Source organism: Mesoplodon mirus, assembly GCF_964341445.2.
Source record: "Mesoplodon mirus genome assembly, chromosome: 17".
Classification (NCBI taxonomy): domain Eukaryota; kingdom Metazoa; phylum Chordata; class Mammalia; order Artiodactyla; family Ziphiidae; genus Mesoplodon; species Mesoplodon mirus.
In genome coordinates, this window is record NC_138993.1 from 18231611 (window position 1) to 18519968 (window position 288358).

General features: G+C 39.3%; 3 protein-coding genes and 1 long non-coding RNA gene across 11 annotated transcripts in view; 1 reads left to right on the forward strand and 3 right to left on the reverse strand.

The window, feature by feature from the left end:
* CDADC1 (cytidine and dCMP deaminase domain containing 1) overlaps positions 1–5592 on the reverse strand; it is a 42237-nt gene extending 36645 nt beyond the window's left edge. Inside the window, exons 1-2 of the mRNA XM_082602529.1 lie at positions 4648–5592; positions 3817–3914 (exon numbers count right to left, since the gene is read on the reverse strand). Coding sequence (XP_082458655.1) covers positions 3817–3914; positions 4648–4903 — 354 coding nt within the window. The 5' untranslated portion in view covers positions 4904–5592. The remainder of the gene's footprint in view (positions 1–3816; positions 3915–4647) is intronic.
* Positions 5593–7568: 1976 nt separating this feature from the next.
* On the forward strand, positions 7569–24484 carry LOC309792747. Its single transcript, XR_014291770.1, has 3 exons — positions 7569–8437; positions 9008–9126; positions 20710–24484. It is a non-coding gene; the product is annotated as an uncharacterized lncRNA (long non-coding RNA).
* An 11434-nt stretch (positions 24485–35918) lies between these two features.
* Positions 35919–38459, reverse strand: MLNR (motilin receptor; the record flags this gene model as incomplete). The annotated part of the gene is made up of 2 exons (XM_082602353.1): positions 37066–38459; positions 35919–36289 (listed from the first exon to the last, which is right to left on the reverse strand). Exons 1-2 carry the CDS (start codon positions 37997–37999, stop codon positions 35919–35921), a joined length of 1305 nt encoding a protein of 434 aa, XP_082458479.1. The 5' UTR covers positions 38000–38459.
* Positions 38460–54737: 16278 nt separating this feature from the next.
* Positions 54738–207662, reverse strand: FNDC3A (fibronectin type III domain containing 3A). 8 transcript variants are annotated; one of them, XM_082602522.1, is made up of 27 exons: positions 207583–207662; positions 182702–182839; positions 162673–162748; positions 128021–128158; positions 123731–123807; positions 112723–112960; positions 106677–106946; positions 105459–105517; positions 99542–99699; positions 97580–97639; positions 96348–96486; positions 94337–94390; positions 92159–92283; positions 91612–91786; positions 89757–89843; positions 81508–81646; positions 80918–80986; positions 79752–79870; positions 78039–78144; positions 77776–77951; positions 76183–76296; positions 75312–75461; positions 74925–75208; positions 74612–74824; positions 71882–72048; positions 70132–70259; positions 54738–57240 (listed from the first exon to the last, which is right to left on the reverse strand). In XM_082602522.1, exons 2-27 carry the CDS (start codon positions 182798–182800, stop codon positions 56926–56928), a joined length of 3735 nt encoding a protein of 1244 aa, XP_082458648.1. In that variant the 5' UTR covers positions 182801–182839; positions 207583–207662; the 3' UTR covers positions 54738–56925. The 8 variants fall into 8 exon arrangements, with proteins under 8 accessions (XP_082458648.1, XP_082458647.1, XP_082458649.1 ...); XM_082602521.1 differs by having other exon boundaries at positions 207553–207642; XM_082602523.1 differs by lacking the exon at positions 207583–207662 and adding an exon at positions 207485–207542.
* Between the last annotated feature and the right edge of the window lie 80696 nt (positions 207663–288358).

A 288358-nucleotide genomic window follows, 5' to 3' on the forward strand; every position in this document is an offset into this window, starting at 1 on the left:
ATGGATAAAGAAATTGTGGCATATATATACATACACATTGGAATATTATCTAGCCATAAAACAATGAAATCTTGCCATCTCGAACAACACAAAGGGATCTCAAGAGCATTATGCTAAGTGAAGTAAGTCAGACAGAGAAAGACAAATACCATATGATCTGTCTTATATGTGGGGTCTAAAAACAAACAAACAAAAACCCCCAAGTTCACAGACACAGAGAACAGAATGGTGGTTGACAAAGATAAGGGTGGGGGTAGGAGAAATTGGTGAATTAAAAAAAAAATTTAGTTTAAATAAACTGAATTTAAAAATAAAATAAAAATAACAAACACATAAAGTACATAGTATATGCCAAGCACTATCTAAGACCTTTACAAATATTAAGTCATTCATTTTTCAATAAAAGTTCCATGTAGTATGCACCAGTAACACTCCATTTTACAGATGAGGAAGATGACACAGAAAAAGGTAAAGTAACTTATGCAAGGTTACACAACTAGTAAGAGATGGAGACAGGATTTGAACCCAGGCAAGCTAACTGTGAAACCACTGGCTACTCCCAAAGCATTAGACTAAGTTGCCACTCCAGTGTTTATGATAGTATTACAGCATGAGGATTTTCCTATGTTAAGTGAAAAGGGCAAGATCCAGAATTAAATGATATCAAATGAGTAAAGGAAATAGAGAAAAAAGATTGAGAAACAACACGAAAATGTTAGTAGTCTCTAGGTGGTGGAATTATGAGGGATTTTTTTTTCTTCTGTCAATTTTATAAATAATAAACATGGGGCTTCCCTGGTGGCGCAGTGGTTGAGAGTCTGCCTGCCGATGCAGGGGACACAGGTTCGTGCCCCGGTCCGGGAAGATCCCACATGCCATGGAGCGGCTGGGCCCGTGAGCCATGGCCGCTGAGCCTGCGCATCCGGAGCCTGTGCTCCGCAACGGGAGAGGCCACAACAGTGAGAGGCCCGCGTACCACAAAAATAATAATAATAATAATAAACATGTATTACTTTCATAACACATAAAAATATTTTATTTTTAAAAAGACAAAGGTTTGTAAAGTGTCAAAAGCAATGTTTCAATACAAGTACTTGTGAAATTGCATCTTAGAGTTTCTGTGACTTAATTTGTATAGCAAAAGCAGGATAAATAATTTAAGTGAAACAAATTTATTACTTAAAGAACATTTTTCTTCTCTTAATAGGAAAAAGATCTTAATCAGCTTTATGAACATCATGTGCAATTAACAGTGGAATTATTTATTTAATTTAATGTGCCTCTGCTGAAAAAGAACAGGATGTATTCTTGGGATATGTGTGTGTGTGGGTGTGTGTGGTGTGTGTGAATGAATTAAAATGAGACCAAATCTTGATACTGGAAAAGGTTCTTCAAAATTATTACTCAATTTGTGGGCTTCCCTGGTGGCGCAGTGGTTGAGAGTCCGCCTGCCGATGCAGGGGACACGGGTTCGTGCCCCGATCCCGGAGGATCCCACATGCCGCGGAGCGGCTGGGCCCGCGAGCCGTGGCCGCGGAGCCTTGTGTCCGGAGCCAGTGCTCCGCGACGGGGGAGGCCACGGCAGTGAGAGGCCCGCGTACAGCAAAAAAAAAAAAAAAAAAAAAAAAAAAATATTACTCAATTTGTAAAAAGCCCAGCTTTTTATTTATTTATTTATTTAGCTGTACGCGGGCCTCTCACTGTTGTGGCCTCTCCCGTTGCGGAGCACAGGCTCCGGATGCGCAGGCTCAGCGGCCATGGCTCACGGGCCCAGCCGGTCCGCGGCATGTGGGATCTTCGCGGACCGGGGCACGAACCCGTGTCCCCTGCATCGGCAGGCAGACTCTCAACCACTGCGCCACCAGGGAAGCCCTAATTAATTTATTTTTAACTGAAATATACTTGACATATAACATTGTGCAAAATTAAGGTGTATAATACATTAATTTGATACATTTATATCTTGTAATATGATTGCCATTGTAGCGATAATTAGCACCTCTAGGGACTTCGCTGGTGGTCCAGTGGGTAAGACTCCACGCTCTCAATGCAGGGGACCCAGGTTCAATCCCTGGTCAGGGAACTAGATCCCACATGCCGCAACTAAGAGTTCGCATGCCACAACCAGCAAGTCCGCATGCCGCAACTAAGATCCGGTGCAGCCAAAAAAATAAATAAATAAAATAATAACAATAGTAATAATTAGCACCTCTATCTCTTAGCATGTTTGATGATTATAATACAATATTGTTTTCTACATTCACTTCACTGTGCATTAGACCTCCAGGGCTACTCCTAAGTTTGTACCCTTAAACAACATCTGTCCCTGTCCCCCCCGCCGCAGCTCATGGTAACCAGCATTTTACTCTCTCTGAGTTTGGCTTTTCTAGATTCTACATATAAGTGAGATCATACAGTACTTGTCTTTCTCTGTCTGACTTATCTCATTTAGCATAATGTGCTCAAGGTCCATTTACAGTGCTGCAAATGGCAGGATGTCTTTCTTGCCCGTGGTTGAATAACACTCCACTGCAAAGCCCAGCTTTTTTTTTTTTTTTTTTTTTTTTTTTTTTTTGTGGTACGCGGGCCTCTCACTGCCGTGGCCCCTCCCATTGCGGAGCACAGGCTCCGGACGCGCAGGCCCAGCGGGCTCTGCGGGCCTAGCCCGCATGGCTCACGGGCCCAGCCGCTCTGCGGCACGTGGGATCCTCCCGGACCGGGGCACAAACCCGCGTCCCCTGCACCGGCAGGCGGACTCTCAACCACTGCGCCATCAGGGAAGCCCAAGCCCAGCTTTTTAAATGCACTTTTAAAAGGCTTAAATCTCTAAACATTTTCTTCTAATCTGTCTCTTCAAGAGAAATTTCATCAGCAAAAACCAAACCAAACCAAAAAAAAAAAAAAAAAACCCAACAGCTTAGAAGTCTTCTACTTTCATAAAATCATACTAAGCTGTTAATAACTAGGAAGAATAAAGGACTTCAAAATCCATGAAGAAAATGAAGAACTTTCTCAAAGCCATTAATAATATGTGGAGCCAGGGTGGGGGTTAAGGGAGTGGTTTAAAAATAGGGAATAAAAATGCATAACATTTTAAATAATGTTTTATTATTTATAAAACATTTTACATAGGTATTGGGAGAAAACTACTCCAAGAGATATCATTGTATCCTGAAAAGTGAATTCCCTATCTACACACAGACCTTACACCCTTCACAAAAATTAACTCAAAATGCGTCATAGACCTAAATGTAAAATACAAAACTATAACACTCCTAGAAGATAACCATAGGAGAAAACCTAGGTGATCTTAAGTATGGCGATGACTTTTTAATTACAACATGAAAGGCATGATGCATGAAAGAAATCAATGATAAGCTGGACTTCTTTAAAATTAAAAACTTCTCTGCAAAGGACAATGTCAGGAGAATGAGAAGACAAGTCACAGACTAGGAGAAAATATTCATAAAAGACACATCTGATAAAAGACTGTTCTCCAAAATATATAAAGAACTCTTAAAACTCAACAGTAAGAAAACAAACAACCTGATTAAAAAATGGGCCAAAGACCTTAATAGACACCTGACCAAAGAAAATACAGATGGCAGTCTGAGAGGGTAACTACGTATTCTACTTTTAGACTGGAAAGAGAAACTATCACAGCTATGAATTACAAGTATCACACTAAACCATGAAGGTATTTTGCAAATTTGAAGCCTTGTTGAGTTTAAGTGTGACCGAAACTAGAGCAATAAAATCAAATTTTAGACCACCGCTTGTCTAAGGGGAAAAACTGTCCAAGGAAACAAATTATACCTGAGACTTTTGTCTTTGATTTTTGACTGCTGGGAAGAGCTCCATCCAGAGACTGAGCAGAGTGAAAAGGTTGACTTTAGAAAGCCTTGGTATTTCACCTGCAAAAGAGAGGGCAAACACTTTAACATTTTACTAATGATGAAAATAAGAACTAAGCTCAATGCCACTTGGGTGCTGCAGCCTTAGCTCAGCTGTTTTAGCAGGAGGCAGAGAAAAAGGATTCGTGTGTAAGAGAATCAAAGCACTTTCTTATCAGGAGGCTGATTTCAACCTCCTTGCCGGCAATGTCTTCCAGCACTTTCCAAAGTTGGGCCCTCTTTCACCCAGCAGAAAAAAATAGTACAGCTGATACACGTAGCTATGGGAACAATCCCAAAGAAGTTATGAAAAGTCCTTGCATCTGAGATCATCATGGAGCAACCTTTACTTTGGACTGTGATGAAGCGTTGCAACAAGGGCAGTGGTTAGAACCCAGACCTAAAAATACAGTGACCTTAGAAGGAAAAGCAGTTGAAATATAGGAAAGCGTCGCGTGCGGTTAATTTTGAAATCGAATAAAAAACACAGTTTGGGGAATTTGCAGGCTCGTCGATCCCAGCTCCAGGTCCTGGGAGGAAAAGTAAAGGGGAGTAGTGAGCGAAACTTCAAAAGCCAGCGCAGCCGGGCCAAGGGATTCCGGTGACCGACGTGGGGACGCGCCCAGGTCGGGGATGGGACACCCAGGAGCAGAAACGCAGGCGAAGACGGCCAGGCAGGGAACCCAGAGTGAAACGGCGGGAGTCGCACAGAGGAGAGCGAAAGGCGAGTGGCGGGAGGAGTCGGGGCACTCACCGGTCATGCTGCCAGTCTGGGTGCTGACTGACCGTCCGGCCGCCTCGCTCTCCAGATTTTGCATCTGTCCTGCTTCTTTCATCGCCAGCCCAGCGGCCTCTGCTGCCCAGGAAACCTCTCGCTGTCCTGCATGATCTTTGCCCCAGCTCCCCCACTTCTCGCCTCCCCCCAACCACTGTACAGCTACGGCCAACTCTGCGCGACCGAATGACGTAGGAGCCCGGCGGCCATTTCCCGGCGCCCTGTGTGACGTCATGGCGAGGCGTGGATGAGGCGACACAGGGCTGCTCCTCTGGCGGCGACCGTGTGGGTAGGAAAAGCAACACAATAAATCGTTTGACACTTGTATTTGACTGTGTTCGTAGGTTTTGCTGAAATCTGGTCGCTTGAGGATGTCTTGGCTCGAAGTCCCAAGTTGCGCAGACTCTCAGAGGGTGATGAGGGCTTCGCATACATGAGAGTTTTGGTCAGAGAGCGAAGGAGAATTGAAATGGAAACCTGCCCAATCTGTCGTGGTCAAGGTCTTGGAGAATTTGGGAGACGAACGGGGTGAGAGCTGGGCGGTCCAGATTGTTGTTATCCTCAAAGATTGGCCAGTCCTGGGGAACTTAGTTTCAGGGACCACCACAGGAACGTTCTGCTTCTTATTAAACACCTGAAGACGTTAAGAGGTAGAACTGTAGTTGTGGGAAAATTGAAGATAGGAGGAAGTGGCCCCTGGAAAATCTGAGAAGTACCTGACATTGTGGATTTGTGCCCAGTGCAATTTATTATTTTATAAGACTCCTAGGCATGACTCAAACTGAAGCCCCTCCCTCCACCAGTGACTCAGAGCCTGTTTTCCATCACCAACTTGCGCTATCACAACTTGAAATACTTAAAAATAGTGAGGCACAAAAACTGCTCCAAGACTCTGAAAGCAAAAGCCAATATTATGAAAGTACATTATTTTGTAAAGGATTAAAGAGAGAATTTTCAGTGTTGATGGGTATGACTGTGGTTCATTAATTGTCACTGCTGTATAGTATTTCATTGTAGCTATATGCCACAATTTATTTATCCATATTTGAGTCAAAAGACATTTGCACTATCTCCAGCTTTTTGCTATTACAAGCAATGCTGCTTTAAACATTTTTGTATACGTTCCTTATGTTCATATGGAAGAGTTTCTTTAGGGACTACACTTAGTAGAATTCTTGAGTTGTTGTTGTCAAGTTTCCCCGATAATGCTGAAAAGTTTTCCAGAGAGATTGGGCCAATTTACATAGCTTTATATCCCCACTAATTCTTGGTATTGTCAAACTTTTAATGTTTACCAGTCTGGTTGGCATAAAATGATATCTTGTGGTTGTGATTCCCCCTGATTTCTACTTAGATAGATTGGCTATACATGTGTCCTCTCTATGAAATACCTGTTAACCATTTTCTATTTGGTAGTTATTTCTTATTCATTTGTAAGCATTTTTTATACATCCTGGATATTCATTCTCAGTTGGGTATGTGTACGGTAAATATCTTCTCCCCATTTGTCACTTGCTTTTTCACTTAATGATGTTTTCAGTGCATAGTTCTTTATTTTAATGTGCTAAATATACAAATAATTTTCTTAAATGGGTTTTGTATCTTTTTAAAAAGCATTTTCTCCCCAAGGTTATAAATGTTTTAAAATTTTTCTGTCAGTTATACCTCCATTTAAAAAAAATAACTTTTATATTTCCTCTAAAAGCCATAAGTTTTTCCTTTTATATTTGTATCCTCATTCATCTAGAATTTATTTTTGTGTATGATGTAAGGTAGGGATCCAGTTTTTTTCCCACTTGGATAATCAGTTATCCCAGCACTCTTTTCTCATTGATCGACAATGTCACGTCTGTCATGTATCAGATTTCCATATACACATGAGCCTGTTTCTGGGTTCTATATTGTATATCACTGGTTGATTACACCTCTGCCCCCTTAACACCCGCCCAAAACACCTTATTTTCTTCAGGAAAATCTTGGTTATTCTCTCTCTCTCTCTCTCTTTTTTTTTTTTTTTTTTTTGAGGTACGCGGGCCTCTCACTGTTGTGGCCTCTCCCGTTGCGGAGCACAGGCTCCGGACGCGCAGGCTCAGCGGCCATGGCTCATGGGCCCAGCCGCTCTGCGGCATGTGGGATCTTCCCGGACCGGGGCACGAACCCATGTCCCCTTCATCGGCAGGCGGACTCTCAACCACTGCGCCACCAGGGAAGCCCTATTCTCTCTCTCTTTTTTAATGTTTTAAAAAAATATTTATTTAGGTTGTGCCGGGTCTTAGTTGCGGCATGCAGGATCTTCGTTACAGCATGTGAGATCTTTAGTTGTGGCATGCAGGCTTCTTAGTTGCGGCATGCGGACTTCTTAGCTGTGGTGTGTGGACTCTTATTAGTTGCAGCATGCATGCAGGATCTAGTTCCCCAACCAGGGATTAAACCCAGGCCCCCTGCATTGGGAGTGTGGAGTCTTAACCACTGGACCACCAGGGAAGTACCTCTTGGTTATTCTTGACCCTTTAATCTTCCATGTAAGTTTTAGAATCATAGTGTCACATTCCTCAAAAAGTTCCTCTGACATGTTGATTGGAAGTGCGTTGTATTTATAGATCAGTCTGAGATATAGAGGCTTCCCATCCCTGAACATGGTGTATCTGTGCTAACTTTGTATATTGGGTTTTTCAAAAGGTTTTAAAATTTTTCTCCACAAAGATTCTGCATATATTTTATGATTTAATCTTATGTTTTGTTGCTATTATAAATAACATCTTTTTAAAAATTGTATTTGTATGTATTTGTGCCTAATATATAGAAATGCAAGTGATTTTTATATATTAATCTTATATTAAGCAATCTTGCTAAATTTTATTAATTCTAATATTTATTTTTAGTTTCTTTTGTTTTCTAGACTAAACCTATATTATCTATAAATAATGAAAATTTTATTTGTATCTTTCTAATTTTCAAACCTTTTATATCATTTTCTTGTCTTACTGCACTTTAGAATCGCTAGGGAAATGTTGAGTAGAGATAAAGGCATAGGCATCTTTTCTTGTTCCTGATTTTAGAGGAAACTATTTTAATGTTAAACTTTAAACTATGGTTTTTGCTGTAGGCTTTTGTTAGCTGTCCTTTATCATATTATGCAAATTCACTTCTATTTCTTTTTTTTAATCAGATATTGAACTTTATTAAATGCTCATGGTAGATGCCTCTAATCAGCTTAAGAAAGGTCCTTTCTCTACTGTCTTGCTGAGAATTATTATCATGAATGGATGTTGAGTTTTATCAAATGCATTCTCTGCATCTAATAATATGATCCTATACTTTTTCTCCCTTAATCAATTAATGTGGTGAATTATACTAAAAGATTGCTTAATGTTAAACCAGCCTTGTGTTCCTTTGGTAGACCCACCTTGGTCATTATGGGTTATTTTTTTATTCATTGCTGGATTAAATTTGCTAATATCCTATTAAGATTTTTGAATCTGTGTTCATGAGTGAGCTTAGTGTGTAATTTACCATGGTCTCTTTGGTTTTGATGTCTTGATTAGGGCAACCTCTTAAATGAGTTGGGTAGTGTTTCCTATTTTTCTTTCCTCAGGAAGAAGTTGTTTAAGATTGGAATCATTTGTTCCTTGAACGTTTATTAAAATTCTCTTGGAAAAGCCATTTGAACCTAGTGTCTTCTAAATGGAAAAATATTTCACTACTAATTCAATTTCTTCATTGGTTAAAGGACTACTCAAACTGTCTATTTCTTCTTGGCCAGTTTTTGGTAAGTTATATTTTTCTCAAAATTTGTACATATTACTAAATTACCCACCAATCATGGATCCTTTGCCTGTTACTTCACCTCTTGTCAGTACAAAGAGCTCCCATATCTTCACCCCAAATTTTCAGTTTTCAACATTTTACCACATTTACACTATATTTTATAATTCTTTCTCTCTCTCTTACCTTTGCACGCCACTCTCCCTCATTCTTTTTTATGAATCATTTGAGAGCAGGTTAAAGACAGTATACTCAATTCCACCCTGCCCCCAAATATGGACTCTAACTCATGCTAATTCATCCATCCAAAACAAGAAATCACCATCGATTGGACACTACTGTTCAACCCACAGGCCCTTTCAAATTTCAAAAAATGTTTCAACGTGTCATTTTCCTTTCTGGTTCAGCATCCCATCCAGAATCACTGAGTTTTGCATCTTGTTAGTTTCCTTCAACCTGGAACATTTTCCTCAGTCTTTCCCTCTGTTTCACAACATTAACAGTTTTAAAGGGTACAAGCTTTTCATTCTGTAAGATTTCTGTCAATGAGAGTCATTCTGAGGTTTCCTCACAGCCAGACGCAGGTGGGAATGCTGCAGAAGATGCTGTGCTGTTTTCCATGGATGACCTCAGGAAGCAACTCTGTGTTAACTCATCCCACCCCTGGTGATGCCAGCCTTAATCATCTGGCAAGTTAGTGCCTGTCAGTTTTCTACACCATAAAGTCATTATTTTTCCCTTTGTAATTTATAAGTATTTTGTGGGGAGATACTCCCAAAACTATGCCAATACCCTATATATGTTAAACCCGCATGCACCAACTTTGACATCTACTGGTGATTCCCACATGAATTAACTACCATCGTGATGGTTGTCCGATTGTGATTTTCTGTTTCCATCATTTCTTCTACATGTAGTAGTTGTCATTCTACTATAAGGAAGAGCTTTTCCCTCTTCCTCATTCATTCATTTATTCATGTATATCAGTATGGATTTGTGAATTCCTATTTCATTCAGTGGCTTGTAATCTGTTATTTATTTTAATCCTCAAATTGTCCCACATTTGGCTGATAAAATCCCCTACAAGTTGACTCCTTTGTTCTTTTGATGTGACCCTATCATTCTTTGAGCATTTTCTTACATTCTGGTGCAACAAGATGCTCCAGGCTCATCATGTTCCTTCCCTGCCCCAGACCTGGAATCAACCATTCCCCCAAGTAGCCCTGGTTCCTCTTAGTGTTGTTGTTTTTTTTAAATTTTTTATTGAAATATAGTTGATTTACAATGTTGTGTTAGTTTCAGGTGTACAGTAAAGTGATTCAGTTATATATTCTTCTGGGTTTTTTTTTTAACATTCTCTTCCATTATAGGTTTTTACAAGATATCAAGTATAGTTCCCTGTGCTAAACAGTAGGTCCTTGTTGGTTATCTGTTTCATATATAGTAGTGTGGGTATGTCAATCCCAATCTCCCAGTTTATCCCTCCCCCTCCTCTTTCCCCTTTGGTAACCAAAAGTTTGTTTTCTATGTCTGTGGGTCTGTTTCTGTTTTGTATATAAATTCATTTGTATCATTTTTTTTTAGGTTCCACATATAAGCCGTATCATATGATATTTGTTTTTCTCTGTCTGGCTTACTTCACTTAGTATGAAGTGAATCTCTAGGTTCATACATGTTGCAGCAAATGACATTATTTCATTCTTTTTTATGGCTGAGTAATATTCCATTTTATATATATATATATATATATATATATATATATATATATATACACACACACACACCACACCTTCTTTATTCATTCATCTGTCGATGGACATTTAGGTTGCTTCCATGTCTTGTAAACAGTGCTGCTGTGATCACTGGAGTGCAAATATCTTTTCAAATTATGGTTTTCTCTGAGTATATGCCCAGGAGTGGGATTGCAGGATCATGTGGTAGCTCTATTTTTAGTTTTTTAAGGAACATCCATACTGTTCTCCATAGTGGCTGTATCAATTTACATTCCCACCAACACTGTAAGAGAGTTCCTTTTTCTCCACACCCTCTCCAGCATTTATTATTTGTAGACTTTTTGATGATGGCCATTCTGCCCGGTGATACCTAATTGTAGTTTTGATTTGCATTTCTCTAATAGTTAGTGATGTTGAACATCTTTTCATGTGCCTTTTGGCCATCTGTATGTCTTTTTTGGAGATGTCTATTTAGATCTTCTGCCCATTTTTTGATTGGGTTGTTTGTTTGTTTTTTGATATTGATCTGTATGAGCTGTTTGTATATTTTGGAGATTAATCCATTGTTGGTTGCATCGTTTCCAAATATTTTCTCCCATTCTGTAGGTTGTCTTTTTGTTTTGTTTATGGTTTCCTTTGCTATGCAAAAGCTTTTAAGTTTAATTAGGTCCTATTGGTTTATTTTTGTTTTTATTTCCATTACTCTAGGAGATAGATCCAAAAAGATATTGCTGTGATTTATGTCAAAGAGTGTTCTGCCTATGTTTTCTTCTAGGAGTTTTTTTTTTTATTAATTACTTTATTTGTTTTTATTTTTGGCTGTGTTGGGTCTTCATTGCTGTGTACAGGCTTTCTCTATTTGTGGCAAGCAGGGGCTACTCTTCATTGCAGTGTGCAGGCTTCTCATTGTCATGGCTTCTCTTGTTGCAGAGCATAGGCTGTAGGTGTGTGGGCTTCAGTAGTTGTGACATGCGGACTCAGTAGTTGTGGCTCATGGGCTCTAGAGTGCAGGCTCAGTAGTTGTGGCACACGGGCTTAGTTGCTCCGTGGCATGTGGGATCCTCCCGGGCCAGGGCTCGAACCCATGTTCCCTGCATTGGCAGGTGGATTCTTAACCACTGCACCACCAGGGAAGCCCCTCTTCTAGGAGTTTTATAGTATCTAGTTTTACAGTCAGGTCTTTAATCCATTTTGAGTTTGTTTTTGTGGTATGGTATGGTATTAGAGAATGTTCTAATTTCATTCTTTTACATGTAGCTGTCCAGTTTTCCCATTACCACTTACTGAAGAGACTGTCTTTTCTCCATTGTATATTCTTGTCCCGTTTGTCGTAGATTCATTGACCACAGGTGTGTGGGTTTATTTCTGGGCTTTCTATCCTGTACCATTGATCTATATTCCTGTTTTTGTGCCAGTACCATACTGTTTTGATTACCATAGCTTTGTAATATAGTGTGAAGTCAGGGAGCCTGATTCCTCCAGCTCCATTTTTCTCTCTCAAGATTGCTGTGGCTGCAATCCCACTACTGGGCATATACCCTGAGAAAACCATAATTCAAAAAGAGACATGTACCAAAATGTTCATAGCAGCCCTATTTACAATAGCCCGGAGATGGAAACAACCTAAGTGTCCATCATCGGATGAATGGATAAAGAAGATGTGGCACATATATACAATGGAATATTACTCAGCCATAAAAAGAAATGAAATTGAGCTATTTGTAATGAGGTGGATAGACCTAGAGTCTGTCATACAGAGTGAAGTAAGTCAGAAAGAGAAAGACAAATACTGTATGCTAACACATATATATGGAATTTAAGAAAAAAAATGTCATGAAGAACATAGGGGTAAGACAGGAATAAAGACACAGACCTACTAGAAAATGGACTTGAGGATATGGGGAGGGGGAAGGGTAAGCTGTGACAAAGTGAAAGAGCGGCATGGACATATATACACTACCAAACGTAAGGTAGATAGGTAGTGGGAAGCAGCCGCATAGCACAGGGAGATCAGCTCGGTGCTTTGTGACCGCCTGGAGGGGTGGGATAGGGAGGGTGGGAGGGAGACGCAAAAGGGAGAGGATATGGAAACATATGTATATGTATAACTGATTAAATTTGTTATAAGGCAAAAAATTTAAAAAAATAAATAAAAAAAAAAGATTGCTGTGGCTATTCAGGGTCTTTTGTGTCTCCATACAAATTAAAAAAAATTTTTGTTCTAGTTCTATGAAAAGTGCCATTGGTAATTTGATAAGGATTGCATTGAATCTGCAGATTGCCTTGGGTAGTATAGTCATTTTGACAATATTGATTCTTCCAATCCAAGAACATTGTATATCTTTCCATTTGTGTCATCTTCAATTTCTTTCATCAGTATCTTACAGCTTTTGGGGTACAGGTCTTTTGCCTCCTTAAATAGGTTTATTCCTAGGTATTTTGTTCTTTTTGATGCAGTGGTACATGGGATTGTTTTGTTAATTTCTCTTTCTAATCTTTTGTTGCTAATGTATTGAAATGCAACAGATTTGTGTATTAATCTTGTATCATGCAACTTTATCGAATTCATTGTTGAGCTCTAGTAGTTTTCTGGTAATGTGTTTAGGTTTTCCATGTGTCGTATCATGTCAACTGCAAACTGTGACAGTTTTACTTCTTCTTTTCCAATCTGGATTCCTCTTATTTCTCTTTCTTCTCTGATTGCTGTGGCTAGGACTTCCAAAACTATGTTAAATAAAAGTGGCAAGAGTGGACATCCTTGTCTTGTTTCTGATTTTTGAGAGAATGCTTTCAGCTTTTCACCATTGAGTATGATGTTAGCTGTGGGTTTGTCATATATGGCCTTTATTGTGTTGAGGTAGATTCCATCTATGCCCACTTTCTGGAGAGTTTTTTTATCATAAATGGATATTGAACTTTATAAGAAGCTTTTTCTGCATCTATTAAGATGATCATATGATTTTTATTCTTCAATTTGTTAATGTGATATATCACACTGATTGATTTGCAGATATTGAAAAATCTTTGCATCTCTGGGATAAATGCCACTTGATCATGGTATACGATCCTTTCAATGTATCATTGGATTTGGTTCAGTAGTATTTTATTGAGGTTTTTTGTGTCTATGTTCATCAGTGATATTGGCCTGTAATTTTCTTTTTTTGTGGTATCTTTGTCTGGTGTTGGTATAAGGGTGATCGTGGCCTCATAGAGTGAGTTTAGAAGTGTTCCTTCCTCTGCAAGTTTTTGAAATACTTTCAGAAGGATGGGTGTTAACTCTTCTCTAAATGTTTGATAGAATTCGCCTGTGAAGCCATCTGGCCCTGGACTTTTGTTTGTTGAGAGTTTTTCAATCACAGATTCAATTTTAGTACTTGTAATTGGTCTGTTCATATTTTCTCTTTCTTCCTGGTTCAGTCTTGGGAGATTGTACCTTTCTAAGAATTTGTCCATTTCTCCAGGTTATCCATTTTCTTGGCATATAGTTGCCTGTAGTAATCTCTTATGGTCCTTTTTATTTCTGTAGTGTTGGTTGTAACTTCTCCTTTTTCATTTCTAGTTTTATTGATTTGGGCCCCCCCTTCCTTTCTTTTCTTGATTAGTCTGGCTAAAAGTTTATGAATTTTGTTTATCTTATCGAAGAATCAGCTTTTAGTTTCTTTTCTTTAACATCTTTATTGGAGTATAGTTGCTTTACAATGGTGTGTTAGTTTCTGCTTTATAACAAAGTGAATCAGTTATACATATACATATGTCCCCATATCTCTTCCCTCTTGCGTCTCCCTCCCTCCCATCCTCCCTATCCCACCCCTCTAGGTGGTCACAGAGCACCGAGCTGATCTCCCTGTGCTATGCGGCTGCTTCCCACTAGCTATCTATTTTACATTTGGTAGTGTATATATGTCCATGCCACTCTCTCACTTTGTCCCAGCTTACCCTTCCCCCTCCGCATATCCTCAAGTCCATTCTCTAGTAGGTCTGTATCTTTATTCCTGTCTTGCCCCTAGGTTCTTCATGACCATTTTTTTTAGATTCCATATATATATGTTAGCATACAGTATATATTCTTCTCTTTCTGACTTACATCACTCTGTTTGGCAGTCTCTAGGTCCATCCACCTCACTACAGCTTTTAGTTTCATTGATCTTTGCTATTATTTTCTTCGTTTCTATTTCGTTTATTTCTGCTCTGATCTTTATGATTTCCTTCCTTCTATTAACTTTGGGTTTTGTTTGTTCTTCTTTATCTAGTTGCTTTAGGTTTAAGGTTAGGTTGTTTATTTGAGATTTTTCTTGTTTCCTGAGGTAAGTTTTTGTCGCTATAAACTTCCCTTGTGGAACTGCTTTTGCTGCATCCCGTAGGTTTTGGATTGTCGTGTTTTCATTTTTATTTGTCTCTAGATATTTTTCTGTTTCTTCTTTGACTTCTTTAGCGATCCATTGGTTGTTTAGTAGCATATTGTTTAGCCTCCACGTGTTGGTGTTTTTTGCAGTTTTTTTCTGTAGTTGATTTTTTTTAATTCTTTTTTTTTTTTTTTTTGCGGTACGCGGGCCTCTCACTGCTGTGGCCTCTCCATTGCGGAGCACAGGCTCCAGACGCCCAGCCTCAGTGGCCATGGCTCATGGGCCTAGCCGCTCCGCGGCATGTGGGATCTTCCCGGACCGGGGCACGAACCCGTGTCCCCTGCATTGGCAGGTGGACTTTCAACCACTGCACCACCAGCGAAGCCCCTCTGTAGTTGATTTCTTTAAAATATTTATTTATTTATTTGGTTGCACTAGGTCTTAGTTGCAGCTCACGGGATTCTTAGTTGCAGCTTGCGGGCTCCTTAGTTGCGGCATGTGAATTCTGAGTTGCGGCATGCATGTGGGATCTAGTTCCCTGACCAGGGATCAAACCCAGGCTCCCCCTGGAGTGTGGAGTTCTATCCACTGCGCCACCAGGGAAGTCCCTTGTAGTTGATTTCTAATCTCATAGTGTTGTATTTGGAAGAGATGCTTGATTTCAGTTTTCTTAAATTGACCAAGGCTTGCTTTGTGGCGCAGCATGTGATCTATCCTGGAGAATGTTCCATGTGCACCTGAGAAGAAAGTGTATTCTGCTGCTGTTGGACGGAGTGCTCTATAAATATCAATTAAGTCCATCTGGTCTAATGTGTCATTTGAGACCTGTGTTTCCTTATTGATTTTCTGTCTGGATAATATGTCCACTGATGTAAGTGGGGTGTTAAAGTCCCCCACTGTTTTTGTGTTACTGTCAATTTCTCCTTTTATGTCTGTTAACATTTGCCTTATATATTGAGGTGCTCCTACGTTGGGTACATAGATTTACAATTGTTGTTATCTTCTTCTTAATTTGATCCCTTTATCATTATGCAGTGTCCTTCTTTGTCTCTTGTAAGAGTTTTTATTTTAAAGTCTATTTTGTCTGATATGAGTATTGCTACTCCAGCTTTCTTTTGATTTCCATTTGCATGGAATACCTTTTCCCATACCCTCACTTTCAGTTTCTATGGATCTCTAGATCTGAAGCCGGTCTCTCTTTTTTTTTTTTTTTTTTTGCGGTACGTGGGCCTCTCACTGCTGCGGCCTCTCCCATTGCGGAGCACAGGCTCCGGACGCGCAGGCTCAGCGGCCATGGCTCATGGGCCCAGCCACTCCGCGGCATGTGGGATCTTCCCGGACCGGGGCACGAACCCGTGTCCCCTGCATCAGCAGGCGGACTCCCAACCACTGCGCCACCAGGGAAGCCCTGAAGCCGGTCTCTTGTAGAGAGCATATATACAGGTCTTGTTCTTGTATCCATTCACCCAGTCTATGTCTTTTGGAAATAGAGCATTTAATCTGTGTACATTTAAGGTAATTATCAATATGTATGTTCTTATTGCCATTTTGTTAATTGTTTTGGATTTGGTTTTGTAAGTCTTTTTTCTTCCTTTCCTATTTTGTTCTCTTGTGATTTGATGTCTATCTTTAGTGTTGTGTTTAGGTTCCTTTTTCTTTTTTGTATGTATATCTATTATAGCCTTTTAGTTTGTCGCTACCATGAGGTTTTGATATAGCAGTCTATATATACATGATTGTTTTAAGTTGCAGATCTCTCAATTTCAAATGCATTTCAGATATCCTGCATTTATACTCTTCTCTCAGGATTACTGGTTTATATATCACATTTGTGTGTGGATGATTTCCTACCTTTACTGTATGTTTGCCTTTACTGGTAGCTTTCCCATTTAATAGTTTTCTTTTTTTTAATTTTATTATATCTTTATTGGAGTATAATTGCTTTACAATGTTGTGTTAGTTTCTGCTGTGCAGCAAAGTGAATCAGCTATATGTATACATATATCCCCATATCCCCTCTGTCTTGAGCCTCCCTCCCACCTCTCTAGGTCGTCAGAAAGCACTGAGCTGATCTCCCTGTGCTATGCAGCAGCTTCCTACTAGCCATCCATTTGGCAGTGTATGTATGTCAATGCTACTTTCTCACTTGGTCCCAGTTTCTCCTTCCCCCGCTGTGTCCTCAAGTCTGTTCTCTACATCTGCATCTTTATTCTGCCCTGCCACTAGGTTCATCAGTACCGGTTTTTTTAGTTTCCATATATGTGCGTTAGCATACAATATTTGTTTTTCTCTTCTGACTTACTTCACTCTGTATCACAGACTCTAGGTCCATCCACCTCATTACAAATAACTCAATTTCGTTCCTTTTTATGGCTGAGTAATATTCCATTGTATATATGTGCCACATCTTCTTTAGCCATTCATCTGTCGATGGACACTTAGGTTGATTCCGTGTCTTGGCTATTGTAAATAGTGCTGCAATGAACATTGTGGTACATGACTCTTTTTGAATTATGGTTTTCTCAGGGTATATGCCCAGTAGTGGGATTGCTTGGTCATATGGTAGTTCTATTTTTAGTTTTTTAAGGAACCTCCATACTGTTCTCCATAGTGGCTGTATCAATTTGCATTCCCATCAACAGTGCAAGAGGGTTCCCTTTTCTCCACTCCCTCTCCAGCATTTATTGTTTCTAGATTTTTTGATGATGGCCATTCTGACAGGTGTGAGGTGATACCTCATTATGGTTTTGATTTTCATTTCTCTAATAATTAGTGATGTTGAGCATCTTTTCATGTGTTTGTTGGCAATCTGTATGTCTACTTTGGAGAAGTGTCTATTTAGATCTTCTCCTAGTTTTCTTGTTTCTAGTTGCAGCCTTTTCCACCTAGAGAAGTTCCTTTAGCATTTGTTGTAAAGCTGGTTTGGTGGTGCTGAATTCTTTTAGCTTTAGCTTGTCTGTGAAGCTTTTGATTTCTCCATCAAATCTGAATGATAGTCTTACTTGGGTAGAGTATTCTTTTTTTTTTTCTTTTTTTGCGGTACGTGGGCCTCTCACTGTTGTGGCCTCTCCCGTTGCGGAGCACAGGCTCCGGACATGCAGGCCCAGCGGCCATGGCTCATGGGCCCAGCTGCTCCGCGGCATGCGGGATCCCCCCAGACCGGGGCACGAACCCGTGTCCCCTGCATCGGCAGGCGGACTCTCAACCACTGCGCCACCAGGGAAGCCTGGGTAGAGTATTCTTAATTGTAGGTTTTTCCCCTTTCATCACTTTAAATATATGATGCCACTCCCTTCTGGCCTGCAGACTTTCTGCTGAAAAATCAGCTGGTAACCTTATGGGTTTCCCTTGTATGTTATTTGTTGCTTTTCCCTTGTTGCCTTTAATGTTTTCTCTTTATCTTTTTGTCAATTTGATTACTGTGTCTCAGCGTATTGCTCCTTGAGTTTATCCTGCCTGGGACTCTCTGTGCTTCCTGGACTTGGGTGACTGTTTCCTTTCTTATGTTAGGGAAGTTTCCAGCTATTATCTCTTCCAACATTTTCTCAGGCTCTTTCTTTCTCTCTTCTGCTTCTGAGACCCCTATAATGTGAATGTTGGTGTGTTTGTCATTGTCCCAGAGGTCTCTTAGATTGTCCTCATTTCTTTTCATTCTTTTTTCTTTATTCTGTTCCATGGCTATGATTTCCACCACTCTGTCTTCCAGCTGACTTACCCATTCTTCTGCCTCATTTATTCTGCTATTGATTCCTTCTAGTGTATTTTTCATTTCAGTTATTGTATTCTTCAACTCGGTTTGGTTGCTCTCTATATTTTCTAACTCTTTGTTCAAAACTTCTTGTAACTTCTCCCTCTGTGCATCCATTCTTTTCCCAAGTTCTTGGATCATCTTCACAGTCATTACTCTGAACTCTTTCTTGGGTAGATTGTCTAGCTCCATGTCACTTAGTTGTTCTTCTGGGGTTTTATCTTGTTCCTTCATCTGAAACATTCCTCTGCCATCTCATTTTGTCTCAATTTCTATTTGTATTTTTATGTATGTGGAATGTTATGTTTCTCGACCTTGGAAAAGTGGCCATCTGTAGGGGATGTCCTGTATGTCCCAGCAGTGCACTCCCCTCTTGTCATCTAAGGGCCAATGACTAGCTGGTCCCAGGGTAGGTTCTGACTTGCCTTTGCAGACTCAGTTCCACAGGCTGCTGGATTGTAGTTTTCTTGCTTCTGGTGTCTGCCCTCTGGTGGATGAGGCTGGTCTAGAGACTTGTGCAGGCTTCCTGGTGGGAGGGGTCAGTGCCTGCCCACTGGTGGATGGAGCTGGTTCTTGGCTCTCTGATGGGCATGACCATGTCTCGGGGCATGTCTAAATGTCGCTGTGGGCTCCGGAAGTCTTTAGGGAGCCTGTCTGCTGATGGATAGGTTGTGTTCCTGCCCTGTTGGTTGTTTGGCCTGAGGCGATGGAGCCTACAGGCTCTGGATGGAGCCAGATCTTGGTGCTAATTACCCTAGCAAGATGTTTGCCTCCAACAAGAGTTCAAGTAGATGAACACTCACCGATATTTCTGCCACCGGCTTTTATGACTCCAAAGAGAGCCATGGCCACCCTCTCCCCAACCGCCTCTGAGACCAGCATGTAGGTCTGGCCCAGACTCCTATGAAGTCACTGCTTTTGCCCTGGGTCCCAGTGTATATGACACCTTGTGTGCACCCTCCAAGAGTAGAGTCTCTGTTTCCCCCAGTCCTGTGGAGCTCCTGTGATCAAGCCCCACTGACCTTCAAAGCCAAATGCTCTGGGGGCTCATCCTCCCCATGCCAGGCCCTCAGGCTGGGGAGCCTGACATGGGGCTCAGAACTCTTCCTCCTGTGGGAAGACCTCTGTGATATAATTATTCTTCAGCTTGTAGGTTGCTCATCCGGGAGGTATAGCATTTGATTAGATCACACGTGCGCCCCTCGTACTGTCTCATTTGGTTTCTTTTTTATGTCTTTGGATGTAGAATATATTTTTTAGTAGGTTCCAGTCTCTTTTACTGATGGCTGTTCAGCAGTGAGTTGTGTTCTTGATGTTGTCACGAGACCTTGAGGTGAGCTCAAGGGCCTTCTACTCCACCGTCTTGTTTCTAATCCCCCGCTCCTTAGTGTTTAAAAACTTAAGATCTAGGCAGTAAGTGTGCTCACTGCTACTGGTATGTCATTACCACTAGACCCTCTGAGAGGCCAGATCTACAAAACATTCATATCTGTATATGTGTGTCTACATACATGTACACACACTCATATAACGAACGGTATGTCTCTCAATAGCTAGCCAGCTAACTACCTAAAAGAGTTCACACCAATACCTTCAATTCCAGTCTAGCACACCAGGGCTTTTTCTAGCCTTCCCCCTTGCCCTACTTGCAAATCTCTTCTCCAAACAGCAGGAAACCTGGCTCCCGTTACTCTCAATATAGTTCTATTCTTTTTTCCCCACTCGATTCCCTGTAGGGGACCAATCTCCCTGGCACAGTGGCTACCTCCTGGGCTTTCCAGCCCCTGTGCTGTTGCCTCTAGAGCCCCTCCTGCCTTCAAGGGAAGGGAAAGGAGGGGAAAGGAGGGGAGGGGAGGTTGTCACATGGCTTTGTTTTTTTTTTTGGCCGCACTGTGCAGCATGTGGAACTTCCCTAACAAGGATTGAACCCACACCCCCTGCAGTGGAAGTGCAGAGTCTTAACCACTGGACCACCAGGGACGTCCTGTCAAATGTTTTTTTTTTTTTTTTTTGCGGTACGCGGCCTCTCACTGCTGTGGCCTCTCCCGTTGCGGAGCACAGGCTCCGGACGCGCAGGCTCAGCGGCCATGGCTCACGGGCCCAGCCGCTCCGCGGCATGTGGGATCTTCCCGGACCGGGGCACGAACCCGTGTCCCCTACATCGGCAGGCGGACTCTCAACCACTGCGCCACTGGGGAAGCCCCCAAATGGTTTCTTTGACTGAATTATTCAGAGAGGGAGGAAGGAAGGAAGGAGGGACGGATAGAGGTGATGGAGGAAGGGAGGGAGGGATATATGTTTATCACAAATTTTCTTGAAAACTAAATGATTCCAAGTAGCACAGCTCCTGCAAAGAATAGGTGCTCAGCATCATTAATTAGTATCCCTCCCCACTTTGTGTTTCGTTTGCTTATTCTCTATAGATAACCCAGATCTTTTCCTTTTATTCTAGGTCCTGTTGGTTGGGAATCTTGGTCCTAGCAGTGTGTTTATTTGGACAAATCCTCTCACAACAAAACAAGCTGAGGTCCCATGGAGCTCATCATCCATACAGACAATCTATACTGGATTTGTTGATACTGGTGATGTTTGGCAGAGACTGAATACCTGGCCTGTAGAAGAAAATGTACCTCACACTCGGTCTTGCTCTCGTATGTGGAAGGCACACATGACCGGTGACCATGTCTTTTGCATGCCCGGAGATAAGGCGGCCACAGGACCAATAGGGACTCCTGGTGGCCAGTGCACCCTTGTACAAAGGATTGGCTCTAATTTGGTCATTTCAGGCAAAGATGTAACCATAAACACCACCCTGAATCCAGAAATTAAGGTTTCCTAAGCAGTTCTTGGAAGGCAGTTCCTGGCAGCACTAAAACCCCAAAGAAGCAAAGAGAAGCCAAAACAAAATCCAGATGCTCTTCATGGAACATTTGCTTTGTTATGGAGGGCAGTGCTGCCAAAGAGAAATGACTTCTTAGGTTTTCCATATATTGTCCCTAATGGTGTCATCAGAAAAGTAAACTTGGTGCCACATAGGTTAATGTGCTACAAAGTAAGACTGTCCAGGAACCCTGAGAACGTCTGTGCCCCACGAGATGGGAAGGACGGACAAGCCCGCTTCCTGTGTTACCCTGGGTCACTCTGGCATAGGCAGCCTGGGAGTGGGCAGGCAGTGGGCCTGATACCACGGTCCAAATGGGGTCAGGGTTCCCATTAGTGTGGCATCCTCTGGACTGGGTTTAGGCATTTCTGAATCAGCAGCCTGAAGAGGTTCTCTGATTAGACATGTTAGAAATCAACAGAACTTGGAGGGAGGGGTAGGGATGAGAGGACAGGTAAGAGGCAATAGAGAGGAAACTAATGCTGATGGAATAGCTGCATCAGTCAGCTTATGTAACAATGATGATAGTAACAGTAATGGTATCTTACATTACTCAGCATTTACTATGTTCCAGGCTCCGTTCTAGCTACTTTACATATATTATCTCATTTACTTCTTTCCGCAACCTTATTATGAAGTGGGTATTTTTATTGTTATCCCTGCTTATAAGAACCAAGACATTGCGTACCTTGACCAAGCAGACACAGCTTGAGAGGGGTGGGAGGAGGATATATATGTTCACCACTTCATTTAGTACTCACAACAACCCAATGATATAGATTTTCATCATCTCCAATTTACAGGCAAGGAAACTAAGGCCCTTGGACCAGCAACATCAGCATCACTCAGGAGCTTATTAGAAATGCAGAATCTTTGGCCCCACTTTAAACCTACTGAGGCAGAATCTGGACAGAACCACCAGTCTAGACCAGAGGGCCCAGCGAGTCTCAAACTTGCACGTGCATGTGAGTCGCCCAGAGACCGTGTTAAAACCTGGATTCCTGGACCCCACCCACCCTTGGAGATGCTGAGTCCCTGGTATTTAGCAGCAGTAGTTTGGCCCTCTGTAGAGTTGCTTCCATAAGTTGTTTTTGGCATCACATCATCTACCAACATTAGCTGATATTGAAAAGGAAAATTTTCATACCAGTTTAGGAACAGGAGTCAAAGTTTCATTTTAATTCAGGGGTTGACAAACTTTTTCTGTAAAGGCCCAAATTGTAGATATTTTACTCTGTGTGGGCCACTGGGTCTCTGTCATGTCACAAAAGCAGCCATGGTCAGTATGTAAACAAATCAGTGTGTTTGTTTTCCAGTACAACTCAATCAACTCCCCCTCCTTTAACTCAGAACCGAGGGAACCTCTGGTGATGGCAGCATGCCCTAGTGCAGAGCGGATTTGAAGAATGAGGATCTTAACATTTGCAAAGGAGAGGACTAAGTAAAATAGCTCATACTGTAGGGGAGGAAAAACAGTTTCCCTTCTACTCTTCTAGGTTCTTGGCTGAGACGCCCTTGTAGCAAAATACAGATTAACAGAAGAAAAACCATTTTAATTACTATGTAAGGGAGAGCCACAAAGATAGGAGACTCAAAAGGCAACCAGGCAACTGAGGCTTATATACCACCCCAAGCTGAGAAAAGGGACGAGGGTCTGGGCCTTCAAATGGAGGAGGGCCATTCATGGGAAGAGGAGAAGAGCAGATGTTTGGGAAACAGATGTTTGCCGGAGGTGCAGATAAGTCTCTCAGAAGAACAAGTGATACTGGGTAGTAGCCCTCTTCCTGGTACAGGGCCGCTTTCTAATTTCTTTTAGGCAGTTAATAGGGAGGTAAAAAGCTTCTCCTGAGTCTGCTGGGTCTTGACTGCTTTCAGTTCAAAATAATCCACATGTGAAAGTGGTACTTTCTGGGGCAGCCTGTTCTGAACCCCCTCCATACCATATGCCTAGTTAACTTTCTTCAGGCTGATTGAACCATAACCCTTTGGGGTAACTTTTAAATCCTAATACTTTATCAGTTTCTGCAAACCTCTCATCTCACAGGCTATAAATTGTCACTGTTTTTTATCATTTGTGTTATTAATTAAAAAAAAAAAGGTGTGCCAACAAATTTGCCTTCCCCGAGAATATCAACTGAGAGTTCCATTTGACAAGGTCCTACTTTTACTCAAGCAGCCATATTATTTTCTAATAATAGAAAAGGCATTAAAAAAAATCAAGTAATCACCTTCTATCATTTTCCAAGTGTGGGATAACTTTTCTCATTGGCCTGATGAGAAAAAGCCCTATGGTACTCAGTGCTGATTACTGTAAGGATTACTGTTGGTTATTATTATGCTCTAAAGATTATTATGGTTTTCTAGCTTATAGGATGTCATCTTGGAGTCCCCACAGGATAAACTCTCCTGTCTCCTGTGAATCATGTGACCTTCCTAACCAGACACCAAGGCATGAGTTTCGTGTCCTCACTTTCTCTCTGGTATTATAATCTTATGTTACCTACACTAGTTTTTACTTAGTTTCTACTTTCTCCATTTCCTTAATGTTTGTCTTATTTGGGGGCATTTTTGTAAATTGTCTTCTGTCATTTTTGGAATACAAATTCATTTAAATCAAAAAGAATGTTCAGGACTTCCCTGGTGGCGCAGTGGTTAAGAATCCACCTGCCGATGCCGGGACACAGGTTCGATTCCTGGTCTGGGAAGATCCCACGTGCCACGGAGCAACTAAGCCCGTTTGCCACAACTACTGAGCCTGTGCTCTAGGCCCTGTGAGCCACAACTACTGAGCCCGTGAGCCACAATTACTGAGCCCATGTGCCACAACTAATGAAGCCCATGCACCTAGAGCCTGTGCTCCGCAACAAGAGAAGCCACCGCATTGAGAAGCCTGCGCACCACAACGACGAGCAGCCCCCGATTGCCGCAACTAGAGAAAGCCCGTGCGCAGCAACGAAGACCCAATGCAGCCAAAAATTAATTAATTAATTAATTCACTAAAAAAAAAAAAGAAAAAGAGAATGTTCACATTTGAGGATTCTTTAGTTCAATGTGCCTTGAGGATGAAGGGGAAGTGAAGCTGGTATCTGCATACTTAGAAAATAACACATGATATCTTAACACACCAACTTAAACATAATGTACTCACATTTAGATGGTCACTTGTATGACCAAAGGTGAATGTTCTTGGCTGACATGTGCATCCCACCTATCTCACCTCATCCCACCTAAGAACTCTAGACAGTTACTCTACAGTGCTACTTTTTTTTTTGTTTTTGAAACAAAATCCACATTTTATTAGATTGAAATAAACCATAAAATTGTTCATCTTCACCAACAAGAAGGCAATATTTTCTGTATTCTTCCTAGATAAACCACAAAACTCCTGTTTTTGCAAGAAGACCAGTTTTCCTGGTTATGCATATAAATCAAGATGTGGAAGCAGATATGGTCATGGAAAAACACCCAAAGGAAAACAGGCAAAACCAGACAAATCAGTCATCAACATCTGCGAACTCAGGTTCCGTCTTGCCTGTGAAACAGTGTTCATGGTACATCTGCTAAAAAGCTGATGTCCAGTTCGGGTGGACTTACATTCCCTTGAGGACAAAGGCTACACTGAAATCCTCTTCAGGTGAGCACATGGCTTCTGTCACTTTCTGGTAACTTCCACAACCAGCCATTACAGATTTTTAACAGCATACTCCAAATATAATGTACTTAAGTCAGAAGCACCACTGCACTTTATAAATGTGTTCTCCTCCCTTTTCACTCCCTACCTCCTCAACATTTATTTTTTCAAAGAACTGATAACTCAAATCCTGGTCATTAGATCAATGATAATAAACATCATGTCCCAAATGACTTCAGCCCTGCCATTATGCCACCAGGGGGGAATCTCAAAGCAGCACTTTCCATACCATCTTCTGGGAGAACACAGAAGTCTTCAAAGTCTGCAAGTTCAGATAGTGGCTGTTCAACAGGTGAGTGGTCAGTGGCTGATGGATTTGGTGAGAGGCCTGTTGGCAAATTTACCTTCAATGACTAAGTGGCCTGCATGTACCTTACAGCTTTGCCTCCTAATAAACCAATAAAAAGCACCTTTAAAAATTCTCTTGGGGCTTCCCTGGTGGCGCAGTGGTTGAGAGTCTGCCTGCCGATGCAGGGGACACGGGTTCGTGCCCAGAGCGGCTGGGCCTGTGAGCCATGGCCGCTGAGCCTGCGTGTCTGGAGCCTGTGCTCTGCAACGGGAGAGGCCACAACAGTGAGAGGCCCACGTACCACAAAAAAAAAAAAAAAAAAAAAAAAAACTCTTGGATATTTTCAGTGATTTCTGAATTACTTTAGGAAGCTCTGACACATTGTGTAGAGTTTTCTGTGTGTGTCTCATGAAATCCAGATTATGTTTTGTATTAAGAGTTATGTTCACAAAGCCCCGTGACTTGACCTCTGTTGAGTCAGTGTTTGGGAGTGTGTTTTGTGATGCTTGCATTCGTGCTTCCTCTCCATCTTCATCCTGGGAAGAATCCGCAGGACCTTAAGCAATACGGAAGCATTAGGAAAAATACATAAATATCAGGTAGCTGTAGAGCATCATAAATTGTGGACAGAAGCACTTTATCTTTTCCTCTGTTTCCACTTGAGCCTCTGGGAATGAATCTCCACAGACAGTGTCGGGATTGGTAAGTCACTCTGTACGTGTTGGCACAGTGCTCCTCTGACATGAGCTGGAGATGATCCATGTCTTAATGTGAGGGCTTTGAGGTGCTGATCTGGGAATCTTTCTCCAACTTGCTGAATAATGTCCTCCACTGTTGGAACATTGACTGTTTATAATAACCTCAAAGGTTAGTTGAGATTCTAGGTTACCTTGGCAAGCCCTGCAGAACTTCCCACAAAGTTTCATTTGAATATCGTGTTTAGTGACCAAATCTGTGGCTTCCTCAAACCAGAAATCATAATAAAACTCCCTATTTTCCATCACTTCATTTGTGAATGTGACACAGTAGTCGAGCAGCTGGCTGCCAAGAAGATGCCAGAAGTTTGTCGCTGGATTTTTTTTCCCCAACGGCTCTTGTTAAGATGGGACATTTTTAAGAAGGACAAATGAAACCAATGAAATAGAAATCTGTTAACATACTACAGAGCACAAATGCTTGACCAGCTATAAAGCTACTCCCTCCAGCCTGTGTCATTCTTTATACTGTCTTTATATAAAACAAAGGCTTACAAGAGCTCCACTTACATTTCAAAAGCACAATATCCTCCTGCCTATTGAAGAAGACCCATTTCCTTCAGTTAGTATACCTTTTTCCATGCTCTAAAAAAGGGCAGCTATTACATTGTCAAATCCTATAAGCAGCTGCAGCGACTGTTGAAAAAGAGAACGGTCTTCCTCAGGTGTTCTCAATGCAATAACAATAACAAGCCCTGACTTTCCATGAAGAGCAGAGTGTATAGATACCCTGGGAATATTTCTGTAAAAGTTGGGTGGGGGGCTTCCCTGGTGGCGCGGTGGTTGAGAGTCCGCCTGCTGATGCAGGGGATACGGGTTCGTGCCCCGGTCTGGGAAGATCCCACATGCCGCGGAGCGGCTGGGCCTGTGAGCCATGGCCGCTGAGCCTGCGCGTCCGGAGCCTGTGCTCTGCAACGGGAGAGGCCACGGCAGTGAGAGGCCCGCGTACCGAAAAAGAAAAAAAGAAAAAAAAAAATGGGTGGGCAGGACTTTCATTTTGGAAAGCAATTCACTGGACACAGTATATACCTGACCACATCACTACTCCATGATCAGGCTCCACTGTGTGTATGGAGGACATTCTGGACAGGGAGAAAGACTATTCTTTCTAACGAGGGAAAGTTAGTAGCGTATGAACTGAGGACAATAATGCTCGCTCACACTGAGGATTACTGCATGCTGAACGGTGTGCCAAGTACATTGTATTATTATAAATACATTGCAATAATTATGTAATTAAACATTCAATTATAATATTGCAATGCACTAACTTTTTAAGAAATCAGTCTCCCTGCTCAAAATGTGTAGTATCCGCTATACACATATAAGTACTTTTATTAAGTCCTTACTACGTGCTGGGCATGGTGCCAGATTCTATACATACAGTGAAATATTACTTCATTATCTGTGGTCTTAATTGTCACACAGAGAGACATTTTTCCAGAATGAGAATCCCCCTCCTCAACGTTGAGAATTAATCGGTCACTTAACAAAATTTTATTTTACTCCACACCTTTGCAGAAAGAAAAATAAATAAGGCCTTTCAAAGTTGCCAGGAATGGATTATATATAAATTAAATGCGTTCAGTTCAACAAATTTTTATTGCATACTCTTTTTCAGGAGGTTCTGAATCAGACACATTTCTTCAGTTTTGTGATTTAAGAACATCAGTGCGAGTTGCAAATACTCAGCACACAAGTGCCCCGTGCTCCCAGGAGCTTGGGCACAAGCCACAGCAAGAGAGACTGGCTCTTGGCCTGGGGTACAGTTAGGGCAGGACCAGCAGCGAAGCCCTTTACTCAGCTGCTGGGATCCCTTTTCATGGAAGCCCCAAGGCAGGACCACCTCATCCCTGTTCCACAGCCATTTCCTCTGTAACTTAGCAGCTTCTGGCTCCTGCCCTCAACACTCCATTGAAAAGCTCTCCAAGTTCCTTCCTTTTGCCAAATCCTGGGGCCTTTCCATTACCCTTCTTTTAGGGATACCAGATTTAACAAATAAAAATACAGTGTCCAGTTAAATTTGAATTTCAGATAAATAACAAATGATATTTTTAGTACAGATCTTCCTTGACTTGTGATGGGGCTACGTCCTGATAAACCCATCATAAATTTAAAACATCATAAGTCAAAAATGCATTTAGGGCTTCCCTGGTGGCGCAGTGGTTGAGAGTCCACCTGCCGATGTGGGGGACACAGGTTCGTGCCCCGGTCCGGGAAGATCCCACGTGCCGTGGAGCGGCTGGGCCCGTGAGCCATGGCCGCTGAGCCTGCGCGTCCGGAGCCTGTGCTCCACAACGGGAGAGGCCACAGTAGTGAGAAGCCCGCGTACTGCACAAAAAAAAAAAAAAAAAAAAAAAATGCATTTAACATACCTACTGAACATCATGGCCTGGCCTAGCCTACCTTAAATGTGCTCAGAACACTTATATTAGCCTATAGTTGGGCAAAATCATCTAACACAAAGCCAATCTTATAATAAGTTAATGAATATCATGTAATTTATTGAATACTGTACTGAAAGGGAAAAACAATAGCTGTCTGGGTACAGAATTGTTGTAAGTGTACAGGTTGTTTACTGTCGTGATCACAGTCTGACTGGGAGCTATGGCTCGCTGTCCAGCATCACGAGAGAGGATCATACTGCACATAGGTAGCCCGGGAAAAGATCAAATTCAAAGTATGGTTTCTATAGAACACGTACCACTTTCACACCATCATTAAGTCGAAAAATCATAAGTCATGTAAATTGGGATTAAGTACATCATATGTATACTTATTAAACATGAAAAAAAATCACTTGTTGTTCATCCAAATTTCAAATTGAACTAGTAATCTTGTATTTTATCTAATAACCCTACTTCATTCTCTTTGTATTCTCTGGGTACTTGATCCCTGAAACTCTCTTCCTTTGGGTAGTATCAATTCAACACTTTCCCTTTTTCTGCTCCTTCTGCCTGGTTCAGTGAGTTCTCCAGCCTGCACTGGAACATCAGCATGTAACCCTAAGCCTCTTCTTTTCTCTCTCTCAGCTTTTCTCCTTGGAGAGGTCATCTATTCCTGTCACTTACATCAGCGGTTCTCCAAGTGTGGTCCTGGACTAGCAGCTGCAGTATTACCTGGAAACCAGACAGAAATGCACATTCTCAGGCCCAGGCCCAGACACACAGAATTAGGTCCTCTGGGGTGGGGCCCAGCAATCTGTGTTTTAAGAAGCCCGTCAGTTGTTCTGATGCACGCTAAAGTTTGAGAACCACTTGTTTAAATGATCACTTCTAAGCTGTTGACTCCCCAGTCTATATCATTAGCCCTGATTTTATACCCACACTTCCCTCTGGTATTTCAAACTGGAGTGTTCTGTGGAATGTTACGAAATGGGAGGAAAAAAAAACATAGCCCTGTGGTCAAAAGGAATTTCCATAGAGGAATTCCCTGCCCTCCCTGCCCCCCCCAATAAAAAACAGTTTCCATGGTATTGCAGCATTTCTTAAGATTTGACTCTTGGGACCTATTTCCCAGTGGTTGTGGGAGGATGCAACAACAGGACAGCGTCACTGGAAAAGAGATGAATTGAAATGGAATTCATACTAACAATATTGTAAATCAACTATACTTCAATTTTAAAAAAGGAAATGGAATTCATTATTGTCCCCTGCTAAACCACCTCTACAGCCTATTTCTTTTTAATTTTTTTAAGTTGAATATTTTATTATTAAACTCTTTCTTATTTTCCTGCAAGGCTGTAGCTTCACTGTATAAAAATAGCACCAGCAAACACAGTATGTTGCAAAATTAAGATAGTATTGTTCTTCATCTGACACTGTACAACTAACAAAAACTTTTCTCCACCGCCAGTTATTTCCAATGGGAAGATCATTAAGTATTTTGACCCAATCCGGGGATGGCTGTAAACTGTGATAAGGCTTAAGATAACAATGTTATCCTTGAATTACATAATTTTTATAACTAGTTTTACCACAGATAATTTCAGGAATTCTGAGTATTGTAAACTGGAGCCTAGCCTAAAAATCATAGGGTGCTGTGGAAAAGATGCATAGTGTTTATCTGCAGTCATTAGGAAGTTAGGGGGTATTTTCTTCTGGTAACATGTTGCAAGTAGTTTCCTTTGCTACAAGTTGCTTTTTAAAAAACCTGTCCACAACTAATTTAAGACAACTATGCTAGATTAAGTTGTTTCATACTAGTTTATTTAGGGGTTCCATTTTCACTCAATAGATTTTATGGGTTTCTCATATGCTTCTTCACTCATTAGCTCATCTAGTTCTGAAGGGTTACTGAGTGTCACATTGATCAGACAATCATCTTCATAACAAGATTTTTTGGACACGTCCTGGATTTTCTGCCAGAGCTTCATTAATTTCAGTTACTTCTGATGGAGGAAGAAGAGCAGACAAGCAGCTTTCAAACTTTCTAAAGCACCAAACTCCTCTTGTTTGTTCAATTTTGTCCCAACTTCAGGCAGATTACAGTAAGCAGCATCTCCCAAAGCTCCCTGTGCAAAATTGCTGATTCCCGCTGCTGCAACACCGTTTTCTGTTGTTATCTGTCCACGTCCGCCTGTGAATTGACGCGCGGAGAGCGGGGCTGGGACGGGGCGCGGCTCCCCGCAGGGCCGGCGCCCCCACGTCCCGGGCGGGCGCGGAGATTGCGCGCAGGCGCAGGCGGCAGACCTCGGCGCGCACCCTCCGCGCCGCTCGCTGCGCCAAGCACCCGGGCTTCTGGCGTCCCTCTTCTTTCAAACAGAACTAAAATTTTGGAGTTCTGACTTCCTCTTCTCCCGTATGCAGTCAGCCTCTGAGTTTTAGGGACTCAGTTACGGTAACGTTGAAAGGTTGGAGACCTGACGTGACTTTGGAGCGTGAAGCAAGCTCTTGTTGAGACTTCGCAGAGTCAAGGCCCGCTCCCTGGGACCCGCAGCCCGGCCCGTCCGCCCGGCTGACCTCAGTAACCAGCATCAGGCACAAGTCCCGGGGCTGCCCCCCAGGGCCACAGGTGACATGGGGTCTCACGCCTCCGAGAAGGCCACAGGAAGAGCTGAGAAGGCCTTTTCTGGAGGAATGGAGGAAGAGCGCAAGGAGCCAGTCAGGACTTGAGGGAAAAGAATAGAAGATGTCTAGAAGAGCAGGAAACGGGGTGGAGGCCTGGTGACGGAAGGGAGCAGTCGAGGAACCGTGGGCTCAGCCTGGCCCGTGCGTGGAAGGACCTCGGCGTGGGCGGGAGACGTTAAGGGGACCAGGGGGGCTGAGGAGTCAGGGAGCCATCGCCGGACCACAGTCATTCCACAGTTTCTGCTGGAATATAAATGACTTTCCCATGGATCCACCGCCCAAAGCCACCTGCAGCATCTTTGTTTACTGTCTTCGTATCTTTTCCTTTATCCTGAGGTAAATACGGGGAAAGGGAGGAAAGGGGTGGGGCGAGGGAGAGGGTGGAGCGAGAATGGAAGAGATTTCGGTGAGGGAGAGCCTACTGATGGTTCGCAGTCTTGTCTGCACATTGGAATCGCCTGAGGAGCTGTGAAAACCACGTCTGGGTTCAACCCCCAGAGATTCTGATGCCGTCGGTCTAGCCTCTCGACTGGTGCTTCTCAAACTTTAATGTGCGTCGGAGGCGCCTGGGGCTCTTGTTAAAATTCAGGTTCTGACTCAGAAGGCTTCGGGGTGGGGCCTGAAAGTCTGCTTGTTAACAAGGTAATGCTCATGCCACTGCTCTGTGGCTCACATTTTCTGTAGCAACCATCTACCATAGAGGCTCCCAGAGGGTGGTCCTCAGACCATCAGAATCAGCTTCCCCCGGGAACTTGAGAGAAAGGCACGTTCTCGGGTCCCAGCCCAGACCCACGGAATCTGGAATTCTGGGGGTGAGGCCCAGCAAGCTGTGTTTTAACTCTCCCTCCAGGTGATTCTCACGCGTGCCAAAGTTTGGGAACCACTGCTGTAGAGAATTACAGAGGGGAATAAAAAGCCTGAGGGAAGGGCGCTAATAATCACTGTAATGACAAAGTAATGACTTATTGTGGAAGTAAGACAGAAACAGAGATCACGTGGAGCCCTATGTATGTTCCAGTTATGAACAGGTATAAAACCATTATAGTAAAATTAAGACACCACGACTTTGAAAACTGCAGGTTTTCAAAAAATTTTTTTTAAGTTTTTTTTATCTCTGTATCATCATAAGTCATAGGAATTATTGGAACATTTTCGAGACTTGCACACTCGCTGCAAAGATGAGGGAAAGGAGATGTCATTACTGGACCTGTCATGCTGTGGGCCTGCCTGAGCTGGGGTGGGGCGCAAAGGCACAGATGCAGGAAAATAAGGTGGGGATGCCTGGCACTGGGGATTGAGGATGGGGAAAGGGATGCTCCCTGTTCTGAGCCCACGAGGTTGCCGGCGTCTTGGTGATGGGAGGGTCTGAACCTGGTTGTGTTACTGATCCAGTGTCACCACTCTACCCCACGAGTGCCCTGTGCCTGGATTACTGTACCTAACTGGCTCCAGCTGGCCTCCCAGGCTCGGCCTCCCCAGACCCTGCTTCATTTGCTTTGCAGGCTCCAACTCCTGATTACACCAGTGCCCTTGCCTCCCTCCTCTCCGCCTCCTCAGAGCCCTGTCCTCTCCTCCCTTCAGCACCCATGCCCCCTGTGTGCCATTTTCGCCCCTGTCCTGTGCTTTCCCTCGGGCTGACCGATGGCTCAGAATGGACGTCCCAGTCATCTGCTTACTCAGCCTCCATCTCTGTCCACCCACTGGGGTGAAGATCCCTGTCCACTTGAGTTCAACACATATCTACCTGTGGGCAAGAGATGCCAAGGGGGATAAAGCACAGTCTGTCCTTAGGGAGCAAGTTACAAACTCTGGGAACCAGTCCCCAAGATGTGACAGATCAAGTGCCATGAAAAAGATTCACATAGAGCATTGCCTGACTGCCCACACTCAGCTCTCCTGGTCTGGATGGCACTTTTTGACCCTTTATTACACAAGCGTCTGCTAATCTTTCAAAAGTGTGTGTGTTGTTTTCCTAAGAAGGTGGCCAGTAGAGTCTGCCTCTGTCACCTCCTTGTAGCTTATACAGAGTGAGGGACACGCTGAGTGACTGCCATAAAGCATGCCACCCACAGAGCACACACCTCTCAATGACAAAGGTTCCTGTGCTCCTAGGAGCGGGGATGCTGATTTTGGAAGGCTGCTCAGAGCTGACTAGGTTCTTTGTAATATTTGGAGTTCTGAATCTTTAGAAAGTTGACTCACAATTGAAAATGGCCTCACAGCTACGTTTAAGAAAAGCCTTTTATTAAAGCTCCACTTAAAACACTTGTACAATCACTAATACTTATATGTGAATGGTTCCACATACTAGCAAATGTTACTGTTACTTGGGTAGAAATGGTAGGAGACGCCATGTTCAGACTTTCAAACATCATCAACACATTGCTCTCATGTCCCCTGGACTCCTGGGTCCTCGGAGGTGCTGTGCAATTGCTTCAGAAGTGGGAAAGTCTCCTATAGAAAGGTGGAGGGAAGTCGTGTAGATGACACTAACCTGAAATTCTGCAGGTCCATCCGATGTGAGTACTTTTATTGGCCTGTGAGCTGAATCTGAGATTAGTCTAGATGAACAATCACACATTTCAAGGCAAAAAAGACCATTAAAAAGTTGATTGATTTCAACACCATGACATGGACTAATGTTTCTAGAGTATTTTGACATACACGTCTAGCACTTAGCAGTTGTTGGGTGAATATTTGTGGAGTGAATGAATGAAACACAAACCCTTCCCCAAGGTTGGTGCCTCACCTAAAAAAAGCGACTTGGCCTACAGAAGGAGCCCTGCAGGGACCCAGCACACATCTTCGTCCGAGGGCAGTGAGAGGTCCCAGACACAGCATCCAGGATACCATCCCCAGGGCGGAGGGAGGCCCACAGCCCGGCCATCCCTCTCCAGTGATCCCTGACTTGGCCACCCCGGGTCTTCCCAGGATGCCCCTCCCCTTTATAGCCAGTTGTCAACACCAGAGGACACTTTCTTCTGTGGTAGAGAACAATTTTAGACCTTAGAACAGCTTTTCAAATATGTTTGACCATGACCCACAATGAGAATACATTTTATGAACCATGAAAGATACCAACCAATATATAATTGAAACAAAAGTTTCACAACACAACAGTTAGCCTTACTACACGTGATGCACTGATTCTCTATTCTATTCGCAACCCAATAAAGAAACATGTGACACACTCCACTCATCTTACAATCCACTAATGCGTAAGATCGGCATTTTGAAAACAGGTGCACAGCGATCGACAGGAGGGATGGAATTCAGATACTCCATCTCAGGGACCCAGTGGCAAGAAAGGATGATCCTCCTCATGCCCACACCTGGGAACACATCTAGGTCACAGCAAAGTGTGATACAAGTCCCTCTTTTCTAGAATCTGAACAAGAAAACTCAGAGGTCTTTGCTTCTATAGCTAAAATATTATACTACATATAACATATCAGTAAGTTTCTTAGCCATGATTTTCTACAGGGAAGAAGCCGCTTCTGACTGTCCCAGAGAGGAACTGCCGAGAGAAGAAAGACTGTGGTTGCATCTCCAGCACGTCCCCACTTAGTGCCACCAAGCAGGGGAGTGGCTGTGGCACAAGGCTGGCACCTGCACCGTGAGACCCTCCATCAGTGTCCCCAGCAACAATTTCTCAGAGCCTCTGATGGGATATTTTGTGTTGTGACTCTTGGGAAGGTGGGTACAACATGCACTGTTCTTCTGCCATATTTGACCACAGAATCCTTTTTTCAAACACTCCCTGAAAATCTGCAGAACACAGTTTAGGGACCACTGCCCCAAGTTGGAAGAAACACAGTGTAGACAGGGGACTTCTTCACTGCCACACCAGTTGAGGGCAGGGCCAGGGTGTTAGGACACTTCAAGGGGACTTGAAGGCATCACTGTACATAGTCAATCACGTGAAAAAGCAACAGGACCTTGTCAGCATGTGGAGTGGACCCTTGTGTATGGAGTCACCATTTGTAGTTTACAGCTGACCTAGCTGTATCCTGCCTACTTCCAGGGGGCGCCATTCATAAGACCCGGAGTTGACTGAGGCCCTTTGGAGTCCAGCAAGGCAGTAGGAGCCCTCCAAAAACAGGTTTATGTTTTAAACTGTGAAAACTGCAACAGAGTTACAGAGTTGTTGGCCAGAATGTCCAGCACAGGCTCTCTCACCCTTGAGTACATCCATTGACTCTCGTTTTTTCTGTTAGTGCAGCTTCTCGGGGTGGGAGTGGGTAAGGCTCTTAAGAGTTCAGACTCAGACCCCAGACTTGGTTCCATCATTGCTTATCCCACCAAACTGAGGCGAATAAGGCGTATTAAAGCTCTTATCAATGTGATCAACTTTGTGGAAGCCACATCCTGCTGCAGCTCCCTGCCCTCAGACTTTGGTACCCAGGTTCTGAAAGAGGGTACTGTGCCTAAACTTAATGATTTGCTCTGAGCCTGAGTGAGGCGGGACCCCTGAACACTGGACTCTACCCAGAATTCCTTTCACTTGTTTCTAAACATTTTTTGCTGCCATATATAAGCATTAAGTAATTTCTTGGATTAAAACTCTCATCATCCTGGATTCCTTGTAGATGCACCATCACATTTATATCCAAAACATAAAACAAAATACACTTCTGACCTCACAGGTGACAATTTTACGGCAGCATCTCTCTGGATCACTTGTTAACTGGAAAATGAGTGGTCATATTTCCCCAGAGTAGGAGAATGAGGACTTACAAAACCTTCCCAGAGAACATTATGTGATGTGGGATTTCAGGAAGATAAAATGAACGTCCCCGGGGGGTACATGAAAAGCAGAGAGACTGGTACAGTTACATTTCATACCTTTGTTTAAAAAAAAAAATTATGCTAAGTTGCTGACCAACTTGCAAAATGTCAACCACTCTTTCTAATTCTCCCTAACAGCTTCGGTTCCCCCCCTCGCAGTTCTTTTATCCCTGCAGACCTGTTTTCCCTTAAGTCCCAGAGCTGTGGGATGAGGTGCTGTGTTTGGCCATGCTGGTTGCCGGTGTCTGTACATTAGCGCTGGTCTCGGTGCAGCCAGCCGTGTCTCCTCCAGGGTCCGCTTCAGCCTCCCTGCTTCTGCAGAAACCTCTCTGTCTGGACCGCCTGGCTAGCAGCAGTTTCCAGGCCTTTGCTCTATACTTCTTTGAAATGAGGTTGTAGAGGACGGGGTTGATGGATGCGCTCAGATAGAAAAGTTGCAGGGCAACAGCGTTAAAGTACTGAGAGAAGTACATCATCCGGGAATCCTTGGTGTTTATGTAAATGGTTCTGCCAACGTGGAAAGGCAGCCAGCAAACTATAAACGCCAGAACCACCACCACTGCAAAACAAGACATAGGCGCCAGAATTAGCTAAAGCATCCGAAAACAAATAAGCATCCCCAGGAAACCATCTGAAGTAATAAGTAACAGCAAAATAAAACTATTGCCTAGCCAAATCCCCACCCCAGAAGAACTACCAGGTTGCAGATAGCATCGATATTAGCTTTAAAGCTGAGTATTCGGCTCATACATTTACCATCAAGGCCTGACATAAACCAGAAGGACTGATTTCTACTAACAAGCTGTTCTGGTAGGCTTCCTTCCAGAAACCCACTTCGGAGACATGTTCTCTGTTTTCGGTTGAAAAGAACTCTGCAACAAGTCTGCACAATCTTTATTTATTTATTTTGATATGGGCATGATTCACTTTAGTCTTCAGGATAACATAACATTAAGTAAAGAAACTTTATCTTAACGTGATCTATCCCGTCTTCTCCAGGGTTCTGTAATTCCATATCTGCAGCATCAAACAGAGACAGGCAGTTGGCTTAAGAGCCCGCAATTATCCATCTTGCATCAGCCCAGCTCGCTGATCACAGAGGCTTTGGGAAATAATTGCTGTTTACAGGACCCGGATATCCCACTCTCAAGGGACGCCTGGGGTGACCCAGAGCCCCTGGACGACGGGAGATGGTTTTCTCTGGAGTCTAGAAGGAGAAGCAGGTGGAGGCTGGGGTAGAACGACAGAATGAAACGTGGCCAGAAGAGGCGCCGAGGGCTGGGAGACCAGGGTAAGGGGACACAGCCTGGACCGTGAGTTGGGGGTGTTTGGAACAGAGGCGGCGCCACTTAGGCAGGACGCGGACCGTCTGCTGGTGTCCCTTCTCCCGAGCGGAGGTGGCCGGGCCTCGCAGCGGCCCGCGGCTCCTCCACAGCTCCCGCCCGATGAGCCCGTAGAGGAGGCTGAGGCACAGGAAGGGCAGGAAGAAGTAGGCGGTGGTGACCCACAGCATGACGCACAGCGCGCCCCGCTGCGCCGGGCTCGGCCGGCACTCCCGGCTGAAGAGCGCCGCGGCCGCGGCCGCCGCCGCCGCCTCGGGCCCCGACGGCGGGGACAGCGGTGGCGCCCGCGAGGACCCGAGGAGTGGCGGTGGTGGCGAGGCGCGGGGCGAGGGGGTGTGCTGCGCGGTGCCGTTAAGGTCCTGGACCGCGTAGTGGCCGGGGTCCTGCTCGACGCCCACCAGAAAGAAGAAGGGCCCGGCGGAGAGCAGCGCCACGGCCCAGAGCGCGGCGGTGAGCGCGCGGACGCGGCGGCGGGTGACAAGGACGCGGGCCTGGAGCGGGCGACAGATGGCGAGGTAGCGCTCGAGGCTGAGCGCCGTCAAGTGCAGCAGCGTGGCGTAGGTGCAGCCCTCGCCCACGTAGAGCGAGAGGCGGCAGAGCAGCGTCCCGAACACCCAGGGCCGGGAGCGCCAGAGGCGGTACAGGTCGAAGGGGAGCCCGAGCAGGATGAGCAGGTCGGACACGGCCATGCTGCCCAGGTACAAGCTGGTGGTGGTCCGCATGTCCCGGTAGCGCCCGATCAGCAGCACCGTCATCACGTTGCCGCTCACCCCGACGGCGAACAGGCCCAGGCACACGGCTGTCACTGGCACCAGCGCCCCCAGGGGGAAGGGCGAGCAACGGCGCTCGTCGCAAGGCAGCATCTCGGCCCACGGCGGCTCCCCCGCGCCCTCCGAGCCGTCGCTGCGGTTCTCGGCGCTGCCCATGGCTGCGCCGCGCCCCCGGGCCGGGCCAGGAGCCCAGCGCCAGGTCCCGCGGCAAAAGCGCTTCCTTCGGCGGCCGGTGCGCGCTGGGCGCGCCAAACCCCTGCCGCCTGCACAGCCCGAGCCCGGCGGCACCGCGCGCGGGAACGCGGCTCTGCAGGGTCCGCCTTGAGGGCTGCTAACCGGGCGAAGTACAATCCCCGCCCCCAGCCACCGCCCGGCCTGCCCCGGCCCCGCTCCCGCTCCCAGGCCCGTGGTATTCCCCGTATTCCAGGCGCTTCCCTCCCCACCAACTGAACGCGGGAGGCGGCCGCCGCGGACGAGCCCCGCCCAGACGCGGGAAGCGATTCCTGAACCCCAGCGAGGTTGTTTACTGCACCCAGCGGAGCGTGGGCTCTTCTGTAGGTTGGGTTCAGGGGGGTACCTTCTGAGGGACCTCGGCTGGTGGCTGCGTCTTGACGGTTCGGGAAGGTGCCGCAATACCAATAAGAGGAGAGGAGCCTAGACCAGAATCTAGAGCCCCTCCCGGGTTCTGGTCGTGACTCTACAACCGAATCATCTCGGATCAGTCCCAGCCTTGCTGCCCAGCCAGTTCTCCTCTTCTGTAAATTTTCAAGCGGTGATGGAGTTGACCGAGTAATTTCAACGATGTCTGTGACTCTGAAATCTATGGATATGACCACGTCTATTCATTTTAAAGAACAAAGCTTAAGTATTTACGTTTACCTCTGCGTACTTAAACGTGTGCTATTTTGTTCCTGTGTACAAAATATGCTATAAATGTAATAAAGCAGAGTATTGGCCAACACCAGAAAGAACTAAAATTCTGGGGAAAAGACTGAAAACTGGTTTATGAGTCAATTCATTGTGGTCCTAATGACAATAGCTGACACAGAGCTCAGGATGTATTTGGTGCTTTCCATTTAATCTTCAAGTCCTTAGAACTGAGTTTTTTATCTCTTCATGGATGGACACTCCTCTAGTGGTTTTTCCATCCATCCTACTGTGGTTTAAATCCTCAACTTCTTTTCCCAAGTTTCCCTTCCTCTTTCTGGAACTGAAACCAGGCTTTGCTCTAGTGCCTTGCATCCCTGCCCCGTTCCTCGTGGTCCTCTCTCACAGGCAGAGCCATGGGCTGCGAGGAGGGGTACCTGTCACCTTCCTCATCATTGCTCTTCCCAGCCGTCCTAAAACCTTTGAATCTACTTTTGAATCTACCTTTGAATCTAACTTCCTCACACTCTGCCCTCTGCAGCCCCCTCCCCCATCGCTCACCCTCATTCTTGAGAATTTTGGTGCCTGACCTTCACTCTCTGAAGCACTCCTCCTAAAATTCACACCCCTGCACAATTCTCCTGCCTCTCCTTTCTACCAATGGTCTTGTCCTCCACCCCATCTCAGGCAGCGGTTCCTGTGTACATCCCTTACACCTTATCATTCCCGGGACCTGGGAGCTCGCCTTCATCTCAATTTCAGCCCTCCCAGATTCTGACCTCCACCCCCTGTCTTTCTAGCTCACTTTCTCTAATACCTCAACTCCTACAATCCTTCAACCGCACTGGGACCTCCATTCGGCTTCTCCTCCTGCCTTTTCCTTGTCCCTCACCTGCCTCAAGTTCACGCTTCCCCACTTTAATGGATTTAAACTCCGAGAGCAATACTAATCGCCCCCAGGAAAACACCCTCAATTCCCGTGCTCTTTTCTCTGTTGTCACACTTGTCTCCTTATGAGAGCACAGCCATAACCCTGGTTAAGTGGAACCCTCTGCTTACTCTGTGCAGGCTCCCAAGCACCTAGAGTTGTTTCACTTGAAATTCACAACCTCTAGCTGGATGCTTAGTTTTCTCCCACCATCCTCATACTTATCCTATTTAATTCGCTCTCTCGCCCTCCAAGCCACTCTTTTGTACACCCTCCTCTCTCCTTAATCCCCAAGACCTCGCCCCCATCCTCCCTCTCAGGTGATGACCTTGCATTCCAATTCCTGGAAAGAATAGAAACAGCTGGAAGAGAACTACATGCTCCCATCACCACCACCCCCCTCATCCACCCCCTGGACAGATGAATGAGTGGATGGCACTTGTGCCTGAAGTCAACTCTGCCCCTCAGCACTTCATTCGCCTCCTAGAAATTCTAGAAATCACTTTAGAAATTCTCTCTCTCTCTTGCATCATCAAGTTTTCTCCCTCTTCTGGATCATTTCCATGTTTTCAGCAAAACTCAAAAGAGTTTCTGCATTCACTCTCTCCACATTTCCTCCCTCCCTCCTTCCCTCCTCCTCCTAAGCAGCGGAAATGTAATTTCTCCATCTCTAGTTGATCTCAACTTGCCTTGGACTCTCACCTACTGGGTAGCAAGAAACAATTATCCAGCCTGAGTAAAGCACTGTCCAGTTGGATGAGTTAAACAGCTCCTCTGGGTAGTGTTCAGTCCTCTTGGATAATAACATCCTCTCCTCTCCAGTGGCTTCCTCCCCCTGCCCTGTCTTTCCCTAAGGGGGCCCAGGTGGATGGGGAGGGAAGGTCAGGTGGCTTAAAGGCCCTTAGGAAACTAGGAGGGAGAGGGGTACCTAGCTTTGTACCAGTTCCTGGGGGGACCGGGCTGGCATTTGCTAGACTCCAGTTCAGTGTCCCCTTCCCGCTTGGCCACCAAGTGCTTTGCTAACCCAAAGGCAGAGGTCTGTGGCCAATGAATTTGTGGTCTCTTTCTTTGACTCAAGTGATGCTCCTGGGAGCACCTGGTACAGATTCCCATTGGCTCTCACAGGCTGCAGCCCCCTGAGTCTCTTTGCTTTTATCCATTCTGCTCCATGGCCTGGTGGCCTGCCCGCCTCTGCTGAAGGCTCCCTCACCCCTCTTCACCACCACAGCAGCTCTGAGAAAGGCTAACTGGGGCTCAGACAGTGTCTGCACCATCAGGCTCACAAACGCCAACTCTACCCTCTCTGACTGTTCTGTACTACACACCCTCCATTCAGACACTCCCCTGCTCTGCTGTATTTTCTCTGTATAGCTTATTACCACTGACCTACTATTGAATTTACGTAGCTCTTTGTTTGGTATCTGCCCTGCTCCACCTCCCGACATCACATGCTCCAGAAGGCAGGCTTTAATCTTTCCCTAGTGCCTGGTCCAAAGTGAGAATTTAACAAATATTTGTTAACTCCGGGAATGAATAAGCTGCTGCAGAACCAGGTCCCATTATTTTCTTTACAATTCCCAGCAGCTGAGAACAGTACTCTGATTATAGTGGGTGCTCAGCAAGCGTTCCTCGATAATCTGGTTGGAAATAGAATACTGATATGGAGAATTAGATTCATGGCTGGCTTTTTGTTATGTTTTGGCTCAAGCATGACTTGGCCCCTAGGGCAGATCTGAACCCTATTATAACTGCTTGGCCTTCCATGTTTTAGGAAGAAATGGGATCAGACATCTGAAGAATGACTAAAGCCTCTTGTACTTTGTATTTCTAAGTCGTCCACCAGCTCATGACTTCATACTTCATCTGAGGAGAGGAAGAGGAAGTTCTCAGTAGTCCAAGGTGTGTGGATACCTTTCTCCTCTACCTCCACACTTGGTGATTGTGCGGGGCAAAACTGAGTCTAGGTCTGGCCTTGCTGTCCCCCTGTTACCCTAGAAGCAAAGGGTTGGTGTCCTCAATAGGCACTTGGCCCCTGGCTGGAGGCCTCACAGGTTGGAATGTTCTGGAGAAAAATAAATCTAACACATGCTGTGCACAAGGTGCTGTTTCAAGTACCTGCATATGGTAACTCGTTGAGTCTTTAACAACAGCCTTTTGAGTGGGCGCTTTTAGTACGTCCATTTTATAGATGAGAAGACCAAGGCACAGAGAAGCTGCCTTAGGTCATGCAGCCAATAAATGGAAGTACTGTCTGCTTCATGAGGCCATGGGCACAGGACCTCTTGCTATGTAGACCATAGCACAACTAACCTTAGGAGTGGTTGGTGTGATCGGCTTCTGCTAGGAAAGTGTTTTTCAGCTCGGATTCCAGAAACCAGATTTTGTGGACAAATGGAAGGAAACGGAAGTTTGGTTTCTTTTTTAAAATTTGAAGTATAGTTGATTTACCATGTTGTGTTAGTTTCAGGAGTATAGCAAAATGATTCAGATATATATATATATATATATATATATATATATATATATATATATATATTCTTTTTCAGATTCTTTTCCCTTATAGGTTATTACAAAATATTCAGTATAGTTCCCCATGCTATACAGTAGGTCCTTGTTGGTTATCTATTTTATATATAGTAGTGTGTATATGTTAATCTCAAACTCCTAATTTTTCCCTCCCCCTGCTTTCCCCTTTGGTAACCATAAGTTTGTTTTCTATCTCTGCGGGTCTATTTCTGTTTTGTATATAAGTTCATCTGTATCATTATTTTTTAGATTCCACATATAAGCATATCATTTGTCTTTGTCTGCCTTACTTAATTTAGTATGATAATCTCTAGGTCCATCCATGTTGCTGCAAATGGCAACATTTCATTCTTTTTTATGGCTGAGTAGTATTCCATTGTATATATGTACCACTTCTTCTTTATCCATTCCTCTGTCGATGGACATTTAGGTTGCTTCCAACGTCTTGGCTATTGTACATAGTGCTGCCATGAATGCTGAGGTGCATGTATCTTTTCAAAGTATGGTTTTCTCCGGATATATGCCCAGGAGTGGAATGTGGAGAAAAAAGGAACCCTCCTACACTGTTGGTGGGAATGTAAATTTGTGCAGCCACTATGGAGAACAGTATGGAGGTTCCTTAAAAAACTAAAAATACAGCTATCATATGAGCCTGGAATCCCACTCCTGGGTATATATCCAGAGAAAACCATAATTTGAAAAGATATGGAAGGTTTGAAGGGGTGTTAGGCATTGCATTACATCAATAAATTTCAGTGTACCTGTTGAAACTTGCATACTCTTTTCTCCAGAGAAGAGCAGGATATGAGGCAGAGGTTGAAAAGTGAGTTTGTACAGTGGTTGACCCACATCTCATAACACTCTGAGCCAACCTCCTAGAGTCGGGAAACTTCACGTGGAGTTCCAGATTTCCAGCTTGTCTTGCTAAAGAGGAAGATCTGCTCTGGTCCCACACTGCCCACAGGCCATGGAAGCCAGGATGAGTAGCAGCTGCCCCCGTGGACAGGCTGCCTTGTGCCTGCCCCCTGCAGCCCTCCTCGCTTGCATAGAGGTAGTGTGGGCTTCACGCCCATCCCCTGCTTCCTTGGCATGACCTGCTGGCACCCCTAGACTCCAGGTGCTAGCAAGCGGCATCTTATTTAATCCAATGCCGAGATGGCAAAGCTGGCCTTGGTGGGGGAGCCTCTGACAGAGAAGACCAGGGGCCAGCTGTGGCCAGACCTCACCTCCAGGACCTGACGGATGCATGGAGCTGGGGCCTCAGGCTTTCCCAGGTTTCTCTTTGCACAGCAGGGACACGGCAGGGCAAATTCAAGGCAAGACTTTGGGGGCCTATTGCTCTGCAGCTGTTGCTTTAGCAGTTTCCTCTTGGTCTCTATATCTCCTAAGAGGGAGACAGGCTCACCATGGCCATGATGATCAAGGTGGGTGGGAGAGAGGGAGCAAGTCCCTGTGAGCGGTGGGTGGGAAGAGGGTATAGGACATGCAAAGACCCAGTCTGTGGTCAAGAATGACCATCCTCCTCCTACAATACAGCAGCTCACCTGGGCCCAGCTTAGGCTCTCCTCACAGGCCCTCTCTGCCGTGACGGAGTCAGTGGCATCTTCCACTGACTTCCACAGCCATCAGCCCCAGGGACACAGCTGTCTCACAGCTGTGGAGCCGCCCTCCAAATCAAGGAGACGGGGAGATGTAAGCCATAAGGCTCACTGCTCTGTAGTAGCAGAGATCCCAACATGTTCAGAAAGATGAAAATAAAAATAAGGAACACTCACACCATTGTTTATGATGCAACTGACTTGAAGGGCACATCTGGAAACACCTCCAAGTGCTCCCCTGAGTCATCTGTTCCCACCTCCCTCCTTTAGAGTTTAAAAAAGCACCATCTGCCCTTCAGAACTCAGTAGAGCCCTATCGGAGTACCACAGTGGCCGTGGACATACAGTAAGGAATACTTGCGTAAAGTAACAAGGAGAGTCTTCTGGGCAACCCTCACCCCAATATTCATCTTGTAGGTGGACAGAGTTTTTATCGTTGATTATTTTTTACCTCCTAAGGGGGCCCCATAGGTGTTAACTTTCTGTCTCAGGAACTAGGAATATGCATTTCTGGGGAATGGAATGGAGGTTGAAGGAAGTTTGTCCTTGGGGAATCCCTGAATCTTCCATGCCGGGGTCAGTGTGGGGATTTTCCTCAGGGAACCCTGAACGGAGAGATGAAGAGTGTGGATGCCGAAGTCCTCCCAGGGGGCACGGTCTACCGCTTAGTATGTGAACTTGGGCAAGTTACTTAATGTCTCTGAGCCTCCAACTCCTCATCTGTAAATAGAGGTGCTCATACCAGGACCCACCTCACTGGATTGTACCAGCAAGAAAACATAAAGTCCTTAGCTCGGTGACCGGCACATAGTGAGCTCTCTATAACTATTAGTTCTTCTTATTAATCATAATAATAACAAAAGAATGAGGCTGTCCTTGGGTCCAAACTAGCCCCCATCTAGTTCTCTCTCTGGCCAAATCTTGTGCTTTCTGGCCCCTATGCCTTCACTTTCCTTTGCTCCATCTCTCTCTCTCAAGAGCCCATCCAGATTGCCCTTTAAGGGCACCGAAAATGTCACCCTTTCCAGGTCAAGTTTCCCCACCTCCTCATCTGGATGCAAGTGTCATCTTTGATGCTCCTGGAGCCCTTGTTACCTCCTGACACCCCTGACATGTAGGGTTGAGGCATCACTGAGCACACCCTTGCCGCTCACCTTCATCTCCCTGGGGGGCTGCCCCTAGGCTGCAGCCTCTTGCACCTGCACAGGTGCCTGGGGGCGGGCCACAGTACCACCCGGTCCTCAGTGGAGTGCAGGGTCAGCCTGGAGGAGAGGAGAACTTCTTCGGCCCAACCGTAATAGGGAAGAACCTTTGTATTCTATTACAAGGTAATCACTGAAGAGACCTTACCTATAAGCTTAAATTATACGTAATGGCCCATCTCTGGGAACCCTGCCTCCCGGGTAATGAGCGTTAAGCTAAAACACCTTTGTTGAGCTCCCGGGAAACATCCTGACCATTCCCACCTGTGAATGACGGCCAGGAGGAAGAAATGAACACAACCCCTCCGGAGGCTGACTGGGGACCCGGAAGTGTTTGACTTTACTCCCTCCCCTTTTAGTATAAAGGAAGCTTGAACTCTAACTCAGGCAGGATGGGTCGCCATCTTGGTTTGCTGGCTTTCTGAGTAAAGTTGCTCAATCTCTTGGCCTTTTGTGTGGCGAGCAGTACCAGCTTGGACTTGGTGACGAAGTTTGGTGCAGCCAGCCAGGAGCCTTGCTGCTCGTGGCTCCCAGCCCACTTTGGGGAATTTCCGGGTAAGGCCCTGGCAGCTGCCGGAACCGCTTGTCTGGAGGGTCTTCCCTTCAGAATTCCGCAAAGCGGCCTTGGCTGCCCCCGTGCTTGGCAGCTGGAGCGAGGAGTCGACGTTTGGGAGCTGACGGGCTGCAGTAGGGTGAGTCGCTCCGGTGTGTACAGCCGGTAACTTTATTTCCGCTGCGTTTGGGGCTTTTTCTCCAGAATAAGCCAATTTGTTTTGTATTTGAGTGGGGTAACGTGCTGGAGGGAGGAAAGAGTTGTTGGACCTTCACCTGATTTGTGAACCGGTTCATTTGTTTCTTTGGACGCCATCATTTGTGTGCGCAGTTTGTTTTGTTTGTCTTGAATTTCTGTCTTCAAAAATGGGAAATGTTTCAACTATCCCAAAAGAAAGTCCTCTGAGGTGCATTTTGGATAAGGGATCTGATTACAGCTCTGAGCCCCTGGGTGAAAGGAAGATGATATTTTATTGAAACAACGTGTAGCCACAGTACCTGTTAGGATCTCCACAAGGGGTTTAGGCAGGGTTACCTTGGGGCCCTGTGCACCATGTACTGCTATCCTTGTTGTGTTAATTATGTAATTTAGGGTCTCCTGTGTCATTGGTATATGTAAAAAGACCAAACTTGAGGGTTTATTTAGGATTTTCTGTTTGTCCTTTGGGTTTTTTGTTTCATTTTGTTTGATACTCTTTCTCCATTTACAGTCAAGTCAGTTTTGTGATATTTAAAACTTTTTTACTAATGTCAAATGGTGGAAAGGAACGGAAACAAAACAAAACCTGTCTGTTCTTGTCCAAGAGTGGGACATTCCCAGGAAGAAGAGAAAGATTCTACTTGGTTCCTAAAGTCACCAAAAGCTACGCATAGAAGTGTCTTTTCCATAAATATTAGTAAAAAAGGGTTTAGCCATCTAGACAGCTGACCTTGATTTGTCCCATCTGCCAGAAACCCAATTTGAATCGAACCTCTTTTGTAATTGATGGGTTTTACCTGATCAGATTATTGTACCTGATTCATGGCTGAAATTTTGGAATGGGAACTCTGAGGTCCCTGTGTTTGTGTGTTTGTAAATGTTATAGGTGTATGACATTGTCAAAATGAATTTGTAAAAGAGCTCTATTTAATTGGCTTAAAGGAGATGAAGCATTTACATAAATACTCAGATATAAAAAACTGGCCAGAATGAATTTGCGTTCACGTGACCTGGGAAATATTCAGTATTGAATTAATATCTGGTATTAAAGTTAGCTTAAGCTTGTTGGTTTGATTAATATAGACATGTTTTTAGAGTCATCAACATTAAGTATAATACTTTTATTGTACCTAGGTTTACTAGAAATCAAATGACATTATTTCTATTACAAAGTTTGTCAGCAAGAAAAACAACCATATGACAAAGCTTTTAAGTAAATAAAATAGAGATAAATGAGGTAAGAATTTTAGGTAAACTCTATAGGAATAATTGTATTTGGGGAATGTCTATCTAAAATAGTCTCTCCAGATTTCTGTAAACTAAGTTAAACGAAGAGAATTCATTGAATATCTGGGTCATTTCAAATAGGATAAAATATTAGAACATTAATTGCTGGGCAGGTCTAAGTTTACCTACCTTTGCCTTAAGAGAGGAAGACTAGAGTGTAAGTTTGTCAGTCAGGAAATGCTGTTATGACACACAGTTTACAATTACTTCTTGGTTTTTTACTAGAGGTGAAGGTTTTAAGGTTAAGAATTACAAGGTAAAATTTCAGTATGCAGAGATGTAGGACGTGTGTTTTCAGCAAAGAAGGTATGAGGAATGAAAATGCATTTTATTAAAGGGAAGAAGGTGGTTTTGTCCTCGAGCTGGTTGTTTACGAATGGAAAAGAAAGTGAGGGAGAGATTAATATGGGTACAGAAAAATTGTGGAAGGTTTGTGGAGGAGGAACAGTGAAAGAGTTTTGTGCATGTCAGGATTGGCTAAGATACGATTGAACTTAATTAAGAAAATGAATTTTAAAGGTAAAGTGGTACTAAACCTGAATTTGGTTCTCTAAGAGAACAAAGGTTTCTTAAAATACCAGACTACTTTGGGTAATTGTGAGTTTCTTTAAGTGATCTGTATTTACCATTGAGATCTTTTATTATCACCGGTTAAAATTTTTTGATATTTTTGACAAAATTCCCAAAGATCAAATTCTAAATGAAGTTCATTTGACCTCTAGCTAACTTTGAGGTTTTCCAAAGGGTCCCTGGAACACCTCAAATTATTTTCTCCATCTCAGAGAGAGGAATATCAAACTAATTAGGCTTATTTAGTATGTTGAACTACATGGGAAGCACGGTCAAATAAGTGGTGATAAAACTTCTTAGATTGTTTCATATGGGTAAACGTTATTAATATACACATTTTAGAAATTACATGAAATTCCTAAAATTCTGGTGTATCCTGATAAATGATAATCAGTCATAATTTTAGTAATTACCTTAAATCGTTGTGTATCACAGCAGTAACCAAGTTTCTTTTCAACTGCATTGTAATCCCTGTTGGTTGATGCTGAAGTAAAAAGGCATCCTTTTAGTGGTTAGAAATGATCAATTGCTATTTATGGTTTTACAATGGCTTTTGAATGACTTTATAGCTATTTTGTGAAGAAGTGGGGTTTCATCAGCTTCAAAGAGTTGTACATAAAAAAAGGATTGGCTAGAGATTCTAAGGAATACTTGTTGCCTCTGTTCAGCAAGAAGTAGCCAGAGCCGTTTATATCCCTTTCCCCACAAGATTCTGGAATGGACATTGATAGCGGGGAATTTTAATAGGAAGAAGCTTTGTATTCAATTACAAGTTAATCACTAAAGGGATGTTGCTTGTAAGCTTAAATTATTCATAATGGCCCATCTCTGGGAGCCCTGACTCCCAGGTAGTGAGCATTAAACGTAAAGACCTTTGTTTAGCTCACAGGAAACATCCAGACCTGCCCCACCTGTGAAGACTACAGGAAGGAAGAAATGAACACATCCTCTCCAGAGGCTGACTAGAACCAGGAAATGTTTCACTTTACTCCCCTTTTAGTATAAGATAAACCTTAATCCTAACACAGGCAAGATGGTTCTTCGGGGCCCAAGTCCACCATCTTTGTGGCCTGCTGGCTTTCCAGCTAAAGTTGCTGTTCCTTGTCCCAACAACTCTTGATTTCTTGGCCTGTCGTGCAGCGAGCACTGCAAGCTTGGACTCTGTAACAGAGCCAACAGCCTAACACGCCACGCGTCTGTTTCTTGCTTCCCAAGAGTCTGCCTCGCATCTGGGGGACGGTCCAGAGCAGTCTTCTCTCTTTGATGGCTCACTGTTCCACCAGTTCAAAGGCTGCTTTGATCACACGGCCTCTCTCTAAGAGCAGATGCTCCCATAATCTCTGAGGCGGGAAGAGACAAAATGCAAAGTAGAAGCTTTAAACTGTTGTCTCTGGGCTCCAAACTCTCCCTTCTTGGATTCTGCGAACCGCTTTTGCCCATCGTTGGGCTTGTCAGTGGGGCTGCTAGCGGGTAGGGGAGGGGAAAAGGCACTGGCTCCTTCCTGTCTGCTCATCCCACGATGGCCCCGTGCCCTCCCGGCAGCATGGGCTCCAGTCTCCAGCTTCTCTGGGCACAAACAGAAGCCCTGCCATCAGCCCCCAGGCAGCAGCCACTTTTCAGGAGTCTCAGTCCTGGTGCTTGGGGCTCCTCTTCCAACCTTTTAGGCTTGAAACCCTTAACATCTTTCCTTTGCTCCCAACCCCCAAAGTGGCAGATTTTAAATATGGCTGTTACCTCAGTGCCACCTGCTTGCTTTTTCAGCCTTCTAACACCTGTTAACCAAATGCCCAATGTTAAATGATCCTTGTTAAACACCTAGTGTGGCATCTGTTTTCCTGATTGAACCCTAACGAGTACAGGGGTGAATGTCTTTTCTGCTCACATTTCACTGGCTGAAAGTCACCTGGCCAGTCCCAACTTCAGTGTTATGGGGGCGGGTGTGTGGGGAGTGCCCTGAAGGAGAATCAATATTTGGCCAAGAACCATGTATTTTAGAATTTGAATTACGTGTTCCAGTAACTATTGCTGTATAAAAAATTTTCCGACTCCTTTGTGGCTTCAAACAACCATTTTATTGTGCCAGTTCTGCAGATCAGGAATTGAGGGATGGCTTGTCTCTACCCCACGATGACTGGGGCCTCAGCTGTAAAGCCCCAAAGGCTGGGAGACAGTCGAGGGCTGGCGTCATCTGAAAGCTCATTCACTCACTGGCCTGGGCCCAGGAAATGTGAGGACTAGGGCACCTGACCCGGGAGCCTGCAGCCTTCTGCACTTTGTCATTTAATGATATATCTTGGCTTTCTTTACAGATTAGTAAATAGAAGGCTACTGTAATCTTTTTGCTATTGCTGCATAGTATTCCGTTGTATTGGATGTACAGTTTATTTAACCAGTCTCCCATTTTTGCTCATTTAGGTCATTTCCAGTCTTTTGCTGTTACAAACACGTCTGCAATGAATAGTATTGTCTAATGTGTCACATGTGGGTGTAGATGAATATTTGTCAGTGAATTTGCCTCCTCAAAAAGTATAAACAATATGTAATTTCCCCTCATAGGGACTGTACAGCTTAAGCTACACCGGCGATGTCTTGTTTTTCTATACTTATCAATATAGTGTGTAATTGAAGTTTTGCATTTTTGCCAATGAGAGTGAAAATGGTTTTTCTGTGTTTTTATTTTGTGTTCCTTTTGTGTGTGAGATTGAGTTCTTTGTATTTTCTTTTATGTGAACTGCCTGTTTTTATATTGGGTTATTAATCCTTTCATCTCCGTATTTCAGAACTTACTACAATTTCCTGTGTTAGACTAGATTAGCCCTTTTCTGGGATATGTGTGCAAATATTTTTTCCTGGTTTGCTATAACTTTTTTTTTCATACTGCTATGCAGAAGTCTTTATTTTTATGGCATTTAAATGATCAGCCTTTTTATGACTTTTGTATCTTGAGGCACAAAAGGCCACCACCACTCCAAGATTATAAAGGAATTCTCCCACATCTTCTCATTTATTTGGTTTTATTGTTTACATTTAAATTCATTTGGCATTCATCCTGGTGTAAGGTGTGAGATATGGATCCAACTTTAATTTTTAGGTTGCTACCCAGTTGTACCAATATCATTTACTGACTTGACCACTTTTACTCCATTGACTTGAGGTGTCAGCTCTATCAAGTCTTAAATTCTTCTGTGTACTTGGGACTACGGGCTTTCTATTCTGTCCTTTAATTTTTTTGTGCTGGTATTGTCAGTTACTAAATCTTTATAATTTAGTGCAGCTAATCCCCTCTCATTGCTCTTTTTCAGGGTCTTTCTATTTTTATTTTCCCCAATGAATGGCAGTATTATACTCATTTATTTACAGTGGATTTATAGTATCTTTTAAAATTTGGTGTTCCGTAAAAAAAAAAAAAAAAGTTAACGATATTATCGTAAACTGCGTGTGCTCTTTCTAGAATAATGTGTACTCTCTGTACCCTTTGTAGTTTTACACTCCTCACCCCTCTGAGGTCATTTTGAGCCAGATTTACAATGAATAGGTTCCACGTTTTTCATAGCATGACTGGATACTAGACTTCATGCTGGTTTTAATGGTCTGAATCAAAATTTAGAGAATCACAAATTAATTCTATTAGTATTAGTACTTGAGCATTAATACATGAATTTTCCTCAAATGTTTTTTAGGTTGCTTTTCAGAATATAGGCTGTGAGGAAAAAGGTCTTATATTACTGTATATGAACATTTCTTACTACACAGCTGCTGTCGTTGGTAAACTGAAACTGTAAAACGTAATTTCCTCTCCAAGACCACTGGGTCATCCTAGAAACATTAAGAGTCAGAGAGGGGCTTCCCTGATGGTGCAGTGGTTAAGAATCCACCTGCCAGTGCAGGGGACACGGGTTCGATCCCTGGTCCAGGAAGATCCCACATGCCGCGGAGCAACTAAGCCCGTGTGCCACAACTGCTGAGCCCACGTGTCGCAACTAATGAAGCCCACGCACCTAGAGCCCGTGCTCCGCAGCAAGAGAAGCCACCGCAATGAGAAGCCCGTGCACTACAACGAAGAGTAGCCCCCGCTCACTGCAAGTAGAGAAACCCCGTGCACAGCAACAAAGACCCAACACAGCCGAAGATAAAAAAAAAAAAAAAAAAAAGTCAGAGAGAGCTGATAACTTAGGCTTGGGCAGGCCAAATCATTTAATAGCTATCAATGACATCCATAAAGATTCAGTTGTACCAGGCACAACCCACTGACTCAGAGGAGTAGGAACGCCCAAGGAGGTCTGGGAAGTCTGAAAAGGAAGTGAGAAGTTGGTCTGTGTCCTTAGAAACATGGACTTAAGTGAATTTATTTTATTGACTCAATGTCCAGGAGTCTCTAGTTGTGTGCTTTCTGTATATCAGTCTTTAGGAATGTCTTATAATCCCTTCTAGAAACTGAGGTGAAAAATTCACAGAAAACCAGCCATCTTAAAGTGAGCGTTTCAGTGGCTTTTAGTACATTCACAACGTTGTGCAACACCCACCTACGTCTGTCAAGTTCCAAAACATTTCCCAAATAAAACCCCATGCCCATTACACAGTTTTTCCCCATTTCTCCCTCCTTCCAGCTCCTGGCAACTACTAACCTATCTTTATGGATTTACTTAGTCTTGATATTTCCTATGAATGCAGTCACACAATATGTGACAGGCTGTGTCTAGTTTCGTTCACTTAGCATGTTTTTGAGCTTCATCCACATTGCAGCTATATTCCCTTTTTGGACAAGTTAGCTTGTCTCATTTGTGGATGAATGAGTATTTAAGAGAATGGGTTATTCCTAGGGCAGGGTGGAGGCTCAAAATGGGAATCAGTGTAGCAAAGGATGAAATTCTAGAGAAAAGAAATTAGAGCTTCATGTTTAATCTGTCTGATACGCTTGGACCAGATTCTCCTAGTCTGTTTTCTTTCTGTTCAGTCCTTAGTGGGCTGTGGGCTGTTTGGGATGTGGGCAAGTGTTCAGCACAGTGCCTGGCGTACAGGAAGCTCTCAGTAAATGCTGTCATAAATGCAATATTAAAGTCAACTATTATTTTGACTTCCTTCTTAGAATTCAGTACTTGTCTGAGAGACAGTAGAGGGTAGTGGTCAAGTGTGGGAGCACTAGACCCATCACGTGGGTTCAAACCTCAATCTCAGCTCTGTCACCTGTTAGCCATGTGATCTTTGGCTTGTTGCTCCGTGTTTCAGTTTATACTTAATAGAGCAATTAAGAGGATTATGAAATAACCAAGGTAAAGCCCTGAACACAACACCTAGCACACACTGAGTGTTCAGTAGATGCTATTAGGATTTGAATGGTCACGTGGCTTTAAAATCTATCCAGTTTTGAACCTTTTCTCTTGGCAAATTTCCCATAGCATCCTGTCATATAAGATGAAAAATAGTCCTTATACCATCTAAACATTTGAAGGCACCACTCCATACACTGTAGGTTTGCTGACCCCAACTATTAAAATCTTAGTTGTTCTGTCAACTTCCCCTTTAAGAGTGTAAGGGAGGAAATAACGAATGAATAAAGGGATACTCTTGAGGGCATATAGATTATCCTAAAACTGTATATTTAAAAAGCATTTAAAAAATACAAGGCACGGGCTTCCCTGGTGGCGCAGTGGTTGAGAGTCTGCCTGCCGATGCAGGGGACATGGGTTCGTGCCCCGGTCCGGGAAGATCCCACATGCCGCGGAGCGGCTGGGCCCGTGAGCCATGGCTATTGAGCCTGCGCGTCCGGAGCCTGTGCTCTGCAATGGGAGAGGCCACAAAGGTGAGAGGCCCGTGTATAGCAAAAAAAAAAAAATAATAAAATAAATAAATAAATAAATAAATAAATAAATACAAGGCACTATCATCACCTCTGTTGATGGTAGGTGGTTAGATTGTAGGAAGACTGCTGTTAGGTTTTGGGGACCCATCTCCTCTTGCAGTCTGTTTGCCTAATTGAGCCACCATACACAAGGGATCCTCCTGCAGAGAATCTGTTCATGATGATGATGGTAAGGTACTTGCGTTGGAAACCAACCCACAAAATGCTCAAGTACAACATGTAATACTCCTATTTCCAATCTACAGAAAAAAAAGAGGTGGTATGTAAGTCAGTATCATATTGTTCTCAGGGCTGGATTCCAACTCAGTTGCTTCCATGGAGTGATGCTCCTACATCCAAAGTCTATCTCCTCTTCCCCAGCCTAACACTGTAAACTTTACTGTGGTGCCTGCAGTTGTGGCAATTAGAGATCCACTTGGATTTTGTTTTTTTAATTAATTTATTTTATTTTCATTTTTGGCTGCTTTGGGTCTTCGTTGCTGCGCGTGGGCTTTCTCTAGTTGTGGTGAGCGGGGGCGACTCTTTGTTGTGGTGCGCGGGCTTCTCTTGTTGCGGAGCACGGGCTCTAGAGTGCAGGCTCAGTAGTTGTGGCTCACGGGCTCTAGAGTGAAGGCTCATTAGTTGTGGCGCACGGGCTTAGTTGCTCCGTGGCATGTGGGATCTTCCCGGACCAGGGCTCGAACCCCTTTCCCCTGCATTGGCAGGCAGATTCTTAACCACTGTGCCACCAGGGAAGCCCCACTTGGATTTTAAAATGTATCCCTGGATGAGATCTGTGGGATGGAAATTTTAAAGAGATAAGTGAGGAGGAATGTTGAATGTCTTGGTGCATGTGAGAACTTTCTGGTGTGGTATTAAGTAGATGGCAGCGTTGAACTTTCTGGTGGAGAGCAGACCTGGGGGCAGATTGCAGTGCCAGTAATAGGAAGGTTCTGGGCCCCTGTAGGTGGGAAAGAGAAGGTACTAAGAAGTAGGTAAAGAATGAGGATAGGTGAGGCATGTGGTCCGATTTTCTTTCCAATGGGAAGTTTACCTCAGACCGATCCTTATTCATTAGATATATTGTTTCCTTTATATATATATATATATACACACACACACACACACACACACATATAAAAGAATACATATAATGTGCAACAGAATCAGGTCACTAGGATAAAACTTGACCTTGAATATGGATCCTCTCATGTTGAAGATTTAAATATCTTGAGAAAACTGTTGTAAGCCAACTGCAAGAGGGGAGACCTTAACATTTCACTTTCCAAAAGAGGCAGCAAATAATGTTTATGAATACAATAAACATATCTCAAAAAAGAATGATACTTTTATTTTCCATGGATTTAAAGATACTTTTGCTACATAGTTTATGTATTTTTATGATTATATTTTTTCATTTGTATGAAGTTCAACCTTATACAATTTCAAGGTGATACGTTTGGTAGTGTATCTATAATCTTTAAAAAGTTTTTAGAGTTTTTGGAATGTACAGTATATGAGGTAAAATCAAGATTACATTAAAAATTGTTTCTCCTCTGCACTAATTTTGCAGTGAGGCTCAAATGGCAAGTACACTATTAAATGACATTTACTATCAAAAATAGGAGTTCATTTGAGTTACTATGAAAAACATAAGCCACTGCAACTGCCACAGTGGCACATTTTACCATTTTAGACATTCAACGATATAGAAATCTCTGGGCTATTACACTCAAACTCATTTGTACTGCCAAATGTGGCACTTTTAAGAAGTTTCTAGAAAACAATCTCAATCACTGTTTTGGGGGAAGTTAGCCTACACATAAGAGATTAAATTTAAATAAAATGTAAACATACAGTGTTTTATAGTGACAGATCATTCTTACCACTTGGGAAGGCCAAGTTTATCCATTTCTTTTTTGAACAAAGGTTAATGTTTTTTCTACAGCACAGATCATTTGACATAAAACAATTACAATACATGCTCATTCTAATATAAGAAATTCTTCAGAGATCTTCAAAGCACAAAACATATGTCCTTTTTTTCAAAGACTGACAGAAGTGCTTAGTAATCACTAAACTGCTAACCTCAGCAACTAAAAATTAGTGACTCACTATCCTAAAATTCAAATAATAAATTAAAAAGGCTAGTTACAAGTGTTTCACAGATAACAGATGTGATAAAACAAGAATTTTAGATAGTTTCATTACAAACTATTATTACTGGCAGTCATGGACATCTATGCAAGATGTACAACGTGATACTTGACAATATTCAATCTGATCACCCAATAACTCACAAATGCAAGCTCACAAAACATTAACGAATTATGTAATTGCAAAGTGCTCTAATGCAACATTAACCACATGCAATCAACAACTGGAACAGTATCGAAACAGACATTACATTAAACATTAGTTTTTCAAGAAAGAAAGCAGCTTGAAGTTTACTGGTGCAAATTAATTTTGTCTTCGGATTTGGTGCCCCAAACAAAAGGTTAGGTTTGATTATGAATTCTGATGGTGATGGCAGTAGTTATGGGAGAAGCAGCAAAACTTATGGGAGTTCTTCAAAATTAGCCTGTACCAGATAGATGGAGTGTGAGAGTGTGTGTGTGTGTGTGTGTGTGTATATACATATATATATATATTTCTACACTTGGTATATATAAAGCCATATATGTACGTGCATGTCCTTATACACACACATATAGTTCAGAGGCTCACAAAACCAAATTAAATAGGTTTGAAGTTCAGAATTATGAGTACTTCTAAAAAGTATGTAAAAGCGCTCTGTTCTTTTCCATGTTCTCAAGACCTGAAGATGGGTTTTTGAGTAAACATTAAAATACTTTTAGGCCAAGTAAACTGTCTGTGCTTTCTTTAAGTGACTTATCTGTGAATTCATGAATATATACTTATAATGAAGAACTCCACATTTATCAAACAAGAAGCTTCTTTTTCCCATGCATATTCTTTCATCCAGTTTTTGTCTGCTAAGCCCCTCCAGTTATTCATCATAATCCCACTTACCAAATTAAGACAAATGAGGAGGTAGAAATATAGCACTAGATTGCTTTCACAGCATCATACTTCAACATTTTTATATAGCATGTCAGTGTAAATTTTAGTCATTCTGAATTTTTCACTAGGTAATAATTAAAACAAACAGATCAGGTTGTCACTGTTACACTCATGCTGACTGGTCAAAGTATCAATTATATATTGTTGCCTCTCAGAAAGTTTGTTTCACAAGAAGGCATGTCAAAAGAAGAAACAAAGAAAAAGAAAAAGAGCCCCAACCGAACAAAAAACCAAACCGTGCTATTTCTGTGGCTTGCATTCTAATAAGGTGCCAGCCTCTACCTAACAATATAAGCATAATGGCAAAAATGACGCACTGTAGTCTCAATGCCGGTGCTAAATGTCACTGTTTTTGTAAAAGCACTACAGCAATAATTTTAGTACAGGACAAAATAAAATGTAATACAATATTAAAAATAAAGTTATATTTTCACTTGACTACAAAGTACTGAATGATAAAGGCAATCAAAATGGAAAAGAAAGCGAACAGCACAAGGATGACGGCTGCACACTGCTCGTCGCTGAGTGCCCGCCGGGTCCTCGTGCTTCCCACAGTGTCTCTGCTGGTGCTGGCTGGTGGTTCAGTCCTCTGAGAGATGAAGAGCACTGTTGTGCTGTAGGGGCCTACGAGGTCCTGGTGCCCCACAGGGTCTTGGCACTGGCGAATGGCACACACACGGAAACGGTACTCACAGTTCAGCTGAAGGCTTGAATACCGGAATGAAGAGTCAGGCCCTTTGTAAATCTGATAGTAAGACATTAGAAAAAGAATTACATGGGAAGGCTGGGTAGAAAATCTACGTTAAAACTGGCTAGTTTTAGAATTGTTTTTGACATGGAAGCTAGTGAGTGCCACTGCTTGTATCTTTTAAATGACATTTAAAAAACACCTATCCATTAAAGAACTCAACTGTTTGCTGTATAATGGCTGGAGAAATCTGAAAAGTAAGGATGTGATATCTACCCTCACAGAGCTTACAGACCAGCTGAAGAGTGAAGATGTGTCCCCAGAACAGCTAGAGAACAAGCAAAATCAGCCCACGGGCATTTCTCTGGTTTCACCAAATGTAAGAAGTCAAACTTTGGTGCAATCATTCCATGAAAGGAGGAACAAACAGTGTCTAACCTTGCTCTCCCATGATATCTTTGTATAACTGGTTTCTGTAAAGTTTCAAACAGATCTGCTAAATGAAACAATAAGTGGAAAAGGAGAGCTCTCTATAGGTGTCTATGGCAAATCATTTTATAAACTTTAAAAGGAGAGATCACTTAGAATCAAAGAATGGGATTTTAAAAAACAACTCATCTGGCTCATCCCTTAGAAGGGAAATAACAAGAATGGAATTCCATAGATTTTTCAAGACAGTGTGCTAGTGACTGAGAGGATATGTACTGGAACCGGGGTCCAAGCTCTGCTGCACCACTGCACATTCCTCCAGGGCATGACAGTAGTTATCTTGTGTGGTAATTACGAGAATGAAATAAACTAATACTCGGTAAAGCACTTCTTAGCACAGTGCCCAGCATATAGCGAGTGCTCAATATATGGAAGCTATCACTTCCACTACTGCACCCCTTCACTCATTCTCTAAATGAAAAGACCAAGACTCATAGTGATTTCCCAGTTGAGTTTCCCCAGCTCGTTGGTGGGTTATATAAGAGATCAACCAAAACCTGTGGGCTGGCATTCGCTCAAGCAATTTTAGTAGCCTCAGTTGTATCTGTGTTGTAAATCTACATTTTATATACTGGTTTGCTTCCAAAGGAGAAAGGTAAGATCTTTCCCTCATTTTTGTGTCTCCAGAATCTAGCATATAATAGGTACTTAATGAAAGGCCACTAAATTAGTACTGACTATGTATACATCAAAATGTATATCAGAAGATACTGAGTATATAAATGAACTTTTATTGAAAAAGTAAGCTTTAAGACAAATCTTAAAAAGCTGAATATGAATTAGTTCTGAAGATGCACATGAGCATTTCAGGAAGTGAGAATGTAGAAATGATTTATGTCTCAGCGACAGTAAAAGGATGAACTTAAATATATCAGAAGACTGTATTAGAAAGCAGTGTGAAACAGTATACATACAATGAAGTCAATTTAGTAAAAATAAAAAATATGTATTTGTCTTACGGGTATAATGGGTGATATTTATTTTTGTCTTTAAAATTTTCTTTACTTTCCATTTGTCTCCAAATGAGCGTGGTAATGTGATCAGGAAACAAAAAACACATGGCATGAGGGTGATAGGTGAAGAGATTTGACATTGAAAGGAGGAATATGTTAATACACTAGTTGGAAATTGAAGTTTAATTCTACAGGGGCCACTGTAGTGTGTGATATTTAAACTGTTTAAGGAATCCTGATGATAAGGCTGAGAGGCATTGAGGAAGTTGGGCAGGACAAGGGCTCTTGCTGAGTTATGAGGCCCTGGTATAATTTTCGTGGATCACTTAAAAAGTGACTTTTTTTTTTTTTTTCGGTACGCGGGCCTCTCACTATTGTGGCCTCTCCCGTTGCGGAGCACAGGCTTTGGACACGCAGGCTCAGCGGCCATGGCTCACGGGCCCAGCCGCTCCGAGGCATGTGGGATCTTCCCGGACCGGGGCACAAACCCGTGTCCCCTGCATCAGCAGGCGGACTCTCAACCACTGCGCCACCAGGGAAGCCCCAAAAAGTGACTTTTTATTTTAATAAAAGTTGGCAGGCAAAAAAAAAAAAAAAAAAAAATCTTCCAAGAGTTTAAAGCTTGGGGACCAAAATGATGTTAGTGTTTATGATCCTGATGAATGAGGAAGAAGTTGGAGAGGAGAGACTGGGAAGGAAGATGATGAGATCATATTTTCAATTTTGTTTTAGATGCTGGGAAGATATCTAAACAGGGAGACATCCTATAGGTAACTGTAGACTCAGGACTGAAGAAAACAGATACATCTGCTAGAGCTGATTTTAAAAGTTTTATAGATCTAAGTGAAGCTATTCAAAAAGAGTCTCAAGCTCAAGATAGCTGGGTTAGGCCTTAGAATGAGAAATAAGAATTAAAATGAGTAACACCATTTCCACCACCCCCTTTCATATTGATGAGATAAATTCTGTGACCCTAATAAACAAGAGGGCAAGTAAAAACTCTAATAACTTCATAATGTTTTGGTCCATAGCTACTGCTCACAGATAGTATTACATACAATTAAAACAAAAGAAAAACTAAAATATCGCCTTTATATTGGCTATCAATAACTATCCATTTACTTAGGCAGAATGTGGCAAATATAAATTAATGCAGATTTGTAGTTAAGAGGATGGCAGCTAAGACATTACTGTTTTCACTTTCTTTGCATTTTAACTGAGAAATGTAGACTAAAACTTAAGCTTGGAAAGTTTGTGCATATCTAGCTGGCCAAGAACTTTGAAACAGTATACCACCTGCAACAGAATTTATAGGAAACCTTTATAGAAAGCTTAGAGTTTCATAAATTGGTATTTATCCTTACTTTAGCTTTGTGAATATATCACAGCATGGAGGAAATAACAACTGTGGAATTGGGGCCAATAAGACTGAAATCAGTATTTTACCTATTTATATCTACCTCTATATCTACATTCTAAAAATCTATTTGGTTGGTGAGATTAATTTACCAAGTACCCATACTAAAATTCAAGACAGTCCTTGTTGTTACCTTTTAAGGACAAGTATACATGTTTACTACCAAAGACAACCACTTTTGAAGCTGTCATTATAGAGGAACAAATTCTGTTTAACTATTTCTACTTTCTGTGTACATTACATATCCACAATCTGATCTTATAATGATTAATACAGTCTGTATTATTTATAGCAATTAGTGTAAGACAATGATTTCAGCAATACATTACTATTAGACTGAATGCAGACTTACTCAAAACTTTCCTAAGATTTATTATAGATTTGACTGCATTTAAAAGTAATTACAGTTGACCCTTGGTCAACACAGGTTTGAACTGTAAGGGTCCACTTATACACAGATTTTTTTTCAATAAGTACAATCTACAATACTACACAACCAGAGGCTGGCCAAATCCATGAATGTGGAACACTGAACATGGAGGGCCGACCGTAAAGTTCTTTGTGGTTTTTCCACTGCACTGGGGGTCAGTGCTCCTACCCCTTGTGGTGTTCAAGGGTCAACTGTATTCATTAAGACAAATAATAATGCATATGTTGTCATATAATTTGGCACATATGGTCACATAGTGTGATCCTTCTGTAACTTATGAATGTATTATTGCAAATAATTATTTCCTAGTGATCAATAAGTGAAGGGAACAGTAAAAACCCTCAAAAACAACTGAATATGGACAAATAACCACGTAATTAGTCTCTACCATTCTTCCCCTCTGTTATTGTTGAGGGAGTTGTAAGTGAACTTGGAGCTTTTAGAGCAATCTTATTTTTGAATTTAATTTTTTTTATACAGCAGGTTCTTATTAGTCATCAATTTTATACACATCAGTGTATACCTGTCAATCCCAATCACCCAATTCATCACACCACCATCCCCACCCCCATGGCTTTCCCCCCTTGGTGTCCATACGTTTGTTCTCTACATCTGTGTCTCAACTTCTGCCCTGCAAACCGGTTCACCTATACCATTTTTCTAGGTTCCACATATATGCGTTAATATACGATATTTGTTTTTCTCTTTCTGACTTACTTCATTCTATATGACAGTCTCTAGATTCATCCACATCTCTACAAATGACCCAATTTCGTCCCTTTTTATGGCTGAGTAATATTCCATTGCATACATGTACCAAATCTTCTTTATCCATTCGTCTGTCGATGGGCATTTAGGTTGCTTCCATATCCTGGCTATTGTAAATAGAGCTGCAGTGAACATTGGGGTGCATGTGTCTTTTTGAATTATGGTTTTCTCTGGGTATATGCCCAGGAGTGGGATTGCTGGGTCATATGGTAGTTCTGTTTTTAGTTTTTTAAGGAACCTCCATACTGTTCTCCATAGTGGCTGTATCAATTTACATTCCCACCGAGAGTGCAAGAGGGTTCCCTTTTCTCCACACCCTCTCCAGCATTTGTTGGTTTGTAGGTTTTCTGATGATGCCCATTCTAACCAGTGTGAGGTGATACCTCATTGTAGTTTTGATTTGCATTTCTCTAATAATTAGTGATGTTGAGGATCTTTTCATGTGCTTCTTGGCCATCTGTATGCCTTCTTGGGAGAGATGTCCATTTAGTTCTTCTGCCCATATTAGGATTGGGTGTTTGTTTTTTTAATATTGAGCTGCATGAGCTGTTTATATACTTTGGAGATTAATCCTTGGTCCGATGATTCGTTTGCAAACATTTTCTCCCATTCTGAGGGTTGTCTTTTCATCTTGTTTATGGTTTCCTTTGCTGTGCAAAATCTTTGAAGTTTCATTAGGTCTCATTTGTTTATTTTTGTTTTTATTTCCATTACTCTAGGAGGTGGATCAAAAAATAACTTGCTGTGATTTATGTCAAAGAGTGTTCTTCCTATGTTTTCCTCTAAGAGTTTTATAGTGTCCATTCTTATATTCAGGTCTCGAATCCATTTTGAGTTTCCTTCTGTGTATGGTGTGAGGGAGTGTTCTAATTTCATTCTTTTACATGTAGCTGTCCAGTTTTCCCAGCACCACTTATTGAAGAGACTGTCTTTTCTCCATTGTATATTCTTGCCTTCTTAGTCATAGATAAGTTGACCATAGGTGCCTGGGTTTATCTCTGGATTTTCTATCCTGTTCCATTGATCTATATTTCTGTTTCTCTGCCAGTACCAATATTATCTTGATTACTGTAGCTTTGTAGTATAGTCTGAAGTCAGGGAGTCTGATTCCTCCAGCTCTGTTTTTTTCCCTCAAGACTGCTATGGCTATTCGGGGTCTTTTGTGTCTCCATACAAATTTTAAGATTTTTTGTTCTAGTTCTGTAAAAAGTGCCATTGGTAATTTGATAGGGATTGCATTGAATCTGTAGATTGCTTTGGGTAGTATAGTTATTTTCACAATATTGATTCTTCCAATCCAAGACCATGGTATATCTCTCCATCTGTTGGTATCATCTTTAATTTCTTTCGACAGTGTCTTATAGTTTTCTGTATACAGGTCTTTTGTCTCCCTAGGTAGGTTTATTCCTAGGTATTTTATTCTTTTTGTTGCAATGGTAAATGGGAGTGCTTCCTTAATTTCTCTTTCAGATTTTTCATCATTAGCGTATAGGAATGCAAGAGATTTCTGTGCATTAATTTTGTATCCTGCAACTTTACCAAATTCATTGATTAGCTCTAGTAGTTTTCTGGTGGCATCTTTAGGATTCTCTATGTATAGTATCATGTCATCTGCAAACAGTGACAGTTTTACATTTTCTTTTCCAATTTGTATTCCTTTTATTTTTTTCTTCTCTGATTGCCATGGCTAGGACTTCCAAAGCTATGTTGAATGACAGTGGTGAGAGTGGACATCCTTGTCTTGTTCCTGATCTTAGAGGAAATGCTTTCAGTTTTTCACCATTGAGACTGATGTTTGCTGTGTGTTTGTCATATATAGCCTTTATTATGTTGAGGTAGGTTCCCTCTATGCCCACTTTCTGGAGAGTTTTTATCATGAATGGGTATTGAATTCTGTCAAAAGCTTTTTCTGCATCTATTGAGATGATCATATGGTTTTTATTCTTCAACTTATTTTTTTTTTTTTTTTTTTTTTGCGGTATGCGGGCCTCTCACTGTTGTGGCCTCCCCCGTTGCGGAGCACAGGCTCCGGATGCGCAGGCCCAGCGGCCATGGCTCACGGGCCCAGCCGCTCCGCGGCATATGGGATCCTCCCAGACCGGGGCACGAACCCGTATCCCCTGCATCGGCAGGCGGACTCTCAACCACTGCGCCACCAGGGAGGCCCCTCTTCAACTTATTAATATGGTGTATCACATTGATTGATTTGCATATATTGAAGAATCCTTGCATCCCTGGGATAAATCCCACTTGATCATGGTGTATGATCCTTTTAATGTGTTGTTGGATTCTGTTTGCTAGCAGTTTGTTGAGGATTTTTGCATCTTTATTCATGAGCGATATTGGTCTGTAATTTTCTTTTTTTGTAGTATCTTTGTCTGGTTTTGGTATCAGGGTGATGACCGTGGCCTCACAGAATGAGTCTGGGAGTGTTCCTTCCTCTGCAATTTTTTGGAAGAGTTTGAGAAGGATGGGTGTTAGCTCTTCTCTAAATGTTTGATAGAATTCACCTGTGAAGCCATCTGGCCCTGGACTTTTGTTTGTTGGAAGATTTTTAATCACAGTTTCAATTTCATTACTTGTGATTGGTCTGGTCATATTTTCTATTTCTACCTGGTTCAGTCTTGGAAGGTTATACCTTTCTAACAATTTGCCCATTTCTTCCAGGTTGTCCACTTTATTGGCATAGAGTGGTTTGTAGTAGTCTCTCAGGATGCTTTGTATTTCTGCGGTGTTTGTTTTAACTTCTCCTTTTCCATTTCTAATTGTATTGATTTGAGTCCTCTCCCTCTTTTTCTTGATGAGTCTGGCTAATGGTTTATCAATTCTGTTTATCTTCTCAAAGAAACAGCTTTTAATTTTATTGATCTTTCCTATTGTTTACTTTGTTTCTATTTCATTTATTTTCTGCTCTGATCTTTATGATTTCTTTCCTTCTGCTAACTTTGGGTTTTGTTTTTTCTTCTTTCTCTAGTTCCTTTAGATGTAATGTTAGGTTGTTTGAGATTTTTCTTGTTTCTTGAGGTAGGCTTGTATAGCTGTAAACTTCCCTCTTAGAACTGCTTTTGCTGCATCCCATAGGTTTTGGATCGTTGTGTTTTGTCATTTGTCTCTAGGTATTTTTTTTTTTTGATTCCCTCTGTGATTTCTTCAGTGATCTCTTGGTTATTTAGTAATGTACTGTTTAGCCTCCATGTGTTTGTGTTTTTTATGTTTTTTTCCCCTGTAATTGATTTCTAATCTCATAGTGTTGTGGTCAGAAAAGATGCTTGATATGATTTCAATTTTCTTAAATTTACTGAGGCTTGATCTGTGACCCAAGATGTGATCTACCCTGGAGAATGTTCCATGCACACTTGAGAAGAAAGTGTAATCTGCTGTTTTTGGAGTGGAATGTCCTATAAATATCAATTAAATCTATCTGGTCTGTTGTGTCATTTACAGCTTGTGTTTCCTTATTAATTTTCTGTTTGGATGATCTGTCCATTGGTGTAAGTGAGGTGTTAAAGTCCCCCACTATTATTGTGTTACTGTCGATTTCCTCTTTTACAGCTGTGAGCAGTTGCCTTATTTATTCAGGTGATCCTTTGTTGGGCGCATATATATTTATAATTGTTGTATCTTCTCCTTGGATTGATCCCTTGATCATTATGTAGTGTCCTTCCTTGTCTCTTGTAACATTCTTTATTTTAAAGTCTATTTTATCTGATATGAGTATTGCTATTCCAGCTTTCTTTTGATTTCCATTTGCATGGAATATCTTTTTCCATCCCCTCACTTTCAGTGTGAATATGTCCCTAGGTCTGAAGTGGGTCTCTTGTAGACAGCATATATATGGGTCTTGTTTTTATATCCATTCAGCAAGCCTGTGTCTTCTGGTTGGAGCATTTAATCCATTCACGTTTAAGGTGATTATTGATATGTGTGTGCCTATTTTCTTAATTGTTTGGGGTTTGTTTTTGTAGGTCCTTTTCTTCTTTTGTGTTTCCCACTTAGAGAAGTTCCTTTAGCATTTGTTGTAGAGCTGGTTTGGTGGTGCTGAATTCTCTTAGCTCTTGTTTGTCTGTAAAGCTTTTGATTTCTCCCTCAAATCTGAATGAGATCCTTGCCGGGTAGAGTAATCTTGGTTGTAGGTTCTTCCCTTTCATCACTTTAAATATATCATGCCATTCCCTTCTGGCTTGTGGAGTTTCTGCTGAGAAATCAGCTGTTAACCTTATGGGAGTTCCCTTGTATGTTATTTGTCATTTTTCCCTTGCTGCTTTCAGTGATTTTTCTTTGTGTTTAATTTTTGCCAATTTGATTACTATGTGTCTCGGCATGTTTCTCCTTGGGTTTATCCTGTATGGGACTCACTGTGCTTCCTGGACCTGGGTGGCTACTTTCTTTCCTATGTTAGAGAAGTTTTTGACTATAATCTCTTCAAATATTTTCTCTGGTCCTTTCTCTCTCTCTTCTTCTTCTGAGACCCCTATAATGCAAATGTAGTTGCATTTAATGTTGTCCCAGAGGTCTCACAGGCTGTCTTCATTTCTTTTAGTTCTTTTTTCTTTATTCTGTTCTGTGGCAGTGAATTCCACCATTCTGTCTTCCAGGTCACTTATCCGTTCTTCTGCCTCAGTTATTCTGCTATTGATTCCTTCTAGTGTAGTTTTCATTTCAGTTATTGTGTTGTTCACCTACCTCTTTGTTTGTTGTTTAATTCTTCTAGATCTTTGTTAAACATTTCTTGCATCTTCTCGACCTTTGCCTCCATTCTTTTTCCGAGGTCCTGGATCATCTTCACTATCATTATTCTGAATTCTTTTTCTGCAAGGTTGCCTATCTGCACTTCATTTAGTTGTTTTACTGGGGTTTTATCATGTTCCTTCATCTGGTACATAGCCCTCTGCCTTTTCATCTCGTCTGTCTTTCTGTGAATGTGGTTTTTGTTCCATAGGCTCTGCAGGATTGTAGTTCTTCTTGCTTCTGCTGTCTGTCCTGGTGGATGAGGCTATCTCTAGAGCAATTCTGAAATTTACTGTGCTTAAGCACCACTTGGAACTTAAAAACAAAGAAACAAAACCAGCGAAAGAAAAACAGAATTGTGGTTTCCACTCCTAGACATTCAGGTTTATTTGGTCTGCAGGCCACTCTGAGGAACAACTGTTTTTGAGAATCTGAAGTTCAGAAGTTTAAGAAAGGAAGAAATTGTATAGAATCCAACAGGCCACTGTCCCAGCAATCGTTCTCCTACATTGCCAACAATACCCTAATTTTGGATGGGGTATCCAAAGTACAGCCCATGTACTAGGAGAAGCTGGCTGAGGCTTAACTCCAGAGGTGGGCCCTGGCTGGCTTAAGCCCTGGCACAGTCCCTGCTTCAGGGATGGCTTTGTAACCCAAGTGCTATCTTTTCCCTGAATGTGAATAAGAAAGTGTAAGTTCCCCATGGCAGGCACTGAACACTGAGAGAAACTTTGTCCCTGATGACTTCATTAAGCTTCTCCATCAACCTGCCTACCTACAGGCTTCTCCCTAAGAGGATTTATACTTTATAAGCCAATTTGAAATTTTTTTAAATTAATTAATTAAATTTTAAAGTTATTTTTGGCTGCATTGGGTCTTTGTTGCTGCACGCGGGCTTTCTTTTTTCTAGTTGCGGTGAGCGGGGGCTACTCTTCCTTGCAGTGCGCAGGCCTCTCATTGTGGTGGCTTCTCTTGTTGCGGAGCACGGGCTCTAGGCACGTGGGCTTCATTAGTTGTGGCATGTGGGCTCAGTAGTTGTGGCTCACGGACTCTAGTGCGCAGGCTCAGTAGTTGTGGCACACAGGCTTGGTTGCTCTGCGGCATGTGGGATCTTCCCAGACCAGGGCTCGAACCCGTGTCCCCTGCACTGGCAGGCGGATTCTTAGCCAGTGTGCCACCAGGGAAGCCCCTATAAGCCAATTTGAATTAATTTTTCTGGTAGTTGTAACATTAATGAGCTTGGACACAAGAACTCTCTTAGGTACAGACTCCCAGATGGTGCTTATCTGCTTTGACGGTGGTTCTACTGTCCCCCAATATGTTCACTTCACCCTGTTATACCGCTTGAAATGCTGCTTTTGGTTTAAAAGCACTTGCTTTAAAAAATGTATACACTTCTGGGAAGATTAAAGAGCCAGCAGACACTCGACTTTTGACATGAATTTTCCCAAGGAAAGAGTCTTTCTCCTAATGGCAATAAGGTCAGTTATACTGCGTATATGAGAATTATGATGTATGTGAGAGAGGGAGGCAAGAGTCAGAGGAAGAGTGTAATTTTAGAGAACAGGGCCAAGCCTCGGGGAGGTGCTGCAGAGCAGGGCACAGAGCAGCAAGAAGGCAGCAAGAGTTTGGTGAAAGCCACTGACTGATCAAAGAGGGATGAAGAAACGGAAGAATGTAAAGAAATCAATATGTTTCTAAGTTTGGCCCAGGGTCATAAGTACTGGCTGCTGCTAGGCTAATTTGCTTCCAGGTCCCCAGACCCAGCAATACTACAGGTTAAACAGGTTTTAATAGGCTAGCCTAGAAACTCAACCACCAACTTATGAATAATAATCCTCTTCTTAAAAACATCAACAGTTCCTACTAGACATGCTACTTCATGCTGTAGAATGAAGACCCACTAAGACTTGGCCTCCTCCACTACACACTCCAATCTTTTTTTTTTAGCTTTATTTTTTATTAGTAATCTATTTTATACATATTAGTGTATATACGTCAATCCCAATCTCCCAGTTCATCCCACCAGCATACCCCCCGCTTTCCCCCACTGTACACACTCCATTCTTGAGCCTTACTCAAGTCATACTTGAGAGTTCATGGTTCCTCCTAAGCTCATCAGCCCCCCAAAAAGACTCCCTTTAATGATAATCCTTTTGGAAAACATTCCAAAGTCCAGCTGGAAAAAAAATCATTCCTTTTAATAAAGTATGTTTTATCTTTATCATGACCTTTTATTTGTTTGCTTACATAGAATGTCATGATTACAAAATTTCTGCTTGCTTACTAACGTCTAATAAACAGCTTTCTTGAAATCAGAACAGTAACTTATTAATAATATAGCTCCCTCAAATTCTTTATATGTAGTATTTAATACATGTGTGTTGACTAGCAAGTCAATTTTAAGTAAAATATTAAAACCCCATGAATGAGATTGAACTCTTAAAAAAATGACCTTCAAACTTTTGGAATACAACTTGCCAATAAATCATAAAATTTTATAAACACTTAAGAGATTTAGATGAGCATATATATGATGAAGTTCTAAGGAAATCAGTATTTTAAGTTTTACAGTATGCTTACAATCTAAAGTAAAATTGGTGATAGGGTTAATTTAGCTTTTAAGTTAAATTAGAATTAGCACTGTTGTTTCATGTAGTGATATATTTATTAAAATTCATATACTACTCAAATGTGGGGTCCCTATTTCCTTTGAACATGTAATGAAATTACATTTTCTTTAATATTAATTTTGTTTCCTCCTTGGAAGGAAACCTGCTTATCTGTAAATCATATTCAAATCTAATTATCATGTCAGTTTGCAGATGGCTTAATAAAGAAAAACAATCACATGCCAAATTTAGTCCGACTCTTTGGGGCCTTTTGTAATTTCGGTTAAGAAATTATGCTTCCATATTTAGCAAAACTTGAAAGGAAAAAATTATACCTTATTGAAAGGTATTCTATTATTAATAGTTATAACAGCACGAGTGAAATAAAACAGATGAATGATTTTTTAATAGTGAGAAAAGAAAATACAAAATAAGAAACTAAAATGAAAACAACCCAGCTTAAAAGCCCTCAAAATCAAGAAGGGTAACAGCAAAAAGGAACAAGCAGATGAAATGCTTACAGAAATTAAGGCTTTTGAGTTGCATAAAAACTTCTTTATAAAAGTCATAATGACACTGACAGCTGCCCACTTCATCGGCTATTCACTGTTTACCAGGAACCTATCTTTGAAATTTTACCAGGAAGGTGATACTTCCTCTAGGCTTCCATAATAACTGTGTCTATTGTCATATTTACAATACTGCATTATAACTATGACTATTACTAACATTGTAAAAGCCTCTTCAATGTTGTCTCTGCATCTGTCCTCATCCTACTCTGGTCACAATGATCTTGTGTCTGATCATGTGCCTACTCAGGTCAAAATCCTCCACTGGCTTCTCATTTTACATGGAGTAAAAGTCAGACTATGACCTATAATGCCCTACACGATCTCCATGCCTGCTCATAGACCCCCTACCATTAAAGCCCTGACTTCATTTATTATTCCTCCCTTTGCTCATGCTGCCCCAGCCATAGTGGCCTTCATCTTGTACAGCAAATTTAACAAGCATGCTCCTGCCTCAGGGCCTTTGCATCTACTGTTTCTGCTTCTTGAAACACTTCTCCCCATATTCACTTCCTTTGGGTCTCTGTTCAAATGTCACCTGACTGCCCTATATAAAATAGCACTAGCTGTCCCTCGCCCTAGTACTCCCTAATCCTTTTATCCAGTTTTATTTTTTCTCCATTGTGCTTATCACTATCTAACATATGATATACTGATGTGTCTATCTGCTTTTAGAATCTCTTTTTCTACTAGAATGTAAGCTGCACGGAGGCAGGGACTTTTTGTTCACTTGTATCCTGAGTGCCTGGCACAGAGTTCAATAAATACCTGTCAAATGAACAAATACTCTGTTTAAGTGCAGTTCACACCCAAAAGATTTTGAATCCTGATATACTGTGTAGTTACTAATCTTTGGAACATAGTAAGCACTGAACAAATGTTTTTGAATTAGGATGATAAAGGTAGTCAAATCCTGCATTGAAAATACATAAAAATGAAAAAGGTGAAAGTGTGTATCTATAGAATTATATTTGGCACATACCTGTTTGAATTCTGAATCTTTTCCCACCATAACTTGAAGACTGTAAATAACTGGATCACCTTTCATTGGCTGTAAACACTCCCATGTAATTTCACAAATGTGATCATTTACTTTCTCTATTTTGGGGGCTGTAGAGAACAAATATAAATAAAATCTGCTCTACTTGATTTTTAACGTGGCACATCACACAGACACTTGTTTCAATCAAAATCAACAGACTTTAAAACATAGTTACAAACTTGAAATAAATATCAGTGAATTTTTGAAATTTGCAGAGAAATGGTCAATGGCTAACTCTTACCATCTCAAGGCCATACAATCTACAGGCACTCCAATGGCCAGACTGATTAAAAGTTCTGTAAGATAAGTACTATTTTCCCTGAGCTAAAAAAAGCCAATGGCAGTTCTACAGCATCTTTTATGGTACTTCAAAGAGCATAACTAGAACATGAAATTTTATAATTTAAGAAATCTTCTAAGAGAGTGAGTTGAAAAATACACCTAGCTGCCTGACCACATATATGACTGCCTCACTCAATAGTGGGGTACAAAGGTGTTAAAATCAGCAATCTTCTTAAGGTAAAGAGACACTAAACCAGATGAGGGAACAGAAAAATAACTCAGTGAAATCCATCAGCATTATTAGAAAGACTGTTCAAAGAACAGTCTTGCTAACTGTGGATCTGCTTAACAAATGATACATTCAAGTATATGATCCAGGACACTGTACTAGAAATCTTTGTGATTTGTCCTCAGAGGGTGAGGAATTTTAGTATTTTTTACTTTCCAGGGTCATTTTAAAATAAGAACCCTGCTGAAATTAATTTTAAATATATAATATATACACAAATGTGTGTGTATGTAAATTTGATTTAAAAATTCAAGTTAACTAAGTATTTATTTATGTTTTGCTAAACAGTGACCTGGCTCTCTCCCTGAAATCCAAACGAATGAAAACAGCAATGACTCAAAACAACCAGAATTGTGATTTTTTTCTTTAAGTAAAAATAGTGGAAACAGCAAACGACCCTATTAGAAAACTAGCCTACCTATTCAATTTAGTACTTTTATGTTTATTAAAAAGATCAGTGACAAAAACCAGCACTTGTCTGATTATCAATATGCCAGATAAAATAGCTTTTATTATTAAGTGAAAGTCCCAGTAGGTAGGCTTGTCTAATTTCCTTCTTATAATTTAAATGTTGGACACATCCTGGATGATAATTTTTTTTTTTTTTGCGGTACGCGGGCCTCTCACTGTTGTGGCCTCTCCTGTTGCGGAGCACAGGCTCCAGACATGCATGCTCAGCGGCCATGGCTCACGGGCCCAGCCGCTCCGCGGCATGTGGGACCTTCCTGGACTGGGGCACGAACCCGTGTCCCCTGCATCGGCAGGCGGACTCTCAACCACTGCGCCACCAGGGAAGTCCCCTGGATGATAAATTTTTTTTTTTTTTTTTTTTTTTTTGCGGTACGCGGGCCTCTCACTGTTGTGGCCTCTCCCGTTGCGGAGCACAGGCTCCGGACGTGCAGGCTCAGCGGCCGTGGCTCATGGGCCCAGCCGCTCTGCGGCATGTGGACCTTCCCAGACCGAGGCACAAACCCGTGTCCCCTGCATCGGCAGGCGGACTCTCAACCACTGTGCCACCAAGGAAGCCCTGGATGATAAATTTTAATAGTACAAAAGTACTTTATGAAAAGTGCATTTAATTTATTATTAAAGAAAATAACTCGAGGATGTATAACTTACCTTTCAGGGCAGCTGGGACAGATTTTGGAGTAGTGAAAATATATTCTTGGGAAAGAGGACCTTCCCCTGCTTCATTACAAGCTTGAATACAGAATTTATAAGATGTCGACTCATTAAGTCTTTGTACTTTGTATGTATGGCATGGGCCTCTGTACAGGGATATAAACCTAAAATGGAAATGACTCCTATGAAAAATAAACCTTGACTACCTTATGAAAAACGTTTAAAAACCACTAAAAAAAATACAGTTCGGACATTATTTAGGAGTAATAAGTTACTCCTAGAATTTAATGCCAGAAATGGTTTGTCACACAATAAATCTGTGTTTTTTCGGCAGATGATGAAAATCACAGAATTAGTAAATTTCCCAATTTGACATGGTTTCCTGAAAATTTATTGCTAAATTTTTCTCTTCAGGCTTCTGGTATAAGCTTTGTTTCTGACTGCTGTTTTTTAATGTTTACATTTTAAAGGATACTCAGTACATCACAATTTTCATTATAAATTATTTCTAACTAGAGTCATAGGCGTACAATTTGTCACATAAAAAAGAGAATTCCCTTTCCCAGGCATAATTTTAATTGATTTGGTGAAGTTTTCTTAAGATTTACATAACAGTATGAGATAATATATAATTTCCCATAAATTATCCACTTGAACTGTTCAATGGAAAGTTTAACATCATATATGTTATCCGTATGCTGAATGTTCCCCAAGTTTTTGATTGGCTATTTTAAGAATTTTCAGAAACTGAGGAATGAATAATGAATACTCATATAGTTCTAACAGTCTGAAAACTGTAGTTAGATTAAAAATGAAGAAATATTTAATGATCTTTAGTAAGAGTATTTCCAAGAAGCAGTAATTACATAAGCCTTGCCTTATGAATCTCCAATTTTTTAAATGATAGGAAAACAACCAGTGGCAAAACCACTGTCGAAAAAAGCTGAACGATGATAAAACCTGTCAGGGAACAGCTGAGGTAGCATTCTGACATCCCACAGCAAGTGTAAAGAGTTGTGAAAAGTCAAAAGAAAGTAACTAAAGATATTAAATTGATTTAATGCATTAAGTTTATATGGTAAGTTTACAATATCATAAAATGTTTTAATTTATTTATTTTCCACAGCCAAAGACCATAAGCCATACCCCATACCCTACAACAATTCTCTAGATGCTAGCTAAATATTAATTACTGCTAAAGTTCTAAAATAAGAATATAAACTAATATAATCTATACTTAATAGAATTTTTGTTCTATTATCTTTCAACCAAACACCAATTAAACCTGTTTCCAGTAAACCTTCTTGCACTACCCCAAATGTAAATGCTAGAAAGGGGATAAAAATAACTTAAAGAATTAATTCACCTAACAGTAACAACATATATTAAAGATAAATGGCTATACCAAAAACCTGTGGCAAGGCAAAGAATTTCCTTCTAGAGATAGGCCTACAAACAGTACATAAAATTCTGCCAAGAACAAAGGCGAACATTCATAGAGGCACAGACTTCAGGAAATGATTAATACTATTTGCTCTGTGTAATGCTCTTACTGTTGATACAGTATGTTTAATTCTGTATGCTATTTTAAATGTGTAAGTACTTCTTTTTTTTTGCGGTATGCGGGCCTCTCACTGTTGTGGCCTCCCCCGTTGCGGAGCACAGGCTCCGGATGCGCAGGCCCAGCGGCCATGGCTCACGGGCCCAGCCGCTCCGTGGCATATGGGATCCTCCCAGACCGGGGCACGAACCCGTATCCCCTGCATCGGCAGGCGGACTCTCAACCACTGCGCCACCAGGGAGGCCCTTAAATGTGTAAGTACTTCTGATAGACAGTACTTATATACAAGTACCTTGAATATTCCATTATTGAATACTTGGCTAAGATACAAACCCAACACAAAAAACAAAGTAATCTTGGGAAATACTGTCCCTGGTACTCTGAATCTATCAGACATACAAATTATTTCTAATAAATTGAGTGAAAAAGCAAACAAAAAAGAAAAACCAACAACAAAAAAACCAAATTCTTAAAAGATTAGAGTAACAGCTGCGAAAGATATATGGCACTGTTTATTTTGGATATAATATCAATAAATTACCCCAGACTGGAATTTGAATAATTTACACCACAGTTATTTTGAGTAACACTATAATTCAAATGCATGATTTAGTGGGGTATGGCATGGATGTAACGAGACTGTAAAGGATGGTAGCACAGAGAAGAACCTGAGTAGCCAGGGGACTGGACTATTTATTCAGAGAGTCTCAGATCTGATGATGAGGAAGTAAACTACTGCATTCACTTAGTGTGCAGGCCCTGTGAGGGTGTGGAGGAGGGTGAGATATAATCCCTGCCTTCAAGGATCTCAAAGGCCTTAAGCCAATCAATGATTTACTGTAAAAACTGCCTCTTGCTGGAAATAAGCACTGAAGAGATTATTTTGCAGCACAGATTACGTTTCTTTTACTAGCTTGAAGAGAGGAAATGGGTAAGAGATGAGAGCCAAATAATAGTTCCCCTAATTTTTTCTCTCTTGCATCACCCTCACAGTTATAAACAGAAAAACTTCATTATGTCTTCTGATGTTTCAAAAATGGCATACTTAAAAATTATTTCTTATGAGACTTCTAACTCTGTTTTTTAAAACTTTATTTCTATTGTTAAAAAAATTTATGTACTTAAGACCTGAGAAACTATATAAAGAAACAATTAGAAACACCTACCTTCCATTCTTATCCTCCATCTGAAGGTGGTACTGAACAGAATCTGTCGACAATGTCTTTGGGGTTCCTTCTCCCCACTTCAGTTTAAGGTTCTGGTGGCTGAAGGCAACACATTCCAGACGAGGTGGATCAGGAGGGAGGGGTTTAGTTTTTAATTTTATCATGTGGCTGAAAGGACCAGCTCCAAGGCTATTCAAGGCTTGAATTCGTATTCTAAGTGCCATATTAAAAAAAAAAAAGTTTAGTTTATGATTATTCTATTTAATGTGTCCCTCTGGTCTAGGCAAAAATTAACATAGTTTTTACTGTGTACCTGTATGTTGTATCTGGTTGCAAATTGTCTAGAATGTAGCTTGTAACCTTTCCCACAGTCAAGGGCTGTTTATCTCCAAAGTCTATGCTGTAGGCAAGGATTTCTGAACCATGATCACAAGGCTTTTCCCAGCTTACTGCAAGGCATGTAGACGGTGAATAATTGGGATTTTCTATATCATCATCACTTACTTCTTGAAGACAAGTCACAATACCAGGAACTGATGGTGGAGTCACACAGGCTACTACTTCACTGAAAGGGCCTGCACCCACAATACTCAGAGCCTACAAATTAACAGAGCCCAAAAGGTAAAGACGTGATCATGAAAATGCTCACAAGACGCAAAACTCTGGATAGAGTAAGTGACAAGGCCCTGACCGCCTTTACCTGGACTCTGCAATAATAGGTAGTTGCTGGTGAAAGTCCTTTTAATTCATAACTGAGACCGGGCCCACAGTAACATATCTGCATACTTCCTTCAACTCCTCCCCACTCCAATCGATATTCAGTGACATCAGTTCCATTACTCAAAGGGACCTTTAAATTAAGAAGAGGATAAAGGTCTTAAGTCCTGACATGATTAAATAGCTTTTGGGCAAAAATGTTCTTTACCTGAGCATATAAAAAAGTGAACTGTTTTTGGATGTTTAAAAAATGTTTAACAGAATTTAAACTGTTCAGTATTACATTTTTATTCATTAAGGCCACCTGAATTTAAGATTTGTCAAAAAGTATAACTTTGTTTTCAATTAGAAGTAGAAATATGACTGAATCACTTTAGAAAGAGTACTTTAATGTAAATATACTTCAAAACAATTCTATTAAGTAATATAAATGTTAAATCGTACAAGGACATTTTCTTTGTTAAATTTCAAAGGAAAATGAAAATGTAATTATCATTATTGATTATTACTATATGCAATAAATATACTAGAGATAATAAACATAAGAGAAATAGTATTATACTAATTCCTATGAATGTTCTGAACATTAAGCTTACCGTGGCTAAATATCTCAGTACTGAGACAAAGCCTTTGATAAAATACAAAGCACATCAGGAACAAGAATCTAAATACTTGTAATGTAAATATACCTTATTTAAATGCTTCAAAGAGAAAAAAGAATTCACTTTTTTACCAAGTGAATTTAACTAGGACTATACTCTTTGTATAATTTATGGAGATGAAATGCACAGTATCTTTATTTTTTATATAAACTGTTTTAATCACTTAAATATAAGTCAAGGAAATTACAATACCTCCCAATTCACTTGTGCACAAGTTGCAGATCTCCATGTAACTTGAGGGGGCTTGCACTGATCTGGTGGTCCAGGGGCTGTAGTAATATCACATTTTTCTGAAAATGGTCCAAACTAGAAAAACAAATATTAACCAGTGTTTTCATTTTTCACCTACCAACTGCACAGCTCTCCATAAATATTCACAAAAAATCAAATTCATCATCCCTTTAAGACTAATTGGACATAATAAAATTCTAAAAGAAATCACAGAAAGTAAAGATTTAATTAATGATCATGGAAGTAAATATGTGGGGTGTTTTAAAGTTTCATTTACTGTAGTTTCTTCTCTTGCCCCTTATTACTTCATGAATTGGTTTTTGTAAAAAGGGCGGGGCATTCAGCAATTGGGTTGGTCAAATAAATAAGAAATTCTGTGAAGAGTGAAGAAATGGATACCAATTAAAGGCATGAGAGGTGATGGGCATAAATTATATCTTAAAATTTAGAATAGCTTTAGTAGGGTGTAAAAATTAAATTCTCTGGAAATACAGAGAACAAATATTTACTTAAGATGATTTTGACAGGTTATCACAAACCTGAAAATATAGGTTAAAGACACTAGCACTAAAGATGTTAATCCCAGTGTACTGCAGCCTTGAGGGGCTGACAAGATCATGACTCCAGAAAGGAAGGAATGACGTACGCAAGGAATTACCAACAAAGTATATAAAACTGACATGTAAGAAAGTTAAAAGTAAGTTTACAGATACAATGAACTCAGTTGGAGAATGAGACATAAAACACAGCACAGTTTACTAAAATCTGAAATAATGGGGAGAGACTTGTCAGTTTAACTTTATGAAATTTTAATTATACTGTAGTTTAAAGATACACAGTGCTAACTCAGTTAAAGTAAGAAATCACTGCTTTGTCCTTAGAGAAGTTTTAGAGAAGTTTTAATTCAGAGGGACGGGAGGTGTCACAGTTGAGTGGAAAGGGCGCTGGCTCTGGGGTCTGAGGAAGTGGCTGGCCTCCACCACTTCTTCGTCTGTGTGACTGCTGGGGCAGGTATTAGCTTTTCTGAGCCCCAGCTTCCTCAGCAGTAAAATGGAGATATCACCTGTTTTGTCCATTTTATGGAGTTCTACATACATAATATTAAAAAAAAAAACCCACACAAAACCAGAATGCTTAGAATGTAAGTTTTCTCCTTTAGGCAAAAAATGAATCACAACTAGCTGCAAACTGAAAGTAAATGCTTCATTTAACCAGCCTCAAAACACTTAATAACTCTACGTATTTCATCTTATGATCAAGTTTCTACTCTTTTTACAAAGTAAACCCTATTAGCACTGCCTGAAAGGCAAGCTTTAGCTTAGCTAAAGTCCAAAGTGTCACATATTGTAAGTGGGGTTTGAAAATACTGAGATTCTATAACAATTAAGTTATGGTATACACTGACTTCTCTCTTATTTATCAACAGAGGCTTATTAAAAACTGTAAAATTTGGAGTTGCATGTTGAAAGCAAAATTGTCAAATAATGGGTACAAATGACGTATGTTATATGAAATACCACTGCGATTATAATTCAGTCAGCTCAGTCTTCCTACCCCCATTTTGTTAGCTGCACGCAGTCTGAAGCTGTAAGTCTTTCCAGGAAGAAGGCTGCTCACTGTACATTCCACTTCAGAACCTTGGTAAATTTCTCTGGGTTCATCTCTTTCTACAGGAGACATTTCCACACCATAGCAAGAAATGGGTGATCCACCATTGACCAAAGGGGGTCCTAAAGGTGGAAAGATTCATGCAGTTTAACAAGAGGAATATATTTAATACTAACTTAATTATAATTTATTACCAAAATGAAAATTACCCCATCGTAACTGTATTTCTTTTGCTTTGGGTCTACCCTGTAATCTGGGAGGGAGGCATGGGCCAGGAGGCACAGCTGGAGTCTGCACAAGTAAAGATTCAGATACCTGCCAAAACAAAAGCAAAAACAAAACGAAAATGCCCCAAGCCAAATAATCAGACTGCTCTTGTTAGAGGAAAATAAGACAAACACAAAGACTGCACCAACAGTTTGAAACTGTACTTGACTATCAACAGAAAAGGAATAAAGTTCTGAATAAAATCAAACCCAATTAAATTATTAAAACTCAAATTTTATACAGGCAAATAAAATAAAGACGTATTATGTGACTACTAGATACAAAGAAAGTTACCAGAAACCGCCCCCCCAAAAAAACTCTCTTTTCTTCTTTCCATAATTAAAAAAACCCCCCAAAACAACAAAGAAACCCCTCCATATAACCCAATGGACATTACTTTTGATCATGTCCAAATGGCTCTACAAACCTCTTCTAAAAAAGGATGTTTTAACATTCTGTAAATGCTATCTGCTGTGTTTTCAGAAGGTTTAGACTATTTTGTCCACTTGACTGTTATTTTTAACCTAAACATTAATTTATTTATCATTAAAAAAAATCTTTCCTTCTTTCTTTCACCCTAAAAATAATTTAAAAATCAGGTAAGTTTTCCCAAGTAGTTGGCATCTTTCCAGGTATTTGGTATTACTTTTAATTTCTATGCTATTAAAAAAAATCTTTTAGTTTTATTTTTAAAAACTTTCTCTTAAAAACGCTGACACAAACTCAGTGCCGTATTCATTATCTGCACTGTATTAAGGTTTACACTTAAACTTTTTCCAAACATAAATAAAATATTTGGTCATCACCTTATTCAGAAAGACATTCATATAAGAATACTACAGATGCTATATTAGAAAGATAGGTGTTTTTTTTTGGTGGGGGGAGGGGAGTGGGGGTTTGCTTTTTTTTTAATCTAGGAAGATTTTCTTATTAAAGAAAATGAAGCAATTGGATCCAAAGCCTGTTGGCAGGACTTGCAACTTAGTTTCACAGTACTCTCATTTTCAACCAAATGCTTATAATTCATTAAAAAACCCACTTTCACTGCATTAAATCCCATTTGAAAAATAATAACAATTATGAATACTCCAAGAAACATTCTTGGTTGAATTCATTAAAAAACAAAAAAATCACTTCTATTAAAAAACATACTTCTCCAGAACATTACAAATGTCTCATATATAATCAATGGCACATGTAAGTCCATTTTGGTTTTGGGGTCTCTAATAAGTGAAATAATTGCCAAACTTTTCTGAAATAAGTGGATATTTAGAATTTGTATTTAAACAGTAAATGGTATTTTATGGTTTGTCGTGATACATATAATTTACGGTGCACTAAATAAGCCTACGATTATTTTGTTTCTATTTTTGTTAGGTAGGGTTATTGAGCATCATCCTAAAATTTATCTTTATAAAATTGTCTGCAATGTTTTCATATATTTATTCTCCCAAAGCTAAACAGCAACCAGACAATAGATATTCACTGAATTTTGACCATAAGCTAAGTACTATATGTATTAGAATAGTCTGGTCACTATAAATTTAACCACCTGGGTTATACATTTATGATTTATTTCAGTATTTGAGGTGGCATCTGATGATCTCATCTCATTTGACCAAACTTGGAAAAAAAAATCTGCATGTAAGTATTACCGCACTCTGTCCTCCATCACTGATGCAGTAAACTCGAAAACGATAGAAACAGCCTGGATTCAGTCGATCGCAAAGATGTTCCCTAGTAGCTCCACTGTATATCATATCCCACTTGTTTCCTGTAAGGTGAAGAATTATGTTCAATCAGCTACCAGGTAATGTTTAACATTTTGGTATCATGGACACAGCAGGTATCCTAGCTTCACTAAGTAAGTGTTTATGTAATTTGTCAGAAACAATTTAACCCTGTTTTGAGTTTCCTGGAAATGATCTAATTTTCTTTATGTGTGCAGCTTCCTAGACAAATTTGCATGGCTTTGTTGAAGTGAAATATCTCTGTAACTCTGTACAGACTTTGGCTTAGATTGATAATTTACTTTTTTTTTTTTTTTTTTTTTTTTTTTTTTTTTGCGGTATGTGGGCCTCTCACTGTTGTGGCCTCTCCCGTTGCGGAGCACAGGCTCCGGACGCACAGGCTCAGCGGCCATGGCTCACGGGTCCAGCCGCTCCGCAGCATGTGGGATCTTCCCGGACCGGGGCACGAACCAGTGTCCACTGCATCGGCAGGCAGACTCTCAACCACTGCGCCACCAGGGAAGCCCGATAATTTACTTTTAATTAAACATTTTAAATGTGTTTACTGGGCCAGTAATAACATTAAAACACACAAAGAATAGAAAGAACCAATACCATAGGACATTTAGTCTTAATTAAAAGACATCCTTATTTTTTGCAAGGAAATAGTCCATTTGATAGAAATAAAGATTGTTAAATGTGTGACTCAAGAATAAAGTTTACTAGGCAAAGAATTTATTACTAAAACTAGTATAATGTGAGTTAAATTTTAGAAGATGGTTTTTCTGATATATCTGGGTATAAATCTAACTGAGTAAGCTAACCTTCAGAAGACTTTAGGTATACTGGAACTGAGCAGTGCAAACAAAGGAGGGAAAAAAATAAGAAAATAATATAGCTATACAGCAGTCTTGCATTTGAGTCACTGTATTTCTGGAGATCACAACTTAAAGTGGGTCATAATAGACAAAATCTTAAATGCTACAAACAAAGGAAAAAATCAAGAGGGAAAAAGATTATACAAAATTTAAAATCATGAAGAGTAAAGGTAGACTGGTATAAATCTATCAATTTTTAATAGATATTCTTACCATTAGAACCTTCTGCCATCTCTACTACGTATTTATTGATGGCTGCCCCTCCATTGTCTTTTGGTGGGTCTATCCAAAGAAGCAAAAGTGTTATTAGGCAGAGTATATACAATTTAAAAAATCACATAAACTCATAATAGACAGAATACCAAACTCAGGATTGCTCTAAAAAAGAATCACCTGCAGTGATTTTTTAAAAAAGTTAACTCCAGCATCTCATTTACTCTCTTGTTTTTGCATAAGGTAGTACATAAGCAGGTGCTCAATTAATTTTTGTTTTAAATGATTTTAATTTCTCGTGAAAAGCAGGATGACCAGAAACTGTAGCTACAAGTTCAGTAATCTTTCATTTCACACACTGCTGCCCCTGCTCAAAGTTCTACAGTGGACCCCAAGTTCTTCCTCCATCAAATCTGAGCTTCGTATGTGTGACTACAAAGCCATCCTCGAACAGTAAATGAGTCTCACATTTCTTACTGAACTTACTTGAGCTAACAAATTTATTCAAGTATCTTAAAAATGATCTAAATATTCAAATCATTTTAATCAAATATAAAAGTAATGATATACAAGTATGCATAATATCTTACCCCAAGTTATTTTAAAACTATGTGAATGTATCTTTCCTTTAACTGAGGGCTTTACAGGTACTCCTGGTTTATCAGGGCATGTAGTAAATTCAACTACTTCACTTGGATTACTTTTACCTTCTGAGTTATAAGCAATAACCTATGATGAGAACACAAAGACATAAAATAATTATTGTTTGATACCTAATGATATTGGCTTAACGAACAAAGTGATGAGAGACAACTAGGCTCAGTCAAATGATTTATGTGAGAATTGCTTGTCTTCAGAAGGGACTTAGCATTAAAAACAAAAAGGGATCCATCTACGTCTCTATATACACTAATATGTATAAAATAGATAACCAATGAGAACCTGCTGTGCTATAGCACAGGGAACTCCACTTCGCTGTACAGTAGAAACTAACACAATATTGTAAAACAACTATACCCCAATTTAAAAATAAATAAAAACAAAAACAAAAAAAAGGGACTTAGCATATATGAAGAAAATTCAGGTATAAAATAATCCCCTTTTAGAATCAGTCTTGAAAATACAAGTATAAGTCTAACATTTTGATACTAAACAAGAGTCATCACTGGAACAAGCTATAATCTGGTGATACTTGATGGGCTTTAGGCTTGCTTTAACTTATTCTTTTATTATTCTTCAGGGGTTTAAAAAAATGCCCACAAATTCTCTGAATTTCCTCTCTTTGAAAGATAAAGGTTAATTCCTCTTCCCTTTGAATTGTACTTAATGACTTGCTTCTAACAAACAATGTAGAAGAAATGATGGTATGAGTAGCTTCCCTATGGAGAAGCCCATGTGGGGAGGAACTAAAACCTCTGACCAAGAGACAGCAAGGAGCTGAGGACTCCTGGCAAAAAGTTCACTTGAGTGAACTTGAAAGCACATCCTCCAGCCAGTCAAATAATTCATATTTATAATAATTTATACTTATTCAATATATTTTTCACTTTAGAAATTTAATTACATATATATATATATATATTTTTTTTTTTTTTTTTTTTTTTGCGGTATGCAGGCCTCTCACTGTTGTGGCCCCTCCCGTTGCGGAGCACAGGCTCTGGACGCGCAGGCCCAGCGGCCATGGCTCACAGGCCCAGCCGCTCCGCGGCATATGGGATCCTCCCGGACCGGGGCACGAACCCGCATCCCCTGCATCGGCAGGCGGACTCCCAACCACTGCGCCACCAGGGAGGCCCTACATATATATTTTAAAAATTTTATATATTTTACTTATTTTTGATCGCACTGGGTCTTGGTTGCTGCGCATGGGCTTTCTCTAGTTGCGGCAAGCAGGGGCTACGCTTCGTTGAGGTGTGCAGGCTTCTCATTGCGGTGGCTTCTCTTGTTGCAGAGCATGGTTCAGGGCACACGGGCTCAGCAGCTGTGGCACGTGGGCTCAGCAGCTGTGGCACGTGGGCTCAGTAGCTGTGGCTCGCGGGCTCTAGAGCGCAGGCTCAGTAGTTGTGGCGCACGGGCTTAGCTGCTCCGCGGCATGTGGGATCTTCCCAGAGCAGGGCTCGAACCTGTGTCCCCTGCATTGGCAGGCAGATTCTTAACCACTGAGCCACCAGGAAAGCCCTGTGTTTATATTTTTACCTATCTCTTCTACTGAACTTAAAGTTCATCAAGTCCAATATCAAACTTGATATGATTTTCTCTTCTCCAAACCTGCTCCATCTCTGTTCTTCCCCATCAGTAAAAAGCACTACTACCATTTACCTAGTTACTCAAGCCAAAAATCTAGAAGGATCTTTGATCCTTTCTCTAAACCTATTTGTCAAATCTATTAGTAAATCCTGTACTCTACCTCCACTTCTCTGTTTTCTATACCTACCACCACCTTAGTTAAAGCCTCCTTTATTTTATGTTTGCTGAATGACTGTAACATACTACTAATTAGTTTCTCAGCTTCCATTCCTTTCCTTAACCTCATCTATTCTCTACATGGCAGCCAGAGGGACTTTATCACTTCTCAGCTTCATGGCTTCTCATTTTACCAGAATAAAATCTAAATTCTTATCTACGAAGCCCTACGTGATTCCACCCGACTACCTCCACTTGAAAGGTTCGGGTCTTTTACGTTAGCAGTTACTTCCTTTGCCTGGAATGTTCTTTTTAATCTTGACATGCCACCTCCTTCTGGTTATTCAGATCCATTTAAATGTCATTTCCAAAGACTTCCTCGACTACCCAGTCATTCTGTCAGCTCACCCTATTTTAGTTAACTTGCATAGCACTTATCACTATCTAATATTTGTTTGCTTTGTCGTCTATTCCTTCCACTAGGATATTAGCTGTTTTGATCGTTATTGAATTCTTATTGTTTAGAAGAGCGTTTATCATAGAGCAGATGCTCAATAATTACTGGCTGAATGAATGAGCCATAGGTGGGGACCACTATGACGTGACACTACAGACGAGGATCTAAATAAATCTATTACCCCAAATAACTCATGCAACCCATGAGAACTCAGTAAAATTTAGTCCAGTTCAGTTTTGCTCAGGCTTCCTCATCAGTCCTCCCACATATTCAGATAGAATTTCAGGATGTCTTCTTACTCTGCTGCTTTACAAATTAGACTACAAAGGGGGTCAAAACACTTTCAACATAGTACACAATGTTTACTTAAACCTCACAACTAGAGGAAGATGTTTTTAAAAAACTGAAGTATAGTTGATGTATAATATAAGTTACAGGGTGTACAATATAGTGATTCACAATTTTTTAAGGTTGTACTCCATTTATAGTTATTATAAAATATTTTCTATATTCCCTGTATTGTACAATGTCTTTTTTTAAAAAAAGAAACTTATTTATTTATTTATGGCTGTGTTGGGTCTTTGTTGCTGCGCACGGGCTTTCTCTAGTTGCGGCAAATGGGGGCTACTCTTCCTTGCAGTGCACGGGCTTCTCATTGCGGTGGCTTTGTTGCGGAGCACAGGCTCTAGGCATGCAGGCTTCAGTAGTTGGGGCACACGGGTTCAGCAGTTGTGGCTCACGGGCTATAGAGCACAGGCTCAGTAGTTATGGCGCACAGGCTTAGTTGCTCTACGGCATGTAGGATCTTCCTGGACCAGGACTCGAATCCATGTCCCCTGCATTGGCAGGTGGATTCTTAACTGCTGCACCACCAGGGAAGTCCCAATGTCTTTTTTTAAAAAAACTTTTTATTTTATATTGGAGTTTAGCCAATTAACCATGTTATGATAGTTTCAGGTGCACAGCAAAGCGACTCAGCCATATATATATACATGTATCCATTCTCCCACAAACTCCCCTCCCATCCAAGCTGCCACATAACATTGAGCAGAGTTCCCTGTGCTATACAGGAGGTCCTTGTTGGTTATCCATTTTAAATATGGCAGTGTTGTACAGTATGTCTTTATACTTTTTTTTTTATACCTAGTAGTTTGTACCTCTTAGTCCCCTACCCCTGCAGTGCCCCCTCCAGAGGAAGCTTTTATTTCTTAATTATATACTTATTAAAATCTTTGGCTGCACCATGCCGCATGCGGGCTCTTAGTTCCCCGACCAGGGATCTAACCCGCGCCCCCCATGCTGGAAGGCAGAATATTAACCACTGGACTGCCAGGGAAGTCTGAGGAAGCTTTTAAAGTAAAAGCAGACTCCATGAAAACCATAAGATCCACTAATTATGTTTTTAAAGCTATATATGTCAGCACTGACTTTTACTTCAGTTAGCCAGTAAGGTATAAAACCATATTTCCCCCCAAATTTTACAAATAAAGCATTCATTTAGTGTCCACCACAGAGGGAGCACTGTGCTAATAACTCTAGGTGTGGTGCACTTTTTACCTTCAAGGAGTTTAGAATCTTTGTGCAGATTCTATGCAGACAGGCAATATGCATATCAAAAGAATTAGGCAACAGAAGAAAGATTACTATGGCCTAAAATGGTCCTGAAAGGCGTTGAAAAAGCAAATGAAAGTGATAACGGGGTTTTCACAGACAACAGTAGTGAAAAGGGGAAGATTGGGTAAGAGAGAACAGAAAGATGTGAGTACAGGAGCAGAAGGGAATAATAAATAGTGAGCTCTGCTCGGGGAAGGATGAGTATTCAGTGTGGTGAGGGAGCCAGTTCAAGTAAGAAGTGAAAGGCAGTGCAGTTAAAAAACTGAATGGGTTGGAATATAAAGAACCTTATAGCAAATTAAGGAGATTATATTTTGGAGGCAAAGCTGTGTTTCAGACAGATTAGGTATAAAATATAACTTGGATTAGAAGGTAAGCAATTAGCTTGAAAATGATACAGAACAGGTTTGGAGATTTAGTACTCTTTAGGACGGAAATGACAGCTGGCATAAGGCAAAGAGATGATATATCCAAGGCAGAAAGGGATATTCCAAGTAGAACTAAGGACTAAACTTGGGCACACTTAGATAAGGGCAGAGGAGAAAGGGAGACATCATAAAATGACAACAGACAAGATGAGAAAGAAGAGGGAACATGACTCTATACTGTCATAGATGCTGATGTATGAGCAAATTTCAAGGATGGAAGATAAGTGAAATTGATGGACCCAGATACTGTTTTGATTTCTCTTCACCTGTGAGAAGGCCTCAAAAACAAGTAACAAGCTTAAGTAAAGGTATCTAAGGGTTCTCAGCTCAAGGTACTCAGACCCTGACTTTTAGAAGCCTTGCTACTTGAAAACATATTTTTCAGGAACTTCAGGAAATAAGGCATTAGTTTTCTAGTGGCCCGGAGTCATAGGGACTGGCCACTAGTCTCTGAAGGTTTTTTTTTTTTTCCGGTACACGGGCCTCTCACTGCTGTGGCCTCTCCCGTTGCGGAGCACAGGCTCCGGACGCGCAGGCCCAGCAGCCATGGCTCACGGGCCCAGCCGCTCCGTGGCACGTGGGACCCTCCTGGACCGGGGCACGAACCTGTGTCCCCTGCATCGGCAGGCGGACTCTGAACCACTGCGCCACCAGGGAAGCCCTGAAGGTTTTAACTCTTTCTTTAAAATCTGAACACTAGGTCCTAGCCCAGCTTCCAAGTGAACCACTGGATGGAATTAGCATTGTTCACTTGTTTATCACTCTGAATTTTAAATGATTTTAAGAATGCTGATTGCTCTCTTATGCTTTAAAGCTTTATTTTCATTTGTCCTTTAAATTTTTTCGTTGTTCTAATTTTGTTTTAGTATTTTGAGTGTCCTAGGATTGTCCTTACTGTACAGCCTAGAACTCTGGCATTTGGTAAACTTGCTCAAATTAGAATTTTATGTTAATCGTATCCTTATTGTTTCTTTTTTTTTTTTAATTTTATTTATTTATGGTTGTGTTGGCTCTCCGCCTCCGTGCAAGGGCTTTCCCCAGTTGCGGCAAGTGGGGGCCACTCCTCATCGCGGCGCGTGGGCCCCCCACTATCAGAGCCTCTCCTGTTGCAGAGCACAGGCTCCAGACGCGCAGGCTCAGTAATTGTGGCTCTCGGGGCTAGTCGCTCCGCAGCATGTTGGATCCCCCCAGACCAGGGCTCGAACCCGTGGTCCCCTGCCTTGGCAGGTAGATTCTCAACCACTGCGCCACCAGGGAAGCCCTCCTTATTGTTTCTTTACAAACAATAATATACTATTTAGTCACTACTTCCTGCATTTTTTTATTTTTTATTGCTTTTGCTTAGTATTCTGTGATTTCTTTTAGAGTGTTAAGATTTTACTTTGATATATTTGCTTGAAAGAGGAGACTGCAAATGTCAAGCTAGAAAGGAAGACTCAGACAATAGAAGTAGGATTTAATGATTCAACCCCACCTCAGCTGGCACCCAGTACATGGCAGATTCAAAATAAATGTTTGAGCTTCTAGAATACTTCATGCAGTCACCATTTTCTATTTCCTAATATTTTTTTGCCTCCTCTAGATCAGTGGTTCTCAAATTTTCACAAGCATCAGAATCACTTGAAGAGCCTGCTAAAATACAGATTGCTAGGCCTTACCCCCAGAATTTTTAAAATAAATTTACCAGATTATAAAGACATTAACAACTTCTCTTTTGAAGATCTGCTGGTATGATAATCATTACTAAAGCAAAAATGCAATGCAACACCAAAAGAGGAAAACTGGAATAAATGTACATACTTCTTAGGTATTTTATAAATCTTGTCAATAATAAAAACTGAATTTGAAAATTAAAATGACCCAGTGTTATCAGAAGTTTTAAAAATGAAGCTAATATACAAAATAAAACATGACAAATATAATCATTATGCACTGCATAATCAAATTTCCCATTATCATTAAAATTTTCTTAGGTTCTCAAGGAGTAATAAAAGTTATCTTTTGCTTTTTAATAGTGAAAACAATTTACGATTTATTTGAAATAAGTTTAAACAAGCAATGGTAGGAAAATTCAAATGTTGAATTTATCAACTAATAAGCATCCTGTTACATTTTGGGGAAAACCTCTATATAAAAATGCAGGCTGGCTTATACTAACTGGTATATTAGCTAATTCAGGCACTGTCTGCCAAGAAATAGCAATGCATATCACCAACCAAGTCAGAGCTAAAATATATCCTAGAATGGATGAAATACTAGGAAAGATACAGAATTTTCAGGAGTCTTCATAGGAGAAGAATTTTCAAAGCATGCTACTGCTTCAAGTGAGCAAGAATGATACACAGAGTTTCCAGGCCTCAAGCAAGCAAGAATGACATGAGGTAGGTTGGGTGGAAGCAGCAGCATCTGCCTAGTAGAAACTCGAGCACCCTGAACAGGACTCTAGGGAAGGATACAAAGGAAAGAGGAGGAGTTTCATCCAATAAGTAAATACTGTGAACATATGTGGGGCAAAGTTTCTCACTGATGATGATGGGAGTTAAAAATAAGGAAAGGGAGAAAATTAGAATTAACCCATGGCACTAGATTAAATGGAGGTTTTTGGTGTGAACTCATGATTTTTAAAAATAGATATACTAGAAATAAGAATATAAATGTGTGCATGTAAATTGTGTGTGTGTGTGTGTATACACACACACAAGACAAACATACATACAGCTAGTTCTTAGCCTTGTCCACTGAGAGGATGCCCAGGAGTAGCAATACCCTTATAGCATTAAGTATACTTACTACCCAGATCTTGACTTCTAAATACCATTGTCCACTTAAAGGACCTAGGTGCTTTGAGAAATGGCCAATATCAAGGTTGATGAAGAGAAAGTACAAGATGAGAATGAAATATCATGTTCCAGAAAGGGTGGGCTCAAAGAATGATGGGGTGGGGACATGTCAAAAAAATTCAGAAGTCAGCCTGACAAGGGCTCCCAAATCAAAGACAATATGAACCTCATAACTGATAGCCATAGCAACAAAATATAACCCACTCAGTAAACAGGAATCCATGAGTTCATACTGATATAAATAAATGAGAAAAGAAAGCTTTTCCTTAGAGTATAATGACAATTAATAAATGTAGAAGGAATGATAAAATTTAAAAAATCACCACTTGGCAACCATTAATCATGATTACTGAATAACTGATTCAGGCAAGAATTATCAATGGGTGTTAAAACTAGTGGGTGAAACTTTGATGAGGAACAAGATGTCTACAGAGTATTTACAAAATACTTATTACAAAGAGAAAAAGAACAACTTTACAGTGAAGACACATGGTAGATATCACCTTCATCAAGTAACTACTAGTGACTGGACAATTGAAACTGTGCACCACTAGACAGAGCATTAAAATATCATTACTTTTTTCTGATATACCTGCCAAAAAAGCATATTCTGACTATGTTCAATGACATCCACATTTTAAAAGATGTTGTGTTCACATTTTGCAAATAAGACTCCTGTAAAACATTAAGACTTTTGAATTTAAATACATAAAGTTTGAGAAGCATTATTATATAGTAAGAAAGTAAAACAATAAAGCTCATTTGAAAAGGCCAAAATATTTAAGATTTAAAACCACAGGAATGGGCTTCCCTGGTGGCGCAGCAGTTGAGAGTCCGCCTGCCGATGCAGGGGACACAGGTTCTTGCCCTGGTCCGGGAGGATCCCACATGCCGCGGAGCGGCTGGGCCCGTGAGCCATGGCCGCTGAGCCTGCGTGTCCGGAGCCTGTGCTCCGCAACGGGAGAGGCCACAGCAGTGAGAGGCCCGCGTACTGCAAAAAAACCCAAAAAACCCCACAGGAATGAGGCATGTACCTGCCTTTAAAACAGAAACAAAAAGAACAACAAACAAATCTTTCAAGGGCTTTCAAAGCTTACCTTAAATTTATACTTTGTACTACGTCTGAGATTTTTCACTGTGTAAGCAAGGTCTTCTCCATCATATTTAGGCTTAAAACCATATCCCTGGAAAGGGAAAATAAGTCTTCATTAGAGGTCTAACAGCAGAAATATGGGGAATAAGGAATATGTGAAAAGACTCAGGTCCTCTTCATCTTCTGTTACGTGCAATGTGATTAATGCTTGGTTGAGGGTAATCTTCACCTTGATGCTTCTATCTTGAGTAGACAGATCCAGAAATGCTACTGAACATTTGTAGGAGGATGGAGAAGGCCACTTATTCTCAGTAAATACAGTAGCCAAGAGAAGATCTTTGTGTCGAGGGAAAATGAGAGACAATGGTAGCATCACCATCAGCAAGCTTATCCCTAGAACTAACAGGAATTTCCCAGACAGATGTTGCAAGAGCTAAACAAAACCATAACTATTTAACATATTTAACTTTCCCTGAACACATAACTGTGTTTAGGTGAATAGATGAATAGTTGGTTGTGCTGGCAGGTTGTGATGTCACTTACATTTGGCATTATTTATAGCCCCAGGGACAATGCTTCACTACTTTCCCAATGTTATTTTTAAAAATTAAAAAGACTGAGATATAATTCTCAAACCATAAAATTCCCATTTTTAAAGTATAAAGTTCAATGGTTTATAGTATAGTCATAAGCTTGTGAAACCATTAATTCCTAGTTCCAGAATAAAGCCTGTACTTTACTTTCTGGTTAGCAGTCGCTTTCTCTCTTTTCTTATACACCAATATACTTTCTTATCTCTATGGAATGGAATCACACAATATGCAGTTTTCTGTTACTGGGTTCTTTATTTAGCATAATGTTTTCAAGGCTCATTAATGTTGTGGCATATGTCAGTACTCCATTCCCTTATGTGGCTGAATGATATTCTACTGCATGGATATATTACAGTTTGTTTATCCATTCATCAGTTGATGGACATTTCGGTTATTCCCACTTTTTGGCTATTATGATTAATGCTGTGAACATTGGTGTACAAAGTTTTGTACAAACATGTATTTTCAATTCTTCTGGGTATACACCTAGAATGGACCAAGCTATTTTTTTTAAATTAATTTTTATTGGCGTATAGATGCTATACAACGTTGTGTTAGTTTCTACTGTACAGCAAAATGAATCAGCTATACATATACATATAACCCCTCTTTTTTGGATTTCCTTCCCATTTAGGTCACCACAGTGCATTAAATAGAGTTCCCTGTGCTATACAGTATGTTCTCATTAGTTGTCTATGGACCAAGCCAGTTTTGACTCATACTGCTTCAAAGTAACTCTGAAAAGCTATGGAACTATATATAACTAGGAGAAGACAGCCTAACTCTTGTTTAGCTCAGTTCTAGCTCACAGGAGATGAGACATTGGTAACTAGATTCAGGCTGCACTATATAGTCTCATGTGAGGCTCTTCAAAGTTTCTGTGGCACTTGGAGAAGCAATGCATGAACACAGTTGGAGAAGGGAGGGAGACATTCTCTTTTCTTATCTTTTAGAGTTGCTTAGTCTAAGGCTGTGGTGATCCTTCCCTCTCTTTATTTTCCCCAAAACATATATACTTAAAATGTAGTCTGTGTTGTTCCCAGGCATAAAATGTATCCAAACACACATAAAAACCAAAACCCCCTCCAACACATCAAGAAAACAAAAGGCTGAGTTGTCCCTCACTTCCAGTCCCTCCCAAACAGTAACCAACCAAGGTTTCAAAGCATTTGGGAAACGATCTAACTATTGTGGCAATATTTACTGTATCAGGATTAATGTCACACTGAAAATGTTTTAAATACCATATTTAAAATACATACTTACTGAAGTTTCTTCCTCCATCTCTAAAATATAAGAAATTCCTTCATCTGATGGTGTTCCTGAGGGTTTACTCCATTGTAAGGATAACCAAGTAACCCCAGCTTTAATTAATATAGGACTTGCTGGCATAGAAGGGGCACAGCCTGAAGTGTAATATAAGACTTCTTCACTAAAACCACTGTTGAAGCAAATGGTGTTTAAGAAGGAATGAAAAACAGTTATTTTTTTATAGCCAAAGAACTCATTTTTGATAAGTGACATTTTTGGGGCAAATGATAATTTTGATAACTAATTATAATCCAATAATATATCTTGGATTTGGTAATATCTTTATGGTAACCAGGTCAGATACCTAAAAGTGAATTAGTATTCTTTTAAAACTACTGTTTATGTAATTAACAAATTCTCTTATAGCTTTGCTAGGTTAGTAACACATCTTAACTATATCAATGAAGTGATAACTAAGGCAGAATTTTTAGTGGGTAATTTGGACTGTGAATAATTTATACAAATGAAGAGTCTACAATATCTACATTAAAATGTATCTTACCTTGGACCATAGTCATTTTTGGCTGATAGTCTAAATTTACAACCCATTGCTGGTGACAGTTTAGTAATTTTAAATTGCTTCTGTAAGCCCGTGTAACACTGACAAAATTCTCCATTTCCTTTTCCCTAAAATAAACAGTTATATCATTGTACATTATTGTAAAAAGAAATCCACATTAATTCCTAATTGATAGTAACATATTAGCTAGGGTACATTAAAAATCATCTTTGTTACATGCATATCATGAATCTCAAGAGAAGTCTAAGATAACACATCTTTTATATGATACTCACTGTTCATTAACACAGAATTCAAAAACTGAAGAGCAGGCATCTCTGTATAGCTTCTTGAACTAAGCACCCTGTTTCATGGCTGATGCTTAACCTCTGGCTTTTAGTAAAAGAAACTCTTTCCGGGTATGGCTCCCACAATCTCTATGGGGGGACTGGTAGCGGTGGAAATAGGTTGATCTTTGATATGCATAACTGGCAGCTTTCCCCAACCTATGAAAAGTTCTATGCAAACAGTTTCAAGAAAAGGTCCCTACCCATCTCCAAACCACCTAGATAGCTGCTAAACTTCCTTAAAGATTTTGGCAGTACTACTGCTTAGATTTAATACTGAAAGAGTATAAACAGAGAGAAAAATCCCATTAACAGGCATTAAGATGGGAGAGAGAAAAGTCTGCAGTTCAGGACAACTGAAGACTTTTAGAAATTTAAGATGCTACATAAAAATCAACAAATTTTTAAATTTTCTACCCATTTCTCGTTATTGTGTGGTAGAGGTAAAGGGTGGTTAGGGTGACCTCTGCTTCAGTCTGAATCTGGTTGCTTTATTGAACTCTAATGTTAGTTTTAATAGTGTTTATAGTTGATTCTATCAAGTTATCTAAATAGAAAATCATGTCATCTCTAAAAAATGATAATTTTGCTCCCCCAGCCCAGCCACCATAGCTCTACCTCTTGTTTTGATTCCAAATCATACTGTATTAGCTCTAACTTACTGAATAATGTCAAATAAAGGTGGGGAAAACTGGCAACTTAGACTTGTTTTTGCTTTGACTAGAAGCGCTTTTATTGTTTAGTGAAAGTACTGCACTTAATACAAAACTATCAAATAAGGAATTACCTTTCTATTCCAAATTTGTTTTGAGTTTTAAATGAGATGAGTGATAAATTTTATCAAATATCTGTCATAATTTATTAAGATGATATGGTTTTTCTTCTCAGTTACTAAGAGACAGCAATAGACTTCCTAATTCTGAATTCTCTTAGACCTTCTGGAATAAAACTTACTTGGGTTGTGCCTCAGTTTGAATTCCCAAATTATTAGTGGAATTTCTTCTACTCCCTCTGGCCCCTCCTCTTAGCTGCAGTGAAGCAGCAGGGCAAAAGAGAACATGATACATATACATGACAGTAAAACAAAGTACTAAACAATAAAGCCCAGTACGTTTGCTGTGGTAGGCTGAATAACAGCCCCCAACGTTATCCAGATCCTAATCCCTGGAACCTGTGAATGTTACCTCATATGTAGCAGGAACTGTACAAATGTGGTTAAGGTAAGGCTCTTGAGATGTGGAGAGATTATCCTGGATTATCTGGGTGGGTCCTAAATGGAATTACAAGTGTCCTTTTTAAGAGGGAAGCAGAGGAGGACTTGAAGACAGACAGGAAGAAGGCCATGTGATAATGGCAGCAGGGGGAGAAAAGGCAATCTGACGTGGCCATGAACCAAGTAATGAGCACAGCCTCCAGAGCTGGAAAAGGCAAGGAAATGGGTTCTGCCCTAGAGTCCCTGGAGTAAGCACGGCCGTGGTGACACCTTGGTTTTGGCCCAGTGAAAGCCATTTTGGATTTCTGGTTTCGAGAATTATAAGAGAATAAAAGTGTTGTTTTAAGCCACTCAGTTTGTGGTGATTTGTTAAAGCAGTCACAGTAAATGAACATGCTTGCCTTTAAGGCTGATGTGAAAGAAAATATTCCATCAAGTTAATTAACCAAGTGATAGCTGTGATGGTGGTTTAGTTGAAAACAACTAGAACACTGGGAAGTCTGGTCAGTAATGGTTTCTAAGAACACCATCAGCTGACTCATACACCATAAACAAAAAGGTATTTCTGCCTGAGGATATGCATACATTTTAGCCTAATTTAAAAAGTTTAAATGTACTTACCTCATCCCATTCTAAAATAAAACTTTGGATTTTAGAACCATTGTCACTAGGTGCCTAAAACAAACACCAAAAAACAAACAAAATGAGTACAAATTAGTACTTTTATAAAACATATTGTGACGATCCAATCTAAGGCACCTATTGTGTGTTGCAGATGTTCTCTAGGATTTAGTCCTGGAAAAATGCGCAGAGAATACAGAAATACATGTATCCTATAATCCTTTAATCCTATAATCCTTTTAACTTCAAGAAAAGAAAACAAATCAAGAGGCTACTCAAATTTTTATGAACACTGAACAATCTCTTTTATCAAGATCTCTTAACTTTCATAATCCCTTTTTTAAAAACTTTATTATTTTTGGCTGCGTTGGGTCTTTGTTGCTGTGTGTGGGCTTTCTCTAGTTGCGGCGAGTGGGGTCTACTCTGTTGCAGTGCGCGGGCTTCTCACTGCGGTGGCTTCTCTTGTTGCAGAGCACAGGCTCTAGGTGTGCAGGCTTCAGTAGTTGCGGCTTGCGAGCTCTAGAGCGCAGGCTCAGTAGTTGTGGCGCACAGGCTTAGTTGCTCCGTGGCATGTGGGATCTTCCCAGACCAGGGCTCGAACCCATGTCCCCTGCATTTGCAGGTGGATTCTTAACCACTGAGCCACCAGGGAAGCCCTATAATCCTTTTAAAAATAAATAAATAAACTTTGCCTTTTATCAGAAGGTTTTATCAGCTTTAAGCTCCTGGGATAGATCCTGTCATTTTCATTAAAACTCAACTTACAATCTGAAAGTGATATTGTGTAATACACTAAAAAGTGAAAGAACTAGTGTTCTGAAAGGAACTCCAAGAGGGCATACTGTCTGGATCTCTGCTTCTAGACTCCACGTGTCAACTGCCTAAGACTGCTAATTCACCAATCTGTTAATTTTCAGTGGTGAAAATTTCAGCTTTTTTGGTCATTTTTTCCCCAGTATTTAATCACTCTAAAACTAAAGAATTTCACCTTCATTTCAGTATGATGAAGAATTGTTCTTTTCCTCTAGGACTTTTGAATGTGCTCCTGGACATCCATACAGGTGAAATATCTGTTTATAATTATTACTGCCTAGATCCTAGTTCCATTTTACAAGGTATGTGTGGTATAGTTTTTTTTTTTTTTTTCCTTTTTGCGGTATGCGGGCCTCTCACCGCTGTGGCCTCTCCCGTTGCAGAGCACAGGCTCCGGATGCGCAGGCCCAGCGGCCATGGCTCACGGGCCCAGCCGCTCCGCGGCACATGGGATCCTCCCAGACCGGGGCACGAACCCGCATCCCCTGCATCGGCAGGCGGACTCTCAACCACTGCGCCACCAGGGAGGCCCCTGTGTGGTATAGTTTTAACAGTTACTGTATTCCCCCAAATGCAACCACTGTGCAACTTGGGAAAGCTTGTACTTAATTTTATTCAGAAATTTACCAAGACTTAGGTATCATTTCAGAAAATCATGTCACCAATGACAATGATGTCTGTGGTGTGTGAATTACCAATTCTATCTAGTGTCTTTCCATTTCATTACATCTTCTTGTGTAGCTGGGCACAAATATTTATATATTAAAAAATATATTATTCTATTAAAAATAATTTTATTCCTCCTTTAAGGCATATTAATATTTTAAAAACGATGAGTCTAGTTATTATGAATCTCATTTTAGGATAAAATTCAGGATATAAAGGTGTCATTACAGAGTATTATAGAAAGTAGTAATGAGCCTGAGAATTACACATTGCAGTGTCATCACAAATTCAGTATAAGGGCTGCTAATTATAAATCAATCTTTTCTGCTATACTTAACATTATAGTAAGAAAAACTGATAAGAGTGTTATTTTAGGATATAAGGAACAAATGCCTATTTAATACATGTGAAGAGCAAGAGCAAGTTAGCTTAAACCTCTTAAAGTCTCCAAAAACAAATGAAGTTTAATACTACAGAAGAAAAAAAAGGAAAACAAATGTCCAGTTGGAAATACTCTAGAGAATATTCTTACCTTCCATTGCAAAGTGAGTGAATTTTTGGTCCGATTGGCTATCCTTGGTGGATTAGGTATGTCAGGTTCACAGCTTAAGGTGGTAAAGGTTTCAGCTTCGGAAGGAGTTCCCTTTATAGAATTGTATTCTGCCTGGACTCTAAGGTGATAGAATAAATTGTTTTAACCTGCAGATAGAATCACTGTATCCTGCCATTCTATGGCATCACCTTTAAGTACAGGCAAGTCAGTAAGATGCCCTCTAAATGTTCTATTGAGAAAATATGCATATCAGAAATAAAGGGTGACCCTTAAAAAAAAGAAAAATAGAATAGGCTGGGGGCTTTCATATTTTCCTGACTGCCGAAAGTAAGAATACATTTTAAACTGTGACTGTGTCTCTGAGGTATGCATTTACACACACACACACACACACACACATGCACGCACAAGTACCCTGAAACAATATCCTGAACTATGGTAATATATTGATACTTTCTATTCCATTTGATTATATTTAACTTTAAAAATTCTGAATATAACCCACAAAATTAATTTCATGATTCAATAATGGTTGCAATCCACAGTTTGAAAAATATTAGGTTGGATGATACTTTGGGTTTATCCATAGGATGTATAATTGAAAACTTAATTTAATAGTTTAATAGGAATAATCCCAACTGCAAGTGTTCTTTTTAAAAACAGAGGTGACTGACTAAATCGTTATACTGAGTCCCAGCTGGGGAGACCCTAGAGTCTATAAAATAATTTTGGTAAGTTATAAAAGAAGAACTGTGCAGAACAAAACAGTATCTAAGTTATCCTAATTAAATGTTATGAAATTCTCAGAGTTTTTATATCCCAAACTTGTACAAAATAGGATGGGGTAAAAATACGTAAGTAGGAAATATTATTTATGATTCTGTTTTGTAAAAGTTTCAAAAGCTGGGACAATTTTCCAGTGCTGAATTAGATATTACAGCTATATTATACATATTATCTGTATATTCATTCTAATCCCTAGGTCCTACAAACAGGGTGATTTACCCTTCAATACAACATTTGAGTTAAATGTTTTTGTTTTTTGTGGAAAGTGTTGATAATTATACCACAAGAAAAATCAAAGTCTACAAAACCCATGTTTTTAATCCAAAATTAATATTTAAATTATATTCTAGACTTTTAAGGAAATCATTAAAAACAAACAAAGCCTATGCTATATCATATAAAAGCAACATATAGGAATTCCTTACTTTGCATGGTAATCAGTAGCTGGTTTGAGATCATTTAAGGTGACACTGGTTTCTTCTCCTCTGGGGGAAAAAAAGGCAACATTTCGTTATCTGATAAAGCATTCCAGAGGATATGTATTATGTACACTACAGTTTGCGGTACTTTATGAAATTATACTGCTTCTTTTCCAACTGTAACCACATTCAGATTGCACTAATATGCAGTTTGTGTAAAATTAAGATATATGCTGAACTTAAGCATGTACCTGAATACCACTTTAAAACAAAAAGGTATGCTAAGCAAATCAATTGTGTAAGCCAGACTTTTTTTTTCCCCCTGTGGAGTTAGGGAAGATACTTAGCTTACTGAGGAAACAGAACCATTTTCAATTATTTGAAAATCCACTGGTATATAATTAAAATGCTAAATAACACATGTACTACTGAAATCAAACATACCAAATTTATACAAGGAGTCTGCCACTACTGGATTTTATTTAAAATATAACACAACTTTATTTAAAATGTTTCAGTTTAATGAGAAGATTAAAAAAAACCTGAATTATAATTTAAGGTAAAGCATGTTTTATGGCCACTATTAAATTTTCAAATATAATAGCACATATTTTCTTAAGTAATCATTTGATACAACTATTATTTGGGTATGTAGCCAACAAACTAGCCTGTTTTCTCTTCCTTTTCTTTTAAATCACTGTTCTCTGTTTCATTTCCTTCAGTTAAGTTTCTCTCCTTTCCACTTTATGGCCTTCTTCCTCCAACCTCCCACCTCCCTCCCACTTTCCTTCCACAGCTATCCTGTTTCTCAAATCAAAGCCAGTGAATCGTATGAGAAAGGAAACATGTCTCACTGACAGAAGTACACCGTAATGAGTCAGGCAGTTGTAGTAGCAGCCTCAGAAAGAGACCTCAATTGGTGCAGGGTAAAAAAGGTGACTGAGGTTGACTAATGTCCCTCTTGTGCTCTCTGGTCAGGCTGCAAATGGAGATAAATCCTTTCTCTTAGAAAGCAGCCATATCAAACTAGAACAGCCATTAACACAAAAAGAAACCTTTAGGTTGATGGTCCTTTACCCTCTGTTTACCTCTTAGGTAGGTTTTGTCTCTTTTAAGAAAAAGAAATAGAATAAACACACTTATGTTGCTAGATGACAGTCACTGGAGCAGTTTCTCTTTCCTTTCTTCCCCATACTAGCTATTTTTCTGAAAAAAGATACCAAGAAGGCTGATGTATCCAGTGTTGTGTGTTAATAATGATCATTCAAATGGCTAACCACCTCCTTTACAATCTTCCTGGTGGTGAAATTATAACTAGTAATCGACTTTACTCTTTTTCATCAGAATAAGCAATTTCTATATGAATAAGAAGAGAAAAATAATTTATTTTACAACTATCAATCATAAACGTCACAATTTTAGCCACTGATACTTTCTAAGGCTTCTTGGTATATAATATGCTTTAGAACCAAGAAAAGAGAACTATGATTTTTCAAAGTATGATTATTAACATACCAACATACAAATGAGGAACAATGGTACTAAATTCATTTTACAATGGGATATGAGCTTGTACATATAAGAATTAAATCCAACTCCCTAGAGGAGCAATATCACATTGCATGAGTTCACAATATGAGTTCTCCATTTCTGGTCCTGGCTTCTACATACTACAATTTATATTTATGTCTCAGGAATATGTGAATAATGAAATATCTATTAGGGAGCCTACTGAAAAATAAAAAAGCTGAATGTGGGCAATGAAAGTGATTATTCCAAGGGAGTGTAGACAGAAATGTGAACCAGCCGGCATTTGGACTATTTACATTGAAATTACTGTCACTGGTCAACTTATAGATTCAAAATAAAAGCATGAAGAGGGAAAATAGCACAGAATTAGTTTTAAGCTGTTTTTGATAAACCATTAACTTATATAATGGGAGGGAGTAAAACATAACAAATACCTACGCATATACACTTTTATATTTCCCATCTTTTCCAGTACTTGAGACCAGAATTTCATAACCATAGAGCTCTGGTACAGTAGTCTCATCTGTTTCACCATTAATGAGGCTGGAAGGAGGTGACCAGGTAAGTACTACTGTCCTTGCCTGGATGTCTGAGGCCTGCAAAAACATAATATTTGAAAGCTCTTTGAAACAACTGTAATGTGCACAACAAACAGTAAAAAAATCTAATGGGGTTTCAAGATTAAATAAAATATCTAACTACTTACATAAAATGGCTCACAAATAGAAACCTGTCCTTTTGTAGATGAGATACAATTTGCTGTGCAAGAGCGGATAGGTTCAACAAAGGTTTAAAGACCGTTTGGGGCCGTCTAAAACTATTAGTGTAAACATCATATACAGTCGAAAGAAGGGCAGAAAAAACCCACTTGTAACATGCTTGAAAGGGTTCCATTTCCTCACTTTAGAAAGTGTCTAACAATAAGAAAAATACCAAAACCTCAACAGAAAAATGAGCAAAGGACATGGACTGTCCAAAGAAATATAACTGAATAATATTTAAAATAAAAAATATATAAAATATATCTAACTACATTCATAATTAAATAACTGTAACTTAAAACAAGATACTACTTTTCATCCACTGGGTTAGGGAAGATTAAAACTAATTAATGGATGAAATACTGGATTAATATCTAGTGTGGTGAGGGTCTGGAGAAATGGGTGGTCTCTTAAATGAGGATAGGAGTATAGATTGGTACAATCCCTATGTAGAGCTACTTGGGAACCATTATAAAAATTTAAAATGTGTTTACTTTTTGATTCAGAAATTCTACTTCCAGGAATTTTTTTTCATGATAATATTCCGTAAACTTACATAAGTACATAAATATACACCCTTAAGAATACTCGTCGCAGCACTCTTAATAGTGGCAAGAAACTGGAAATTGGTATAGCTTCTTAACATATTACTATGCAGGTGTTCAGAAAATGAGGTAGACATGTACGTGCTGACATTTAAAGAGATCCTCAATATACTGGTGCTATGTAATAGAGGAAAAACGGAAGCTGCAAAGAAATATATATGCTATGATTTCAGCTGTGTTAAAGAAATTAAAAAACGCATACAAATATCTGAAAATGTACTGTAAAAATGTACTAATCCTTACCTTTGGGGATTTTGTGAGTATGTGTGGTGGGATGAAGAGAGATGTGAGAGAAAAACAGGAGGTCTTAATAGCATTTTTACATTTTGGATTACTTTTATAAAAAAAAGTCTAATAAAGAGGAAAAAAAAGTCTAGGGATTTGATTTAAACTAAAGATTGGTAAGAAAGGTATCAGATTATATCAATACCCAGACATTAATGTAAAAGCTTGCTTTAAAATTATCTACATTTAATGACTATCTTAGACAAAGACAATAAAACAAACAGAAACAAAACAAAACCACTAACCACTAGGATGAAGCCCCTGTCTTGAATTAGGCAGAATAAACAATCTATACACAAGCATAACTTTCTCTCCTTTTCAAAGCTCTCAAAGCTTGAATAAGTTTAGAAGACTGTTACTGTATTTATTTTGCTTCTGCTGAGTCACAGGAAATGTAATATTTACTGTCATGCTGTCTTTAAAAAGTCTTAGTACAGTACTATGTTTCAATTACAATGGACTTAAAAGTGATTCCTTGTTTTAACCAGTGTCCATCTGGCTATTAATCTTGTAACTGTGTAAGGTTTCTTTCCTTTTTTAAACAAACATACTGTTAGCATACATATATCTATACCCTTTAGAGTTTCTTGATTTTATGGGATGATCATAACTGTGTTAAAACTGTGAGAAGAGGGAAGTGAACAGTATTCTGAAGGTAGGTCAGTTAATAGCATTAACTGGCATCTACATTATAAAGCTTATTAGGCTTTGTGGGTACTGATTACATCATCAAAAGCATAGGCAATAGAGAAAAGACTAAGCAGGGAGACAGAAGACTTGTCACTAATTTGCTTGGTGATACTAAACTCTCAACCTTTTAGGTTCCAGGTGTCATCTATAAGAATTCGTGAAATGATCTGTTTACCTTAATTACTCAAATACAGTATATTTAAAATGGTTTTGGGGAATAAATCTAGATTTACAGAAAAGTTAGGAAGATAGTATACATACAGAGTTCTGTATACTTTCTACCCAGCTTCCTCTAATGTTAACATTTTATATAATGATGTATTTCTGTCAAAACTAAGAAATTAACACTGGTAGAATACTATCAATTAAAATTTTAACTAAAGTAAATAGACTTTTCCAGGATACCATGTTGAATTTACCAAGTATAGCTTAAAAAAAAATTAGACATACTGCTAATTTCAACTTTTCTAGACAATCCATTTTTACAGAAAAACTCTTGGTCCCAACTCATTCTTTAAAAAAGGTACTTTATTACTTGCATATAAATGTTAAGGCACAAAAGATTACACTAGGGTTGCTATGGAAAACTTCATGAGAAGTGAATTTTGAATAGAATTTTAAAGGATTTGGGATGGGATATAATTTTGGTAGAAAAGAAATGGGTAAGCTGCTGGAACATGTGTGAGTGTGTATTTTTAAAAGTTACCTAGTAATTTCATGCTCATGAACCATGATTAAGGGAGAAAGAGAGAGAGACCATTAAAAGGATGACAGGAGAACGAGGAAATGATCAACAATGTCAAACACTGGAGGGAGATCAAGGAGAATGAATGTAGTCTGAAAAATGCCTAAAAATGCTGTCTTCTGGTGCTGGTTTCAGAAGGATGTAACCAGTTGTAAAGAAGAAAGAGAAGTGGACTGCCATTAAGGTACTGTGAAATTCCTGTGTAAACATGAGGTTGTGTGTGTGTGTGTCTCCAGGAAAAAGTAGATCCTAGAAATTTATAGCGAAAAAAAGGATAAAGCTTGTAATTCAGTTTGGCATGGGGAGAATTAAAGGTAAAGAAGAAATCTAAGATAATACTGATACTGTGAGCCAGAGAAATCTGGATGAGTAAGTGTTCATTGATGGAAATACTGAAAGGAATTAGAAAACTAAAGGGATCTAATCCAATTCCTTCTTTATTTTAGAGGAACAATGGAGAAGAGAAAATAGTTTAGGAAAAATGATGAAGAATTTGGTTTTCTACATGAAGTTCTAGTTGTTGGCAAAACATACAAACTTGGGTATTCTTTAGGATGCTTCAGGAAATGTGGTTCTAGAGGAAGAGGTGAATAATGAGGGTTAAAAATACAGATACAGAAATCATCTGAAATATGTCTTCTATTTGTATGCTACTTCAGAAGTAAAATTTCCTTTTATATCCACCTCACCTGATCCTTATAATTATGCTCTAAAGCAGGCAAAACAGACATAACTATCTTCATTTCATAGATGAAACACATTCAGAAAAGTTAAGTGACTTGTCTGAGGTCACTCAACTAGTGACTAGGGCCTGAATAATTCAATTCTTTTTTTGCTACACAATGCTTCCATTTTTTATTTAAAAAAATTAAAAAAATTTGTTTTATCTTTTGGCCGTGCCACACGGCATGCAGGATTTTAGTTCCCCAACCAGGGATCGAACCCACACTCCCTGCAGTGCAAGTGTGGAGTCTTAACCACTGGACTGCCAGGGAAGTCCCCACAATCCTTCCATTCTGAATCCACTTCTAGACAGTAGCTGAAAATAGACATGACCATGTAAAAATACGTGTGAGTACTGACAAAGACTAAATGGTAGTAGGCAAACATGAAAATAGAAGTGGTTGAATTATGTACAGTATATTTTAACTTTTTTTTTCTTTGCTGTACGCGGGCCTCTCTCACTGTTGTGGCCTCTCCCGCTGCAGAGCACAGGCTCCGGACGCGCAGGCCCAGCGGCCACGGCTCACGGGCCCAGCCGCTCCGCGGCACGTGGGATCCTCCCAGAGCGGGGCACGAACCCATGTCCCGTGCATCGGCAGGCGGACTCCCAACCACTGCGCCACCAAGGAAGCCCTATTTTAACTTTTGAGGAAGCTTGTGGTCTTTGTTGGGTAGTGATCAAAACCATTCTTGAAGAAAAGCTGTCTGTTGGGTTAAACAACGTCTAGCTAGGAAGCTACTGAAATGGTAATACCTGATTCTTGTCTGCGTGTGAGGATTAGGAAGTGAGAGAAATATTCTGAAGATAACTCAAAGGTTGAGCCCTGTAGTAAGATACTGGTTCTAGTAACCACACAGGAAGGGGTAATAATTCTGAGAGTAAAAAGGTAATATGTCTAGTTTTAATCATTATTAAAGATGTCAGTAGATTTTTTAAAAACAGTATTTTATTTATTTTTTAAACTAATTTATTTTGTTTTTGGCTGCGTTGGGTCTTCGCTGCTGTGTGTGGGCTTTTGCTAGTTACGGCGAGCAGGGGCTACTCTTCATTGTGGTGGGTGGGCTCCTCACTGCGGTGGCTTCTCTTGTTGCAGAGCACGGGCTCTAGGCATGCGGGCTTCAGTAGTTGTGGCACACAGGCTCAGTATTTGTGGCTTGTGGGCTCAGTAGTTGTGGCGCGTGGGCTTAGTTGCTCTGCGGCATGTGGGATCTTCCTGAACCAGGGCTCGAACTTGTGTCCCCTGCATTGGCAGGCAGATTCTTAACCACTGTGCCACCAGGGAAGTCACTAACTTTAACGTTTTTTTTCTTCATAAGGCTGTAATCATGGTGTCCAAACAGCTTGATCTCGAGCATTTCTCCTTACTGAAGTTTCTTTGCATGTTTTTGCACTCTTCATACACATATTTTAAAATGCCTATTATCATTCTGTCCCGTGAAAATATCCCAACTTATCTATGCATTCCTTTATTTTATTTTTGTTGATTATTAATGCTGCAACAAACATTTTCATTTGTGTAGCTTTTATTGAGAAATGAGACCTCACAGGTTCAGAAAAGTTTACTTTATATTTCTCTTACTTACTAGTAAAGAACCCTTTGGGGTCTTAATAGGTTTAAAAAAATTGTTTGGGACTTCGCTGGTGGCTTGTGGGCAGTGGTTAAGAATCCGCCTGCTAACGCAAGGGACACGGGTTCAAGCCCTGGTCTGGGAAGATCCCACATGCTGTGGAGCAACTAAGCCCGTGCGCCACAACTACTGAGCCTGCACTCTAGAGCTCGTGAGCCATGACTACTGAGCCCACGAGCCACAACTACTGAAGCGCGCGCACCTAGAGCCCGTGCTCTGCAACAAGAGAAGCCACTGCAATGAGAAGCCCGTGCACCACAACGAAGAGTAGCCCCCACTCGCTGCACCTAGAGAAAGCCCGCGTGCAGCAACGAAGACCCAACGCCGCCAAAAATAAATAAATTTATTAAAAAAAATTTCAGTTTGTATAAGCACTTTAATTTTTCTTATCTGATGGAAATATTTTTTCTATTAGAATGATAGCCTTTATTTAGGCTATTCTAAAAATATGCAGAAAATTTTATGTAGCTAGTTTTGCTGTCATACCTTTTTCTGATTTTCTGATTTCTTCTATTACATCTACACAAAAAAGGGACTGGGGAATATTAACTTTCTTCTATGCTTTTATTTTAACTCTTTTTGTATAAGGAGTTAATTGGATATATTTAATTTGGAAATAATATAAATGGGTTTTTTAAAAAATGATAATCAGTTGGACCTATACTCCTTATTAGATCTTTGCTTGGTCCAGTCATTTCCAATGTCATTGAGCATATATTAAAACCTTGTTTAAAAATTCTTGGTTGAGTATTCTGCTTCACTGATTAAACTATCTCACCTTATGTCAGATCTGTACTGATCCACTACTGACCTCACATTCCTTACATATACTTAAGTTTTAAACAAGGCCTGAATATACCAAAATCCTATATGAATATACTAAACATAAATGTCAAGAAAATACATAAGATACTTACCACTGGTTTGACAATGTTGGAAAGAAGTGCTTCAAAAGCTTTAGTTTCTTCATCTTTTTCTTAAAAAAAAAAAAAAAATTTTTTTTTTGAATATTAAAAAAAAAAGAACCTAAATGCAGTCATCCCACTCCCTTCCCAATATGTCTTCTAAAACATATACCAAGTGGTTGGTATTTGAGAGTTTTATTTTCTAGTTTTTACCTCTTAGTTCATATTCAGCAGCTTGTGGCTCTTTAGAGTTCTTCTGCCTCAGTTTCTATGTCTGTTTTAATCGTGATTACTAATTATAATACCACTATATACATCTGAACTAGTCAATATGTTTTACAGAACGTACATTTTTATACTTAAAAAAAAAAAGTAAAGAATACTCTCTCTGGAAAGTCCTTATTTGCCAATCTTATACCTCTTAACGACAAGTTAACTGTTTGTTTCATGACATGCCTTAACTGTGGTTCCCAAAATAGGAATATAATTGACTTGACCATAACTTATAGCCACCACTGATGTATCTGAAACTTTAGCTTAACTCTTCTGAAACATCAGTGCTGAAAAGAATGATCAGAAGGTCTCAAAAATATGGGAGAACATTTTGATAAACATTAATATACAAGCCAAGAGGCTGTTAAAGCATTAAATTTGTTGATGGGGAATGGAAATTTTAAAGAAAAGGAAGTAAGGCTCAGAGTTCATATGGTGAAAGTCACAGGTTAAAGGAAGGATCCAAGGGAAACATGGGGATTTTGAAACAAAAGAACTTTTGAAGAAAGAAATGGACAATACTCTATCCTAACTACATAGTATATAAATAGATTGGTAAATGACAGAACTAGTTGCTATCAGGGACTTGCGTATAAAGAAGCTGGGAGGATTAAAGAGTTCTGATAAAAATCAGCATAGCCTTATCTAGGTCCAGAAAGAAGAAGGAAAGGAATCTGTATGAACTTTGAGTTTTCCTATCAAAGAGAAATTTCTCTTGGTTAGTAAAGTTTAGATATAGGTGAAATTATTAATTGAGCTTTCCCAAAATGTAAAAAGAAATACCCTAGTAACAACTTAGGTTCTAAAACTTTCCCCTCGCATTTAAAGAAGTGTTAGGCTATTAATCGACAGTTCATGTGAAGCATGACGAAATGACTGAAAGGTTGGAATATACTTTTAGTAGGTTAGGTGACGATACAAAGTGCACTTAGAATGTATTTTACTTTAAGTAGTTACCTTCTATTTCTGTGTCCCCTTGTGCACCACCCGTCCCCCTTCCTGACTTGTTCTTTGCGCATCCTCTGTTTGCACCACTGGCATTCTGCCCTTTCGTGAGCCCGTTCTGCTCATTTATGGGGGACGGGCATGTCCGGGGTGATGACGGCGGACTGTTCAGTTTGTCCTTCTGTGTTCCTTGGCGATCCTTTAATTTCTTCTGCAAACGTTCATATGTCTTACTAGATCTTTCATCTCTAAAGTTGGACCTTCCATGTGCAGAGTGGGCATCTAAGAAGAAATAAAAAATAAGACATTGAAAAAGGTCACTGTCTCCAAACCCATTTATGGCATGAGAAAAGAACAGGAAATAAATCTATCTATATTATGTAAAATTTATGTATTATAAAATATTTCAAAGAATAACCTTGCATAACAAAGCTATTTCTGTGTCTCCACCAACTGCGAGAACCAAGCTTTGTGACTTGATTATAACTGTAATCTTATAGACACTTCTTCCTTCCTCTTTTCTCAACTATTAATCTCCATAGAAACAGCTTGGTGGTATGCTATGACTATTACAGGTGGGGAACAAGAGCTGAACTGAGCTGTGTACAGTTCTTCTTTTACTCTTTTGTAGCCATTACTTTTAGCATCTCTTTCAACTTCAAACATATCAACTAGTAAACAGAAAATCTCCACCTACCTAAATTCCCTTATGATTCAAAAAAAGCAAATCATCACTAAAAAAATAAGGTTTTAAGAGTCAGCAAAAAGAAGTGAGTGGGACTGTTAACTAATAACAGAATCTAGGTACAGAGTATTACATCTTCAGATATTGTAAACTCAGGGCTGAGACTTAGAATGTATTCATTCTAATAAGTCATAGAGCAATATAAATCAATACCCTCATAAATATTGTTAAATCAGTTGTCCTCAGAGTTCATTCTCATTGTAAATTTAAAATCTGTAGTGAGGAAAATATGTTTAAAAGGAAAAGCCTCAAAAATCTCAGTAAAAAAAGTTTTAATTTATCAGTGATTTAAGAAAATTAGTATAATATTCTCGAATACTGTAAGGATATGCACAATAATATTAAAATAAAAACCCAGGAATTTGGATATGTACAAGTAAAAGAGTAAGTTTAGAGCCTTACTTCATATTATACACAAAAATTAACTCAAAATGAATCAAAGACCTAAATGTAGGAGCTAAAACTATAAAACTTATAGAAGGAAACAAGCACATATCTGCACGACTTTGGATTTGATAATAATTTCTTAGATATGACACCAAAAATACAAGGAATCAAAGAAAAAATAAGGTGGACTTCATTAAAATTAAAAACTTTTCTGCATCAAAGGATACCATCAAAAAAGTAGAAACAACATGGGAGAAGATATCTGCAAATCATATATCCGATAAGAGACTTGTCTCCAAAATATATAAAAACATTTACAACTCAACAAAAAGATAAATAACCCAATTAAAAAGAGGTGAAGGGGCTTCCCTGGTGGCGCAGTGGTTGAGAGTCCGCCTGCCAATGCAGGGTCCGGGAAGATCCCACGTGCCGCGGAGCGGCTGGGCCCGTGACCCATGGCCGCTGAGCCTGCGCGTCCGGAGCCTGTGCTCCACAACAGGAGAGGCCACAGCAGTGAGAGGCCCACGTACCGCAAAAAAAAAAAAAAAAAAAAAAAAAAAAAGAGGTGAAGGATTTAAACAGACATCTTTCCAAAGATGATACAAAAATTGCCAATAAGCAAATGAAAAGATGCTCAACATCAGTAGTTACTAGGGACAAGCAAATCAAAACCATACTGAGATAATCCTTCACACTCATTGGGACGGCTAGAATCTAAAGACAAATTTTGGCAACGATAGGAAGAAATTAGAGCTCTCATACGTTGCTGGTAGGAATGTAAAATAGTACAGTCACTATGGAAAACAATTTTGCAGTTCTTCAAAAAGTTAAACATACAATTACCATATAAGCCAGTAATTCCACTCTTAGTTATATACCCAGGAGAAATGAAACCATATGTCTACACAAAAACTTGTACACAAATGTCACAGCAGCATTATTCATAACTGACAAAAAGTGGAAACAACCCAAATGTCTATCAACTAATGAATGGAAAAACAAAATTACATCCACATAATGGAATATTTTTCAGCCATAAAAAGGAGAGGAGTACTTACCATGGGGCAAGCTTGAAATATACCTTGAAAACAGTATGCTAAGTGAAAAATGCTAGATACAAAAGGCTATATATTGTATGAACATTTACATGAAATCTCTAGAGTAGACAGATCCATAGAGACAGAAAGTAGATTAAGAGTTGGGGGAAAAGGGGGAATTGGGACTGACTCTTAATAGACACAGAGTTTCTTTTTGGGATGATAGAAATGTGTTGAAATTAGATAGCAGTAGTGAATGTAGTATCTAGTGAATATACTAAAAATCACTGAACTGTACACTTTAAAATGGTGAATTTTGTTATGTGAATTATCTCAATAAAAAAAGAAAAAAACCACAAGGACTGTAATTAATTAGTGCATACTTTAAAAATGTAGTTATCCAAATGTTTTTATATTTCATTTACTATGCAAATAGAATGATAAATGAACCATGAGGGGAAAATAAAAAATATGTTGTAGTAACAGGAAATTTATTATCAAACAGATCTGAGAGGGTTAAAATCCTAACAGTGAACTAGTTGTGACCTTGCAGAAATTACTTAACATTTCTGAGCTTCAGTTTCTTTATCTGTATTTTGGAGGACTTTATTGAGGCTTAAGTGAGATAATACATGTATGAGCATAGTGTCTAGCAGATTTCAGGCTCAATAACTATAGTTGTTGACAGTGAGATGTTGGATTAGGTCCCACTTTGGGAATCCAAACAAAATATGCATGGAAAAGGGGTCATGGAGGCAGCTACTAATTATAAAACTACTGTAAAACTACTGTAAGTTACTAGGATCTAGTGGTAAATTCCTTGGCTTATAACCTCAAATACAATATGACTCTTATCTTCCATCACTGGGTAGCTGGTTTTCAGATTAGTGCTCTTCGTAGATTTGTATGCTTCGCTTTCCTTCTCATCGCTGTGAATCATATTCATACATTCTAATGCATATCTCCTCTGAATAACAATGGGTTTTAACAATGTAAAACAGTAGTAAATTGTACTATTTAGCTTTTTCTTATAATTTTCTCAGGCACATTTTAAAAAAATATTGATTGATTGATTGATTGCTGCATTGGGTCTTCGCTGCTGCGCGGACTTTCTCTAGTTGTGGCGAGAGGGGGCTACTCTTCGTTGCGGTGCGTGGGCTTCTTATTGCTGTGGCTTCTCTTGTTGCAGAGCATGGGCTCTAGGTGTGCAGGCTTCAGCAGTTGCAGCACGTGGGCTCAGTAGTTGTGGCTCGTGGGCTATAGAGTGCAGGCTCAGTAGATGTAGCACACGGGCTTAGTTGCTCTGTGGCATGTGGGATCTTCCCGGACCAGGGATCGAACCCGTGCCTCCTGCATTGGCAGGCAGATTCTTAACCACTTCGCCACCAGGGAAGTCCCTCTCAAACACATTTTAAAAAGCTAAGTCATAATTAGGAGTAAAAAAATGGAAGAGACCGATTTATAGTAAATTAAGTTCATTGGACCACTGCATGAGCCTCACCTGGAAATTTGTTAGAAATGCAGAAAACCAAACCACACTCAGAGCTATGGAATTAATATGCATTACTTGGGCAATAGAAATAAGTTTGAGAAAAATGTAATATATTACATAATATATATAATACACCTACTACTTACAGGCTGTGCTACACAATTTAAATTTTGTATTCAGAGTTATTTCTTCTATAGATTTACTAAGCGTAAATGACAGGTACTGATTAAATGCAAGGAAAACAGTGATGAATAAAACAGATTCAGTTCTTAGGTGGTTTACAGTTAAATAAGGGAGAAAGACATCCAAAAAAAGAAAAAAATCAAATTGTGTTAAGTTCTGTGAAAGAAAAAAGGTTTCAGTGCTAGAGACTGACAAGGATAGGTTAGGGAAGATCTCTCTGAAAGCTGAAATCTAAAGAAAAATAAAGAAAGAAAGAAGCCTTGCATGGAAAAGGGGGAAGGGCACTTCTGGTAGAGAGAACACCATTTGCAGAAGCATTGAGGCAAGAAGGAGCTTGGTTCTGAAAAACTGAAGGTGGGGCACATGCATGGGAAAAAGTGGGACAAGGCAGGATCTTGTCCAGGGCAGCAGTTTGCAACCAGCCTCACTCCTGGCCCCCAGGAGTCATCTGGTAATGTCTGGAGATATTTTTAGTTGTCACAATCGAGTCAGGGTGAGGGCTGGAGTTGTGTGCTACTGGCCTCTAGTGGGTAGAGGGCAGGGATTCTTCTAAATATCCTATAATGCACAGTTCTGTCCTCCACAGTAAAGACTTATCCTTCCTCAAAGATCTAGAGTGCTGAGGTTGAGAAATCCTGGTCCAGGAGAAGGGTTTAGGATTTTATTCTAAATGCGATGGAAAGTCACTGAAATCTGCTAAACAGAAGAATGGTCTGATTTGTATTTTAAAATGATTACTCTGGCTGAGCCTGGATGGTTGGGGGCAAGAATGACAGCAGAAAACCAACTGGAAGGCAGTGGTTGCAGCTGTCCTACAAGAGCTGATGGTGGACTAGAACTGAGGAGCAGTGGAGAAAAAGTAGATTCATTTGGGAAACTTCTGAAAGTAGATACCAGTTGAAGTGGGGGTTGAAAGAGGAGGAATCAAATGTGGCCACGTCTGGTTTTTCTCTTGAGCAAACTGAGTGGACAGTGGTACCATCTATCGGGATGAAGACGGCAGAGAAAAGCAGGTTCCATCATTGAGGTTTATGTTTTAAAATGCTATAACTGAGATGTATGAGACAATTTAAGTGGAGTTATCAAGAAGGCATTTACGGGAGTTCCCTGGTGGCCTAGTGGTTAGGATTCTGGGCTTTCGCTGCTGTGGCCCAGGGTTCAATCCCTGGTTGGGGAACTGAGATCTCGTAAGCCGCATGGCATGGTCAAAAAAAAAAAAAAAAAAAAAAAAAAGCAGTTAGAGGGCCTCCCTGGTGGCGCAGTGGTTGAGAGTCCGCCTGCCGATGCAGGGGATGCGGGTTCGTGCCCCGGTCTGGGAGGATCCCATATGCCGCGGAGCGGCTGGGCCCGTGAGCCATGGCCGCTGGGCCTGCGCATCCGGAGCCTGTGCTCCGCAACGGGAGAGGCCACAACAATGAGAGGCCCGCATACCGCAAAAAGAAAAAAAAAAAAAAAAAAAAAAAAAAAGCAGTTAGAAATAAAAGTCTGTGACTCAGAGGAGAGGTTTTGACTGAAGATAAAAATTTAAGAACTGTCAGTATATAGACGGTATTTAAAGCCATAGGAAAGAATAAGATTATTATTTTGTGTGTGTGTAGCTGTCTATTCTTCCCAACAATTTAAACTCCCTGAGGGCAGATGTTATGTCTTACTGTTTTTTTCAGTATCTTACAGAACCAAGCAACTTTGGTTAGTGGCATCAGAGGCTTCAGGATTTAACAGTAGCATGATTATTCCTGGCTAAAAAATTTCCTCAGAGCCCGGAGAGCACCAGGACAAAGAAGACCTCTTGTTTGAATGTGTCCCCACTAAATATTGCTGCATGACAGAAGTTACTTCCCCTCTTTGATTTTCTGTTTACTCATCTGCCTTGAAAGGTGATCATGAGGATGAAACATTTAACATAGTGTTTTTTTGTTTTGTTTTTAAATTAAGTTTTATTGGAGTATAGTTGATTTACAATGTTGTGTTAGTTTCAGGTGTACAGCAAAGTGAATCAGTGATACATATACATGTATCCACTCTTTTAGATTCTTTTCCCATATAGGTCATTACAGAGTATTGAATAGAGTTCCCTTAACATAGTGTTTGAATAACAGATAATGATTGTGATATTGTTACCATTTTTTGTTTCTTTTATATAGTAATAGTACTATTATATCCAAGGAAAAAATAGCCAACTCCATAAAACAGGAATATTTTTAGATAACTTACCTACATCTCCATATACTTGTGAAGACTGATACTGTGTCATATACTGTGTTGCCATGTCTCCAGCTCCAGTTACTGGTGAGTACATGTGGCGTGGTGGAGGGGGCATCATGGTTGGTACAGGAATGAAACCAGGCAGAGGAGGATGTGGAGAACGATGGATGACTGTGTGACCACCAGGATGAAACTCTGGTGCCTGAGGAACCACAACAACTCTTCGAACACCATTGTCTTCAATAACCTACAAAATGAACAACAGATTAAAAGTTTCTTCCACAGGATGTTAAGCAATCTTTTTCAAATATGTTAGAGTAGGAATTTTTACACCATTAGGAGTTAATTAAGAAATTTTACAGAACCAGCATGAAAAGATTTTATTAAGTACATTACATACATATGAGTTAGCACTGAACAACATGAAGTAGTTTTTGTTATACAATGCAATATAAATCTTAAAACACTGAGAAGACAAGCTAAATAATAATTTAAACAATGAGTTATGACATCTGGTAGTTATCTTATGTGATACATGCATTTAGTGATACAGTAAAAATGAAGGGAGTCTCAAGGGAACTTTTGGTTTGAACATAATATGGGAAAAAGCTGGATCCAGACCCCTAAGATCAACCATATATTGAATTTAGGTATAAAACTCTTAGGACCATGACCAGAACAATTTTAATAACTGAAGATCATTTCAAGGGAGGCAAACACCTAATATACTCACTCCCAGTTAAGAAAAATATCTGTGGCTCTGAGTCGTAGAAATTACACGTTTTTAAATAGGGGTCACACTGTGGCAAAGGATTTTTTAAAACGCCAGATTTATTCCTTTTGAACCTCACTGGACAACAAGGACATACAGGAAGGCCTAAAAAGGTACAAGATTTAACCTCAAAATTAGAAATCCTTCTAAAACAGGGTCCTTAATCTTTTAGACTTAAATGATTACTACTGTAGTACAACAAATGGCTAATAACAGAAAACGATTAAAATGTAAAGTGCTAACTTGAAGGCAAATCCTGATATTTTCAGGAAGTACACGTTTTACTATGCTTAAACGAATTGCAAATTTTGTTTATAAACGTGTTTGGGAGGAATATTAGAAAACACACTTATTTGGGTAAAGGTAAGCCTAGATTACAAATAAATTACTGCTTTAGAAAGAATATAGCTGCTACTAAATAGCCTATTAAACTAACCTTACCTGTTGGAGTGTGAGATGACTTGTCCGTAATATGGGACCAGAAGAGCAAATGAATCACTGTTTTTATACACTAGCTCTAGAACTACAATGCCTGGCTTCTAGCACAATGGATGCTTCATATCCCACCTCTCTCCCTATATAGTAACTCAGTTCTGGATTCAAGCCTCAGACAAGTGCATATGACTGACTGGTGGAAACTAAATCATACCTGGAAGCCTAGCTGAAGATAATCTGGAAACTGTTGAGTTTTTTCAGCCTCTAACCTATAGGAACGGACATTAGATGAAGTCTGAAATGGATTCTGAGTGAGCCAAACCACAGTGTCTGTCATTAACATAATACTTTCATCTTTCTCAACTCTCTGACTCAGAAATCTTAAATGACCCCGCCATTTCTGATAGGATTGTACCGTACATACTCTTCAACCTACCATCCCATCTGGTTCCAACCTGTCGTTATTGCTGTATCTTCTTCCACACCAAATGCTGAACTCTTAATTCCAGCCAGGCTGGTATACTAAAAAAAACTATCTTCATACCTAACTTACATATTTCTTTATCTTGTACTTTGGTTTATGCCATCTACCCTCTTCACTTTGCTTCCCCTTAATCCATAACCATGCAAATCCCATCTCTCCTTCCAAATCTAGCAATACCCTCCTCCATTCATTAAAAAAACAAAAGATTTGTTTTTGAACAAAAAGAAATTGGTAATTTAGGAGAGAAAATACAGCGTGATGTGTTTATGTGGGCACACACACTAACAGGCAGACAAACATGACATCAAAAGTAAATTATTGAGCATGCTGCATGGTGATAAATACTACGAAGAAAAAAAAAACCAAACAGAACAGGTAAGGGGGATTAGAAGGATTGTGGGAGGGGAACAGGTTGTAGTATAAAAGAGTGATCAGGATACGCCTTATTGGCAAAATGAAATTTGAGCAGAGACTTGAAGGAACTGAAGGAATTAGCCACACAAAAATCTGAAAGAGTGTTCTGGGTAGAGAGAACAGAACAGAGCCTCTAAGGTAGAAGTGGCTAGAAGGAAGCCAGTGTGACTGGATCAGCATAAAGGAGGAGGAAGACAGAAACAGATGAGATCAAAGAGATACACGGGCTTCTCTGGTGGCGCAGTGGTTGAGTCCGCCTGCCGATGCAGGGAACACGGGTTCGTGCCCCGGTCCGGGAGGATTCCACATGCCGCAGAGCAGCTGGGCCCGTGAGCCATGGCCACTGAGCCTGCGCGTCCGGAGCCTGTGCTCCGCAACGGGAGAGGCCACAGCAGTGAGAGGCCCGCGTACCGCAAAAAAAAAAAAGATACAAAATGGTAGGGGATGGACTTCCCTGGCGGCCCAGTGGTTAAGACTCTGCGCTTCCAATGCAGGGGGCGTGGGTTCCATCCCTGATAGGGGAACTAAGATCCCACATGCCGTGCGTGGCCAAGAAAAAAAAAAAAAAGTAGGGAAGGTGGCCAAGTCAGGTGGGGCTGTATAGGCTTATTAAGGACTTGTATTTACTCAGTGAAACAGGGAAGCATCACAGAGTTTTGGGCAGAAGAGGGATACAAACAAGTGGTTCTCATCCAGGGGTGATTTTGTGGTAACACCTGGAGCTGGGCGAGCTGCGGTCAGCGATGCTGCCTCAATGCCCTGCAACACACAGGGCAACCCCACAACAAACAATCACCACGCCTCTATGTCTACAGTGCTGAGGGCGAGAAGCTCCTGACACACTCTTCTCTTACAGGATGACTGGCTGCTGAGTTGAGAACAGATTGTCAGGCAAGGGCAAAAAGGGGGAAATCACTCAGGAAGCTACTGCAGAAATCTAGGCAAGAGATGGTGGAGGCTTGGACCACGGTGGTAGCAGTGGAGGTGGTAAGAAGTGGTCCACATTCTGCGTATCTTTAAAGGTACAACAACAAGATGAGCTGATAATTCCAGCGGAGAAGTGTGAGAAAGAAGTTTTGGAACGATGGTATTTCACCAACAGTGAAAGGGAAGGCTGCAGTTAGAAGAAGTCATTTGGGGGGTGGGGGCCAGGGAAGATTTGGAGTTTTAGGTTTTGCGCATGTAAGTTTGGTAAGTCTGTAAGACATCTAAGTGTAAATTGTTGAGTAGGCAGTTAGATAATAGTAGTCTGCAGTTGCAGAAGGATTGGGAAAGGACAACCAGGTAAGGCAGGAAGAAAATTTAAGAATGTGGAGTCTGGAAGTTTGGTTAAGTGTGTCAGGGAGGAAGGATCAGTTCTGTCAAATGCTGCTGACAGGTTTAATAAGATGAAGACTAAGGACTGACCATTGGATATAGCAATATGTAAGTCATAGTGACCTCGATGAGAGCAGTTTTAGTGTGATCATAGGGGCAAAGCCTGATTGGAGTGGATTTAAGAGAGAAAGTGGGGAGGAGAATTAGGTAACAGCACAATTCTAGAAAGTTTTCCTGCAGAGGGGAATATGGGAATAGGGTGGTGACTGACAGTAGTAGAGTCAAGCAGCTTAAAAAATTTGTTGTTTTTAGTGAGAGCAATTACAACATACTGATACACTAATCAGCACAATCCATCAGAGAGTAAGAAATTAATGATGTAGGAGAGAGAATGCTAGAGTAATGTCCTTGAGCAGGCAAAAGGAGATGAGATTCAGGGCTCCAGCTGGGGCACAGGATCTAGACAGGAGCAGAAAAGTTTGTCTTTGTTCTAGATGAAAAAGAAGTATGGACTGATGATGAGATGAGAAGGTAGAGCATATAACTCCAGATATTGGTAGAGATGTGGGGTTAGGAGCCTGTAGATAGTTTCTTTTGATTATTCTCTGTGACCCTTTCCTAGACACCACAATCTCAGTGATCTCTGCTTCCTAACAATTCCATTGCATTTATTCTCTATGACTTGTTTGGTATCCGTAACACGGTAGTATTTGTTAATTTTCCAAATCCATATGTCTTACTCTATAATTTAACTGTAAGTTTCTCAAGGGACATGTATTAACTATTTAATCCTCAACACAATGCTACAAAATAGGTAGTATTATTATCTCCATTTTTTAGATGGGGAAACTGAGGCACAGAGATGTCAAATAACTTGCAAGGTCACACAGGTAGCAAGTGGAGGAGCTAGTAACTGAACTCAGGTAATCTGGCTTCAATTCTATGTTCTTATTCATTTTGTGGGCATAGAATCCAGAAACACCTGCCTTCTGCTTTTAAAAATTTCACAAACACAAGTGAGATCTCATCGGTTAAAAAAGAAATGGCTAAATTAATTTTGAAATTAAAACTTTTCTTTTGAAAAGAAACATTTCAAAAGAAATGTTTTTCTTTTCTTCTGAAAAAGAACATTTCAAATATAAAGATAAGCTGAGGGAAGAGAGATTGGGGAGTTATTGTTTAACAGGTTGTGAAAATGCATAAAAGAAACCTCATTTAAAAAAAGAGTTGGGAAGCCCTGAAGGCTTCTCACTTACTACTGCTTGCTGCCCCTTGGAGACACTAGCAAGAAGCATACCTTGCATTCCCCAACCAGAAGAAGCTTACTTTACATACCCCAGCTGGAGGAAGGAAGATTTTTCTCCTCGCCCAGCAACAGCCCAGCCAATGAGAAGCCACCACACCTAGCCTAATGAGAAGCAGCCATAACCCTGGACTCTCTTTCCTCCAATGGATTTTGCTCAAAAAACCACCCCTTCCCAACCCCCCTCTTTTCTTTATAAAAGAATAGTCCTCTTCTTTGTTTTGAGGACTTGCTTGTGGTTTGCTATAGTTTGCATGCCCTGAACTGCAATTCCTCTGCTATTCCTGAATAACCTCATTTCGCTGCTATAGTAACTATGTGTTTTATTTTTAAGGTTGATAAGGTACAGAGTTCAGCTTTGCAAGGTGAAGAGTTCTTGTGGATGTATGGTAGTACAACAGTGTGAATGTACTTAATACCACTGAACTGTACACTTAAAATAGTTATGATGGTAAATTTTTAGTGTGTATTTTACCACAATTAAAAAAAAAAAAAAAGCTAAGATTCAGAGATTAAAAAAAAAAAGAGCCAGAGCAGGACCAAGAGTGTGTGGAGAACTCCACCACGTCCAGTAACCACCTGAGCAGCCAGTAACTTCAGAGTAAGGCCAGAGACCTCAAAACTATCTGCTAAGGACATTGAATTTTATATCAACAGGGTACACTGACGGTGATGATTAAAATAAAATCAAGTCGTGAAAAGGAAAAAAAAGGTAAAATATCCGAATTAGTCTATGTTAAAAAAAATTAATGGCAATGAGATAAAATTAAATGGAACTATCAGTATAGTCTGACCACCTAACCACATATGCCACACAATTTCTAATTAGACAAAGCCCTGTTTTCTTTTCTTTATTAAACACAGACATAATTGAGAGGGACTGCAGAGGAAGGAGGTTGTTTACCGTCTGACATTTTATATTGTGCACCAGAATATACATTCCATGACAGATCTCTCCTGCCTAGCATATGACAGATGCTGAAAAATTTTTTTGTTTAATGAATGATATGACCAGAAATAAATTCTGTTAGTTCTACTCGAATGCTCCCCTGCTCCCCCCTTAACACCACCAAACTACTAGGGTTTTGTGACTTCTTCAATGCCTACAGTCTTTGCTTCCTCACTACTTTTAGCAACCTACTTCTGTTGCCTCACCCTGAACCCTGAACTACTCCAACTTTAAGCTATTAAACAATAATAAAGATATTTCTGGCCATTCATCCAACAGATACTTGTTTTATATATCTAATCAAACACATAGCAATGTCACTAAGCGACTACAACCTTTCTCTTCAGCTCTTACTGTGACTCTTCGTCCTCAGCTAATCCTCTAAGTCCCCTTCCAGTCTCTTACACTGCTGCCCATCTTTTTTGGCTGTTCTCTCCAAGAGAGACAGGGAAGACCGAGATCAGACTGGTTTGTAGAACCTTTGAAAAATTCACTGACCTCATTGCTGCGTGCTGACATAAAGGCACAGTGAAATACCAAGTCCAGCTCAAAGGAGTAAATCTGAAACTTTTCATGAAGCTGATACAGGCCCTTTCCCCACATCATGAGATCTACAATCCCCTCCCTGTTAGTTACCCTCTCATCACCGTAACAACCCACATTCTATAAAAAATAGGGGAGCCATTCATTACAAGAAAGGCAGAAGGACAGAACTTTTGCTATTACCTTTCAGGAGTTCCATTCAGGTAAATCTAATATTTTCTTGATAATTCATTAACTTCATCCTTAAAATACCAAGTGTTCTGAGCTGCAGTGCCCTTAGCGACTGTAAGTTATTATGAGTTGCCAGGAAATTAAGTTCCTTCTACACTTGTCACCTTTTGCTTTCCGTGTCATCATTTGCTTTGTTTTTTGAGTTTTACTGTTTCTGTTTGTTTCTCCATTTGATGTCTCAGTTCAGTTGGCACATATTTCTGCCTCTATGCAGTATGTCAAATCTCTTGTAAACCTCCCTTTCTTACTTGTTAAACTATAATAATAGAATTCGTGAAGGTTATGTCTCCAGGTTATAATAACACTTGATGCAATTTTTTTCCCTACCCTTTTACATGTTTTCCATGTAATAATGATCAGAAAAATATACAACTTTTAAAATATACAACTATATTTGTTCTTTATCACTAAATATATTTCCCATTGGCTTGTTTGCAAAATTAATATTCCTTTATATTTAAGCTTCCGGTGAACTACATTTTGCTTTATGCATATCATTTTAATTAACTTTAGGTTTCCCTATCATATTAGATGGTATCTTAAACAGTGTCATGGTTAATAAAAAATTTTTTTAAAAAAAGATCCATTTTTCTGATCCAACAGTAAAAGTTATGTAACTGAAAAATTAAGTCTGACTATTCCCATTACTGCTGAGTAGAATGCTAAAGTATCAGAGCAATAAGGTACAAATATTATAAAATAAACAATATTGTGGAGCTCTTGAATAGATATGCAAAAGAACTATAACACAACTGGCAATTTTAATGGTGAGTTTGGGTTTTGCAAATTACAAATGAGAAAAACAGAATCAATTAATCCCCAAATTACCCAGTGTATAATACCCTGTCTGTTATTCTCAAAAATGAAGTTAAAATATATGAGTTAATGATGAGTTCACACGTGAAGTGCTTCTAAACTTAATGGGGACATGCCATTGGTAAAACATCAGAAATTTGAAGGTCGATTTATCCTGGGTAAATCATGATTTCTTCTTGTTTCTACTAATAAATACTTTTGTTAAATCTCGATCTTCATCTTAAATTAAGATCTATCTTTTGAACCTTTCATTTTTCAGCCTCAACATGCTCCTAGATATGTAGCATCATTACTTCCTCAGTGGTAGAGCTAAACGGTCCCAACACTGGATTTTAATTTTTGCAGTCCTTGCTTGCCTGACCAAACGTTTTAGGATACATACATTTGCTGAATCCTATTAGTATGTATTGAATTACATGATGATATAGCAGAAACATTACTTGACCCTCCTTGGATCACTGGCCTTCAATAAGAGATACACGTAAGGCCGGGATGGAGGTGATTAAACCTGCTGCCCTGAGGGGAGAACAGTGTAGGAAAGTCTAAAAGGAGACTACAGATGATAGCTATTCATGGATTTAGTGTGTGTGCTACTTGGTTCCTGCTGAGCCAAATATAGCTTGTACTTAACAACAGCCATCTCTGTGTCTTAACATTTGGTTCATCTCCCAGCTTCTGTATTTGCTAATATAATTATGTTTGCTTATGTGCCAAGTTTTGGACAATTATCAAGCTCTTAGTTGTGCCTAGAACTTGGCTCTTTATAATTATTTTCTAACATCAGAAATTGCGTATGTCAGGCAATGGGGGATGTACTTCAACAGTGATGTCAAAATGTTGGAATCCATAGTGGGTACTTAAATTATTTCAATAATGATGAAACTAGATTTTTGTCGTTGGATTACCGCTGTGTGCTTAAAATGATAAATTTCCTAGAAATAATCTTAAACTAAGGTTGATTAATTAATTAATAATTAGCCTCACATAATCCTTCCAGTAAGATTATTGTTAAAGTTCATTCACTTATTTGACAAATATTTATGAAACACCTACTATATCTGAGTTACCACAGAACAAAAATAATAATTAAAAGGTACCTCCCTATGCTCAAGAAACTTAAAATCCCATATAAGAAGAATATATATATATATACACAATTATAATACTAGGTGGTATAAACATATAACCAAAGAATGGTACAAATAACTTGATCTAGGTTCTCAAGGATGGGTAGAATTTCAAAAGGCAGAAATGAGGGAATGAATAACATTCCCCAAATAACAGCATTAACAAAAGCATGGAGAAAGAAAAACATCAAGTGAGCATGTGAGTAGTCATGTTTGGCTGCAAAAATAGATTATGTGATTAGATGTATCAAGAGAAGGGTACGGAGACAAACTAGAAGAGAACTGTGTTAAGGCCTTATATGTCAAGAAATCCAGACTTCATTGAGTGGACAAACCAAATAATAAGCACAGAAGTGAAAAAAATCAAATAAGTAATATAGGAAGATTATTTCAGTAGGAAGATTATTTCAGTAGCTCTTGGCCTAAAGATATAGAACCTCAACTTGGATGATTATTTGATTGATTTACTAATATTTATTGAGCCCTTAATATATGACAGGCATTGTTCTCAGCATCGAGGAAATAACAATGAATATGAATCCTATATGATCTAGTCCCATTATCTCTCTGACCTCATTGCTTACTATTATTCTGCCTTAAGGACTCAGTCCAGCCATGATGGCCTCCTTGTTGTTCAGGCATGCTCTCATCTTAGGCCATTTGCATTGGCTGTTTCTGTTCCCAGAATCCTCTTTCCACGAACAGATGCATTGCTAACTCCCAACTGTCCTTCAAGACCTGGTTCAAAGTCACCTTTCCAATGATGCCTAGTCTGATCACCCTGTTTTAAAATGTAACTAGCTCTATTTTCTGTTACTCACCACCTAATACATTATATAATTTATCCATTTATTATGCTTGTTGTTTCCTTTTCCCCACAAGAATGTAAACTACAGAAGTACGGAGGTCCTTGCCTCTTTTTATTCAAGCACCTAAAAGGGCACCTGACATATATAAGCACTCAATACATATCTGTTGAACACTGTTGAATACAGGAACTGTACGAATTCATAATCTTCTCAGGAAAGAGAATTTATTAACTAAACAGTGTCAAAAATTCATTAAAAGAAGGATACACATAATGTGCCATAAGAACCCCAAAGGAGAGGCACCCCAAAGGAGAGGCACCTGAAAAGGTTCAAGGAAAGCTAATTCTAGAAGGTCATGACTGAGTGAAAGGAGAGGGGTAGAAATTTGCTGTAAAAACAAAAGGTACTGTTAGCTGGGAGAAGAGGATACGCTATAATAGCCTTCAAAGAATCTGTCTTAATCATCTTTATGTGACTGGCACCCAACGCAGAGCTTGACACGTGGTACCATTCAACACATTTGTTAAACTGAACTGTGCTAGAGAGAAAAGACCGGGTATCCTCTTTAGGTGGAGAAAGGTCTGAGAAGGAACAACCAGAGAAGTAGGAAGAATCAGGATAGCATTACTTCAAGGAAATCGGGGATAATCTGGGATAAATCATATAAATAGGGTCAAATGTTTAGAGGTCAAAGAGGATCGGGCTGGAAAAAGGCCTTTGGTTTGGTATATACCAGGGAGTAGATTTAGTAGGGTAATAAAGGCAGAATGCAGGCTAAGGAGTCAGTGTGCTAAACAAAAGTAGAAAGTGAGCAGATTACTCTTCTGAAAAGCTTACGAAGCACTTTCTAATATGTTATCATCTCATCTTACAGTGAGGACACTGAGGCTCAAGTAAATTGATTTGTCCCAGGCCACGCAGCTAGCGAGGGTTTTAAAAATGACATGGATCCAGCTTTTTGACTCTAATTCTCATACTGCTTCCATTCTCCCCAGCATCATGGTCCTCTTTTGCTCTCATTCATATAGTGGTAGGCTTCACAGAGAGAGCAGTGAGTCCACCACAATATCCCACCAATATTCTGGCATAATCAGAGAGGAAGTAAGAGAGGGTCTGAAGAAAATTTCAAGTATAAATTCAGTGCCAGGGTAAGAAACTGGCTATTTCCAAAAAGGTTTTCAAGCAATGAGTGTCGACTACATAGAATCTCAGTAGCAGATATTGAACACCTACAGATACTACAGTTTAATTTAAGTTTGCCTGTGCAAGTAAGTTAGCTATCATTTTTTTAAGTCAGAGCTTTCCAACTGGTATGTAGGAAAGGGCTACAGGTGTGTGGTGATATTGATCCCCTTAGCCCTTATGGTTGCAGGTCTACAGGTCTAAATTCTCTTCTATTGACCACAATGTGCCATACAATTATTATGGGTGTCTGTGAATGACTCTAAGAATAAAATTGGAAGTACCATCTTGGATTACTTTTAAGCAAATGATTAATTTTAAAAAGTTAGTTTAGGTACCTTTAAATCTTAAGATATTACTTATATTGCTCACATACCCAAGGAGATAAAACTCTAAAATTAATTCTGTATTATAATTCAACACCCAAAGACAAGGCCAAATGATGAGTGCTGCTAACTTAATTTTTCCTCCTTTACAAGTATACTAAATGTACTAAAATATTTGAAATAGATTTACCAAAGATATACTGTACTGGGTAAGCTTCAGCACTTAAATGGTACTTTTTGTCTGAATTAAACAGTAACATTACGATCACTATTATATAGGTATAAAAAGAAAAATTACATAAAACATACCTGTGGGGCATATCCAGGAGGCACGTAAATAGGAGGCACAGAACCATTTGGGGACATCATTGGAACCTGAGCAGGACCTGAATGGGTCACAGAAATTATGTATTAATCCAGGATTACTTAGCAAGCTAAAACTGAAAACAATCTGAATTACATTTTGAATTCTTCATCTAAACACTCAAACTAATAGTAACTGTATTACTATGGAAAGAAATTTAGATGTTAAAAAATAGAAAAGTTTAACTTATAAAGTGCACTGATTGCTCTTTACCTATAGTTGTTTCTCAAACTTGCCTAGTGATCATAACAGTCACCTGGGGAGCTTTTTAAAACACACAGGGACTTCCCTGGCAGTCCAGTGGTTAGGACTCATGCTTCCACTGCAGGGGCGTGGGTCTGATCCCTGATCAGGGAGCTAGGTTCCCACTTGTGTGCGGCATGGCCAAAAAAACCCCGAAAAAACAAAAAAAACCAAAAAACCCCCACACATTTTCCAGGTTCTCCTAGAGATTCCTGTTTAGTATGCTTACAGTAAGTGGGGGTCTTGAATCAGCATACTTACTTTACAAATATCCAAGGTGATTCTTATAATTGTGCAAGTTAAGAAACACCTAGAGGAAAATCAAACTAAATTTTGCATGTAAAATCAATGAAAAATACAAAAGGCAAAAATCAAAAAGTCAAGAGGGAAAAGCAGTAAGAGGAAGAATAGTTAGAAATTTGGGATTTGCTTTGTTAGGGTTAAAAACCTCTTGTGAACGTTTAAGTCATGTCTGTGGGGGCTTGAGAACAAAGTTAGAGAAATGCTATACATGCATATTTACCCAAAGAAAATTTTTTTGTTTCTTACACTGAAAAGTTCTTTAAAAAAAACTCAGCTTGTCTTATTCTACATTTCCTTTCGTTTTTATAGTGATATCCTTTCCAAACAACTTTCAAAAATATTATCTCATTTCCCTTCTCTAACCAGGCACTCTTGGAAGGTGTGTTTTATTCTTTCTAGGAACTAAAATCTTACTTGTTTTACATAACTTCAAAAAAGAATATCTTACCCTCAGATCCTTTTTTTCCCCTGTAACTTTAGACTGCAGTGTCCCCTCACTCACTAGTTTTTAATAAGTTGAAATGAAACCTTCTCAGAGAGCTTTACTCATTTCTAGGGAAATAAAGGTACCAAGAGTCTGATGAAGAATGTAATGAAGGAAGAGTTCCTTTTATATGTAGATTTCAACCTGCAGAGTACATATAATGGATCCCAGTCATAAAAGAAACCAAGGAGGAAAAGCTAAATCACAGGACAGAAAAGAAACAAATTTCACTGGTATCATTATACATATTTCAGAAAAACAGAACGAAGAGCATGGAGGTTACAGCAAATCAGATTACAGCCACTCTCCTCTTTCTACGGAAGGAGGAGGGGTGAGGACCAAACAACAAAGTAGTGGTGAAGGCTGGTGAAGGTAGGGGAAGGAAGGTGAGAGATGGGGAAGGAAAGAAAAAAGAATGTAGGAAAAAGGAGGATGCAGGTGGGTAAGTACTAAATAGTGGTAAGGAAAGGGTGAAGAGAGAAGAGGGAGAAGGGAGGGAGGAGGGGGAGAGGATAAAGGCAGGAGGGGAGGGAGGACGAGGCAAAGGAGGAGAGGTAATAGGAGGATAAGAGAGAAGACAGGGGCTTCCCTGGAGTCCGCCTGCCAATGCAGGGGACACAGGTTCGTGCCCCGGTCCGGGAGGATCCCACATGCCCCACAGCGGCTGGGCCTGTGAGCCATGGCCGCTGAGCCTGCACGTCCGGAGCCTGTGCTCCGCAATGGGAGAGGCCACGACAGTGAGAGGCCCGCGTACCGCAAAAAAAAAAAAAAAAAGAGAAGACAGGAGGAAAGTGAAAAGGGCTGGAAGGGAGGGAGTGAAGGGGAGGGGAAGGAAAGGGGTGGAAGAATGGGAGGAGGAAAGGAAAGAAAGAAGAGGCAGGTAGTAGAAGGAAGAAAGTAGGGAAAAGACTCAAGTGGTTAAGAGGAAGTAAGGAGTGATGTGTATGTGGGCAGACTACCAAATTATACTATATATGACTATAAAATAACTTTTCAACAATACTTTTCCTTTCTAAAACAAGCCCACCAAATACATGAAGTTGTTCAGAATATTATCTTAAAATAGCTAATACTAACTTACTGTGTGCCAGGCCTTTTATGTACTTTTTTTCTTCTCATAATCATTTTATTAGGTAAATATTATTACTCCCATTTTCCAGGTGTAGAAATTGAAGCAGAAAGGTTAATATAGCCCATGTGGTAGAACTAGGATTCAAAACCAAGAAGTTTCATTTCTGAGGATATATCTCTACTATGTATTTAGTAAACACTAAAATATGCAATTTGGCAACTGATATAATTTGAGCCTTAAGAACTATGCTCTGATGCTAAGGAAAATTAAGGCCTTCTTTATCATCATATCCTTGATAACAAGACAGAGGGAAGAACAAAATTTTTCTACATATAAGCAACATTACCTGTAAATTCACTAAATAAAACTTGTGAGGTGCTTTATACCTCGAGGCAAGAAAGGCTTCATCCGAAACTCACCTCTTAATTTCTATACACTGGACTCAAAAGGAAATGACAGCAGCTTTAAAGTAATGCTGGTTTACTCCTATAGCTAATTTATATAAAACTAGCTTTCTGAATCCTGAGAGCTGGCTTAGATATTATCCAGAACGTGTGAAATTTAGCTGAGAACCAGAAAGAGAATTCACTGAAAATCACATCTGTAATCTTAATAAAGGAAATTATTTTGTTGAGCTTCTACTATATATGCCAGAGACTGTGGTTCCTTGCGTATGTGGTCAAAGTTAATCCCTACTTCAAGTCATCAGAACAAGTTTTTGTTTGTTTGATTTTTAGCCTTCAGGGAAAAAAATAAGTTATTACTGATTACATTTAAAGTTGTAAAACTACATAACTGCTTTGGGTTGCTCTTCTTTGACTAAAAATATGAATACATAAACACTAAGTAGTTATAATTCAAACCATTTTATACTTTGAAAGCTGCTAAAGTCTTTTCTAGCTTAGTACTATAAAATTCTACTTTATTCTTTAATTATATTTAAGTGTGATACTGAAAAGAGAACAAAACAAACCCAATCTAAAATAGACCAGCAGTAAATCCATTACTAGTTGCAGTCCAGGAATAATGATTAACTCATATCCCTATGAAGTAATCATTTCACTTTAGCAAGTGAATTTTCTTACCCTGAGACAGAAATGGTACAAGGTTAGATTAAAAAAAAAAGACAATTCATGTATATCATTATGTAATATCTAAAATACTGGTGTGAAGTAACATGCAACACAACACATAAAACTCCCGTTGTATAAACATAATAAATACAGGTATTCATGTTTAGAGCTACAATATTTACAGCACCACTTCTGTTGCTCTTCCTGTATATAGTAGCAAAACTCTAAAATCTTGTGTACTTAATGATGCGAAAGTGTGATTACCTCCTTAGTTCCAACAATACTTTTTAATTTAGTAACTACTAAACCCTGATTAAGGTCAGTGAGGGAGATTTTGACCCAATGAAGAAGCTACATCTGTTACTGATTGTACCATTAAATGCACATCTGGCAGGAGAGTGGCTATATCTGTACAACTGTAGATACACCTAGTAACTCCTTAATAATCTATATAATTTGAGCAAAATCTACCCCAAATCACACAGCTATTGATTTTGAAGGGCCTATTTCCTTTTCCAAAATCGTGCATAAGAGTAAACAACTCTATTATCTTAAGAAATTTGAGAAGCCTCAATTTCTTAAAAAGTGGCATCAATGATTTAATAAGGATGATATTTCATATAGTATAATTTAAACTCTTTTATTTTTTCTTTATTAGTATACATTAACATTTTAAAGAAACGAAACTAGAAATCTGTCTGGGTTTAAATTCTTAAAATGCAACGGGCTGCTGACGTGCCACACATTCCCTTTTTAAGCAAGCTTTCACAATGGCTTCCAAATAATCTGATGCCAATTTACAGATTTTAGTTGTAAAAAGAAAAGCCTAGTAAAGAAAAGGCTCTGGAATATAAAATATATTCTGTGGAATATAAAATCAGCTCAACTCTAGGTAAAGTCTAATCTTTTTATAACTACATGGCCACAATTTAAAATATTTTTACAGCGATATAGATCTGGCATCTATTGAAAAAACACATGGCATGACTTCAGATTAATACAATACTTTCTACATTTTAAAATAAAAGCAGAATGTTTAAAATCAGTCAGCAAATCTTACCACTCATTTTGTTTTTACAGTAGCAGCAGAGAAGAAAATCCAACAAGGAAACAGCGTAGTACACGTTAACAGCTTTAATTGGAGAACGGCGACGGCTTCTTTCTGTTTTTTTTTTTTTTTTTTTTTTTTTTTGCGAAGCTGAGAGAGGAAAAGATCCTTTGACCGAGTCACGTGACACATATCACGTGACCCGCAGTGACCCGCGGAAAGGGGGAAAAAACAACCGAGCGTTCCTGCCGGCAGTGTTTGGGATACAGTAAATGATTAAATGATTTCTACTGATTTTGCCTTCTATTTGACCATTTTAGGACTCCGTTATGAACCAACTCAAAAGCTCATCAAAATATACATGGATAAACAGATATTTGATGTAAAACAAGTCTCTTTGTTCTTACCTTCCTCTGATAACATAATGAGCACTATCTACTAATTCAAGTTTTATTACCCAGCCGGCTGCTTTTCATTTATAAATTTTAGAATACATATAACACTTACTAATTTACAAGATTCGCTCTGAAATGTCCTTGTGTAAACTGGCCCACTCTCCATACTTAACCCATAAGGAATGCCCACAGTATACAAAAGAATTGTCTGTAAAACACAGGCTTTATCAACGTGTTCCTCAAACATGGGGTTTTTATTTCAGGCTGGCATTTAACCTCTCAAGCTAATAAAGGCTACCACTTTTATTGCTGGTTTTACTTCCTTTTTTTCTGATTTTTTGTTGTTATTATTGTTTTTAAAGATTTAACCCGGACATTAATACAGATACTTGGTGGATGGCATCCTCACTCATATCCATGAAATCTGAAAGGACAGGTCATGACTGGGGCTTAGAGCACTGTATTCAAGCATGTGTGGAGACCAGGAAGGACACTACAGATGTTCAGTTACAAAAGAGGGGAATAAGACTGAGAACTTTTGGGGGTCCTTTCATTACTTTATGGTGCTATGCAGTTAAGGAAATTTATTAACAGCTAATACGCATATACAGGTAATGATAATGACTGTGATTTGTAACAAGTTGCACAGTGGAAAGAAAATGGATTTTGGTATCAAAAGATGTACGTTTTAATAACAGCTTCAATATTTATTAGCAAGGCAATTTACTGCTCTTCTGTGAGTCTGTTTCCTTCTGTAAAAAGGTTAAAATAATCAACCTCATAGCACTGTTGAGAGAATCAAATTAGATAAATTTAAAGTACCAAATACAATGATTGGCAGCACTCAATAAATGATAGTTATTATTATAAGTATGATCACTATATGTTCTAAAAAATAATAATGATATAGTGCAGAGTATGTACAGGGCACTATCCAGTGTTTTACATGTGTTAACTCACTTAATCCTCACAATAATTGAAGTAGGCATCATTTATAGGTTAAGGAAATTGAAGCAGAATGCAACTGAGTAACTTGACGAGGGCACACAATGAGGCAAAGCCAGGCTACTCTAACAATAAGGCAATATTTTAAAAATATGTAAACGATGTTGAAAGACTCAGTCTTCCAAAAAGGTGGAAAAGAACTGGCAAGGGATAACCTGGAGCAATAGATTTCAATAAATACTGGGTTGGCCAAAATATGCCTTCGGTTTTTAGGTAAAAATAAAAGACACATTTTTCATTTTCACCACGAACTTTATTGAACAACATATTCACCCTTTTTTTTTTTTTTTTTTTTTTTTTGGCAGTACGCGGGCCTCTCACTGTTGTGGCCTCTCCCGTTGCAGAGCACAGGCTCCGGAAGCGCAGGCTCAGCGGCCATGGTTCAAGGGCCCAGCCACTCAGTGGCATGTGGGATCTTCCCGGACCAGGGCACGAACCTGTGTCCCCTGCATCGGCAGGCGGACTCTCAACCACTGCGCCACCAGGGAAGCCCCATATTCACCCTTTTGTTCCACTACCTTCTGCCACTTTCAGGCAACTTCATAATTCCATCTTCCCAGAACTTTTTATCTTTTTGAGCAAAGAACTGTTCCAGGTGCCTTTTACAGTCTTCCAGGGAATTGAAATCTTTTCCATTAAGAGAATTTTGTAAAGACCGAAATAAATGGAAATCCGAAGGTGCAATGTCTGGTGAATACGGTGGATGAATCAGAACTTCCCAGCCAAGCTATAACAGTTTTTGCCTGGTCATCAAAGAAACATGCAGCCTTGTGTTATCCTGATGGAAGATGATGCGTTTTCTGTTGAGTAATTCTGGAGGCTTTTCATCGAGTGCCGCTTTCAGTTGGTCTAACTGGGAGCAGTACTTCTTGGAATTAATCATTTGATTTTCTGGAAGAAACTCATAATAGAGGACTCCCTTCCAATACCACCACGTACACAACATCACCTTCTTTGGATGAAGGCCGGCCTCTGGTGTGGTTGGTGGTAGTTCATTTCACTTGCCCCACGATCTCTTCCATTCCACATTATTGTACAGTATCCACTTTTTATCGCCCGTTACAATTTGTTTTAAAAACAGAACGTTTTCATTATGTTTAAGTAGAGAACTGCATGCGGAAATATCGTCAAGAAGGTTTTTTTCCGCTTAACTTACATGGAACCTAAACATCAAGGCGATTAACATAACCAAGTTGGTGCAAATGATTTTCAACGCTTGATTTGGATATTTTGAATATGTCGGCTATCTCCTGCGTGGTATAATGCTGACTTCTCAATGAATGTCTCGATTTGATTGCTATCAACTTCAACTGGTCTATCCGACCGTGGAGCATCGTCCAGCGAGAAATCTCCAGCACAAAACTTCTCAGACTACTTTTGACACGTTCAATCAGTTACAGCACCTTCTCCATACACTGCACAAATCTTTTTCTTGCGTTGCAGTTGCGTTTTTACCTCTCTTGAAATAATAAATCATAATGTACCAAAAATGTTGCTTTTTTTCTTTCATCTTCAATATTGAAATGGGTACACAAAAATTCACCAGTTTTGACAGGATTTTTTTTTCTTTTTTGTGGCTGCGTTGGGTCTTCGTTGCTGCATGCTGGCTTTCTCTAGTTGTGGCGAGTGGGGGCTACTCTTCGTTGTGGTGTGTGGGCTTCTCATTGAGGTGGCTTCTCTTGTTGAGGAGCACAGGCTCTAGGCACGTGAGCGTCAGTAGTTGTGGCTCGTGGGCTCTAGAGCGCAGGCTCAGCAGTTGTGGCACACGGGCTTAGTTGCTTCACGACATGTGGGATCTTCCCGGACCAGGGCTTGAACCCGTGTCCCCTGCATTGGCAGGTGGATTCTTAACTACTGCTCCACCAGGGAAGTCCCTTGATAAGCCTTTTTTTAAATGCATGCTGACATGACAGCTGTCACATACAATCTAACAAAATTGTTTTGAATGAAATTAAAGACAACTAAGTGCTACTAGAGCCATCTTACGGAAAAAACTGAACGAACTTTTGGCCAACCCAATACATGCCAGACACTCCAGAGGAGATAAGACACTAAGGAAGCGGTCCCCAACCTTTTTGGCATCAGGGACTGGTTTCGTGGAAGACAAGTCTTCCTCGGACAGGGCGGAGGGTGGGGAGGGGATGGTTCAGGCGGTAATGTGAGCAATGGGGAGTGATGGGGAGCGGCAGATGAAGCTTTGCTCCTGCCAGCCACTTGCCTCCTTCTGTGCCGCCCAGAGGGGGTGGGGTGGGGCTGGGGCCCCCTGCACTAAAGGATCATTCTCACCAGTGGGGAAGGGAAATTGTTACCTTCTAAGTTCCTACTAAAAGGCAAGGCTACCCTGAAGAGCATGACTTAATAGCGAAGTCTCCTGGTCTCAACAGTATCTCCTCATAAATGTTGCATTCAGGCTCCCAGTAAATCCAGTCATGCCTCTGATCTACAGCCCCTAAACAAAAACCAAGCCCCGGCAGCTCACTTCCTCACTTCGGCTCATGTTCACACACAGCTGTGTTTCCATGTCTTGACTCTTTCTTTAACTGATGATCTCCATCTCAGTTCTTTCCACTGTGCTCACTAGAACCTTTTCTCTAGTATAAATTCCCCTATAGCCTCAGCCTTTTCACAGCACACCTGTTCATGTGCTTTCTTTAAATGAAACCTGGTTTTCCCCGGGACAGTTCTTCCAGTAGCCACTGGGAGCAGAGGCTTCCCATTCTCCCCCGCGGCAGTCTCTAGACCCCACAAGGCTGCTTCCATTACCAGTGTCCTTCCTGTTTCATGCTTAACTTTCTTCTTTCTTGAGATCATGCCAGAGGAACACACCACGCTCCACCCCTTCTCACTGCTGTCATGCTCAGTCCTCATTTCTTGAGAACTTTGGCACCATGTTCACAGCTCTTGCCCATCAGCACAATGACTTTCATGTCCAAGAAAACCTAACGTCAAATTTTCCTGAACTCTCCTCTTCCATTCTGTTTTTAGTGACCCATATTCAAAGACATATCTTGGAACTTATAACTTAGAATTCCACTATTTCATCTTTGAAATCTTAAACTTTCATGTTTCAGTCTCTGGCCACTATATCTTTCATCTTTCCAGTTCTCTTTCTTCTACAACATTTGGTCTTCCTCATAATGATCTCCCGTTTCTCCTGATCCACCACTGTCTTCATGGCCTGATCTTTTTTCCCATTCATATCTTCCTTTTACTTCCCCTTCACTAAAAATCCCCAATTTTAATCAATCAAATAAGTATCTTCTCATAGACCTGAACTGCAGAAATCAAATGGTACCCAGACTGGCATGTTTATAAATTTAGTTATATCCAACCTTAACTCAGCCATCAGCATTGCTCAGGAATCCTTTCAGGAAGTTATCCCTGGTTAAGAACCTATATCCTGTTTTCTACAGTGATTATCAGAGATCTTCACCACTCTCTAAGGACCTTCCCCAACCCGACCTCAACTACATATCTCAGCATGAAACTGAACTCTTTCAATGTTATTTACAAACTTTTCTCACCTCTTCTATTTTCAGAAGAGTCACTGCCCCTTCACATTAGGTCAAAGCTATCTCTCCACTTCTACTCTTGATCTGATCTCCATTTCTTACTGGGGTCTCTACTTTATTGGTCTGTCGTCAGTACCCTCTTAACAAGACTTAGCTCTATACCCTTACTATCCTCAACTATCCCCACAGTTGCCACAGAGTTCTACTGCCCAGGATTAGCGACAGGATCCATACTTTCAAGGACCTTTCAGTTATATTAGAAAAATATAAGTTAAATGTATTTTATATTTCCTAAAGACCTTGTTAATTCAAGAATGTGCATCAAACACTTTTCCCATAGAAATAAAGTGAGAGGATGCACTGAGAATATCACAATTATAGGAGAACATTATGCAGTGATGAGTATTCATTTTCCCTTTCTACCTGATTATATGACAATTTTAACAAACTTAAAATGCTCCTGCTTTTTATTTCCTCAACACTGTCTCAAATACTTTGCAGAGGGCTCTCTTAAATTAGGAGCATGACATGCCAGCAATTGTATGGACTTCTTGATAACATTTTAATGCATTAACTATTAGCATTCCTGAAATACTGATTTTCAGGTAGGCTTGTCAGTGTAGTACTATACTTGGGTGATGCTGTTTATAAGCACTTATTAGGTACCAGGCACTGGTCTAAGTGCTTTACAGACATTAAGTCATCTAATCTGCATAATATCCCTGTGAAGGAAGTAGTATGACTATTATTTCCATATTATAGGTGAGGAAACTAAGATACAAAGAGGTTAAGTAACTTGCAAAGTCTCACAGCTAGTAAGGCAGCAATAGAATTAGGTGGTCTAGCTCTGTAACCCATGCTTTTCAACATGACATTACTCTGCTTCTGTTGTTTAGGATATAACAAATATTAAAAATTATAAAATGAATGAGAAAAATTGCAGCACAATAATACTAAAATTCACTTGAAGATAAACCACAAACAGAAGAGCAATGAACATTTGGGTGGAAGATCCCACACAATATACCCCAAATATCTGTTAGTTACATATAATGGTAACAAAGCAAAATGTACCTAAATGTATCTCACTGAAATTGTTGAGAAGATCCTAAAAATTTCTACTAAGTGAGGTATATCATATGGAAAATAGTCAGTGAATTACTTAATAACCAAACCTGTTCCAAAAGATAATTTAAGGAAATTTAAGAGACAAACACAGCATCAAAAACAAAAGCTAAAAAAACCCCTAAAAAACCAACTGACCAAACAAACAAACAAAAAGACCTCAAAACAAAACAGATGACAAACTGAAGGGAAAATTAACATAGGGAAAATTAAGATAGAAAAAATAATATAAATAAGGAGTGAGGCTAGTATTATGTATGCCCTTTCTAGAGTTGGGCCATAAAACCTTTCTGGTTTGTATGAGCTGAAATGTGATTGAGATATCAAGGACCACACTGTCAAGCTAGTCCTCATTTTCTGCAGATCAAGTACATCTCAAACCGCATGGCCCCAGTGATTTGGCTTGAAAAAAACTAGAGCAGGTATAAAGTAATGCTGACTTTGGCTATAAATGAAATTTAGTAAAGCATCAATAAATGTAAAACTTTTAAGCAATGTATCCTCAAAAATAACTACTAGTTGCAAAATGAATAGCTAAATAGCAAGCCAGCTATATCAGCTGACTTGTAGAAAGGGATTATTATCTATGAAGCAAATGAGAAGCTGGAAGAGTTGACTATGATTTTATAAAATTCCTTCTGGCAATAAATAAGATTAGTTGATTATTAAGGCTGCTCTTAGACTGTAATAGTAAGTTTGGGTCATTTGCATGTCAGAAAATTTAAGAGGCAGACTCATTCACCTTAGCAAAAAGTGGTTTCAAATCATATAAAATGTAAATTTAAAAGAGTGGGGGGACTTCCCTGGTGGCACAGTGGTTAAGAATCCGTCTGCCAATGCAGGGGACACGGGTTCGAGCCCTGGTCCAGGAAGATCCCACATGCCATGGAGCAACTAAGCCCATGTGCCACAACTGCTGAGCCTGAGCTCTAGAGCCCGTGAACCACAACTACTGAGCCCGCATGCCTAGAGCTGGTGCTCCACAACACGAGAAGCCACCGCAATGAGAAGCCTGCGCACTGCAAAGAAGAGTAGCCCCTGCTCGCCACAACTAGAGAGCGCCCATGCACAGCAACAAACACCCAATGCAGCCAAAAATAAATAAATAAATTTATTTAAAAAAAAAAAGAGTGGGGATGTGAAATATGTCCTTCTACTCCTCCTATACAAATACATATCTAATCCTCCAAAAGACTGACTCTGACGATGACAGTGATGCTGATTCCTGTGGCAGTATTAAGGTACAGGTTCTGAAAAAGCATCTAAAGAACATGTGTTAAGCTTATGCAGCTTAGACCATAACTGATGCATGTCCATAGTGTCAAGGGACCAAGAAAAGGTTAATGAAGTCCTCAACTAATCAAGTGCTCTATGGGAGGGAGTATATTACAGGGGAGTGGCTGACAGCCATATAGGCAAATAACCTCAGGAAGGTAAGGGGAGCAAAGGATTGGAATCTATAACTTTATCTTGGACACAGATCAAACCTTGTTTATATTAAGTCTATTTGCTTGCCCATGTTTTTCCTCTTTTGCCTTTCAGGAGCCTTAGTCACCTTGCAGATTGAGCCACACAACAGCATCTTCTTTCTCTAAAATTTCCCTCTTTACTTGTATTAAACTAAAGTATCAATCAACTTGACAAAAGTTTTATTCTATATTATGCATGCCAATAGGAAGCAGATGTGAGGATCATCCTAAGACCAGATATGGTTTGAAATGACTGGGGTGTGAAGGTGGCCGGAGGTTAGAAGCCTAGATACTAGCCAGGGTATGGTCAATTCAGACGTCTGTGTTCTAATGTAGTATTTCCCAAGTATTTGTATTTATATGCCAATAAAATTTCAAAACAAATTCTGGGGACTCATTAAGGTAACCAACTTTTTATGAGACCAAGTAATGACATTAAAAGGAAAAAAGGTGGAAAGGAAGGACAGAAGGGAGGAAGTCTATCCTATATTATCACATAATTTCATTAAGATGCTCAAAACAGTAGAAGGGATTTAACTTCAGAATTTAAAAGTCTTTAAGTTAAATAAATTTAGCTTAATGACTACTACATTATCCTTATTTCTGCATTTCCTAGACTGATGAAACGTCCCCAAATCTATGAACAAGAATATGGGAATAACTCTCAGTAGTAAGAAAGGTAAGAATTTGTCCTCAAGGCTGACTAGCTCTGGTGATGGAAGAGGGAGGAAACAGAGCAGAGGTAGGGTAATCATATTATCATCATCCAATCTAGGACACTTCTGAAAGTGAAAGAGGTAGCTTAAAAAACCATTAAAATTATATAATTTGGAATTATTATTTATTTTTTTTTCTATAGTGCTTTTTTTTAAAATTTTTTGCCTTATAACAAATTTAATCAGTTATACATATACATATGTTTCCATATCCCCTCCCTTTTGGTCTCCCTCCCACCCTCCCTATCCCACCCCTCCAGGCGGTCACAAAGCACCGAGCTGATCTCCCTGTGCTATGCGGCTGCTTCCCACTAGCTATCTACCTTACGTTTGGTAGATTGACAAATTGCTTTTATTATATTGAGGAACATGGAAAAGAGTTCTATTAAAAATATTTAAAAATAAAATGCTTTATTAAAACACATATGCAAGTACACTAAAGAGCATTTCACAGGTTTCTTTAAATTGAACATCTGAGTATTAAAGAGCAGTATAAGAAGAACAATTATTCTTAGTACATATCTAAGTATGTTAATCAATTTGTTAGCTATATCTGTCTCTAATTCCATATCACTGGTATTTAACTGAAAATTTTCCTTTTTTCAATGTAGTCTTATTTTTAATTTTTTCATAAAACTGCCTGCAACTGTTGTATTTTATGGTTAATAAATTTGAAGCTATTGATACCTTCAACTGACTCTTTTCTATAATATTTAAGACTATAATGTTTATATTAAGAAAATACTATGATTCTGAGGGTGATGTTTGGTAAGCTGGAAACAAATTCTGCTAAGTGGAGGTTATTCTCAGTTCTGTTTTTTTTCTTATTGAACTGTGTAAATATTTCAGTCCAAATATTTTCACTGGTACTACAATACCTTCAAATATTTTTACAAACAAAATTCACTGAGTTCTCTTTATTTATGATTCTTTTGAATGTTTCACCAAATTTAGGGGTTTTTTTAAGCTTATTTTTACTGAAAGGGTTTATTGCAAAATAAAAAGCACTGCCAATAATAAATAGTTACAGGTTTATATAATAAATGACAAAACTATTCAGACTATTTTTTATATATTCTGAGGCAGGGATATTTAGATTTTATTTCCTACATATTATTTCTCATTCATCTAACCTCTGTGCGTCCCACTGAGCCCTCCAAGTGGTGGCCTGGTGACACCAAGTGGCCATCAGGGGCATTAGCATTACATACTTCTGCAGCCGCCACCACCGAGACTGCAAGGAGTTAGCTGTCCCTAGCCCTCCTTTATCTACAAGTACTTTGCTCTACTGCTAAGTACCTTAACTGTTATCCTTGACTTGCTTCTGCCAGGGGTCAGGGAAAGAGAAATGGTTTATTCCAGTTGCCTTTAAGTTTAATCACAGGTTAAAGTAAAAACAAGAGATGGACAAGCTACTTGTTTAGATTAGATCATGGCAGAAGCTGGAAATACAGAATGATGGCTGATCATATACATTAGAGCTTATTTTAATGGAACTACTAATTATACTGTTAAAAAATGAAACGTCTGAAACAAATGTTAAACCGGTTAGATACCAAGATGACAGGCATAAACTGGGACTGTCCTAGACAAAATGGGACATAAGGTCACCCTATTAATAGGGGATGCTTATTTGTTAAGGCTACAAAACACCTGGCAACATTTATTCACATGAGGCTGGCAATTAGCACAGGCCTTGAGTCTAGGTATTTAACGAGCTGGTGATCATAATTTGGGAATAGAATGAGGCAGGAAGTTACCGAAGAAAGAGAAAAGATCAAGGTAATTATTATTCACTGCTTTAGGGGCCTATCTTTTCCTTTAAAATTTATTATTCATTTTAAAGGCTGGATAAAGTAGACTTTTAATCAGGGGCCTAAGTATGATTCAGAATTATGGGTAACTTCATTTATCTGTGTACAGGTAATTGAAAATTTTTATAATTAGATTTGTAAGCATTTAGATATATCAGTGATAAGCACACTAAGTAGAAAAAGGTTAACAAATGACTATCACATTATGGTTAGAATCTACCTCTAGCACTAAATCAAACTGTATATTGATAGAAAACTTAAAGTAGGAGATGTGTTTACCAAGCACCTGCTTCTAAACAAGAGTTATTTTTAGTGTACTTGTTTAGAAAGGTACAAAGGCTATGACATTAATGTGCATGGATACAGCAGGTTGTGAACATTACTATTTTTAGTATCAGTCTAATGTGAACAATGATGAATCATTCTTTGTTATTCTAGTAGGAAACAGTGCTTGGGATTTACTGCAGTACATTAACTATGTCTCAGTAACTGTACACCCACACACTGACATCACACAGGCAGTGATATGGATCAATGATGCAAATCCTGTCAGGATCAAACATTCAGGCCACAGCAGTTGAAAAAAAAAGTGCCTGCATGACAGGGCAGACCAGTCATCCAGCATGTACAGACTGCATTAAATCAGTAGTGCTGATGTTGAAAAGGGTTGTGTTAGGTCCTTTTTATATAATAGCTAAACTTTTTTACTTAATTATAGATTTACCACATACAGATTCTATATTTATCTTTAAGCTTCCTCACAGCTTCTGTGGTTTAAGGTCTGGACCTTTTAAAACATGTCTTAAGGCTCCACCAGCCACATGAGTTATCTGGAAAATAGCCTCTGTAGCCAGGCTATCTATCTATCTAATCTATCTATCTATCTATCTATCTATCTATCTACCTACCTACCTACCTACCTACCTACCTATCTATCTACCTATCTACCTACCTATGTATCTATGTATCTAGATATGTATCTATGTATCTGTCTATCTATCTATCTATTTAGGCTGCATTGGGCCTTCGTTGCTGCACGCCGGCTTTCTCTAGTGGCGGTGAGCGGAAGCTACTCTTTGTTGCGGGTGCACGGGCTTCTCATTGCGGTGGCTTCTCTTGTTGCGGAGCACGGGCTCTAGGCACGCGGGCTTCAGTAGTTGTGGCACGTGGGCTCCAGCAGTTGTGGCTCGTGGGCTCTAGAGCACAGGCTCAGTAGTTGTGGCGCATGGGCTTAGTTGCTCTACGGCATGTGGGATCTTCCTGGACCAGGACTCAAACCCGTGTCCCCTACACTGGCAGGCAGATTCTTAACCACTGTGCCAGCAGGGAATTCCCTGTAGCCAGGTTCTTACAGACAAATCTTTTGAAGCACATGCCTTCAAAATCTTTTGAAGCATTTTATATAACATGTTGTGCTTGACAAATAACATTCAGGTTTAGATATGGAGCACTACACTGTCGCCTCACAATCCACTGCTACCTCAGAGTCTTCTTCCCACTGTCACCTTCTTCTTTGAGCTTTTACTGTTTTTAGTTTTACTGGCATCAAAATATTAATTTTTTATGGTTACAGATATATTGGAAAAGATGGCTTATTATGAGTAACCATGTAATAAGGTTTCAAAATATCTTCTCCTCGAATTACATGTACCCACTGGAATTAAGAGATTTCCTTTCCTGTAACAGGAACATAACCTATCCCTGGAGGCTTGCCACAGAACATTCACATCCTGTTGCAGGTTCTTCTGAAAAGAAACTGGGTCTCTACACTTAAAGCATCACCCTTCCTTCTAGTTTCTTATGTTCTCCTCAACGACTACCACTTCTCAGGAGAAATGGAAAGCTGAAAGGAGATGAGAGCTGGAGGTGTTTCATTCTATCACTGATGTTCTGACATAATCAGACTAACATGAAAACATGCCTTTCCCATGCTCTCAGGCACCTGCTTTCATGTTGTTTCCTCAACTAGTGGTGTTTCTTATGAGAGCTTGAAAAAGAAAGAAGGAAAGGTAAGGGTTCTCCCTCATCCTAAGGTTGGTTAGTTTTTTTAAACTGTTAATCATCTGAAAGAAATATTTGGAAAACATAAAAATTACTGAGACAGTTGTCTTCATAGTTCTTTTTGAGGGGGGTAATCTTTAAATCTAGATTTTCCATAGTAGAAACCAAATGCTATTTCACAGTTGAAAATATTTCTATACTTTCCCACTGCACATCAACTGTCATCATGAGAAGACTGAACTGTAAGGTCTTATTTTTCTCTATCAAGATTTATATATTTTGATCATCTGCTGTTAGCTTCTATTTTACTCTAATCATTTCATTTCAGCCTTCTCAGGGCAAGTCTCTATCAGCTAACACAGTCTTAAATGGAAAAGAGAAAATTAAAAACTCACTGTGCTGATGGCATGCTAAAGACTTCAAAGAGTTAGGGAAAAACTCCACAAAAGACAGGAACAGAGACCTTGTCTCCCTCTCATTCTCTTCAAAGGTTCAAACATTACCAGACTGGGAAGTAGAATCTTATTTTTTTTAATTAATTAATTTTTATTTTTGGCTGCATTGGGTCTTTGTTGTAGTGCTTGGGCTTCTCATTGCGGTGGCTTCTCTTGTGGAGCACGGGCTCTAGGCGCACGGGCTTCAGCAGTTGTGGCACTCGGGCTCAGAGCCACTGGCCTTTGGATTCTAACTCAATTACACCAACTTTCTGAGTTCTCCAGCTTGTAGTCAACAAATTGTGGGACTTACTGGAGAACGCTAATACACATTCCAAGCCTTTCTTATGAGAAAGAGCTATAAAACCAAAAAGCATTTTGAACCTAACGTGCTCAGAAATAAATTAATCATTTCCATCCTTCTACCCAAACCAATTCTTTTTTTTTCTTCTATATTTTGAGGCAAAGAGAAAGAAACTGTCATTTATCTTTATGTTCAACTGACTTGTGAAATCTGTAAATCATTCTAGTCTCTTCTTACCCTCTGAATTGAGCCCCCAGGTCTTATCCTTACTACTTTTTTTTTGGGGGGGTTATTTTCCTGTTTAAAATCAATACTTCAGTGGCTCCCTGTTCCTTTCAGGATAACACCTGAACTCTTTAGCATGCAATATAAAGGTATTTGTAACACAGCCTATATTTCCATTTTTAGTCTCATTTTCTGATACTACTCAATGTATTCTGTTCTCCAATCTATTTCTTTAATCATACCTTTTCAGTCTCCTCTAACTTCTCTGTGTACATGCTATTCCTTCTGCTTCTAAGATATTTTCTCAATTATTTTTCCTCTTAGCTAACTTCTATTTCTTTAAGCATCATCTTTTCCTGCACAGTTCAACAACTGTTCCAAGCTGGGTAAGGTATGTCTCCTCTGGCCTCCCACATATATCTGGGCATACCTAATTCCATCATAGCACCTATTACCCTCTTCTGTTTTAACTGTGGTTTACTTGTCTGTCTCCCTGACTGCACTGTGAGGCAAGGTCTAAGTCTTTCAAATGGCTGTCAAGAATAAGCTGTCCTTCAGAATAGAAGAGATTTGGGCAAATTCTCTTTCCAGGAAAAGAGCATGCGTGCACTTAGTTACTGTGTTTTCTGTGCTCTGGCAAGCCCCTGAGCATGGGAGATTGAGTACAAGAAAGTGAGAAATTCCAACATATTGAGGCTAAAAATAATGTTAAAATATTGAAATATGATCTTTCACTGTAATGATAAAGGGATTTTCCAAAAACGTTGAGGGATTATATAATAAAATGAAGCAGAAGAGGATATCAAAGACAAGAGAACTTTGCTGATCCATAAAAAATGGAAACAGGATTCGATTAAAGTTTACCCTCTAAAAGTGAATCAACATCCTCAAATAATGTTATTGCACAGATTTTGAGATCAGAATCCTATGTTAAAATTGACTCTGGGGCCTCCCTGGTGGCGCAGTGGTTGAGAGTCCGCCTGCCGATGCAGGGGATACGGGTTCGTGCCCCGGTCTGGGAGGATCCCATATGCCGCGGAGCGGCTGGGCCCGTGAGCCATGGCCGCTGGGCCTGCGCATCTGGAGCCTGTGCTCCGCAACGGGGGAGGCCACAACAGTGAGAGGCCCGCATACCGCAAAAAAAAAAAAAAAAAAAAAAAAAAAAAAAAATTGACTCTGGCAGAGAGTAACTTAACTTTTGGAGCCTTAGAGAAATTAGTACATACTTGCAAGGAAATCTTCTACCACCACCCTTATTATGTTGTTGCCTGACTCTTAAGGTTAATGGCAGCATGTTTGGATGTGCCTTAATATAATACCATAACCACAGTCAGGGGCAAAGTCATACTTTTATAAATATAAGGAGGGTCTTTATTAGATATGAAATTATGCCTAGTGTTAGTTGCTGTGACACAGGAAAATGAGAATCGTGAAAGAATGATTTTTCCACCCCTTTATATCTAGGTAGTTACTAAAAATCACATTTAACATGTTGCCATATAAAGAAAGGAACCAGAAAAGATCTTTTCTTTTTCCTGGGACAATCTCTGCAGATAGGTACAAGCGTATGTAAATCAGATTATGTAATTAATTCATGGTAGTCTCTTTATGACTTTATATAAATGTTCACTGAAGAGCCTAGCCTTGCCTTATCCCAGCTATGCTTCTGGGAAAAAACCAGAAAGGTTTATGCCTAGGTTAGACTGCTTAATTAGCACTTCCCTGAGTCCAAAATTGTGGCTACAGTTACTACAAGGCTAAAATAAGGTAAATCTCTGTATCAGTAATTCAGATGCTCTTCCCACCAGGAGATCCTTCTAGTGAAGCTAACTTTAGAGAGTATGGTTTTTATTTTTAATAAGGAAAGTGATGTTTCTATATACTCTTACATAGGGTTAAGAAAATGAATGCAAAGCACAAAACAGGTTTGTAGTAAATACTGGTTCCTTTCCTAGCATCCCTTCACAGAATGATTCAGTTAAATAGAGAGGATCCAAACAAACACATATTCTTTCAAAAATATAGCCTAGCTTATACTGGTACTTTTTTGGGGTTGACAAAATCCTCAACACCTAAGGTTTACTGCCCTGGGTTCTACCTGTCCTTTTGAATGTCAGAATTCTTTAAGCCATTTCTAAATTATGGTATCAAATTTACAAATTTCTTTTTTTCCACCCCCATGATTTAAAAAATTGTCAGACTATTATAAGCTTGGTATGTCCCTTTTTTTTTTGAGTTTTTACTAGTTAAAAAATCCACTTATCTGCACCAAAATACATTGTATGGTCCACCATTTTCCTTAATAAGCTCAGGCTCTCGGCTCTCAGCTTTTAAAAAACAAAACTATAAATTTTATAAAATAAAATTGGGACTAAATTTAGAAGGAATTAAAACATTTATATGGTTATTTAAGCAATTAATATTTGTCAAAATTATCAAATTATACAGAAAATATAGAGAAGAAAAAAGACTACTGTAATCCTACCAAATAGGGGCAGGCACTTGAAAGAAATGTGCTCAAATTATTTTGATGCATATATATTCATTAAAAACAATATTTTTCCTTGTTACAAAAAAACTAATTCTGTTGATATCCTTAGTAATGTATAATCACATAAACAGCCTTCAAGATTCAAGTCCTGATTAAATAAAACCACTAATTAATAATCTGTTTAATCTTCCATTTTGGGGAGATAAAAAGTAAAAAATAGAGCTTATCCTTTGAGTATCCTCTAGGAAGTATCTCCTAGTCCCTGGACTGGTTTGGATGTTCCTGCTAGAGCTTCTATAGCACCCTTCCTGTTCTCTTCAATCACAGCCCTTTTCTCACTTTACTAAATACTTTTGACTGTCTTCCCTATGAGATTGTAAACTTCGTGGAGGGCAGGGATAGGGTCTACCTTACTCATCACTAAATCTCCAGAGTTTTGGAATAGTGACTGTACATATCAAGTTCATAATAATTTGCTAAATAAAAGAATGGGTTTTAAAAGAAACCTAATATTCTAATCTAGACTCAGCAATTTATTCAACTCAATCTTCTAAGTAATCTACACTCTAGTACCATACAATCAGTATTAATGCTCATAAGGATTTAGGGCACTGGCAGATTCTGAATTATTTTCAGTACATTCTGTTTACTAAGGCTAAATATAAGTGTTTATTTTGTAAACATTTTCAGTAATATGATTTGGAAAAAGCTTTTCTGGTTTTCAGTTCATCAGAAAGGTATTTTAACAAAAACACCCTGCCCCAGGTCAACGTTTAAAGCATACACCTTATGCCATTAGTTATTAACTCTAATAATATCATCTTTGGCAAAAATATCTTAAAGCCAACTGATGAAGGTTTCTTCCCCAAAAGATGAGAAGGCAGAATCAAAAGATACTAACCCTCCCTTTGACCCTCCCCCATCTTTTTAGGGTAATAAAAATTAAGATCTTTCTCAAGTATAAATGGGGAAAGAACCTTTTCAAATTCTAATACTTAGTGTTTTTAATATAAAATCTGGTATTGTTTACTCCTTAAAATTCTTATGGTGGACTCTCTCTTCAAAGAAGAGGATTAGTAAATTAAACATGCTTTGAGATGTGCTCTGAGGAAAAATGACGTTTTGCAATGAAAAGCAAAAGAGATTTTTTTTTTTTTTTTTGCCCTAGCATCACGTAGTACAACATATATAAGGCTAAGTGGTACTTTTTTTTTTCTTTCTTTTTTGGCAGTATGCGGGCCTCTCACTCTTGTGGCCTCTCCCGTTGCGGAGCACAGGCTCTGGACGCGCAGGCTCAGCGGCCATGGCTCACAGGCCCAGCCGCTTCGCGGCATGCGGGATCTTCCTGGACCAGGGCACGAACCCGTGTCCCCTGCATCGGCAGGCGGACTCTCAACCACTGCGCCACCAGGGAAGCCCTAAGTGGTACTTTTTGATAGTGTTGGTCTTAGGGTTCAGAGATGAATTTATGAGTAAAGTTCTTGGTCTACAGTAATTTGGTTTCAGATCTTTAGAAATAAGACACTCCCATTTCTAGAATACAATTTTGAATGACTTGCAGTAAGTGTATGAAAATATTTAAGAAAAAAGTATGTGGTTGAGAGGAAATAACTATTGTTAATCTATGAGTAGAGTGCCATCTTAGGTACTTTATGTTTGAGAAGTAGCTATGAAGTGTGGACTCTGCAACCAGACTACCAGAGCTCAGATCCCAGCTCAACCACTCAGTAACTGGTAACTCCGGGCAAGTTATTAACCTATGTCTCAGTTTCCTTGTCCATAAAATGAAGATAGTAATAGCTATCTCACAGGATTGATGGGAGAATTAAATAGATTAATTACATGTAGAATGTTTACAAAAGTTAACTGGTGCAGTAATTATTCAATAACCATTAGATAGTATCATACATACTAATTAAATTACAGAGTCACTTTCTGCCCCTTTTCCCGTTACCTGAGGATCTATAACGCATTGGTCTTGCAATTAGAAATGAGTAAGTGCTGAAATAAAGACAATTCGATTGCTTATTCCTAAAATAAGTCAGTAAACATTTAGAGTTTCTGTAAATGCAAGGGGAAGGTCCAGGTGCTATAGGGAGGGAAAGGAGATCTAGCACAGAAGAATATAATATGGTTTTGTACCATTATCACTTGAGAAAGGTTGATGTGGGTCCAGACACCTGCATGTTTCAACTTCCCAGTTGATTCTGAAATCCGTTGGTGTAGTGATAAAAATTATCTTTACAGTCAGAAAGACCTTCATTTGAGTCCCAGATCTTCCAATAACTAGCTCTGAGACTTTTATGAACCTTAGGTTTCTCATTCTTTTAAGGTTTAAATAAGATTAACTGCACACAGCACAATCCTGGCAGATAATGAACACTCAATTACATTATTAGTGGTGGACTCTAAAACAGAAAAAAAAAGACAAAAACCAAAAAATAACATATGCCAAGTTAGAGATATAGGCCAGACGAGTGCAAAAGGAAATTGAAGAACACTTTTTAACCCTGGGGTGGTCAGAAAGAGAATCTCAAGAGGTGAAACTAATTAGTATTGGGTTTTGAAGAACTGCAAGAATTTAGAAAGCTCTCTCGTGTGTGTGCACACTCTTGTGTGATTTTTCAGTGAAGGAGCAATGTGAACAAAGATATGAGAGGGGTCTCTGTAAGAAATATTTAGAGACTAGAGTATCTACTAATCCTGGAATATTTGGAGTAGAAGTTTCCTGAAATTAAAACTAGAAAGAAAGATTGGAATGAGGTGATGGAGTGCCTAGAAAATTAGGCTGAGTTCTATGCTATATGAAATGAAAGAAGGCAAAGCTTTTCGGTTAGTTTTTAGCATGACTTCCTAAAAAAGTCATGTTTTAGGAAGGCCAATCTTGTAGTTACAGAAATAAATATGGAAAAGTGACAGACTTCTGTAAAGAAATTTGAATCCTAATCAATGTGGGACTAATGTGCTTAAAAGGCCATAAAACTACTCAATTAGGTGTAATACATGCTCACACGGACTTCTGTGACAAGTTTTAATCAAAGCTAGTTAGAAAGTATGGCTCTCTAATGTGGAAACTTCCCCAATTTACATAGCTAGTTAGAGTGATTTGATAAAGTACAGTATCGTTAGCCTTGGTTTCCTCACTTAAGAAGTTGCTTCATATAGACAGTTCTCAGTTTACTAGAAAGTGAATTAGCAAGATGGATATTTAGAACCCAGAATGTATTACCTGACTCTCTCAACTTTATAAATGATAGTAAGGCTCTGCTATAAATAAAAACTCACAAAATAAATACTGACATGGTCTAAAACAGTGGTCCCCAACCTTTTTGGCACCAGGGGCCGGTTTTGTGGAAGACAATTTTTCCACAGATGGGGGGGTGGGGGGATGGTTCAGGTGGTAATGCAAGCGATGGGGAGCAGCAGATGAAGCTTCACTTGCTCGCCTGCTGCTCACCTCCTACTGTGTGGCCCAGCTCCTAACAGGCTGCGGACTGGTACCGGTCTGCAGCCCGCGGGTTGGGGACCCCTGGTCTAAAAAGTAGTTAAAATATTGTGCATATGCAATGACAACAAAAGTGGAAGGACCTTTTTCTATTAATTATTGTGAAATATATCAGAACGTATCAAACACTTAAGGATACCTAATATACTTAATCCATTATATGTATATGTATGGATATATGTATACATATTTGACATGGCCTCTTTTGGGCTGAGCTCCAAATGACAAAAATCTCAAGAGGGACAAAGAGGAAGAATGGAGAAATACTAATCCCAAAGGAACAGATGAATGTGTCTGAGGGAAGGCAGACAAGTATCTTTTGGGTAAAAAGAAAGGGGGGAGGTGGAAGTTTCTTATATACAGCCCTTATTTATTTAAAATGGTTTTTTTTTTTTTTTTTTTTTTGACTGCACAGCGTGGCTTGTGGGATCTTAGTTTCCAGACCAGGGTTCAAACCCGTGCCCCCTGCAGTGGAGCACCGAGTCCTAACCACTGGACCGGCAGGGAATTCCCTAAAACGTTACTTCTAATAGGAAATACATTTACAAGATTCAAAAATGAAAAAAATATAAAAAGGTAGAGAGGAAAAACTTTCACTCCATCCCTGTTCCCCATGTGATGCACCATCACCCCATAAGTAAACACTATAATTACTTTTGGAGGATCTTTCAAGATTTTCAATTATTATTATTGTTTTTAAAAATAGTCTGTGGGGCCTCCCTGGTGGCGCAGTGGTTGAGAGTCTGCCTGCCGATGCAGGGGATACGGGTTCGTGCCCCGGTCTGGGAGGATCCCATATGCCGCGGAGCGGCTGGGCCCGTGAGCCATGGCCGCTGGGCCTGCGCATCCGGAGCCTGTGCTCCGCAACGGGAGAGGCCACAACAGTGAGAGGCCCGCATACCGCAAAAAGAAAAAAATAAAAAAAATAAAAATAGTCTGTGGCATCTATTAGTTAGCTTCTAGTATTTGTTCTTCCCTTTTTCCACAGTAATAATCCCCTGAATGTTAGTTGGAATCCATGGTCAGCCCAACCAAAGGCAATTTTTAGCTCTCTTATCTAGCTAGAAGTGGTCAACTAAGCTATGGTCAATGAGAATGTGAGGAGAAGTGATCTTTACGATCTCCAGAGTGTGTCCTTAAAGAAACAAGGCATGTCTTATATCTCTTTGTCTCTTCCTCTTTTCCATTCTGTCTGGGACACGGACATGGTGGTGAGCCATCTTGGATCATGCACATGAGTATGATGTGTAGATCCTAGGGATGGCAGATCAAGACAGAAGTAACCCGGGTCCCTTTACTGCCTATGGGGCAAAGAACTCCATACAAGTACTAGTTGACCTTTGAACATAATGCATGAGAGAAAAAAAGTTCATATTATAATTGTCTTAGTTTTCTATTGCTGTGTAACATTAGCACAAACTTAGTGGTTTTAAAAAAACACCCATTTATTAGCTCACAGTTCTGTAGTTCATAAGTCCAGTCACAGTATGGACTGTGTTCTCTACTCAGTCTCACAAAGTGAAAATCAAAGTATTGGCTAGGATGTGTTCTCATTTGGAGGCTGGAGTCCTCTTCCATCCAACCTCATGTGGTTTTGGCGGAATCAGCTTCTTGTGGCTGTAGGACTAAGATCCTCATTTCCTTGTTGGCTATTTTACACAATTATATTTCTGGGTCTCACTTTCCTTTTGCCATCACCACTCACTAAAATTTTTTTAAATTGAGATTTTTATGACTTATTTAAACAGAACTCACTGAACTGGTTTAGATTTCCTATTTCCAAGAGAACTTTAACAGTGATATTTTATTCATTAGGAACATAAAGAATTGAAGGTAACTTAATTTGTCTATATTTTCCTTTTTAGCATAAACATTGCAATTTTCTCTTAACTAAGTCATATATAAAATAGTTTCTCTTGAAAAGTAACATTTAATAGCATCTAGGGACAACCTGGGACTATTACACAATGTACTCAGGATGAGTCATAGTCATTCACTTAACCTAAAATGGGCTGAATTTATGAATGGATGATCTATTATGGTTCATTTTCACAAACAAGACTCATTAATGTTTCAAAACAAGTATTTTGAGTCTCTCTACTGGAACTGATGTTTTCATCTTAGAAGGAGAAAATGTAAAGGGCAAACTTTTTAATATAATAATGTGATTTCCACCAGTATGAAAAATTGTTACCTATGCTTTTAGAGCATTTTCTAAGGGTAGTTAAGATTTTCTAAGTAATGTATAAAGGATATAACTTCTCCATGGTTTAGTTTGTTAAATCATGAAAAAAGTAAATAATGGCTAATCATATGGGAATGAGAATCTACTACATATGATTTGGACTTGAGTTACTTATAATTTCCACAGACTGTAAAGAACTTCATTAAGTTCAGTCAGGTCTGTAGTAAAGAAAAGTCATTAATCCAAAGATAATCAATGGTCTTATAAATAATTCTTGGAATACTGATATACTTATTATTAAAATAAATTTAAGATATGGCATAAGATATTAGCATAGTTATGAATATCTAAAAACTTGAGAGCTCGTAGAAAATTGTTGAATCTAATTCACACTAGCCCATCCTCATTTATGTGCAAAATAATGGCCAGAATTTAAGTAATATACCCAAGGATATAGAATCATAACATTTTAGACTCGTGAAGAACCTTATTAAAAGGCATCAACTCCAACCATCCATGATCTATTTTGAAATTAAACCTCCTAATGGCACCATCAAGTGAAGAGTCAGTATACGCATTAACACCTACAAAGGTGGATGGGAAACTGATTGCTCCTGAGTCTCTCTGACAGCTCTGTTTATTACAAAGTTGTTCCTCATACTGAGCTAAATCTGTTTTCCTTTAACTCCCACCCACTGATCCTAAAACCCAGGCTGACCTACTCCCAGACTTGTACCTTTAAAAATGCACCATTGGGAGGGTGGGAGGGAGGGAGATGCATGAGGGAAGGGATGTGGGAACAGATGTATATGTATGACTGATTCACTTTGTTATAAAGCAGAAACTAATAAAAAAATAAAATAAAATAAAATAAAAATGCACCATTAATTAATTCACATATTTTGTTATGTCTTTAAAGTTTTATTGTTGTGAATTTAGGAAGAAAAGTTATATTTCATACTGTTAGTTATAGTAACTACAGCAAAAAGTGTAGTGACCGTGATATATAAAACAACAGACATTTAACCTCTAATAAATTTCAGAGGTATTTTTAATATAAAAGGTCTGACATTCTAACAAGATTCATGGGGCCTGAGGCATAGTTTGTATACATGTCTCAGGTATTCCAGGATATCAGAGAAGGTCACTAGGAGTCCTACTTGCATGAAAACTCCATCTTCCTTTCCCATCCCCAACACAGACAACCTGGGAGAAAAGGCTTTTTTATTTTTTTTACACAAACATTTGCAACCATTTTATTTATGTTAACCAAAATCTGGAAACACCTCAAATGCCCCTCAACAAGTGAGTAAATAAACAAGATAGGGGTATCCATGCAATGTAATACAACTCAGCAATAAAAATGAGCAAACTATTGATACATGCACAACATGGACAGATCTCAAACTTGTTGTACTAAGTGAAAGAAGCCAGAAATAAATTCTACATGTTGTATGATTTCATTTATGAGATATTACTAGCAAAGGTAAAACTATAAAGACAAAAGGGATTTGATTATATCTGATGAGCATAAGGATTCAGACTACAACACAGAGAAGGGCAAGGCCAGGAGCTCCAACTTTTGGAGCGCAGAGAATTCACTCTGAGGTAACAGAGTTGGGATAAATGGGATACAGAGCTTGTAAGTATTTAACAAAATATTATTTTATTAAGGACCTCAAAGGTCATCTGGCTCAGTTTAGGAGGAGACTTGCTAATAAAATGCTCTGCAAAGAAGATGGCAAATATGAAGGAGCAGACCAATTGCGGGAGGGAGGCTAGACGTGTGTGTTTATACGCACCATGATCCCAAAACACATAGAGAAGGACAGAGTGGTACCTACTAGTGGGGACAAACCTTCCCTTAACTTCAAAAACCCCTATAATGGCACGAAGAGTCTGGATCAGGTGTATGAGGAGATAAGGTGAGAGCGGAAAAGCAGTAATAAAGAGCAGCAGCAGTAAAGAGAAGAAAAATAGGAACAGAGGCACTGACAATAACTGCCCCAGGAGCAACAGTGCTGGTCACTCTCTGAATGAGGTGACGGTAGAAGCAACAAGGGCCCAATAACCTCCCACTGGCAGACTGGAAAGTGACATCAGCAGTAACAGTGGTGAAATAAACATGAGTAACTACTCAGAAGCTCGTCAGAGCCATCTGGAAGCAAAAAGGAAGGCAGGAAGATTTAGAGGTAGTATTGATGGCATACTAACTCTAGTGGGTGAAGGGGCTCAGAATCAACACACTCTGGAATTGTCAGTTAGGTTCCTGACTTCCCTAAGTAAGGTGAGCTATGAGAAAACAAAGGCTAATAGCTTTCAACAAACCTGAATTCACTTTGACAATTTTTCTACATGTGAGAGTCAAATCATAAGAAAATAGGCAGAAATCCAGGATTTGGCTAAATGATTAATATCTGGGCATTATCTATGGCTCACTACATTTATATTTTTACATTTTAAAATTAAAATTTCCATATTACCCTACAATCTTAATTGGTGCTCATATTGAAGACTCTAAGGCACTAAAATACCCCTAAGTATAAAAGTATATTTTCAGTATATAGTAGTTACCAAGGCGAACAAGTATACCAATATATTTAAAGATATTTTAGCAGTTAATTTTAATAAATATCGACAGCACGCCTACTAAGCAAAAGGCATTATTTTAGCACAGAGAATCAAATGAAAAAAAGGACAATTTTTGTTGTTAAGGAAACAAAATAGAAGGAAGCTAATATTCCTTGACCATTTTCGTCAAGTAAGGTTTTATGCACCAAGCTAAAGACAGCATCACTGTTTCTGTCCCTATAAGATTTGAAGTTTAGTGGAAGCTTCTCTCACAAGTGTTTATTTCATTAGGAATTTGGACTAGTAAATTAGCTAGTTGGCATGCTATTTATAAGTCTATTAGGAGCAATAACTATTCACTAGCTCGATGACTCTATGAAGGGTGCCAGCACACAGATATACTTGTTAAATTTAAGACTCTCGTTCAGAGTACTCATTTCCAAAAATAAGGAGATCTCAGTTTAATTAAAAGATTATTCTGGAATCAAAGAATCTTTAGATAGAACGAATGCTGGAACTTGCACAATTAAATTTCTTTCACTATGCAAGAATTACTTTTTATAATATCATCTAACCAGTACATAAGCATACATAATGATGAGAGTCTGGTATAATCAAGCAATGACTCCATTCTTATACAGCCATAATTGTTGGACAGTTTTTCCCTGTGAGTCAAAATCTGTTTCCCTGTAACTCTCTCTCACCTGTTTCAAACATGTTAAAAGGATACAGTACTACACCATCTGTTTTGAACATACATTTCTATTTTTGCAGTTCAAGGTTTTGTTTGTTTTTACTTTTGTGAGATTCAATACGTGACTCACATTTAGCTCTAGTTCTACTAAAATAAGCAAGTTCTAGTCATAAAGTTAAATCCTCCTCTCCTGCACTATAGCGGACACTGTCATTCGTTTTGTTTTCTTTTTTTTTTTTTTTCTCTTGCGGTACGCGGGCCTCTCACTGTTGTGGCCTCTCCCGTTGCAGAGCGCAGGCTCCGGACGCGCAGGCTCAGCGGCCATGGATCACGGGCCCAGCCGCTCCGCAGCATGTGGGATCTTCCCGGACCGGGGCACGAACCTGTGTCCCCTGCATCGGCAGGCAGACTCTCAACCACTGAGCCACCAGGGAAGCCCTGTCATTCGTTTTGATGCATATGATCTAAAGTCCTTTTGTGTGTTGGAGGAGTCACCTTGGTGTGAGGTGAAGAACATTTCTCCTATAGGTGCTGATAACGTAGGAGGCAGTGGTGGGTGCTACAAGATTCCTGTTCCAGAAGTGGTATTTGTGCTGGAAGCAAGTGACCTTGAATTCTTAGTGAAGAAAGGGCATGGGTACAATCATGGCATTCATGATATTTCCTAATCAAACTAGTACTGTAGCATGGTTTTAGGGCATTGTTCCTTAAGCTTAGCCTTGAGTATGGTTCTCTAATACTCCAAAAGATTCTATAAGATATCCAATATCATTTTCTTAAAGTAATATTTTTTTTAAAAATTCGAAATAATCACAAATTTACAAAAAAAGCTGCATGTCCAGTTGGCACCAAGAACTTTCTTCCCTAAACCATTTGAAAGTAAGATGCTGACATGATGACTCATCACCCATGGAATACTTTAGTGTGCATTTAGTATGTATTCTCCGATATAACCACACAACCATCAAAACCAGGAAATTAACATTGATACCTTGTTACTACCTGTTATGGGTAAAATTGTGTCCCCCCCCAACCAAAAGATATGTTTAAGTACCAGTACTTCAGAGTGTGACTTTATTTGGGAATAGGGTCACTGCAGATATAATTAGTTAAGATGAGGTCATGCTGGAGTAAAGTGTGGTACTAATCCAATATGGAATCCTTTTAAGAAGAGAGCCATGTGAAGGCACAGAGACACAGGGAGAGAATACCATGTGAAGATGGAGGCAGAAACTGGAGTGATGCATCTACAAACCAAGAAACCCCAAGGATTGCTGGCCATCACTAGCAGCTAGGAAAAAGACATAAAATCTCCCTCAGAAGGAACCAATCCTACTGACATGTTGATCTTGGACTTCCAGCCTCCAGAACTGTGAAGAGATTAAATTTCTGTTGTTTTAAGCCACCCAGTTGGTGGTGCTTTGTTATGGAAACCCTAAGAAACTACCTAATTTCAAACCCCACCCAAGATTCACCAATTGTCCTAATAATGTGCTTTCCAGACAAAGGGTCTAGTTCAGAATCACATATTGCAACTAGTTAGGATGTCTCTTTAGTCTATCATTCTGCACAGTTCCTCGGTCTTTCCTTGACTTTCACGATCTTGACTTTTGAAGATTAAAGGCTAGTTATTTTGTAGAATGTCTCTAGATTTGAGTTTGTCTACTATTTCCTTGAGTTTAGATTCAGATCATGCATTTTTGGCAGAAATATCACAGAAGTGACACCATGTTCCTCTTAATGCATCAGATCAAGTAGCACACAATTTTGATTTCTGACATTACTGATGACATACAATTTGATCACTTGATCAAGACGGTGTCTGCCAGGTTTCTCCACTGTAAAGTTACTTTTTTCTTTTTTGCCTTTAATCAATAAGTATTTTGTGGGGGTTTCCCTGGTGGTGCAGTGGTTGAGAGTCGCCTGCCGATGCAGGGGACACGGGTTCGTGCCCCAATCCGGGAAGATCCCACATGCCGCAGAGTGGCTGGGCCCATGAGCCATGGCTGCTGAGCCTGCGTGTCCGGAGCCTGTGCTCTGCAATGGGAGAGGCCACAACAGTGAGAGGCACGCGTACTGCAAAAAAAAAAAAAAAAAAAAAAAAAAAAGTATTTTGTGGGGACATAGTTTGAAACTATGTAAACAGTCCATTTTTCATCAACTTGCAATTTATTCACTTATTTATTTATATTTGTGTGAACTCACTGTTTCCTATTTTATTCAGTGGGCTTTAATCCATATCTATCATTATTTTGATGCTCAAATTGTGCCTGATTTTGCTAATGGAAGTTCCTTCAAGCTGTCTACTACATCCTCTTGACATGTCTCCATTGTTTTTCAGCACTTCTTCCTTCCTGGGATAAGACTTATACAGCAGAAAAGGAGTTACAGATGTGGAAAGGGAGGAAACTAGAATAAATCCTGTGGCAATTGAACCAGAAAAATCATACATTTCTGATTCTAGGTCTGGGGCAAGGAAAGTTCAAGATGTTATCCCAGAAAGAAGGGATATTCAACATTGTCATCCCAGAAAGTCACTCAGGCTCTGACTTCCCATGTTGAGTTTCCTGCCCCCCAACCCCCACTCCCACGTGAATGTCCTTTCCTTGGCTCCGTGTGGTCACGCACAAGCTCTAATGCCCTGTGCTGGGCCACCCACTCCAGTCTTGTGTATATTCTCTTCTCACCACATCTGGGCTCTGACTTCCCACACCGGGCCATTCTACCCCTCACCCCACCATGTGGACTACCTCCTTATTCTGCTTGGGCTCCGATCCACACCAGGCCACCCCTTCTTGAGGACACCCTTCTCAGCCGGTTTAGGCTCTGAGCCCATTCAGCAGGCCACCTTGCTGTGTGAATTTCCTCCTTACTCTGTTTGGGCTCTGACTCTCTACACTAGGCTGTTGTCCTATGTGATGAACTCCTCCCGCTCCGGCATCCTCCTCTGGGGCACTGCAGCTCACCTCCCCAACTCCCACCAGTGCAGTCTGCCATAGATTGAATGTCTGTGTCTCCCCCGAAATTCCTAACCCCAATGTGATGGTATTAAGAGGTGGGGTTTTGGGAGGTGATGAGGACATGAGGGTGGAGCTCTCATGAATGGGACTAGGGCTCTTATAAAAGAGAACCCAGAGAGCTCCTTTGTCCCTTCCATCATGTAAGATTACAGTGAAAGTCAGCAGTCTGCAACCGGGAAGAGGGCTCTCACCAGAACCTGACCATGCTGGCACCCTGATCTTGGACTGCCAGCCTCCAGAACTGTGAGAAATGTATTTCTGCTGTTTATAAGCCACCCAGTCTATGGTATTCTGTTATGGCAGCCCTAATGGACTAAGACAAGTGTCTATATAGTTCGGCCCCATCTAATGACTTTAGGACTTAAGTGCTAGGAAGGAAATGGAAGAAGGGAGAGGATCTCAGTATCACAGTAATAAACTCCTTTTGTGCTTAATTGACAAGAGTCAGTTTCAAAAAGGAACTCTGATACACGTCATCTATATGGTACCAGTGCAATTAATTTTTTAAATCAAAATGTATAACTTTGTATTATTCCTGTTAAATTTTATACTATTGGTTTTGACCTATCATTTCAATATATTCTGATCTTGAGCTTGGCATTTACTTAATGTTATTAGTTGTCCTTGGTAACTGTCTGATACCTGGTAATTTTATAAATGTGTCATTTATTTTTGTCAAAGTTATTGATTAAAAGTGCACAGAAAGAGAGCCCTAAAGAACAAAGTCCTCTTTCTGACTTACTTCACTGTGTATGACAGACTCTAGGTCCATTCACCTCACTACAAATAACTCAATTTCATTTCTTTTTATGGCTGAGTAATATTCCATTGTACATATGTGCCACATCTTCTTTATCCATTCATCTGTTGATGGACATTTAGGTTGGTCCCATGTCCTGGCTATTGTAAATAATGCTGCAATGAACACTGTGGTACAGGACTCCTTTTGAATTATGGTTTTCTTAGGGTATATGCCCAGTAGTGGGATTGCTGGGTCGTATGGTAGTTCTATTTTTAGTTTTTTAAGGAACCTCCATACTGTTTTCCCTAGTGGCTGTATCAATTTACATTCCCACCAACAGTGCAGGAGGGTTCCCTTTTCACCACACCCTTTCCAGCATTTATTGTTTCTAGATTTTTTGATAATGTCCATTCTGACAGGCGTGAGGTAATACCTCACTGTACTTTTGATTTGCATTTCTCTAATGATTAGTGACATGGAATCTAAAACAAAAAAAAATGGTACTGATGAACCTAGTTGCAGGGCAGGAATAAAGATGTAGACACAGAGAATGGACTTGAGGATATGGGGAGGGGGAAGGGTAAGCTGGGGTGAAGTGAGAGAGTGGCATGGACATATATACACTACCAAATGTAAAATAGATAGCTAGTGGGACACAGCTGCACAGCACAGGGAGATCAGCTCAGTGCTTTGCAATGACCTAGAGCGGTGGGATAGGGAGGATGGGAGGTGAGGGGATATGGGGACATATGTACGCATATGGCTGATTCACTTTAGTGTACAACAGAAACTAACATAGTATTGTGAAGCAATTATACTCCAATAAAGATCTATTTTTTTAAAAAAAGAAGAAAGTCCTGGATAATATAACGTAAGACAAAGCTTTAGACTGGCAGTGGGCCAGGGACGAAATTTTATTTTATCTTCCCATAAAGATATATGAGAAAATCTGTCAAATAACCTTGAGGAAATAAAGAGTGCTTGCTTATTCAACTTTTGTCTCTTACTGAATACTGAATGAATGAATGAATGAATGGATGAAGAATACGAGGTCCTCATTCGTGCTGAAATGCAACTGTGGAAGCAACGTTGCAAAACAAATCATCAAAATGTAGATCTGGTTAATCCATGATCAACATAATTAGGGTTTATATATCTGATGTAGCTTTTTGGGTTTTATGATCCCACAGATATAAACAATATGTCAAAAAGGTATGGTGTAATAATAATCTCTATGACTAATTATATTCCAAATCCTTTGTGATGGATAGACTCTTTCACACACACTCTCTCTCTCTTTACACAAACAAGTATAAGACAGGATGTAAAAATAATCACTAAATTGCTTAATGTAATCTGACTGATATAATAGTAAGCAGCAGAGCTGAAACTCAACCCAGGTAGCATTTGCTTAACTACTGCCTTATTAGGTTAACAAAATTGAACATTCATCAATATCTTTCTCTCCTAAAGTATATCATTCGAAGGGGCCAGGGCGTATAAAAACTATTCAAGCGTAGCTGGTTTATATATTCATTTTTTTTTAAAGATAACTTTGTATCTTGCACGGACAGCATGGAATCATACCACAGTAGAAGTCCCATAACAATGCAAAACCACTAGATATTTAATTAATAAATTCTTATTATTTAGTCCTATTTATTCATTTTGAGATGTCATGGAAGAAAAGAAGGGAAAAAAAGGAAAGCCATACCTGCCTCTCAATAAGGAGGATTTTTAGATAAAATTTTTTGTCTATATAGACTCCATTTGCTTGGCACATGGAAATGCTCAAGAAAGGTTAGTTTTTTCTCTTTCTCATTCAACTTAATTAAACATTTACTGAGCGTTCTCTATGTGCTGGGCGCTACGCAAGACAGGAGGTTTACAAACACGTCAAACAATTTCTGCCCTCAGTGATTTCTGTATGTGTATCCAGGGGTAGAAGAGGAGAGAAACTGAAGAAAGATCTTGTCTGCAAACACTTCACAGAACAGATAATGTCTGAAGGATGGGTACCAATTTATTGCCAGGAAAGCCAGCTCTACAATAGGGATCTTAAGAGTTCACCACATACTCTCTACAAAATGTGCTTCTAGGACATCACCAGTAAGCCAAATTCAGAAACTTTGGTTAATTCTCTATTCTGTGTACCTCCCCACAAAACAAAACTAAGAAGGGCAGTCTTTAGCACTGGTTACAAAGATCTATTAATACTAAACCTTAAGATTTATTCACATAATAAATTTTTACATTCCTATGCACAATTACCAAGCAAAAATGAATTTCCATAGTATCTATCATTATACAAAAAACAATTTGTTGACATGCTATCAATCCAATCACTAAAAAAAACCCCAAAACATCAAGTTGTTAGATGTTTAAAAATAACTTTTAATAGAAAAAAAACCAGAGAGATTCAACATAGTACTTCAGTTTCATAAGTAATGAGGTATTTGTGCTAAAAGCCATTAGCAGTGACTTAAGACGTCAAAAATGAGGTATAGGTTAGAATCAGGTAGTATAAATAAACCTAACCAATGAGCAGAATGGCAAACTGAAAGGTGGTAAAAGGCAGGGAGCTACACTTTTATATATTTAAGAGTTGTGCATTGTCTAAAAGGACATGAAATAAGACAAAAGGTAAGTTAAGACAGACATCAGATCCTGTATTAGACTCAGAAAGAATGGTATGGAACAATAAAAAATGATCACATTAAATAAAGTATATTATTTTCATTATAAATATGAAACATATTTTAAAAAACAAATATTGAAAAGTCCTTGTTTCTGGCCCATAACAATTTCTTTTCTTTTCTTTTTTTTTCTTCTTTTTCAGGGGTGGAGGCAAGAGAGAGAAGCTATGCAATGCATTTAAAAGAATGTTTGTTACATTTTATTGAACATTTCTAGATGTCTGAAGTAGGGAGATTTTCAGATTAACAGGTGAGCACATGGTAACAGAAAAGGAAGACTTCACTGATCCTTCCAAACTGTAAACTGGATATTAACTATTTTATAATCTCCTTCAATGGCTCTTCCTCACCTTTATAATAAAGTTCTTAGTATGATAGTCAAGCCATTTCAAGAGATGACTATATTTTCAGATTCATCTCTGTCCATATCCCCTTTATACAACTTTTTGTTTTGTTTTGTGTTTAGCTATTCCAATCTCTTTGCAGTTATTCAAATAAATCAAGTTGCTCTTTCCTTCTGTTGCTTTTGTACACTATTCTCTCTGCCTAAAACACTTTCTTGAGACCCTTTTGTCCATTTGGCCAACTGGTATTTTCCTGAAAGACAAGGATGTGTCACTTTTTCTTTGAAGGGTTTTTTCCCTGACATAATCACTCTGTGATTAGTCCTCCTATGCTCTCACAATACCCTATGCATATTTCTAATGATTCTTTTTATATTGTACAATTGTTAATTTTCCCCCCTTTCCCCTACCACACTGTGTTCCTGGATGGCAGGAACTGTGTCATAGTCTTCTCTGAATCCTTTGCAGCTGGTACAGTATACCTCAGCAGGGACTTTGTAAATTCATGAAAAAAAATATTAGCAGTTTTATCTATCTAAGCAGTATGCTATATAGTAGGAAAAGGGTACTATATTGAGCTCTGCCCATAACTAGCTGTATCTCACAAATTCTGAACCTCCAATAAAATAGGGGAATTATTTAGATCTCTAATGTTCCCTGTGATTCTTCAACTTAGTTTTGGTTTCTATAAATTCTTGTTGGTAATAAAACTACTTTAAAAAGCACAGTCTTTAATTCAAATGCTTATTAATTTACACTGGATTTACCTCAATTCTTTAGGTTTTACTACAGAGGTTTTCTTAGTATAGTGGCTGTGAAAAGAAAAGCTTTCCTAACTTGATGGCCTCTGTCAGTTTCATTGGCACATGATTTTCCTCCCTTAACACTTTCTCTTTCTCTTTTTCATATACTGCATCCACTTCTACCTATACTCTTACTTTTTACCTAGCTCAAGAACTAGGTCAAGCAGATGACTGCCGTGTGATAGAAATAGTGATGGCAAAGAGCAAAAAAAGGGAGGAGAGGATGAGCCCCAGCAGTCCTTAGCCTTTTCTCGTCCTGTCTTCTCTTGCTTGGACTGAGGGCATGCTGGTCTTCACAAAGACTTCAACCCAGTCTCTTGTTTACTACTACCTTTCATCTATATCCCATCTTTTCATTTTGGACAAACAAAAACATAAAGAGGGGAGAGCCTTTTACTTTCTGTATGGTTCCCGCTGAAGTTTCCTGTGTTTTTAAAACTTTGCTCAGTAGTAATTTTAAGACAAAGTCTCCACTCTTATAATCTGATGTGTAGAAAGAAGAGTCTCCATTTTCTCCTGAAGCAAAGAAATGTGTCCCTGCCTTGAAACCCTTCACATGATAGTCAATTCCTATTATTAGGGTACTGTTAGCCCTACAGGCACATTATAAACTGGATAGGCTGTTTTGGTTCTGATTGAAGGGATAAGTGCCACATAAAAAAATCAATTTAATTGATTTTATGAGGGAAGGGGTTACAAATTACAGTTACAAATTGACTTCTAAAATATAAGTTATTAGTTATTTAAAATCCAAAGGCTGGTTATCCAATTGCAATGATCAGTTTTTGCATTCTAAGTCACACTAAAACAGTAATGAGTATCCTCATTTGCAGATGTGTTTGAAAAGACCAATGTTACATTAGTTAAAATGCTTCCATCATAAACAATATTTATTGAAAACAATTTGAAAAGAGATGTACAAATAAACCTAAGGTGTGTGCTCTACTAAAAACTTACATTCTAAGAGGTACCCAGTATAAAAATGAAGTTATTTTTATGAAAACCTAATTGACAAGTAAAGATAGGCAAAGTTTATTATACTGCTTATAAATTCTACTACCTGGTTTCTTTTAAGCTCATAATATGTGGACCATTCCTATTTGTGAAGTTACCAAATAACTGCCGCTCAAAAGATTTAAATTAACTTAGAGAAAGTGCTAACTCTAAGACATGTAAGGTTTAAATGGCAGGTTAAAAGTTTTAATTGTAATTATTGAGCTAACTGCTTCTCTAGAAAGAGTTAGATCTATTTCTTCTTTGCTTGCATTGACTTGACAGCCCAGGTTAAATGGGGGGGAGGTACCATAAGTCTTGGTTTGCCTGGGACAATCTTGGCTGACACTAATTGTTGTGGAGTAATTGCTAGGGTCCACTTTCACTCTTAAAGTATCCTGGTTTGGATGATAAAGCATACGGTCCCCCCACTTCTAACGTGCTCTTTTCAAATGAAAGTAATAACCATTAGATAGGTACCCAATATGTGGAAGGCCAAGAACTGAAGGGAATACAAAGGAATGTAAGAAATGGTATCTGCCCATAAAGTCCTTATTAAAACTTAGTTGGAGAGACTGAATAAACATTCCAAGTTAAACATACAAAATTTAAATGGCTTTTCAAAATACTAACTGGAAGAAATATTACAAAAAAGTACATTCTTGCTAAATGAATGGCACAATAATTGGTGTTTTGGGCTTTCACAGGAGATGGGGTCACTTTCTATTAAACACCACTACAGTACCCACCATCACCACTTACTCAGTGCCTTATTATGTGCCAGGTCTGGTTTAGAGTGCTTTATAAACATATTACTCAACCCTCACAATTATCCTATGAGGTGTGTTATTATGCACAGGGATAGGAATTTTACTGAGAAAGGTACCTGATAGAGGTTAAATAACATGCAAAAGTTCATACAGCCAGTTAAGTGGCAGAGTTGGGGTTTAAAACCAGGTTCTCTAATTCCAAAGCTAGTGAGCTTTTTATTGCTCTCATCTTCACACAGAGTGGTGGTTCTCAGCTAGGGGTGATTTTGCCTCCCAGGGAACATTTGGTGATATCTGGAGACAGTTTTGTTTGGCACAAATGTGTGTGTGTGTGGGGGGTTGTTGGCTAGTAAGTAGTGTGGAAGGGATGCTTACTAAAGACTTTATAAAAAACCTTTTAAAGATAAGATCTGAGCTCAGTCTGGAAGCATTTGGATAGGCTGGGGGTAGTGGTGATATGGGTAAATTCTAGATAAGAAGCAGAATACAGTAAGTACAAGAAAGGTTCAGAGACGGTGAATAAACCAACTTAGCAAGATTGAAGGGAAACAGTATTGAAAGGAAAGTGGGAAGCAAGCAAAAGATGAAATGATCTTTCAAAAAGACTAAGGAACCTGAACTAGATTCACTGAAGATTTCTGAGCAGGGGAGTGACATTATAGTAGGATTAATCAAGAAACCAGGGCAAAGAGACTAATTAAGATGCTACTGTAATAGTTATGCCATAACATATTCAGAGTTTGTGCCTTGTTGTGGTGGTAGTGAGAAAGAAAGGAAGAAACTACAAGCACATACACTTTTATGTATCATAAATTTTAGTCTTGTCTCAAATGACAATAACCATTCTTACCTGTAATGCACTGAAACTGTCCATCTTCTCTTCTTATTGTAAATGCTTCCCCTGGGTTAACTTGTACCAGGATAACCTTAAAATGAGGGGAAGAAGTATTAATCAAAAGAGCAACACAGTAAATCAGTATATCAAGATATTAAATGTTGCTAGGAAGAGAGTAAATGTGAGCTATTTCATCATATGGAACTGGGAAGGAAAATCGGGATTACATATTTGTTGAAAAGTATTAATTACTTCATTTTTCTGGAGGTCAGACTCAAGCCAAAAGTAAGGGAATAAAAAAAGACAGAGGCACCATTTTATTGGAAAGTCAATAAATTTCACTCTGAAACAAAGATGGAGTCAAACTACCGAATATTTGGATCATCTATGCCTACTTCACCAATTGTAAAGTATTGTGTTTTTCTAAAAATAAAGTATAAATTGATAGGTAGAGAATAAGATGGCACCCCTGAATTAGTATGACATCTCAAATTAGCAATATATTTAAAAATATGTTAAATTAATCCCATAATTTTGAGTAGTTTTCTTTTTATTTTACAGGTAATACACACTAATCTTATGACATCTGAAAAACAAAAAACTGGAAAAAAACTGAAGTCCCTCCATCCTAATAAACATTGTTAGCATTCTCATAAATTTCTTAGTCTTGTTCTCTATGCATAGGCTTAATTTCCCCCCTTAAATATAAGGGGGAAAAATAAGACCTCCAATTCTGTGTCTTTTTTTGGTTTAATATTAAAAAAAGACTTTTCCATGTTATTATTCAAAGTATGTCATCGAATGTTTATACCATCAACTACTTAACCATTCTCTTAATTAAAGAATTTAGGTAGTGAGCATTTTGGTATGTAGTTTTCCCATCTCTATAATTAGTATTATTTCCTTATGATATATTCCCAGAAATAGAATTCCCGTATCTGTTGGTAAACTACTTTTTAAAAGGGTTTTACAAATTCACATTCCTCCTCAGTCTATGAGAACACCATTTAACCACATTCTCTGCACCCCTAAAAATTATAGTTTTAAAATCTTTGCTACCTTGATAGATGAAAACAGTGTATTACTATCATTTAATTTGCACTTTTTTGATTATTAATGAGGTTAAATTCTATCTTTACATTTGCTACTGGCTCTTTTGTAAACTGGCTGTCTGTCATCTTAATCTTTTGGGGTCTTTTTTTTTTTTTTTTTTTTTTTTGCGGTATGCGGGCCTCTCACTGCTGTGGCCTCTCCCGTTGCGGAGCACAGGCTCCGGATGCGCAGGCCCAGCGGCCATGGCTCACGGGCCCAGCCGCTCCGCGGCATATGGGATCCCCCCAGACCGGGGCACGAACCCGTATCCCCTGCATCGGCAGGCGGACTCTCAACCACTGCGCCACCAGGGAGGCCCTCAAATGATATCATATACCACCTTAACATGAACACTCCCAGTATGAACTGTCTATATTTGAAAATGAACTAATTTATCTTTTTAACAAAAATTACTGCTTTATGTTTAAAAAGCGAAACAAAAAGTTTATTTTATATGCCGACAGTCTCCTCACAGAAGAGTAAGTTTTCTTACATAAACTGCATCAGTATTTTGAAATCAATTCATTATGCTCATTAAAACTCAAAGACACAAGTTTTTATATTGAGATTTAGAATTAAAGTAATGAGAAATACTCAGACTAAATGTCTTACAACCTGATAGGATCAAGTAAAAAAGAGTTGCTTAAATAATTCTAAGTTTCAAAAGTATTATGACGAAAAAGTTACATGGATGACAAATACTATTAGGTTATTTTAAACTTTGCAATAAATTATTCTAATAATCAGTATTTATGTATATGTATGAAATAGTGTCATTTCAAATATATTAACAAATAAACTAATTAAAATGTATACTGAGAACACTGTTTAAAAATGAATGCTAGGGGCTTCCCTTGTGTGCAGTGGTTAAGAATCCTCCTGCCAAAGCAGGGGACACAGGTTCAAGCCCTGGTCTGGGAAGGTCCCACATGCCGCAGAGCAACTGAGCCCACATGCCCCAACTACTGAAGCCCGCATGCCTAGAGCCCATGCTCTGCAACTAGAGAAGCCACCACAATGAGAAGCCCATGCACCGCAGTGAAGAGTAGCCCCCCACCCCCGCCACAACTAGAGAAAGCCCAAGTGCAGCAACAGAGACCCAATGCAGCCAAAAATAAATAATAAAATTTTTTTAAAAAAGAAAAGAATGCTAATTAGTGCCTGAAAAGACTTATTTTCTTTCCAGTATCTTACAATAGCCTGTCATAGCTATCCTTTTTCCTAATGCACCTTCTAAAATTTCCACATTTATATTTACTGACAATGGTAGAAAGGACTGATCATTCTTAAATAATCTCTGAAATTCTACAGTCAAATTATAAAGACTTCAGTAAAAAAAAGAAGTTATACAATCTCCATAATTAGCCAGACTCATCAAGAAAAAAAAAGGGAGAAGACGCAAATCAACAAAATTAGAAATGAAAAAGAAGTAACAACTGATACTGCAGAAATAAAAGGATCATGAAAGATTACTACAAGCAACTACTATGCCAATAAAACGGATAACCTGGAAGAAATGGACAACTTCTTGGAAAAGCACAACCTTCCTAGACTGAACCAGGAAGAAATAGAAAATATAAACAGACCAATGACAAGCACTGAAATTGAGACTCTGATTAAAAATCTTCCAACAAACAAAAGCCCAGGACCAGATGGCTACACAGGCAAAATTTATCAAACATTTAGAGAAGAGTTAACGCCTATCCTTCTCAAGCTCTTCCAAAATATACCAGAGGGAGGAACACTCCCAAACTTATACTACGAGGCCACCATCACCCTGATACCAAAACCAGACAAAGATGTCACAAAGAAAGAAAACTACAGGCCAATATCACTGATGAACATAGATGCAAAAATCCTCAACAAAATACTAGCAAACAGAATCCAACAGCACATTAAAAGGATCATACACCATGATCAAGTGGGGTTTATCCCAGGAATGCAAGGATTCTTCAAAATACGCACATCAATCAATGTGATACACCATATTAACAAAGTGAAGGAGAAAAACCATATGATCATCTCAATAGATACAGAAAAAGCTTTTGACAAAATTCAACATCATTTATGATAAAAACCCTCCATAAAGTAGGCACAGAGGGAACTTACCTCAACATAATAAAGGCCACATATCACAAACCCACAGCCAACATCGTCCTCAATGGTGAAAAACTGAAACCATTTCCACTAAGATCAGGAACAAGACAAGGTTGTCCACTCTCACCACTATTATTCAACATTGTTTTGGAAGTTTTAGCCACAGCAATCAGAGAAGAAAAAGAAATAAAAGGAATACAAATCGGAAAAGAAGAAGTAAAGCTGTCACTGTTTGCAGATGACATGATAATTTACATAGAGAATCCTAAAGATGCTAGCAGAAAACTACTAGAGCTAATCAATGAATTTGGTAAAGTAGCAGGATACAAAATTAGTGCACAGAAATCTCTTGCATTCCTATACACTAATGATGAAAAATCTGAAAGAGAAATTACAGAAACACTTCCATTTACCATTGCAACAAAAACAATAAAATACCTAAGAATAAACCTACCTAAGGAGACACAAGACCTCAATGCAGAAAACTATAAGACACTGATGGAAGAAATTAAAGATGATACAAACAGATGGAGAGATATACCATGTGCTTGGACTGGAAGAATCAACATTGTGAAGATGACTATACTACCCAAAGCAATCTACAGATTCAATGCAATCCCTATCAAACTACCAATGGCATTTTTCACAGAACTAGAACAAAAAATTTCACAATATGTATGGAAACACAAAAGACCCCGAATAGCCAAAGCAATCTTGAGAAAGAAAAACAGAGATGGAGGAATCAGGCTCTCTGACTTCAGACTATACTACAATGCTACAGTAATCAAGACAGTATGGTACCGGCAAAAAAACAGAAATACAGATCAACAGAACAGGATAGAAAGCCCAGAGATAAACCCACGCACATATGGTTACCTTACTTTTGATAAAGGAGGCAAGAATATACAATGTAGAAAAGACAGCCTCTTCAATAAGTGGTGCTAGGAAAACTGGACAGCTACATGTAAAAGAATGAAATTAGAACACTCCCTAAAACCATACACAAAAATAAACTCAAAATGGATTAAAGACCTAAATATAAGGCCAGACACTGTAAAACTCGTAGAGGAAAACATAGGCAGAACACTCTATGACATAAATCACAGCAAGATCTTTTTTGACTCACGTCCTAGAGAAATGGAAATAAAAACAAAAATAAACAAATGGGACCTAATGAAACTTAAAAGCTTTTGCACAGCAAAGGAAACCATAAACAAGATGAAAAGACAACCGTCAGAATGGGAGAAAATATTTGCAGATGAAGCAACTAACACAGGATTAATCTCCAAAATTTACAAGCAGCTCAATTTCAAAAAAACAAACAACCCAATCCAAATATGGGCAGAAGACCTAAATAGACATTTCTCCAAAGAAGATATACAGACTGCCAACAAACACATGAAAGAATGCTCAACATCATTAATCATTAGAGAAATGCAAATGAAAACTACAATGAGGTATCTATCACCTCACACCAGTCAGAATGGCCATCATCAAAAAATCCACAAACAATAAATGCTGGAGAGGGTGTGGAGAAAAGGGAACCTGCTTGCACTGTTGGTGGGAACATAAATTGATACAGCCACTATGGAGAACAGTATGGAGGTTCCTTAAAAAACTGAAAATAGAACTACCATATGACCCAGCAATCCCACTACTGGGCATATACCTTGAGAAAACAGTAATTCAAAAAGAGTCATGTACCGCAACATTCACTGCAGCTCTATTTACAATAGCCAGGACATGGAAACAACCTAAGTGTCCATCGACAGATGAATGGATAAAGAAGATGTGGCACAAGTATACAACGGAATATTACTCAGCCATAAAAGGAAACGAAATTGAGTTATTTGTAGTGAGGTGGATGGACCTAGAGTCTGTCATACAGAGTGAAATAAGTCAGAAAGAGAAAAACAAATACTGTATGCTAACACATATATATGGAATCTACAAAAAAAAAAAAAAAAGGTCATGAAGAACCTAGGGGCAGGACAGGAATAAAGACCTACTAGAGAATGGACTTGAGGACATGGCGGGGGGTGGTGGGGAAGGCTAAACTGGGACAAAGTGAGAGAGTGGCAGGGACATTTATACACTACCAAATGTAAAATCGATAGCTAGTGGGAAGCAGCCACATAGCACAGGGAGATCAGCTCAGTGGTTTGTGACCACCTAGAGGGGTGGGATAGGGAGGGTGGGTGGGAGGGAGATGCAAGAGGGAAGCGATATGGGGATATATATATATATCTATAGCTGATTCACTTTGTTATAAAGCAGAAACTAACACACCACTGTAAAGCAATTATACTCCAATAAAGATGTTAAAAAAATAAATAAAAATAAATAGCAAAATAAATAAATAAATAAATAAATAACTCCATAAATTTTAACTTTCTGGTAAAATGTTAAAATACACATCTTAGCAATAAATGTAAGCAATAAGCGAAAACAGCTTCATATATATATAATTTACCCATTTAAAATATTGATGTTCTAATAGTTTTTTTGTTTTTTAAATTTTATTGAAGTATAGTTGATATACAATGTGTTAATTTCTGCTGCATAGCAAAATGACTCAGTTATACATATATATTTTTTCATATTCTTCTCCATTATGGTTTATCATAAGATATTAAATATAGTTCCCTGTGCTATACTATAGGACCTTGTTGTTTATCCATCCTATACATACTAGTTTGCGTCAGCTAATCCCAATCCTTCCCTCCCCCACCCTTCTTCCCCCTTGGCAACCACAGGTCTGTTCTCTGTATCTGTAAGTCTGTTTCTGTTTTGTAGATATGTTCATTTATGTTGTATTTTAGATTCCACATATAAGGATATGTTCAGTCATAAACATGCTTATCAGTAAAGCCACTTCCAAAATCTTGGCACTTACTCTTTCTCGCAACCTCTTTAATTTCCTCATTCAATCACTGCTACTACAGCTACCAAAGGCTGCTGTAAGAGTCAACAGTTTCTTCTCCAAGTATTCCAATGTGTTGCATTCACCAAATACTGGGGGAATCTTTATTGTCAACTTGGCCCTCAAACTGTCCTTTGCTTAGTAAGTCAACCTTTAAAACTCCATTCAAAGTAGAATCTTAGAGCATTCTATAGCTATCTTGGGTGAAAACACAGATAGAGGTGCGATGTTAAAGGTACTATCGATTATCAGTATATTCATCAATACCTACATCAAACCTTGTTTCCAATCAAATTAGCCAATGTATAATAATAAGCTTCCTGTTGAACAGGAATTTATCAGGTCGCCGTAACAACTAAATCAGCAAAGAGCTGTGATAGCAACTGCTTCTGGATCATACAATGTCAGTCAACAAGTCGGAATTTTAATAGTATGCTGCTTCCAAATACATTTCATTTTAAAGCCACAGTTTTAGTAATTTTATTTATTTTAGCTCTCTGACCTTGGAGTATATTTATAGCTTATAAATACTATATGCAGATAAATATGCAAGGAAGTAGACAGTGTCACTACACAAATAATTTATCATCATATATTTAGAAACGTTTTAATTCTGAAATTGATTCTATAAATTGAGCCAATTTATCAAAGACTGACAAGTCTTATAACAATAATTTATTTCTAGATTACCAGCAATCACATTTATAATATATAAACACATCTAAAATATGGAGATGGGCTTTAAGATTTTTTTAATGAGATATAATCCATACACTATAAAATTTACCCTTTAAACAGTACAATTCAGTGGTTTCTAGTATACACACAGATTTGTACAACCATCACCAAAGTAAATTTTGATCCAAAGTAAAGATGATCCAAAATCTTGGAAATAGAATGGAGAAATACAAGAAACATTTCACAAGGACCTAGAAGAACTAAAGAGCAAACAAGCAATGATGAACACCACAATAAGTGAAATTAAAAATTCTCTGGAAGGATTCAACAGCACAATAACTGAGGCAGAAGAATGGATAAGAGACCTGGAAGATAAAATAGTGGAAATAACTACCACAGAGCAGAATAAAGAAAAAAGAATGAAAAGAATTGAGGACAGTCTCAGAGACCTCTGGGACAACATAAAACGCACCAACATTCGAATTATAGGGGGTCCCAGAAGAAGAAGAGAAAAAGAAAGGGACTGAGAAAATATTTGAAGAGATTATAGTTGAAAACTTCCCTAATATGGGAAAGGAAATAGTTAATCAAGTCCAGCAGGTGCAGAGAGTCCCATACAGGATAAATCCAAGGAGAAACACACCAAGACACATATTAATAAAACTATCAACAATTAAATACAAAGAAAAAATATTAAAAGCAGCAAGGGAAAAACAGCAAATAACATACAAGGGAATCCCCGTAAGGTTAACAGCTGATCTTTCAGCAGAAACTTTGCAAGCCAGAAGGGAGTGGCAGGACATATTTAAAGTGATGAAAGGGCAAAACGTAAAACCAAGATTACTTTACACAGCAAGGATCTCATTCAGATTTGACGGAGAAATTAAAACCTTCATACACAAGCAAAAGTTAGGAGAATTCAGCACCACCAAATCAGCTTTACAACAAATGCGAAAGTGAGAGAGTGGCATGGACTTATATATACTACCAAATGTAAAATAGCTAGTGGGAAGCAGCCGCATAGCACAGGGAGATCAGCTCGGTGTTTTGTGACCACCTAGAGGGGTGGGATAGGGAGGGTGGGAGGGAGATGCAAGAGGGAGGAGATGTGGGGACATATGTATATGTATAGCTGACTCACTTTGTTATAAAGCAGAAACTAACACACCATTGTGAAGCAATTATACTCCAATAAAGATGTTAAAAAAAAAGCACTTATTAATGTGCCAGTTAAGTTTACCAACTGTTTTAGTTTTAAAATGCCAATTTCTATATTACACTCTCAAACTCATTCTACGAGGCCACCATCACCCTGATACCAAAACCACATAAAGATGTCACAGAAAAAGAAAACTACAGGCCAATATCACTGATGAACATATATGCAAAATCCACAACAAAATACTAGCAAACAAAATCCAACAGCATATTAAAAGGATCATATACCATGATCAAGTGGGGTTTATTCCAGGAATGCAAGGATTCTTCAATATATGCAAAACAATCAATATGATAAACCATAATAAAAAACTGAAGGAGAAAAACGAAATGATCATCTCAATAGATGCAGAAAAAGCTTTCGACAAAATTCAACACCCATTTATGATTAAAAACCCTCCAGAAAGTAGGCATAGAGGGAACTTACCTCAACATAATAAAGGCCATACATGACAAACCCACAGCCAACATCGTTCTCAATGGTGAAAAACTGAAACCATTTCCACTAAGATCAGGAACAAGACAAGGTTGCCCACTCTCACCACTCTTATTCAACCTAGTTTTGGAAGTTTTAGCCACAGCAATCAGAGAAGAAAAGGAAATAAAAGGAATCCAAATCGGAAAAGAAGAAGTAAAGCTGTCACTGTTTGCAGATGACATGATACTATACATAGAGAATCCTAAAGATGCTACCAGAAAACTACTAGAGCTAATCAATGAATTTGGTAAAGTTGCAGGATACAAAATTAATGCACAGAAATCTCTGGCATTCCTATATACTAATGATGAAAAATATGAAAGTGAAATCAAGGAAACACTCCCATTTACCATTGCAACAAAAAGAATAAAATATCTAGGAATAAACCTACCTAAGGAGACAAAAGACCTGTATGCAGAAAATTATAAGACACTGATGAAAGAAATTAAAGATGATACAAATAGATGGAGAGATGTACCATGTTCTTGGATTGGAAGAATCAACATTGTGAAAATGACTCTACTACCCAAAGCAATCTACAGATTCAATGCAATCCCTATCAAACTACCACTGGCATTTTTCACAGAACTAGAACAAAAAATTTCACAATTTGTATGGAAACACAAAAGACCCTGAATAGCCAAAGCAATCTTGAGAACGAAAAATGGAGCTGGAGGAATCAGGCTCCCTGACTTCAGACTATACTACAAAGCTACAGTAATCAAGACAGTGTGGTACTGGCACAAAAACAGAAAGATAGATCAATGGAACAGGATAGAAAGCCCAGAGATAAACCCACGCACATATGGTCACCTTATCTTTGATAAAGGAGGCAGAAATGTACAGTGGAGAAAGGACAGCCTCTTCAATAAGTGGTACTGGGAAAACTGGACAGGGACATGTAAAAGTATGAGATTAGATCACTCCCTAACACCATATACAAAAATAAGTTCAAAATGGATTAAAGACCTAAATGTAAGGCCAGAAACTATCAAACTCTTAGAGGAAAACATAGGCAGAACACTCTATGACATAAATCACAGCAAGATCCTTTTGGACCCACCTCCTAGAGAAATGGAAATAAAGACAAAAATAAACACATGGGACCTTTGCACAGCAAAGGAAACCATAAACAAGACCAAAAGACAACCCTCAGAATGGGAGAAAATATTTGCAAATGAAGCAACTGACAAAGGATTAATCTCCAAAATTTATAAGCAGCTCATGCAGCTCAATAACAAAAAAACAAACAACCCAATCCAAAAATGGGCAGAAGACCTAAATAGACATTTCTCCACAGAAGATATACAGACTGCCAACAAACACATGAAAGGATGCTCAACATCTTTACTCATTAGAGAAATGCAAATCAAAACTACAATGAGATATCATCTCACACCAGTCAGAATGCCCATCATCAAAAAATCTAGAAACAATAAATGCTGGAGAGGGTGTGGAAAAAAGGGAACACTCTTGCACTGCTGGTGGAAATGTGAACTGGTACAGCCACTATGGAGAACAGTATGGAGGTTCCTTAAAAAACTACAAATAGAACTACCATATGACCCAGCAATCCCACTACTGGGCATATACCCTGAGAAAACCATAATTCAAAAAGAGACATGTACCAAAATGTTCATAGCAGCCCTATTTACAATAGCCCGGAGATGGAAACAACCTAAGTGTCCATCATCGGATGAATGGGTAAAGAAGATGTGGCACATATATACAATGGAATATTACTCAGCCATAAAAAGAAATGAAATTGAGCTATTTGTAATGAGGTGGATGGACCTAGAGTCTGTCATACAGAGTGAAGTAAGTCAGAAAGAGAAAGACAAATACTGTATGCTCACACATATATATGGAATTTAAGAAAAAAAATGTCATGAAGAACATAGGGGTAAGACAGGAATAAAGACACAGACCTACTAGAAAATGGACTTGAGGATATGGGGAGGGGGAAGGGTAAGCTGTGACAAAGTGAAAGAGCAGCATGGACATATATACACTACCAAACGTAAGGTAGATAGCTAGTGGGAAGCAGCCGCATAGCACAGGGAGATCAGCTCAGTGCTTTGTGACCGCCTGGAGGTGTGGGATAGGGAGGGTGGGACGGAGACGCAAAAGGGAGGGGATATGGGAACATATGTATATGTATAACTGATTAAATTTGTTATAAAGCAAAAAAATAAATAAATAAATAAAATGCCAATTTCTATATTACATAGGTATACAGACCATTAGGTGGTCAATTATGTTTACAGACACATATAAGACACTGGAATTGATGTTTACTAATTAAATAATAGGTATTTTATTCAGATATTCCCCAAGAGGAAAGTATATTTATTTTTGTTCACACAGGAGGTATGTGGATATTTCCTCTAAAATTCAACTAGTATACATACCTATCATGATAATAGATAAAATGAAACAGACAATTCCAAATGATTTGACTGTAGAGCAACTGCCAACAATATACTGCTTGTAGAAGTGTAAACTGGTACAGCCTCTTTGGAAACCTTTTTCTTTGCCATCAGTGGGGTGGGAAAAAATAATCTTACCCTAGAGGGAGGCAGCAGCTATTTGGGGAAAATAATAGTCCTCCACAATAAGGGAAGACAGAAGTAGTAGTAGAAGTTTGGTGTTTGAGGGAATATGAGGAGAGTTCAATTGTATTTGAGGTATTCTGGGATGTATAAGTAGAGATAAACAACAACAAAAAGTAATAGTTACTATTTGAACATATATATTCCCTATGACCCATGCACTCCACTATTAGGTATATACCCAAAAGAAAAGCATGCACATGTATAAAAGTAGTGTACAAGAATGTTCTTGAAGAACTACTTGTGATAATCAAAAACTGGAAACAACCCAAGTTTCCATCAATAGTAAATTGAAGCGATTAAGGTATATTCATAGAATGGAATATTATGCAGCAAATACTATGCTACACGTGGTAACATGGATAAATCTCATGCATATAATGTTGAGCAAAATAATATATACAGTATATTTCTATTTATGTAAAATTCAAATCAGGCAAAATTATCCTTGGTTTGGGGAGGAAAAAGGGGATACTGTTTGGGAGAGAGGGGTTACTTCTTGGGAAGGGTTGCAAGGGTAATCCTTCCCAAGAAGTGTCTTGGAGGTGCTGGTAAAGTTCTATTTCTTGACCTGAGGATGGTTACAGGGGCTATGTTCACTTTATTTTTTTAATTGGGATGCACAGAAATGATTTGTGCACTTTTCTGACATATGTTCGTTTAAATAAAGACATTCTGAAATCTTAAAACAGTTTGGATAAAGCAAAATTTCCACCTCTTGCCAACAAATCTCTCTTTCCTGAAAAGAAGAACCACTGTTAATAAATGCATATGTATGTGTCCAGAGCTTTTCTTCCTGTGATATATGTGTATATGTACACTTGGAACTGTGTGTTTTTTTTTTCTTTTTTCAACTGTTAGTCTTTAAATTGAAAAAGTAATAAATCCACAAGATTAAAAAATATTCAAATGGTACAAAAGGTTGTATAGTAAAATGTAAACTTTTTCTGGGGTCAGTCCCTGCTTATAATTTCTTGTATAACTTTCTGTCATGTGTTTACGTGTCTGTGCATATTTGTCTGATTTTCAAAATGTTCTTTTCTGAAAAATTACACAACTGCATTTCAGGAATTTGAATCCTGGGCATTCTATCTGGTGGTAAGAAGATATATAACAGTACTTTGAATATATAATGACCATGGTTTATTACTGAAAGGGAAATGTTACGAGAGCTGAAAAAGCAGAATTCAACTTCTATTTCTACAAACATCTGCATAATTTTTGACAAAAAAATCTTGCTTTGTATTAAGCTAATGTAAGAACATAGAAAAGATCATGGGAAAAACCATTTTTGTAAGAAGCCTTCTTCTCATTTAGTATCTCCTATTACAGAAGTTTATAATCAGATTCACTTTAAAGAATTTTCAATATTCCATGGATAATTTTCAGTTGAATGCATTTCCTTATTTATTCAGTGCTGCTTAGAAGTTATTCTTTATTTCCTCCTCACTTCAGCCCAAATTACATTTCTTATAAGTCAACAATTTCTACAGGATTCTGGGGCACAGGATTTGACAAACTACAGTCACTTAACTAGAGAATTGGGAATTATTCTAACTGTAGAATATCTAGGAGTTAATTTAATAGAAAATCAATTATTTTTAGACCAGGATCCATCAACATTCCATGACCATTATGTTTCATTTCCTTAAGATGTTGTTCCCTTTAGAGTTTGGTGATCCTGTCTTTCACAACAGGTTTAAGTGTGTATGTATATATATACATGTATATGTATTTCATTAAAATACTGTAAAATATTTAATGTTTTAAGCTTTAGAAACAGCTAGGTGGCAATACCTCGCAAGGCTGCAGAAAGGTTTTCCAGGAGGTGGCATATGCCCTAAATTGGTATCCAGTATATGGTGCTGTTTCTCTCATAGCCAGGACTCGCGAGTCCAGGTCAAAGAATCAAGGGGTGGAAATAGGAGGGGGTAGCACTCTCTTGTAATAGAAATATAAGAGATTACTATCCTGCAAGGTTGCTAGATATTAAAGCAATATAAACTGTGTTCCTATTTACCAACAACAGGACATGAAATTTCACACACACGCACACAATTTCTAATAGCTTAGATATACCAACTTCAACTTCAAGGACTGAAAGATGTCAATTCTCTCCTAACTGGATCTATAGATGCAAAGTACTCCAAATCCAAGTCTCAGCAGGCTGTGTATGTGTATATTGATAAGCTAATTCTAAAATTTATACGTAAATGCCAAGGATATCAAGACACTCTCAAAGAACAACAAAGTGAGATGGTTTGCCCTACTAGATACCAAGACTCCATTTAAAGTATTGGTGTATTCCTGGCACAGGAATAATCAAACAGATCAATGGAATAGAATTAATAATCCAGAAACAATTCCACAAATATATGGTCACTTAACTTATGGCATAAATATCACTGTAAAGTGATAGGAAAATGATAGTCATTTCAATAAACGGTGTGAGATAATTCAATATACGTATGGAAGAATAATCAAATTGAACCCATGCTTGACACAACTCACAGAAATCAACTCCAGTGGATTTCTGAATAAAATGTTCAAAGCAAAACTATACTTTTTAGAAGATAATATAGGAAAATATTTTCATTGCCTCAGTGTAGGAAAGAATTAAAAAACAATACACTAACTCTAGATAAAAAGAACTGATAAATTTGACCACATTACAATTAAGAATTGTTCATCAAAAGACACTAAAGAGTGTGGTTACAAGGATAAGAGAAAGCATTCACCACACTGGTGACTAACAAAAGGTTTATATCCAGAATATATATCAAGAGTTTTGACAAATCAAAAAGAAAAAACAGTATCAAACTAGAAACCGTCCAGATGTCCACCAAGAATAGAAGAGATAAATGAATATACTGTTGTATATCCATACATGGAATCCTATACAACAATGAAAAGAACAAATTTCAGCAACATCCAATAAGAATGAATCTTAAAAACAATGTTGTACAAAACCAGCAAGACACAAAAAAACAGTTATAGTAAAGATTACTTTAGTTAAAGATCAAGAATAGGCAAATCTAAACAATTATTGCTTAGTGATGTATGCATAGATAAAACTATAAAGAAAAGTCTGGAAGTAATTCCCATAGAAGTAAGGATAGTGGTAACCTCCAACTAGAGAGGGTATTGTGATGTAGAAGGAACACACGGGATTTCTAGGGTGTTGGCAGTATTCTACCTCTTAGTCTGGCTGGCAGTTATAAGATTTATGCTCTATAATCATGTGCTATATAATATATTTGCTTTATGTACTTTTCTATATATACAGGTTATAGCTTACAATTTAAACAGGTTTTGAAAACATAAGCTGAGGAGATGTTCCATGTTTTCTTAAATTCTGTATTTGTCTATTTGGCATCTGTTCAACACAGGGCCAATTATTTTAACCATATTTTCTTATTTTCTGTGTTCTTGATGCTCTGGCATTGATGGCTGAGCTGGCTGGGGAGAGACCGCCTGTCCCAGGGCTAACCAATTCTTAGAGGTAGCAAAGGGCTCAGCCAGGAGCACACCTCTCATATGCAAACCAACCAATTTCAAGTCTACAGCTCCAACTAACCCCCTTACTGAACTCTTACACACCAAGCCAATATTTCCGCTGCCCTAAATCATCCCACTGCCAAGTAACAGGAAACTAAAGACCACCCGTATAGCCCCAAATCTGCCAGAATTATTTTTTTTTATTTTCTTAAAATTGAGATATAATTGGGCTTCCCTGGTGGCACAGTGGTTGAGAATCTGCCTGCTAATGCAGGGGACACGGGTTCAAGCCCTGGTCTGGGAAGACCCCACATGCAGCGGAGCAACTAGGCCCGTGAGCCACAACTACTGAGCCTGCGCTCCGCAACAAGAGAGGCCGTGATAGTGAAGAGGCCCGCGCACCACGATGAAGAGTGGCCCCCGCTTGCCGCAACTAGAGAAAGCCCTCGCACAGAAATGAAGACCCAACACAGCCAAAAATAAATATAAAAATAAATAAATAAATAAGATTACTATTAAAATTGAGATATAACTGATAGAACATTATATTAGTTTTAAGTGTACAACGTAATGATTTGATATATGAATATATTATAAAATAATTACCACAGTAAGTTTAGTCAACACCTACCACCACACATAGTTACAAAGTTTTTCTTGTGATGACAACTTTTAAGATCCACTCTCTCAGTAACTTTCAAATACAATACAGTGTTGTTAACTATAGTCACCTTGCTGTGTATTACATTCCTAGGACTTATTTATCTTGTAACTGCAAGTTTGTACCTTTTGGCCATCTTCACCCATTTTGCCCACCCCCCCCATAACCACCCACCTCTGGCAACTACCAATCTGTTCTCTGTATCTATAAGTTCATTTTTAAAAATATTCCATACATAAGTGAGACCATACAGTAATTGTCTTTCTCTGTCTGACATTTCACTCAGCATAATGCCCTCAAGGTACATCCACGTTGTGGCAAATGGTAAGGTTTTCTTCTTTTTCATGACTGAATAATATTCCATCGTGTGTATGCATATACATATCCACATACATATACATATACACACACACCACAGCCTCTTTATCTTTTCATCCACTGATGGATACATAGGTTGTTTCCATGTCTTCACTACTGTAAATAATGCTGCAACACAAAAATGTACATACATTTTTTCCAGACAGTGATTTCACTTCCTTCAGATAAACACCAAGAAATAAAACTGCAGGATCATACAGTTCTATTTTTAATTTTTTGAGGAATCTCCATACTGTTTTCCATAGTGCCTGCACCAATTTATCCATACCTTCCTACCAACAGTACACAAGGGTTCCCTTTTCTCCATACCTTCCTACCAACAGTATACAAGGGTTCCCTTTTCTCCATATCCTAGTCAATATTTGTTATTTCTTGCCTGCCACAATTATTAAATAGCCAATCCTAAGCTACTTACTCTACACTGTTGTGTCTTTCCTGAGAAAACACCAATTTAATGGCTTTGGCCTAGGCTTTCCTCTTGTTCCTGCTTCTGCCTCCTGACCAAAACCTGATGTTTCCCCTGTGGTCCAATATGGCATGGTGTGCTCCCTTCTTTCAGGAAATGTAAGTAATCTGCCTTCAATGGCATTTGTCTATGTCATTACTTTTGCCTTCAATGGCATTAGTCTCTCTATGTCATTACTCAGTCACCTCCATAAATCAAAATCAAGCATGTACAAATGAGAAAATAATTATAGAGTTACAAAATAATAATTAAAAAATTAATGAAATGGAGAAGATTCTGATGAAGAAGCCAGATAGGCACAGAGTTTTGAAAGATCTTAGCCAAAAGTTTAAATGCATTCTATATTTTTGGAAGGTAAATGAGTAAAAATTAGAGAAGGTAAAGTTAAATTAGGAAAGTAATGAACCACACAAGAAACCAAAATATCTGAACTTTTCTTTTGATGGTAGCAATAGTGAATACAGCCGGGAGCATTCCACTTGTGCTTAAAGTTCAAATTCCCTAAAGCATATGTGGGGGTTCTAACAGCGCAGCACAAGCCCTCATAAACGCTTTACCTGCTCTATCAGGAAAGGATACAATCTCAAATCAAGGACATGCTTGAGAACGTGAAATGGTATAGCTACTCTGGAAAACAGTTTGTTAGTTTCTTATAAAGCTAAACAGAGTCTTACCAAACAATCTAGCACTGATGTTCCTAGATATTTATCCAATTGAGTTGAAAACTTACATCTATCCAAAAACCTACACATCAATGTTTAGAGCAGCTTTATTTATAATCACCAAAAACTAGAAACAATCAAGCTGTCCTTTAACAGGTGAATGAATAAACCAGGACATCAAACAATGAAGTATTATACAATAGTAAAAAGGAGCTATTGAAATAGCCACAAGAAGAAATTTTCCAGACCATATTGCTAAGTGAAAGAAGTTGGTCTGAAAAAGCTACATACTGAATGAATCAAATTATAAGATATTCTGGAAAAAGACAAAAATTATAGGGACAGTAAAAATATCAGTGGTTGCCAAAGTTTCAGGGGTAGGGAGTGAGGGAGGGATAATAGAGCACAGTGGAGTTTTAAGGCAGTTAAACTGTTCTGTATAATACTGTAATAGTGATATACAGCATTACACATTTGTCAAAACCCATAGAACTGTACAATACCAAGAATGAACCCTGATGTAAACCATGGAACTTAATAATAATGTATCAATAATGGTTTATTAATTGTAACAAATGTACCTATTAAGATGTTAATAATAGGGGAAACTGTGTGGAAGAGGCATATGAGAAAACCACTCTGCTGCTCAATTTTTCTGTAAACCTAAAACGCTCTAAAAATAAAGTTTATTAATAGAAAAAAGGGGAACGAAATTCTTCAAACACAAAAAATAGTTCAGGTGCTACCAATCAAAATGAATGATAAATGTCTATTATAGCTTCCCTAAAAGCCACATTAGCAGTAATGATATCAGGAGAGATTCCCTCTAGTATAATTCATAAGCCAAAAGACCCACTATGTATAATGTGACATTGTATAAAATATGTTTGCTATAAAAAATTAGAAAATATTAATGAGGAGATAAATAATCTGGATGGCCAACCATAAGAAAATTAATTTGATATCAAGGAATGGAACAGAAATCTCATATTCCCAAGAAATAGAATAATATTCCCAAGAGAGTAAAGACAAGGGACAACCTGTTTTCCTAAATTTTTAACATCATGCATGTACCCGAGAGTTCCTCCTGTCAGGAACTGTCTTTAGCTTGCTTCTTTACTCTGGGCACCAACCAGGTAGTGTCATATCACCACAGGCAAGCTCTAACTTGGCCATGCTTGGCATACCAGTAAGTAAGTTCCTGAGTTAAGACAAAGAGATGCATGTTGTCAGTTGTTATCTACTTACTGTTATCTACTTTTCTTCAGTTCCTTCCATTCTACCATAGCTATTGGTCCACTCTCTTACACTTATACTTTAGTTTGTATCCATCATAATTATCTATTATCTTACTATAACTATCTCTGTTGACTTAAGTCCTGACTGACATACCTATGTAGTTTCTTCAGTCTTTTAAACATTTATTAAGTGCTTCAATTCAAATTTAGCAAATATTTACTGAGCTCCTTCAAGCTCATTTCACCCTCATAGCTACAGCTACTCTAAGCAGCTATTACCTCTATCTTATAGAGAAGCAAACATACACAGAGAAGTTTAATACTTTGTCTTAAGTCACCCAAATCAAATCTAAGTCTATCAACCAAATCCTATGCTCTTTCCACTCATTTTTCTCTCTCCCTATCAAACTACAAGGCACTCTCTTTGCTAGTTAGAATTTAAGGCTTTATTCCACCTCTTGACACCTGATTTTTCAAACCCTAACTAAAAAAAATTAGGTCCTCTAGACCTAGTGACTCTCCCTGATCCTTCAAATTTTGCTCTAGTGTGCTCTTCTATTCCCAGCTCCTTTCTCTATATCCATCTACACAACTACTACTATATGCTAGCCATGGTGCCCTCAAGATTTCAAGAAAAATTCTGCCAATAGAATCTCCTTTTGGGGGAAAAGAGAGAAATAAGTCTTGAGAGGGCGCTGTGGTCTTGTTTCAGCCTACTGTCTTCCCTTGAACAGACTATACACTGTAGCAACTATATCAGTGTACTGTAATTGGCTGCTTAATAGATTCTTTCTTGTATTATACTATAAACAACTTGAAACCAGTGATCTGCCTGAAGCAACAATGATAACTGAAAGCACTCCCAGAGCCTCGAAGTAAATGAATATCTGCCACATCTATTATTTTTAAGGGAGAAAAAAATCTTAACAGACTTAAATTTGACTATAAAAAGCAACTTTAGTGAAAAGAGGTTGCTGCTAAAAGCTATCAGAGCACATGTGAAAATCAAAACCAATATACACTTTAGAACACAAGCTAATCACTCGATTTTTCAATAGCCAAGTTAACAAAGTAGTCCCTTATCTTGTAAGCAAATAATAATTGTCCACTGTAGACACGAAGTTTGTAAAGTAACAAAATAAGACTACATTATTTTAGTTTCCCAAGGAAGCAGTATGAGTAATGGAGCAAAAAAGCTTTGTGTGATCTTGAACCTTTCTGAAACTCATTTTGTTTCATCTGCAATAGGGACAGGATTGCTGAAAGAATTAAATAAGATCATAAAGTTCTTAGCACATGTTTTTTATATAGTGAGAACTCAAATTGTTCCTTCTTCTTATTATTATTTATTATGTCCTTAATCTTTGTTTCTTCACTTAAAATATTAAAATCACTACCATACAGAGTAGTTGTGAGAACTAAGTACATTGCTTGGCACATAACAGGTACTTATAAAAGTCCTTCATTCCCATCCCTTTAGGATTACTGGGGGAATGAGGCAAATTCAACAAAATAAGAGAACTTTATTTATAAAGCCCTGGGTTGGGAGAAAAACACACCACGAATTGTGCGTTTGCTTTTGGGAGGGGGGATTCTGGTGAGGAGAAAAGAAGAAAAAGAGATAACATTTTATTATAATATAATGCAGGCAGTCATTTAATCACATAATTAAGTCATGATTTCATAATGATTTGAAATAATGATTTATAATAATCATTAAGGTACAAGGTTAAACTCAGTTAAAAAACACTCAAGGACTAGTATATTGTCTGTCTAAAGTAAAACAAAAAAAATTTCAGTGGGAACTAAATATAAACACAAGAAATTTAATCATTAATTAGTGAGACATTTTAGAAGCAACTTCACAAAGTCTCATTATTTCATCGTCCTATAAAACCAAAACAACATTTTGAACTGGAGTTTAAAATATGAATTAACAGGAACCTACTGTTGTGATGCCTCATTCTGTTCTAAATTTTGCATTCTTCTGAAAGAAATACATGTGTACTAGATATAAGAAAATAAACATTTCAGTTTCCTTACCTGTTGTGTTCCATCTGCACTTACAATAGGGGCAGATAGAAGAGAAATATCACTACTTAAAATCTGAGTGGTATCCAGTAGTGGTGGATGTTCTGCCATTATCAATAAGACATTAATATACCGGATAACCCTCCAACTCTGAAAAACAAAAATATATAGCCATTTGTGTGTACATCGTTAAAAATATATTAAAATATAATACATTCAAGATAAAGATATATTCTTGTCAAAGGAGATTTTACAATACTCTGTTGACGGCTTTTTTTCTGTCAACGGATCATTAAGGAAATATATTTCTTATTTACCAGATGTCTGTCAATGTAGACAGCAAACCAAGATACACATCAGGAGCTTCTATTTAAATTCCATATCTGGGGACTTCCCTGGTGGCAAGTGTTTAAGAATCCGCCTGCCAATGCCGGGGACACGGGTTTGAGCCGTGGTCCAGGAAGATCCCACGTGCTGCAGAGCAACTGAGCCTGTGCACCACAACTACTGAGCCTGCACTCTAGAGCTCGAGCCACAACTACTGAGCCCACATGCCACAACCACTGAAGCCCGCATACCTAGAGCCTGTGCTCCGCAACAAGAGAAGCCACCGCAATGAGAAGCCCGCGCACCACAATGAAGAGTAGCCCCCACTCGCCACAACTAGAGAAAGCCTGTACGCAGCCACGAAGACCCAATGCAGCCAAAAATAAAAATAAATAAATTCCATGTCTGTCTGTCTCTCTATCCCTTCCACCTCTATATAATGTTTATTTAATTTAACCACCACTACTTTAGCTAAACAGTGGGATAGGAACTAAAATGCAGTGATTGAATGAGGCAACTCTATCACTGATGTTTTAATCTGAGCTGAGAAGGTGTTTATGAAGGCCCAGTTTCCCCTCATCACCCTACCAGTCTCTAGGAACTCACAAGAATTATAATTTTTCACTGATTCTTCAAACGGCAAAATTTGAAAAATTTGCTCAGGATTAGAAAAAGAATCTTCAAGTTTTAAGTATTAAGCTCTGGCTTTGGTCTTCTGTCATTCTGGTTTTATTATTTTTTTCTAAATTCTTTACAATAAGCCAAATCATTTCAGTGATACAAGCACATACACTTAGAACTCTTTAACTGTATATACAGTATCACTTATATAAAAAGTAAAAGATTTGATATAAGCAATATTAGTCTACCATATATAACATCAACCATTAAAACATCAGCAAATTACAAGTCAAAATGAGTACAATTGAGCTCAATCATAAATTTTATCAAATCTATACTGAAAGACAAAATAACAAACATTTTTGGATGCTTGCAGCATTCTACAATTCAGCAGTGTCAAAATGTTTAACTTTTATAAGACATTAAATTCATGCTATTTATTTAAAAATCTTGAATCTTTGCAGAAAACTTTCATACAAGTTGATTTAACCTAAAAACAGTTTTCTATTTAGATATATAAACACTGGTTTGTTTGTTTTTTTTTTTTTTTTGCGGTACACAGGTCTCTCACTGTTGTGGCCTCTCCCGTTGCAGAGCACAGACTCCGGACGCGTGGGCTCAGCGGCCATGGCTCACGGGCCCAGCCGCTCCACGGCATGTGGGATCTTCCCAGACCGGGGCACAAACCTGTATCCCCTGCATCGGCAGGCGGACTCTCAACCACTGCGCCACCAGGGAAGCCCAATGCTGTTTTAAGATTAAAAAAAATATTCAATACAGGTATCTACTTCAAGATTTTATACTTAAAACTATAGTATGGAACATTTTGTATTTTTTAACTATCTCATAAAAATGCATGCCATTTAAACATAACATATATAAATATTTATATAATAAATACATGATATAAACACATGTATGTTTTATATATACAGTATATAAAAATTTTTATAGACATATATAAATGAAGGGGCAAATCTAAATTCTGGCTTAATCTGTATTGCTATATTTCTTAAAGTCCAACAAAATCACTGAGTACCTTAAATCATGTCAAATAATTTCACTCTGTGGAACACACAGAGAATTATATATAAGATGGGAAAGAGTCAATGTATTTTCCCTCTTGCATGTCATAAGATTTAGTTCAAGAAGAAACATTTTAGGAAGCTAACTCAGGATTAACCAGAGAGGGTCTTCCCTGGTGGCGCAGTGGTTGAGAGTCCGCCTGCCGATGCAGGGGACACGGGTTCGTGCCCCGGGCCGGGAGGATCCCATATGCCGCGGGGCGTCTAGGCCCCTGAGCCATGGCCGCTGAGCCTGCGCGTCCGGAGCCTGTGCTCCGAAACGGGAGAGGCCACAGCAGTGAGAGGCCCGCGTACCGCAAAAAAAAAAAAAAAAAAAAAAAAAAGAAGGATTAACCAGAGAAAGTTTATAAGTAATTTACCTTTTAAAATTAATAAATTAAAAAAATAACAACCACTGAGAATTTTTCTTTTGTCATAGTATCCTAATATTTTATTTAATATGCTTAGTTAAAACTGCAAGCCACCATTATTACAAAAATTTTAGAATGTAATGCTGAAGATACAACCATAATTTGGTTTTAAGAGGTGGACTGGAAGCTTACAAATAAAAATAGAAATTTCTTCTGAATCTCCAGTTAATTCCAAGAACAGTGGTATTATACAATGAAACTGAAGCCATATGCTATGTTTTAATATTATCATTCCATTTAAGGTGTTATCTCTGATTTTACTCTTTTCAAAGCTATAACATCGTTTCATTTATGAACTGCCTTCTTTTATGGCCATATTCATCACACTACATGCAAAGTAGCTGGTTTTATTTCAGCTTGCAAATTGGAAACTTCAGTCATGCAACTAAAATGTTGCATTTAGAAACCTAAAAATTCCTTTCATTCCTGCATAGAGAACACTGTCAGCTTCTTTCAATCAATTTCTTCTAATTTTGTTACTACTAAGTTCCTATGTTCTCATCTTATCTTGTGACCACAAATACCCACTTGTTTTAAGTTATGCATTTATTTTTGCTTGTTGTTTTAATAATGTAATATTTGATACGTGCAAAAAAGGGGAGAAGTGATCTGTTACATCTGCTAATTTCCATGGAATACATATTCCTCCATGCCCCATTTCAAGCCATCATGGTTTAAAAATCGACCTGAAAATGCCTGAATTTTTAACAATCAACTTTTGTATACAAGTACAAGATGGTTCCAGCATATCTGTTTATATCTATATCTATATATCAATATTTGACCATCTATGTGGTAATAATACAATAAAATATTAACATTTGGGGAGTCCATGTGAAGAATAGCTGGATATCTTTGTACTATTCTTGCAAATTTTCTATTAGTCAGAATTCTAACTAATGTCAAATTAAACGATGTTTAAAAAATTGATGCCAGGTAGACTGTATGCATATCTGAATGCAAAAAGTAAGACAAAAAAGCTTCTAGAGATAACACAAAAGAATATCTTCATAACTGTGACACAGAGAAAGATTTTTTTAAACAGGTATAAATTATGTTTCTTAAATCATAAAGGAAAAGAATGACATATTGAACTTCATGAAAATTAAGAACTACGATTCATTTAAAAAATCTTTAAGAGAATGAAAATGCAAGCCACAGACTGAAAAATATTTACAACACATATAACTGGAAAAGAGGACATATTTAGTATATATACAGGCCTCCTACAAACTTAGTTTTTAAAAAATAGAAAAATGAGATGAGACTTGAATGTGCTCTTCACAAAAGCAGAAATTCAAGAGACCAATAAACATATGAGAAGATTCTCAAGTTCATTATTTATTAGGAAAAAGCTAATTAAAATCATAATGAAATACCACCACATACTAGGATAGTAGAAATGGAGAAGACTGACAATATCAAGTATTAGTGAGGCTACAGAGCAGCTAGCACACTCATATGGAATGTGAATGAAAATTCATAAAACCACTTTGGAAACCCGTTTGATACTACCTACCAAAATTGAACATATAAATATTCTATGACCCAGCTATAATCCAGCTATTAGACTCCTGGTATATACCAAAAAGAAATGCATGCACATGCGCACCAAAAGATAAGTACATAAAGAGATGTATAGCAGCATTATTATAATGTATAGCAGCATTATTCTTTAATAGCCCCAAATTGTAAATAAGCTAAATGTCCCTCAACAGTAAATGGTAAACTATATCTGATTCACCCAATGGACTACTATACAGCAATGAAAATTAATGAAGTAGTAATATAGAGAATAATACAAATAAATTTCACAAATACAATGTGAGTGAAAAACACACAGGAGAGTACATACTGCACAATTTTATTTATAGAAAGTTTAAAAACCAATAAAACTTGTCTGTGGTATTAAAAGTCATGTAGTGATTGCCTTTGGAAAGGAAGAAAGGATGGGGACTGGGAGGGGCATGAAGGCAATTTTTTGGGTGCAGGTACTGTTCTACGTCTTGACCTGGGAGGCTGTTGTATGGTAACTACTAGTGTATTATAAACTGAACTGTACACTAAGTATGTACTTCTCTGCATATAGTTCAATAAAAATTTTTTAAGGTAAAATGAACACACGATCATCTCAACTGATGCAGAAAAAGCATCTGACAAGATTCAACACACTTTCATGATAAAAACACTTAACAAACTAGGAATAGAAGGAAACTACTTCAACATAATAAACTCCACATATGAAAAGCCCACAGCTAACACCATACTCAGTGGTGAAAGACTGAAAGCTTTTCCCTAATCGGGAACAAGGCTAGAATGCCCACTCTCACCACATCTATTCACAGTATTAGACATAGTAATAGACACAGTATTAGACATTAGACATTAGGCAGAGCAATTAAGCATGAAAGAGAAATAAAAGGCATACAAACTGGGAATAAATAAGTAAAACTATCTTTGTTCACAGATGACAGGATCTTACATGTAGAAAACCCTAAAGGTTTTAAAAAAACTATTAGAATAAACAAATTCACTAAAAATGCATGACACAAAATCAATGCACAAAAATCAGTTGCATTTCTATACACTAACTGAAATGATCTGAAATCTGTTCCATTTACAATAGCATTAAAAAGAATAAAATACTTAGGAATAAGTCTAACCAAAGAAAACAAAGATTTGTATACTGAAATCCAGGAAATATTGCTAAAAGAAATTAAAGAGGACACAAATAAATGCAAAGACATCCTGTGTTCATAGTTGGAAGACTTAACATTGTTATGATTCTATGATACCCAAAGCAATCTACAGATTGAATACAATCCCTATCAAAATCTCAATGGCATTTTTTTCAGAAATAGAAAAATTCATTCTAAAATTCATATAGAATCTGGGACTTCCCTGGTGGTCCAGTGGTAAAGAATCTGCCTTCCGATGCAGGGGACACGGGTTCGATCCCTGGTCGGGTAACTAAGATCCCACATGCCGTGGGGCAATTAAGCCTGCATGCCACAACTACTGAGCTCTCCCGCCTCAACGAGAGACCCCGAGTGCCACAAACTACAGAGCCCATGTGCTCTGGACCCTGCGAGCCACAACTAGAGAGAAGCCTGGCACCACAACAGAGACCCCGAGTGCTGCAACAAAGACCCCACACAGCCAAAAAAAATTTAAAAATAAATAAAATAAATATTAAAAATAAAATGAAATAGGGCTTCCCTGGTGGTGCAGTGGTTAAGAATCTATCTGCCAAGGCAGGGGTCACAGGTTCGAGACCTGATCCGGGAAGATCCCACATGCCGCAGAGCAACTAAGCCTGCATGCCGCAACTACTGAGCCTGTGCTCTAGAGCCCGTGAGCAACAACTACTGAGCCCATGTGCCACAACTACTGAAGCCCTCATGCTTAGAGCCCGTGCCCCACAACAAGAGAAGCCATCATGAGAAGCCCAGGCACAATGAAGAGCAGCCCCCACTCACAACTAGAGAAAGCCCGCGCACAGCAACAAAGACCCAATGCAGTCAAAAATAAATAAATTAATTAAAAAATAAAAAAATAAGAAAATAAAATAAAAACGCATTTCAAAGTTGCAGGCATCAGTATACTTTACCCCTAAACACCTCAGGCATGTTTCAGTAGCTACTATTCAGTATTTAACTCTTTTTTGAAGGCAAAATTTACATATGATGAAATACACAAGTCTTAAGTATGCCATCCTGTGAGATTTCTTGAAATGAATTCTACTACTATCAGTACCTAAGTATCTGAAGTCCCACTGCTGCTCTAAGACGACAGCTTTCAAACTTTGGCATGTATCAGAATCACCTGCAGGATTTATTAAACAGACTGTTGGGCTCTACACCTAGTCTGTTTCAGTAGGTGTGGGATAGGGCCCAACAATTCACGTTTCTAATAAGTTCCCAGGTTAAGCTGATGCTGCTAGTCCCATGACCATACAGATTATAGATGTAAAACTAATTTTCACTAAGTATTAACTGATAATGAAGGAGTCAGGGTGATAACAATGCAAAGAATACTTCATTTTTGAAGGGCCCAACCCAGATGTGAATACATTCTTATTCTTCAACTAGAAATAGATAAAAATAGTTTCCTTAAGGAGAAGAAAGCATTTGTAAGTAATCAAGTTTATGAGGCCTTTGAAGTTGCCTTTGGATATTTCAGCCAAATCAATAGCCTATGAGCCAAATCAATTTTTCTCTCAGATTGAAACTGCTATTTCTTACAGTTTAAAACACACACACACACACACACACACACACACACACACGTTCATATGTTCCTAGGAAATGGCATCAAGCACATATAATGTGCTAACTACTATAGATTAAAAAAATAGCTTTATTTTGGTATAACTGACACACACACACACACACACATATATATATATATATATATTTTTTTTTTTTTGCTGTACGCGGGCCTCTCACTGTTGTGGCCTCTCCCATTGCAGAGCACAGGCTCCGACGCGCAGGCCCAGAGGCCATGGCTCACGGGCTCAGCCGCTCCGCCGACATGTGGGATCTTCCCGGACAGGGGCACGAACCCGTGTCCCTTGCATCGGCAGGCGGACTCTCAACCACTGCGCCACCAGGGAAGCCCAACTGACACATATTAAATAACACATTTAAAGTATACAACTTGATGAATTCTGACACATGAATACACTGATGAAACCACTACTATGATCAAGATAATTAACCTACCCATCACCTCCCAAATTTTCCTACTATCTATTTAAAATCCCAGGCTTTGCATTTCCATAATGACTAATGATGTTCAACCCATTTTCATGTGCTTATTGCCCTCTGTATAGCTTTTTGGTTAAGCATCTGGTCAATACTTTTGCTCATTTTGTTACTGGATTGTTTTTTCTTATTACTCAGTTTTGATAGCGCTTTAATATACTTGGGTTACTAGTCCTTTATCAAATTAAGTGATTGGCAAATATTTTCTCCCAGTCTATGGCTTGTCTCTGCATTCTCCTACCAATGTCTTTTGAGGAGAAGTTTTAATTATGACAAATCCAAGAGATTAATTTGTTATTTTATGGATGGTGTTTTTGGAGTTCTATCTATGAGATCCTTGTCGAATCAAAGGTCACAAAGATTTTCTCCTACGTTTTCTTCAAGAAATGTTAAAGCTTTAGGTTTTACATTCTATCTGTTCTATCAGTTGTTGAGAGAGGGGTATTAGAACCTCTGCTAAATTTCTTATTTGTATATTTCTCTTCACAGTTTTATCATGTATAAAAATTTAGGATTGTGTCTTCTTCATGAATTAATCCCTTTATTATTACAAAATGACCCTTCTGTCCCTGGTAATCTTTGCTCTGAAATCTAACTTCTGATTTAATATAGTCATTGCAGCTTTCTTTTGGATAGTGTTAGCATGGTATATCTTCCAACCTTTTATTTTTAACTTATGTGTGTCTTTATATTTAAAGTGGGTTTCTTGTGGGTGTCATATACTTGGGTATTGATTTTTAAAAAATTGAATCCAATGATCTCTGTCTTTTAATTATAGTGTTTAGATCGTTTATGAGTGATTATTGATATAGCTGGGTTTAAATCTGCCATCTTGCAATTTGTTTTCTATTTGTCCCATGTGTTCTTCATTCCCCTTTTCCTCTTTATCTGCTTTGTCTTCGATTATTTCTTATTATATCGTTTTATATCCCCACTGGCTTTATAGACTATAATCCTTTATTACTTTAGTGGTTGCTTTCAGGTTTATAATATGCATCTTTAACTTATCACAGTCTAATGTTTCACAGTCTAACTTATCACAGTTTAACTTACTACTTCAGGTATAAGTATCAGAACCTTAACAACAATATGTCTACCCTTTCTCCCCTTCCTTGTGCTATTATTATCATATATTTTACTTTTACATGTTATAAACTCCACAGTTATTATCATTATCATGTTAAACAGTCAACTGTCCTTTGAAATTACCTAAATAATAATAGTTTAAAAATCTTATATATTTACCCATGTAGTTATCATTTCTTCAGGCCCAGGTATCCATATGGTTTAATTTTCCTCTGCTTGAAGGACTCCATTTAACATGTCATTTAGTACAGGACTGAAGGTAATTAACTATTTCAGCTGTTGCATGTTTGAAAAGTCATTACTTTGCTTTTGAAAGATATTTTTGTTGGGTAAAGAATCCTACGTTGACGCGTTTTTGTTTTAGTGTTTTAAAGATATTGCTACATTGCCTTCTAATTTACATTGCTCCTGACGAGCAATCTGCTATTACTTTTATCTTTGTCCTGTATTAATGTTGGTTGCTTTAGATTTTTTCCTCTTTATCATTGTTTTAAGTGATTTAATTATAATGTTCCTTGGAGACATTTATCTTTCTTGTGCTTATCATGCTTCTTAGTTTATAGTCTTTATCAAATTCAGAAAAATTTTGGCCACTATTTCTTCAAATATTTTTTCAGTTCACCTTTTTAAACAATTCTCTTTTCTCTGTATGTATCATTTTCAGCAGTTTCTATTGCTATGTCTTCACATCCAATAATCTTTTCTTTGGCAATGTCTAACATGCCATTAATCCCATCCAATGTATCTTGTCTCTGACACTGTAATTATAATCTAGAAGATACTTCTACATAACATGTTCAATCTTTCCTCTAGCTTCTCCAACATACTGAATACAAACGTAACTGTTTTAATGTTCCTAACTATTAATTCATCATCAATGTCATTTTGCGGCCAGTTTCAAGTGGCTGATTTTTCTCTTCATTGTGGTCTGTATTAGTCTGCTTCTTTGCAAGCTTAGTAGTTTTGACTGAATGTCAGTCACTGTAAATTTTCCCTTGTTGGCTGCTGGATATTTCTGTATTCCTATAACTATTCTTGAGCTTTGCTATGAGATGTGGCTAAGTGACTTCGAAACAGTTTGATCCTTTTGGGTCTTGCTTTAGGCAAGAACAAAGTTATATTCTTGCGTTAGGCAGGAACACAGCTACATTTAGTCTAGGGTTAATTTTTCCCCACCACTGAGCCAAGACCCTCCAGAGTACTCTACCAAATGCCCTGAGAATTATGAGGCTTTCTACTCTGGCTGGTGGGAACAGGCACTATTTCTGGCCTTGTATAAGCCTGGATACTGTTTTATTTAATATATACTCTTTTTAGGTGACTCTTTCTGTAGCCCTGGGTAGTTTCCTCACAGGTATGCACTTATCAGTACTATGCTAAATACTCAAGGGGGACCTTCTTCAGATATTGAGGTCCTTTTTATGTTTAGTGCTCTCTTCTCTGGTACTTGGACCTGCACACTATTCTCTTTGGACTGCCAGCTTCATCTCAACTCAGGGAGATGGGACCTACTTGGGACACCCCTCCCTGTGCCCTGGGAACTTTCTCCAGGCAATAGGCAGAGCCAATCTTAGGGCTAACGTTTTCCCTCTTCCGCTGCATGATATCTAACATCTTGAGTGCTACTGTTTCATGTATTTTTTTTCTAGTTTTTTTTTTAGTTGTTTCAGACAGAAGAGTAAGTTTAGTCCCTTTTACTCCATCTTGACAGGGAACTGAATTCACTACTCTTAATTTTTAATGTACGCAATGGGCAGTAGAAAGGTAAATGAATTTATCACAAGTAGAACACAAATGGCAATGCTTTAAAAGCAAGATTTTTAAAAAAAGTATGGTCTGGGTTCACCAATGGAAGCCAACGTGCTCTTGATATACCCTTAACCGAAAGAAAAATCAATATTCTCTTTACAGATATTTTGGGGAAATGACACGTACTTTCTTAGATTTCTGCATAAGACTGAGTATTACTTACCAGCAACTTACAGAGTGAGTTCTTATTTACTAAAAAAATGTGTTATCTATAAACTAAAATTAATATGTTTCTGGAGATTAGTTGGGCCTCTGATTCAGGATTCTACTAAGACATTTGGCTGCCATGCAACACAGACAGAATTACCACAATTTAGGGGAAGGATACTTTGTTATCTGTTTATCTATTATCAGTGCTCTCTTCAATTAGTTCTGGCTTTTGCAGTGTCTTCAGTTGGTCATGGTTTTAAATCTAATAGCTTTTATTTAGCAATTACTACATGTTTATCTTATCATTCTCATATTTAATTTAGTTTTCGGAGATGGTTGATTGATTAACCCTATAGTGTCCAATGGTGCATATGTTCATTAACAATATTTTTGGCTTATCACTTTATCCTTGTTGCTAAAGTAGATATATTCATAAACTTTCCAATTTGGCTTATATGGTGACATTTCATAAGCAATGTGCTGCTTGTGAATTTATATTAAATAACTTACAACATATTTTTTTTTTTGCGGTACACGGGCCTCTCACTGTTGTGGCCTCTCCTGTTGCAGAGCACAGGCTCCGGACGCGCAGGCTCAGCGGCCATGGCTCACGGGCCCAGCCGCTCCGCGGCATGTGGGATCTTCCCGGACCGGGGCATGAACCCATGTCCCCTGCATCGGCAGGCGGACTCTCAACCACTGCGCCACCAGGGAAGCCACAACATATTTTCTAAGTGCAACAACATATTTTTATATAGAGAGCAGTGATTATAGGGCATAGTTCTGTAATATAATAGGTTGAACTCCATGAAATTGCCACTTAAGGTCAGAAACATTAAAATAACAATTTCATATGGTTTAATCTAATAAAATCAACTCATTTTCTTAAACCGTAAATGGCAATTTATATAGATTGTCAGCAATGTATTCACTGTAACTTTTTTTTTTTTTTTTTTTTCTTTTTGCGGTATGCGGGCCTCTCACTGTTGTGGCCTCTCCCGTTGCAGAGCACAGGCCCCGGATGCGCAGGCCCAGCGGCCATGGCTCATGGGCCCAGCCGCTCCGCGGCATATGGGATCCTCCCAGACCGGGGCACGAACCCGTATCCCCTGCATCGGCAGGCGGACTCTCAACCACTGCGCCACCAGGGAGGCCCCACTGTAACTTATTTATCTTACTCTTCTCCAATTCCTTGTTCACTGGAAAGGAAAGGTGAAAGTGGGTAGGATGGGTGGGCCTCAGTCTTTTATCCCTCTTAATTGAACAGAGATGTAAAATAAGGGTTGGGAGTTTGAGGGCCACTGTCATTATTCTCCTTAGTCAGATACACTAAATATAACTTAATTTAATAAGCAGTCAGGAGATACAGCTCCAGCCCCCCCCCCACTAAGAAATCACACCTTAATACTGATTAAATAAGATTTCAAATGCAATCTTGTTGAAAAAGACATCACAAAGATACTTCCACTCAGGAAACTATGGGAAAAGAGAGCAGGAATTCTTCCAAGAAATCAACCCCAATCTGTTAAAAGACAGATAATGTGCACATAAATAAGACCAATAGATTTTTTTTTTTTTTTAAGTACAGTCAGCCCTCCGTATCTGTAGGTGCGGATCGTGCGGATATTCGACTCTCTTGTACTACATCATTTAATACAAGAGACCTGAGCATCTGCAGGGGTCCTGGAACCAATCCTCTGCAGATGCTGAGCGACAACTGTACTTCTTAAATCCCAGTTTACAGCTCCTAGCTGTCTAATGCTATTTTCAGAGCATTTGGGTTACCTTTAGAGCACAATGTAATTACATCTGGGACAATTCTATTTTCATCTACAAATATTTTATTGCCCTTTTGTAAAATACTAGCTCATATATTTAGATTACTCACTTTGCTTTTTCAGGGTTTCAGATTCTTGGTTATGTTTATCAGAATCACTTTGGGTTTAAGACAAAAAAACAGCAGCTTCTGAATATTTTCTGAACAAAGTAACACCTTAGCATCTAGGTTTACAACTGAAAGGTTTGAATTCCTCTGTAAAAGCTGTATTACTAACTTCACCATATTTAACATGTTTCCTTCATTAGTTTCTCCCAAATAGAGAATTTTATCATAAGATATAATAAGAAAATCAAGAAATATTTCTGTATTTTCCATGGGAAGTAAGATCTGTCTGTAGAACCCAGTATTTTAATATTGTCCTTTCTGAGATAACCATATTCTTTGTTCATAAATCTACAACTATGGCTGAGCTAAAAATTATTGCCTAAATTTGCTAATCTTTCCTCATCTTATCTTTAAAAAATCTTCCTTTTCTTTACTTTGTCTTCAGTTTAAGCTAACATCTCTCCTGAAATTTACTACCAACTTTCCTAAAATATTAGGTTCTAATATTAAAAGGGGAGATCAAAATATCCAGGCATATGAGACTTGAAAACAACTATATTCAAAATTATAATCTTATATTTGGAAAAGAAAATTGCTTTTATAATAGAAATTCATAAAATAAAGTATACTAAAATTGTCCCAGTTGGCAGATATGGTTATATAAAGGTTGAGAATCACTAGCCTACAATTCTCACTTCTTTAACCTGATGTAACACAGCTTCAGACCCAACACTAAATTGAAATTGCTCACTTTAAAAGCACCAATGATTTCAGACGCTAACTGGGAAGCTTTTGAGTGAAAGGATGTGCTATTAAAAATCACGCAGGGGGCCTCCCTGGTGGCGCAGTGGTTGAGAGTCCGCCTGCCGATGCAGGGGATACGGGTTCGTGCCCCGGTCTGGGAGGATCCCATATGCCGCGGAGCGGCTGGGCCCGTGAGCCATGGCCGCTGGGCCTGTGCGTCCGGAGCCTGTGCTCCGCAACGGGAGAGGCCGCAACAGTGAGAGGCCCAAGTACCGCAAAAAAAAAAAAAAAAAAAAATCACACAGGGAAACAGACATAAATCAAGGCCAGCCAACTAGAAGGTATGGTTCTAACAAGGACTAGTCACAATCACCAAATCCAAACCATCTTTTCTTTTATTATTTGTTACATCATGAAAGTTGTATGTTTTACACTTAAAAACATATGATATTTTTAACTCCTGCCCCATTCCAACTCCCATTTCCAGAGCAACCACTGTGGAATGTACCCTTTCAGACGTTTTGCTCTGCACTTATGTATGTATGAGGTTTAGGGGAGTGGTTTAAATAAAATTGCGTTGATCAGTGTCTTGTTTTTTCATGTAAAATATCTTAAGAGTTTCCTAAAGAAGTACACCTGTAGCTACTTCATTCTTTTTCATGGCTGTCTAATATTCTACTATGAGGGCATACTATAATTTATTCTAATGATGAACACAAAATGCTTTCATTTTTCTTCATATATTTCTCCCTCCACAAGGAACAATCATGTAATATTCTCTATGACCCTACGATAGTATTTCTGTGTTACAGATACACAGAAATGAAACTTCTGGCTTAGAAGTATGCATTTTCAAAATTGACAGAAACAGGGACTTCCCTGGTGGCACAGTGGTTAAGAATCCGCCTGCCAATGCAGGGGACACGGGTTCAATCCCTGGTCCAGGAAGATCCCACATGCCACAGAGCAACTAAGGCCGTGTGCCACAACTACTGAGCCTGTGCTCTAGAGCCTGCGAGCCACAACTACTGAAGCACACATGCCTAGAGGTGCTCTGCAACAAGAGAAGCCACTGCAATGAGAAACCCACGCACTGCAACCAAGAGTAGCCCCCGCTCTCAGCAACTAGAGAAAGCCCGCGCACAGCTGCAAAGACCCAACGCAGCCAAAAATAAATAAATAAATTTTAAAAATTTGACAGGTACAGCTAAACTTTTACCCTAAAAAGATGAAGCTGTTTATACTCTGTTCAATAGTTTATGAGTGCCTACTTTCCAATTTGACACCTACTAAGGTTTTCCAATTTTTGCCAATTTTATTAGCAAAGATTAAAAAAAAATCATATCTCGATGTTTTCAATCTCTTACCACTGGTGTGTTTGAGCATCTCTTCAAAACTTTATAGGCTATATTTCTACTTCTATGAATTTCTGTACATTCTTTCTAATTTTCTACCAGGTTGACTTGGTTAATTTGTAGGCACACCTTATATACTCTGAATATTAATTTTGTCAACTGCATGTCAAATATTTTATCCCAATCTATTGCCTGCCTTTTTAAATGGCATCTAAGTTTTACGTCTTATTTGAAAAGGCTTTCACTACACTGACACTTTTTTAAAATTCACTTCTTCCAAAATTTTTGCCATTTTATTTTTTTACTTATATTTAGTCCAACTGGAACTTAGTTTTGAGAGTGCCACAAAGTGAGTACCTAATTATCTTTACCTCAACTGGACAGCCAATTGTCCCCCATCACTTATAGACTAGGTCTTCCATTACTCACTTGTTAATCATACAATAAATTCTTCTGTAACCATGGAGCTCCTCCTGAACTCCTTATTCTGTTCCTTTGATCAACATGCTCATTCCTACTCCAAATTCTTATTTTAATAATTATAATTGTACAGTATGTTTTAATCTTTGATGGGTAAATTCCCCTTTGTTATGCTTCTTTTTGAAATTTATCTGGCCATTCTTGTGCATTTTTCCTTCTCAAAACTTGAAACATCAGTTTGTCAAATTTCATTTTAAAAATCCTGTTGGATTTCTAATTAGGATTACACTGACTGTATTAATTTGGTGAGAACTGCCAATTTTATAGTATTAAGTTCTCACATTCAGGAATATACTATTCCTCCATCCATTCAGATTTCTTGTAGTTTTCTTCAGATGGTGCTGCATATTTTTAAAATTTCTCAAGTATTTTATAATTTAGGCTTCTACTTTTCTTACTGTTTTTCATAGTTGGTTATTGCTAGTGTATAATAAAGCTAATGAATCTTCTAAATTTATCTCATAGCCAGTGGGCTTACTGAAATCTCTTTTTGACTCAAATCATTTTCTGTTGCCTGTCTTGTCTAAGTACATAATCATATCAACTGCAACTAGTAACACTGATATATTCCAATTCACTCCCAATCCCCATTATTTCGAGGTTAATTATTTTTCTTGTTTCTTAATGCACTGGCTAAGACTTTGACCAATGTTCCTATCTCTTAATGAAAGTACTTCTAATATTTCATTATGACATTTAATACAGGTTTCTGGTAGAGACCCTTTACAAGATTATTTCTTGTTGATGAAAACTGAATTTTAGAAAATGATTTTTTTTAGCACCAAAGAGATATAAACATACAGTTTTCCCCTTTAACCTATTAGTATAGTGAATTACATTAATATGCTTCCTAATGCTGAATCAATATTATACTCCTGGGATTCAACGTATCAGAACTGGTATGATTTAATAATTCAGAGCCAGGCTTTGGAGTCAGAATGCCTGGGTTCAAATCCCAAATCTTTCACTAACTAGTTGTATGATTTTAGGTGTGTTATTTAACTTCTCTGTGCTTCAGTTTCCTCGTCTTTAAAATGATGACAATAATAGCTACCTCAGAGAGTTGTTTTAAGGATTAAGGAAACTGATACATGAAAAGTTGTTTAGAATAGTACACAGAACATAGAAAGCATTTAATATATGTTAATTATTATCATTTACTGAGTGCCTCATATCTGCCAGCTGTAAGGTATGCGGCATTGCAGGAGTCAGCAAACTAAAACCCGTACACTGAATCTGGCCTCCTGCCTGCTTTTATAAATAAAGTTTTATTGGAACACAGTTATACCCAATGTTTATAATTATCTATGGTTATCTTTATGCTCCTACACCACAGTTAAGTAGTTGTAACAGAGTCCATATGGCCACAAAGCTTAAAATATTTGCTATCTGCTCCTTTACAGAACCCCCCCCCAAAAAAAACCCCTGTCGACCCGAGAAGTATTGTTCAAAATCGAGGAGTTCATAGTCTAATAGATGAGACACGCAAGTAAAAACATATATATGCTACAGTATGTTATATACACAGTCATGATATTATGAGCATATTATGGAAACCTATGGCAGTTCAGTACTAAGCTATAGGAAGGATTCACACAAGGGGTGAAAGACAAGAGGTATTTTATTTACTTTTAATTATTTTAAAATATGTATTTGTTTATATGTCTTTATCTCTCATCATAGTGTGTGAACTGCTAGAGGAAAAGGAATATGACGTTCATTTTTGTGACATTCATATTCTAAGTACCTACGACATTTAAGGTTTTTAACAAATGACAGATGAATAAATAAATGAATGGTGAAAGGAAGAATTTAGATACCTAGGTAACAATGATTAGAAATGTCTTTCCAAGTTCTACATATAAATATCCTATGGCAAGTATTTTACTTGCCATGTTAAATGGGCTCTTTCTTTTAATCCCTACAGCAGCTAATTCTAGGAGATAGATCCTATATTACCCCTCTTTATTTATTTTTTATTTATTTTTTATTTTAATTAAATTTTTAATTTTGAGGTAATTATAGATTCACATGCAATTGTAAGAAATAATGTAGAAGATTCCATTTGCCCTTTACCCAGTTTATATTACCCCTCTTTAAAGTGAAGACAGTAAGGCTCCTTGAGGTAAAAGCAATGTGCTCAAGTTTATATACAGCCAGTAAGGGAAGAAGCCAACAAACAAACCTTTATCTGCCTAATGTAAAACATATGCTCTTTATACAACAAAGTTGGGAAGTGGTGGGAAATAGATATAGTCACAGGATACCAACAGAGTATAAACTCTAAAATGGAGATAGAAGATATTATAATTGATGCAGCAGAAATTGTAGTGTGGCTTTAACTTCTAAAACTGAGCAATGATTTGAATAAATTCATATTTTTAAAATATTAGTCTGGAAGCAGCCTGAAGATGAACTAGAGGAACAGTTGCCTGTACATTTTATCCAAAGTCTCCTCTATCACACACATTAGACCAGTTTTGGTCAGGTTCAAGTAATCAACAAAAAAATAAAATTGCTAGCATACTATGGCATTTGAGGAATAATGATTTATCTACTAATCTGAAGTACTGGAAATAGCTAGTCCTAACATGGAAGAAACAAAAGTATATTTCATTAACTAAAATGTAAGAAAAAAGTATATACTGCAAATGAAAATACTACATAGAAAAAAATCAAGTCTTAAGAATGAAACTGTAACTGAGAATGGCTGTCAGGAAAAAGACTCACAGTCTTAGAGAATGAACTTAGGGTTACCACGGGGGGAAGGGTGGGGGGGAGGGACAGACTGGGAGTTGGGATTGACATGTACACACTGCTATATTTAAAACAGATAACCAACAAGGACCAATGTACAGCACAGGGAACTCTGCTCAATACTCTGTAATAACCTAAATGGGAAAAGAATTTGAAAAAGAGTAGATACATGTATAAGTATAACTGAATCACTCTGCTGTACACCTGAAATTAATACATTGTTAATCAACTATACTCTAATATAAAATAAGAGTTAAAAAAAATAAAACATCTTTGGAAAACAAAAAAAGAATGGCTGTTACAAGCAAACCAAAATAATCTAGAAAATGTAAACATAATGAAATCAGAAATTATAAATTATGTTTTCACTTTTATTTTTATTTAAGCCAATCTTAAGAGAAACTGATTTTGAAGTAAATGAAATGACTACTCCTTCAAGCTAGATCTCAACATAAGTACATAGTTGTTGTATATGACATCTATTTCTGCAAAAGAAAGCATATAATTACTTTTTAAAGAAAAGTCTTAACTGTGCTTTAAAATGTACTTAAACATCTGTTTAGAACCCCCAGAGAAGCAGGAAGATTTTTTTTCTCCTTACTGGGGAATTGGATTTCACTAAGAAATCACTTAAATTGTTTAAATTATTCTGTTCAAATATATATTAAAATGTGGATTCTGAAGAAGGAAAACAGAAAACAGTAACTTTCAGACACTTCTGATAGAGGCTGATTAACACAACCTAATTTATCAAATTTAGATAACCTTTACACCAAGGTTTATGTCAAAGTACACATCATACTTACTCTGTCTTTCTAACAATTAGCACATAAGCAATCTCAAGAAGTGAGGGAGGAAGAGAGATGGAAGTCAATCAGAAGTAATAGTTTCATCTGTAAAATGAGAGTACCACCACATATCTGGCAAGTCTATATGGGATTTTTTAAAAAAATAATCAAGTTTCCAATGAGAGTTCAAGTGGATCTTATTACTATAGATAAATAGTCTTCTACTTGAAAAAAAGAAAACTATAAGGAATTCACTTTTGCATATTTTTATCCCACTGTGGAAAGACTAGCTGAATTTCCTTGGAATGAAGATCAGTATTCTCTTGCAAAGAACAGAGCCACTGGATACCGACCACACTGAAAGATTAATAAGAATGGAAAGAAAGCTTTTAAAATGTGCATTCTCTTTGCCAAGAAGGCAGTTAAAACTTTCGAGTAAACTAAATGTTTATTGGAATACTATATTTACAGAAGTTTGGAGGATAAAACTTGAACTCATGATTTCTGGTCTTACTAAAAAAAAGGCTGCACTGCTTCCAATGTAGTAGCATTAATGTAAACACATATGATACTTTAATACTGTCATGGTTTCCAACATCTCTTTGGTTGCTCACAATATTTCTGTGGGGAAATCAGGATAGACATTATTCTCCATTTTAAGAATTGGGAACCTAAGATTGAAAAAAACGAATCTGAGATCATACGGCTAACAAGGGTGAAGTTGGAACTAAGATCCAAGGTACTTTATCTCCTATCTAGGAAACGGAAACAGCTGGAATAATGAAGCTGTTTCAAGTACTAACAAAGGGGAGGGGAGTGAATTGTTAATTTCTTCTTAAACCAAAATTTAAAAAGCCAAACTTTTATTGGGTAGCAATCCATGAAGGCTGAAATTTAATTCAAAAGGCCTGTACTGCCTTAAAACTTAAGACAGTACATACATTTAAAAAGTATGGAAAATGCTAGTATAGGCAAAAGGACAAAAGTTAACTTAAGTTTTGGGGTTTTGTTGGTTTGTTTGCTTTTAATGTTTTTAAGAGGAAAAAAAGAAACACCACTGATTTTATCCAGACAGCTCTCCGTCATATACATCTTTACTTTCCCCAGCACCTAATACTATCTCTGATATACAGAATGTATTTACTAATGCCTGTTGAATCAAAGAATGCTCTTATGCTATATTCTTGCTTTCTTGATAATACAAAATGCAGAGTAACCCTAGCGAATTTATTCATGCAACCATAACCTGAGGCACCACTATTTACCTGGTAATGGTACATGAAACACAATGTGAAGGAAATAGAATTGCTTTAGAAATACACACCTATAAATTTAGCAACTTCAAAGAGGTATTTCATGTAAATGAATTTTCAAAATAACTGATACTTATCCTTTAAATCACTGTAACTTATCTTTAAATAATCATAATGAAAATATTTAAAAAGAGATTTCTAGGTCTTTTTTCTCTGCCTTAATCTAAACATGATACAATCTTTTCTTGATGGCTCAAACTCATCAATGTAAATATCAATTATTAGACTATTCTATAACACACTGACTCTTGGAGTTATTGAGGGATGTCCAACTGTTTGTCTCTTCACTAACTCAACCTAGACTACTTTTAAAAACAAGGTTTCCTACTGCCTGCTCCCCAGTTGTCACTTATAGGCCACCAGCATCCTAGCCAAGGCTTCTAAAATGCCAGTTAAAGTTTAAAATACATACAACCTGAATAGGCAGTTGATATACTTAACCTTATACAGATTATAAATTCCATGGTGTAGCTATTTTCACTGCTCTAAGGCCTAGCTCAAAGGCTTTTCTTCTTTTATGTCCAAGTTCTGAGACTCAGTCTAGGCAGTTGCTAGAAGTCTGGCCACAAAAGAACAATTATAATACTAATTTCTGCATGTTCTCTTAATTCTTACTATAATATAGGGGAAAAAACATAAATGATAGTCATAACAAAACACAAAACAACCATGTAAACAAATGATGTAAGGCAGCTCACATTATGTGCTATATGGATAATTACCTAGCCAATTATTAGCCAAAAGTCAGCAAACCAGGCTTGCTGGCCAAATCCTGTGATTGTAAAAAAAACAAACAAAAAAGGATATTCAACAGAGACAGTAAGTGGCCCACAAGGCCTAAAATATTATCTGGCACTCTAAAGAAAAAGTCTGCTGATCCCTGATCTAAACTGTAATAAACACACACATATAAAACATATAAGCTATTCCTCATACATAAAGCTTAAGTTACTAATATAAATAACTTAGTAGATGTAGCATTCTTTCAGTGATGGGTTCATAATGATACAGCCAAACTTGTCCAGCCCTGCCTCTTACTCTCTTGACCATGCTGTAGGGCTTAGCCAAAATCTTGACTTTAACCTTTCCTTCTTCCTCCTGATACTTAACCTTACACACTCTCAGACTGGTCTCCTTGCTATTACTTCCAGCTCTGGCTGTCAATCTTTTTTGGAAAGTCTTTCCTTTTGCTAGATATCTAAATCCTTCCTAAGCTTCAAGTCTGACTTCCTTTAAATGCCTTCGAGGATCATTCTAGCCCTCAGTGGCCTCACTTTCCTTTAAATTACAGTCCTTGCCACACAATTTAATAATGCCATCTTATATTTTTGCTAATGATTTCTTGTGTGTTAGTCTAGTATCCCCAACTAGTCTGTAAACTACTTGAAGGAAAGAAACACATCCTATTGCTTTTTATCCCCGCTCTAATAGTAGCTCATCGTCCTCTGAGCACATGTCATCTCCCAAGCACATCTCTCTACCTTGGAGAAAAAACAGCCTGAGGAATGGTAATGGGTGATAAGTGATTGGAAATATCAAAGGAAGACACCTACAAAGGAACTTGATGGAAGACCATAGGCTACAATGCAAACTTAGAAAGTATATGTGAAAGATAAGCAAAACTACAATAGTGGGAGGATAGAGATAAAGATCAAGGGTTAAGGAGACCACAGCATAACACTCTGAAATAAAATGGGACCAAAATATTAAGAAAATTATAAAAGCTCCCAATACAGGTTAAAAAAAAAAGTTGCCTTTCAACACTACTGGTCATTAATTTCTTTCTGCAAGCAGCTCGACACTGATATCCATATGGGCCATTTTTCTTTTTCTTTTTGCAATGTGATAAAAAGAAGCACTAAAAGACTCAATGGAATTGCATGCACAGTATTCTAAACCTTTGGATTTACAATATTGTGAATTTATTTGAAGTCTGCTAGAGACTGCTAGGGGAAAAAACCAATTATTTATCTTTTGATTACCTGGCTAATAAAATTAGAAATCACATGCATATCGCTACATCATGCTCAAAGATATCACCTAGACTCATTTTCATAGAAAAATGTACCAAGAACATGAAAAATAAAACAAAACCTTTAGGTTACTTCATCAAATTGTATCTTAAAAATATAGGCAAAATAGAAGATGCACAAGCCTTGGATGTATGCACGTTAAAAAAAATACAAATATTTTTAAACAGGCATAATTATTACCCATAAGTCTAAAACAAATTATAAATTAAATGCTCTTTACCTAAGTAAAGCTACAAAAGACGATGAAAATTATTAATCATGCATCGCTTCTCTTTTTTCTGGGTTTTATAACCTCTCAATCCTGACCTCTGCCTGGCTGGTCAGAGAAGAGGGAGAAATTTTTTCATAATTAGTAATAAAACATGCTCAAAATTATACTGTAGAACTTTAAAAATTAAAACGTAATCACTAAATGCATGATAAATCAGCTTTCAGTTACTCATACAAAGGGGGAAAGTGATGACATAGATGACACCAAATCTGTTTTTTTGAATCATATGATTAATTTGGGAGAAGCAAATTACCCTTATAATTATGTTTGATTGAAGCCAATGTTAACCAGAAGTTTATTTTTCCTGAACAGTCAATGATTTTTGAGGGTTCAGACAAAATGGAAAGCGGGGGAGTTCATTCAGAAGCATACAGGTGGTTAAAAGCAGCCAGCTTGAGATAAAAAATTTTCAGTTAACCTACACAAGAAAACTGAGAGGTGTTCTATGAAGGGAAAGAAGAAAATTTCATAAAATTTGTGATAGTGCTAAAATTCTTAAACATAACACTATTTATAAACATTTTAACAAAATCTTTTTCCTGTCAAGTCATCATCCCTTCTTCCCAATAACTGGTATAAGTGGTGATAGCAACAATTCTCAGCGGGCTAAGAAGCTGAAAGCAAAATTTTAGGTTCTGTGTTATCAAAGATGTGTAAAATCCTTTTTATCACTGTTTTAAGTCCACCATCTGTCTCAGTGGGCACTTTATCTCATTACTTGAGAAAAGTCAAACCAACCAAGAAAATATCAAACAGGCAGGGGACTCATTTCTCTGGACTATTTTTAGGTGATTTAAAAACTTACACGATGGCAAGAACTACAGATTTAGCAAATACACAAAAACTAAATATTTACCCAAATACAAGATCATAGCCACAAAACTCAATTAGTTTCTGCCTAACATATGGCTCCAACTCCCGGGTGGCATATGTTTAGCGCTGGTGCTGGTACTATCATGGTGATAAAACATTATAGTAACAGTTCAACTTTTGTTATTTCATTCTTATAATACAGAAAAACACACCAATTTTGCTTCCAAGAGCTAAAAACACAGACCACGGGAAAAAGCTAAATAATTATGCCGCTCAGTTTTAAGAGCCTACAGTCTACACATACATGAGGGTTATACAGTTAAAAAAAAAATCTTGTCAGCCTGGTTTTCTTTGTTAATAGATGGTCAGACACGAAGGTGTCCAAAAGAACTTACATGAAATGTCACAAAAGAAAATCCCGTATTTATGATCCCTAGCACCCCGCTATCCATTACCCTCCTTCCCCCCAGAGAAAACTATCCCAAGGCTTTTAACGTTAACAGTTTAATAAAAGAACGACTAACGACTACATTCATTAAAGCCGCCGCCGTTCTGCCCCCGATTTTATGGCTAAATTACGTGTTCATTTTCTTTACCTAACGCATGACGTCCTTCCACAGCTGTGTCAGAAGTTCAAAGATCCAGGCTGTTAAACAGGGCGAGGACTGCAGCCCGGAGTCCACCCCCCGACCGAACAGGTGGTTAACTCCGCCGGCTGGAGGAACGGCCCAGGTATTGGCACCAGCCAAACAGGATCAAATACACAAGGGCGGGTTTTCGAGGTTTTAACCCCAACAGGAGCGGGGGAAACTCTCTTCAGAGGAGCGTTCAAGTTTGGCGGCTGCCCGGCGGCCAACACCGAAGGCGCCGCGGCCGCTCGGCGATCCGCTCCGGAGGGCTCCACAACCCACCCCCCAGCGCCGCCGTCTGCGGCGCGGCTCGCCGCGGGCCGCGGGCCAGGGGGGCGGAGGGAGGACCGCCAGAGCCGCCGCGCCGCCTCCTAGGTCTGGTGGCGGGGCCGCGGCCGCGCCCCGCCGAGCGCCTCCCGGCGAGACTCGGGCCCAGCAGGTGCCCCGTGAGTGGACGGGTCCCACACGCGGCCCACTCCCCTCCGCCCAGCGCGCGCCCACAAGACCGGGTGGGCCAGGCCCCTCGACGGGCCCGAGCCCCGCTTAGCGCCCCGGCCCCTCACACCCAGCCTAACGGTTTCCGCGGCGCCTGCCCCGGGCGGGGGCGGGGGGGACGGGACCCGGACGCCTCGGTCTCCCCCACCTTTCCCGAAGGGAGCGCCCGCGCTCTCACCTCCGAGTCACGCCGCTCTGAGGCGGAGGAAGGCGGCTACCCCGGAGCCTCTTCTTCGGGTTCCTGATCGTTCTCGCTCCACTTCAGCGGCAGAGCCAGCTCTCGGGGCCGCCGCGGCCGCCGGCGCACTGACTGTTGGGGTGGTTTCCCGGCAGTGACGGTGCCGCCTCAGCCCCGCTCTTCGCTCCCTCTCCGCGTAGCTCCCGCTTTCTGTTTCACCCGAGGGACCACGAACGCCGCCGCCGCCATGCTTACTACGGAGCCGGGAGGAGGAGCCCGGAGTCGGCGCGCCGAGTGCGGCTGCGCGAGCCCAGCCGACGGCGCCCCCGGCCGGCCCGGACCCCGCGTCCCCGCCCCGCGCCCTGGCCCGCTGCCCCGCTGGTCTTTACCGGGAGCGCGAGGCGCTCGCGGAGCCGCCGGTGCGGGGCGTCAGAGTCCCCGTCGCCGCTGCCGGGCGCCCACCGCCCTCCCGGGGCTCCGGGCTCTCTCCTGAGGCCCGGCTACGCCTGGGTCGTCGCAGCCGCCGCCTCGGCCAGGCTGCTAGCGACACTAGGGAAATGAGGAGCCAGCTGACGTTCCTGGAGCTGCTCACACACTTCTCAGTCCAGACTGTAAAAGACTCCCTCTGAGGCGCACCGGGTCGGCCTTTTTCAGGAAGCACAAAACTTAATGCCGGCAGGTGCTTTTAAAGACACTCCCCCAAGGAATAGGAAGCCAACCGAAGTGGGCTTGGATGGTTTCAACCCCAAACGCTTACACCCCAGGAGCTCTTAAACAAACAAAAATATTTAGATATTTACTTCAACTGGAAACGTGAGGGTTAGTTTCTTGGTCTCTTCCCCAGTCGAAACGCGTGGAAACCCATTACCTTAATTTGTGCAACAGCCCGAAGACTTACAAGGGAACGCGGCCGAGATTTCCTTGAACCTCCAGCAACTGGGGGCGCTGCAATAATGCCTGAGGGCCGGTCAGGGCTGCTTCCTTTTGCGGTTTCCACGGGAGGACTTGGGATGGGGGTTGTCCTTGGGACGGGGAGTCTAACCCCAGGAACTGTCCCCTCAGAAACAATGACGACGTACCCAGCCTCCTTGTTCTGGCTTTATTTCAGCTTATGAATTGTGCTGCCTTTAAAAAACAGCAGTGCTTTTTTCCCCACCTTTTTACAGAAATCCTTTTAAAATGTACTTATTCCCTACATTCTTAAGGAATACAATGGTTAATGAAATCCTTTGTTGATGACTAACCATCAAACGCCATACCTTGGCCATAAGCTAGTCCCAGGGGATTGCTGAGGTATATAGGATCTCTACTTAGGTGATCTCTTTTTTTCTCTTTGGAATGTTCTCATCACCTTTTCTAATATCTGTCACTACTTCTCATCTCCTCATCTGCCTCTTGATCCGCTCAGATCCTTCCTCTCATCCTTTCTACTTTACTATTTTTTACTCTTTTCTCCTTTCTTGACTGCTTTTCTCTATGGTTCCAGGTGATGATTGATCAGATGTTTATATCCACAGTCAGCCAATGAGAGATTTCTTTTCTTCCTCTTCTTCCCATCAGTAAATAGGACAGTGACTGTATGTCAAGTGGTATCCTGAGATATTTTCATTGTTGTTCACTCTCAAAAAGTTCTTCTTCTGCCAGAGAGGTTTCCTTTTCTTAACTTCCAGATTTGGCCCTCTTCCAGACAATTACTGGAAAGCTGGTCTCTGGATAACTGAGGCACAACTGTATTTTGTTTTAAAATAAGGATTTTGGGCTTCCCTGGTGGCGCAGTGGTTGAGAGTCCGCCTGCCGATGCAGGGGACACGGGTTAGTGCCCCGGTCCGGGAAGATCCCACATGCCGCGGAGCGGCTGGGCCTGTGAGCCATGGTCACTGAGCCTGCGCGTCCGGAGCCTGTGCTCCGCAAGGGGAGAAGTCACAACAGTGAGAGGCCCGCGTACCGCAAAAAAAAAAAAAAGGATTTATTAGAGCGTGGGTGAGTTGGGTGGCTTTTCTGTATTGCTGCCCTAGCTCTGTTTGGTCCGAGACTAAGGGAGTGGTTTCCAAAACTGACTCTACGCTAGTAATTTCCAAAGCTTCCTACTTGGAAACTTTTTTTTTTTTTAAAGATGTTGGGGGTAGGAGTTTATTAATTAATTTATTTATTTTTCCTGTGTTGGGTCTTTGTTTCTGTGCGTGGGCTTTCTCTAGTTGTGGCAAGCGGGGGCCACTCTTCATTGCGGTTCGCGGGCCTCTCACTATCGCGGCCTCTCTTGTTGCGGAGCACAGGCTCCAGACGCGCACAAGCTCAGTAGTTGTGGCTCACGGGCCTAGTTGCTCCGCGGCATGTGGGATCCTCCCAGACCAGGGCTCGAACCCATGTTTCCTGCATTAGCAGGCAGATTCTCAACCACTGAGCCACCAGGGAAGCCCCCTACTTGGAAACTTTTTAAAAAGACAGAATCTTGTAATCCATCCTTCAAGATTTTGATTCCTTTGGGGTTGGGTGTGGAGGTGGGAGAAATGGAATTTTTAAAAAATTATATTTTGGGCATCCCTACATGTATAGGCACAACAAGAAAGAACAGCTATTTTGAAGGAGACTAAGACAATTCAAGAATGTCACTGAAGTAGACATAGATTAGTCAACAGTGTACAATGCTGTAAGGTTGAGTCAAGCGAGGACTGGGGAATTTATGTTCTGTGGAGAGAATGAATCACACACATAAATAATCCTAGCATGGGCACCAGTATGAATTCTCTGGGAATCCAGAGAGGGACAAGCATTTACACTGACTTTGAACAAGTCACTTCTCAGTGCTTCATTTTTCTTATCAATAAAATAAGGGTTATTTAAAATCCTCATCTTTTTCGAGCTCTGAATAATACCCAACACTTTTTTTTTTTTTTTTTTTGTGGTACACGGGCCTCTCACTGTTGTGGCCTCTCCCGTTGCAGAGCACAGGCTCCGGACGCGCAGGCTCAGTGGCCATGGCCCACGGGCCCAGCTGCTCCGCGGCATGTGGGATCTTCCCGGACTGGGGCACGAACCCGTGTCCCCTGCATTGGCAGGCGGACTCTCAACCACTGCGCCACCAGGGAAGCCCAATACCCAACACTTTGACCACTTATTTCCTTGAATAGTTCTTCCTCTGGCACTATACTCTCTTGGCTTTTTTCCTATATTTCTGGGTACCACTTCTCTAATTCCCTTGCAGATTCCTTCTCCTCTCCCTAGCTATTAAATATAGGAGTACCTCACAATTCAGTCTAGGTTCTTTTCTGTTTTCATTATAATCTCTTGGCCTAAACCTCATCATCCACCCCAATGGCTTTAGTTATCATCTATATGCTGATGATTTCCACATATGTGTCTCTAGTGTCCCAGTCCCTTACCCTAAATTCCAAATCTGATACCAACTGCTTCACTGACATGTTCACTTAAAGTCTCAAAGTTACAAAGTTTAGTCCGACTTAGTTCAAAAATTCTTCTTGTTTTCCTTTCCCCACATCTATCCAGTTGTTCAAATCAAACAAGCAGTAGTCACCGCTGGTATCTCCCTCCCTCTCATTCACCATATTTGTTGCAGCACCAAGTGCTAGCAATTTTACCTCCAAAATCTTAAAATTGGCCTACTTCTTTCCGATTGCCACCAATCTAATCTGGTCTCACTGCATACAATCTGAGCCTTTCTTCTCCACTTTGCAGCCAAAACAATTTTTCTAAAAGCAAATAAGATCATGCCACTTCTCATATAAAACCCTTAAACAGGGTCTCATTGCTCTAAGATAAGACTAGCATTCTTAAGGTGGCTTACCAGAACATGTGAGGTCTTGCCTTTTCTAGTCTGATCTGACACCACTCTCCCCGGGCTTCCTGTGTGGAAGGCCTCCTGGCTGCCTTTTATTTTCTCAAACGTGCTGTAATCCCAACAGCCATAGGCTCTCTGCACGTGACCTTCTTTTCCCTTTTAACTTGAGTAAGGAAAAACATTTCTGACTTCCCAGACAAGTTCAAGACCATTTGTTGATGTCAGCCCTCTTACCACCATGTACCTTTCCCTCTATGACTTATCACAGCTTGTAACATTTGGTATGTGTAAATACTAGGTATGTGTCTATTGCTCCCTTCATGAGGAGGAGAACTGAGCCTATTTTTGCTTACACAGTGCCTGGCATTTAGTAGCTGCCCAATAAATATTTCTTAAATGATTGACTGTTGTTCTTTGAGGTCCCTTTCAGCATTCTAGAAAGTTGTTGAATCATACAATTAGGAGATTACTGATCACTTTTGAGAGAGGAATCTTTTGTATGGTTAGTGGGAGGAAATACAGGAATACATTGGGAGACAATTCTTCACGGAGCTGACATATTTCAGTACATACAGTAAGCAGAGGCACCAGCAGCTTTTGCTCTAGACTCTTTTCCAAATGTTTGTATAGCAGACAGACTTAGAAGACAGAGATAGTGTTTCCTATTGGAGTAGAAGGCACACTTGTTTACCATGCATTATGATAATGTCTCCTTCTGTAGCGAAGGTTAAGCAGGTTTGCTTATAGCCCATTGTGAAAGATTGGAGGTTTCCTAAGCTTGGGGTTCCTCAGCTCTGATGCAAACCCACAGCATCACCTGGGTTACTACATGTTGCCCTGGGTGAGATCACGAGGCAAAGGAACTGCTGTGAGCAGGAAGCTGGTGCTGCTTGCTGTGCCATGTGTAATACAGTCCTTTGACTCAGAAAACTCAGGTCTCCTTTTTTTTGGAGAAAGTTCCTCTTTAAAAAAAAAAATTATTTATTTATTTATTTATGGCTGCGTTGGGTCTTCGTTGCTGCACTTTCTTTAGTTGCCGTGAGCGGGGGCTGCTCTTCGTTGCGGTGCGCGGGCTTCTCATTGTGGTGGCTTCTCATTGTGGTGGCTTCTCTTGTTGCAGAGCGCGCGACCTTCAGTAATTGTGGCACACGGGCTCAGTAGTTGTGGTGCATGGGCTTAGTTGCTCCGTGGCACGTGGGATCTTCCTGGACGATGACTAGAGCCCGTGTCCCCCGCATTGGCAGGCGGATTCTTAACCATTGCACCACCACGGAAGTTCAGACTCAGGTCTTCTGCTAGCATCCAAGAAACTGTAGCAGGCTAAGTTATTAGCTTGCAAGGAGCACAAAATCTCAGACCCTTCACATCTCTTAACAAGATATGATGGGTTGAAGAGAAAGAAAGAGATGAAAAAGTCAAACGGCAATGGAGACTTGCCTTTTAGGAAGTTTGGGGGGAAAGTCTGGTGAGGAAGAGAGCTGGGACAGAAGACTGAGGTGGGAGGGTTGTGCTGGCCGAATCCTCTGAGCAACCCTGGGGGGTCGTAACTCAGAACCAGAGAGAACACTAACTGCCATTGCTCGTCTCTTTGGATGGGGAACTGGTGCAAGTCTGGAAGAGGAGAGGAGGTGAAAGCAGTTGATCTGGAGGTACACCGGTTAAAGCAGCCAGAAGCTTTTTGTTTGTCTCTGAGGGGTGTGGTATAATGTGGGGGAGGAGAGAAAGGCTTTGGAGTCAGGTAAGTCTGGGCTCCAATCTCAGCTCTATTACTGACTGACTGATTGATCTTGGGCATGTTATCCTCCTGAGCCTCAATTACTAAAGATAAAATACCTACTTTGCAGGATTAAATGGCATAATGCTTGAAAATGCCTGGTACATGCCTGATGCTCAGTAAATAAATAATAACTATATGATTAGGATGTCCTGGATAATGTGACCCGGTGAGGCTGGGAAAGTTCAGAACCTTCCTCAATATTTCCAAAGATACTCAGGAGGGGACTTGGCCAGAGTTAACTTTTGCTCCAAATTCTTTATCCTGTTGCAGTCTCCATCCCTCACCATGCTTTCCCAGCCATGCTTTGCTCCATGGATGAAACAGCTCCTTCCCTAAAAGCAAACAAGGAATAAAATAAAAAGCAACTTGACATTGAACGTTGGCCATTCCCACCACAGGAAATTTGTCACTGGCCATCATTCTCCTCAGACCCCACCTTGCCACTATGTTGCTTTGGACCCTCACTCTACTAAGAACCTTCCCCACATTTTTCTCAATTTCTGGGACCCCTCCAAATCTGTCTTGGGACAATTCCCAAATTCTTGTTAATGTATTACTCAGAGCAATTTTGCTTTTTGTTTTCTGCCCTCATTTTTATCCAGAATAGCCTTAGAAGCCTTACTTTCTTTTCAAAAATCAAAAAGATCCATTCAGTGATTCAGTGATTTTTGATAGAGTTAATTCTGTCCTAGAAAAGTAGAAACTTCAGCATGAATAAAAATCACCTGGAGTGCTTGTTTAAGATATAGTGGTTCTACCATGTGTCCTCTGCACCAAGGTTTGGATTCAGGAATCTGCATTTTATAAGCACTCCAAGAGTTTCTGATGAAGGTAGTCCATGGGCCATACTTTGAACATCTTAGAACAGCTCAAACAGCAGTCAACTTTCACAAATAAGATGGTTTTTCTCTCTGTGACATGGAGTTAAACTAGGATTGACTCAATTGTTCAAGAAAACTGCTCATCCATGGTTCAAGTCTTTTATGTTGTTTCTTCTTTATAGAGAAACCAATTAGGAAAGACTAAGGAATTCCTTAATCACAAAATGATATCCTAATAGCCCAAATTTGTCAGTGTTAATGATATGGTTTCAAAGCAGTGCTACTGGAGACAGTCTTACTTCCAAAGAGGGGAAAGTCTTATCTGGTTACTGGCCAGGACTTATTAAATAGGTTCCTGACCTGAAGGGGCTATACACTAATAGACAGATTACAAGGATTTTCTCTAGGTTGAAAAAATAAGGTTTCTATATCTGTCTTTTAGACTGTCAACAGCTCTTTGATGTTTTGCACAGCTTTAGGAGGCACTGATAGCAGCCCTGGGGTTGAACACAGCACGATCATTATCCAGCATAACCAGATGACATATGAATCCATTTTAAAGACAGAAGAAGGAGATAGGCATCTATAATGACAATGAGGCCAAAGATGACTTGGGATTTGAAAAAACGATCTCCAAACTACCTGCCTTTTTTTTTTCCAAAAAATCAAACTTCAAAACCAGAGCAATACTTTATCAAGACAACAATGGGATTTTAATCTAGAAAAAATAAAAATAAAATTTAAATGAGTTAGGAAATGAAGATTCAGATAACCTAAATGCAATTGTCACCAAACTTAAAGTTCTTCCACAAATTTCAGAAGGAAATATTTAAACCAAACTGCATTTTAAAACTACCAGGCAAATCGACTATTCATGGCAAGTACAGCAAATATCTTCATACAATAAGTTGCCTTGAATTTTTACATATCCAAAGAAACAGGCATCTTTTAAATAAGGACAATGAGGTATAGTAATGAGAAAAACTAGGGAACTTGTTTATAAATTAAATACTTTTAATGAGGTAAATAAAATACTAATTTTATTTCTAATTTCCAACATTTATGTATAAAATTTTTAAAAATCAAGGCACAACTGAACTTTGATCTTATTTTCCCTTTACACTGTACTTATAAGATAGAAACCCAGTACCATCCTATTGAAAAGACAGAAGCTAAAATTAATTAGTAGTATAATTACCATTACTAAAATAGAGACTCATTTTAAAAATAATGAAAGATGACTTTACCAAATAAATACTCAACTTCAAATTAGAGAAACTACTGACTTAAAACATTGGAATTCAAATGTAGCCCATTTTCCCAAGTTATAGCAGACTAAGAGTAAAAATAGGGTTGTGGTAGAGCTCACAGAGTAGTCTCACACTCTTCCCCCATCCACACTCAAATTCTTTCAGATGATTCTAAGAATCCCCAGGGATTGCACAGGTACACTCCAAGAATTAGTCCTCTGAGAAACTCGATGACATTTACCATCTTCCTCCTCCCCTCCCCTGGTGTACTGAGGTATTTTCTCCTGTTGTTTCCAAAGCCAACAAAACTCTCCCGCTGTACTTCTATCTGTGCCAAAACTACCAACGCCTAACTTGAAGGGCACTCATGTCTGTACCAAGATACAGTTTTCCATGGGCACCATCTCCTGCTGCTCTCGTCTTCAGCTCCAAAACTCCCGTGTACATCATAGCAAAGCATATAATTATATAATTTATTTGTAGTTCTAGGACTCAGGCATGAGTGCATGGAATAGACAACATGTTCTACTAAATAAACCTTTTCCTTAACACTGGGCAATTGACCTTGAAGCAAGCTTTTCGTACTTCTCTTCAGTTAGGATGAGGTTTTTTTCCCCTTCTTCTGTAAACAGACTGCCCTACTGCTCTGTAAATGTGCCCAAACATGCTCAAATCCTAGACTAAAAAACAGTTTAACTCAAGCTGTGACCCCAGCTACAAAAACAATTAAGTACTTCTGATGAGAGACTTGGATGTTAATGAAATGAATTACTATATTAATTTTCTTAAAAACAGTCTCTATCGAACATTGATATTACACTAGGCATCTTACTCAACATTGAATAAGAGCAACTCCTTTCTTGTAAGAATCTAATTTAAATTGATAATCCAAATATGCTTCAGAGAGAGGTCCATCACAAAGGAGAGAACCAATCAAGAAGAATAGCTTTTAGCAACTAAGACCTGGTACAACCAAATAAATAAATAAATATTCAAAAAAAAGAAGAAGAATACCTTTTATATTGAAGGTTCTGTACAAAGAACAAATGCCTTGACCTTAACAAATTTAATTTTTGTACTGATTATTTATATTTTGCTCTCATCTCCAAGCCAACCCTTTTATGTCCTGCTCTGGGATGCCGGGGGTACGTCTGGAAACTACATTTCCCAGACTCATTTACTAGGTGTCTTCCTCTTAGGATCGGCCAATGGAGGCTGTGGTAATGAAAGAGAAATTGGAAGGCTGGTGAAGGAGAGACTGGACTTGCTTTCTACTTGCGATTCCTGTCAGAAGATAACAACTCCAAAACAGCTTCAGTGTCTTTTGGCATATTTAGCACCAGCTGTACCACATCCCTCCAATGCTACCAGGACTAGTCAATGGGTACTCCCTTATTAGCATAAAAACCAGCCATACAACACCTCCCTCAGAGATCTAGGCATTAATTATATGAGGACTCCTCCTCCAAGCAATGAAGTTTTATCATTTAGTTCTCCGCCCTGCCCCAGCCCAGCCCAGCAGGTGTTAGCTATTTCCTTCAGCATCCCTGTTGCCTTTTCAGTTTTTCAATATCCAGGTGACAAATTCCTTGAATTCAATCCCTCTGTCTGAAATACCTAGCATGGCTTCTGATTTCCTGCCTGGACTTTGACTGGTAGATTTCAACCAGGTACATTTAAAATATCTGGTTAAGGAGACAGTACTTACTCATGCAGAAAAAATTCAGAAATGTAACATTTGAAATGAACAGCTCTAATAAAATTTGCTCCTGGGGTTCAAAAAGGCAACCAATCACTTACTATGGGTTGATCAAACACAGGCATCGTGTTTTTAAATTTAATTTTTTGGATTTAATCTTCAACATCGTGATCCAAGTACTATTAGTTCTCCTTCTATAGATGAGAAACATTGGTTCTGAGAAGCTAAACATATGTTCAAATACATACAGCTGAGAAGGTAGCAGAGCTGGAATTCATATGTAGGTCTGTGTAACTCTAATGCATCCTTTCCATTATTCCATGTTAGTTCAGAAGGGGTGAAATTTGAAGTGAATCTTGAAGAATAGGCTTCAAATAGAATGGTCAGAGGAGGGGACTTTAATGGGACTGATAGCTAACAAAAGCGTGAGACTGGAAAAATCCAAGTGTGCCTGGGGGTAAAAAATAAACCTGTGTAAAAGTTTGTGATGGAAGCTATCACACAGAGTAGAGAAAGTAGGCTGGGGCCAGATTAAGAAGGACCTTGGGTGGCACATGAGGAATTTAGAAACCACATATTTTTAATCAGGGGTCAGAGAAGTGAAATGGCAAAAGTGAAAAGCTATGTGGTATTGTTGATTAATGGACTTCATCACTGATATTTGTCAAGCCACTGCTGTTATCAAAGGCTTTTAAAATAACCAACAAATAAAAATAAAACAAGAGAAAAACCTTTATGGATTAACCATCAAAACTAGTGATTAGAAAAGGAATTTTAACTTTGCATAAATTTCAGGGTTAGCAGAAAACAAACATCAAGCAAAAAAAAAAAAAAGCTTTTAGAGAAAGAAACCGCGGTTTTTATCAGAGGGAAATAAAAGAGTATTGATACTTATTTATCCTTTGCTGTAAGATAAATCAAAGTCCTAAATTAATCTACATGGCTATGAGAAATGTTAAGTAATTTTTATAGAAAGGTATTATTATTTGACTAATACATTTTTAGAGGATAAAGTGAAAAAATATTAAAATGACAGGTCAACAACCCTAAATTGAGAGATACCAATAAAGTGGGCCACCTATCAGCCTGTCAGTGGACCATTATGTTCTGTTACAAACCTCTTCTTGAAGCAATTGGATTCAGACACATTATGGGTTAGATAGACTTTTGTGGGCTAGCCTGCAAATTCAACTGTCATTTATAACTTGGTTTCCATGGCAAAATGCCTTTGCAAGTTCTAAACAGCAGACTTTCAAATTAACTTTTGGAATATAACCTTCTTGCAACTTAGGGACTGCCTGTGCTTTGAATGTAGATTGTCTATTATAACAGGGCTTTAACTCTACAGAATATCAGAGGATTTCAAATTAGTATCTTTCTTTCAAAATCCAGTACCTTATTTGGGAAAAGGGGATTTAAAAAAGCAACCCACCTGGTGTGAAGAAAGGCAAATCCAATGACTTTTTTCCATTAATGGCCTGATTACATGGAAGCAAACATTTTGTCTATAAGAAGAGTAAAGAATTAAAAAAAAAACCTGAGTATTTATATAATGGAAGACAGTATTTGTTATCTTTTTTCATACAGTTTGTCTCTACAATGCAAAGGTAACTCAAAGAAAAGAACTGCTTCCATTAACCTTTAAATGCCTGCTTAAACTATTCTTAATGATGACCTTTGTATGCTGTAGGTGAAAATTTTCTAGACTAGATTTGTAAGGATTATTGCAGTAATATTCCATCGAACAGTACGCAAAAAGATGTAGACAAAGATCTATAAATGAAACTTGGTGTTAAAAATTGTTTCTTTTCAAGAGGATGAAATATTTGTTGTTCATATATAAAACATTTGATTGGATTTCCAGTTAATTTTACTCTTTCAAGTAATTTCTTTTTTCCTCTTTAGAAAGAGAATAATTGAAATAGATATAGCAAAATAAGAAATATTTCTCTCTTCTATCAACTTGTGCTTTATTGAAGACTTGTTTAAGCTTATTAAATTCATAGCTGATAGGTTTGGGACTCTATATATGACACAAAGTTCGGTTTTCCATCAGTTAGGTAAGCTAGTGGATGCTGGCATTCTTAATGATGGCTCACTTGTTATTTTACCCTTGGAATGTTTGTTTGTTTGCTTCTTTTATAAACCAGACTTCTTCCTGGTCTATTTATCACATAGGTGGTAGGGATAATACCATTTATAGTGAGATCCTAGAAACGTTTTTTTCTATTAGATACCCTAAGTATCTTTTGAAGTCTTAGCCTGACAGTTTGAAAACTGTTATCTTTATTTAGAGTTTACCTGGTCCCTTATTTTTACCTATTGTTTTTCAAATACTTCATTTTGTATTTTTCATAATGACAACTGAAAGCCAGCAGCCTGGGACTCAAAAACTTTGGATGCTAGTTTACTCTTTCAACAAGTACTTCCTGGGGGCTTTTTGTGTACTGCATTCATAGCCATTCAGTTCTACAAGTGCTTTAATTTCTATTATGATTTTCTCTATGATCCACAGAGTTATTCAGGATTACTTTTTTTTCTTTCCAAACATTTTATTCTTGAATTCTAATGCTTTTTATCCTGGGCAGAGAACATGTTTTATACATTAGCTGTTCTTTGAAGTTGTTGAACTCTCTTTGGTGATGTAATATGTGGTCATTAAAAAAAAATGTGCACTTGAAAATAATGTATGTTTTCTATTTGATGCAAAAGTCTATTCATATCAATTGGCTCAAACTTGTTAGTTTTGTTGTTCAACTCTTGAATATTCTTATTAGTCATTTTGAGTTTCAGCTCTCAGTTAAAAATCTCCCATGGAGATCATCAGTTTGTCCATGTCTCCTAGTAATTTAGTAAGATATTGCTTTATATATTTTGGAGCTATGCTTTTAAGGACACATATGTTGAAGATTGCTATATTTTCTTGGTGGATCATTCTTTCCTCTTCTTATTCAATATCTCTCTTTATATTATTAATACCTTTTGCCTTAAATTCTATTTTGGCTCATTTTATTTTTGCTATTAAATGTTTTTCTATTTCTCTGATTTAGCATATATCATTTTTCTGTCCCTTTATTTTTTGTCTTTCTGTGAAGTTATATTTCACATGTGTCTCGTATAAGAATCCAGAGACTGTATTTTCTACACATTCTGATTATCTCTACCATTTTATAGGTGAGTATAATCTATTTATATTTATTGTGATTACTCATCTATTTAGACATATTTCTACACTTAGTTGTATTTTCTTTTTATCATATTTTTCTTTGCTTTCTCCCTCATTTCTGCTCTCTAATGGGTTAAACAAAGTTTTCCATGTGCCCCATAATTTGCTCTGCTGGCTTGGAAATTACAGATTATTTTTCTGTTCTTTTAATGGGCTTATTTACTTATTTCTATTTCTATCCTCTCGCTGAGCACAATTCCAATTTTGGCATACTTTACTCTTTAGTATACACAACTCCCCTGCTTTCTCAATGCTCCCATTTTGTTACTGTTTTCGTTACTTCTCAAGTTTTAATATATTTCTTAATTGAACATAAAAATATATTTATATATTAATTTATACTCAGTCATTCATATTTACTAACATATTTTTAGCTATTTCTATTCTCCATGTTGCTTCTCATATCCTACACTTTTCCTCTAGGTTCACTTTTCTTTGTGTGGAATGAAGCATGTACTTTAATAGCTCTTTTAGTGAAGGTCTGTGAAAATTTTGGACTGGATCAAGTGGTTCCTAACCAAATCTGAACCAGATACATCTTTTTGTAATTAATATTTTGTAATGCCTTCTTTACTTCATGAAATAAAATACATAGATAATATAACAACAATACATACAATTTTTAAGCAATCAGTACATCATAACTGCTATATAATGCATTAGTAAAAGGAAAGTTATCAAAAATAATGTACTTTTTGACATACAAATAAATGTTTGAATATGACCACACTAGAAAACATGATGGAAAGGGCAGACAGCAGAATCAAGAAGAATTAAAATCCTGCAGCCTGTGGAAGAAAAACCATATTCACAGAAAGATAGGCAAGATGAAAAGGCAGAGGGCTATGTACCAGATGAAGGAACAAAATGCAACCCCAGAAAAACAACTAAATGAAGTAGAGATAGGCAACCTTCCAGAAAAAGAATTCAGAATAATGATAGTGAAGATGATCAGGACCTCAGAAAAAGAATGGAGGCAAATATCGAGAAGATGCAAGAAATGTTTAACCAAGACCTAGAAGAATTAAAGAACAAACAAACAGAGATGAACAATACAATAACTGAAATGAAAACTACACTAGAAGGAATCAACAGCAGAATAACTGAGGCAGAAGAAGGGATAAGTGACATGGAAGAATGGTGGAATTCACTGCTGTGGAACAGAATAAAGAAAAAAGAATGAAAAGAAATAAAGACAGCCTGTGAGACCTCTGGGACAACATTAAACGCAACAACATTCGCACTATAGGGGTCCCAGAGGGAGAAGAGAGAGAGAAAGGACCAGAGAAAATATTTGAAGGGATTAAGGTTGAAAACTTCCCTAACATGGGAAAGGAAATAGCCACCCAAGTCCAGGAAGCACAGTGAGTCCCATACAGGGTAAACCCAAGGAGACACACGCTGAGACACATAGTAATCAAATTGGCAAAAATTAAAGACAAAGAAAAATTATTGAAAGCAGCAAGGGAAAAATGACGAATAACATACAAGGGAACTCCCATAAGGTTAACAGCTGATTTCTCAGCAGAAACTCCACTAGCCAGAAGGGAGTGGCATGATATACTTAAAGTGATGAAAGGGAAGAATCTACAACCAAGATTACTCTACCTGGCAAGGGTCTCATTCAGATTCGATGGAGAAATCAAAAGCTTTACAGACAAGCAAAAGCTAAAGAATTCAGCACCACCAAACCAGCTCTACAACAAATGCTAAAGGAACTTCTCTAAGTGGGAAACACAAGAGGAGAAAAGGACCTACAAAAACAAACACAAAACAATTAAGAAAATGGTAATAGGAACATACATATTGATAATTACCTTAAACGTGAATGGATTAAATGCTCCAACCAAAAGACACAGGCTTGCTGAATGGATACAAAAACAAGACCCATCTACATACTGTCTACAAGAGACTCACTTCAGACCTACGGACACATACAGACTGAAAGTGAGGGGATGGAAAAAGATATTCCATGCAAATGGAAATCAAAAGAAAGCTGGAGTAGCAATACTCATATCAGACAAAATTGACCGTAAAATAAAGAATGTTACAAGAGACAAGGAAGGATACTACATAATGATCAAGGTATCAATCCAAGAAGAATATATAACAATTAAAATATATATGCACCCAACATAGGAGCACCTCAATACATAAGGCAACTGCTAACAGCTATAAAAGAGGAAATCGACAGTAACACAATAATAGTGGGGGACTTTTAACACCTCACTTACACCAATGGACAGATCATCCAAAATGAAAATAAATAAGGAAACAGAAGCTTTAAATGACACAATAGACCAGATAGATTTAATTGATATTTATAGGACATTCCAACCAGAAACTGTAGATTACACTTTCTTCTCAAGTTCCCACGGAACATTCTCCAAGGCAGATCACATCTTGTGTCACAAATCAAGCCTCAGTATATTTAAGAAAATTGAAATCATGTCAAGCATCTTTTCTGAACCACAACGCTAGGAGATTAGAAATGAATTACAGGGAAAAAAACGTAAAAAACACAAACACATGGAAGCTAAACAATACTTTACTAAATAACCAAGGGATCACTGAAGAAATCAAAGAGGAAATCAAAAAACACCTAGAGACAAATGACAATGAAAACAGGACGATCCAAAACCTATGGGATGCAGCAAAAGCCATTCTAAGAGGGAAGTTTATAGCTATACAAGCCTACCTCAAGAAACAAGAAAAATCGCAAATAAACAGTCTAACCTTACACCTAAAGGAACTAGAGAAAGAAGAACAAACAAAACCCAAAGTTAGCAGAAGGAAAGAAATCATAAAGATCAGAGCAGAAATAAATGAAATAGAAACAAAGAAAACAATAGCAAAGATCAATAAAACTAAAAGCTGGATCTTTGAGAAGATAAACAAAATTGATAAACCATTAGCCAGACTCATCAAGAAAAGGAGGGAGAGGACTCAAATCAATAAAATTAGAAATGGAAAAAGAGAAGTTACAACAGCCACCGCAGAAATACAAAGCATCGTAAGAGACTACTACAAGCAACTCTATGCCAATAAAATGGACAACCTGGAACAAATGGACAAATCATTAGAAAGGTATAACCTTCAAAGACTGAACCAGGAAGAAACAGAAAATATGAACAGACCAATCACAAGTAATGAAATTGAAACTGTGATTAAAAATCTTCCAACATGGGGCTTCCCTGGTGGCACAGTGGTTGAGAGTCTGCCTGCTGATGCAGGGGACATGGGTTCGTGCCCCGGTCTGGGAAGATCCCACATGCTGCGAAGAGGCTGGGCCCGTGAGCCATGGCTGCTGAGCCTGCACGTCCAGAGCCTGTGCTCCACAACGGGAGAGGCCACAGCAGTGAGAGGCCCGTGAACTGCAAAAAAAAAAAAAAAAAAAAAAAAAAAAAAAAAAAACTTCCAACAAACAAAAGTCCAGGACCAGATGGCTTCACAAGTGAATTCTATCAAACATTTAGAGAAGAGCTAACACCCAAACTTCTCAAACTCTTCCAAAAACTTGCAGAGGGAGGAACACTCCCAAACTCATTCTATGAGGCCACCATCAGCCTGATACCAAAACCAGACAAAGATACTACAAAAAAAGAAAATTACAGACCAATAACACTGATGAATATAGATGCAAAAATCCTCAACAAAATACTAGCAAATAGAATCCAACAACATATTAAAAGGATCATACACCATGATCAATTGGGATTTATCCCAGGGATGCAAGGATACTTTAATATACACAAATCAATCAATGTGATAGACCATATTAACAAATTGAAGGATAAAAACCATATGATCATCTCAATAGATGCAGAAAAAGCTTTTGACAAAATACAACACACATTTATGATAAAAACTCTCCAGAAAGTGAGCATAGAGGGAACCTACCTCAACATAATAAAGGCCATATATGACAAATCCACAGCAAACATCATTCTCAATGGTGAAAAACTGAAAGCATTTCCTCTAAGATCAGGAACAAGACAAGGATGTCCACTCTCACCACTATTATTCAACATAGTTTTGGAGGTCCTAGCCTCAGCAATCAGAGAAGAAAAAGAAATACAAGGAATACAAATTGGAAAAGGAGAAGTAAAACTGTCACTGTTTGCAGATGACATGATATTATGCATAGAGAGTCCTAAAAATGCCACCAGAAAACTATTAGAGCTAATCAATGAATTTGGCAAAGTTGCAGGTAAATTAATGCACAGAAATCTCTTGCATTCCTATACACTAATGATGCAAAATCTGAAAGATAAATTAAGGAAACACTCCCATTTATCACTGCAACAAAAAGAATAAAATACCTAGGAATAAACCTACCTAAGGAGACAAAAGACCTGTATGCAGAAAACTATAAGACACTGATGAAAGAAATTAAAGATGATACCAACAGATGGAGAGATATACCATGTGCTTGGATTGGAAGAATCAATGTTGTGAAAATGACTATACTACCCAAAGCAATCTACAGATTCAATGCAATCCCTATCAAATTACCAATGGCATTTTTTACTGAACTAGAACAAAAAATCTTAAAATTTGTATGGAGACACAAAAGACCCCGAATAGCCATAGCAGTCTTGAGGGAAAAAAATGGAGCTGGAGGAATCAGACTCCCAGACTTCAGACTATAGTACAAAATTACAGTAATCAAGACAATATGGTACTGGCACAAAAACAGAAATATAGATCAATGGAGCAAGATAGAAAGCCCAGAGATAAACCCATGCACCTATGGTCAACTAATCTATGACAAAGGAGCCCAGGATATACAATGGAGAAAAGACAGTCTCTTCAATAAGTTGTGCTGGGAAAACTGGACAGCTACATGTAAAAGAATGAAATTAGAACACTCCCTAACACCATACACAAGAATTAACTCAAAATGGATTAGAGACCTAAATGTAAGACCGGACACTATAAAACTCTTAGAGGAAAACATAGGAAGAACACTCTTTGACATAAATCACAGCAAGATCTTTTTTGATTCACCTCCTAGAGTAATGGAAATAAAAACAAAAATAAACAAGTGGGACCTAATGAAACTTCAAAGCTTTTGCACAGCAAAGGAAACCATAAACAAGACAAGAAGACAATCCTCAGAATGGGAGAAAATATTTGCAAACGAATCAACAGACAAAGGATTCATCTCCAAAATATATAAACAGCTCATGCAGCTCAATATTTAAAAAAAAACAAACAACCCAATCCAAAAATGGGCAGAAGACCTAAATAGACATTTTTCCAAAGAAGAAGCACATGAAAAGCTGCCAAGAAGCACATGAAAAGCTGTGCAACATCACCAATTATTAGAGAAATGCAAATCAAAACTACAGTGAGGTATCACCTCATACCAGTTAGAATGGGCATCATCAGAAAATCTACAAACAACAAATGCTGGAGAGGGTGTGGAGAAAAGGGAACCCTCTTGCACTGTTGGTGGGAATGTAAATTGATAACAGCCACTATGGAGAATAGTATGGAGGTTCCTTAAGAAACTAAAAATAGAATTACCATATGATCCAGCAATCCCACTACTGGGCATATACCTAGAGAAAACCATAATTCAAAAAGACACATGCACCCCAATGTTCACTGCAGCACTATTTACAATAGCCAGGTCATGGAAGCAACCTAAATGCCCATCAACAAACGAATGGATAAAGAAGTTGTGGTACATATATTCAATGGAATATAACTCAGCCATAAACGGAACGATATTGAGTCATTTGTTGAGCCATGGATGGATCTAGAGACTGTCATACAGAGTGAAGTAAGTCAGAAAGAGAAAAACAAATATCATATATTAACGCATGTATGTGGAACCTACAAAAATGGTACAGATGAACCAGTTTGCAAGGCAGAAGTTGAGACACAGATGTAGAGAACTAACGTATGGACACCAAGGGGAGAAAGCCACAGCGGGGTGGGGATGGTGGTATGCTGAATTGGGTGATTGGGATTGACATGTATACACTGATGTGTATAAAACTGATGACTAATAAGAACCTGCTGTATAAAAATATAAATAAAATAAAATTCAAAATTTAAATTAAAAAAAAAAACTTCTAGGGCCAGAGCAGCCCCCTCGTCCGGACACTGCTGGAGACAGACCAACTGGTACTCATCCTCTGACTCTCCTTTTCCTACCCTCCATGCAAAGATAATGTCCTTGAGAGACACTTGAGAAACAACCTTGCTCAAAAAAAAAGAAAAAAAAAAAAAGAAAACACTATGAAGTAGTCACATGCTACATATACTTATAGTTTTTAAGTTTGGATTTAAGAGAAGGAAAGCAATATTTAACTCAATATTATCAGTATTTTAATTTTACATTTTATCATTTATCTTGTTTACTCCTTATTTTATATTTTACTTTATATTTGACTTTAAATAAAGAGGCTAAATATATATACACACCCATTTTACTTTATATTTGACTTTAAATAAAGAGGCTAAATATATATACACACCCACATATGCACATCCATGCATAGAATCATATGATTATAATAGCTACAAGGTACAGATGTATTGTTATTGAGACTCAGATTCCTCCAATGGCCTTGCTATTGGTGACATAATTTTCCAAAATGGTGAAAAATCCTTAGTAAAGTTTTAAACAAAAAAAATTACAATTGTCTCTCTCTCAATCTGCATCATAGTTGTTTTCCTGGACAATATGGCATGCATTATTTTTGTGTAAAATGGAGATAAATTTTAGGTTCAGACCATTATAGAGAGGATTTTCACCTACATGTATATATGGTAGGACGTTCAAGAGTCATTAAGGACAGCACAGCGTTTTGTTATATGGGACTTTCTCAGCACACTGCTGGCCATCCAGCACTCCTGGCCCTCCTGCCCTCTAATGGCCAATAGCATCCCCCCAATTATTTTGATAACTCAAATTGCCCCCTCACATTTCTCACATGCACCATAGGGGGCATTACTGCCCCATTTGAGGCCAACTCAACTAGATAATCTCCTAGATAGGGGTACTTTTTTTTTTTAACATCTTTATTGGAGTATAATTGCTTTACAATGGTGTGTTAGTTTCTGCTTTATAACAAAGTGAATCAGCTATACATATACATATATCCCCATATCTCTTCCGTCTTGCATCTCCCTCCCACCCTCCCTATCCCACCCCTCTAGGTGGTCACAAAGCACCGAGCTGATCTCCCCGTGCTATGTGGCTGCTTCCCACCAGCTATCTGTTTTACATTTGGTAATGTATATATGTCCATGCCACTATCTCAGAGACATGTGATTTCAGGAGATCCATGAACGTGGAAGGAAAAAAAATACATATGCTTTCATGCTTGATATGACATATATGTTGCTTTGTCAAAGACTACCATTAATGCTCTATTCAAGCCAAGCAACAATAACCTTCACATTGGTATTTCTCTCTTTATATAATTTATATACATTTGCTTGTTATATAATGCATTAAGAAAAGCACATAACAGTAGTGCAAATTTACTTCCTTTTTTCAATATGTTGATAAATATATTTCAACATAATTGTTTTCTTTATGTATTTAATTTTATGTATTTAAAGACATTATTTTTAGAAGTGAGGGCCATAACTTCATTAGATTACCAAAGGGGTCTTGGGTCTTTCATACAAGAGTGGATAAAATCAGACCCAGGGCTTCCACATCTTTGTATTGTTTTGTCTACGTTGGCTCCATGGCATCGGTTCAGAGCTAGGATCTCAGTGAGGGAGTGTCCAAGAGGAGTGTCCGAGAAGGAGTCAAAAATCAACATAACTCAGAAATACAGTTAGACTGTACAAGACAGGAATACAAGAAGGTATTGATAAGGTGATAGTCTCTTTGACCCAGTTTCTCTTCCATCTAGCTAAACCTGGGGTTCTCAAACTTTGTTGTGCATAAGAATTCTGAAGAGTATGTTCAAAAACACTGATTTAGTTGAATCAGAATCACTGGGGTTGGAGTATCATACTTGTGATGCATGTGATTCATAGACCAAACTCTGAGCGACCTGGGCTCTTGTACAATATTTTAAAGGGGACTAGTCGGCATCTGATATACATTGCATTTCACCACTCCATTGCCCTGAAAAGTCCTTCCCTTTTTTCATCCCCCTGGTATACTTTTACTTATCTGTTAAGCCTAGAGTGCAGGTAGACTCTACATTTATTCCTTTCCAAAGCTCTCCCACAGCTCCTATATGCCTTTATGTATTTCTCAGGGCAATAGGGATTTTTTATATTAAATTATTTATTTGAACATCCATGCCACTGGGCTAAAATCCTTGAGGGCAGGAAAATATTTCTGTCCATCATGGGTTTTTTCCCTCTCGCATCTTAGATATTTGTTAACTTGAATTGAAAAAAAGAAGAAATTCTCTTTTCATTGAGAATTCTCATAGAAGTTTATTCTAAAATCAATCTCATATATTTGGACTTCTCTATATAAAAGTTTTATTCATTTTATCTTCTTCTCTCTTAGATCAAGTTTCCTGGGAAGATGTACATATACATTCACCTACGTATGTTAAAAGTACCACATATTAGTTATTATGGCAGGGATAGTTGCCTTCCTAATGTGAGAATTCCTCTTCTTATACGTAAGCCATCAAAACAAAACAAAAACTCATATTTCCCAGTCTTCCTTGCAGAAAAGGGCAATCATGTTTTCAATTCTGAGATGGGAACAGAAATTATTGAGTAGGACCTCCAGGAAAACCCTTAAAAGGAGGACAGATTTAGCTGTTTTGAACATTTTTGCCCTTTTCCCTTCAATCTTCACTTTCTTCCAGCAGGAACATGGACACACAGTTGGGAGGTTAAGTGGCCATCTTGGAACCCAAAGTGATGAGCAGAGTAGGATGGCTGAATGGAAGGATATAGGAGCTTGGATACCAATTGCATCATGGAGGTGCGGACCAGCCCTCAATTTTCTACTTCTAGATTTCTTGCAGGTAGAGAAAAATGAAACGCCTAATTTATCCAAGCTACTCTTTCCTCTCTTTTTTTCCTCCCTCCCTTCCTTCCTTCCCTCCTTCCTTCCTTCTTCTCCCTTCCTTCTTTCCTTCTTCCCTCCCCCCTCCCTCCCTTCCTTCCTTTCTTCCTTCCTTCTTTACTTTCCTCACCCTCTCTTTTTTTGGGTTTCTGCAAACCCAAAAATGCAAACATTTGACTGATAATTACCTAGCCTCATCAATGAGTAAGGTTACATTCCTATTAACCTATGGTAGTGCAGCAGAAAACTAACTCAAAAAACTTGTTATTGCTTGGTTGTTTATTTGACCACTATAGAGATCAAACATATATTCTATCTGCCCTCTCCATGACTAAGTTATAAAGTGGCGTTTATAAAATCAATGTTGTGTTTATAAAAGTCATACATGTCTGTGTATATATATAAAAATATATATATATTGATACATACACACAGCTACTTATAAACATGTTTACCATGGCCCCCAATAATTGATAGTGGTGGGATTTTAGATTATTTTTACTTCATTTCTTATAATTTTATATTTAAAATCTTATATGACTGTGAATGTATGATCTTTATAATACCAAAAACAATAACACAACTTCTAAAAAAAGTAAAGTATAATAGTAAGAACATACTTATTATTAAAAAGAAAACATTTTTCCTCAGAATATTATTTAATTAAACAACAATTTTGGGGGTGTGAAGCAAAGGACAAGTTTTTAAGTCAACAGAAAGGATTTGGGCTCTTGTACTCTCTGGGAGCCCTGAACTGCCACTTAAAGTCTGACTGGACCACTATGATGGAAAGGCCACTTACAGGTGCATGTCCTCCTTGAGCCCAGACTTCCAACCATTGCCACGAAGGAACCAGGCAGTAATTGCAGCCATCTTGGACGTGTCAACTCCGCATGCAACAGAAGAATCACCCAGCTTATCTCTGGCCTACAACATCATGATATATAATAAAATGATTTTTGTTAGAGAAAAAAGATCTTGAATCTCTCTCTCCTTTCTTGGGATAGTGGTCCTACCTACCCTGGTATCCTTTTTTTTTTAAAATTAATTAATTAATTAATTTTTATATTTGGCTGCGTTGGGTCTTCGTTGCTGCTCACCAGCTTACTCTAGTTGCAGTGAGCGGGGGCTACTCTTTGTTGCGGTGTGCAGGCTTTCTCACTGTTGCAGGGCACAGGCTCTAGGCGTGTGGGCTTCAGTAGTTGTGGCACATAGACTCAGTAGTTGTGGCTTGTGGGCTCTAGAGCACAGGCTCAGTAGTTGTGGTGCACAGGCTTAGTTGCTCCGCAGCATATGGGATCTTTCCGGACCAGGGATTGAACCCATGTCTGTTGTATTGGCGGACGGATTCTTAACCACTGTGCCACCAGGGAAGTCCCATGGTATCCACTTCTAAGGCTAGAGCCTTACTGTCTAAGGGTGGCTCTCCTACATGGTGTCTGGGGCCTGCTTAGGACTGAGGGGATTGTGCCAGGGTTACTCTTTGTTCTGTCCCACCTATTTTACAAGCAGCCATCTTAAAATCTTTCTATTGTTAAACACAGGAAGCTACAAAATGATCAGTATGTTTGAGAAGGAGAATGGGGACATTGACTAAAGTAGACAGGATTTAGAGTAGTTCTAAAGAGAACAGGTGCTAAAATATACAGACAACACCGTGAAAATCACCAGGGCTACTGCATTGCAGCTTCTTAGGATTTTATGTTAACAGAACCCCCTGCAGTTACACAGCAGCAGTGGTTTGGGAGGCACTCTGGGAAAATATAATGAAACGTAAGGGATACAGCTGTGTTAGGCAGGGTTCTCCAGAGAAACAGAACCGACAGGATATATGTGGATGTGTAGATACAGGAGGAGATTTATTATAGGAATTGGCTCCCATGGTTAAGGAGGTCAAGAAGTCCCATGACCTGTGTCTGCAAGCTGGAGAACCAGGAAAGCCTGTGTGTAATTCAGGCCTAGTCTGAAGGCCTGAGAACCAGGAAAACTGAGGGCACAAGTCTTTGTCTGAATCAGAAGGCTTCTGAACAAGAAGCACCGGATGTGTGATGGCAGGAGAAAATAGGTGTGCCAGCTCTTGCAAAGAGAGAACAAATCTGCCCTTCCTCTCCCTTTTTGTTCTTTTCAGGCCCTCCATGGATTGGATGATGCCTACCCACATGGGAGAGAGTGATCTTCCTTACTCAGTCTGCTGAATCAAATGATAATCTCTTCCAGAAACACCTTCACAGACACACCCAGAAACATTTTTTTATTTTTGTAACATTAGCCATCACAACAACCTTCCCTCAAAGCATTTATAATCTAGCCGGAGAGGGCAAATATATTCAGACAGCAAGGTAACCAATAAGATTTCTGTCTTATATGCATGCCTTACATACAACATATGTATAATAAGTGCCATAGGATTTCAGAGATGGGAGACAATCACTGTAGGCCAGTATGACCTAGAAAGCGCCTGGAAAGGGTGTTATCCTGTTGGCCCTTGAAGGTAGGCAGGAAGTCTTACAGGCACACTATAGGGGAAAAAAAATGCCTTCCCTGTTCCAAAGGAGTTCATTGAACTAGAAATTCTTTACTTAATAAAACTTAAGTAAAAATTTTTTATCCTTAAAATTTTTTCCTACACCATAATTTATATAGTGTTTCTCTTAGCAGTGAAATTCACATTATATGAAGTATTATATATGAAGTACTGTAGCTAGCTTCTCAATGGAGAAAGCAGGTCTATGTAGTTTAGATAAGGCTTAAGTATATAGTATGAAAAATAAATCCTTAAATTCACTTGATCTAGAATCTGTTGTAAAATATCATATTTATAAACAAAAAAAGAGAAATCTGAGATCTTTAAAGGTCTTTATTTTCTAAGTACTTACTCAAATATTTCTCTCATATATTAGTATTATTTATTATACTTAAAATGTTAAAAATTAGATGAGTCCAACTCAGGGAACAAGAAGCCAGCTTCTCAGGCTTTTCTTGGCTTAAATACCTTCTTCAGCTCCTAGCCCAAAGCTGTTCACATGAGTACATCATATTCTCAGTACTTAATTGCTGAATGAATAACTACATGAATAAAGAATAAGGAAGATTCAGAGGGGAAAAAATAAGCAAAACCTGGTTAACACATTCTAGTAAATATTTTGGCTGCTGAAATTGAAACCAAACCATCTTGTTTAAGAATAGATGACTCGGGCTTTCCTGGTGGCGCAGTGGTTGAGAGTCCGCCTGCTGATGCAGGGGACACGGGTTCGTGCCCCGGTCTGGGAAGATCCCACATGCTGCGGAGCAGCTGGGCCCGTGAGCCATGGCTGCTGAGCCTGCGCGTCTGGAGCCTGTGCTCCACAAGGGGAGAGGCCACAACAGTGAGAGGCCCACGTACAGCAAAAAAAAAAAAAAGAATAGATGACTCAAAATTACACACAAAAATATCAAGTTGCTAGATTTAAATGTACATGGCTCTTTCTCATTATAGATTCATTGTATTCTCTAGTTATGCTAGAACCACTTTCAGGCTTAAACTTCCAATATTTCATTGTGACTCACTGTACTCTTTAAAAACAAAGAAATGACAAAGGTCATGAGGCCACGCATCACAACATATAAAGTGAATTAGCAATCCACTGAGCTGTATTTTTTCCTTGCTCGCATTTTCTGAGTGTTTTTTGCACTAAGCATAAGTTCCTTTTGTAATAAGGAAAAAAGAATACTAAACTTCATTGAAAAATACAGTAGGTTTGAAAGGATATAAAAGGGTTCAGGATTCTAACCAGTCACTATGATTCTATGGTATGGGGTAGCTGTAGATCAATTATTTTCTTCGTACTTTCCACTCACAGCACTTTAACATGTGTCATTCAGCAGTTTAGCTAGGTTGGAGGTAAGAGGCTCTCTTGGCCTGCTTGGAACAGATTCCAGCAGGTAGTTCCTGTACTTAAAACTCTTTGAAGAAGAAAGGTATTATTTGAGTATTAAGCATTATTATGAACATCCTGCCTTTTAAAAGCTCAAAGGGAAAGACAAAAGGACCTGTCCTTATTAGTATTTCCAATTAAACTGGGAAGGATAAATTATTTCCAAACCATCTAATCTTTCCTACATGTCCCTACCACCTCCGCCTCTACATTTCAGTCAAATCTACAGATGGGGAGAGACATGAATCCAACCTTTAATCTTCCTCTTAGCTCTAATAAACACATTTATTATAGGGTTTCCCTGCATGTTTGTTTGTACGCACAATCTTAGAGGAGTCCGTTTGCTTCTGCTAGTGAGGTTTAACAATACTCTCATAAGCCGTACTACTTGCTCCCCCCTTCCCCCGACCCAGTCGAGTGGGTAATACAGGAACATGTGGCTGTTTAGTTTAGGGTCTCATAAAGCATTCTGCCAAGTCCTTTAACAGTGATATGGAGGTGTAAATTTGTCTGGGTATAATAATCATTCCTAAAGAGCCATCAAATATACTTCTAGAGATTAGTTACTGGGAACTTTTTACCCTTTTTCAGGGAATTAACAATAGTCTTAATACAATTGCCAGTTAAATTAATTGAATTATCAGACCCTTTGCACGAAGTCAATTTTTTTGACTTGTATGCTTGATGCCTTCCCAGTCATCCCTCATAGCTTTCAACCTCCTGAGTTATAACTCCAAAGTCATCCAGCTTTAATCTGGCCAAAGAGCTCAGGATTTGATATAAATGATATTTTGAGGGGTACAAATTGAATTTCAAAATGATGTTAAGGAATCCCAAATAACAACTTGCATATCTGTCACAAGTACAATGATTCAAAAAAGGGTATGTCTAAACAGATTACTCAATAGAGAACATCATAAATTTAGACCAGATAATTAGAGGATATAATTTTTAGCCCACTGGGATGTGTTTTGAATTCAACACCAGTTATTTTTGGTAGAAGGTTGAGTCTGAATATTTCAAATGAAAGGACACCATGTTAAATTACCTGTTCTAAAATGAGGACCTTTGTTCTCTTCATGAGATTCCCTTTTAGAAGTACAGTGTGATAAATTAAAATGTAGACTGTGTACCAAACTGAAAGTACGAAATCCCATCTTTAATTACTTGAGAAATCAAGGGTTTGCAAAATCATGGTTCCTCAGAGGGCTGTTTTGCTTCCATGTGTGTAAATGTATCGATTCCATAAAGACCAAACTTCTTGCCCTGTTACAAGGGTAAATAGTTTCAGTTAAAAAATATAATTTCTTTCTGAATGTATGAATTTAAAAGCCTAAACTCATTGTATGCTAGTAGTCTGGCAGCTGTAACAGCAGCCTCAAATGAAGAGTTCACTGCATCCCTCAAGAAGGATCATCAAGAACCTGATGGCATCATTTAGGTTATCTAGGGAATCCCTTGTACCATGTCACTGTCACCAGGGAGCTCTATTAAGGTGATGGAGACAGTCATCATGAGTCATGAAACTTAGTTTTTTGATCACAGAATATAAATGTATAAGGAAATAATATCAGCATCCACTCTGTTAGTGTGGGAAGCCTAGTTTTAAAAATAACTTGGGAGTTAAGGGTGACCTAATATATACTAACAGACACTCCCTCAGTCTCGCCCTCATACTTTGGTCCTCCCTCCGATTCTCCCTTCAGGAATAACATTCCCATCCCCCAGTTGCTGGGCATATTGGGTGCTGTCAGCCCACACTGCTTCTCACTGGAACTGCCACAGGGAACTGCCTTTACCAAGGAACTACTCCCACTAAGCGGCAGCTTGTGGCCAGTGACTGGATGGTATGGGGATAAAAGGACCAGCTCCCATGCTTCAATATGGGACAACACCTGGCCCCAAAGCCCCTTAAAGGATTGACTGAGGCCCCAATTGCAACAACTTTGCAGGTCAGCTCCTCTGCTTTCAACTTCGGTCTTCACTTCCTTGCATCTCCTGAGAGCGCTCTCCAAGTGAAGTTTTTGCAATAAACACCTCATCTATCCCTCTTTTCAGGGAAGCCAATGTAACACACAGATCGTCAACATGGGTTGACCAATTGTGTTGGCAGAACATGTGGCTACTTAGATTGACCTTCTGGCCAAAAATATTACTACGACCAAGCTGTTCAATCTGGTGTTCAATATTACCATGGTCAAACCATTTCCGTGAATTAGTCCTGAAAGCATATGATGTGTAGGAAAGTTTTGTCGCAGAAAACAAGACCCTAAGTGGAAGACAGTCTAATGTGTAGGTAAGATTGGATGAGCTACAGGAAAAGGAGAGGTAGAAAAGATCTTATGCAGTCTGCTTGGGAGAAGAAGTTCATAATGGGGTTCTCTGTGTCAACTGGTGCTGTATTTGTGACTGAGGGAGGAATAAGGAACATCACAGGAGGACAGTGGATACCTGGAGTCAGGAGCGCTGAAAGGAAAGCAGTGGAAGGGAGCAACTCCATAATTTTGGCTTTAAGATGACTCTAAAATGAAGCTACTCTAGACCACTACTGCCCACACCTCCTTTTCCCACTCATTTTAGTGCTAAATCTTTTTTCTTATGTCACTTAAATATTTAATGGGAGTATGCATTTCCTCATACTTTTTTTCTTTTTTTTTTTCGGCCGTGCCACACGGCATGTGAAGCTTCCCCTCTGGGAACCTGTGCCTTCTGCATTGGAAGCTGGGAGTCTTAACCACTGGACCACCAGGGAAGTCCTCCTCAAACTTGTTTTGAACACGTTATGGTACCAACACAGAACTATGCACATAATAGGGGTTTAATAAGTACCTGTTGAACAAATGAATGACTAGATAAATGTAAGATGGAAAGATGATCAAGTTAGAAACAAACAAAGACTTGTGATCCAAAGGTCCTAAATCTATGGTTTCAGAAACTTTTAAAATGTGGGATTTAACACAATGATTTTTGATAGGAAGCAATGGATAGTCATAGTTTTATGCTGACTGAATCCAAACAGTATTTTTGAGTTGGCAATTTTAATCGTAAATTGCTAATGATATACATATCTTGTCATAGGAGATAATAGATTCCTGCAATTTCAGTACATGCCACAGCTCAGTGAGAGCAAAAAGACCTACTGCAAGGTTACATGCTTTATGTAAACTCTGAGCCATAAATGACTTCCTTTTGTCCAGATGCCCCCTCCTCCCAATGAACACAAGGTTCTGCCGTATAAGAGAACAAAGGTGTGGACTGCGGAGCACTTCTGTGTCTGGCGTCTGACTGGCTGTAAAATGACTCCATTTCCAGACAACGTGACTAGGCTCCTATTTCTCTTGGACAAAGTCTTGATACATTCCTTTCTTCCCCTTAATCCCACTGACCAAAATATTCAGGTGAAAACGTTTCTAGGAATAGTTTGAAATGAGGATAATAACCACTTCCTTTGACCACACTCCACTTTTCCAGGAAAGATAATTTCTTTAATTGATGCTTATTAAGAACACTCCACAGTTACTTCTCCCTCCAAATCAAATATCGAACTAAAAATATTAAAATCAGTTTGCATGTATTCAGAAAGTAAAAACCTGTGGGCTAAACCCTCTAGCATAGAATTATTTAAAACAGATAGAAATGTGAATGAGTGTAAAAGTGAACCAAATAATGGTCTCTTTAAAAGGTTAAAGCATTTGTGTTTGAAGTGACTCCTTGACTTTGTAGTCACAACCCTTCAGGTGGTCTGCAAGGACATTATTCATTTGAAATGGGACAAGCTATTTTTAAAAGGCATATTTAAAATCACATTCAATACATGGAATCTATGTTGAAAAATTATGAATCATTTATAACAGTAAGAGCTTAATTATCTAGAAACATCAGTTAGCCCAAAATGCATTTGTTACGCTCTGTAGTTGGGTAAGACAGACAACTTACAGAAAAAGCTGGTGAGGATAGTGACTTAATATCAAAAGCAACTTCCAGAGAAAACGTTTTTCTTCAGGAAAGAGTGAGCCCTCTTTGGCCCATGAAAAATATATGATTGAATTCCCCAAAGCTTTAACCCATTGAGCATGACAAATAATTTTGGCCAAGAAAAATCTCAATAAGCCTCCCATGAAATATTTCTCTTTTTAAACAAAATAGCTTTCTGATGAACTCACCATGTAATTCAAGTCACTACATGGATTACTGTTTTGCCTGGAATTAGGAAATATGAGTCAATTACCCTTTGGAGGACATATTTTAAAGACCGTTTTAGTTTCAAGGACTTATACGAAGTCTTTTTTTTTTTTCCTGAAGATAATCAGGCACCAGAAACATTAAGTAAAATAAACAAGTAAACAAGTAGAAAGAAGTAAAACAAAATGAAAATATCATTAGCATTACTGGAGAGAGTGGAGACAATGCATTCAAATAATTGAACTATAAGTTGAATTATTTTGTCTAAACTGCAAGGGCATTTTCCATTTGACCAGAAATATTAAAATTCAGGTGTATATGAGGCTCAGTAACTGAAATTGTGTTCATGTTACATTGTCCGTAACCAGCTCTATTTCTCAAACCAACACAAAGTGAAGGTAACAAAAGATTTATAGATTTATGTGATTCTTGACAGATTTCTCCACAAGGTAAGTAATATGACAATAACCAGTAAATGTCTAATTGTACCTGAATTCTTTTGCTCCTTGAACAAGAACAAAATATTGAACTGAGAAAGCCAGATCTGTAGTTTGAGAAGGGAAGCTGGTCTAAGTTTTTGACAGAATGTTCAACAAACTGATCCATTTGAATTTGGGGGAGAATAGAGAATTTCCCCTTTGAAGAACAGAAAGACCACATTTGCATCCTTCTATATGGATCATACCTGTGAAGGTAACTGAGGTAAACAGGTAAGTAAGTACTATAGTTCATTAATTAGAGCAGGCTTTGAATGGTTCTGAGAGACAGAAGTCTTTAGCTATGTGTGCCATGTAATTTTAAAATTTTAATCAAATAAGCAATTAAATGGCTCTATTCTAAATCAAACTCATTATTTGCCCAAAAAATCTCAATTCTTACTTATGTGATTGCTCAGAGTGTATGTTATTTTAATGACAAGTAGATGAAGTTACTTCCCTTCATCATGATCTATAAAATGCCTTCCACTACTTATGAGTCATTACCTGGGAATAATTTTCTTCTCTGTGTGGCTCTCTACCTTTTCTATCTTTAATCTAATTGTGCTGGCCAGCTGCTGTGATCTGTTGCGTCGTGGGGATGGAAAGAATAATTGAGGTCTGAACTAAAACCAGCTTTTCCATTAGGCAGAAACAAGGGTGCCACAATGACTTCTGGGTCAGATTATTAAACACAATGGTGGTTACCCAAGGATGTTTATGCTTAAACTCTTCCATGGCCAGTGTCACTCACAGGGCCGGTGTGTTACGAATCTTTCTTTTTGAAGCCATCCCCTGAATAACAATATCTCCAAATCTGTGTCATTAATTGCTTCTAATGGCCAGAACCAGGACCTCCCACACTGACTTATTACAGATCTTAGCAGACGATAATGAGATCAAACCTCATTAGCGTGGTCCATGGGCTGTATCCTGTACTGGAAGCTGGGAGCCCAAGGATGGAAAGGCATGTCTTGAATTGTCTCTTTCAATTCCCATTTTGCATGCACCTTTGCTATCTTGACTTCCAAGAGGCATTATAAATGAAGAAATAGGTCTGCAAGGCTTATGTTTGAGGACAAAGAAGGAAGCATCTCTCTCAAGGCAAGCAAAAGGAAACTTCAAAACAAGAGCCACTGAACTCATATACTTACAAATTTCTGATGGAACTGGAGAGCTCTTCATTTCAAGACAATGTTTGTACGGTACTGCAAAACCATCAACAAAGGATTCAATTACATTTCCTGTACTCTGTTTACTCAGGAAGAAAATCACATATACCTAAAAGCCCAAGTTTAGTCTTCTCCCAAACCTGCTCTTTTTCCCATAATCCTAACTCAGATAATGACAGCAGCATCCCATAGTACCCAAGTCATCGCCTCTAGTATTCGTCCCCGAGTTGTGTTGATTCTACCATCAAAGCATCTTTTGAATCCATTCGCTGTTTTCTACCCTCACTGCCATTGAGAAGGTTTGAGCCTTCATCCTCTCTGTCCTGGACCACTGCACAGAATCAAGATTTCCCAACTGGCCCCATTTACCTCCAATGCATCCCTCTTCAGTCCATCTGTCCTCTACTCAGATTTGTCTTTTCAAGACGCAAATATGATTGTGTCCCTTCCCTCTTTTAGAACGTTCGTTGGCTCCTCAATGATGATTTAGCCCTTCATTTGATCGTCTATCTTCATTTCCCACCTCTTCCCATACTACGCCCTTTGTACTTCTCTGCCCTTCCATGTACCCCTCTATCTGTCTGCCACGCCTTTCACCTTGCTTGCCCTGTTTTAAGACGCTCTTCCAATGTGACATCCTCTAGTTCTTTTGCTGTTTTCTCTAAGCAGAGCAGGTTGTACTTTTCTCTGTGTTTCCAGGTTACTTTGTATGTATTTCTAATTTAGCTAAGCATTTTACCTTCCAATTATTTGATGATGTTTTGTTTTTCTCTTCTACATACTAAGCTACTAAAGAGTAGAGGCTATCTTATTTATTGCTGTATCTCCAGGCTTACTTAGCACATTGACTGACCCAGAGTTGCCACTCAATATATGTTTGATGAATGAAGAAACAAGAGTTGATATGTTCCTGCCATTTATTTATTAGGTTTGTATGGTATATGGGACCATCAGCAATGTGCTGATCATGCATGATATTGATAGCAATAACATAACCAGAATTTTATTACTATACTTTGTACTCCTCAGAGGAAAACCACGGATATGCATCTAATTTGCTTGAATTCTGGAGATGAAGTAGCATAATACCCCAAAATATTGGATAAGAAAATTGTACATGGCTCAGGAGAACAATGTATTCTTTGACATTAGCCATGAAAGCTTTCAAAACAAAAATATAAATTATCCTCGCCTCTGAGCTGTTTTCCCTGGTCTCTTTCCTACAAGAGATCACATTTTTCTTTCTGTACACACAATATTTTTAGAGCACTCTGCTGTTACGAAGCATTCTGCAACCTCTAGTTAACCTATTTAGATCTCAGTGTTCTTATCTGTATAATGAGGCTAATGGTGCTAAGCTGTTCTCCCAGGGATGTTTGATTAAATATGTTTCTTGACATTGCACAGACCCTGCATACATCAGCAAGGATTTTCAAAATAAAATGTTCTATATGCACAGAAAATTGTTTCATTTGGCATTGTCTTAAAAGCAAGCACATTTCCAAGAGGAATGTTTGCACCATCAGCAAACATTTCAAAATGGATCTAAGGTAAAAATTGTTATGACTGCAGTGAATGTTTTATTTGGGGTTGATAAGATAGGCAAGTATTTCAAAACATCTCCACCCATAATTTTTAGTGGGAAAAGCAATGCTTGGTGGAATGTGAGATAATTTTAACAGCCAGTATACTGGTTGTTACAGGGGATTTTCTAATATTTTTTACTTCAAGACAGGCCTGTGTTGGATTGAGTCTTTGTACAGTGCCTTGACAATTCAAGTAGGAATGGGGACCAGAATTCCTGATGGCAGGTCCTGCCCTGGCAATTTTCCTGTCATTTCATGGGGCAAGAAGGCCTGCATTGACCTCTCACATGTGCAGAGCCAGACTGGCTTAGGTAGATGGGGTCTCCTTTTCTACAACTCACTTTTCTGTCCATCTGACCTCTCCTTTACTTCTACTACTTTTTGTGACAACTGCCAGTCTTTCTCCTAGTGAGAAGTAGACCACACAGACAGAGAGGAGAAGCCAGTAGAGAAAGGAGAAAATGAATGGAAATCAATAAAAATATAAACAAACATACCCTAGAATGCTTCTGAGAGTCTGAAAAGTGGTAGTCTGAATCCAGATTTTCCAAAAAAATTACAGAATATTCCAACTCACATTCTCCTACCATCTGTCTCAAACCTAAATTCAGTTGTCAACAGGTGAATAAATGAGTGCTTGCTTCCTTCAGTAAAACTAGTGTGAAAAATAATGGCAGTCTAGCCAGGAGAAATAGGATAGACAAGGTTCTGACTCTAGGAACTGGTTATAGTCAAGCTCTGGTTAAGCCTCTTTTCTGTGCTTCCATAGCTTGACATGTAACAGAATCATCTGGAAATGTTTATAAACATTAAGAGAAATGTTTTTTATTGAAGCATAATATACATTTTAAATGCATATATTTTAAGTATAAATGATGAATTTTCACAAACTGAACACACTCATTAACCAATATCATTTGGAGAATTTTTTGGGTTTTGTTCTTTTTAAATTAATTAATTAATTAATTTTGGCTTCAACAGGCCTTAGTTGCGGCCCGCGGGATCTTTTAGCTGTAGCATGCGAACTCTTAGTTGTATGGCCTGCAAACTCTTAGTTGTGGCATGCATGTGGTATCTAGTTCCCCAACCAGGGATTGAACCCAGGCCCCCTGCATTGGGAGCATGGAGTCTTACCCACTGGACCACAAGGAAAGTCCCGATTTTGTTTTTAAGATGTAGATTTCAGGAACTTTTTCCAGACCCACTGAATCAGAATCTCAAATACTGAGGCCCAAGAATCTGTACTTTAAATAAATTCCTCAGGAGATCCTTTTGAAGGCAGCTGGGCACTGGGTCACATTTGTGAACCACTGTCTGGATTCCTAGGTGCATGAATTGGGCAGAGAGAGATATTAGGGTAGGACATGGAGCCCTGGAGAAAGGAAGAGTAAGGAATCCCCCTGCTTTGGGAAGAGTTCCAACAGTTCTTTGAGGAAGGAACTATGGCAAAAAAAAAACCCCTTCCATTTGATTCTCAGTATTCATTTATCTTTTATTATTTAGTAACAGAATCCTAATTTTCAGAGAGGCATATAGTTACCTGGATTAAAGACTAATTCTTGGCCTCTCTTACAGTTAGATGTGGTCACGTAGCTAAAATTTAGCCAATGGCATTTAAGCGGAAGTGTCATATGTGACTCCTGGGAAATCTTCAGAGGATTGAGGTGTTCTCTTCATGACCCTTTCCTTCTAGCTAGTGGCTGGAATATGGAAGCACTGGCTGGAGCTCAAGCAGCCATTTTGATCCAGGTGGATAAAGGCCATATGTTATGGACGGTAGAGCAGAAAGCTGGAAGAAACTTAGAACTTTATGGATTTCATACCAACTCTGTAGTATAAATTCAGAACTTTTAATAGAATAAAATATTTTATGTTTTGGCTACTATTAATTTGAGTTTTCTAATACTACAGCTGAACTTAGTCCTAACAGACTCAGAGGATTTTCCTGCTCTATACATATATGTCTGAAGGACCCCAAGAAGAGGTGGTGATCTCTCAAGAGCATGGTGTTCTATCATTTGCCAAGAAACAATGGAGAGCGAGTTTGGGTTTTGATAATCAATTCTTAAGTAAGATGAATGTATTCAATTTTGTATAGTAGGAGCTTTCTTTCTAGGAGGTATGTTTGTGATTGGTCTCTTTCCATAGGCTTCATGGGGACCAGGTCTTACCTGGTATCTGGAGCTCTTTGGTGGGATTCTCCAAAGAGTGGCTTGTTCTTTGCAGGTCATTGTTAGCCTTATCGTATTATAGTTTTAGGGGAATTCTATGGGTTAGAGCAAGTTTCCAGCAGCAGCTAAGGGTACTGGCTCCAATTCCTAAAGAGATGAAGATGGCACAAGTTTGGCATATTGTCAGGTCTTAAGCCAAGATAAGCGGGAGTGGGCTCTCACTGTAGCTCCAGTGCCAGTGGGAGAACTGAGATGTGAACCAGTTATCGGGAAGGAGCTGAGGCAGAGGCAGGGAAGAGCGGCAGATCCCATGGTATCAGAATGCCCAGGAATAGCTGACTCTGGTCTGCAGCAAGACCAACTCCAAGGCCCTACTAGGTAGTGCCTGGGGTTCCTAATGCATATATACTCTCTACCTTTGTCGGAAACCAGACAGGGCTGAGGTTACTGGTAAAAGATAGCATTGCCTGAGTCTAAAATGCATGAGAATGATCATTGTCTGACTTTCTGCAACTTACTTACCTCTTCTTAACCTCAATTCCCTATTCTGTAAAATTCGAACTAATAATACCTGGCCCAGAGGTATTCAATCATGAATTAAAAGAAAACAAATTATGTACAAGGAATTTGCAAATTGTGATGAGTTATACAAATGTAAATTATTATTACTATCTAGGGAGAATGATGCCAGCAATTTAACTGTGCAGAGCAAATCTCCATAGCATTTAAGATGAGATGAATATAATTCATTCATCTGAAATGAAAGGGGGTAGATTTAGAGAGTCAGGATATAATTACTAGATTTGTAATCTGGTCAGGAAACTTATGTCAGAGAGATGCTGTATTCTTATTTGAGAAAAATGCAAGGCTTTTTAAGACATCATGTGACAGACTTGTTTACTTTTTAATCATTTCATAGGCAATATGGTTTATCTTAGGGAAGCCATGATTCATAAAAGTCCAGTTTATGATCCATGAGAATCAAGAACGGACATTTTGAGAGCTATTAAATGTTGTGTGTTCTTCAAGACAACCATTAAGGATCAAATGCAAGAGTCAAGAGTGCTTGCTTTTCGCCATAAAAGCAGCATTGGGGCATATAGGTTTACAATTGTATTTGTTGTAATAAACCACATTTTATAGGCAACAGGTGTAGCTGACTTATATCCTAAATTGTGTGAGGCTGTGCTGTCAGGCTGGCTCTAAAGGGATTTGGAAAGATTTATGAGATTGAATGACAGCCAAGGTGATTCTTGAAATTGACTTTTTAAGGTGTCATTTTGGTGAATGACAGGTTATAGTTACTAAGAAAAAAAAAACCCTCATAATAATATGGAGTTTGTCTTTAAATGGCAGTAAGGCTGTTTAGTGAAAAAAAGCTCATTTTTAACTAGAGATTGCTACATTTTGGACATTTGGCAAATCTAATTGGCTCTGAGCATATGGCCTGACTTCCTCAGCCATTCAGAATCACTTCTTCCTCCAGCCAAAGGCCACATGTGCCTTCAAACAGGGTTGTAATCTACTCATACTGCTTAAACAGAATTTGCTCTTAATTAGGGTCTTTTCTAACTACTGCAATTAATTTTAAGACAAAGAAATCAACTATGCGTCAAAGGAAGAGAAAGAGGGAAAAAAAAGAAGGAAAAATGTATTCCATGCTCTTGTCAGATGAGCTTCTCTTTCCTTCTCTCTCCTTTACCAGTCATCCTGCTCAGGGGCCCCCATGCTTGCTCCTCTCACTGAGATAAATCATTTAATCTCTACCCTCCTCTCATGTTTCAGACCAGTCAGCTAGTCTCACAAAGCCTGTCAAGCATTTGAACTTAGCATTTTTCAGGTTGAATAAGAAGCATTTTTTTCTTTCATTTTTTAATTGGTTGTTAAATATGATATCTTAACTGTAAAGAAAATTTTAGAGGAAAAAGAGGCCTGTAATTCTCCTTAGCATAATTGTTTCCTTTGTGTTTGTCATTAATTCATTTGTTTATGTGACAAATAATTATTGAGAGGCTTCATTAGCCTAAGCTCCATTTTAGGCACTGGGGATATAGCAGGGAACAAACCACCCTGCTCTCCTGGGGTTTTCATCTGAATTTGGGGAGAGAGAAAATAAACAAACAAATATTATGTCAGATGGTGTTGAGGTCTAAGGAGACAAATAAAACAGGAGAAGGGTTGGGAACACGGGGTTGGGCGGGGAAGCTATTATTTCCTTTCTATTTTCTTCCAGCCACACACGTAACTCTTACTCTGTACTGTGTAAGACCATGTATTCTTCCCCCTGAAAAATGCCAACTCCTTCCACCCCTCTCTTCCCAAAAAACTTAACTCATAAATATATATTTAGCGATACAGTCCGAACTTTATTTTTTCATAGCATTCATATGACATTTAATACAACTAACATAAATAAGAGGCTTGATGTTAACTCTTAAATGGAGAAAACTGGAGGAAATAGATGTAGAAAGCTAAAGCATCAAATAAAAGAGGAAACTGGCATGAGACAGAAGAGATAAAGTTCTAGTCATTAAAAATTTGCACTCGTGTATCAAACTCTGAGAATTTGGGGCAAGACCAGATTATAGGGTAGAGAAATCCTGAGATAAAGTTAGAAACAAATCAAGTAAGATTAAAAGCAGTTTAGGTCAGAGTTAACAGTCTTATCCAACCTGTGTACCGATTGTTTCTGTTTTGCATAAAGTTCCTGAGTTCCCTCTTTTACTCTCTTGTCCTAGAAAACAGTCGAAACATTAAAAATAGGAAGTCCTGCTTACCTAGAGATGTCAGGACTATTAGCAATATGAGATGACTAATTTTTATGAAAATAATGGTTAGAATCATTACATGTAAAATTCAAGAGCCCCGTTTACTCTGGGAGCCCATGTGGACCAGCAGAATGAGCTCAGCATTTGCAGTAGGCAGATGTGGATTTGAATTCTGGCTTTTCCAGGTACTCACTGACCTTAGGCAACTCAATTAATCAATCACGCTGGGCCTATTTCCTAGCTGGTGGGAACATTTCTGGTGTTGGAAATGATATGCATTCAAGGGGCTAGTCTTGACTTAGATGGAACCATATGAAATTGCCATTTTGTACCTCACAGGCAGTCAAAGGCAGCAATTTTATGTGGTACAGCTTGGTATATAGTGGGTACTCAGTTAAATGTAGCCATTTTTATTGCCATGCTCTTTCAGTATTTTAAAGACTTATTTACTTGAAAATATTAGAACACATATATTGATGAAGGCCTTTAGGTGTCCAAAGGACAATCATATAAAGTACTTTCTTTTTTAAACAATAGCTTTATTGAGATATAATTCATGTTTCATAAAATTGATCCTTTTAAAGTATACAATTCAGTAGTTCTTAGCATATACACAGAATTACACCACTCTCACCACTATCTAATTTTAGAGATTTTTATCAGCCCCGAAGAAACCCCGTAACTCCTAGCAGTCACTCCCTGTTCTCCCTCCCCTTAGCTCTTGGCAGCTAACCTACTTTCTGTGTCTGTGGATTGGCCTATTCTGGACATTTCATATAAATGGAATCAGACAATATGTGGCCTTTTGTGATTAATTTCTTTCACTTAGCATAATTTTTTCAAGGTTTATACATGTTATCGCATGTATCAGTATTTCATTCCTTTTTATGCCTGAATACTATACCATTGTATAGGTGTACCACATTTGGTCTAACCATTCATCAGCTGATGGACATTTGGATTGTTCCTGCTTTGGGGCTATTGTGAATAATGCTGCTGTGAACATTTTTTTTTTTTTTTTTTTTTTTTTGCTTTATAACAAATTTAATCAGTTATACATATACATATGTTTCCATATCCCCTCTCTTTTGCGTCTCCCTCCCACCCTCCCTATCCCACCCCTCCAGGCAGTCACAAAGTATCGAGCTGATCTCCCTGTGCTATGCGGCTGCTTCCCACTAGCTATCTACCTCACGTTTGGTAGTGTATATATGTCCATGCCGCTCTTTCACTTTGTCACAGCTTACCCTTCCCCCTCCCCATATCCTCAAGTCCATTCTCTAGTAGGTCTGTGTCTTTATTCCTGTCTTACCCCTATGTTCTTCATGACATTTTTTTTTCTTAAATTCCATATATATGTGTTAGCATACAGTATTTGTCTTTCTCTTTCTGACTTACTTCACTCTGTATGACAGACTCTAGGTCTATCCACCTCATTACAAATAGCTCAATTTCATTTCTTTTTATGGCTGAGTAATATTCCATTGTATATATGTGCCACATCTTCTTTATCCATTCATCCGATGATGGACACTTAGGTTGTTTCCATCTCCGGGCTATTGTAAATAGGGCTGCTATGAACATTTTGGTACATGTCTCTTTTTGAATTATGGTTTCCTCAGGGTATATGCCCAGTAGTGGGATTGCTGGGTCATATGGTAGTTCTATTTGTAGTTTTTTAAGGAACCTCCATACCGTTCTCCATAGCGGCTGTACCAATTCACATTCCCACCAGCAGTGCAAGAGTGTTCCCTTTTTTCCACACCCTCTCCAGCATTTATTGTTTCTAGATTTTTTGATGATGGCCATTCTGACTGGTGTGAGATGATATCTCATGGTAGTTTTGATTTGCATTTCTCTAATGAGTAAAGATGTTGAGCATCCTTTCATGTGTTTGTTGGCAGTCTGTATATCTTCTGTGGAGAAATGTCTATTTAGGTCTTCTGCCCATTTTTGGATTGGGTTGTTTGTTTTTTTGTTATTGAGCTGCATGAGCTGCTTATAAATTTTGGAGATTAATCCTTTGTCAGTTGCTTCATTTGCAAATATTTTCTCCCATTCTGAGGGTTGTCTTTTGGTCTTGTTTATGGTTTCCTTTGCTGTGCAAAAGCTTTGAAGTTTCATTAGGTCCCATGTGTTTATTTTTGTCTTTATTTCCATTTCTCTAGGAGGTGGGTCAAAAAGGATCTTGCTGTGATTTATGTCATAGAGTGTTCTGCCTATGTTTTCCTCTAAGAGTTTGATAGTGTCTGGCCTTACATTTAGGTCTTTAATCCATTTTGAGCTTATTTTTGTGTATGGTGTTAGGGAGTGATCTAATCTCATACTTTTACATGTCCCTATCCAGTTTTCCCAGCACCACTTATTGAAGAGACTGTCCTTTCTCCACTGTACATTCCTGCCTCCTTTATCAAAGATAAGGTGACCATATGTCCGTGGGTTTAACTCTGGGCTTTCTATCCTGTTCCATTGATCTATGTTTCTGTTTTTGTGCCAGTACCATACTGTCTTGATTACTGTAGCTTTGTAGTATAGTCTGAAGTCAGGGAGCCTGATTCCTCCAGCTCCATTTTTCGTTCTCAAGATTGCTTTGGCTATTCGGGGTCTTTTGTGTTTCCATACAAATTGTGAAAGTTTTTGTTCCAGTTCTGTGAAAAATGCCAGTGGTAGTTTGATAGGGATTGCATTGAACCTGTAGATTGCTTTGGGTAGTAGAGTCATTTTCACAATGTTGATTCTTCCAATCCAAGAACATGGTACATCTCTCCATCTATTTGTATCATCTTTAATTTCTTTCATCAGTGTCTTATAATTTTCTGCATACAGGTCTTTTGTCTCCTTAGGTAGGTTTATTCCTAGATATTTTATTCTTTTTGTTGCAATGGTAAATGGGAGTGTTTCCTTGATTTCACTTTCAGATTTTTCATCATCAGTATATAGGAATGCCAGAGATTTCTGTGCATTAATTTTGTATCCTGCAACTTTACCAAATTCATTGATTAACTCTAGTAGTTTTCTGGTAGCATCTTTAGGATTCTCTATGTATAGTATCATGTCATCTGCAAATAGTGACAGCTTTACTTCTTCTTTTCCAATTTGGATTCCTTTTATTTCCTTTTCTTCTCTGATTGCTGTGGCTAAAACTTCCAAAACTAGGTTGAATAAGAGTGGTGAGAGTGGGCAACCTTGTCTTGTTCCTGATCTTAGTGGAAATGGTTTCAGTTTTTCACCATTGAGGACGATGCTGGCTGTGGGTTTGTCATATATGGCCTTTATTATGTTGAGGAAAGTTCCCTCTATGCCTACTTTCTGCAGGGTTTTTATCATAAATGGGTGTTGAATTTTGTCGAAAGCTTTCTCTGCATCTATTGAGATGATCATATGGTTTTTCTCCTTCAATTTGTTAATATGGTGTATCACGTTGATTGATTTGCGTATATTGAAGAATCCTTGCATTCCTGGAATAAACCCCACTTGATCATGGTGTATGATCCTTTTAATGTGCTGTTGGATTCTGTTTGCTAGTATTTTGTTGAGGATTTTTGCATCTATGTTCATCAGTGATATTGGCCTGTAGTTTTCTTTCTTTGTGACATCCTTGTCTGGTTTTGGTATCAAGGTGATGGTGGCCTCGTAGAATGAATTTGGGAGTGTTCCTCCCTCTGCTATATTTTGGAAGAGTTTCAGAAGGATGGGTGTTAGCTCTTCTCTAAATGCTTGATAGAATTCGCCTGTGAAGCCATCTGGTCCTGGGCTTTTGTTTGTTGGAAGATTTTTTATCACAGTTTCAATTTCAGTGCTTGTGATTGGTCTGTTCATATTTTCTATTTCTTCCTGATTCAGTCTTGGCAGGTTGTGCTTTTCTAAGAATTTGTCCATTTCTTCCAGGTTGTCCATTTTATTGGCATAGAGTTGCTTATAGTAATCTCTTATGATCTTTTGTATTTCTGCAGTGTCAGTTGTTACTTCTCCTTTTTCATTTCTAATTCTATTGATTTGAGTCTTCTCCCTTTTTTTCTTGATGAGTCTGGCTAATGGTTTATCAATTTTGTTTATCTTCTCAAAGAACCAGCTTTTAGTTTTATTGATCTTTGCTATCGTTTCCTTCATTTCTTTTTCATTTATTTCTGATCTGATTTTTATGATTTCTTTCCTTCTGCTAACTTTGGGATGTTTTTGTTCTTCTTTCTCTAATTGCTTTAGGTGCAAGGTTAGGTTGTTTATTCGAGATGTTTCCTGTTTCTTAAGGTGGGATTGTATTGCTATAAACTTCCCTCTTAGAACTGCTTTTGCTGCATCCCATAGGTTTTGGGTCGTCGTGTCTCCATTGTCATTCGTTTCTAGGTATTTTTTAATTTCCTCTTTGATTTCTTCAGTGATCACTTCGTTATTAAGTAGTGTATTGTTTAGCCTCCATGTGTTTGTATTTTTTACAGCTTTTTTCCTGTAATTGATATCTAGTCTCATAGCATTGTGGTCGGAAAAGATACTTGATACAATTTCAATTATCTTAAATTTACCAAGGCTTGATTTGTGACCCAAGATATGATCTATCCTGGAGAATGTTCCATGAGCACTTGAGAAAAATGTGTATTCTGTTGTTTTTGGATGGAATGTCCTATAAATATCAATTAAGTCCATCTTGTTTAATGTATCATTTAAAGCTTGTGTTTCCTTATTTATTTTCATTTTGGATGATCTGTCCATTGGTGAAAGTGGGGTGTTAAAGTCCCCTACTATGAGTGTGTTACTGTCGATTTCTCCTTTTATGGCTGTTAGTATTTTCCTTATGTATTGAGGTGCTCCTATGTTGGGTGCATAAATATTTACAATTGTTATATCTTCTTCTTGGATCGATCCCTTGATCATTATGTAGTGTCCTTCTTTATCTCTTCTAGTAGTCTTTATTTTAAAGTCTATTTTGTCTGATATGAGAATTGCTACTCCAGCTTTCTTTTGGTTTCCATTTGCATGGAATATCTTTTTCCATCCCCTTACTTTCAGTCTGTATGTGTCTCTAGGTCTGAAGTGGGTCTCTTGTAGACAGCATATATATGGGTCTTGTTTTTGTATCCATTCAGCCACTCTGTGTCTTTTGGTGGGAGCATTTAGTCCATTTACATTTAAGGTAATTATCGATATGTATGTTCCTATTCCCATTTTCTTAATTGTTTTGGGTTCGTTATTGTAGGTCTTTTCCTTCTGTTGTGTTTCTTGCCTAGAGAAGTTCCTTTAGCATTTGTTGTAAAGCTGGTTTGGTGGTGCTGAACTCTCTCAGCTTTTGCTTGTCTGTAAAGGTTTTAATTTCTCCATCAAATCTGAATGAGATCCTTGCTGGGTAGAGTAATCTTGGTTGCAGGTTTTTCTCCTTCATCACTTTAATTATGTCCTGCCACTCCCTTCTGGCTTGTAGAGTTTCTGCTGAGAGATCAGCTGTTATCCTGATGGGGATTCCCTTGTGTGTTATTTGTTGTTTTTGCCTTGCTGCTTTTAATATGATTTCTTTGTGTTTAATTTTTGACAGTTTGATTAATATGTGTCTTGGCGTATTTCTCCTTGGATTTATTCTGTATGGGACTCTCTGTGCCTCCTGGACTTGATTAACTATTTCCTTTCCCATATTAGGGAAGTTTTCAACTATAATCTCTTCAAATATTTTCTCAGTCCCTTTCTTTTTCTCTTCTTCTTCTGGAACCCCTATAATTCGAATGTTGGTGCGTTTAATGTTGTCCCAGAGGTCTCTGAGACTGTCCTCTGTTCTTTTCATTCTTTTTTCTTTATTTTGCTCTGCAGCAGTTATTTCCACTATTTTATCTTCCACCTCACTTATCCGTTCTTCTGCCTCAGTTATTCTGCTATTGATCCCGTCTAGAGTATTTTTTATTTCATGTATTGTGTTTTTAATCGATGCTTGATTCATCTTTAGTTCTTCTAGGTCCTTGTTAACTGTTTCTTGCATTTTGTCTATTCTATTTCCAAGATTATGGATCTGGGAAATAGAATCTTGGATCATCTTTACCATCATTATTCTGAATTCTTTTTCAGGTAGAGTGCCTATTACCTCTTCATTTGTTAGGTCTGGTGGGTTTTTATCTTGCTCCTTCTCCTGCTGTGTGTTTTTCTGTCTTCTCATTTTGCTTATGTTACTGTGTTTGGGGTCTCCTTTTTGCAGGCTGCAGGTTCGTAGTTCCTGTTGTTTTTGGTGTCTGTCCCCAGTGGCTAAGGTTGGTTTAGTGGGATGTGTAGGCTTCCTGGTAGAGGGGACTAGTGCCTGTGTTCTGGTGGATGAGGCTGGATCTTGTCTTTCTGGTGGGCAGGTCCACGTCTGGTGGTGTGTTTTGGGGTGTCTGTGGACTTTTTATGATTTTAGGCCACCTCTCTGCTAATGGGTGGCGTTGTGTTCCTGTCTTGCTAGTTGTTTGGCTTAGGGTGTCCAGCACTGTAGCTTGCTGGTCGTTGAGTGAAGCTGGGTGCTGGTGTTGAGATGGAGATCTCTGGAAGATTTTCGCCGTTTGATATTATGTGGAGCTGGGAGGTCTCTTGTGGACCAGTGTCCTGAAGTTGGCTCTCCCACCTCAGAGGCACAGCACTGACTCCGGGCTCCTCAATTTGGGATGATGTGTTGTCTATTCATGTATTCCACAGATGCAGGGTACATCAAGTTGATTGTGGAGCTTTAATCCGCTGCTTCTGAGGCTGCTGGGAGAGGTTTCCCTTTCTCTTCTTTGTTCTCACAGCTCCCGGGTCTCAGCTTTGGATTTGGCCCCGCCTCTGCGTGTAGGTCGCCGGAGGGCGTCTGTTCTTCGCTCAGACAGGACAGGGTTAAAGGAGCAGCCTCTTCGGGGACTCTGGCTCACTCAGGCCGGGAGGGAGGGAGGGGCACGGAGTGCGGGGTGGGCCTGCAGCGGCAGAGGTCGGCGTGACGTTGCACCAGCCCGAGGCGCGCCGTGCGTTCTCCCAGGGAAGCCGCCCCTGGATCCCGGGACCCCGGCAGTGGCGGGCTGCACAGGCTCCCGGAAGGGCGGTGTGGGCAGTGACCTGCGCTCGCACACAGGCTTCTTGGCGGCGGCAGCAGCAGCCCCAGCGTCCCACGCCTGTCACTGGGCTCCGCGCTTTCAGTCGCGACTCGCGCCCGTCTGTGGAGCCCCTTTAAGCAGCGCTCTTAATCCCCTCTCCTCGCGCACCAGGAAACCAAGAGGGAAGAAAAAGTCTCTTGCCTCTTCGGCAGCTCCAGAGTTTTCCCGGACTCCCTCCCGGCTAGCTGTGGCACATTAGCCCCCTTCAGGCTGAGTTCTCGCCGCCAGCCCCAGTCCTCTCCCTGCGCTCTGACCGAAGCCCGAGCCTCAGCTCCCAGTGCCGACTGCCCCGGCGGGCGAGCAGACAAGCCTCTCGGGCTGGTGAGTGCCGCTCGGCACCGATCCTCTGTGTAGGGATCTCTCCGCTTTGCCCTACCCAGGTATGTGGGGAGTTTCTTGCCTTTTGTGAGGTCTGGGGTCTTCTGCCAGCGTTTAGTAGGTGTTCTGTAGGAGTTGTTCCACGTGTAGCTGTATTTCTGGTGTATCCGTGGGGAGGAAGGTGATCTCCGCGTCTTACTCTTCCGCCATCTTGAAGTGCTCTATCCCGCTGTGAACATTTTTTTAAAATAAATTTATTTATTTTATTTTTGGCTGCGTTGGGTCTTCGTTGCTGCATGCGGGCTTTCTCTAGTTGCAGAAAGCAGGGGCTACTCTGCGTTGCGGTGTGCGGGATTCTCATTGCAGTGGCTTCTGGTTGCAGAGCATGGGCTCTAGGTGCACAGGCTTCAGTGGTTGTGGCACGTGGGCTCAGTAGTTGTGGCTTGTGGGCTCTAGAGCGCCGGCTCAGTAGCTGTGGTGCAAGGGCTTAGCTGCTCCGCGGCATGTGGGATCTTCCCAGACCAGGGCTCAAACCCATGTCCCCTACATTGGCAGGCAGATTCTTAACCACTGCACCACCAGGGAAGCCCCAACATTTTTTTTGCAAAAAAAGAATTAAAAAAATTTTTTTAAAGGTTTGTTTGTTTATTTATTTGTTTTTGGCTGCATTGGGTCTTTGTTGCTGTGCATGGGCTTTCTCTAGTTGAGGCGAGCAGGGGCTACTCTTTGTTGTGGTGCGTGGGCTTCTCATTGTGGTGGCTTCTCCTGTTGTGGAGCATGGGATCTAGGCACACGGGCTTCAGTAGGTGCAACACGTGGGCCCTAGAGCATGCGGGCTTCAGTAGTTTGCAGTGCGTGGGCTCAGTAGTTGTGGCACACAGGCTCTAGGGTGCGTGGGCTTCAGTAGTTGTGGCATGTGGCCTCAGGGGTTGTGGTTTGAGGGCTCTAGAGCTCAGGTTCAGTAGTTGTGGCGCAGGGGCTTAGTTGCTCCGCAGCATATGGGATCTTCCTGGACCAGGGCTCGAACCCATGTCCCCTGCATTGGCAGGTGGATTCTTAACCACTGTGCCACCAAAGAAGTCCTACTGCTATGAATGTTTGTGTACAAGTTTTTACATAGACATATGTTTCCATTCCCTTAAGAAGGAAATTTCTGGGTCATATGATAACTGTATGTTTAATGCTTTAAGCTACTGCCAAACTGTTTTCTTTATTCTAAATAGCTAAGAAGTGGGTGATTCTAGCAGAGGAAATACAAGATGAGCTTGGGCCATCTGTAGTGTGAGAAAGCAAGGACGTGCTAAAAATATAAAAGATGAGGGCATACCAAAGGGACACAGGAGCCAACCTAAAGGAGCTACCAACAACAAAACCTGGAACAATGTGAAGAGCAAGGGAAAGAGTATGGTATTAGATCACAATCCAAATATAAAATAAATACGTATTAGCCCACACTGATATAAAATAAATGATTGAATAAACAAATAAATAGAAGAGACAAGTTTTCCTCAGTGAAGAATTCCAAATAATCTAAGTAGATATTCCCCCCTCCAGGAGGTGAAGCTTGAGTGTGGACTGGACCTCGTAACGCACTGCCAAAGTATAAGGTATGGAAAGGAAAAAACAGTAACTTTATAGAGAAATCGGGCAACCCTATCTTAACCAAATGATCAAGGTTAACATCGCCAGCAATGAGTCCTGTTGCGATCGTGTGCCTGGTGATATGATGTGATGAGAAGGGCACTTCACCCATGAGGTGTTCTTCTTCAAGATCCATAACTCTAATTTCATCATGAGAAAACATCATATAAATGCAAATGGAGGAACATTCTGCAAAATGCCTGATCAATACTCTACAAAACTGTCAAGGTTATGAAAGATAAGGAAAGACTGGGAAACTGTCCCAGAGCAGGAAAAAACTAAGGAGACATAACAACTGAATGCAACATGGTATCCTGCTTGGGATTCTGGAACAGGTAAAGAACATGAGTGGGGAAACTGGTGACATCCAAATAAAGTCCGGAATGTAGTCATGTACCCGTGTTGGTTTCCTGGTTTTGGCAAATGTACTGCTGTATTGTCACATGTTAACATCAGGGCAAAACTGAGTGAGGCTTATATAGGAACCATATACCACCTTTGTAACTTTGCTGTAAACGTAAAATCACTCCAAAATAAAAAGTTTACTTGATGGGCTTCCCTGGTGGCGCAGTGGTTGAGAGTCCGCCTGCTGATGTAGGGGACACGGGTTCGTGCCCTGGTCCAGGAAGATCCCACATGCCGCAGAGCGGCTGGGCCCGTGAGCCATGGCCGCTGAGCCTGCGTGTCCGGAGCCTGTGCTCTGCAACGGGAGAGGCCGCAACAGTGAGAGGCCCGTGTACGCAAAAACAAAAACAAAAACAAAACAAAAAAAAAAGTTTACTTGAAAAATAAATCCATTACATGTAAACATAAATAATACATTTTAATTGAAAGATAACTATATGTGCCAAAACACAAAAATTATTTAATGAGAAAGTCTAGTGAGTATAGGAATGGTTAGCCAGGAAATTCACATAAAACAATTTGTCACTGAGAATGAATGTTGAGATTGATCTAAACTGGTGGTTTGCATGGGTTAAATTTACCAGGGACTTGCTTATCTTTCTATCAAACTATCTAAAGTTACAAGGTTGGCTGACTAAAGCAAGAGCAGCTACTGCAGCAACAAACATTTTGAGCATTTGATCCCCAGCACTGAGCACTTAGGGCACCGTTCTGTTGTCTTCTTCTGTGGATTAACGTATCTCTTTTCTTAAGCAGTATCAGCATTTGCCAAATTAGTGAGTTAGGGTTACACCGAAGAAGATATTCATTTCCCTTGGTCTCCTTTACCTGGAGTTGCTAAAATACACTTCCCACGTGCCTGCCAGTCGGTCCCATTCTTGTTCAGGACTCAAGTCTCATGTAAACATGATGACTCCCAAATCTGTATCCTCACACTTCTCCCTTGAGTTTCAGTCTTGAATATCTGACTCTTTTTCTGGACATAAACTGGCTGTCCCACTGGTACACAACTGAAAAGACTGCAAAGTCAAACATATTCTCTTGCTACCTTTCATTCCTGTTAAAATTGTTCCTCCACTTATATCCCCTTCCTCAAAAACAGGCATAGACAATGCATAAATAAATGAATGTGGCTATGTTTCAATAATACGTTATAAAAACAGGCAGTGGGTCAGATCTGGCCTGGGAGCTATAGTTTCCTAATGCCTTATTTAAACCATAGCATTGGATGAGACTGCCTATGACAGTAGGCTAAGGCCAGAGGCTCTGGAAAGAATCCAGAGGAACATCAGTGTTAAAGTACTTGGCTTGGGAAAGGAATTCAGTGAAGGAGAATGAGGAAGAGTAGTCAAAGAGGCAGGGAGAAAATTAGGATACAGGTGTCTCTCAGAAGTCAAAGTATTAATAATAGTGTACCTGCATCACAACAAATGCTTACAGAGAGATGAAGTAGGATGTGTTGAATCTGGGTGAACTTAGGCACAGGCCATCCTGAGACCACAGAACTTTGTGACAGAAGTGAACAGAAATCTGGAACTGGGATAATGCAGGCTGAAGTCCAACCCTGGGACCCAGACCATTCAAGGAAGATTGGGGTTAGAAGAAGAAGTGAACTTCTCAGGGTATCTAAGATCCAGGGCTTGTTCAGGATGCACCAAATATCAGTTCTGGATAGCAAATCTGAGCTTTGGAGTGGTGGAATTGTGAACTATAAGGCTTTACTTTTTAATCCCAGAATGTGGATATATGTCCTGAGAAAACATAGACATTGACTTTTAGGTTATCACTGTAAGACCTCACTTCTCAGTAAGATAACACTGTCTACTTCCTGGTGGGGAAACTGGAAATACAAAGTTTCTGGAAAGCTTGACATCATGGATAAAAGCAAGCAAGCAAGCAACCCACAAACCCCTAAACTGCGCCCCTCAATTTCCTTCCCCAGCTCTGCTTTTGTGGGGGTGAGGAGGGCAGTCAGACAATTTGAGAAGAATTTTATTCCATGAAATATATATATATATTTTTTGATTATAATAACATCGATTTTTTTGTGTGTGTTAGTTTCTGCTTTATAACAAAGTGAATCAGTTATACATATACATATGTTCCCATATCTCCTCCCTCTTGCATCTCCCTCCCTCCCACCCTCCCTATCCCACCCCTCCAGGCCGTCACAAAGCACCGATCTGGTCTCCCTGTGCTATGCGGCTGCTTCCCACTAGCTATCTACCTTACGTTTGGTAATGTATATATGTCCATGCCTCTCTCTCGCTTTGTCACAGCTTACCCTTCCCCCTCCCCATATCCTCTAGTCCATTCTTAAGTAGGTCTGTGTCTTTATTCCTGTTTTACCGCTAGGTTCTTCATGACATTTTTTTTTTCTTAAAATCCATATATATCCATGAAATATATTTAAAAAATCCTTTTCTGTTGTCACCATCTAAGAACATGATTGCACTTGGCATATCATAATTAGAAAGACAGATTACAATAACATATATCCACTGAATTTACTTTTAAATGTTTTTACTTTTTTGACCATGGAAATACACCATTCATCCTCAATGTACAAAGACTGGCATAACCTCACAGTCTTTCTTTTCATAAATTTTAGAAATCATTTCAAAAAGAAAGAGTTGATAGCATTCACTGGAAATCTCATCTCAAACATTGTATTCATCATTCACATGACCACATTTTTCAATTAAAAAGATACTTTGGGTGGAATTCTTGTTTTTCCTTTCTCTTCCTCTTCCATGCCCGTATACTTCTGGGATGTAGACATGAAAGATTAAGCACCTCAGAGACATCCTGGGGCTCAAATCACAGTAAATGACCACGAAAATCCCATGACGCTGCTACCTTTTTGTTCTAGGAATTCTGCTTTCTAGTTCTTGGAAAATATGAGACGTGGATTAGTGTTACAGTCCAAGGTTTACTTGAGAGTTGAAAACAGAGATGCTGAGAGAGGCTCACTTTGCCTTTTGATCAGTGGGAATAAAGCTTGGTACTGACCATTTTACCTCATTAGTGGGGCTCACTGACCACACCTCTCTCTTTAATTCTGTCCTGAGTGAATTTGTAATTTGCCTTTGGTTTCTGTTTTTAAAAGAACAGATTGTGAAGGATCAAAGAGGAACTGGATAATGACAAGGAGGAAGTGGCAAGTTAGTGACATCTTTGTAGAAGGAATAGTAACTATACATATTGTGATTATTCAGAATCAGTCTTCAGAGAAATGACTAGAGAATAAGTTCCAGTACAACAAACTCTAAGTATCTTATTCTTTAATTCTTGCTCAGCCATTAAGCTTTTATTGAGCATCTACTATACGCAAGACTTGGTAAAAATAGAAGTATAAAATAATGGGTAAGAGATGGAGATCTTAAAATCAAACAGAACTGTATATAAGTCACTGGTTCTACTGTTTACTACTTGTAGTGGGTTGAATCATTGTCCCCAAAACAGATGTCAACCAAAAACTTCAGAAAGTGACCTTATTTGGAATAAGTCTTTGCAGATGTAAGTAAAGTGAGGCTCTTAAGATGAGATCATCCTGGATTAGGGTGGGCCCTAAATCTAACGAGGAGGGTCCTTATAAGAGACAGAAAAGGAGAACACACAGAGCTACGTATGAAGGCTACATAAAGACGGAGGCAGAGACTGGAGTTCTGCATCCCCAAAAAGGCAAAGAACATCAAGGGCTGAAGAGAAGCTAGGACAGAGGCATGGAAGGGATTCCCCCTCAGAGCCTCCAGAGGGAACCGCCTTTGCCAACATCTTATTTTCTGCCAACATCTTGATTTTTGGACTTCTAGCCTCCAGAACTGTAAAAGAATAAATTTGTGTTGTCTTGAGCCACCAAGTTTGTGATAATTTGTTATTAAAGCCCTGAGAAACCAATACACTGGCTGTGTGAATTTGGGGTTAACTAACCCTCTATATTTTTGTTTCTGCCTCTATAAAATGAAGAGGATAATATTACCTACTCCTAGAGTTATTGTGTTATATTTATTCCTAAGTTTCTAGCTTGCTTCTATTTCTAAATTATGTTTTCTGATTTGCTGAGAAGTTTTTTGTTGTTGTTTTTTACTGATTGGGTAATGGATTTTATCACATGCTTCTACTCATCTATTAAAGTCATCATGTGTGTTTTTTGATCAGTTCATGTGGTGAAATACATTTACGTATTTATCATTGTTAAACAACCCTTGTGTGCCTGGGATACACCTATTTTGGTGATTCATTCATTCAAAAATAATATTGATGCCCATTTATGTTCCATGTGGTGTTAAGGTGTTGGGATACAGTAATGGGGAAAAAAGAACTAGAAACTGCTACCTTCATGGAACTTACATACTAGTGTTTTATACACAGCTGGATTGACTTGGCTAAACTTTGTTTATAATTTCTGCATCTATGCTCTTGAATGAAATTGACCTGTAATTGCACTTTCTTGTATTTGTCTTGTCCACATATTTGAAAACTATTCTACAGGCTGGGTCATAAAGCCCAAGTGGAAGGTCGGCACGGGTTTGATTTAGGTTCTGCATTCAAAACTGACAGTCTTACATGTATTTTGTAAATGAATTGAAGTAGCACACTCAAAAGTGATATAAACTGCCTCCAAAATCCAAAATAAAGGCCCTACAAGTGTTGTGCCACTTTTTTTTAGCAGTCGGTGGTGGAAGACGCAGCAACGTGTTTTTCTCCTCAGAGGCGGCGGATATCTCATCTTGTTCTGGACCACAGGAATCCGGACACTTTACGGAGGTGATGGGCTCCTGAATTTTCATGGGGTTTACCTCTTACCTTCTGGTTTGCATTCTCACACATTTTCTCCAGGCCTGCGTCAGCACAATTAGCAACCCTTGCACTTCTTTAAGCCGCTCTCTCCCAAAGCAGACTATGTACTTTCCCCCTTTGAACATGACGAGATCTGATCTTGTATGAACCTGGTGACAAGGAACATTCAGGCTAATTCTTCAGGAGAATGAGTGCCACCTTGTAAGGCAACTGCTTCAGATGAAGTTATTATGGGGTATTCAAGCAAGGAATAGATAGTCTCCTTACACATGCAGGGCAGGCTCCTTCTACTGGCAAGAGAATCTCCAAGTGACTCAGTGGTGGCGATAGGGGTGGGGTGCCGGTTAAGATTCTCAGTGTCTTCTGAACCCAAGCAGATGTCTAAACTCCGATTCTTTTTTTTTTTTTTTTTAATAAGCACAAGCCTCTTGTCAGTTAACAACAGCCTGTATTTATTTATTTATTTATTTATTAAATGTTTATTTATTTATTTATTATTTTTGGTTGTGTTGGGTTTTGTTTCTGTGCGAGGGCTTTCTCTAGTTGTGGCGAGTGGGGGACACTCTTCATCGCGGTGCGCGGGCCTCTCACTGTAGCGGCCTCTCTTGTTGCGGAGCACAGGCTCCAGATGCGCAGGCTCAGTAGTTGTGGCTCACAGGTCCAGTTGCTCCGCGGCATGTGGGATCTTCCCAGACCAGGGCTTGAACTCGTGTCCCCTGCATTGGCAGGCAGATTCTCAACCACTGCACCACCAGGGAAGCCCCTCCATTCCAATTCTTAAGTCTCACTCTTACCCAATGAATGCTTTCACTTTTTTTTTCCCTTTTTCTTCATTTTTATTGTGGTGAAATACACATAACATAAAACTTACCATATTAATCATTTTAAGTGCACAGATTAGTGGCATTAAATACATTCACAACCATCGCTACCATCTACGTCCATAACTCTTTTCATCTTGTAAAACTGAAACTCTTACCCATTAAACAAAAACTCCCATTCCCCACTTCCCTAACCCCGGCCAACCACCTTCTACTTTCTGTATTTATGATTTTGACTACCCTAAGTACCCCATATAGTGGAATGATACAGTATTTGTCTTTTTGTGACTGGCTTCTTTCACTTAGCATAATGTCCTCAAGCTTCATCTATGTTGCAGCCTATGTCAGAACTTCGTCCTTTTCTAAGGCTGAATAATATTTCATTGTATGGATACACCACATGTTACTTATCCATTCAACACTTTAGTGAATAATGCTTGTACAAACATGGATCTACAAATATCTCTTTGAGATCCTGCTTTTATTTGAGTATATACCCAGAATCAGAATAGCTTCATCATATGGCAATTTCATTTTTAAGTTTTTGAGGAACTGCTATATTGTTTTCCACAGCATCTGTACCATTTTACATTACCGCCAGTCGTGCACAAGGATTCCAATTTCTACACATCCTGGCCAACACTTGTTATATTCTGGGTTTTTTTTTTTTTTTTTTTTTTTTTGGTAAGTGCCTTCCTAATGAGTGTGAGGTATCTAATTGTAGTGTTTTATTTTTTAACATCTTTATTGGAGTATAATTGCTTTACAATGTTGTGTTAGTTTCCGCTTTATAACAAAGTCAATCAGCTATATGTATACATATATCCACATATCACCTCCCTCTTGTGTCTGTCTCCCACCCTCCCTATCCCACCCCTCTAGGTGGTCACAAAGCACTTAACTGATCTCCCTGTGCTATGCGGCTGCTTCCCACTAGCTATCTATTTTACATTTGGTAGTGTATATATGTCAATGCCACTCTCTCACTTTGTCCCAGCTTACCCTTCCCCCTCCACGTGTCTTGAAGTCCATTCTCTATGTTTGAGTCTTTGTTCCTGTCCTGCCCCCAAGTTCATCAGAAGCATTTGATTTTAGATACCATATATATGTGTTAGCATATGGTATTTGTTTTTCTCTTTCTGACTTACTTCACTCTGTATGACAGACTCTAGGTCCATCCATCTCACTACAAATAACTGAATTTCATTTTCTTTTATGGCTGAGTAATATTCCATTGTATGTATGTGCCACATCTTCTTTATCCATTCATCTGTCGATGGACACCTAGGTTGCTTCCATGTCCTGGCTATTGTAAATAGTGCTGCAGTGAACATTGTGGTACATGACTCTTTTTGAATTATGGTTTTCTCTGGGTATATGCCCAGTAGTGGGATTGCTGGGTCACATGGTAGTTCTATTTTTAGTTTTTTAAGGAACCTTCGTACTGTTCTCCATAGTGGCTGTATCAATTTACATTCCCACCAACAGTGCAAGAGGGTTCCCTTTTCTCCACACCCTCTCCAGCATTTATTGTTTGTATATTTTTTGATGATGACCATTCTGACTGGTGTGAGGTGATACCTCATTGTAGTTTTGATTTGCGTTTCTCTAATGATTAGTGATGTTGACCATCCTTTCATGTGTTTGTTGGCAATCTGTATATCTTCTTTGCAGAAATGTCTGTTTAGGTCTTATGCCCATTTTTGGATGGGGTTGTTTGTTTTTTTAATATTGAGCTGCATGAACTGCTTGCATATATTTAGAGATTAAACCTTTGTCAGTTGCTTCGTTTGCAAATACTTTCTCCCATTCTGAGGGTTGTCTTTTCGTCTTATTTATGGTTTCCTTTGCTGTGCTTTTAAGTTTCATTAGGTCCCATTTGTTTATTTTTGTTTTTATTTCCTTTTCTCTAGGAAGTGGGTCAAAAAGAATCTTGCTGTGATCTATGTCATAGAGTGTTCTGCCTCTGTTTTCCTCTAAGAGTTTTATAGTGTCTGGCCTTACATTTAGGTCTTTAATCCATTTTGAGTTTATTTTTGTGTATGGTGTGAGGGAGTGTTCTAATTTCATTCTTTTACATGTAGCTGTCCAGTTTTCCCAGCACCACTTATTGAAGAGGCGTCTTTTCTCCATTGTATATTCTTGCCTCCTTTATCAAAGTATAGGTGACTATATGTGAGTGGGTTTATCTCTGGGCTTTCTATCCTGTTCCATTGATCTATATTTCTGTTTTTGTGCCAGTACCATACTGTCTTGATTACTGTAGCTTTGTAGTATAGTCTGAAGTCTGGGAGCCTGATTCCTCCAGCTCCATTTTTTTCCCTCAAGACTGCTTTGGTTATTCAGGGTCTTTTGTGTCTCCATACAAATTTTAAGATTTTTTGTTCTAGTTCTGTAAAAAGTGCCACTGGTAATTTGACAGGGATTGCATTAAATCTGTAGATTGCTTTGGGTAGTATAGTCATTTTCACAATGTTGATTCTTCCAATCCAAGAACAAGATATATCTCTCCATCTGTTGGTATCATCTTTAATTTCTTTCATCAGTGTCTTACAGTTTTCTGCATACAGGTCTTTTGTCTCCTTAGGTAGGTTTATTCCTAGGTATTTTATTCTTTTTGTTGCAGTGATAAATGGGAGTGTTTCCTTAATTTCTCTTTCAGATTTTTCATCATCAGTGTATAGGAATGCAAGAGATCTCTGTTCATTAATTTTGTATCCTGCTACTCTACAAAATTCACTTATTAGCTCTAGTAGCTTTCTGGTAACATCTTTAGGATTCTCTATGTATAGTATCATGTCATCTGTGAACGGTGACAGTTTTACTTCTTTTCTGATTTGGATTCCTTTTCTTTCTTTTCCTTCTCTGGTTGCTGTGGCTAAAACTTCCAAAACTATGTTGAATAATAGTGGTGAGAGTGGACATCCTTGTCTTGTTCCTGATCTTAGAGGAAATGGTTTCAGTTTTCCACCATTGAGAACGATGTTGGCTGTGGATTTGTCATACATGGCCTTAATTATGTTGAGGTAGGTTCCCTCTATGCCCTCTTTCTGGAGAGTTTTTATCATAAGTGGGTGTTGAATTTTGTCAAAAGCTTTTTCTGCATCTGTTGAGATGATCATATGGTTTTTCTCCTTCAATTTGTTAATATGGTGTATCACATTGATGGATTTGTGCATGTTGAAGAATCCTTGCATTCCTGGGATAAACCCCACTTGATCATGGTGCGTGATCCTTTTAATGTGCTGTTGGATTCTGTTTGCTAGTATTTTGTTGAGGATTTTTGCATCTATGTTCATCAGTGATATTGGCCTGCAGTTTTCTTTTTTTGTGGCATCTTTGGTTTTTGGTATCAGGGTGATGGTAGCCTTGTAGAATGAGTTTGGGAGTGTTCCTCCCTCTGGTATATTTTGGAAGAGTTTGAGAAGGATAGGTGTTAGCTCTTCTTTAAATGTTTGATAGAATCCGCCTGTGAAGCCATCTGGTCCTGGGCTTTTGTTTGTTGGAAGATTTTTAATCACAGTTTCAATTTCAGTGTTTGTTATTGGTCTGTTTATATTTTCTACTTCTTCCTGGTTCAGTCTCGGAAGGTTGTGCTTTTCTAAGAAATTGTCCCTTTCTTCCAGGTTGTCCATTTTATTGGCATATGGTTACCTGTAGTAATCTCTCATGATCCTTTGTATTTCTGTAGTGTCAGTTGTTACTTCTCCTTTTTCATTTCCAATTCTTTTGAGTCTTCTCCCTTTTTTTCTTAAAGAGTCTGGCTAATGGTTTATCAATTTTGTTTGTCTTCTCAAAGAACCAGCTTTTAGTTTTATTGATCTTTGCTAGGGTTTCCTTCATTTCTTTTTCATTTATTTCTGATATGATCTTTATGATATTTTTCCTTCTGCTAACTTTGGGGGATTTTTTTGTTCTTCTTTCTCTAATTGCTTTAGGTGTAAGGTTAGGTTGTTTATTTGAGATGTTTCTTGTTTCTTGAGGTAGGATTGTATTGCTATAAACTTCCCTCTTAGAACTGGTTTTGCTGCATCCCATAGGTTTTGGGTCGTCATGTTTTCATTGTCATTTGTTTCTAAGTATTCTTTGAATTCCTCTTTGATTTCTTCAGTGATCTCTTGGTTATTTAGTAGCGTATTGCTTAGCCTCCATGTGTTTGCATTTTTAAACAGTTTTCTTTCCTGTAATTGATATCTAGTCTCATAGCGTTGTGGTAGGAAAAGATACTTGATACAATTTCAATTTTCTTAAATTTACCAAGGCTTGATTTGTGACCCAAGGTATGGTCTATCCTGGAGAATGTTCCATGAGCACTTGAGAAGAAAGTGTATTCTGTTGTTTTTGGATGTAATGTCCTATAAATATCAATTAAGTCCGTCTTGTTTAATGTGTCATTTAAAGCTTGTGTTTCCTTATTTATTTTCATTTTGGATGATCTTTCCATTGGTGAAACTGGGGTGTTAAAGTCCCCTACTATGATTGTGTTACTTTTTCAATTCCCCCTTTTATGGCTGTTAGCATTTGCCTTATGTATTGAAGTGCACCTATGTTGGGTGCATAAATATTTACGACTGTTATATGTTCTTCTTGTATTGATCCCTTGATCATATGTAGTGTTCTTCTTTGTCTCTTGTAATAGTCTTTATTTTAAAGTCTATTTTATCTGATATGAGAATTGCTACTCCAGCTTTCTTTTGATTTCCATTTGCATGGAATATCTTTTTCCATTCCCTCACTTTCAGTCTGTATGTGTCCCTAGGTCTGAAGTGGGTCTCTTGTAGACAGCATATATACAGGTCTTGTTTTTGTATCCATTCAGCCAGTCTGTGTCTTTTGGTTGGAACATTTAATCCACTTACATTTAAGGTAATGTTCGATATGTATGTTCCTATTACCATTTTCTTAATTGTTTTGGGTTTGTTTTTGTAGATCTTTTCCTTTTGTGTTTCCTGTCTAGAAAAGTTCCTCTAGCATTTGTTGTAAAGCTGGTTTGGTGTGCTGAATTCTCTTAACTTTTGCTTGTCCGTAAAGGTTTTAATTTCTCCATCGAATCTGAATGAGATCCTTGCTGGGTAATCTTGGTTGTAGGTTTTTCCCTTTCATCACTTTAAATATGTCCTGTCACTCCCTTCTGGCTTGCAGAGTTTCTGCTGAAAGATCACCTGTTAACCATATGGGGATTCCATATGTTATCTGTTGTTTTTCCCTTGCTGCTTTTAATATTTTTTCTTTGCATTTTATTTTTGATAGTTTGATTAATATGTGTCTTGGCCTGTTTCTCCTTGGATTTTTCCTGTATTGAACTCTCTGTGCTTCCTAGACTTGACTATTTCCTTTCCCATGTTAGGGACATTTTCAACTATAATCTCTTCAAGTATTTTCTCAGACCCTTTCTTTTTCTCTTCTTCTTCTGGGACCCCTGTAATTCGAATGTTGGTGTGTTTAATGGTGTCCCAGAGGTCTCAGACTGTCCTCAATTCTTTTTTCTTTATTCTGCTCTGCAGTAGTTATTTCCACTATTGTATCTTCTAGGTCACTTAACCATTCTCCTGCCTCAGTTATTCTGCTACTGATTCCTTCTAGAGAATTTTTAATTTAATTTATTATGTTGTTCATCATTGTTTGTTTGCTCTTTAGTTCTCCTAGGTCTTTGTTAAATGTTTCTTGTATTTTCTCCATTTTATTTCCAAGATTTTGGATCATCTTTACTATCATTACTCTGAATTCTTTTTCAGGTAGACTGCCTATTTCCTTTTCATTTGTTGGTCTGGTGGGTTTTTACCTTGCTCCTTCATCTGCTGTGTTTCTCTGTCTTCTCATTTTGCTTAACTTACTGTGTTTGGGGTCTCTTTTTCGCAGGCTGTGGGTTCGTAGTTCCAGTTGTTTTTGGTGTCTGCCCCCAGTGGGTAAGGTTGGTTCAGTGGCTTGTGTAGGCTTTCTGGTGGAGGGGTCTGGTGCCTGTGTTCTTGGGGGTGGGGCTGGATCTTGTCTTTCTGGTGGGCAGGGCCATGTCCGGTGGTGTGCTTTGGGGTGTCTGTGAACTTAGTATGATTTTAGGCCGCCTCTCTGATAATGGGTGGGGTTGTGTTCCTGTTTTGCTAGTTGTTTGGCATAGGGCGTCCAGCACTGGAGTTTGCTAGCCACTGGGTGGAGTTGGGTCTTAGGGTTGAGACGGAGATCTCTGGGAGAGCTCTCACCAATTGATATTACATGGGGCTGGGAGGTCTCTGGTGGGCCAATGTCCTGATCTTGGCTCTCCCACCTCACAGGCTCAGGCTGGACACCAGGCCAGAGTACCATGACCCTGTGAGCTGCACAGCTCAGAAGAAAAGAGAGAAAAAAAGAAAGGAAAAAAATTTTTTTAAATAGTAAATTAAAAAAACGAAAAAGATTATTAAAAAAATAATGAGAGAGCAACCAAACCCATAAACAAATCTACCAATGATAACAAGTGCTAAACACTAAGATAAATATAAAAATCAGAAACAAATCTTGTAGACAGCAAACCCCAAGTCTACAGTTGCTCCCAAAGTCCACAGGCTCAATTTTTGGACGATTACTTGTCTATTCAGGTATTCCACAGATGCAGGGTACCTCAAGTTGATTGTGGGGATTTAATCCACTGCTACTAAGGCTACACGGAGGAATTTCCCTTTCTCTTCTTTGTTCGCACAGCTCCTGTGGTTCAGCTTCGGTTTTGGCCCCGCCTCTGTGTGTATGTCGCCCTCAGGCATCTGTTCCCCACCCAGACAGGAGGGGGTTAAAGCAGCAGCTGATTAGGGGCCTCCTGCTCATTCAGGCCACGGGAAGGGAGGGGTACGGTAGTTATAATTGGAATGCAGGGTGAGCCTGTGGTGGTAGAGGCCAGTGTGTCGTTGTAACAGCCTGGGGTATGCCATGTGTTCTCCTGGGGAAGTTGTCCCTGGATCACGGGACCCTGGCAGTGGCGGGCTGCTCAGGCTCCCGGGAGGGGAGGTGTGGATGGTGACCTGTGCTTGCACACAGGATTCTTGGTGGCTGCAGCAGCAGCGTTAGCGTTTCATGCCCGTCTCTGGGGTCTGAGCTGTTAGCCGCAGCTCACGCCCGTCTCTGGAGCTCGTTTAGGCGGTGCTCTGAATCTCCTCTCCTCGTGCACCCCGAAACAATAGTCCCTTGTCTCTTAGGCAGGTCCAGACTTTTTCCGGGACTCCCTCCCGGCTAGCTGTGGCGCACTAGCCCCCTTCAGGCTGTGTTCACGCCGCCAACTCCAGTCCTCTCCCTGGGATCCGACCTCCAAAGCCCGAGCCTCAGCTCCCAGCCCCCGCCCGCCCCAGTGGGTGAGCAGACAAGCCTCTCCGGCTGGTGAGTGCCTGTCGGCACCGATCCTCTGTGCGGGAATCTCTCCGCTTTGCCCTCCGCAACCCTGTTGCTGTGCTCTCCTCCGTGGCTCCGAAGCTTCCCCCGCCACCCATCCCCGTCTCTGCCAGTGAAGGGCCTTCCTAGTGTGTGGAAACTTTTCCTCCTTCACAGCTCCCTCCCAGAGGGGCAGGTCCTGTCCCTATTCTTTTGTCTCTCTCTTTTTTTTTTTTTTTTTTTGCCCTACCCAGCTACGTGGGTATTTTCTTGATTTTGGGAAGTCTGAGGTCTTCTGCCAGCATTCAATAGGTGTTCTGTAGGAGTTGTTCCACATGTAGTTGTAGTTCTGATGTATTTGTGGGGAGGAAGGTGATGTCCACGTCTTACTCCTCCGCCATCTTGAAGGTCGGTGCCTTCACTTTTTTTTTTTTTTGCGGTATGCGGGCCTCTCACTGTTGTGGCCTCTCCCGTTGTGGAGCACAGGCTCCAGACACGCAGGCTCAGTGGCCATGGCTCACGGGCCCAGCCGCTCCGCAGTATGTGGAATCTTCCCAGACCGGGGCACGAACCCGTGTCCCCTGCATTGGCATGTGGACTCTCAACCACTGTGCCACCAGGGAAGCCCAGTGCCTTCACTGTTACATGAGTGACTTAGGGAGGCTACGAATTCAATTTACATTGTAATTCTGCAACCTGTATTGTTAAATTTTGTGTTTAGTTTTCAACAATATTTGCCCTGTGGCTACCAGAAATAAGAGATTCTTTTAGGGATAGGATAGAAATTCTCTGATAATCTGTGACTTAAGTTCAGTGTGTAAAGACCTGGGCTCTTAATTTTCTTTCTGTAAATGCTCCGTTGCACTAGAAGAATTAATTCAATGCCACAGTCCTTGTAGTCAACATTACTTCATTAACAATCAAGTGAAACAATCACTTGTTTCTCCAAAGTACTTAATCCATTAAGAACTTCATCATAATCAACCACAGGTATAATTTGATTGTTAATACCAACACATGAATCACTAGTATCCCATATTCCATTATCAAGGCACTACATTCAAGCCCAAGGACACAACCAAATCAATCCTCTAGATAATATTTTTCGACATTTCCCTTAGAAATTTCTGGTATTAATTCACGTGTAGTTGGTGTCTCAGGAGACAGAAATTATACGAGTTATTTCAACATAGATAATTCAATATAAAGAATTATTAACTAGGTATTAAATTGATAATTAGGTAAGGAAGAGGCAGAAAGAGAACACTAATACATCATGAAGATAGCAACTATGGGAACAGCTACTATCTTTATGGCTGGGCAGTCAAAGGGAAGAAGTTGGCATTATTAAAACTTAAAAATTTGGAGGAGACTCCTCCCCCCACCCCCACGCCCTGAGCGGGATCTCAGACCTCTGGGAAGGGGCACAGCTTGACTGTCTCTGACATCTCTGAACTTGAAGGAGAAGCACTGTGGAGGTGGGGCCCAGACCCTTGGGGTGGGGACACTAGCCAGTTGGTGCTAGTGTCTCTGAGGGAGTGCAATGAGGTTCATCCTGCAAGTGTTGGAAGAATTGCAAATTCATCCAACTACTGATACAGGAAGGGACTGTAGTTGCCAAGGTGTAGGGTGATATTCACAGGAAGCAGAAGCAGACAAGAAGCAAAGAGGAAGCAAACAGGAAGTGCAAGTCCTTTCTTTATCCTCTAGCCTTGCAGTCTCCCTCTAGTGCAGCCCTATGGCAAAGTCTGAAAGGGAGCCAGCTGGCAAAGTAGAAATGTGGTTTGCAGGCTCCTGGCGTGGACACCACAAAGCAGAGAGTGGAAGGGGGTTTTGGAGTTATGGGACAACTGTACAGACCCCCGTTTGACTCTCTTTTTCTTCCAATTTTCTTATTATTCTGCGTGTATGAGAAAGCAAAGCAATGAGAGAATTAAAGAAACATTTATTTGCAAACCATTAGAAATAATTATTACTTTGGTAAAGGCAGCTACTTGCTCAGAAATCCAATATTAAAAAAACAAAAGCCTTTAAAGTATGGAGACGCAGAGACAGAGAACAGACGTGTGGACACGGAAGGGGAGGGGAGGGTGGGATGAACTTGGAGATTGGGATTGACATACATACATTACCATGTGTAAAATAGCTAGTGGGACCTCCTGTATAGCACAGGGAGCTCAGCTTGGCTCTGTGATGACCTAGATGGGTAGGATGGGGGTGGGGTGGGAGGGAAGAGGGAGGGGATATATGTATACATACTGCTGATTCACCTTGTTGTACAGCAGAAACTAACACAACATTGTAAAGCAATTATATTCCAGTGGAAAAAAAAAAAGGACTGTGCCTATTGCTTATAAGAATTGGAATTTATATCCCAGTGACAGAAGTACTGAAAACTGGAAAAAGGTAGGATTGAATGGTTTATTTAGAAGAGAAAATAGTAAAGAAAAATGCAACTTGGAATTTAAACATAGATTTATCTGTGTCCTTATTCTATACTTCGCAGACATTTGACATTCTACTGATTCCTTATAAAATCTTGACCCTTATTGTGAGAAAACTATTTTAAAAGGCAAAATTAAAATTTGATACCACACTAATAAAAAGAGGCTCTCATTCTTTTTAACTTAAGATACATTTGTTCCAATTCAGTGATTCATAATAGACTCATGGCTGATGAAGTTGGCCTTAATAATAAGGAACAAACTATGGAAACATTTTAGTCAGGGATAAGTTTCCTACAGGGCCTAATTGCAGGGATTCTCTGTAATTCAACTGTTCTGAATGTTGGCTTAAGTTTTAATAAGCTGATGTCTAACTTTCCCATGATTGTCCATATTCAAATCAAATCAGAGTTAAGAAAAATATTTTTTCCCCTTAAACTGCAATGCATTTCAAAGGCAGATATACTTAAAATGCATTCAAATCATAAAATGCAGTACCAAATGCGGCATTAAGCCCTTAATGTGTTTAGTATTTCCAAAGCAGTCTAACAGCCTTTTTTTTTAGCATTGTCATAAATCATAACACAGATGGTGTTTCTTGATGTCTTTCAGTCATATTTCAGTCCTGTGCCACAGCAGTATCCTCTGTCAATATGGCTTCTTGGAACTCTCATATATTGCTGGTGGGAATGCAAAGTGATACAGCTGCTTTGTAAATCACTTTAGCAGCTCCTTAAAAGGTTAAACATAGAGTTACTATATGATCCTAGGTACATACCCAAGAGAACTGAAAATAAATGTACACACAAAAACCTGTGCATGAATGTTTGTAGCAGTAGTATTTAGAAGAGCCCAAAAGTAGAGACAACTGAAATGTTTATTAATGGATGAATGGATAAAGAAAATGTAGAGGCATACAATGGAACATTATTCAGCAATAAAGAGGAAAGAAGCGCTGATATATGCTACAGCATGGATGAACCTTGAAAACAGTATCCAAAGTGAAAGAAGCCAGACACATTGTCTGATTCCATTTATATGAAATGTCCAGATTGGCAAATCCATGGAGACAGAAAATAGACCAGTGGTTGCCAGGGATCTGGGGGGTGGGTGGGTGAAAGGAGAGTGACTGCTAATGGGTATGAGGTTCCTTTGGGGGGTAATGAAAATGTTCTGGAGTTAATGGTAGTAGAGGCACAACTCTGTGAATATAGTAAGAATTAAAGTTCACAGTTTAAGGGGATGAACTTTATGGTAGTGAATTATATCTTCATAAGCTATTATTTAAAAGAAAAATATAAGGGGGCATTTGTTTCAGGTGTGAACCCCACACTTGCATGAGCCTAAGAGTAAATGCCTCATTAAATTTGATCCCTGGGTACCTTGCTTGCCTCACCCTAGTCCAGGCCCTGCAGATACTCCATGGAACTCTGCCACTGGCCTGGTCTTACACTTCACTGGAGTCTTACACTTCATTTACTTCCACTGATTCATTTTTGTAACCCCAAGTCTCCCATTGCTATCTACTGATTGGCCCTCCCTAAAAGCCTATGACCTCCCTTGCCAATCCTGATTGAAGCAGAAAGGTGAGATCTGAGTCTGTCTTGTTCCGAGACGGCCAGAGTGCCTGGTGTGTAGTAGGTGCTCCGATACCTGTTGAATAGAAGCCATTTTTCTTAGAAAATGTCATCCAGTGACTTCCTATTGCTTTCAGGTTAAAATCCAAACTTCTTCCTGGGATGGCATGTAAGGCCCTTTGGGGCTGTGCCCTTCCTGGGCTGTTCGGTCTCATCCTGCCTTGCTGTTTGGAGCTCCCTGCATAATATTCCTGTTATACTGAACCTTCTGCAGGTCACAGAATGCTTCATGAACGCTCTCTCCTTTCTGGCTTTGTATTTGTTCCTCCTCTTCATAGAACATTCTCCCCCAGTAGTAGCTTGGATCCTACCCAATCCTTCTTCCTTCCCGCTGTCCTTCACGGATGTCAGATCTGCATCTGAGCCTGAGGTTCTTTCTACTGACACTTTCTCTGACTTCTGCCCCTTTCTCTTTCACAGACAAAAGTTTTCCCCAACAAACCTCTTGCATTTCTAATCCTGTTGTGGCATCTGCTTCTCAGTGAGCTTGAAGTAACACACTAGCTTGACAGTCACACCTTCCTTTTTATTCTTGCAGTGTTTTTTTACTCCAGAAATCACACCATGAACCCTAAATTACATAATTCTAAATTTAACAGCTTTACTTTCTTTCCAAATAATACAAAGACTTTAGATTCTTAAACTGCATTTGTTCACGCTCCTCAACAATATGATATAAATGTTAAATATTTTAACCCTTGCTTTGTTTTAAACATTATGTGACAATATTGCTATTGTTTTATATGATCTTAATTTACATTTATGCACATATATACCATTTTCAATGCACTTCATTTCTTCCGTTTGCAATCACTTTCTTTTGGCCTGAAGTACATCCTTTAGAATTTCCTTCCATGAGGTCTGGCTGGTGGCAGACTCTCTCTGTTTTTGTTTGTATGATGTCTTCACTTTGACTTCATTATTGATAGATAATTTCACTGGATGTAGAATTCTAGGACAGTAGTTATTTTTCAGTGACTTAAGGATGGTGAGAACTGGAGAGCTAGAAAATGTGCATGAGTAGATATTCTCCAAGCTCATTTGTCACCTTCTTGAACCCCTGGTTTACTTAACAGACAAAGGTGCCCTCCAGATGGATTAAAGATGTGAAAGATAAACTTAATAGGAGATCATGATTGAAGCAGGAAGGTGAGGGAATACTTTTGTGACTCAAACACACCTAAACTATGAGGCAAAATTCTGATAGATATGACAATGTAAAAAGTAAAGATTTCTGGGCTTCCCTGGTGGCGCAGTGGTTGAGAGTCCGCTTGCCGATGCAGGGGACATGGGTTCGTGCCCTGATCCGGGAAGATCCCACATGCCGCAGAGCGGCTGGGCCCGTGAGCCATGGCCACTGAGCCTGCGCGTCCCGAGCCTGTGCTCCACAACAGGAGAGGCCACAACAGTGGGAGGCCCGCGTACCGCAAAAAACAAAAAAAACAAAAAAAAAAGTAAAGATTTCTATTTAACACAGGACACTTTGATAGACTTAACACACAAACACCAAACCAAGAGAAGCCAACTGCAATGTCAAAAATCATCATTGTATTATTATTTGCTAATCAATAAGAAAGACAACTGAAAAATGGACAAAAGATATGAACAAAAGTGGAAATGTAAATAAATGACAAGTACACGAAGATGGGCTTAATCTCATTCATAACCACAAAAAGGCAAGTGAAAACAACAATGAAATACCACTTTCACTTAATATTTTGGCAAAAATTAAAAACATGGATAATAGCAAGTGTTGAGAGAGAAGTGGAGAAAGGGGAACCATTAAGCATTATTGGTGAGGTGAACTGCTGCAGCTGTTCTGGAGAGTAGCTGGCAGCTTTTAGTGCAATTAAGTGTGCATTTATCTTATGACACTGCAGTTCACTTCTTGGTATAAAGTCCAGAAGAATCTGTGCAGGAGTTGATGAAAGACAGATTTGGGGCTATTTATTGCACTGTTGTTGTTTGAGGTCGTGAGGATCTGGAAGCAAGCTCAGTGTCCTATAGGGAAATGACAGGTAAATGACTGAATACTATGCAACAATTAGAAGCAATGAACTAGATGTCGTGTACGGAATTACTGATGGGTCTTAAAAACAGAGTTGAGAGAAAAAAAGAACGAAACAGAAATAGATTGGCAGCATAATACCAGTTGTGTAAGTTAGAAAATGTATAAACACAAAGTAATACTGCAGATTTAACAAGGATGCATATATATTGGAGGACAAATATCGAACGCCTCAAAGTGAAAGCCTGTGAGAGAGAGGAATATGGGAGTAATGAATGGGAATAAAGGGGAAAAAGCAAAACAGGGGAGGAGTCATAAACTGAAGGGAATAAACTGAATCAATTCGTCTCCTTGTCCCTGAGGTGCAATACTCAGCCCTACCCACTCCCCACCCCCAAATACCAAATGTAATCTCCTCTGTCAGGTCTTGCTTGAGTCCTCTGTGAAGATGGAATTCATCACTGCTTCCTCTGGTCTGTTCCATGTTCCTCCCATCATACTGTGCTCCAAGATCTATGTTAATACACACCCCACTCTATCATAATTCTTGTTTTATTGCTTTCCTTCCTTAACTAGGTAGTGGGAATCTTGAAGGTGGTCCCTGTATCCTCAGGAACCAGCTCAATGCCTGACACACGGTGTTTGTTGAGTGAATAAATTAGTGAAGCAAGGGAATTGTGATAGAGAAAAATGTATTGAAATCAAGGAAAATCAGCAATGTCAGTTAGGTAGAAAATAGGGGGAAAGTAGGTTACATGTCTGAGTTGCTGTGGGCAGATAGGAAAAAACCGCTTGGGTGTGGGTGGGTGAAGGAAGAGAATCAAAGAATTTCAGTAAGAGATGTCTATATTTAGAGTGGGAAGATAAGAGGCCAGCTGGAAATCCTATCTAGGCCAACCTACTACCTGCACACCGGTCTCATCCTCTCCATCCTACTCAGGGATATTTCTCCAGAAATCTCCCTGCTTCTCTCATGTATCATCAACTTTCTCCTCACCACTGGGTCATTCTCATCAACATGCAGAGAAGCTGTAGTGTCTCCGATCAAAGTAATCCCCCCATAACTTCCCCATCCCCCTCCAACTACCACTACATTTCTTTGTTCTCATTTTCAGCAAAGCTGTTTGGCACAATTGTCTCCACTCACTGTTCCTACTTTCCTCTCTTCCCATTCCCTTTTGAATTCATCTGTCAGGCTTTTGCCCCATCACTCCACTGGAACAGTTCTTGTCAGTGCCATTAGGGACCCACAAATGGCCAAATATGAAGGTCAATTCTCAGTCCTTATTTTACTTACTCAGCAACATTTGAAAACAACACCCTGTCCTCCTTGAAACAAGGCCTTCCAACAGACCACTTTCTTGGTTTCTCTATTCAACACCTCCCCTTGAACAACTAATGGGTGTTTCACACTTAATGTGTACGATGCTTAACTTCTGATTTTCACCTTCAAACTTGATCTTTCTCCATCCTTTCAGTTGCTCAGGTCCCCAACATAAAGTCATCTTTCAGTCTTTCTTCATCTCCCATCTCACATCAAATCCACCAGCCAAATCCAATTGGTACCATCTTCCAAACAAATTCAGAATTGGACCACTTCATCACCTCAGCTGAGGTCGCCCCGATTCCAGCCACCACGATCTCTTTCCTGGGTTACTGCAAGTGTCCCCTAACTGATCTTCCTGATACTAGTCTTGCCACCTCCTCCCAGCCCCTTGTCTCAGTCTATTCTCTGCACAGCAGCCTCTTAAGACCTGAAGATTCTTCTATATTCTTTGAAAAAATGTCTTTTCTCTTCAACATCCTCCACTGGCTTCCCATCTACTCCCGATAAAAGCCTCTGCCTCCTGGCTCCCATTGCCTCTTTGATCCTACCTCCTACAAATTATCTCTGGTCCCTCTGATCATACTGGTCTCCTGATTGTTCTTTGACCACACCAAACCCACTTTTGTCTCAGGGCCTTTGCATCTGCTGTTCTCTGCCAGGAATGCTTTTTCCCCTCCAATAACCTTACAGCTTACTCTCTCACTCCTTCAGCTCTCTGCTCAAATGTCACATTGTCAAAGAAGTTTTGCTTCTTAACTCTTTCTAAAATAGCACCTCCTCCCTTCACTCTCTTACATTGCTCCGTTCTTGTTCGTAACATCACCACGTTATATTTGTACGTTATCTGACTCCCCCTTCTACTGTGACTTTGTCTTTCTTGTTCACTGCTATATCTCCAAAGCCTAGAATAGTTTGAGGTACGTATTGGATGCTTTAAAAGTATTTGTTGAATGAACAAATGATTCCCTTCAGAGAGGAAAACAACATTGCAAAGACCCTTTTTAAAAAAAAAAATTAGCTTTTGGCTGCGTTGGGTCTTCGTTGCTGCACGCGGCCTTTCTCTAGTTGCAGCAAGGGGGGCTACTCTTCGTTGTAGTGTGCGGGCTTCTCATTGTGGTGGCTTCTCTTGTTGCGGAGCACGGGCTCAAGGCATGCGGGCTTCAGTTGTTGTGCACGCGGGCTCAGTAGTTGTGGCCCACGGGCTTAGTTTCTCTGTGGCATGTGAGATCTTGTCTTTTCTTTTCCAGGACCAGGGCTTGAACCCGTGTCCCCTGCATTGGCAGGTGGATTCTTAACCACTGTGCCACCAGGGAAGTCCCGCAAAGACCCTTGAAGTCCTTCCAGATGCAGTATCCAGGGCAACATCCATGGTGTAAAGTTTTCCAGCCATGGCCAAGGACTTAGAATCCAGCAAAATGAACTAAGAGCATGAGCCCCCAAAGAGGTGGGCTGGCCAAGTGTTAGTAAAATAGCTAAAACTAAACTAGCCCAGTGGAAATCTGATGAGCTCATGCCAGCCTGTCTGTTTCCTGTGTGTGTTGAGTGTGACTTCTGAGATTCCTCCCTGCAGAACCAGTGTTGCTCCTGCTGTGACCTAGGGATGTTTGATTGCCAGTACCATTCTGTGTAGGACTTGGGAGATGGGCATGGTGGGATGGAGTTGAGCTGGTCCCAAATATAGGCTCTTCCATGTTCCTATAGTGAAGAGATAAAGGAACCAGCAAGGAGAGTGAAAAAAGGTAGTTCCTTATGTATTTTTTGAAATATTTATTCATTTATTTGGCTGCACTGGATCTTAGTTGCAGCGTGTAGGGTCCTAGCTGCGGCATGCGGAATCTTCAGCTGTGGCATGTGGAATCTAGTTCCCTGATCAGGGAATGAACCCGGGCCCCCTGAAATGGGAGCGTGGAGTCTTAGCAACTGGAACACCAGGGAAGTCCCTGTAGTTCCTTCTTATCAAGTAAATATGCTGATCCCTCTGTCTCTGTTTTACACATTTCAGCACTGTATCTGGGTGCCTTTTAAAATGATGAAATGTTATTGGAATTTGATAGTTTAAGGCAATTAATATTTATTGAACAATTAGCCTTCAACTGGATATTATGGGAGTAGGAATTGAATCAATCAAAGTCAATAAACATCATCTTGAACAAAGCAATATGGTAAGTGTTTTAAAAGACAGAAATAGGACCTGGGTCATTGATTCATGCAATCATTGGGTTTCCACCATGGAGACCTCTGTGAGACTGTCTGCTGATTTTTTGCATTCCTCATGCACAGAGTCTTGAATACAGTAGAATTATTTGTGAAATTGTTTTCCAGTCCCCCAGACACTGAAGCAAATCTCAGCAGTGGAGAATGGTTCTCTCTGGAATTTTATAATCTTAAGCAAGTAAACCATTACTCAAAGTTTTCTTCTGTTTCTCTGTAATTCTTTTAGAGAGCTACCAACATATCTTTTTGATCTACTAATAACCATTTAATGTATTTTTCAGGGATATCAATAAGGTTTCCAGAGAGTCTATCAAGTTCTTTCCTGAGGATGTTGATAAATAAAGTAACAACATAAACAAATCACATCTCTAGCTCATTCCACTCCCAGAGGAAGGTCTAGGAAACTACAGAATAGACAAAATCTGGTCTGGTGAGGCCAAGAAAAAACTATAAGCACGGCAGTCGCTATCACCTGAATTCAAAAAATGTGTGCCCTCTGGGTGAGAATTAGAAACCAGGCGCTCTTCCTCCAAGGCTGACAGAGCTGTGCCTCCACTCAGCTTGCTGAGTGGAGCCAGACCCGTATTTTGCAACCCTTCTACCCTTTCTGGGCTCCCTTGAGATCCCCTTGGCTGGGTGAAGTCACATGGTGCTGTTACCAAACTGAACTTGAGTCTGCTTGCTCGAGTGGCAAAGCCAATTTACTGACACTGGGTGTGGTGAAGGGAAGTACAGTGTTTACTGCAGGGCCAAGAAAGGAGTATGGGCAGCTCAGGCTCAAAAGATCTGAACTCCTCGATGGTTTGGGGGGAAGAGTTTTTCAAGGCAAAATTTGGGGTGGGGGCTACAGGGTGTGTGACTTTCTTCTGATTGGTTGGTGGTGAGATAATGGGATGGCGTTCCAGGAGTTTTGTGCTCAGCCTCAAGTTACCATCCTCCAACTGGGTGGGGCCCTTAGCTCCTGTAGAAAAACTCACAGTTATATTTTTATGTGTATCCCTTGAGGAGGAACTAGGACTCTGCTTTATTGCTGCACTATTGTTTGACTGCTTTTCCTTTGTTTCTGCATCCCCTCATTTCCCTATTAGTAACTGTTTGAATCTGCCCTTTGGAACTCAGGGAAGGTCTAGGAGGCTGAAGCCTTTTTCCTACAGACAGGAAATGGGGGACACAGAAAAGCTTTTTTAGTGGGAGGCCCCACCCCACCAGGGTCCTGCTTGATTTCAGTGCTGGAAAAGTTTGAGTGGAACTAGAGAAATCCTTGAATGGGGAGCAGATAGCTGCAAGTTGAAGTGCCTTTGCTGCATTTCTCTCTGAGAGAAGAAAACTGAAGTGGGCAGACTTCAAGTTTCAGAGGCTTAGTGTGTCCAATACGTGGTACAGTGAGGGAGTAAGATGAGTGCTTTGTTCTCAACACTGTGTTTAAAGTAGGATGTCAGCTACTATCTCCTCTTGATCTTTCCTGCCGAATCCTCCCATTAAACTCTTCCATGTAAAAAAAAAAAAAAAAACTCCTCCATGTGATGCCCCATCACATTGGTTCAGTCTTATAGCTTGTGCTTTTTTCCGGTTTCCCTGTAGATCTCAATGGACAAGCTCATGGCTTAACAATGATTGTATACCTCCTGAGTGTACAATCCACAGGAACAGGCACCTGTTTCCTTGAGTGTCTTTTCCGAATATTAAGAAGTGTTTGACTTAAGAGCCACAGTTCTTGATGAGACGAACCTGAGTTCAAGTCTCAGGTTTGCCCCTTACTAACTGTGTGATCCTGGGAAGTTGCTAACTACTGGAGCCTTATTTTTTTTCATCATAGGGATTAAATAAGAATGCATGCAAGTGCTTTATTAAGCCCAGGGCCTGATGCGCAGCAAGCATTCAAACCTTAGAATCTGTCACTGGCATCACAGTTAATACTAAAAGTACCTTGCCCATGGCAGATCTTGCTAATCAATCATAGTGTGCACTGCAGCTTAGCTTCAGAATACTTTGCAAAAGTGAATTTTAAGTAGTCACTACTAAGTGGTTGGCCTGGCCATCCTTGGCTTGGAAAGTTATCAATACTTGTGTAAATATAAGGTATCCTATTGTGGAGACAGTGGGATAGGATGGGCCAAGCCAGAGGGGTTGGGGCTAGGAGCTCACTCAGGGGCAAGAAGGTCTGTTGGAACAAGAGGGAGGAGATGGACTCAGTACTATGAATCAAGAGTATGAAGCCACATCCTTCAAAAACGAAAAACAGAGCTACCATGTGCTCCAGCAATCCCACTCCTGGGCATATATTCAGAAAAGATGAAAACTCTAATTCAAAAAGATACATTTATCCCAATGTTCATAGCAGTGCTATTTACAACAGCCAAGACAGGGAAACAACACAAATGCCCATCAACAGATGAATGATTTAAGAAGATATGGTATAGACATATTTACATATATATATATGTAAATATACATATATATGTATGTAAATAATGGACTACTACTCAGCCATAAAAAAATGAAATAATGCCATTTGCAGGAACATGGATAGACTTAGAGAATACTAAGTGAAGTAAGTCAGACAGAGAAAGACAAATATTATCAGAGAAAGAAACATATTATATAATTATGTGGAATTAAAAAAATAATATAAGTGAATCTATTTATAAAACAGAAACAGAATCACAGTCATAGAAAACAAACTTAGGGTTACCAAAGGAGAAGTGGGGGTGATAGAAAACAAACTTAGGGTTACCAAAGGAGAAGTGGGGGTGATAGAAAACAAACTTAGGGTTACCAAAGGAGAAGTGGGGGAGAGGATTAATTTGGAGTATGAGAGTAACAGATACAAACTACTACACATAAAATAGATAAACAAGGATTTACTGTACAACACAGGGAACTATATTCAATATCTTGTAGTAACCTATAATGGAAAATAATCTGAAAAATATATATATAACTGAATCACTTTGCTGTACACATGAAATGAAAACAATATTATAAATCAATATACTTCAATTTTAAAAAAAGAGTATGAAGCCATGATCAGGGGGACAAACCAGAGGGAGCAAATTGAAAAAGGAATCTGTGAAGGAGAGCCAAAAAGAAGTTCAAAATTTCCTATGGCGACCGGGTGTCTGGATGTTCAGAGTTGAATCCAGGCCCAAGGGAAAAGGAGGAGAGTGAAATCCAGATAAAGAAATCCAAGAATGGTGACCTGCAGTTGCTGACACAAAAGTGGATTCTCCCAACAGTGCCCCAAGCTATAACTTGACTTAAAGACAGGTGTTGCTAGTCCTCTCACCTTGTTTTTTGTTTTTTTCTTTTTTTTTGCGGTATGCGGGCCTCTCACTGTTGTGGCCTCTCCCGTTGCGGAGCACAGGCTCCGGATGCGCAGGCCCAGCGGCCATGGCTCACGGGCCCAGCCGCTCCGCGGCATATGGGATCCTCCCAGACCGGGGCACGAACCCGTATCCCCTGCATCGGCAGGCGGACTCTCAACCACTGCGCCACCAGGGAGGCCCTCTCACCTTGTTTTTGAATAGCCTCCTAAGGACTGCATTACCCTACAAAGGCAGGGTTATTCACATGACTGGCTTACTGTTAACCCATTTTCTGGTACATAGATGAAGATAGTATTTGTTTAAGGTAAATGTTCCCTTATCTGCCTGGATCCTCAGTTCCAAAAGGAATCCATACACCTGATAAAACAATCCCACTTCGAATTTCATAGGGGATAGAAATGTGTTTTGGTATTTTGAGCTGGACTGCAATGCACTTTCCTACAGACACATGTTCTACTTAGAAGTTGGGAGCAAATGTAATATTAGTGGAAGGATCTTAAATTTAAAAATTTCAAGAACTGTATAACTTAAATATTTTGTCCCATTATCCTTGAGAATTCTAATACTTTGAATATCCCTGATGATTTTAAATCCTGAAGAGGCATGAAATTCCTTTGAAAGAGAGACAGCCTTGCTTCTCCTTCCACCTGCTCTTCTATCTCAGAAGAGCGGTAACTCAGTGGTTACTCAGTGGTTACTAAAATTATAATTTAAAAGGATACCTGAAGGGCTTCCCTGGTGGCGCAGTGGTTGAGAGTCCACCTGCCGATGCAGGGGACACGGGTTCGTGCCCCGGTCTGGGAGGATCCCAAATGCCGCGGAGCGGCTGGGCCCACACGCCATGGCCGCTGAGCCTGCGCGTCCGGAGCCTGTGCTCCGCAGCGCAAGAGGCCACAACAGTGAGAGGCCCGCGTACCGCAAAAGAAAAGAAAAAGTTTATTTGGCAAATTAACCATTGCATAATGTTGTTTCTTTGGAAGAATGATCATGAAGTCATGAGCAACTGACTTTCAACGAAGCACTGTAAAGACAACCTGTTCATTTGGAGAAGATAAACTGTAAAAGTTCTTATAGGCTACATAACTCCATCTGAAGCCAGTTTATTGAAAATGCAGCTACATCACATGGGAAAGAAACCTCTAACCTGTGTGTCCTTGTCTGTCTACAGGACAATCTCTTTCCTTATAAGCTAGTTACAAGGTTCTTGGGAGCTGGCCAGGGCACACAGCTTGAGTGTGTCCTAGACTAGGTTGCCCTGCCCTTTCTCTGTCCTGCTCTGTATCGCAGGGGCTGACTCCTGAAGGCTGCGTCTCCCAGGCTTTCTTGTCAGTTGGTGTCTGGATGGATTTGGCCAACGGGAGGCAGTGGTGGGAGATAGAAGAGCAGGTGGAAGGAGAAGCAAGGCTGTCTCTCCCTTCTTCATCTTGACAGTGTCTTCTTTCTCCTCTCCTTTCACAGATATCTCCCAGCCTCCTCCTGCTCTCTTGCCCCTTAATTCTTTATAAGCATCTCCTCCAATAAATATTTGCAACCCTAATTCCATCTCAACCTCTGCTTCCCAGAAAACCCAAACTGACACTGATATCTTCAGAGACCAGCAAAATGTCAGGGCTGACATTTTTGCCGGGAAAAACAAAACTTTAATCTCACCATTTTGTTAAAAGAAAGGCTTATGGTTTCATTTATTTTGGTGGTTAGACCAAAAATACCTGGATAAGGTGTCCCACTCTTTTATTTTTGCTTTATCTCAGGTCCTAAAGTGTTTAATTTTTCCTCTGACGGTGGTCTGTGCTGTGCACACTTATGCACGAAGACATGAAGGCACAGCGCAGCGTCTGTGAGTTCTGCTTTCACTCAAATTGCCAAAGGCGTTATGAGCAGAAACATCAGAGGAGAAAGACGGTCGGGTCAGTGTTATGTGTCCTGAAGTTCTTTGCAGTAGGCAGAAAAAACAGACCCTCAAAGATGCCCACGTCCTAATCCCTGACACCTGTGAGTGTTACCTACACGGTAAAAGGAACTTTGCAGATGTGATTAAAATCAGGGAACCTGAGATGAGGAGATTATCCTGGACTATCCAGGTGGGCCAATGAAATCACCAGGGTTGTATTAGAGAGAGACAAGAGGGCCAGTCAGAGAGAGATTTGAAGGTGTTATGCTGCTGGTTTTGAAGATGGAGGAAGGGTCCACAACCAAGGGATGCAGGTGGCCTCTAGAAGTGGGAAAAAAGGTGAGAAAGTGACTTCTCCTCTAGAGCCTCCAGAAGGAATGCAGCCCTGTCAATACCTTGATTTCAGCTTAGTGAGAGTGCTTCTTGACCTCTGACCTCCAGAACTTTTAAGATAATAAATTTGCGTTGTTTTGAGCCACTACTTCTGTGGCGATGTGTTATAACAGCAATGGGAAACTAACACAGTCTTATTCAGGCTTATGATTTTATCTTCTTTGGCACTTCCTGACGTTTTGCATTTACTCATGGGCTCTGAAATTTTTCACACCAAAGATATCGCCTGGGTCCATCTCTATGTCATTATTTTATTCATTAACTCAAAAATATCAGTGTAGCTTAGTTGATTAAGAATCAGACTCAAGAACCAGGTTCAAACCTTTATGCTGCCATTTATCAGCTCTGTGATATTGGGCAAGTTACTTAACCACCTGGGTTTCAATTTTCCCATCTTCAAAATAGGAAAGGGATCAGAAAATTATGGCCTTTGGGCGAAACCCATCCTCCTGTCTTTTTTTTTTTTTTTTAACTTTTTATAATCTACATAGTCAATCTTATTAAATTTATTTATTTATTTATTTTCGGCTGTGTTGGGTCTTCGTTTCTGTGCGAGGGCTTTCTCTAGTTGCGGCGAGCGGGAGCCACTCTTCATCACGGTGCGCGGGCCTCTCACTATCGTGGCCTCTCTCGTTGCGGAGCACAGGCTCCAGATGCGCAGGCTCAGTAGTTGTGGCTCACGGGCCCAGCCGCTCCGCGGCATGTGGGATCCTCCCAGACCAGGGCTCGAACCCGTGTCCCCCGCATTGGCAGGCGGACTCCCAACCACTGCGCCACCAGGGAAGCCCCCTCCTGTCTGTTTTTACAAATACAGTTTAACCGGAACACAGCCATGCAATTTGTTTACATATTGTCTACGGCTGCTTTCACACCATAACAGTAGAGTTGAGCAGTTACGACAGAGACCATATGGTTCACAGTGCCTAAAATATTTACTACCTCACCCGTTATAGAAGAAGTTTGCAGACCCCTGAAATAGAACAGTAACATTATCTACGTTATGGCTTTTTTTTTTTTTTTGCGGTACGCGGGCCTCTCACTGCTGTGGCCTCTCCTGTCGCGGAGCACAGGCTCCGGATGCGCAGCCTCATCGGCCATGGCTCACGGGCCCAGCCACTCCGCGGCATGTGGGATCCTCCTGGACCGGGGCACGAACCCGCGTCCCCTGCATCGGTAGGCGGACTCTCAACCACTGCGCCACCAGGGAAGCCCTACGTCAAGGCATTTTTATGAGATAAAGTGAGCAAAGAACACAAGAAGAGTTCTTGACACATAGTCCTTAATAAACACTAGCTGTTGTTGTTTTTAATGTCATCATTATGTAATTTATTATTGTCATAATTATTATCGGTCAGTTCAGCGCCAACTCTACAGCAGGCATTGCGGCCCCCACTACTCCTGCTGTCACTGCCAGGAGACCCCCGACTTCTCCTTGAGCCTGAACTACAGGGCTTCTCCTGGAGCTCTCTCTGTCCACACCAATGCCCACTTCCAGGTTTTGGGCTGCCTTGAGTCTAGGCCAGGGGAAACAATAGGGGGAAAATACGATATACTCACTGTGGGTTTGATGGTACTTTGAAATCTATTTTCTTCCCTAATCTGCCTACTACTATATACTTTACAGACTCCTCAAATAGCCGCCCCATGCATTCTGTAGCTGTATACGGCAGGAGAGACAGGTGGAGTATGCTTATTCCATCTTACCTGAAACTGGAACCTCTCAATACAGTTTAGTATTGTTAATTTTTAGGCAAGATGCTAAGTATTTATGGGGTTATTAAAAAGTAGTATGACTTGGTCCCTGCCTTGAAAAAGCCTGGTGGAAAGTAAGAGGTCAGGGTAATCCCCACATGTCAGAGTTTGGTCTTTTCTTTGCTGTGTATATGTTGGGGGAGGGCAAACAGTGAATTGAGATCTCAGCCAAATGGAGCTGGTAGGAAGCAGGCTGAAGCAAGGACAGGAAAGGATGGGGCAAGTGAAGTGACAGGAGGTTTCCTTGATGAGGGGAGCACCTGGGTTGTCCAGGTACATTGAGGAAGGTTTAGGGGATTTGGTCCCAGGTCTAGAGGCAGTGTCCTAAAATATCGAGTGATGAGTATGTGTCAGCACAGGAGAAATTCATGAAATGCTTGAAGCCAGGCAGAGTGTGTGCTATGATTCTGCAAGACTTGTTTCTAGGCTCTAACATGCCAGGCAGGGAGTAGGATCTGGTCCTCAAAAGCCTTGGGGTTCCATGTCATGCCCCCTTCCTGGAATGGGGTGGAGCAGGACACAGGGCAAGAAGGGGTGCTATGGAGGGGAGGAGTTTGGTTAGGAAGTCTAGTTTTTTTAGATAAACTTATACTGGTGGTAGAGAATACTACAAGATGAGAAGCCACATAATGAACATGGAATATTCCAGACTAGTTATCAAGAAGAAAGACAAGGGCCTCCCTGGTGGCGCAGTGGTTGAGAGTCCGCCTGCCGATGCAGGGGATACGGGTTCGTGCCCCGGTCTGGGAGGATCCCATATGCCGCGGAGCGGCTGGGCCCGTGAGCCATGGCCGCTGGGCCTGCGCATCCGGAGCCTGTGCTCCGCAACGGGAGAGGCCACAACAGTGAGAGGCCCGCATACCGCAAAAAGAAAAAAAAAAAAAAAAAAAAAAAAAGGAAGAAAGACAAGACTGTAGAGACCTGAGGTGCTCCGCAGCCCCAACTGGACCACCCCTTTGTGAGAAGATGATTTAAATTTAAGCCCTACCAACAGAACTAGATTCTCAATGTTAATATGCAGAGAAGACATCTGCTTTAAAAAAATGTAGATTTTTGGAACCTTACCATCCTGGTAAGTCCATTTGAGGTGAGGCCCAGAAATCTGCACTTTTACCAGATGATTCCGATGTGGCTGAACCACAGATCACACAATGAGGTTTCCTTCTCTGTTAGGATTGGCTGATGCATCTGAACTGCAGGTAAGGCTTGTCAGGGGGATCATCTGTGATGAGCAAGTGACTGTGGAGGGAAGAGAAATGGGGCAGCACAGGGGTGACCACCAGTCTATTCTAGGATGTTGGGATTTGGAGCTTGATTTTTCTCACTCATCACACTTCTTCTCCAGGAACGTGCATTTCCCAGGCAATTGATCAAAGAAAGACAAAGTACTGCTTATTAACAGAGGGTAAACACCCAATACGCTCCAAAGCAGGGTTCTCCAGTCAAAAGCTGTATTTTCAAATGTGGCTTAGGCTGGGAGGCTCCAACAAGGTTTTTGATTCATTTCTGCTTGAAAATAGAAAGGCAGTGTCTCTGTCCATTTGGAATAGAAAAGAATAGGGCTGAGAGACGCCTCGGCTGGGCAAACCTTGCAGGCTAGCTTACCTCACAGGTTCAGCAAGGGAAAAAGCAGGGCATGACTCTGTCTTTTATAACTCACAGTAAGCTGGCCCAGTAGTAAAACACAGCCCAATTAGCATTTAGTCTCTAATCAGATTGGCAATCCTCCTTCCCTTTGGGGAGGAGCCTGTAATAAACTGGAAAGAAGAATTAAGAAATGTTATTGGACATTCCTTTATCTATGGGAGAATTTGACTTCCCAAAAGGGATGAAAGTGATTTTGTATGTTTGAACAGAGAAACTCCAAAGGATATTAACACATGTTAATACTTCCTGGATTTATGGCAGTAAACATAAATGAATGTCTGCCCCCCAGACAACTTTGAACACAGTCCAAAAACTTCATCTCTAATACCTATGCTTGCTACAGAATTTTTTTCAATGAATAAGAGAATGACAAACACATCCCTTGATCAGTTTTCTCAAAACCCCTCAAGTAGACTTAGATCTCCCCTGTAGGTCTCCTCAGAGGTAACTGAGAACCTTAAACCTTTCTGGAGCTTCTCATGGCCAAATTGGGGACAATATGAGCAACAAAATAAATAATGATAGTAACTGATTATAATCCACAAAATAAAACAGATATCCAAGGGTCCATATTGATGTAAATAAATAACTGAATAAATAATGAGAAAAAAAGAACTGTTCTTCCTTACAGACTACCAATTAAGGAATGTAGAAGGAATGACTGAAATAGAAAAACCACTCTTTTAAAAACACCACTGTAATAGTTGTTTCAGGAACCATCAATGGATGGTAAAATCACTGGGTGAAGACATCATGAGAAACAGGTATTTGTACAGTTTCAACATATATCTCTCTCAAGATATTCTTAATGTAAAGGGAAAATAGTAACTTTTAAAAGTAGAAACCTGGCAGACATCCCTTTAACCAAGTGATCAAAGTTAACATCACCATAATAAGACATACAGATATGTACCTCCTGGCCTGATGCACTAAGATGGTTGAACTTCTGTACTCTTGCCAAAAATGCATAAACACAACTAATCATGAGAAAAGATGAGACAAATTCAAACTGAGAGACATTCTACAAAGTAACTGACCTACACTCTTGATAAAAGTCTGAGTAACTGTTCCAAATTAAGGAGACCAGGAGACATGACAACCAACTGTAACATGGGACCCTGGATTGGCTCCTGGACCAGAAAAAGGACTTAAGTAGAACAACTGGTGAAATTCAGATAAGATCCACAGATTAGTTAGTTTTATTGTATTAGTGTTAATGTTCTGGTTTTAACAATCTTACTATGGTTATGTAAAATGATAAAATTAAGGAAAATTGAGTGAAGGGGATATGGAACTCCATGTACTGTTTTTGCAATTTTCTTGTAAATCTAAAATCATTTTAAAATAAAAAGTTAGAAAAGAGCGAGCCTTTCTGAATTCTATGAAGGTATTCCTTCACCTTTAGATTTATGCAATGAAGGCAGAAATTATGCAGAAGATAAAAATTTGGTATATGACATTAAATATTTTGTAGCATACATCAGATATATAATTCATAATTAACTGAACATATTTAGTTTTTTTTTAATAAAAAGTTGGATACTGAACATTTAATTAGGAATTTAATGCCCTAATATGACATTAAGTCTGTGGAAAAATAATTTTCAGCTTACATAATTTTGACTTATGGCACCATTTCTAGAAAAGCAATCCTCTGCAAAACTGGGAATGGTCTGCAAACTAATCACATTTATCAGAGACTAAGAAGATTGATAGAATCTGACTTTCAGGGAGGTATTCTTACCATCTTGATTTCTTTTTTTTTTTATTACAAATCATTATTGATTTCAATGGATAAATGAAATTGCAGCTAAAATGTGGCCATCATACTGAAGGGCTCTGTGGCATGTATCATTATTCAAGAATGCATTGATTAAAAATAATAGAAAAGAAAGACAAGGCTTAATTCAGTTCTGGCTTCTGAGAATAATTTTTAATCTGAAAGTCTCAGAATCAACAGGGACATGCTTTGGGCAGATTCATTACCTGAAAGAACACTTTTGTTCATTCAGAAGCCTGTATTACAAGAACCAAGGAAGATGTATGAGATCATGCATGACTCTCCAGAAGGAAATGAAATTGGGTGCAGATGTGATTCCTGTCTGATTTGGGTGATGAATGTGTTCCCACCTCTATGCTGTAGAATACCAATCAATTGATTTTGTAAAGCACAGAGGCCTTAGTACTGGGGAATAGGAACGGAAATGGTGTGACAGTTTGTGTGGTAGTCAGTGTGTGTGGAGGTGTAAGTCACCTGAAAAGACTCAGGTGAATTTGTGGATTTTGTAAAAATACCAGTTAATTTTCTTTGGCAACACTAACAATGAGTAGAAGCTAACCTTTATATAGTGCTTGCTATCTGCTAGGCTCTGCACCGCACACTTTCCACGTTAACTCACGTAATCATCACAACAACCCTATGGGGTAGATACTGATGGTAAGCTCCATTTTACAGATGAGGAAACTGAGGCACGGCAGTAACTTATCTTGCCAAGTGGCCAAATCTGGGCAGTCTGGCTCTAGAGTTATGCTTTTAACCACTACACTATATTTGGTGTAGTTTAGGGTTTTGCTTCCTTGGTATATTATGTTCACTCCTCTCTTCTGGCCATATGGTATCAATTTTCTGTTGGTTCTGGATATATAGTAAGGACAGTCAACATTTTATAAGCACTTTATAAAAATTACATCATTTAATTCCCATAACTGGTGTGTGAATTTCAGTGTCTTCATTTTGCAAACTGAGGTTAAGTAAAAGTCTTCAGTCCCCAGCAATTAATTAGCGAAG

What these genes read in the sequence shown, in the direction of transcription:
- FNDC3A (XM_082602522.1), bottom strand. Translation starts at nt 182,800, where the DNA reads ATGGCAGAACATCCACCACTACTGGATACCACTCAGATTTTAAGTAGT. An exon ending in GTGCACAAGTGAATTGGGAG is followed by an intron (nt 75,462 to 76,182) that starts GTATTGTAATTT and finishes CTTAATTTAAAG; the next exon opens with GTCCCTTTGAGTAATGGAAC. An exon ending in AAGATTCAGAATTCAAACAG is followed by an intron (nt 57,241 to 70,131) that starts GTATGTGCCAAA and finishes TCTTACTATCAG; the next exon opens with ATTTACAAAGGGCCTGACTC.